The sequence below is a fragment of the Strix uralensis genome, chromosome 1 (assembly GCF_047716275.1).
Source record: "Strix uralensis isolate ZFMK-TIS-50842 chromosome 1, bStrUra1, whole genome shotgun sequence".
NCBI lineage: Eukaryota > Metazoa > Chordata > Aves > Strigiformes > Strigidae > Strix > Strix uralensis.
In genome coordinates, this window is record NC_133972.1 from 119,404,833 (window position 1) to 119,693,190 (window position 288,358).

The window sequence follows — 288,358 nt, forward strand, 5'->3', positions numbered from 1 at the left end:
ATAAAAAAAATTTTTCTTTACAGCAAAAATGTTTAAGTCCTGGAGCCAAGAAATTTTGTGAAAACTCCACCACTGGGGTTTTTAAAGTTTGACAGGTAAAGGCCCTGAGCAACCCTGATCTGACTTTGAAATCCCTTCTGCTTTGTAGCAGTAGATTGGACTAGCTGACCTCCAAAAGTCCCTTCTGATATAACCTTTCTATGATACAATGCTTTTTTGAAATGATTTATTCGCATGGGAAATTTAACTGTCCAGGATGAAAGCAAAGCAAAAGTTTACAAAATCCTATAAAACTCAGCAAAACTAATTAGAATTAGAAAACTTTTTCTATATCACTGCCCTAAACTCCTGATTCATATCCATATAGCTAATTTAGATAATGCATGCACTCCAAAGACTAGTAGATAATGATCGAGATCCAGAAAGGAAGTTTAATGAAACAGTATAGAGTGGGTCAGTCCAGGCATCGGGAGGCAGGGGACATTTATGTTTTCTGCCCTGATAGTCCCTGGAGATTGATTAAATGCTGTGTCTGAGTGCAGGTTTGCGTCCTGACAGTTTGGCTTGGGGCATGGAAAATTTGAGCCCTAATTCCATTTTACTCTTTGAAATACGTTGAAGAGCTGCCTGTAGGCTCTCAGTGGAATAAGCATGTGACTCTGGGATCTAAGATCTCTGCCTATACCAGGAGACAGAGCAGTTTTGTGAGCAGGGCTATAACTTAGGTCTGCAGTCCTTGAGACAGGAGAATTGGATAGAGAGCACTCATATTCCTCTCTTTTCACAGGGTTTACAGCCTGTCACCATCTGAAAGTGGGTATGGACAGTCTTTCTTACAGAAAGAGCTAGGCAAGGGAGAGGACACTTGTTTTCTCTTTGTACATTGGCATAGAGGTTAGCAAGCTCTTTGTGGAATCAGAAGATGTTTTCTCAAAAGCAATACACTCCCTCCCACCCCCAAGTTTGAAGAAGTGTCTCATTTCTTATGACATGCCTTAATTGTCAGTCTACAGCTTTGTGAGGGAGGGAGAAAGGGAAAGGGAGAGCTGTGAGAGCTCTTCAACTGTTGAGAGAACAATTTTTTTTTTTTTTTTTTTGGAAGGGAGGGGGAGGAAATTTGGTTTGATCACATCTCAGAGGCTTATGTTTTGCAATTAGACATACACACTTCTAATAAAGGCTGGCTCAGTGGTCCTTACCAGCTTTTGACTGGGTAATTACTTACTTGAAGACCTATATGCAAGCCAGTGAGCATTAGAGATGTGTTTTACTTTTAAGAAGCATGTTCACAGAAACCAGCACTCCCAAGCTCAAGTATACAGGGAGCAGTATGCAGATCCAGCAACCTCATACTTGCATGATCCCACAGCACCTTCACCTTCTACATTTACATGAGGGACAAGAGAAGGAGGTCACTCATTTCAGAGGTACAGCCAAATTGTTTCTTCAGGGATGCTTCTTCAGATGTATTCCCCAGTGCAGGCCACAAAGGAAACTGCAGCACTAATTGACCATGTGAATAGCGACTGTGCTACAGAAAAGGGGGTAGGAGTCAACTCCTGATATTCCCTAGTAAATATGTGCTTGAGTGGTTTTGCTGGTAAACCGCTGCTTGTACTAATGAGTAGTTTAGTGTTGTGTGATTGTCCTCTATTTTGGCAGTGGCAGCATAAACCAGAGCGACTTCCTTCTCATAAAGTGGGAGATTTAGCTGTGAAAGTCTCTAGATAACTAGCTCCAGCGTGTTTTAGGTTTTTTTATGTTGACTAAATTATAGTCTCATTCCACTTTATCTACTAGACAGTATATTTACTTATGTAACAAACTGAACAGAGAAATATGGTCTCTGTTACCAGATACTTGATCTACTAATGCCCTATGACCTCAATAATAAATTATTTGAGGTTTGTGATGCCAAATATATGCTTGCTCTGACTACACAAATAATACCGTGTAAACTGATTTTCCCCTTTGCAATGGCCTTGTGCAACATTACCAAATATTTTGCATGCTTAGAAATTCAGACGTATTTATTGATTCAAGAAAACTCAGAATCCAAACTGATAACAATGAGCTTACCTGCAATGGGTGTTTTTTCCAAAAGAAAATTGTCCAAGATGATTGCTTAAGAGATGGAAGTGAAATCCATGCAGTCTTAAATTGCATTTTCATGAAAGCATGTCCTTACTTCCAGACTTCTATCAAATCTGCTTCTGTTCTTCAAAACATGATGTACCACATCTTTTCCTTCACAGAGGTGAAGCCTTGAGCCCATCAAATGAGGCAGAATGTGAGTTAAGATAAGCAAGGATATATTTTTAAAACCCTCTTTGCCAATGGGCTACAAGCTCTAACTTGCTCCAGTTATTCTGACAGCTTCAATCAACCTGGAAGTTCATTATTTCTTTTCAGTTTATAAAAGCTGCATTCACATTATAAAGGAGAAGATAATCATTGTGAGTTAAGGTAAATCCATAGACAGTGCTCACTTTAGTTCTAATTCTAATTAGAATCTGCCTGTTTATTATGGAAAATGTAAGTTGTATGATTTAATCTTTCATATTGCCAACACTGACCATATTATTTCTGTACTATAAGTTTGCCTTTCACATATATAGCAATATAAAAAGGATTATTAACTTAAATCCTGTATTACAAACACTGATCCATACAGTGAAGAAATTACATTACAGCAGTTAAATATATAGAGGCATAGAGCTCTTCCCACCATAGTCAATAGCAATTTAGCCATTAACTTAAATGAAAGCAAGATTAGGTCTGCATTATAAAAGAGGTAAAATACATTTTTATAGCTACAGTTAATGACAATGTCAAAGTAAAAATAATGAGTCAAATCATTCATTGTGTACAACCGTCACTGCTATCTAAAAAAGTCACCCAAACCAAAAATCCTTATTACTGACATTTATATCATCAATCAGAACATGTACAACATCTGGAGAAGTTAATAATTTCTTCAGCTTGGATCTAAACTTCAGCTTGCATTTAAGTCCAAATAGCAATTAACAGGGGCTCACTTTCATCAGATCTCAGAAACATCAAAACTCTGCAAGCTGCTGGGACTTGTGCCTACCAGCTCCCCATGTGTGAGGAGCTTGATGCGGTAGATGGGCTCTGAAAGTACCAGATGTCATTAGCCTGAGCTGCCTGTCTACACAATCTAGAGTACACACTGCTTCTCCTTAAAAAGTGATTATGCTCGATTATGCTGCTCCCTTTCCTTTTTTTTTTTTTCCCTAAGGCTGAAAGCTCTCACCTTGAAAATCAGAAATTCTCCTCTCTGCTGTGCCCCTGATAAGGGAGTGATTGTCCTAGGTCAGAAACTAGCTCATAAACTAATCTGGGGTGGAAGGTCCCTTTCCCCTTGCTGTTGAAGCAATACCCTCACACACAAAAAGAAATGAGAAGATGAAAAATGAGCACAAAAGAGCCCACCTGTACATGCAGAAGCACCTACATGGTCACCTAGAAGTGAGGTGAAGAAACCTACATAAGAGGTTTCTTGCTAATGGCTCTCTCAGGTGCGTGAAACTCTTGTTCAAGATGACGTGTCTTCACCAACAAGCGCTAATGCTTTCCAGCTTTGTTTCTCCTTAGCTATTCTGTGTAATCTGCTTAAATTGACCATGTAGCAGGATTCTCTGTGAGATGAAAAATTAGAGTTTGATTTTGACAGGCTACAGCAGAGAAATGAACCTGTGTTTCTCATAGCCAGTATCCTGACTTCTGCATGGTGTTATACTTTCTGATCACATCGGGGCTTTCAACAATTTGAATACGGATTTCTGGTTCCATCTCTAAGTAAAGTAAACCTGTGCATCTTCTCTCTTAAATTATTTGTAAAACCAGGGACTAAAACCTGATAGCTTCCCAGAAAGGTAACTGTAGGTCTAAAACAAAGGCTGGGAACTACTAGGATACATAAACAAGACTTGGCAGAATTGGGAGTTAAATGCTGGCTTCCAGCTCTGTGCAGATTCTCAAAGGCTGTTAGGCATTTTGTATTTTTGCAGAACACTGCCTGTCTTTGCAGTGCAGGAGATGAGGCAGTCTATTCAGCCAGCATGAAGAAAATGTGGCAAAATACAGTATACCTAAGAGGAATGAAAATATCGATGTTTTCTGCCCCAAAGAAAAGCTTGAGATTAAATAAGAACCAAACCGACCTTTTCCTGTCTTTGAAACCAGACATTAGCAAGAGTTTTTTTTGATGCTTGAAAATACCTCTTTTATTCCTTCCTTATGGACATTGCTGAAGAAACAAGTGGGTGGTAATGTATTCAAAGCATGTCTTGTCATGTCTAATTGGCTATACAAAGAAATCAAACAGCCTCCTTCTTCAAAAATATATAGCACGTTAATAAGAAATTATTATTTTATTGATAGAGCTGACTATTGGCTAGGAGAAAAAAAAAATTGTTCTTGAAGCTAATCAAGACCCAAATTTTCCAAAATGTTACAGAGAACTATTGTCAGTCCACTGTCTAAAGCATTCCTCAATCAACTGATTTAATAGAAACAATATCATTATATTAAAACATTATTAAAGAATATGTCTCATAGTTTGAAAAAACATGTCTGTGACTTTATTTTATAACTGTCCATGATTTGTCTTGGGCTTTTTTTATCTCACAAATGGAGACCATTCTCTTATGATAAAGTTCTAGCCAATTGACATTATCTTTGAATTATTTTTGTAACATATTCATTGCAGAATTTGTTCAAGTAAGAAGTTATTGTTTAATTTCCATGATGGATGTGCTCATTTCATGAGTATTAGATTAGTGGAGAGTATACAATTTGTATTAACATGCATATGTCATTAAAGAATACATTGTTTTCCAGCTGTCTTCAAACAAAAGCAAGCCTATGAGATACTGATTTGCTTTTGCAACATCTACTCATGTGGATAGCTCCAGTTAATATTCATGTGAGTAAGGATTACATAATTCAGTCTACAGTTTTTGCATTTATTTGGTTTTGTTTTGCCTGAGTTTTCTTTCATGTTCATTCTCCTAGAAAACACACACCCCCCCCATTTTTTCTTGAGATTGTTTTCGTAGTAAGATTAATTTTGATGCTAAATGCAGTCAGAAACAAACCGAAAGGGCAACACTTCTTGCCTAAAGAGGATTAATATTTCTGTATTGTAAGGAACAATCCTGCACTTCTAGGAAAACTGAAGGGAGGACCTAACGATAGGTCTTTAATTTTCTAAAACCTAAATGTCAATTAACTCCTATTACATCAATTAACTTCTATAACAAATGAAAGGTTGGAACATTTACAGGGTGACAAAAGGACACCATAGACTTTTAGGATTTCATGCCAATTTAGTAGTTCCTATACTTTCCATTGTCCTAGCAGTCAGGAAGGCCCTGCACCCACAGTCATGGCTGTTCCCGATTCAGCCAGTTCACTGCTCCCATGTGCATCCCCAGGACTGTGTTTTTATCATTCTTGCCTTAAGGCTCATTTAGTCTTACAATTCTGGAAGACATGTGGGCTTCAGACAGACACAAAAATCTGTCTATCTTAAGTTTCTGGGGCTCAAATACACTTCTAGCTCAAAGCTACAAAGCAAAAGTGATGAGGAAGGTAGTACTTTTGGTAATCCTTGTACCCCCAGATCTAGCCTGGGATATGCTGAATTTCACTGCATCATCCTGCAAGAAACTCAGGGCACAAAGGGACTCTGCAAAAGGATGATGGACAGCAAGGTTTGTCTCAAAATGGCATCAGTACATGATTAAGGTTCTCCTCAACAACAGAAGGTGTGAAGAACTCCTGACTTTCACTGCATAGACATAACTTTAGTTACCAAAACAGGATTTAGTGTCTAATTTCAAACCTGTGACTGTGAACTTGGCACTCAACAGTCACTTAATCCTGATGGCACCTTTACCAAGTACATCCTTTTTGACCCAAAGTGCTGGGAAGCCTGGGGTCCAAAGAAGAGCAAGAGGGGACCTTAACTTCCAGGATCTCAAGTCAAGCTTGCTTTGATATTGTTTCTTCCATGAAAATCACTTTTCTTTCTCTACTATTCCACCACTTCCTCAGGAAGAGGTAAAAATAGGTATGAACAATCTCAGCCTGGGAGGAAGGTTTCCTGCTTCTCAGACAAATACTAACTACGTGCAAGCACCCACATTTCATGTTCCCCCCATGTTCCAGAGAAAAACAGTGATCTATATCCAGTTCAAGCAAAGAAGAAATGTGGGTTGCCACCCTCAGACAAGAGTCCTACCTGTTGGATCCAGGGGCACCGCAGATCTTGCATGCAACTTTGGTTTGGGCAACAGGACCTGAGCTGGGGGGTGCGATCCAGACACCCCTCTGTGCCCAAGGCTTCCTATTTACTGTTCTAGGCAGCTCCCATTCCCCTTGTAGGACACTCACCTCCCTGATCTGAAACACCAAACTCTTTTTTTGCAGAAATGATGCCAAATGGTGCAGTTCGGTTTCCATGCAGGTGGCCAGGCACCTCAGGGTTACACGTTTTGTCACCAAGCCTATGCTTTTTAAGAGGGCAGAGTCCCGTTTGGGTAAGCCTTTGCCAATATAGACATAAGTGGTTACAATTCCTCAGTTATTTTTTTAATGACTAAATCTCCAATAAATTTCCAGTTGCCTTGATGTTGGTTCATTTTAGTGGAAGCTTTCAGCAGCTTTCAGGATAGGACTACATTAAAAAGCCAACTCATGCATATGCAGCTAGTGGTAAATAAGCAAGTATCTCTCTAATTAAAACACATCTAGGAAAGTCTAAACTAATTTAACATCTAAATGACTGATGATAAAGGGGTAAGGGAAACACAGAAATATTAGCCTTTTTAAAAATTGTTTGACATAAGAATTGTAAAATGAATGGAGATAAGCATCAAGGCATCTAGTATGAAAAACCAAATGAAAAAAATTGCTGAGACAAAGTTATGGAAAGAGATAAAAGTCCGTGTGCGCTACAAGTGAAAAGACATGGCAGAAACGTGCTCAGCTTCCCTAACATGCTATTAACATCTGAGAAAAACACTACTGAAATGTTACAAACTAATTAAATTTGGCATACAAGGGAACCAATGGGAATAAATTATTATGCAAATGAAAGGTTTTCCCTACATAAAGCAACTGCTAGGAGTTGTGTGGTGGTAAGCAAGGAGTGGGGTGGATGCGGGGCTGCTCAGGAGGTGATGCTCGTATGGAGGGACCCTGGCCCTGTGGCATCATGCTCGGGTGTGGATGGACCTGATCACAGAAAATGGGGTAAAATCCCACAGAAGGAGGGAGGGTAGGAAGGAAAAATGTACCTGGGACTTCCTACAAAGGGAAAAAGAGACTGATGCAGAACTGCTAAAGCAACAGTGCCATCTGCCGCGTACTCCTCTATGGAAGCAAGCTGATTTTAGCTGTCTCCTGCTCTGCTGTAGCCACCACACCAAAGCTGAGAGCCCCTGTGTAGCACTGAGCTGAGGAGGGCAGGATGAAACCCAGCCTTCCCTCTGGCCCAGCCTTTGTACTCAAATGTGCATACAGGCCTCCTGAAAAAACATTTCTGGACTGTCCTTGTTAGAGACATTGCTCATTTAAAAAAAAAAGAAAGGTTTTCTCTCTCGGTATAGCAGGACCCTGTGCTCAGACACTTGTGAAGGATCAGTCCACTATAAAGCAGTCCATCGGCAAGACATACATTATGAATGTGTAAGCAACCAAACAGCTGCTGTCCAATCTCTTTTCTATGATGTACTTCTGTCACCTTGTAAAAAGGTTTTCTGCTACTCGTGCAAATCTGGTGTTGATTTCAATCTGTATTTTTATGTATAGTCCCTTTCACAGTGTTCATTACATCTCTGAATGCCTTTATACATTATATTATCTGAAGCAATTATAACAGAAAAGTCTAATCAATATTATGAATTTTTATAATGCTTTTCATCATAGCTCTCAAAACTCGTTTCAAAAGATTGAACATGACAGAACTCATAAAATGCAGGTATAGCCAATCTGTGCACAATTCTGGTGGATTTAATCCACACATCCATGGTTCTTCATCTGGTATTTTTAGCTTTTACTCAAACACCCTTAGTTTTTTAAAAAGTTCCCCAAAACCATGTCCAGGACAGATTAGGAATGGAGTTTTGAGAAAGTGTTTCCCTGTTTTATGACTTCCTTCTGGATGCTCAAACCTACTCCTTAAGGACATTTTGCAGGCTGGAATGTCTAACATAGGTGTTGCATTTAATAGCTCCCATTAAAAATACTTGGACATCCCTCTTCAAAATGTTTGTAAGCAAAAGGCTATTCTTGACATCCAGCATCTACTCATTTTTCTCATTAGACCCCTGCTCAAGCACCTATTCTTTTTGCATATGTGCTGCAGAATCCCTGCGATTTGTCTGCTGTGGGTGTTAAACTTTGGTTTTCTGTTAATTTGCAGACTTCCAAGCTGTCCTCTACGTCCTCTGCTACTGTTCCTAGACTCATTAACAACGCGTGGAGGCGAGGCTTTCAGAACTAGACGGTGTGGGATTCTGGGGCAACAGATGCTCTGCAGTAACTCAGAGATGCTTCATATTGCAGACCTGATCTTTGCAATCAAGGTCTAAATCTGAATTTCAGAAAGGGATCAAACTTGTGATGAAGTGTTTGCTATGAAGAGAGATGAATTCCAAGAACTGAAGTCTGCTCCTGCATGGGTTCAAAATATGAACTCCAGTCTTTACTGGTAATGAATGAACGCACACTAAAGTACCTGAATAGCACACATAGGCTGCATCAAGGATGCATTTCTTGTGACTTTCTGTCTCTTTTTTGGCTTCTTGGAACTTTATATGATTACTTTAGATTGGAATAGCTATAAGATCTGGAGGCTTCACATTAATTATTAACCTCAGTATCTGACTCCTATATTTTAAGAGCTACAGCTTTGAAAGAGGAGACACTGCTGGCAGTAGCTACCTTGGGAAGGTTGAAATTTATTATAAATCAAACTAATCTATACTGTCTCCTGCTCAGGAAATTGAATTCTGGGAGTTTGTGAGAGTCAACTCAGAGTTGACTGAGACTCCTAATTCACATAGATGAGGGATATTTGCACTCAGATAAGAAAAATCTGTTGATCTGATTCTCATTACAAATCAAATTTAGTAATTCTGGAATTCAATCTACTATATATAAATTAGTTAGTGGGACCTTCAAAAATGGAAAGTGAAGACTTTGTTCTTTAAAAATAGATGCAACAAGATTATCTGTTAAAAATAAGAGATACTCATTTTGTGCATATTTAGCCAACAGATACTTATAATCAAAGAGTGATAACAAGTTCCCATTATTTGGTTATGGGCCTCTGCTGGCTGAGGTCCCACAGTGGCAATTTTTCAGAGAGTCCTTTGTACTCATGAGCTTAATCAAAAACAAGACTCAGCTCTGTATTTTCTTCCACAAAGTCAATGGACTAAACTCATCAAAGTCATAGGGTTAAATTTAGCTCAATGTGTCTTTGTTAAAATGTTTATAATGCAAATGGTGGCTATTTACAAAAGAAGTAACAGAGAGTCTGTAGATGGATTTGTTTCTTTGTCACCTCACTGAGCAGCTGGAAGGTATCTCCAGAAAGAAATATAATATGTCTTCTTGTGAGCCTGAAAAATCCCCATCCTCCTATTGTATAAACTCTTGGCCACCCATTTCCAAGAAGATGATGGGCATCTTTGTGCCATGCTTATTAGCTACAGTTAAGAACATTATCAAAAGCTCATAGATGCAAGTTATTCTACCTAGCCTGATAAAAACTAAAAAAATAAAATGATGGACGTTCCTTCTGAAGTCAGAAGATTCAGTATTTGCTCTGCCTTACACCTGCTGAGGGAAAGTAGCTGAAATTCAGCGAGGCCTTGGCTGGAAAGGGCGGCCGTGGGAACTGCCTCAGGGAAGCGAGGAATCGCTGTAACCCCTGCCAGCGACGACCAGGCCCGGTCTCAGGCGCCTTTGTGACAGCAAATGCCTGCAGGGATCCAGTTTGCCTAGAAACAGCTTTCTGCTGCCAGCAGCCCTCCACTTGCCATGAAGGCATCTGACACTGATGTTAAGCGAAGGAAGTCTTTCGAAGCAACTGGGTCCCGGTGCCACAGGCATGTTCTGTGTTCGAAGCTGACAGTGGGGGAACTCAGACGAGGGTTGGGGGGGAATGTATTAAGCTGTTAGCTGTATCTCCACGCTCTGGCTAAACCTGTGTGAGTGCTACGTCCAGCTGCTCCAGCTGCTGATGTGTTTTGTCAGCAATGAGTTAAATTCTTAGCACAGGCAAGGCTGAAGAGGTGAACATTTCTTGATTTCCAGCTTTGCAAACACCTTTGACCAGCATCTCAAAGTATGACAGCCTGAGAGCATATTAATGAGCAGCTACTTCCCAACGGGAACTGTTATATCAGCATTTCTTCTCCCTGTGTTTTTTCCTGCTGCTATCCTGAGTGGTGACACAGAGGTGCGTGAGCAGCTCAAAGATGACTGCAGCAGCATAAGTATCTATCTAAAACAGCCAGGAGGGCTTGGGATACAGAAGCAAATATCCTAACCTTGGAATGACAGCTCTCTTTCGTCTGGAGATGGGGTTATGAATATAGCATTTACTTTTATACCTTCAAATAGAAATGATAACACAATGGACTGGCAATTCTGCTGTTATTCTGTGGCTGCAAAAGCACAGAAACTGAAAGGCCAGGGTAATGATTCTTTTGCAGTTAGTCTTAATTTCTCTGTAGATACAGAAGTATAATTGGGAAGCCAGAAATGGACCTCTACAATGGCCAATTTAACCTATGGGAATCTTTCACTAGAAGAAGGGGTGGGCACACTGTGTCAGAAATTATATACAGTGCTAATGATATATTAGACAGGAGATAATCAGCCTTTCAGGGATTCCTAAATGTATTACTTGTTAATTTAGGAGGTACCCTGGGTGCAACTTATGAGGTGGTACTAATTTAGAAGGTATCATGAGTAACTCTGCTTGCTGGAGGGCTGAAATGTAAATCCCATTGTTCGACAGGGAAAACGAAAATGCTCCTTCCATTAAGTCTGTGATCTGTCCTTCACTCGCCATGGGGAATAGCATAATTTAGAAAGCTGCCTTCTAGGATGTTGAACAATCATGCCTCATCAGTGAGATCTCTAGATTAAAAATGTGAACATTTTTACATTACTAGAGGGATTATTATATCTTGCTTAATATTTCATATATTTGACATCAAGCTACCAAGTAACGAGTATAATGTATTAAAATGCCCTTCTAGTCATATTATTTGACTGCTTTTATGTAATAAGACTCTAACTGCATTTGTTCAGTGATACTGTACAGTGGTTTGATTTATGTTTTGTAGCATTGGGCTGAGAAGGGTCTTTAAAACTGATTGTCATCGTCAGTTCAGATCTGTCTCTGAGTTTCTGTGGATCCTGAAAGAGGAGATTCTCCTCAGAGGCAGAAAAGTTTTTGTATCCTTCCCTTAAATGCAAAACTGATGCAGTACCACCTTTCATGGAGCTGGATGCACCTTCAGGCACACAGCAGTAAGCAACAACATTATTTGCAGCCCTGATTGATTCCATTTGGAACTAGTGGATAAATAATACTATTAGGCTGTTACTGTATCATACCATAATGCTCTGTGTACACTGGGTCCAGCCCTCTTCACTTCTGCGTGCTTACAGTTCCCACTGTACTCAGAGGGAGGTGAGGCTTGTAGGAGCAGTTCCCCTGGTCCTGCTTTGCTGGGGTGAGTACCCCATGCAAGCAGAGCCCCCCCAAAGATCATTTGACAGTTGTGGCAGAGCAGTGCTGAGCCATGGTCAGCTCAGCTAGGTCAGTCCAAACCAGGCAAGCAAATTTGTGCTTCTTTACTGGATCCTGTTGTCTTCCCTTTCTTTATCCTGCCTTTTTTTCCTGCTGCCCTGAGGTTAAAGTGAGGACCTCTCTGTGAACAGTGTAATTGTTACTGCTCTCTGTAATTGTGGCTAGTGTTGTTGCTCCAGCCTCAGACTGCAGCTTCCCTTTTAAAGGACTGAAACCACAGAGTAGGAGCGTATTACACACAGGTGAAAGGGAGTGAGGTGGAAATATATTTACAGCAGAAAAGGAGAACTAGATATAAATCTTACTGTCTACAGCACATGGCAAAATCTGGGGCTAGACAAGAGAATCTATTTCTGCTTTTGTACGTTTCTAAATCATTCTGTAGCAATATGACAACCAGGGGGACCAAAATTCCTCACTTCCAAAATACAGGTAACAGAGGCAGTGAATTTATGTTGAGCTTCACTGGGAACAGGAGGGGACCTCTGAAGAATAAGTTACTTGAGGACAGGACTTCTGGTTTGTTCACAGTTGTGTATAGACTCTTTCCTATGTCTTTAACATTTGCAATAGCCCTTCAGTAGCTGGTTAACATAAATGTCCATTTAGAATCAAATTGGAGACTAAGGATTTATGAGCTACAGGGGCACAGGAAAATTCCCCCAAGTGTAAAGTATATTCTGCTCTTCAGGCTAGTTACTGCTTCCTGAGGCTTGTTTGCCATTTTTCACTTACTCTTTTTTTTTTTTTTTTTTTTTTTTTTGTTATTCCCCTGTGTAGTTGATGAAGACAGGCCTCTGCTAATGATTAACTTGTTTTGGAGGGCAGATTCAGAAAAGGAGGGTTGAACTGGCATCAGTCAAGCAGTCAACTTTAATTAAAAATGTTGAAACTTGTTAATAAGAAACAAAGAGGCAAAACAAAAAAAGGAAGGAGGGTGGGTAGCAATAGAAAAAGAGAACATAATAAAACAAGGAAGAAGGACAAATGAGAAGAAAAAGACAACAGAATTAATGGGAAAATGCAGATAGCTAGTATAGAAGAAACTGCATCAGCTGTCCTCGCTTCTTACTAAAGTGACTACATGTCTAACAGTAGCCTCTGAAGTGGCAATCCTTTCCCCCTTGCTCCCCTTACATTTGTTATTTATCTGATATTTTAAAATATACTGTTGCTGGTATGAACTGTGGCAAGGTAAACGTGGGGCATTTCTGCTGTGTATTTGTTGTTGGATATGCACACAAGCCTAGGTCCTTCTCAGAATAGCCAACTACTGATTTGGGGACTACAAGAGAGAGGCAGGGACTGTTGCAGAAATCCCAGTTTGGTGACTCATCACCCTGGCAACACTGGCAAGAGAAAAGCGATGCTTATCTTTATCCAAATCTAGACTATATTAAATTGATGTAAATGTGAAGATTAGTTATTGAGAAGAGCTATTAGCTTCCCGGGTAAGTCTTGAAATGTCACTGCTATGCAACATATTAGCCTAGCTAAAGAACATTAAATAGCTTCTCTAATGTACACCTGATACACCAGAGAGAATTCTGAGTCCCTGGTGAATTTCCACATCCTGCCCTAAAGCTAGTCCTTATAAGGATTTGGAGATGCTGGATGAATTTTCTCACCTATGCACTCTAATATTTGCATGCCAGTCCAAGGAAGATGGAACATCTTAACTACTGTAAATTTGTAACTTTGAGCCAAATGAGAAATAAATCAAATCTATCCCTGACAGGGGTTTTGTAAAACTGAAAATTTACCAAATCTGACTAAGGGCATTAATTTGCTTTCTGTTCTCCATGCCCTGGGGGATCATTTAGACCAGAGCAACCTCTGGTCCTCCAAGAAAGACTGGAAAATGTAGTACCTGAATTCTGTGAGACACTAGCTTTATGTTTTCACACAGTGTAAGAAGAGGCTATTAAGACTCATAGTAAAGACTGTTATATTAACTTATCCAAATAAAATATGGAGATCGAAGGACAGGGTTAAAACATATACATTAGCTTTTAGTAAACAATCAACTACTAAAGTTCTTCTGAAGTTAAACTAAATTTTGAACCAGTTATGATTCACCCCCCCTTCTCTAGGAGCAGCCCAGACAATTGGGTGTGAAAATTATCTAAACTTTTCCATTTGAGCCTTCTACAAGCATCTGGGCCAAACTGAACTCCAAAAGTATTCAGTTTGGTGTCAGATCTATAAATTTTCTTAAACAGATCAGGCTGTGTAGAATTTTTCTTTTCTTCTTTGATGGGCTAAAGAATGCATTTCAAATAGTTCATTGCAAGAGCTACTAAACTTTTAGTGACTAACAGAAAATGAATGTATCTCCTTGTATGATTATTGATCAATTAAAAAAATGACTGAATTCTTCTGTATTTTAAATCTCCACATTGCTTAATAAAAGTCCTAATGAACTTTGTGAAATCTAACACTAAAAACCACCCAAAAAAACTAATGTACAAGAAATTCAAAAGCAACATAATTTACCACAATGTGTTTCAAGTCCTGCTTTGATGATAAATTACCAGCATTTTATTTGCAGTAGAATATGCTACTTTTCAGTCAGCTCACATGTATTCCTCAGATGCTACATTGCAAAGCATTGTAAAAAGCTCCCAAATACCTCCAAGCATATGCATGCACAAATGCACACACACACACATGCTCAGAGGGATTTTCTTTTAATTGAATTCAAGGTTAGTATCTTTGTAACTTAATTTGTATGTGGACAGAACACACAAACACCACATTACAATCTATTCTTCACAGGGTTATTTTCCAACTGGAAAGAGAAGGTAAGTGTGCTGAAAGATATACAGGACCCTTGTGCAGAGAAATGGCTATGGAAAGGCATTATCTTAACCAAGTCACACTTGATTGAATGAATTTCCCAAAGTGAAGGTTTTATTCTTCTGGATTCTTCAGCTCTCCCATCAGTGCCATTCACGGGCACTATATTACTCTATGATGGAGATATTTGTCTGCTTACACAGGCAAACAACTTAGGAATCTAAAACAACCCTCTGTTGTTCCCTATAGGGAAAATACATATACATGCATAAACCAGTACAAAACCCCATATATACATAGAGAGACTTCCGTTACATTTTTAAAAACAAAAAAGGACAAAGAACAAGCAAGGAAAGTATAATGAAAATAACTTTGTTTTCTAGATGGAAGCATTTTTTTACTGCAACAGTTTGCTGTTACTCACTTGGTAATGTCTTTTAGCTGAATTTGGAATGCCATTTCTAAAATCTACAGAGTCTTCTTTTAAATGTCTCCTGCTTACTCCTGTTTTGAGGTGGAGCATTTTAGTAGCTAGGGAGAAACAATTTTCTGCCCCTGAAAGCGTTTGGCACAGGGCATTGTAGGTGTGTCGGTGTTTCCCTGATGTATCTTCCAACCCTTCTCAGCAAGTCTGAATGTTATATTATATTGAGAGATAGTGCTTCATGTCCTGTGCACACATGCTGCAGAGGCAAGGCCAGGCAAAGGGAGGTATTTGTACCCTACAGCTTCACTGACCTTGCTTCAGATGCTTAAATTAGGCTGCAGATGTCCTGGGGCTCTTGCTGGCCAATGGGCAGAGACCCCGGGAAAACATGGGGCACTTCGGCAACACTCTGTTCAGCCTCCCAAGAGCAAAGCGTCCATCTCTCTCTGTATTGACCATGGAAATAGTGTCCAGAGACTAACCGCTGCCTGAAACCTCTAAGGCAGGTGCATAAAGGTGGTGTCATGAACACGACATCTGTTTTGGGTAGGTTACCCATCTCATGACCAGTGGCTGTGGAGGCTGCCAGCCTTCCCCATCCTGCCCTCCTTTTGTGGTGGATGAGAGATCAGACCCTTGATAAATTTTCATGCCCACCCACACCTGGCAACACTGGCTTTGCAGGAGGGGAAAAGTAATTTTTTGCTTCTGTGAATACATCCGTGATGCAAAGGCTGGAGATCAGGAAGGAAACGGAGCAACATATATTTCCCTCGAAGAGATGTATCAAAAAAGAAAAGAGAAATATTTTTTAATGTCTGGGAAGTAGAAATTAAAAACAGGCTATCCATTAATGAATTTACTTTATCTGAAACTCCTCTGAGACCTAGGAAAACATAAAGCTCTGCCCTTTGGTCTTCTTTTCAGTCTGCCTGGGTAAGCCCACTTTATGAGGCAGCATAATTTGCAGTGACCTTTTCTGAAGCTGTTGCTACACTTCCTGCTTCACTGGAAACCACCTTTTTAGCCATGCGTGACATGACTCCACATACATTGGAGTATAAATTTCAGGCTTTGTTGCCAAACCTTGCAAAGTAATCTGGTGTGGTAGACGGCCGTACGAGTACAGGACGCTGTCGGTACCGCGGGGCTGCAGAAGACAGTGCTGCGGGATGGTTTTTGAAGTCTGGGTGGCCCTTGCTGCATAAATGCATGGAATCAATGGGGGCGGGGGATAAAAGAAGAATTTAAAACTAATAATGTCAGCAATCGGCTTTTCTCTGGATTGCTGGGAGGGAGAAAAAACATTTCTTATGTAATTCCCACTTTTAAAAAATCTTTATATGAATTTGATTTCCTCTTGGGATATTCAGGGTGTTCAGATAACCTAATACATTTCTAAGGAGAGCTGTTTCACTGTCTCTTTCTTCATCTTTTATAATTATTATTCTGCCCCTTACTTGTGCAGAGGAAGGATAATGCAATTTTATAAAATGATTTTCAGACTTACTCCACATGTGAGTATTAAAGTGTACCTCTGTCCGAATATATCTAAAGCCTCATACCCATTTAAACATCTACTGAGTTTTTAAATCTTGTTTTTGCCATATATAAAATGGTAAATGTATATATTCTCATATAAATGCAGGCCCTTCTACTGTCAGGGGAAGTTTTCCTTTGGCTGTAACTGTTTCAGGATTTCAGCTCTCACATGCGTGAACTGCAGAAGCAAATGTGACATAATAATATACATATTTCCTTAACATAGTAGAAATTATCATATATTGCTATTTTCATATAATTATTTTTATACATATTAATTATACTTAATAGAACAGTGCAAGGCAGTCTGAAACACTCCTGAAATCACTCAAGAACTGTTGTCTGAAGGCTGTGCAGTGAATTTACCCTTGGAATTTGCTGAAACCGTACTGACCAGATGATTAGTTAATTTTCTTCGCTTGCTTTCTTTATCTCTTTTTACCTTTATTTATCTCTCATGTGGTGAAGACCATTGAGGCTTCTTTTTTTCTTTGGTTAAGGAACTAAGCTGAAGTATCAATGATTTTTCTACTTGTGGAAATTATATGCTGTGATATAATTTTTCAAGTAATGTGCTGGCCTAGCAAAGTAAGAAATGTGTTCAAATCTCTCTAGGATCAACACAATACTTTTTAGATGCATCCTCCTTCACTTAAATTACATCTGCAAAGTTCTTACAAATATTAACTGAAAATTACAGTTTCCTGAAGCTACAGTGTAGTAATAGGAAATTAATTCATTTATATCCTAAAAAGCTTAAACTGCAGAGTGCATATTCTTGTAGTAAAAATGCCTAGAAACTGTTCCTGAGTTTGACAAAAAAAAAAAGGAATTTTGATGAAAATGAAGAAAAGTATGGAGAAAATATTGACAAGGTGGAAAAAAAAAAGTTGACATATTTTTCAACCAATATAATAATCATAAATTCTTTAATCTGAGTTTCAAGACCTTTCAGCTGGAATCTGAAAAATTCTGTTTTGAAATGCCACACCAGTGCATCTTAGAAATTGGTCTTTGTAAGTTCTTGCTGCTTTGCTCACATAATAGGCTGGTGTTCCTGGACAGATTGCATGCCCATGGGTGCCCCATGGGGCTGATGGGATATTGCAAGGGATTTTGGGAAGTCAGCAGTCACAAGCAGCGTGAGGAAGTTTGCCCACATGGCAGGTTTGGCCAGTGGCCCCAGAGCAGTAGGTACAACACATTTCACCTTTAACTTCCAGTGAGATGTTACATCAACACTTCAGATTAAAATGTTTTCCTTTCAGTCAAAGGTTGAAGTCACTAACTTTGGTTAGTCCAAAAGCCTGAAACCTTCCAGTTTGCAAAGGTTTTGCTTGTTGACTATACTTTAAACTTTTCACAGAATGCAGCTTTCTTTTCGATTTAAAATAAAAATAGATGGAATCTGTTCACCTCACCAAATGTACCACCAGTGTATTATTTATGATAGCTAGGGAACAAATTGTGTAGCCCTGTTGTATATTACATTTATCCCAACCATTTGACCCCTGACTATGTTCTTTCTACTTTGTTCTTGTGCTTTTCCCTTTGTTTCATCCACATGAAGAATTTTTCTAAGCAGTTTGAGAGCTTTTTTGAGCAATTGCCATAGAAAAGTCACCCTGTCGAGAGAGTATCCTTTTCCACAAATGGATCCCACTTTTTTCCATTCCTTAGAAGAACACCACCAATAACAATAAAAATAATAGATGCATCAAAAGTTATGCCGCTGTGAGGCTTAGGATGAGAAAACTTTGGTGAGTACTAGAAACGAGTGTAACATTCTGCATATAGTTCTCTGAAAGATTGTAAGTCAAAATCGTATCATTTAATATACACAGAGAAGTGGTACTGTCAAATATTATGAGATATGACTACAGTCCCTGCAGCATTTCAGCTCCTTTTTTTCCCTGTCATCTGTGCAGCTAATATCAGATGACAACGCTGAGGTCCACCAATTCTTTGCTAATGCCCTGCTCAAAACTAGGGCCAGCATGTGACATGCATTCTATATCTCTCCTGCACCTCTTGCTTGCTTTCTCTATCTTGCTCCCTCTCAGATGCAAATATATATATCTTTATTTGCCTCTCATGCATATTTCTAAGCATTAACAGTGGTATACAGTCTGATCTTTTTACAGGAAGAATTCAGAACACTACCTTTAGTCATGTGAGATCATTTTCTTATCTCTGAGAAAGCTATTTATAAGGGTCTTGACTGAGGAATGAAAGAAAGACTAAAGCAGTTCAGTGGAAATTATCTTCTTAATGGTAAAATCTGAATTATACATTAAAGTACCATTTATTCAATGAATTTTATTATTCTGTTTAAAAAGGCAGAGATTTTTATGTGTTTCGTATGCTTACAAAGGTTTATTAGCTTGAATAAAAGGTTATTATTATTCAATTGAATAATTGAATTTTAAATTATTGGTATTGCACTTCTTATTATAACTGCTTTTTCCAGATGCATTTAATTATGTCAAATTTGCCTTTTAATCCCCTGTCTGGAGACCATTTCCTGGAATCACGCACTGTTTCTCACCCTTTGTAGTGGTAGCCTAATGAGTACACACAGTCCAGTCTCACATCTTCCATGTAAATTACTAGGTATACCTCTTCTAGTCAGATCACATCAGAGGCTATCTGGTGTCATATAATCCTGGATACTGATATGTGAAAAATCTTTCCAGGTGGTTAATACCATAAGCATCTAGTTTTCCTGCAAAGAACTATTGCAGGACTGCAGTGTTTACATGAATGCCAGACTTAGGGATATGAAATGGACATTTAGAAAAGCTAATAATCTGTGCCTAATCCCCTCCAAAGATTATCTGTTGGTATTTCTAGAAATAATTGAAGCTTTATTCCTTGTCGCTAATTGAATCACATATTGATTTATTAGATGCATTGTTCTTTGTAAAACTTGGAACTTTGCTATAAATCTGATTGCATGGGTGAAATAAATACATGTAAAGCTACACGTAAAATATCTTTGCATTTGAAACATATATTAAGTAAAAAAAGTTACAAAATAACTATGCTTTGGTGTTTGTTTACTTGCTTTGTTTGTTTGTTTTCTTAATGCTTGAGTAAATGTGCCCTTCAAAAAGGTTTCTCATTTGCTAGAAACATAAGATTTGCCCTTGCTGCACACTTGAAAACTGTGATTCCTGAGTGTAACACTGAAATTCTTGATTAAGATAACAAACAAGACACAAACTAATACAACATAATAAAATATGAAGGTAGGCAGCCCCGAATGGAATATTCTGTGAACACTGATTCTTCTTTGCTATGTTCACCGGTAACATTAGCGTGGCCAGCAATGCTGCATTTGCTTGCATGTACCTATGGATTACATAATTGTCTGCTGTCATTAGGCCACTTCTATCTCTGCTGATAAGTTTTTCCCTCAGACAGGGGCTCTCCATTAACTTCACTGGAAGCAGGATCAGCCTTCCTCAGCCTTCCATAATTTCAAACAACTTATTTTGAAAAGTAATCATTGATTTCTGAGATTTGACATAGGATAGGAAGCACTTTAAAAGTGGCTTTGAATGCTCTTAATTAGCTGAAGAATTACAGGCTCATTCCTCTTTTACGCTGCCATTACAAGCATTTATCTCAACTGATTTCAACAGAGTTGCTTCTGTTTTACACTGGTGTGAGGGAACAAAAAATGAAGTTGCATAAATTGTTAACAGCTCTTTCATACTGCCTCTTTATTACCAGATAAAACTTTGATGAAGGACATTCACAGAAGATCAATATGAGAAACCGCATAAGACTTGACTTTAATGCTACTGGCTGATACTGAAAATCACAGAAATAAGTATTTGTTTTTGAAGCTCTTACTTAAGCTGATGATTGGTTTGATGTTGTTTTTCCTGAAAGAAATATTTCACTTTTAGGAGAGGTACTGCCCTCTGAGTAAAGTTACTCCACGGCTACAATTGCAGGGATGTGGGAAAGGGAATGGAGTGCAGTTGTTCATCTTGTAATGAGCAACCTCATCTGACAGCCTTTGTTTGAGGGAATAAGGACACACATTTGTTTCTCTGCTTTCTGTGGATGCTGCTCCTGGCTGATGTGTCGCACTGCTGTTGGTATCCTAGGAGGCTCTGCAGGAAAGGCTGTGTGTCTCAGGAGGGGAACTAGAGGCTTTGGGGAACTTTGGGGTCTTCTTCCAAAGAACTGGGAAATCGCCTCATTGACAGGATTCTTCACCTGTAATTTATAGAGGCCAGTGCACAGCTGTGGGGTAAACAAATGGTATTGAACTGGCTGGTAATATACTGTCTGTGAGCTAATATAGCTCAGGATATATTCACTGCCAAAAGTAAATTAAACATTTTTCTTGAGATTCACTTAGATAGCAGTGTTTGTTTATGTAGCGGTTTATCTGTGTATGAAGAAGTGAGCCGGAGTTAAAGTGCAATCACATATAGTAATGCAATTCATATTAATATTCCTTTAACCTAATAGCTGGCAAATACACATTTCTGCACTTCTAGCAGTCTGCCTTATTTGTTTCTGTCAAACGAAGAGCAAATATTTTATCACAAGTTTGTTGGGTTTTTTCCTAAAAAATCCCAAGCCCACTAACACTGAAGGTTATAGAGGTGGCTATTTTTAGAAAGTTTACTCTTCACACACTTAATCAAGACCATCATACTTTACTTGCTTTCCTCCAACCGTTACTAAAGCCATCCACAGTCTTCGAAATCCAAGCATTATGAAGTGGAAATGCCTGTGCAGGAAAGCGCTCTGATACAACTGAGTCTTGATGACAGGCTTAATCCCAAGATCAGCGGAAACTCAGTTGTTCTCCTTTTTCTCCCTGAGGTAGTTGAAGAGGACATCCAGTCCCCCCTCGACGACCTCGGGCAGGGGCCGGGACAAGGGGTTGTGGGCGATGTGGAGGCCTTTGTCCATTGGGTTCCATGCGATGCGTGGCAGCCGGCGCAGCAGGTAGAGCTCATCTGGGAGAGTCTGTATGGCATTGTAATCAACATTTAGTAACTCCAGAGCAGTGATGAAGCAGAGAGACCGTGGAAGGGTGCGTATGTTGTTATTCTCTACAATAAAGATTTGCAGATTGACCAGATACTGGACGCTCTCTGCAATGCTTTCAAGCCTGTTGGACCCTAGGTGCAAGAAGTCTAAGCTTCTCAGTGCAAAAATGCAGAGCGGAATTTGCACAAAGCGATTGTTACTGAGGTTCAGTTTCCTCAAACTTGTCAGGTCGGTGAAGCTCAAAGGCAGTTGTGAGATGTAGTTGTGTGAGAGGCTCAAAACCTCCAGCTTTCTGCACAAGCTGAGCTCTGCTGGCACTTCTGTCAGGCAGTTCATATTGACGAACAAGACCTTCAGGTTCCTCAGCAACCCAATCTCTTTAGGCAGACACTTAAGGCAGTTGCCACCCAAGTTCAGCACTACAAGCCTGTCCAGTTTCCCCAGCGAAGGAGGAATCACCACCAGCTGGTTACGTGAAAGGTTCAGTTTCTGTACCTCGGGCAGTCCCCACAAGAAGTCAGGTGTGCTGGTCATCCCTTTCATTATGAGGCTCAAGCTGACATAACGCAATCCCCGTTTCAGCAGTGACTTGGGTTCTTTCCCTGAGAGAAGAGCATCTTCCCATGCAGGCAACTTTGGACCTTTCCTCAGAAAAACCATGCTCCTTTGGCCCTCGTTCTTTGAGTGCTCAGTTCCCATAACACCCTGGATCCCTCCTGAGAGATGAAGCGACGTTTTCTTCCCTTGCAAGTACTACACTAACATGCAAATGCCAACAGAGGATGACAGCTTGCAGGAGGCAGGAAAGTCAAAGCAAGGAGACGAGGAGGAGCCTGTGAAGTGCACCTCAGTCCACTGGGGTAGTTTCCATAGCTGCTAAGGGAAAGTTTCACTTTTGGGGGCTTATGCTGGTCTTGGTGCACAGTCTGTAATGAAATACTTGCTCCTGACTTATGAGCAAACCTGTTCAATTCAAACTGAATGCCACAAGGCAGCTGTCACTGTCATTTGGCCTGGGCTTTATTGGACAGATATGTATCTTCACTGCAAAAAGGTCACAAGGATGCTGTATATAACTTCACCATGTCAGCTTTCTTGGCTATCTTGTACATACCATGGCTGCAGGACAATTAACAAGAGTGACTTCAAAAAACAAACAAGCAAGCTACGGAAGAAAACAAGCAAACAAAGAAGCCATCATTTCAATTCAGATTTAAAAGATATTTTCACAATCATTTTTATTTTGACGTTCCTCATTTCACTGAAATAATTACCAATCCACCAGAAAACTTTGCTTGCCGCAAAAATGCTGGTAAAAACTTTTCATGTGAGTCCTTGTTTTCTGTATAGTTAAAAAAAAGAAGAAAAAGTTAATGCTCGTAAAAAGTGTTAGCTTTATGCTCCCTTTGGGTGAGGATAGGCCTCTTTCTTTTCAGAAAGGGTACCACCTTCACTGCAGCAGTGACATTTTCCAGTGGTATCTGCGCCCACTTGGATGATTGCTTGCTACCCACGTAGCCAAGTGTGAGCAGTCATACCACACATTTCTGCCCAAATCACTCTGTCCTAAATGTCCTGTGCTACTTTCACATCTATCAGTGACATTTTTGGGGTCCGGTTCTTTTGTATTGTGGAAAATGTAGCCACTTGATGTCCCTTTCCTCAGGAACTTTCCTGTCTTTCTGGGCTTTTCTGGGGTACAGGGGGACCAGCAATCAAATAGCTTGAACTATAGATGACATTTAACTCTGGAATACTGATGGGAGAGGAAGGAAGCAGTGAGGTATAATAATACCTGATAACAGCTGAAGCTAGCTCTGATGATGAGAGGAAATTGTATTGCTATAGGAATATGCAGTGAGTTTAAACTGAAAGGGACCCTGAAAAGGATACGCAAAAACTTCAGGCACCATTTAAACTAGGTGAAAATTGCAGTAAATAGTACAAGTCTTTCAGGGCTTTTCCTCTCCAGTGGATCTGTGGTGATGGAGGTGCTTTGCTGCTGCCTGAGAGATTTGTTGATGGGTGTACCCTCCCCACCACCTCATTTCAGAGAGCATCACCTTAAAACCCTGCATGAGCTCAGATGCTAAAGGAGTATGCATGAAGCTGCAGCTGGGAGTTGGGGCATTCCAGCAGTCTCTCTGGAGTCAGTCCCCACAGTCCCTTCTTACTGCCAAGCACCACTCAGTCTCTTTTCAGTTTTGGGTCCCTCACAGAGCTGCACCTGCTTGGGAGGAGAGGGGAGAAAGGGGGCATCCCTGCGGCTGTGGTGGTGAGCGGGGTCCTACAACAGGAGAGGAGCCAGGACCACAGCGAGAAGTGTGAGATGGTGGCGAGCTGAGTGAGCCATGCAATTAAAACATGTGCCTTAACAGGGCATGTATTGCAGTCCTGAGACTGAAATACTGCATTCCCTTGAGTGCCTGGACAAGCTGTTTGGTTAGAGTGGGTTGGCAGCCTGACTGAGAATCACAGATCCCTCCCTTGCAAGCACTTTTTGCCAATATTTGTCAGTTTACAAACAAACATTATATTAAATCCCATCACAGCCATAAGCTCTGAGTCATGTTCTTGTTAACCATCATCCAAATGTGCTGCCTGGAGTGGCAGAGGTTACCCTGCTGCTGTAGAGTAGCTGCTGAGTGGGGGAGAGGAAACCCAACGGCGTGCCAACCTTGGGCCAGGTTTGACGTTGCATGACAGGGGGACCTAAGGCTAAAATGTGGCCCTTCAGCCCAAGCAGGTGGAGAAGCAAAACTGAGAGCCTCTCACAAGTTCTGACTCTGGGTTGTTTGCCCAGCTGCTCTTAAAAATGCACCTATTATCAGACAGCTTAAATGGACTTGAACAAGGCCTTCCCTTCTGCAGCAGCAAACCCAAAGGGAAGAAAAAAGCCTTTTAGGGAGCATTTACGAAGTTAGGCATTTCCCTTCTTTTAATCACAGTGCTGAAACAAGGAATCTGCTGCAGCTCTGCCCAGCAGCCCGCAGCCCTCCCTGTGTCTGGGCTCACACGTGCGTCCCCATCCCCATGGTCCCTTCAGAGCTCTTCCTTCTGGAGGTCACTTTTAGTAACAAATGAAAACAAAACACAAAGGAAGCACAGTCTCCCTGTAGCCACAGTCTCCCCCCTGGCTAGCCCGTTATTTTTGGATGAGAACGTTGTCCCCATCTCCAAAATGCATTAGAGCCTGGGGACTTGGCAGGGCCGGGTCTGGCCTCTCACCACAGAAATCCCCATTTCCTAACAGCATGACTCAGCCAAAGCACTCTGTACCCTTCCCTGGTTTTGCATCATGCCGCTGATTTGAAACTAAGCCTGTGATACAGCCTGGTACAGTCTGAGTCGAGCTGTTGTTGGAAAGCTTCACCTGGGGCTCTCTATCAAACAAAAATACTTGTTCTGCTTCAGCCTCACAGCGTCTTGTGCTATCGCATTGCTGTATCTCTACTGCCTGTCAGACAGCAGCAGCAGCAGCAACAACAGGGATTTAAAAAAGAAATTTCACATCTGCAGCTTCCATTGTCCGGTTCCCTTCCTGCCTCCGTGAGTACCATAACTGCTGCTTGAAATAAAAAAATAACCATTTCCTTTTCTTTGTTCTCCAACAGAAAAACAGGCTATTGAGCACGCTTGCAGTTGTGGAGAAGGGAAACTCTGAGGTAACCAAATTAAATTCCTTTCTTGAAATCAGGATAATAAAACCACAGTGGCCTCATCTGGACATCTCAGGAACTAAATTTCTGAACAAAAATAGCCCCTTATCTGTTGGTGTCCTGGACTGGTTTTGTTCAAACACTTTTCAGTTCCCTTTTCTCTGTGCTGCCTGCTGCCCTGCCCTGCCCCATGCTGTGCTGTGAGGATGAATTGATTCCTTTGGGTCCTCTTAGGTAGCTGGGCCAGTGAAACACTGATCTGTGTCGACACAGCCTGGCAGAAAGCAGAAACGAATTTCATGCTTGCAAGTTTGTCAGAGGAAAAAAAAACCAAAACAACAAATCGGTGGGATTTACATGATACAGTGTAGTTGATAATTGCTTCATGGATTAAATAAAAATGTTAGTGTGCGGGGGAAAAAAATGACCCAAAATTTACTGAAGAACTTTGTACTCTAACTAATATAATAAGAGAAACTGTGCTATTAGCAATGATAAAAAACTGGTAAGCTGACAAAAATGACAAGCTATATTTTCTGACGTTCTTTGACAATGCAAATGAGTAGATTTTTTTTTTTTTTTTCTGAAGGAAGCAGGATTGTCAGCCCTGAAAAAAACTGTAAGATGAGTTCACAAAGACTTGGAATTTTAAAGTCTATTATCTATGGGCTCTTTTATTTGCCTGCAGGTTTGGAGTCTCTAGAACGCACTTGGGAAACATTTTCGAGCTTTTCTCTGCAGCCAGGTGAGGGGGCTGGACAATTGCATTGTTTTTAAATACAAGTTGAGATCATCATATAATTACTTTTCCACAGGATTGGAGCTTTTAATGAAATATCTGATAGCATCAGGCTTTTAATGAAACCATAGCCATCTTGACACTCCAAATTTAAATTTTGTTTTCCTGCAAAACCAAATTCTGTCGTTACCTTTTAAATTGGTGAACATATAATAGATATCTGTGGTTTCATCAACATATATCTATAGGTTCATAATTGATTTTGAAGCAAATTTCATGTTCTTTATGGAGTCAATATCTTATATAGCTCCTCTGGCTCAGCTTTATTAAAAAATATGTTATTATAAGACAGAATAGTTTAAAACTTTAAGCATAGCCTTTTCTAAAATGCTGGGAAGTTCAACCCATACTCTTTTGGAAGAAATTTCATTTTCATTCATTATCTAGGTGTTATAATAAACACCTGGCTAAAGAAGGATGCAGACACTACCTAAGCCTTCCTATGACGGAAGGATGCTTTGGCTAAAAAGGGTTAACTTGTTTCAAGTTCAGCAGAAAGCAACAGTCATAACAGAGAAATATTCACTACAAATACAACTGCAGCTACTGAACCATCTTCTCTTGTGCTGTTCCTTTCCTCTGAAGTAAATAAAAGGTTTTAAAAGTGTCAGTGCCATGCAGACTGTCAAAGATATCCTCTGGTCCTAGTGCTAAGGAAGCAAATTTTGTAGGTTTTTAACTACTCTGTAGTGGTTTGTTGATCTTCCAGTGATTCTGAAATACTAAGTCAAATTTCAAAGGTAGTTTGAGATTTATGAGATGTGACACAAGACAGGAAAAAGTCTTAAGGCTATTTCAGATTTCCTGTTAATTTGTTTTTAATTATGGTGCTGTTAACAGCCTTTAATGCCTGTGTGTCCCTGAAGCTTTCCTGGAATGTTTTATTAAGGTCCCACATGGAGCTGCTGGGTCGCCTGACCCATGAAGAATTGGACCTGGAGGTGAATGACTGCCTGTGCAGGGGTTCATTTAACAAGAGCTTTGGCAAAGTTTTTCTGGAGACCTCTTGACAGAAGACAAGATCAAACTATGTATAGTATAGAATAAACAGAGAGAGATTTGGTTTTGTGTGTGTATGTAGACTGAAAATGACAGGCTTGATTCCTCCCGGTAGTCAGCGGACAGCAGCGACTCTCATGTTACATGGAATTACAGGAAGTTTTATTTATTTTGTGCAAACTTGCAGTAGTATTTTGAAATTCCGGAAAATGCATAAATGACTGGTTGTCAGCTCCTACTTCTGCCACAATTTCTGTGTGTGCACACAACCCAAATAGCCAGTCTGCCTGGCTGTATTAAACGGAGGCAACCCCTGATCCTGCGCTGCGGTATCACCCGTGTCCTCCAGGGCACCGGCTCATCCCGTGCCCATCGTAGTTCTCCCGGGTACCAGCAGAAACTGCTTGCCTTCGGTGCTTGCCCACTCCTCTGCAGAGAGAGGAGAGTTTAGCACATGGACATGCCCTAGGGCACACCACCATCCTGCAGAAGTGCACCAAGGGTCTTCTCCTGCTTTATTCAGTCATCTGCACACAGCTTCTGTGTCTCAGCCTTCTCCTCCCCTTATAGCCAGTGTGGAGAGAGATTTGACACCATTTATAAACGTATTTGAAGTCATTACATGGAAGATACCATTGCAGTATAGAAAGCATTCACTGTTCTATTATTCATCACTACATTTATGAACAGTCACATCTGCATTCATAAACACCCATAAAATAGCCTGTGCCTGCCTCTTAGCAATATGGATGTTTGCTAAATGCTAGTTGTGGTCTGTGGCTTTCCAAATCAAATTGAAAAAAAGTTGGAACAGATTCTGCAGACTGGATGAATTAGCTTTTAGTATAACTGCTGCCACATCACCTCTGCCACAGGCACACTTTTTCACAGAGCTCTTGAAGGTCATTTTGTCAGATTTTGAATGCATCATAAGAAAGAAAACAGTAATTCTTGCAAAGTAGAAGAGAGAGCCTGAATTCTCCTTGCCTAAATCTAATCTGGTTTAAAAAGAGCTGTTTCTTGGCCTGTCTCACAGAAGGAGTCAGATCATCTAAGTGTCCATCACATGCCTACTCAGCTGGCCTTCATGAAGAATGCATCAATACTTTCCTTCCTTCCTTCCTTCCTTCCTTCCTTCCTTCCTTCCTTCCTTCCTTCCTTCCTTCCTTCCTTCCTTCCTTCCTTCCTTCCTTCCTTCCTTCCTTCCTTCCTTCCTTCCTTCCTTCCTTCCTTCCTTCCTTCCTTCCTTCCTTCCTTCCTTCCTTCCTTCCTTCCTTCCTGTCTTTTTTTCTGTCTTTCTTTTGGAGTACAACTCCTCCCAGACTTACTTCAGTGCCTCTAGCAGATTTACTTCAGCTGCCTGTGTACAACCTCCAGTTCTCTGAGGCATCCTGTGACCTGGGGCTACATTACTCTGAGATGAGGGAATATCCCCACCTCTCCTAAAGCTGTTGCTCAAATTAGCAGGGTTTTTTTAAACATCTGTGGGTGCAGAGAGTCCAAAAATAAGCATGACTCTATGGTCTGCTGACAGAACTCCCAGTCCCTCCTCCAAAGACTGTTTAAGTATTTTACATTTAATGGGTCACTGTAGTTACCTACTTTTCTGGAACCTGAAAATCCAAGCTCTGCTCTGAAAACAAGGTGCAGAGATGACCTTGAGGCTCCTGAGCAGAGAGAAGCATTTACATAGGGTCCTAAGTTGTAGTGCCTGTAGTTTAGAGACAAATGTGATTTCAGCTAGACTATTAATTCAGCATTATCTAGTAAGAGTCTTACAGACTCTCCCAGCTCAATCTGCCAATATGTTGATTTTGATAGACTGTTTTTAAAATAAGTAATTCTCTCCAGGCATTGTTAACGTCAATGAGTCTGTGTCCTGGCTCCATGGGGTTCTGCATGCCACAGTAAAGACCAGGAGACTGAATGTTATGTATTGCAAAGTTCATTTCTGCTGTGCCAATACCCCTCCTTTTTATTGTAATGATTTAAGTGTGTTTGAAAATGCTGTTGTGTCATAAAGTTTTAAAGGACAAAGCCAGAGGGAAGTTGCAAACTTATTCTAGAAATAAAATCAAACACCAAATGATCCACTTTTTCATGCCTGATTTTGTGGTTAAAATAAATGTATTCTTCTCCAATTGAAAGCACAAGCCTTTTTTATCTTAGTCTTCATGAAATTTGGCAAATCAGTACCGCAAATCAACCTGACCCAGTGTGAAGGGGTTTAGATATTCCCATCCAGAGTCCATTACAATAATGACTGCAAAAAAGAATTTAGGAAATAATTCAATCAAAGCTGCTGTGGAGCCTTAATCCCAGATCCATGACTCTTACACAAATTTTACTGATATAAGAAGATACTCTGCATTTACCTTCACATGCTTGATAAATGATAAAACAGAATCTAATTAAAACACTAAAACACATACCGGTGTCTCAGTTTGGGATTTGTCAGAGACATTATCAAACGAAAGGGCAGACATCCCTCTAGACATTTCAAGACTCAGTGCTGACAATTAATAGCTTGGCTTTTAAATTTCCAAGCTCTAACTTAAGGAAACATATTGGATGCTTAGCTTCAAAGGGCTTGAATGAACAAATAAAACTTCTCAAGCAATCAGTAAAGCAATACATCTAGGTATTATTAGTATGACAATGATATTTGAAATCCTATGAAATAATATGTGTCACTATATGGTCAAACAAAGGCTGTTGAGATCTGAGTCAAGTTGCAGTTAAGGAGAGCTAAGGGCATTGCACAGAGCACAGCCTGGAGGCAGAAGATATAGCCCAGTAGGTGAAAAAAGCACATGAAAAGCAACTTGCATTACAAAATTACCTTAAGAGTAATAAAATCAAAGGGAAAATAAGATCTTCGAGCTCAAGTACAGGCAAAAGAAGAAAGAAAGGAGAAGAAAGGCCCACCCATAATCATTATCTCTCGTATCTTACAACCTCTAATGAGCTACTTCCCAATAGAGAGAATCAAACATGAGTTCTGTTCTGTACCTGAACATCACAAGAGATTAATTGTGGTGTACAACCGCGGGGTTTCAGCAGTTATTGGACTGTGGGAAGACAGGATATTGTAGTTAATGATTCCACCTGAGGTGGAACGACGGCACATTTGGCAGCCGTGGAGGTAAGCAGAAGGTGAGCACTGATGCTCTGATGTGTGGCCAGGTCAGCTAACAACAAGGCAAGCTTTTTCAAAAAGGTGGAAAATGATGTGTGGCTCGAGATGAACGCAAATGGCAATACTAAGAATGAAATTAAAACAGGATGTTGGATTGGGGTGAGCAGGGCAAGGGGTTGGAGTATTTTATTTTTAATCTTATCTTTCTGGACCGGGAAAGGTGACAAGCAATATTTGCAGAGGATTTGAAACAACAGTGCCAGCCTGTGCATTTGTCATGAAAATTTACTACACACAGAGCTCAGTAAACTGATGAAAGGCATTCTATGATATGGTTGCCTCTGAGATCTGGAGACTAGACCTGGTGACCCATATTGTCTTTTCCCATGCTGTGGTCTTAAATCTGACCTCTTCTCCTGCTGTCTTCAAGTCCCCCACACGTGCAAAATTCAGGAGCCTCGGTTCACAGGCCACTGCATTCACATTATCTTTGGTGCTGATCTACACATTTTCTGCTTCACTGAATTTCACTTTTAGTTTATTGGATTCAAACAAATGTAGGCAATCAGAGGAAAATGCAATTATAACAGAGTTGCAGCCAGTTGTTTTCCAAGTGATAAGAAATCTCATCTGTAGCCAGGGCTGGGTGCAGACATAACCTAGGCTGGTGGGCTCAGAGCAACATGCTGGCAGATGCTAGCAGAGGGTTGCAGTCTATTTCCCTCCGTCATTCGTGGAAATGGATTCAAGTTTTCCAAGGCTAATGAACTTTGCTAAGCCATTTCATGAGTCCAGACTGAATGTACAATGCATTACAAATGTCTTAATTGAGTCAGTTTGGCAATCCAAAAGTGAATATACACACACAATCTTCATGAGGTATATTTAACTAGCAGCCTGGAAACCACCAGTGCTCTATGGGTTTAGACAGGTAACATTTCAGGAATATAGATATTGGCAGCTTCACTTTGAAAGCCACCGGTGGAATGGAGCAGCAAGAAAAATATTTCTTAATATGCTGGTTTTACCCATCCCTCAAATGATGGTGTCATGATACTGGAGTAATATTGGGTAATATATAGTGACAATGAAAGGTGATATTCCCCCACTGATAAGGCAGAGAGAACATTTGTCTGCAGCCACCTGTTCTTGAACTTTAACTGCACTTTTTCACTGTCTCACTCTGGACCAAACTATGTGCAGTACAAGCGGAAAAGAGCTAAGTGCTCTTCCTTGGGTGGAAACTGATATGGAAACTTCGAACCTCATCTGCTACCTGACATAAATACTAATCGAAAAATGCACCACCTTCCCCCCAAACCCTCACTTTACATCATAAATGAAGCATAAGCAGACCCTAGAAAAATTGAAGCAGAATGTCTACTGAATTTATGATTAATAAGCATGTCAAGTTTTATAACAGCATCCTTATGTGGACACAGCTAATGGCCTTAACATTGCTTCCAGAATCAAAATTGAATGGTTGAGTAGACTTAGCCTCAGGAAGGCCCACGGTGATAAGGGAATCATCAGAGAAAATAGGTGTATGCATTTTTCAACCTGTCAAGTGAAAAAAATCACAGATGATGATAAGTCAAGGATATGCCCTCTCATATACAAGTTGTACGAATGTTTGTGCTGAACAAGGCTGCCTCCCAAACAAGAGGGAAGAGGTGAATGTAAGCAACAGAAAGCTTCGTGATTATCCCATAAATTACACTCGCCCAAGAGCAATAATTACTCTGAATCAGCATTTAAATAGGGAGGGAGTTGTTTTGTGCTGCTCAAAGCTGTTGTAAATTGCTAACCCTGTAAAGAAGAGCAGGAGGAAAGAAGCATACAGGTAGGCATGACAAAAAGGGGACCACAAATTTGGATGGAGCAACACATAGACTTAAGAATTACGTATATTTTTGGGGAGGATTTCATGTGCCAGTGTTATCAAAGGCTCTAGAAAACATCTCAGGCCCCAGTGACTGAACCAGGCTGTAGGTGCTGAGGATTAGGAAACTATAAACTCTAGGACAGTCTAAGGATCTGCCACTCTGATGTAAATTTGTCTTCCTCACAGGCACCTGTTGGTATCTTGATGCTGAAGATGGGACTGAAGGGACTGTGCACCAGCCAGGTCTCATACGGAAAGACCCAGATGCCAGACATATTTTTTGTTGTTTCTAATTAGCAAAATGATGCGTGTAAGTATGGACATGTGTAAAATGGAAAGCACTGGACATGGTATGCTGTCTTTTAATATTGATAATCACTGATATTTTCCTGGATCAGTCTTCTGGGAAGGAAAATAATCGACTAGTTAGAGATGTTACTTGTGTCAGCCCAAACTCTCCCCAGTAAATCTCATAAACAAATCTTAGCTATTACTATAATGCTTACATGCTTTATTAGTTTCCAAATAAATGCTTTGAATAAAAAAAATGCTGTAAAGGTAGAAGTCATAAATTAAGGGGAATTTGCCATCAGCAGCAGTATACAACCATAACATGTCCTTGAAGAAGCAGTATCTGGGTAACTTATTGAACTATCCAGGCAAACACTGAAAAGCTTTGGAAGAGGGAGTGTCATTTGAGTTGTCTGTGTGCATCATATAACATCTGCTGCAAAAATGATAACTAATTTTGTAAGAGATTCTGTTGCTATGTAATAAGCAAGCTCTGCAGAACTGATTTGTGAGAGTATCAGCTGTGATAGACTAACAGTCTCTCTCTCATTTCACAACCTGGCAAACTTTTTTCCCGCTTTGCTCTTATTAAGAAAGCTCACCGATTCCCTCTGTGTTTTTACCACAGGATCAACCAGCAGAGTCCGACAGTGCTACAGAAGGAGTTTTTTCCTAACTAGCTTCTGAAGGGTGGTTGTACTCTGATGCAAACAGGGCTATATTTCTTTCACTACTATGTGGTACAGCTTGTAGGAAGTATTAATTTTTAGTATTACAGCTTTTTTTTTAAGAAAAGGAAATAGAGTTAGGCAAGACACTGCAGCAATAATCCTTCCCAAGCCACCCATGATCATAATTTCCACTGCACAGCTCAGCTGGGGCATAAGCTCTGGCAGCACCACATTTGCGATGGCAGAACTCCAGTTCCTGCTCTGTGCTGACTTGAAGGCAAGAGTGGCCCCTTATGAAGACTGACTTCCTCAGGCATTTAGGCAATTTGGGGGCTTCTAATACAAGTGCTGACAGATGAGCTTTGTTCCAGATATGAAGAATATATGTGATACAGTGATATAGTGAAAAAAAGTTTTTTTAAAAACTAAACACAGTGCTAAGTATTACTATGACCTCCCATTATATCTCTTTGTAAGTGGCCACTATTTTCATAAGGTATAGAGCTGCACTCTGTATTTCCAGCACGATTATTAAAATGTCTATGTTCTAGAATTAAATAACATTTTTATGCCATCCATTGCATTTAGATAATTTGAGAACACCTGTGACTGTGTGAAGGCATTTTGTATTCTGGGGCATTAACCAGACAAAAATATTTTCTAAACAACAGGCCAAATTCAGAATCAATGTCAGTCAATGTTGTTTATTTTGGAAGTTGCACCTGTTAATTCTCAGCTGGAATGTGACCCTCTGGCTTTGCATCTTAAACATTCACATATATCTCAAAGTCAAAAATGGAGGGCTTTCTTACAGACTCTTACATCATTGCATCCCTTCCATACTTCTGGCTCTAGAAAGAGCTCTGTCTACCGATTAATAGAAAACTTATGCCTGAACAGTTAATTTTTTTTTCTTTAAACTCTCTGCTGACATTTTAGTGGCAAATAACTGTACAACACCCATTGAATTTGTTCAGTTGCTGTGGCAGTTAAACAGAAATATGTAAGTCTCTACATCTTCATTGAACAGAGATTTGCACACACTGCTGAAGTTATTAAATGTACATCAAGTTATTAAATGTAACATGAAGTTATTAAATGTACATTTATTAACTGAAAGACCATTAGTTCCTGACAAAAGCTAGGAAAAGGAGTCACAGTATAAATATTTAAAGTATTAATTCAAAGACTTTCAAGGAACATGCAGATGACACTGATGACACTGGATTATAGGAACCAGGCTTTGTGCAAGGCTTGCCATTGCAAGATTTGTTTGTGAGATTTCTCCTCTCTAAGCCACTGAGCATGCTAGTAGAGCAAAAGCGAGCCACTGAAATACTTCATCAATTTTATAAGGATAGGTACTTAAGTATACTGAAACATATGTACAGGTCAGTAGTTGTGACGTTATCGACTGCCTCAAATGATGACACGATTAAAATATGCCAATGATGTGTATTTTCAGGAAATACTCATATTCTGCTTGCATTCAGACTAGAAAAAATAAGACTTGAAGCCAGTTATAATACTGTGGCATGTTGGTAAAATATCTTTTATTCAGAGAGATGTTGAAACTTGGAACTTTAACATCACTCAGTGGCTTACGGCATTGCCCGCCACTGGCTTTGACTGTGTTCCTTGCTCTTCCACCTGGACTGGGACTGTCTAAGAAGCGTGGCCACATGCCTTTTTTTGAAAAGCTAAAAAGCCACAGCATGTGCTTACTTTGCCGTTTTGCAAAATAGATGATGCTATTCAGAAACATACTCAGAAGTGAAAGGTGTTGAGCAGGTGTGCTCTGGCCAGAGAGGGGCATTCAGATCCACAAGCAGCATCTGGCCTGCCTTTAAATCATGTCCCAATTACAGCTGCCTCCTCCTCCTCAGCCTCTGGAGGCGAAGAAGGCAAAGCCTGGGCAGAGAGTGAGCAGGCAGTGCAGACATGCTCTGCCCAGTGGCACAGACATGGTTGGGAACCTGGTAGCTGAAAGCAGAGCCGTTGGGTACTTGTGACCTGGAGCCGTTATTTTGGTGGCGTTATTCCTGGTTTAGCCATGCAACTCCCTGTACGTGCCCTGTATCTATGTCACACAGGTGGATCCCGCTTTGGTTCTAAACTGTGTGCATTTCCACATCTCCAGCATTTCTGCAAGAGGAGTTTAGTTAGTGTATGGCTGCCACTATCTGGATGCTCATCTCCTCATTGAGTCACTGGCCGTTTCCTACCTTGCCTTGTGGAATCTCATCCATAAAGTAGAAATTTGGGACATTGGCTCTTCAGACAACAGGGGGAATCATGATAACAGAAATATAAATGCTCCAAACCCATTTCCTCACAGTGCCTCAGTCCTGATTCAGAAAGATCACTTTTAGAGATAAAAGGATAATTCAATCATCATTTAGTTTCTCTTCCTCTGAGACTCCCAGCCAGGCATGATTTATTGAAAATTGTCATGATAGCTGTTATGTTTCAGACATTCTTGGAAAGGCTCTTTTATAATGTGTAGCCAATTCACATAGGCAGGAAAATGAACTTTATTTTAAAGACAGGTGTTTTAAAATATGTATTAGAGAAAAAAAAAAAGACATTTGAATTTAAACTGAACAGCTATTAGCTTCCCTCCACAGTCTTTTTTAGTAACAATTGCCTATTAATTATTTACTGCCAGCAAAAGATTTGATCTCAAGCAAAATTCTTTGGCTTTTGTTGGCTTTGCTGCAGTCACCACTGCAAAGCCCGGCATGTGATAATTCCAAATTCCAGGCTCAGTTATTCACTTTTTTTTTTTTTTTTTTTTTTTCTGTGGTAAAGTTCAAACTGACTTTAACGAAAGACTTGCTTCAGGAAGGGATGTGGAATTTATTTTGTCAGTATTACACAAAATATATAAAAGTAAACCCTATTACCTTGGCAAAGCAATTAAACCCATGAACTTTCAAGGCATCCTACTTGTCAAATACAAATAAACTAGTTCAATATGATGCCAAGAGAAACATATATCAGAAATTTTGAGGGAATAAAAGGCTCCACAGAAGTTATTTTTCGTTGTTTTTCTAAGATATAAGGCTAATGTGGCGTTTAGATGAGGCAAAAGATAGATATTATTTCCTTAAATGTAGTGAGATCCTGTAACCAAGAAGTATCCATTCTACTCGCATTCATTTTCAACCTTGCACGTTAGCTCCTGCACCTAACCGCATCCCTCTCCTACCCCACACTTCTGCAACCTTCTCTGGACTCTCCTTCTTGCAGAAATGCCATCAGAGGAACAGTGTGTGAAATAAGCCTGATGCTGTCAACCTGCAGGTACTGTATGCATGATGAGGACATCCGTGGGGCCAATAAATTACATAAGGCAGGTGAAAAATAAATGCATAAAACTCATGCTTTATGAAATAAGCTAATGCTAAACCGTTCAGCAGCAGGAAAACTCCCCTACAGACAGGCTGTCTCATCATTTTTTCCATCAGAGTGACTGTTTTGTCTGCCTGAAGCATCCAGAGTTGGCCACCCTCCCACCGGGTACCGTCAGCACCAAGCCCCAGCCTGCAGCAGGGTCTGTGTAAACCTGAACCTGGGTTTTCTGATTTGCTTTGTGAAAAGTGTGAAAATTGCAAAAAGTTACCAGTAAAGAGGAAGCTGGTGGGCTCTGCTTTGTGAATGCAGGTTGCATTGATTTCATTAGCACGTTAAAGTGGGTGTTAGTAGGAAAGGAGTTAAAGCTCTTGACTTGCAGTTTTACAGTGCCATCCAGTGGCTATTTAAATGACTGCAGAACAAAATCAGGAAAACTTGGAGCTTTCTGCAGATTTCACTATGTAGCAAGACTTGCAGATTTGAATGAAACAGAACATAAGTCTTAAAAGTGAAATTACATTAACTGTAGTTTATATTTGTTGTTTTTAATAATTAATTTTTTATTACAAGTATTTACTCTTTAATATGTTTTAAGTACTTCTCTACTTTTAAAACAAACATATTATTTGTATTAGTATTAAAAACCCAATTAAATATCCTGTAAGAACACAATCCACCAAGGCACAGCCTTGTCACAGATAACTTAGCATTGTCTGAAAATTGAACTGGTGCTAAAAAAAACTCATTAGGAAATTCTTAACCTACATGTTAGTGACCTGGTCAGAGATTTAAAGTTTGGGTTTTTTTCCTGTAGGGTCTTGTGTTTGTGGCTTCATGCCAATTAATCGAATCTTATATGTTGTTTGTGTCATCAGCTTACTATACAGTACTTTGAAAATGCTATACTATAAAGTATTCACCAAAAATCAGTTTGTAAACTCCATGTGCTGAATTGTTTATTTTATAATTAGGTCGTTTTCAGTCATTCTTTGACAGAGAAACTTTCAATCTTCTGTAGTTCCTCATATTTTATCAAAAATCTTACAGCAATAATAGCTATTTTTCCTGTTCCTTGATACTATTTATAAAAGTCTTAAAAAAAAAAAAAAAGGTTTGCTTGGTTGTATTGTGCATGCGATACCAGTCAGGGTTTTTTCCCCCCTACTTTTACAAATGAGAAAAACTGGAAAAAAGAGAGAAACCAATGGCTTCATGGGCAGCTCAAGATGAGACACAACCGTTATCTTCAGGCTGATGGTGCCTCTTACCAGAGAGGTTCCTGGGAGTACCTGTGGTAGAGTCACCTCAAGCTTCACGGTAGTGGAAGAGAAAAGGGAAGGAGAAGAGAGTTTTTGCAGTTGGGGAAGAATTTTAATTGCCACTTACAGGAGGGCACCTCTGCGTGCTCCCTGCAGACAACCAGAAATCCATGAACAGTAAATACAGTGCTGTGGTGTCAGTGCAGATAACCATTGACTAAAGCTTGATATGTTTTCGTTTGTTTAAACACAGGCATTTCTTGATTGAAGTCAAAGACAAGATGAAGAGCTCACCTCCTAAGCTCTCCCCTCATCAAAGTGATTGGCTTTGTGTCTCGTTTTCCAAAACAAACCTCTAATTAGCAATGAAGTTTACACAGAAACACTAACTTAGTAAATACAGCCTGGTGATCCATCCATGATGTGTATAATATTTATGTAGACACAGTTTTCTCTTCTTGCTATGCAATTCAGATCCTAAACATTCCCAGTATCTCATGAATTTTTAATTAGAATTCTTTTTAAAGTGGAGCTGATACCTCACCAGATATTAAAAAATGTTAGACTGCTTCTTCACTGATGAGCATTTGTTTACACAGCACAAGAGACAGTAAATTCTACTGTCAGGCTCAGTAGCATTTAGCACTGACTTTGCACTGTAGATAGCTACATAAGTAGAAAGGGAATCAGAAAATAAGTTCTAGTCAGTGCAATTTAACTTGACAGTAATTAAAATAAGATTACCCCATAAACTTTGTCCTTTTGCCCATATTTATTTATTTATTAATTAATAGGGCATCTGATTTCCCCTATTTTCCAAGTCAGGATATTCTTTCAACACAGCTTAAAGACTGATTCCATAACTATCTGTAGTTAACTAGTTCAAGGTAAGTGTATTTAATTCAAAAATCATACAGTTCAAATAATGCAGAGTTAATTTTAAATATAAATTGTAAGTATTAACTCTGCTTCTAATCTATATACTAATGGTAATGTTTGAGTAGCAGACGATCTCTCTACATAGCATTAGAAAGGTGAAGCACAGAGATTTCCAGACTACATTGGCCTTTTTTTATCCACTTGTGAAAATTCAGTTGAAATACACGTAAGGGTACCCATCAGGTCGTAGGAAGGCACATCCACCTGCTTTTATAGTCAGGAAGAGTTAGTGCTGGTTTTGAAATGATGCTCCCCGCACCTTACATTAGGGCACTCCTACTGTTCCTCAAATTAGGAACCTGCCATAGTTTTTCTGGATTATTATTTTTTAAATGGTTTCTGGTTTCAGTCTTAGGCAGGGCTAATTTCCTGAAAATTGGAAGTGATAAATTATTCAGTTTTCTAATAATGGCTTTCCAGATAGGTGTAAGGCACTTTCTTGCAATAGCAGGAATGGCAGTTAAGATTAAAAAATAGCCTGCATTATGCGTATATTTCCTCCCACATTAATAAAGTTAAATTGCCCCTTGAATTAGATTCTATCGCAAATTTCTATAACAGAAGCTTAAAGCTGACATCAAATTAATGTTTAAGTGTATAAATATATGACTTCATTTTAAAAGCTACAGAAGACCACTGGAGATATTCATGGTTCCACAAGTTCGACTAAGGTCACATATTTAAGCTCTTAACTTTCATCTTCTGTTCTCTTGAAGTTTTGTTTCTCGCGTTATCTCTAGATGTTCTACTAAAAAAGGTGATGTAACCTTGTTAATCTCACATCAAGATGACTTCTTTTAGCACAGATTTTGCATAAGCAGGTATATGTCTCTGGGCAGCAAAATCTCAGCACTTGCTGTTAAAAGCACTGAGAGAACACTACTGACGTCCTATGGATCTTTTCCCAACTGCACACCCAACTACACTTGAGGAGAAATGCAAAGTCACTGAAGAAAAAATCAGAGGGTATGATTAACTGATTAACTCCTATTTAATAATTTTTGCAAAATAATAAGAAAGCAAAAATTAGTCACAAACTTTAATCTACTCTCATAAATTAATTGTGGTTCGAAAGTATGAGCTAAATTATTTTATATATTCTCTACCCATTCAGAACTATCTGAGATGTTAGGAACACAAATTAAATGCCATTCAACTTGCACAACTCTGTGAGGGCCAAGTTATATTCTCTCCCCTTCCTAATACAAATTTGGAGTGATGGGTTTGGATCCTTCAAGTCCCACAAGTCCTTCCCACAGGTCCAAGATCAGTTTGGAGATGATCAGTAAGATTGCTGCTGCTGTTAACTCTTGTTCTTTATGTTATAGATGTCTGTCATAAACTTAACTGTGTCTGTTCCTTTCCCTACATGGGTTACTGGAGCCTTCAAGCTCTTGCAAACAGTTTAATCAAAATGTAAGGAAAAGTCCCATGCCCAGACTGGGAACAGCCTTATGGAAGGCTTGTGGCTGATGACCAGCAGTGACAGTATTATATTCCCTATTGCCTATGGGTTCCATTTTTTTCAACAAAAGAAAAATTTTGGGGGACGAATGTATTCACCATAATACAATATACCATCCAATCATTCCTGTTGGACAATAATCACAATTTCCAGGCGGTGAGCTGTTCACAGAAAACATGCTGAGTCTTGCCTTCGACACCATTGATGCCAATGAGTCAGTTCCAGTAGGAAAACAGCAGAAACCAATCAACAGAAAAACATCACCACTTATTTTGCAATGTGGAACCAGTGCAGTTCTATTAATCTGTTTCCAAACCATGCCACCCTTTGCAGGCATGGCTTCCTGCTACCCATTACCTCTTGCTACCTGCATCTCCTGCTTTGGTGGCCATGAAGGGACAAGACTTACAAGAAGTGTCTTCATTGTCAGGTGCCTAGGCACGATCCGGGCATGTGGTATATTTACCACAACATAATGAGATAGTTCCGTGTTTAATTTCAAAACACAGGTTTGGGGCAACTATGCTGCTTGCATTGGGTCTATTTGATATTTGATGCTACATGAAAGCGGGGTTCCCAGGATGAAGAGATCTAAGAATTACTCACTATCGGTATTCCTCTTATTAGTAACTTATTATTAAAGGACTTTTATTAGACTATTTGGTGTTGTGCCTTTCTTATTGAGATCGGGGAAGGACCCTGCACATTCCCCAGGCAAGAATAGCCAGTGATGATGCTTCTGTGCCCTCCTAACTCCTGCCCACATCTCCTGCTTGGCAGGGCTTTCGGCCTCTTTGCTGCAGCCCCTGGTGCCTTGTTCCCAGCAGCCTGGCAGGAGGCGGCTGAACCTGCTGCCTTTAGCACCTGGGCTACATTATGGCTGGTAACAGGAGGGGGTGACTGGGTGTTCACAGCCTCCTGAATGCCTGGAGGGAAGGGTACAACTAAACAGGTGCTGCCAGTGTGAGGGACATGGAGGTGCATGAAGGTGGGAGGACGTACCGAGGCATGGGTGGTAGCCTGAGCATTAAACACCCTCTGTGTTAAGGGACATTGTGTTCTGGGAGCAGAGTAAGAATTTATGCAGTTTCCCATCTTCTTTCTTCCGCTACCCCTTTTTTGCATCCAGACCGTCCTAGAGCGCCTGCTTCTCTCCAAAGCCAGCCTTCCTTTCTGGGGAGCACTTAAGTCCAGGCAGCTCCTGAGGTCAGTAAAGCTTGTAACATGAAGTGGGCAAGCCCTTGAGGGACCTTGCACCTGGAGGCAGCTCTCACGGTGCCTTTTCTGGCCAGGCAGGAGGCATTCAATCCACTCGTGCCTTTTCCACTGGCCTGTGACAGCTCCGTTCAGGCTCCTGGAGCAGCTGTTTCCTAGGCTCCTCTGAAAGATCAGATTTTCTTTAATCCTCATGGAAGCCTTTGTCATCTCTGAGCCAAATTATTGTAACGTATATTTCAAGTTACAGCTTGAAATCACTTTCAGGAATAGAAAGGGCAAAGACTTTTGCTGCCAAAGCAGAGTGTCAGGCTACCAGACAAGGAACACCAAGAGGGACCTGGGATATGCCCTGACCTACACCTCTTTCCTTGGATTGCACTTCCAACCTGTCAAGCTGCAGAGGTGGTGTCTCTGTTGAGAGGAAGTTGTGGGCAGGGTGTGCTGTGAAGGGCCTTTTGCTTTGAATTTACTCCTCTCTTTGGTCTGTCACAGCTCAGATTTATTAACTTCTGGATGTACTTCTCTGAGGGAGAGAGAAAAGCACTTGAAGGGTTCTGGTGAACAACTGAAAAGTTATCTAAACCAGCTTTTAGTAGCAGCTGAATGTTTATTAGAGGCAGACAGGCAGTTTACTGTATTGTTTTTTACCTCTGATTACAAGTGATAATTATTTCCAGAATGCTCTTTCAGAAAATTTGGGTGGTGCTTATGAGATAATGAGGCAAAGAGGCAGAATGGATACCAAGTGTGTGCAGAAAAGCCCAAGAAAAACCAGCTAAAAATTAGAGACACTTTATTGTACAGTACAGCTATTGATAAAAACCTTTTTTAGACATTAAATGTAGTTCTGGCTGGGATTATTGACTGGTTATATCAGTGTACCTCATTCTGGAAACTATTCCAAATTCCCTACGCCAATTCCAGCAGATATTGCGAATGGTGAGAGTGGGATGGGTGGTAAGGTGGGATAGTGGGACGTGCAAGTTATTAAATGCTATGGATGAGGAAAAGCATGGCACTGCTGACAGCTATGAGTGCCCCCGCTGCCCTCCAGGGTCAGGAGGTGACCTCATGCTCCTGAGGGGCCTGAAGGGAACCTGCCATTAACACAATAGCTCTGCCTTAAGCACAGCAACACAGACAAAAAGCTGAAAAAACATATTTGGTGTTCACTTGGAGTTTACTTAGGTGCAGGATAGCAGAGTGGTTCCATTCAGACTCTGTATTTGGGCTTTCTCCAATTTGAATTCTCCCAAACCTCTGTTTTTGCCAAAGGCAATGTTTTTATCCATAGGTTGTTAGCCACAGATGGCTAGATTAACATATTCACTTTGTGCTACATCATCCTAAATATTAGGATTTTCCATTCCTTTGCAACTGAAACACTTAGTCCTTAAGGCAATTCTAATTCATGAAAATTGGTGAGAGAGAAAACAAGATTTTAAGCAGTTCCCTATAACCACATCTCTGAGTATTTTCTGGGTATTTACAGATAACTTTTTTCTCATCTTACCTAGCAAACTGTTTTGTTTTGTTTTTTTTTTTTTTTTTGTTTTACTGTGTAGTAAATTTTAATTAGCAAAACCAGTAAGAGTGAAGCATGCAGAAATTACCCTTCTTAAAGTTTGTGCCATCTCTTTCTTTCAAGTGGAGCAGTAGCAACTTAATTGTTTTACAATATAAAAGTCTCTTGTGTTATTTTAATTTGCAGTTCTACTATCTATGTTAAGCGTATATGATACAGTAGCACTCAAGAGTTTCAGTTTATGCAGATGGTTTTTGGGGACTGTATAAACATGCACAAAAGTGCAGTGCCCTAAAATGCTTTCATTCTTGCGCACGTTTCTTGACTCGTTCAAGATCTTACCTGTACCACGGCATTCCATTTTCTCATCGCATTAGTTTGTCAAAGACTAAGAAATTTCTAATCTGCAATTTATAGTGGCTGATGCATTCACTTGTAAATGTGCAGTGGAGTTACACTCACTTAAGAAGCTGAGAGTCTCACTGACATTCAAAGCTCATTAGAAACCTAGGTTAGGAAAGAATGATATTAATAGTGCCATGTCTTTAACCGGGGATCAGTCTGATTGCCTGGTACTTTGTAATGCCAGCAATGAACTGTGGAAAAAGGAACAATAGAAACACAGTAATCCTCTACTCCAAGAAGGTATGTACTCAAATGAAATTTGAGAAGAGTCAGTTTTCTTAGGGAATGATTATAATGGACACTGAATGATGGTGATGCAGTCCTGTAGACTAATTCAATGCATATAGTTCAGTTGTATATAGTTAAATTGTATAGAGTTGTATATGTATATAGTTAAATTGTATAGAGATGTGTAATTAAACTGTAATAATCGAGTCAGATGATAAAGTCCAGACCTGGATCTCAATACACGTTCTCTAGCTCTTGTGGAATACTCTGATGAGGATAAATGCATGTAATAGTGAACTGTCACTTAGGATTGCATGGATGTAAGATATGTACTTTTCAGCTGCTGTAATTTTAAGAAATGGTTGAACTGATTACAAAGCTGTAAACTGGCAGGATTTTATGTTGCACAGATGCTCCCTCTTTCCCTTTCCTTTGTACTTGGCTCCCAACTGGTACTTGTGATCCTGCACAGAGGATTCCTTAACCTGAACTCTAGGATTTTAGAACAAATGACACTTTGGCTCTTGAAATTTGTTGACTTTTCTCTCCACAGATGTTTTGCTTTCCTCCTTCTTGCCTGTCCTGAAATTTAAGAAGTTCCTGGTGTGAGCAAAGGACGGATCTGTTGGAAGGGACAGATGTGGAGTGTTATTTATTTGCAGGCTTGAAGGCCTCTGATAAGGTTTTATGGCAGAAATTTTTCATTTTTTATCTCCTTGACCCATAGATTTTTCCTGTTTGTCTATGTTTTTAATATAAACATTGCTATGCCTTCTCAAGTATAACTCATTGAGTAACGTGATAAGAAATTATTTTATATAAAGTATGTAAACTGCTATTCTTTTCCTAAATTTCTTTACCCCAATCAATAAAAACAACCAGTCAACCAAGCTGAAGTCTGAACTCTGCAAGTAGCTGCCCCCATCTGAAGAACCCACTTGCAGCCTAACTCCACTCATGCAACTCATACATACTATTGTATTTTGAAACATGGTTTTAAATGCAATACTGTACAGAGCAGCACGTTTTCCTAAAAAATAAGCAGCCTGCATTGTCAGCGGGAATTTGCATTTGAGACACAGTATATTTTGACTAAAATTCCCCCACCTCAACCAACTTACTTTGAGCATACAGTTCTTTTCCCAGGAAAACGTCATTCTGTGTTGCAATTTACTTGAAATATTCGTTAAGGAGTACTGTAGATACGAGCTCTGTGACTTGACAAACCTTAAAAACAGGAAAGCCTAACGTGAATGAACTTTCCTGAAGTACTAACAAAACATCTCTATCTTGAGGAATTTCCACAACCAGTGTGTTGTGCTTTATGCTAGTTTCAAGAGGAGCTGATCGTTAAGAAGTTGCAAAAACTTCCTACGGGATGAAAGTAGTCAACTTCTTAGTTTACCAACTCTAGGAGAGAAGTCGTTTCATTTACAAACATGGCTGATTTGCGGTGTTTATGTGGAGCGGAGGCTCGAAAATATCAGCAGGGGCGTGAAGTTTCAAAGTTGGGGATAACAAATTTACAAGGGAAGAGCTCAGCAGCTGATTTTTTTTTTTTTTTTTTTTTTTAAACACGTGAAAATACAAGACGTATGGGAAAGCTGCATATTGAATCAGCTCCGCAGCGCTTTCTCCCCCTCACGCACTTTTACCTCGTTATTTGGCATACTCACCTTTCCCTTCTCCCCCTCCTTACAAACCCACATCACGACTTGCAGCTTCCCAGAAGTTTTTAGGCACCGGCCTGGGGCTCGTCGCACCCCGCGCATCATCCGCAAGGCGCGGCCGGGGCTGCGAGCGCTTCGGAGGCGGTTCTGCGGGGAGGGACACATGTGGTGCGGGGCGAGGGGTCCCGGAGCGGGGGAGCGGGGGTGCGTGTGGGAACGTGTGCGGGAGCCCCCAGCGGGGCGGGGCGGGCCGGGGGAGCATATAAAGCGGGCGGGCCCGGCGGGGCGGGCAGCGTCCCTCCGGCGGCGGCAGCAGCGATGGGCAGCGGCGGGCGGCTGCTGCTGCTGGCGGCGGTGGCTTCGCTGCTCTGGGTGCCGGGGCAGGGCCAGCCCCGAGGTGAGCGCGGAGGGGTGGGGGTTGTGTGTGTGGGGCTCTCGGGGTGCGGGGGTGCGAGGCGATGCAATGCCTGTGGAGTTGGTTTGCAGCCGCCTGCCGCCTCCCGGGGCAGGTTTCCCCCCCCGCCGCGGGGCTGGGGGGAGGCATGGCGGCTGCCCCCGGCCCCCGCGGGGCAGGGCCGGAGTGGGGCGGTCGTGCTGTGCCGCGCGGGGAGCCCCGCGGGCTGGGGTCCGGCAGCGCTGCCCGCCTCGCCGCCGCGCTCTTCCCTGCGCCCCCACTCCTTTATCCCTCCCCCCATCTCCGCGCTTTGCAGCCGCCCTGCCCCCCACTTTCCCGGAGCCCTTTCTTCTCCCTCGGCGGCGGGGACCACTCCGCCGGGCTGCCTCCGGGGCCGCCCACTCCCTTTGTGGGAGCCGAGGGCCGCTGTGGAGCGGCAGAAACCCGGCGGAGGGGGCGGCCCCGGCGGTACGGCCGCTGCCCCGCTCCCCGGGACACGGCGGGGGGGAGCTGGCGGGCCTCCCGGGCCCCCTCCTCCCCGCCGCCCGCCCCGTCGCGGCGGAGCCCCCAGCGCAGCCCCGGGGGTCCCGCTCTGGGAAGGGGAGAGGAGGCGCAGACCCGAAGGATGATGCCTCATGCTGTCGCTAATGTAAACCAGATTGAGCTCTGGTATAGGGAGGGAGAGGGGATCAAAACCCCTTTCCAGGCATGAGGTAGCGTGAGGGTGTAATGGAGATGATAAAAAAAAAGAAAAAACTTTTATAAATTTTCTTGCACGTGGGGCTGGCCGGTGCATTGCAGCCGGGATACCGGCACGCTCCGCGGCGAGTCCTTTGCTTTGCGACTAACTTCATCCCATGCATCCTCTTTGTTCTAAGAGCAGTAACTTGTGTTTTCCTCGTGAGCCCGAAGTTAGGGAGCCCCCGCGGTTCTCTCCCCGGCACTGTGGGTCGGCAGTCGACGACTGCGGCGGGCTGGGCCAGGCGGGGAAGCACCGGTGGGCACCAGATGCGCTCACCTTTCCCTTAATTCAGCTCCTGGTGGAGACAACAGCGGAATTTCTACTGCTCCCTGCAAATTAGTCCCCAGCCACATTAGGTCTCTATTAAAAAAAAAAAAAAAACCCAAAAAAACAAAACCCAAACCACAACAAAAACCTGGGAATAAAAAATGGTTGGAAGGCATATGTGGTGCAGATGCATGATGCAGTTTTCTTCATGGCGAACTGTGATGTTCAAGATGGATATAGTGTGGGAGAATAGCATCTGGATGTTTACACGCTGCAGTAAAAGAGAGTGTGTTTATCATGGTGCACAAAACTTCATCTTCCAGGTAAGGAGGAAAAAATCAAGCCCAAGTTATTTTCAGAGTCCATATATTTCAGGTTGTAAATAAACACAGTTCACCTTGGTTATGAAAATTCAGGCTTAGAAACAAATGAAAAGCTGGACAAAATGATGCAAAATTGATTTTTCACAATTGTTTTCTGTAAGGTACGATCTTATGTGCACCAAATAACCTTACTTCACTATTAACTCCTGAAGAGTTAAAAAAGGTAATAATTTTCGTAAAGTTGGCCAAATGTAGGTGATGAGTCCACATTTTTGTAGAAATGTGCAGCGATCACACTGCAGTAATCTGTTGCAGCTTTTGCAAATAGTTTAGTGCTGATATTCTAGCTTTTACATACCAAGATGCCTCTAAATATGATGTGCTAAAATGCATATTTTTATATCGGTGATCAAAGATACCAGTATATTTGGTTGAGCCTAAGCCACCCCTCCTGAGGCTATTTAAATTAATAATTATATTTTTCTAGTTGAAAGATCAGGTCAAGACCATTCTTCCTCTTAGATGAAGTTGATAGAAATTTTTTTTTCTCAGCACGAGAGCACAGATCATCGAAGGAAGGCAGCAAGTATCAAACCCCCCTGGTGGATAACTGCCTTACAAAAACCAGAATTCAAGATAAGTGATCCTAAAACAATGTGAAGAATGCGATGCAGATGGGAATAGCCATGTTGCTTTTGCAGAAAGTAAACAACTGAGGCTCAAACTTGTAAGCAAATACAGTTTGTGCTGAGGCTGGAAAGGTTTTTCAGAGCTGTTGCAAGAGCATGGGAGAAATTTGGTGGAAAGGTATCTTGGCATGCCCATGGAGAGTACCTTGGTAGAACTCTCAGCATTTCTTGTTTTTCTGTTCATTCCTGCTTTTGTCCTGGCAGCAGATGAGGAAACTGGAGCGCACGACAGTTGCAAGGGTCTGTCAGAAAGTGCTGAAGTCCAATCTAAGAAAGAGAAACACAGAATAGTAAAGTCACTGCACTAAACAACTTTGAAGGTTAATGATTGGTCCTTTCAGCCTAAAGATTAATATCTACATACCTATAAAATTTAGTTGGTATTTTAATTGCAGGTGTTTAATGTTAAAGTGTCCCCATCATGTTGAAAAGTGGGTTTGTGTTTTGTATCCACTAATGGAATAACTTCATGAAGCACGTATCACCAATGGCCGGATCCAGATGAGAGTTATTTTACAACCTCAGAAGCAAATAGCCATTTAGCAGCTTTGCTCTGTTGGAATGCATTCTTAATTATACTGGAGGTAACAGTGATACAGGTCTACAAAGTAGAAAGGGAAATCAGTTAATGGTTTTGCACACTATTGCCTAAATTTCATAAATTTGATTCTGCTGCTCTCAGGTGATTTTTTTTTTTCTATAACTAAAAAAACCCATCCTGCTACTGTAAATGTGTGGTTATGGCAACTTTCAAGGCTGTAGTTGTGGACTAAATGTTTCCTCAGCTGCATCTCACCTCAGCTTTTTGTGAGCTGGTGTGCTGTAGTAGCCTACTCTCTTGTTTCTGCCTGGGGTTTTGGAATCAATAGTCTGTAAGTGCTGATGCTCAGGGGATTGAATGGCCCCAGGAAGGTGCCTGGGGTGCTCTGTCTGGGCAGAGCTGAACACAGGTATTTATCAAGCTTATTATTTGGGTTTCAAACCTACCTTGCTTCAAGAATCTGGTTTACTAAGTATGCTTAGGCTATGACTAATACACAAATTATGGCATTATGGTCAGCAACCACATTTTTTTACTGAAACATAAGTGATATGGTTTGCTTACAAATCAGATTCTTAGAGCACTTGCCCAGGAAGTGGGAGATTTAGGTTAATCTCCTTAGTTTGAGATAGTTTGAACCCACATCTCCGATTTCTGAATAGAGTGCCATATTACCAAGTTGCTCTCACAGGTAATGCGGGGAGAGGAAAGTGTGTACGAAATCTCTCAAACGCTGTGTTTGAAACTGAGTTACTGTGCAGCGAAGAATGCAAGTTTAACAGTGCAGAAGGAGAATGGTCAAGAAAAAAGTTGATGCTGTAGTTGGATTGTTAGGGTACTCAAAGATGGAAAGAGAATCAAATTGCAGGCCTTCCTCCTCTTAATTTGCTTGTTGCAAGTGTCAGTCAGGCATCTGAATTCAGGAGAAACTTTTTTTTGGTCTGCTGTTTTGTTTTTTTGTTTTTTTTTTTTTTTTTTTTTTTACTGGGTCACTCATGCCTGTCACCATTTGGCTGGATGACTCTGCATCCCACTTAGTGGAGAAGGGTTTTTTGGTGCCTAATTCAGCTAAGCTAAAAACTTTGGCAGATTTGGACAGAATGGTATACTTGGTTTAAGTTCTCACTTTTTCCCCTGTGTTGGATTATGTGATAAATCTCATACCCACACACACAGAGGAGCAAGTAGGGCAACCTCAATAACGAACTCAGAGAAATGAGCCCCTGGCAGGGCTGTCTCATGACAACCATCACTGTGAGTTATGGGAGCAGCTCTCCCAGGCTTATGGAGTAGTGGTCTGGTGACTGACTACAGGGGTATGGAACTCATTATGGGATGCAGGGGAAGAACATTTTGGCATTGCACAAGATTTATTTTGGGATGAGTAGAGGAAGGGCCAAAGACAGGGAGAGGGAGTGCAGGGATCAAGGTGGTCTAGGAAAGAACGAGTTGGGGAGGGGAGGAAGAGGGGGAAGATGTTGAAGAAGGCCAATTGGCTGTAAGCAGGTTACAGGCCAATATGCTTGTCACTCTGTGCTCCGTATCTCATCAGTACGTGTCCTGTAATGAAGTACCTCATGTCCTGTCTTTTTATTAAATTCTTTCTAACTGTTCTCCTGGGTGAGGGTGTCTCTGTGCTGTGTGTGCAGAGATGTAAGTGCCAGTCACTGGAGAGGGGACCACGAGTCACAGGGGCCTGTGTGTCTTGGGTGCCCATGGCTGGAGACAGTGGAGCGTGTGTGTGTTGTGTGGGTCTGTGTGTCAGCGTGCAGTCACCAGCAAACATCAGGCCAGACCAGCCAGTCAGTGGGATGGGAGGCTTGGGAGCCAGGTATCAAATCAGCTGTCATTTTGGGATGGATACAGGAGAGACCAGAAGGTCTGCAAGTTGGCTGCTGGGGGGAGCAGGAGATCCTTCTCTGGATCTCCTGCTATTGGGTAGACCGTGGAGTTTAAGTGCCAGCCAAGAGACCCGTCTGTGTCAGGCAACTGGTGACAAGAAGATCCAGGGCCAACTACAAGGTAGGCTGAGCATCTTGGCTAGTAACTGGAGGGGCCCATAGTGGGTATGTGGTGGGTGTGATGGGGATCGTGGTGTGTGTACAAGGCAGTCTGTGGACCTGTGGCTGGAGTGGGGCTGTTGGCCTCAAGGGCTCACATGCCCAGGCGCCAGCAACAGGGAAGACCTGGGATCATGGGGGGGCAGTTACTGTATAGACTGAGTGTCCAAGTTCAGCTACTGCAGGAACCCTCATTGTATATATATCTGTACATGAATATGTATTTTCTACTTAAGGTCTTTCATCCTGATCAGCTGGAGCAGGGAACAGGATGAGACCATTGGTGGTGGTTGCATTTGTTTCTGTCTTTGTTGATCTATGTGGCTGGCCAGATGTAGATGCATATATGTTGCATTGTGTGTGTGGCTATGTATGTGCCTGTTGGGAATACACACTCAGTTTTACTACTGACTGGTCCTTGGGAACATGGAGCTGCAGCAGCTGCCTCTCTGTTGGGCTACAGGACTTGACACACCCCAGCAAAACAATGTAGAGAGCAGATGTAATTCTGGAGCTCTGGGCTTTTGTGTTCTCTGACACGGTTTGGCTGTTAAGGCCTTAGTGTAATGGACTTTGTTCTAAATAGTACTCTACAAAAGTCAATTTTAGATAACCTATGAAGTCACCTCAGAGACGTCATTGCATGTCCCCAGGAATGCTGACTTTGTGGGTACCATTGTGTCAAAATGATAAGGCTCCCTAAATTCATAATAAGCATCACATGTTTTGAAACCTTTATTAAATAGAACTGGGGGTTGATCATATTAAAAGGAATTTGTAGTGTAGGAAGAGTAATGTAAAAGGTAATGGACCTCAACTAGGTGCAAATTTTGCTGATTGAGATCTGACTTGAGGATGGGAGAGAGGAAGAGGTGCATGAGAAATTTCAGTTCTTCTGGTGGTCTGCAAAGAACATCTTGGACGTTCTGTGGGGAAAACGTTGTGCTTGGCCTTCATTAGAAAGTCCTAAATTAAAAATCTGCTTTGTGCTTTTCCCTCACTTATTTTAAAAGAAAGTTAGCACCAACAAGTCACAGACCACTTCCTCTTTTCGCAGAGTACAAAGGTATGTGACAGAAAAATCCCATGAAAGCATTCTAAGCAGACTGAAGATTAAGATAAAAAAACCCCATTTGTCTGTCATAAATATTTTCTCCATTCCCTGAGGGCTTAGAAAATGCATCTCTGGAAATTCAGGACTATCAGTGTGTGTTGATCAGTTGTTGGTATTTACAGCAATCTCACACAGGATCTTCAGGTGGGGTTTGCTGTCTTCTCCTGTGTCTATTTTTTCTGTCCTCCAGGCATCCCTTCCTGACCAAACAGAGGAATAGTGTGTTGGAGAAGTTTTGCAAGACGAGATTGGTTAGGTCAGCTTGCAGGAATTGTGATTTGTTAGTTGGCATAAACCTTAGGTGCACATCAATCAAACTTGCCATTTATATATGTTTTTAGGTACCTAGGTGATGTCTCAGAGACTGTGTACAGTGCCGCTGGGCACTAGGATATGGCTGAGATTTGAGATGAGCGCTTCATTTGCTTGTGGGTCAGAGCAAAAAAAGGTTAGGAAAGGTTAGGTATATCTGTTTGGGTTTTTTAGTTACTTTTGCTATTTAAGGACTTTATTTTAACGATTTCTCAATCATTCTGTGTTTTTTTTAGAAGGGAAAAAAAGATTTTGTCCAGAGATGTAATTATTTTATACACATTTTTGGGTATTAAAAAGCTGTATACATCACAGTTTTACAGGAAAAATAGCAGATTTATTTTGTAGTTACAGTAGATATAAATAACACTCCAAAAATTGTAAAGCATAGAAATGTAAGGCTATAAAAATACTTATTATAGTATAAGTCTTCAATATCCTTATTACAAAGATATGTAGATGCATGTAATTTAGACTTCCCTTCCTGATGTGAAACAGCAGTATTGATTCCCGAGAAGTTTTCCATTGCATTGCTGGCAGAGCAAACCATACTTATAGGATGCTTTGATTTTACTTGAAAACCTGATTGTTTTTTAAAGTCTTCCTGGAAAATCACTACTGCTCTAATGGTCATGTGGGTTCAGAGGGCTATTGGAAGGTGGGGGGGATGCATGGCAGACAGTCTCACCTACTGGTCTACCATTGCAGGCTGTGTAAAGCAGCAGCTGATGTTGGTTGATGGACTAAGTCTTTCTGGGCTGTTCCTACCAGGCAAGGCCATGAAGATCCCACTGCTGCTTTGTGTAGGCAGAGTGGATTTCAGCCTTTAGCAACTCCTTCTCTTTTATCATATTTAACTTGTTAGCTTTTGATGATTTTTTTTTGAAAAGTAACAAGTCTGTCAGAGATATTCCCTAACCAATTCTTTTAGATTAAAGTTTCAGATTTGAAAGTTGTTTTGCAAGCATAATGTAATTCCTTTCTGTGAGCTCATTTATTGTGCTGTGAGATCCAGCCCCCCTCTTGATTCCCACATGAGAATAAAGGTTAAAAAGCTGTTTAAGAAATGGTCTTCCCGAAGTGGAAACTTTATTTTCCCCTTGGCCCTGCCTGCATTTTTACTGCTGTTTTGCTCCAAAATGACCTTGAAGATAGCCCATGTCCACTGCTTCCTTTTTCATATTTGTTTAAGCTTTTATTTGCTGAAAGGCTGAGAGGACAGGGCAGAACCTGTATAGGTAATTTGAAACAACTATAGTATTTTGATTTGACTATTGTATTACTAATTTTTTTTTCTCTTGGACCTGATGAAGCAGGAAGTTTTTAATAGCAAAATTCTAACACTACAAATCAGTTGACACAAGTCATGTTGGCTGTAATAAACCTTGGAATTCAACCATTGAGCATAAATGCAAACTGGAGCTAGCACTGATGCTCGCTTAGATTAGTATTGATAGTTTTTTTTTTTCAGGTTTCTGAAAGCATAACTGGCATTTTGCATTCTGTCACAAAACTCATTTGATCAAAGAAGTACATAAAGAAATGTTTGTGTGGTAAGAAGAAAACACCCAGTAGCAATTGGCCCTTCCAGTACAGCTTGATTGTGGCCGAATACCGCCCTTCCAGGGAGGACTGGAGCAGGGGTCCGAGTTGTCCCTCATTTTGTTTACATGGGCATTAACAGAATGAGCTTTGTAGCCCTGGCACAAGGTGGTGGGCAAGCTGGGTGCCAGGGAGGATGGCAGGCTGGGCAGCCTGGCTGTACCTGGTGCTCCTCTGCCATGCCCTACCCAGGGCAGAGGTGCTGTCAGGATGGACGGAGCCTGGCTAGTCTTCACTGACTTCTCAGGGTTATTCCAGATCCATCCAGGAGTATCTGGATAGTTTGTGAATCGGTGAGAGTCTAGCAGCAGCAGTAGGCCTGTGCTTGAAAATTAAGGGAATTATGCCTTCCCCATTTCTGGCTGTCAAGAAAACCAGCTCCTGAAGGCCCTTCACTACTAATAGAACTGCTGAAGAGCGTCCACTGTTTTTTCTTGTCTAGTTTTCCATTACAAACGTTTCTCATTCAAATGCATGAATAGCTAATGCGTGTTTTGTTACTCTCCATGCCACACCATTCATATAGTTTACTTGTCTTTACAGTGCTGCCTTTTGTGCATATCTTGCACTGTTGCAAGAGGGAAGGGCAAAAAAAGGCTTGTAACTGTGTGCTAATGCTTCTGATTGAGTTGCTTTACTGGCTGAGAAGGGCTAGATAACAGAAGTCTGAAGTAAAAGGTTCTTTAAATTGTCAGTATCTGTGGAAACCCCGGTTTAAATTAGGGTTGTGAAATACATGCTGTTGAAATTTCTAGGATTCCTTCTATGTGCTTTAGCTTGTAGACTCTCTAAAGTGTGTACTCAATGACTTCTAGAAAGCATCCTTTAAAATACACTGAAGAGATAAAGATTTTGATGGGAAAATGAAGGCTCAAGTGAACTCCACTCACTTTAGCAGAATTGCTGTGAATTTACATTTATCTACGGACAGTTGTTCATTTATTCCTTCAGTAGTTGCTAACTAATGTATCAGTTCAGTAAGGCTCTTTTTTAATTGCCCAAGTAGTCCAATTTGGTTTTATGGAGTAATATATCTAATTTACGGGACTAAGAAAAACAGTTTTACAAACAGAAAGCAAATTTGTCATGTATCTAGAACTCCATGATTTGTGAATAAAACTGGGTATTTTTAAGGGTTGTTTTTGGATATTAATAGTAAATCTCACAAAGTTGATCAGAATTTTAGAAACCATACTTTTCTTTTTGTTAATGCAAAAATGTGAACTTGTTACTGCAATGGACTTTAGAAGTAAACATGAATTTTAAGCTAAAGCAGGAATAATTTCTTCCAAGCCCTATCCCAATTTGTCTTCTTGAAGTAGGTTTACAGTATGTCTGCCAATGTCCTCCAGAGCAAGTTTGTCATTGCTAAAGGCATGCAGCAAATGCAAATACTAGAATCAAATGGATGACCACTTTTTACTCAAGAGTGGTCACACAAGGGACAGCTCAATTTCTTGCATATTTGATAATATTGTAATGGGGACATTGCAAATTGAAGAAATGATTCTGCAAAGGCCAGTGCAGGTTTTCTGTGAGGTGAAGGAGACTGCTCTTTGCAAGCAATGAGAATGATGTATGTGGCTGGGCATGGAACTTCCAAGATGAACTGCGAGATGACTAAAGGAGAACAGATCTTTCAGTAGCAATGAGTGATAGTATATGATCTGAAGGCAACAATGAATCAGTAAGTACAAATCATGACTGCTGCTGGAAGGTTGTGTTCAATGTGTATCTTTGGCATGGATCACAGGTTGCCATGCTGGTGTTTAGCTCCAGTGATACATCAGGTTGCTCAGAAACTTTTTACTGTGGGTACTTGGTGTAAGGATCTGCTATTGCTGTGCTGCCACAGCTGATAGTGGTAATGGACAAACCCAAGTTTGGATATCTCTGGTAGACTGAGAATTCTGCTGTAGTGATAGGGCAAGAGGGTAGGAAGGGGCTTCTCAGGGGTGCAGTGTCAGGGAAGAGGTCAGGATGTTTGCCCCAAAGAAGAAAAAGCTTCCTGTATATCCCATAGTACTGACTGATGATACAATCTCTCTCAAAAAACTTGAGCAGCCCTTCTCATCTTTTCTGTTCTTAAGGACAATGAGAAATAAGCTGCCTACTCTGCAGCTCTACCTATGTGATTGCTGCATTTCCCACAGTAATCAGCAGAAATGCTTGGGGTATTTCACGGAGGATCCAAAATGTGCCTTGCAATATTTTAGTGTCGCTGTAGCATTGCTGAATTTTAAATTAAATTACTTGAACTCTCAGTCCTGGTCTTCAGGCTGTTAAGAATTTTCTTTAAAAATTGCCCTTTGGGCTGAAATGCATCATTCCTGTTTTCAGGCCAAAGGCAAAATACTTTCAGGACACTTGATTAAAATTCCATGCAGCTGGCTGAGTTATTGAGCATTGATGGCAATACAGAAGAGAACTTTTTAAAAAGTTTGCAATATTTGTTGTTTTTTTACCCTTTTATTTTTTGTGTTCTTAAAATTACACCTTTTCAGGAATTTATCCTGTGTGACACAAATGCTTTTGATTTTCATGAAGGCATTTACTGTAAAACAGTAAAATGAGGATTTGATAGTGGTGAGGGTTTGAAACATAAAAAATGTGCAACTGGTGACTTGATATTAATATTTAAAATAGTTGCAATATGTGCCCTGTACATTTGTTAACCTGTGTGCCTCGAGACCAGTAGATGTAAGTAAACAAAGCATGGTGACTTGCAATTTTACTTTGCTGCCTAGAGTAAAATGTCTAGAAAAAAAGTAGCAGGATATATTTTACTTTTTGCTAAGAGCAGAAAGCCACCTCTATAGCACATTGAATGAACAGTTGGATATAACTGAAGAAAACCCTATAGAGGCTATTTTCCAACTAACCATTTAAATAAGAGGTTGTAAAATCTTGTCGGTGGAGATAAGGGAATGATCAAGTTTTGCATGTCTTCAGCGTTACACAGCTGCAAATCCTTTCATCTCCATTCAAGCTGGAGGAAATGCGCTCCCTTCTACCCAGGAAGATCTGGCAGTGATACAGGGCTGTATGTGCCCTGGTAATGGCTTTGTGCCTGCTGGAATGAACACATTTTTCTTCTGTTTCTGAAAAAAACACATCGTTGTAAAACAGGAGAGCTGGTAGTTCTGAGGTGCCAAAAACTCTTCAACTTGAAACAGGTTTTGTTCATTAATGGAAAAATTCCACTTATTTTAAATAGAAACTTAACTTCATCTAAGACAGCTGCCATTTGTAATATTAAGATTGTGCATTCATATTAGGAAAGTGAATTTTTTTCAAGTTAGGAAAGTGAAATTTTGGTTTTATATATGGCTGGTGAGTAACAAACTTAAGTGAACTAAGTGAAGAATACATTTCAGAGTTCCTTTGTAGTGCAGCCACTTGCTGGAAAACTTCATTTATGATCACAAGGAGATGCCAGCTGCCTCAAGGGGTCTTTCTTTATGCTTACACAGGAAAAGAAGTGGTAACATTTTGTTTGGTTGTGATACTGAGTCACACTACAGAAGTGACTGGGTCCAAGCTCAGGTCTCTTAGACTTTGCAAGTGAGAAACAGAAATTTAGAATCAGGAGAGAGCTAATAGATACTTGGGTCATAGCTTATTATTTATTATAATAAATGATTCAGTGTGAAGCCTAAAGCTGCACATTTATGCATGCAAATTTAATTAGGATTAAACCCAGACAGGATTTTCATTTACAAGAAGGACTGCTGGGTCAGGTTGAAAACTGGTGATAGGACAGAAGTGCAGGGTGAGCTGTTACCTATTAACTGTTGAGGTCCTTATAGTAAAAGGAGGGTGGGGAGAGGAGGGAAAAGGCTACTTTAGATCTGTCATCAGTAAGAACAAAAATGTTCTGTCTTTTTGATACTGGGACAGATTATAAGAGACAAATGGCTGAAGTCCCTAGTCTTTGACATGCCAGTCACACTGCCAGTACTGCTGTCGTATTGATCTAAGCTAGTATTGTGTCTTAGGCTGCATATAAGCAAAACTGACACTGAAGTATTTAATAGCTGTGGTTTGTGTTTACTTCAGGTTTGAGTGAAAGTCATTCCCAAGATTAAGGTGACTTCAGGAAAAATAGCTAGTGTAATGCTAAAAGAAATAATAACCCCCAAACCACCAAACAGGATGGTGTAGACTCCTTAACATGTGGAAAAAGCTTTGGGTGAACAAGAAAGAACTAATTTCATGGTCTGGCAGGTTTGTTGTTCTTTGGCAGCCTGCCCATCTGTCAACTTTTGGCTCTTTTGCTTTGGTGTAAATGCTGTGACAATTTCTAGGCAGATTCTTGAACAGGCCAACACCATACAAAAAAACCCCAATGCTTGCAAGACATGACGTGATGGAAGAAATATTGATTATACTTTGAAAATTCATCATATATGGAGAGAGTACTTGCTAATTACCCACCTTTGACATCAAGTTGTACTGTCTGATGCTGAAAACTACCAGGAAAGCTAGTTTTCTTCTTACTGTCCCTTAGTTCTGATCAGCAGTAAGTTGCTTTCTTTCACTATTGAAGGTATTAGGAATTACTGTGATAAAACTTTCTGATGCTTTTATCCCCAAGAACTCAAACTTCCATATTTTTTCCCTCAGATCTCTGAAAACTGTGAAGGACCAAGCCATAATACTAGAAACCACATTCAGGGCTGTGATGTAAGCTATTAAACTTACTGTATTTATCCACGTTTTCTATTCTCTCAAGACAGTCAGCTGAAGGCTGTCAGGGGTGATGCTTTCCCTTTGGGAAACAAGGTAGCTCATTTGTAGGAATCTCTGGATGGGACTGAAAATCAGTTGCTCAAACTTCTTCAGTGTTAAGCATTTGCATGATGACGCATGTCTTTTCACCCTTATCCTCTCTACTTCAATTTGAGTAGGTGTTGTGACATAGTCTCCATATGCTCTACATCTACGGTTGCAAGTTCTGAGCATGAGAGGGACTTGAAAGGTGGGACGTTCTAAAGTTTGCATTAGCTAACTTGTTAACACTTTGCTTCATAATCTAAAGGATATTGTTTTAGTGTTAATATTCAATCTAAACTAGTATCCTACCCATCAGTGGTATTAACCTCAGTACTTTGTGTAAGAAAATGTTAGTTACTGTGTAACTAATAGAGGTGGCAAACCTCAGTTTCCTGTGGAGATGTATTGCTTGGCCTTCCTTTTTTCTGAACATTTAATCTGGAAGTCTGGATTTTCTGTGATAGGCATTTTTCAGTGAGTTTAATTCCCTGATTTTAACTCTCTATCCTTCCAATCCTGCATATTGGGAAATATAGCATCTTGCAGTTCAGACTTAATTGAGATGTAATGCTTTCCTCTCTCTTCCTTTACCTTAGTTTTGCATTGCATTCATATTTAGCATGCTGCTTCTTACACTTTGAAATTTTAATTTTTTTTAGGATTCAGGTTTTCTGTGCTTTTTTTTTTTTTGGAAAAAACATTTTGCTTTATTCAAATTCTCTGCTGCATTCTGGCTGTCAACCTGGCTGTATATGCTGGTGTTTGAGAGTTTTAAGACATGCAAGTTATGCCAAACTCTTGCTCTTTGACCTTCACAAACTATATGGAGGACACTAATGGGGGGAGGTTAGTACAGCTGATGTTCATTCTTGAGTGAGCAAACGTTTGCCTTCTGTGTTTGCAGTCTAAATTTGACAGAATGTTATTAATTCGCAGTGTTATAGTTCTTTCCAATACATTTCTGAGCACTGAATGCTAATTAGCACATCATCTAGCCCAAGGCAGACCACAGTAGGTAAATGCCTGTTGCTGCAGTACCCTGTCTGCATTAAGGATCTCATTAATAATGCTGAATGCACATAATCAACAGCAGAAAATGTCTGGCAGAGAAGCTCTTTGCCATTTGGACAGAGGAAGGGGCAAGGTTTGGTCTTCTGTAGCTTGTTTGTGCTCTAGCAGCTTGCAGGGTTCAAGCAGAATGTTTTTGGTCACATTAACTGCTGGATTTTTTGTTGTTTGTTCTTCTGGTGCTCCAGTTGGATTGTTTAAGTGTGATTTGCAAAAGCTTGACAGAATCAGAGGTGTAAAATAATCAGCAGATTGTTCTGAAAGCAAGTGCTTATGAGTGTTCTGCAAATGGCTGCAAATTAATCTGTTTTACAGATAACCCCAGCTCATCCCAGGGCCTGATTTGAAGTATACTTCTCTTTCATGACTGACTGGGCTGCAGTACAACAGAAAATGATATTTTATTTACCTTAGCATGCAATGGAAACCGAGCTGTAGTTTCCATTTGAAAAGAAAGCAAAATTTATTCTTGGGTGTGTTAACAAAACTGTCAAGAATTTAAGAAATTATTCTACTCCAGTTAGTGCTGATGAGGTCTGAGGGGCTGCACTGTTGGAGAGATGCAAACTGCCAAGAATTGAGAAGGATAAGAGGTTTAGAAAATTGACTGTGGAAAGATTGAAAGGGTTGTTTACTTAGTCTGGAAAAGAGAAAAGGGTGTGTGATAACAGCCTTTCAGATAATCAAAAGCTGTAATCAAGATCCCGAAAGATCACGAATGCAGCGAAGAAGACAAATTTTTGTAACTTTTAAAGTGCTAAAGCACCAGAATAGACTTATCAGGGGTGTTGAGGAATATCCCTCATTGGAAGCTCTTGAGAACAAACTTAATATGTTTTTATATTGAAAACTGATTGAATTAAATAAACATAATCTTCCCCAGCTAGTATTTCTGTGATTAACGTATTACTCAGCTTTGCTCTACAGTGTGAGAAGAAATAGAGAACAAGTTTTAGGAGGTTGGAGTCTCTCATGATAGTAAGATTTTGTTTTAATCTGAAGTAGTTTAATCTAAACATTGCAAATTAAAGTTTGCAGAGGTTCTGTTAATAAAACCATACCCCTTAGTTAGCTCCTGTAAACGTTGTGTTGTGCTAGCAGAAACTCTCCTCTCTGTAGGGCTTCAGAGAAATGAGTGATCAGTTTTCTAAATAATTTCTAACTAGTGGCTTGCTACCTAAGCCTATTGTGTAAAGTTGTAGTGAAGCTTTCAGCTTTTCAAATGGGTTGGTGCTACAGTTAATGCATATTTTTAGGCAACGTCTCCACAAAATGTACTATAAATAGCAGGTTGAGTGTTATACCCCAGGTTTCTTGCTGACTGTAAGAATAGGGAATTAATGCCTTAATTCCTACAGTTAGAAGCTAGTGATTTCAGCCCATTTGTTTGAGGGAAATCAGCCTGGATTTTCACTGTGATTTTCACATGATATACACATGAAACTGTATAGAAAAGGTTAAGCTAGGGACATTGTCTGGTAAAATATAATGAGGGTAAATCTATTGAGCAGGCAAGGAACCTGAACTCAAGCCCAAAGGTTCCAGGGCTTTTATTTAGTAAACTCATTTAATCCAAAACTTGAATAAGACAGAAAAACTAAAACAAATCTATGCTATTGAAAACTGTCTGAGAATGTTGTAAAGAATGTGACCTCAACTTCTGCAGCATAATACTATTACATATTTTAAACATTCTAATACTCTGTGACATTTTATTACATTTTGGCCTTAGTGCTTTGTGTTTTCCTGAAGTGGTGCATAGTACTATTCTGAACAACTGTCACTGTGTCCTCTGTAAATATTTTCAATAAATGGAGAATCTATTGCTTGTGAGCAAACTTCAACATTGCCTGCTTGTTATGAACCGCTGATTGCCTTAACATTTTTAAAAATGCTAACTTGCAAATTAGATTAGACCCCTTCAAGTATTTCTGTGTTCTGAGAAATGACACGATAAAAAGCTCATTGTTACTGCACACATCAGCTCTTTATGTTTTTTAAGTCACATCTACTTTGTTCACTTGCGCATTACTGCTTTATTACACTCAGCACAAAAAAGCCAAAATATTAGGGGAAAAATCAGGCTGTAGTTGGGAGCCTTCATTGTATACACTGATGAACAATCCAGAAAAAAATTGTCACCTTCTGGATTCAGTTCTTGGCTTGATTCAGGTAATCTCTTGTCTTCATTTCCCATCAGTTTTTGTCTTCTGATTTCTTTAAATAAAAAACCTCCCAAAATCAAACCCCAAAACAAAAAAAAAACCCAACCCACCCAACAAACTCCTCCCTAATTTATTCAGCTTTCAGGGGATGTCAGACACATTAGTAAATATGGATTCAGAGGGAAGCTGTCTTAAAAGTGTCCTTCCTGTAAGAGGTTTTGTCATCCTCACTGTGTTGATCAGGATACCAACAAATATTTTCATCTTTATTGTGCTTATTGAACATATTTGCTGAAATAGTGAAGACCATGTAAAGCGGAACTCTCATATCTATCCTTCTGTTTGTACAACTGTGTGTGTAAAAGAAATTTAGTTAATCAGCTAAGTCTTTGCTAGGAAGATTATTATTCTGGGGAATATTTCCCTTTCTCCATATGCCATCTGTAAAAATTGAAGTAGTACAGTTTCACCCTGTCTGTCAACTCACATTGTGACAATCCATACAGTCAAACATAGTCAAAACCACAGACAACGTGGATTTTGCCAAAATCCACAAATCCACTTCCCTTCCACCTGAAACAGAGCAGTGATGAAATAACTATTAATTTCCTGAGTGAAAAAATTATTAACTTGGAATGGTATTGGCGTTTCATTCAGATCTAGCTGTACAGAATGCAGGCAAGGGTCCTAAAACTGACAATACTTTTTAAAGATAGGGGAATAAATATGTCTAAAAAGCCTTTGATAAATGGCACACAAATGCATGTGGTTTCCATTAGTGATTTGTATGTGCTGTGGTCTGAGCACAGAGAGTAAGTCTAGTGTCTTTGGATTGCAGTGATGCTTCTGTATGTGGGCAGGCTATCGGAGCTAGACAAAATGTTAAAGTCCAGAATATGTCAGATCCACTGTGCAAATACTGTGGAATTGATCTGCTCATGTGCAGTAAATCAAGTGTATCCAGAATGTATCAACAGATGTGGATTGGCCACAGCTGGAGTCGTCCCAAATCCTTGAAATTCTTCTTGGTGAAAACTTCAGGGGTGCTTGGTAGTCTATACCTATAACAAAATAAAAAGTTATAAAACCACAAAGAATTAAGTTGAGTCTCCAGGGAAGTTGATGGTAATTATATCTGCAAAGGGAGCTTGTGAGGACTTCTGACTTCAGTAGAATAATTTCCAGAGAAGTGTCAGCCATGCGATCAGCCATAAACTTTATAATAGCGAGATAGCTCAGTCCATGATGACTTTGTGTGAATTGTCAGCACTTTGACTGCTACAAGCTGCATGCTCCAACTATCCCCATTCATTTTGAAGGATGAAAGTCCATAGGTATATTAGCACATAAAATAGAAGTTGACTGCCTCATCTACCTGAAAGCTCTTTGCCTGTCTTCCTTTTCCCTGGCGTACTGCATGCTGACCACCTGTTCATCATTTAAATACATTACAACTGGCTTCATTATGAACAAGCCTTTTCCCTGACTTTTGGTGAAACATTAATGCTGTGTCCTTCACCATAAGGTTTGCCTGCTGAGCTATACATACAAAAATATCTAACCTTTGAATTCTTCCTTCTTGTCATTTCTTTAGGAATCAAATGTTGTTGAGTGTGAATGTGACAAATTCTGCCATATCCACATTGCAGACCACCTTATTAGGGATTTGATTCCCTTTGCCTTCTCTGAGCTTAGGGCATTTTGCCCCTGTAGGAAAGCTCTGAATGATACAATTCTGGCAGTACCCACTCAGGTTTTCAGTTTTCCTGTAGCTGAGTTTTAGTCATGCATCTGGCTAAAACCAAGTCCTTGCAAATGAGCCACTTGCTTGAACATCTAATGAAAATATTGTGCTCTGCTTTTGTGCTGAGCTATAGTGAACCAATTATTATTCTTTTTTAAGGTCAAATTAGTATCTATACACTATTCATTTTCTGGTTTGGGCAGTGCGTAAATCTGTGGTTTGGGGCAAATGGGCAGTTGAGTAGCTGGAAGAATCAAGTTAAAGAATTTACCTTACCATGAAAAGAGCTGGCCGGCAGTTAGAAGTAAATGAGTAAATGTGGAGCATCTAAGAGCGCTTGAACTCACAATTGTGAGTACCCAGCTTTTCTTAAGAAAATACTGAAGAGGAACAATGTTCTTTAAAGACACAACTAATTTATTTGAAATTTGTCTTTTTTCCAGTTTGTTTATAGCAGATAATTATTGTTTCTTAATAAATCAGCTCCTATACTAAGCTCAGTCTCCCCTGAAATCAGTGGCCGCACCTCTGCAGATTACCTTAAAATCTGATTGTGTTAATGAGAATCAGAGGTGAATGTAATCAGCTAGGATTTGAAGAGATGCAGTACCTTGCAGGATGAAGCTAACAGCCTCTTGCTTTTTATTTGAATCCTGGGGCAAAACTCCAGTGGAACTCAGTTGCGTTGAAGTGTTCTTTCTTCTTATCTCTGTGGGATCCAGAAAACTCATCATGAGACCTTAATGTTACCATAGCTTTATTCATTGCATTATCAAGCAGCAAATTTATTAGAAGTCAATGAGATGCTTGATGATGAGCAGACAAAAGGGCTGAGTCCAGGGTGCATGCTGTAGTGACTTGAGCTTGGGGTTTTGGGATGAAACTTGGCCAACACAGCACTTGCCATAAGCACTTTTTCTTCAGGGCTTTGCTATTCCTTTGGCACAAGTCTGTTGACTGAATGTTATTGTAAGCAAATTCTGTTACTGTAACAGATGACCCTGGAAAGAAATGACAAGGTTACTGTGTAATGTGAGTGAAGGTGATAAATGACCTGGGAAGTAATGGATAGCTCTTGAAGACTAGCTGATAGACCCCTGTGTGAACAGTAATGAATACTGAATAAGGAAGATTTTATATCACTGGAGCGTAATGTAAAAAAGGATACCCTCTTCCACCATTGAGCTTTCTTGTCCAATAGGAAAATGGAGGGTGGCATTTCTGCTTTGCCTTCAGCTTTAGGTCTGGAGCAATACTGTACCCATACTCCATGAGGTCAGAGAAGACTGTGCAGAAAGCATGTTACTGGCAGAAGAGCCTCACCAAAATGGTCAGTAGGATGTCTTCAGTGTCCTCGTCTGCATCAGATTTAGGTATAATAAGAACAAGGCATATGACCTAGTCTGGATTTAACTTAAATGAAGCCAGGATTCAAAAAAATAAAAAGCTCCATCTCCCTCCTGTTAAGTTTCGAGTATAGCACAATTGAAAACACACTGTTTGTTATTCATACTGTGGTGTAGAGCGTTAGGATTTAGCCACATTTTCAATAGCTGAAGTCAAGGTTTAAATAGCACTAAAACTTTTCTCCAGGCTTTCCAGGGTAATACGATTACTGGGCAGACAAAGACACTTTAAATTAAAGGAATATTCAATGTTGCCTTGTTGAGATGGACAACTGAGAAAAGCAAAATATTAATATTACAATATTTTAAATGTATGTTGTAGATTAATGAAGTGAAAGAATTCATATATCTTTACTAGTGAAAAAGGCATATATTTTCACAAATATGACTGGATTTTTTTTTGTTTGTTTTCAGAATTCCTTAGAAGAAAAATGTGATTTTAATACCTCACTGTTGCAACAGTAGCAATTCTTGTGTCACTGTTAATATACCATACCAAGGTTCTAGCTTTGATTTCAGCCTGTAGTTATTAATCTCTAAAGACAGGTCTCTTTTTTTCCAAAATTGTTTCTTTTTCAGAGTTGCTTCTGAGTAGAATGGAGTATCTCTGTTGTACCATAACCATTCAAAAAATAAAAGCTTTCTAGCTCAGGAGGGTAGGCTGGAAACTGATAATGACATTGCTGAGAAGCTGTGCTTAACTTTGTCGCATGCAGTATTCTTTACATTTTGTCAGTAGTCTTCAAGCCGAAGTTAAACTTTTCCCCTTCTAGAAAATACTGAGGATTTCCAGTCCAGTAGCAGTGATCTTGAAACACTTAGTCTGTTTCATTATTCCAGTGCCCAAGAGCAACACCATTTGAAAGTACAGTAAAATGCTTGTGTAAACATTAATAAGTGGCAAGAAAAATATCCTTTAGGTTTTATACAGACTGCAGAAAAGCTCAGAACAAAGGTCTAAAGTGCAGTCCTTAAAACTTATGAGCCTGGACCATGTTGTTCAGGACGGTGGCATTGCTGCTGTAGAGAGTTCCTGTTAAACGCCATTTTCCACACCAGCCCAGTGCATGCTCTACAGTTCCTCCTTGCTTCTGGGAGCGGGCCAGTTGTCCTCCTGGCTTTGATAAATTCACAATGTGAAGAGAAGGTTTAGTAACTCGATGAGTTAGGTTACTAAGTCTTGTGTTCCTCAGCAATAAAGCATGCAAAGGTGGAGTGAAATAAGAGGGTTATTGCGGTTAGGGTGCCATGAGGGCCAGGGGGGCTCCCTGTGGGTCTGTCAGAGCAGGTCCTGGCAGCCAACCCCTGTCCCACTGCCCCAGCCAGGAGCAGGGCAGCCAGAACCACTGGGGCAGCCCCAGTCCTGGGCATCGGGCACCTCCCTGGGAACAGGTCAAGGTCGAGCCGAGACGTGGGTCTGTGGGTGGGTCCAACTCAGCGGGCCCGTGACCGGGCAGGGCTGTGGGGAGCTGGAGGCTGGCCCTGTTGTGGTGTTGCTTGGGTGGGAGCTGATGGCCCTGGGGGGTGCTGAAATGGGGCCATGGGCAGGGTGGGGGGAGCCCTGAGGGGCTGAAACAGGGTCCTGGGCTGTAGGCAGGGTTGCAGTGCCCCAGGGCTATGATGATTGATGTGCTGGTGTCAGTGTGGTAAGAAAATCTTTTCACAAGATAAATTGTTTTCGTTGTATTTTTCTGTATCTCTGACTCCAAGCTAGAAGCTTGTCATGAAACCACATATGTTCAGAGACCTGTCTCATACCCATGTCTGTATTTTGCTTGCCTTACAATGTGGCTGATAATCATTATTTCTTTCAAGGCCTGTTCCCTGCCATTTTGAACCTGGCCAGCAATGCTCACATCTCCACCAATGCCACCTGTGGGGAGAAGGGACCAGAGATGTTCTGCAAATTGGTGGAGCACGTCCCTGGTCGGCCCCTGCGCAATGCCCAGTGCCGTGTCTGTGACCACCACAGTGCCAATCCCAAAGGCAAGTTTCATGTGGGGTTCTTTTTGGTTTTATGAGTTTGTGTCATTCTTTTTGACCCTCATGAATACAGGGTGTATTGGGGTCAAATACTTTTTACTTGTAGTCTCTCTGCTACATGTGTGAAACTACCTTTAAGCAAAGGGCTGACAGAAAGCATGAGCACCTTAAATTACCATTAAGCACCGCAGAATCCAATGACAGCCTTTTGTCTGGAGGCAGATTTCAGCTTTTACTTCTTTATGACAGGAAGATATTGTGCACAGTGTGAAATGAAGGTGCTGGGTCAGAGAAAATGCAGTGAGATGTATTTTCAAGAGATGTTTAACTTTTTTGCTTTAAAACAGAGCAGCACCCAATTTCCAGTGCAATTGATGGTACCAATAACTGGTGGCAAAGTCCCAGCATTCAGAATGGGAGGCAGTACCACTGGGTCACCATCACCTTGGATTTAAGGCAGGTGAGTAACATTTAGGTGAGCATCATTTAATGTATGTAGGATATAAGCCAATGTGATTGGTTGCAGTTGTTCTTTGTTTAGATGGCAGGACATTTAGCAGTTAACTATTTACTAGCATGTAGTTAAACATGGATGTTAAAACTATTAATGAACTGATTGTAAACAGATGTGTTTTTCATTTATTGTTCTAAAGCATCTTGGAGACTTCATTCCTATCAGACTGGAGTGGAAGTGACTATGTTTGTAAGCATATAGGTCACATGTTGTTGTAATTCATAGCACAGTAACAATTGTATATGTGTGGATGAGAGTATTTACGCAGGCATTCCTTCTGTCTTAGTAACCTTCCTCTGCCTGACCCTGCTGTCTTTTCCCTGTAGCCCTCTGATACTGTTTTCTTCCACCTTTGATTTCGTGCAAGTTACTTGAAGTCTGTGTTATCAAAGACTTATTTTCAAGCAGCAAACAGTGTTTTCAGGGTATTGTCATAAGTGCAGATTTTATACGTGAGGATGCAACTGCTTCTGTTTATTAATTATAACTATCAGCCTGTTACCTGAGCATTGTACATTTTCTTAGTAAAAGCGTAAATGATTTGGAGTAGGACATGGTAGAAACATTTGACATTTACTGTAAGAAAACAGAGCACAATATACTTCCAAATACGAACTCTTGATCCATAGGTATTGTAGCATAGATACTGACTTTCAGAGGAGGAGAGAAAGATAAGTGATGGGAGGATTATTGTATTCACAGTAGGTCTCAAGTTAAACTCTTCTGTTTAAATTTCTCAGTATTTTTGCATGTTTATATTAAATATGTAAACCTGTTAATGTAATGTAATTGTCAGATTGACGTGTAAAATGTCAGAAAGTTCAACTGCAGGATCTCCAGAACCCTGGAAACACAGACTTTCCTCAGTTGAGGGATATCCTTCAGGACTAGAAAGCAAAACACGCATGAAATGGGGCAAAGTTAGTGCTGCTGAAAGAAAAATTGATTTACCACTTTCTGTGCTTCTCTTCTGACTGATTCTGATCACCATCTTGTTGGAAGGAGCACTGGGAAGAAATGTTCTATATTATACCTTCTGTGAACTTTTGCTGTCAGTTGTTCTGAAGAGTTGGGGATTATATCTCTAAACCAGTGCTTTCTGATCCTGGGGAGGCTGGAACTGTCTGGGCAGAAATTGGTTCCTCTGTTTTGGCACTTTATGGCAAAGCTTGGAGGGATTCATCATTCTTAGGCAGGAGGCTGCTAAACTGCAGATCATTTGCAGATTATTAGTTTGTCTGTTAGACATGGAAGAATCAGAAGTCTCCAACCCTGCTCCAAGAAAAGACAAAGTAGTTTATGAAGAAAATGTATTTTTCTTGTCTTTTTCTTGTTGCTTTGCTTTGAACAGATCTATGCGTTGACCTGTCTAAGCTGTTTGAAAATCATAGCTCAACAGCCCATTATTAATATGGGGATGCTTCCAAACTCTGGAAGAAGCTTTGTTACTACCTAAGAAATGCATACTGGAGGTGTAAGTTGGTAACAAGCTTTTGCAAGATCTCTAAACCTTGCTTGAGAGTTATTTTAAAGATTAAACAGAAGGTTTAACTTTGATGTTTTAAAATGAAGCATAGGTTAAACAAGTGCCTAGGTTGCTCTTTAATTAGAAAGCAGAACTGTTAAGAAAATAATCACAGGGTATCTTTTGTCAGTGACAGAAGGTAGGGGTAGGACTTGTTGTTTGAAGAGTTGGCTTTGTGTTTGGTTTGTAAATGGACAAACAGGAAGGAAAAATGAAGGAGGAGGGAATGCCTTAGTTTTTATCCTCCTGTGACATTTTCACTTTGGAGACAGACCAACTGAGCTGCCTTCTAAATATTTTATTCTTCAGCCTTAGTGTTGTTGATGTTTCACCAAATACATATCTTTCCTCTCCTGACCCATGCTCAGTTTCACTAATTCGATTTGAAAAGTTTCCCCCAAGGGGCCTTTCTTCTGTTTTCCTTGGAGAGTTTGAGAGAGGGAAGGCATCTAGGGCTATGCAAACTGAATGTAAATTACTGCTCTGTGAGAAAGGATTTGCTTAATAGAGATCACTTGAAGTCAGTGAGTCATTAGAGCTGACTTGGTGTGCTTACTTTAAGCGAGTCAGCACAAGTAAAGAAAACTTTCACAAAAGAAAGGCATATGAAGGACCTTAGTGATTTTAGTAGCTGTTTACTTCATAAATTTGCTTGAGAATGAGTTAAAATACTCTTCTAGGACCTTTAAAAGTACTCCTTAAAGTCAGTACCTGTAACTATATGTATTGTGGTATACCTTTAGCATTGGTACTTTTTTTACATTTCAAGCTTTGTGCATTAAATCTATCAAGTGGTGTATGAAAGTAAATATGTCCTTTAACATTCCTTGCCAGAATACAGAAGGTTTTCACACCCATTTGTGATGTGAAGAATGACCATCTGGTCATTATTTATGTTTTATGAGTAATTACCAGAAGTTCTAGTAGTAAGAGGAATGGGTTGTTTCCTGGATTTGTTACCAATGTACAGTTTAGAGGTATAACCCAGCAGTTGGGTCGGTGAGTGTTGGAACATAGCCTTGGCTGGCAAATATGGGGAAGATTAGTCCTTAGCTGGTGAAAAATGGCCTCGCTCCACCTTACCCTAGGTGAAGTTCTGACCACAGTCCGTGTCCTGTATTTGGCTCTGTTTTTTTCTTGGCTCAAAGTTGGAAGGGAGCAGAAGATATTCTTTCAGCTAATATTCTACCTTGCACTTAGTTTATTGAGTCTAAAACCAGCTAGACTGAAGAGCAGTTTGATGGAATCTTATTAAGAAAAGAGGGCTGGCTAATAAAATCAGTATAAAAATTGCTGTTTTGATCTTTCACCTTTGCAGGAGTCTGTGGTATTTATAACTAATGCTAAACATTTTGTGAGTGTAGCCAGTGGGTACGTCATGATTTTTTAGCTCACATGGATCATAACAACCAGCTACATATATTCTGGTGTGCTTTTCAGTTATTCCAGGACTCAGATGTATGATAGTCTTTCCTTTTTTTTTTTTTTCTTCCTTCCCCCTTTCCATTAAAGGTATGGCAGAGATCCAGAACTGGGGAAAGAGTAGTTTAGCAATGAGGTGTAGTATTGATGCACAAGATACCAAGATTTGATTTATGACCTTGAGCTTCTTACACTGGCAATTCTACAGAAACAAAATGCACATTAGCAGTTTTAGATAAAAACAGCATTTTTTGCCTGAATTTGACTCCTCTGAACAGCTACTTTGTGAAATTATAATGAATTAAAGTAAATGCTGACTATTATAAATGTCAGCAGTGTGCTTGGGCCAGCTGTAAAATATTTCTCTGTCACACCATTAAATGAAGAATACTTCCCTCAGTTTTATTACCGTGCTTCAGACTTCTAAAGGTATTTAAGGGTACTTTGTACTAGGCATATCAGAAAGGCACGAGTTTATATATCACAAGGTTCTTGAATTGTAAAGCAAGATCAGTTGTTCTTGGAAGACCCAAGTATCAGGTTGAGAAAACCTCTCCACTTCTGATTAAGTCATAGCTCATGAATTGTTTCATGAGAACTGGATTAACACTCAGACACTGATGTAAGAGTAATTTGTAGTTTCTGCCATTAGAAAGTTAAAAAGAATGCAAATATTATAAAATGATTTGTACAGAGCCTTTATCTTGAAATCAATTGGCAAGAAGAGATTTCTGTAAGGACAAATCCCTTGCTGATGTGAAAAGATATTATTCTGTTGACTTCACTGGACCAATGTTAATTTACTGTACATGGCAAGCTGCCTTAAAAGCCTTTTGTGGCTTTGTAAAACTAATAATGCAAGATTCAGGGTGCTCATCTGTACATTCTTACAATACACTTCTTGAGTAAAATTAATTTTTCTTCTATTCCAAAACAATGATTGAACATAATGAATCAAAATCCTGAAGAAAAGATAATTCAGGAGACTAGAAATTCTATTGGATTTAATTTATTTTGCACTTTTAGTATCAGAGACTCCTCAGAGCAAAATGTCACAAGCAATTGCTAGGCCTCACAATCTCTAGTAAGAGCCTGAAGCCATCTTTATTCCTTAGAAAGACATTTCTGTGAATGATATAGACTGTTACTCAGAGTATCTCTTCATGTAGTCTTCTACTCTTTGACAGTTTGCACAGAATAATTTCAGACTTTTTGGACAGTAAAACAAAATCTGAGCAAGAGGCTTTTCTGGTAACCAGGTTTGTATGTGTTGACAGCACCGAACAGAAGGGATTTTGCAGTTTCACATAAAATGTGGACTAATGTTAGTTGTAATAAACATTTTCACTACAGGACTTGTCATGCTATTTTGTTTGAAGTAGCAGTTGGTACCTCTGGTCTTAGCAGCTTAAACTTTTCTGAAATTTAGAAAAGGAAAAATGTGTTGGGACTCATCTTTAATTTTTCACTTTTGGAATCTGGGGCTCAAATACTCATAGATACGAAAAACCAGAATCTTCCTTATTGTTGTCTCCATTTGTGTAAATTGGAAAGTATAACTGGGAGTTATTATCTAAAATGACTACCAGGAAAACTGTGCTTGCCGGGGCATGCATCTGTGTTGTGGGTTGTAGAGCGCTGACCGTGCCCTTGGAAATGGGGACTTTTGGCTAGCATCTGTTGCATGGCCACTGCTGGCTGAGTTTACAGTCTTGAGCAAAAAAAATATGCAAAACTTCCTGATGAATGAAGAGTTCATTGATAAATCTGTTTCAAGAATAATGCGCTTGGTGTTGATGGATATACATTCAGGGAAACAAGGTCTTTAGAAAGGCGAAATAAAGCAGAAGTGACTTGTTATGTTGGTATTGCTGCTATGAAGAAGAGGTTCTTCAGTACAAGTTTATTTGGCTGGTCTTTACAATAGGGATTGAAATGCCTGTAAAATGACACTTTTAATCTATGGCTGCTTGGGAATTGCTAACTTGCTTTGACTTGCCCTTTTTACCCTTGTAGCTCAATGAGGAAATGAGTTCTGGGAAAGCTATACAGTCAAATTAAAGTGTACAAATCATTAGCTCTTGCCACACAGCTCAAGTTTATCATGTGGCTGGTCAGTGGACGCTGAATGGATGTGAAAAGTAGTAAGAAACTGCCTTCGGTGATGTTCAAACCTGAATTTAAAAGTAAAAATCTGTAAAGAAGTGCTTTAAGGATACTGGAAAATCAGCTTGTGTTACATGGAGTTCCTGGTTCAGATCTGGTTTGGGTTGCAGAGGCTGTGGGGTATGAGGTCTGTGAAACCCCTGCCTGCTGACATTCCTTAAAATATCTTCATCTGCAGACACTGGGAAATCCCTTCCTCCATCTTTCTTCCCTTGCTTGGGAACATAATCCCTGAGAATATAACTCATATTGATGGGTTGTCTTGCGACTTCTTGACTGCAGGAACACTTATACAAAATCCTTTCATTTCGATATTTAACCTATGTTATTTCAGGGACTGACAAATTTTCCTGGTGTTGCTGATATTCATTATCCTGTGATTTACCTATGAAGTATTTTGGGGTACCTATGGTCTATGTATGTAAATGGAAGAGAGTTGCGTGGGTCTGGGGGAAAAGAAGACAATGGTTTTCTACACTGTGCATACTTAAATGTTTATAGAACCATTCACTTATTTTCGAATGTCTCTTTTAGGTTTATAGTGTCAAATATCTTCATTTCAGCTGTTGATGAACTGTAGGCATGCTGGAAAAATCAATCCCTAGATGCTTGAGTACCAAACGTGGCTGCTGTTTTTCTGGAAAAACATTGACTTGAAAAGATTAAATTTATTGAATTGTGCATTGAGTGTGTGCACAGTTGCTGAAAAATTTTTTATCTTTAACTGGCTTTTCTCTTCATTCCCCCCTCACCAAGAAACTTGATATTTAAAATAAATTTAACTTACATACTCTTGCGAATGTCTTTTATTTCTGCAGTAGTGGCTGCAGTTAGTTTGTGATGAAGGATTGCTCATTGTTACTAGTTGGAACTGGATTTAAAACTAGCTACATCAGCTGCAGACTATAATGGGTCTTGAAAAATCTCAATGTAATCAAAAGTAGATCATTTGTTGTTCAGCCAACTGTGTAATAAGTAGGGAAGTAGTTTAGTTGATGACAGCAAGCAGAGAGGAAAAATAAATAAATAAAAGATGTATAAGAGTTTTTGAGGAAAAATTTCTGCCATGGCACTGGAAAAAAATAGGGGTTCCAGTCTTGCCTCTTTTATGCATTTGAGAGAGATAATTGACTTCAAAGGAACTTGGAGCAGTTCCTAAGCTCCGTCAATAAAACTTCCCTAGTTTTAACACTTTTCTGCAGTTCTCTTCTGTGATGGAGAAAATACTCATAAAAGTGACTCTTGTCACATACTACTGTCTTCAGATTAGGAGTACTGAATTCTGCTTGTGCATAACCGAGTGTGAAACAGGTATACAACTCAACTACGGCTAACGGAATCCACGAAATCCAGGTTGTACGTAGAGAATACAGTTGCTTGACTTGGAGTCTGCCTGAATTCTGTTCTTTTCCCTTTAAAAGCATGCGTTTTAGCATTTTTTTCAGTTGGAGCTTGTTGGCATGATGTAAGTCTTATTTAAAAGGGGCTTTTTTCTTCATGGAAGCTGGATTATAATTCTTGGTATTCACTTTGATCAAATTTTAAGATTGTGCTGAACAACAGGGCATTCACAGAGAAATTTTATTGCTAAGACTGTAAGGCAGTGACTAAACAGTGATCTGGCTTCTCTTTTTGTTTACTTCTGCTTGCATTGCTGAAATGTCATATAAATCAGTAAATAAAATTCCCAATTTGTGTAGATTTTCATATTCATTGAATCAACTGGAAATTTTCTGTTTGTACGTACTTCATGTTTCAAAGGATAAAACTGGAGTGCCTGAAAAGAAAATGAGACCAAGTGAATATCATGTTTATCATATCAAAACTGAGATAGTTTGACTTTAAGGTATTAAATCTAGTAAGTCATTTGAAGATAAGTATCACCAATTTTTTTTCCTTCTCATGTCTGCAAGATCTCCTAAGCAAAGCTCTGTTCACTTAAAGAATGTTTTGTTTCAAAATTAGTTTCCTGAATTGCACACACAATGCAGTCACTGTTTATCTCTGTGTGTTTATTACCCCTTTTGACAAAATCAAACTTTGCTTTTATGTGGCAAGTGCTATTCCTGCTCTGTATTTAATCTGTATTGCAAAAAGAAAAAAAAATCCTAAAAAAATTGTAAATTTAAAATGTCTGAAAGAACTGATTTTGGCCACATTGGAGCACAACACAGTATTAATACTGTACATGCAGACAGGAATTATGGTGATTATATCAGCCAGGCAGTCTGCTCGAGTGAGAATACATACCTCTGAGATGGCTGAAAAATGTGGCATTTTTCTTTAATTTAAATGTGGCTTGATACTTTAGTGCATGTAAGACATTAAACTCCTATATAGAAATCTTATCAATTTGCAAAGACAGCCTTTTAAAGTGAGGTGATATAGTAGGTATGAGGTAAGGAAGAAGATTGTAGCTTTGCAGAAAGTGCATGTCAGTGTTAGTGTCTAATACCATAGCTAGTTGGGGGCCGGTGCAGGTTATCTAGCTGCTGTGACAAGGTCATTTAAAAGGTGATATAAACTTTGTTACTGCCCTGCCTGCTCAGAGAAGTGCTGAACAGTGCTGTTATGTAGATAAGGATTTCACTCTGGACCCAGGATTGTTAAAAATATAGTCAAGATACCTGTGTAGATTAGAGAGTGCACATCTTAAAAGAGTTACTATTCTTAAATACGATTATCATGCTTATATTTGTCACATTCACATTAGTTGTCTCTGTGTATTTTCAGCAATGTCTGTAAATAGTCTTATGCTTAAATAACACAGAATGAAAATGGAATGCACAGATCTTTAATATAGGGTGTAAAAAGCTTATCAGAAATGCTATTACTGAGAGGATTAAGCTCCCAGCTAAAATGTGAAACAAAGAGTTGTTTGGGCTGCAGCTGTTTTGAAAAAAAACCCAACACACTTCTTTGAAGCCCTCAGTGGTTCAGAAAAGCTAAATAGCACATTGCCCATAGAAAGAATGTTATACCCAAGTAATCCTGAAATGTACAGTGTAGATGTAGATTTTAGCTATTACATTAACACAGAATGATGCACTGAATACATTGGGTTTTTTTAGTCACATAAAATGTTTTGTTGTAATATTCAGAGTTTTGACAAAAAAAATATACATATTTCTGCTAGTAAAACATTAGACTGGCCTTTTGTCAAAAGTTTGTGCAAAAATTTTATCCAGTTAACTATACCAAATTCTACCCTTTCCCCAGGCAAACCATATACTGCTTTTAAAGTTTGAATTTAGTAAGTACCCAATTGGGTTTTAGTGGTCTTTTACAGCATGAAGTGTTAACATTTTCTTGTATTTTTTTAGGTCTTTCAAGTTGCATATGTCATCATCAAAGCTGCTAATGCTCCACGACCTGGAAACTGGATTTTGGAACGCTCCATAGATGGCACAGAGTTCAGACCATGGCAGTACTATGCAATTAGCGATACCGAATGTTTAACTCGTTATAATATTACGCCAAGAATTGGGCCACCAACTTACAAGAGAGACGATGAAGTGATCTGCACCTCCTATTATTCCAGACTAGTTCCCCTGGAACATGGAGAGGTATGTTTGTTTTTGCATTTGCGGTTTGTGAGTAAGAACATGGACTGATAGCAATTTGAAAACATTTGAATTACAGTTACAGACTTCATCAACCCTCAGCACTACCAGATGATCTGTTATTCTTCTTTAATGATAACTATCTTTACATCATGTACCAGTATAGCAAACTTTAAAATGTTGAGCTGAAACATGTCTTTGACTCTCCGTATTCCTGTTACTAAACTCTTTGTTCTCTCTCTTCACATAATTTGATGGTAGCTATTAGCTGTGAATTATTAGTTGCTTTATCCTGAAAGACTATAACAGAGGCTCTATGTTTTGCCAGGTTTTTCATTTAATAAAGAAAAACCCCTGTGTTAGGAACACCTGGTTGTGTGAGATAAAGCTGCAAACACTGTTGAAGTGCTCGGCACAGCTGGAACTCCTAAACAAGCCTTGGCATTGTTTCAGGGATGAAGCATAATTAAAAGACCTACGAGTTGTGCAGTCTCACTGCTGATTGTTCTTTCTTTTAACAAACTCTATTCATGGTACTTGTGTAATTTATTACACAGAGGCAGCCACATAATGAAATGATACATTAAAACCAGCGGTTATTCTATTCTGTATGGTATAATGTAAGAGGGTGATAATAAATGCAGCGTTATGCCATGGAGAATGCTTAATAGAAGCCAATATGTTTTTATTTCTTGGTTAAAAAAAGACTGGAGTGTATTCAGCTAAGGGCTAAAGTGTGTCACACTTTCACGTGAACTTAAAACTGTTTCAGCAAGAAAAAAACAATGAAATTCAGTAACATCAAGTCCCATTCGATTTAATCAAATGTTTATTTCAGTGATGTAAGCATATACCCCACAGATCAGATGGAACAGACAAAGAAACTTAACCTGTCTCCACACAATTAAACAGAAAACCCTTAGGTTGACTGTGTATGAACAGTACCTCTTGTAATGTATGTCTGATAGGCCATACAACTCCAAACCCAGGAATGCCAGAGATTCAGTTTGGTGACATGTTTTTCTCATTTATTTTTCCTGATGTATACAGAATTAATTGGGTGACACTATCCAGAACATTGCTTTTTTTCTGAGTGCAGTAACATTAAAACATAAAAAATGACAGAATTAAATTGCTGTGTACTACATAGAATCATAGAATCATTTGGATTGGAAAAGACCTTTAAGATCATAAGTCCAATCGTTAACCTAACACTGCCAAGTCCACCACTAAACCACGTCCCTAAGCACCACATCTACACATCTTTTAAATACCTCCAGGGATGGTGACTCAACCACTTCCCTGAGCAGCCTGTTCCAGTGCTTTACAACCCTTTTGATGAAGAAATTTTTCCTAATATCCAATCTAAACCTCCCCTGGTGCAACTTGAGGCCATTTCCTCTTGTCCTATGGCTTGTTACTTGGGAGAAGAGACTGACACCCACCTCACCACAACCTCCTTTCAGGTAGTTGTAGAGAGTGATAAGGTTTCCCCCGAGCCTCCTTTCCTCCAGGCTAAACAACCCCAGTTCCCTCAGCTGCTCCTCATAAGACATGTGCTCCAGACCCTTCACCAGCTTCGTTGCTCTTCTTCAGACACACTCCAGCACCTCAGTGTCCTTCTTTTAGTTAGGGGCCCAAAACTGAACACAGTAATCGAGGTGCGGCCTCACCAGTGCCGAGTACAGGGGGACGATCACTTCTCTAGTCCTGCTGGCCACAATATTTCTGATACAAGCCAGGATGCTCTTGGCCTTCTTGGCCACCTGGGCACACTGCTGGCTCATCTTCAGCCAGCTGTTGACCAACAGCCCCAGGTCCTTTTCCACTGGTCAGCTTTCCAGCTGCTCTTCCCCAAGCCTGTAGCATTTCATGGAGTTGTTGTGACTCAAGTGCAGGACCTGGCACTCAGCCTTGTTGAATCTCATACAGTTGGCCTCAACCCATTGATCCAGCCTGTCTAGATCCCTCTGTAGAGCCTTTCTACCCTCAAGCTGATCATCACTCCAGAATAAAAGCTGTCATTCACAAAGGACAGGCTGTTTCTTCATAAATGGAATGGCAAACAGACAGGAATATTCACTGCACAGGGTATCTCACAACCTGTGTTAGTGAATCTTGGCACCCTTTTGAAAATACGTATGTTTAGTGCTTTGTAATTGGTTCTGGCCAACCTACTGGACTTAAGTATGGGGCTATAGGAAGTCCCACAGATCAGCAGATCTCTATAAGTACCTGCCTTGTATCCAGCATTTTTTAGCATCCCAATGTTCTGCAGTCAGCTTGTAGTGCTGTGGTGGGAAAGAACTGGTAGGGTAAAAAGGCCACATGTCTAAATGTGGGTATTACTTAATAATAACATTTTTTGTCAAATCAGACACTTTGCCAGTTTGACTGCTAGATTTTTCACAGGTTTGAAAGGTATAGCTGCTCTACTGCAAGTGCTGTTGTTTACCTGATTTATACTGCTTGAAGATCTGCTTCCAGAAATTTATAATGAAGTCAGGGCTCATGATGAATTCCAAGGCTACAGTTGTTTGGAAATGGTCTTGAATTATGGAGGACAAGTAAGGCAAAAATATATGATATAGATATGTCGGTGTATACAAGCCACATATAAGCAATATATTAGGCAAATATAGCCATGTACATGGAGAATCATTCTTTTTCTTCCCTAGTGTCTTAGTCTCTATCCCTACTGTTTCTTCCTTTTCCTGCTAGGAAAGATTCTTCTGTTGTCTCTATAGAAATTATAGTGTATTATCACAGAATTTCTACTGGTCAAGCCAGTAGATAATTTTAGAATTAAAATGGGAATAATGTTTCACATTTCATCAGTTGAAGGCACTATTCATGAGTAGAGAGAGTATATATTACTAGAGAATGTAATTCCCATCAGAAAACATGACTTCTGCATGAATACATTGCAGCCAGTTTGCCTAGAGAGAACAGACTGACATGGGGCATGTTCTCAGCTTTCAGCTGCATAAAACATGGGTACAAGGAGGAATAATCTGTTCTGCCTGTTGGTGACAGGATGGATGAAGTGGTCTGAAACTGCAACAAGGAAAATATGGTTTAGAGATTAGGGCTGGAATAGGATTGAAGGATTGTAGAGTTATCACCAACAGTGGCCAACAAGAACAGATTGGTGAAACATCTAACAAAAGTCTAGTAAATCCTGCTTTGGGGTAGGAAATGGACTAGAAGAAATCTCTGTGTTTCTGTGAGAGCTGAATATTATATATGCTGATGTTAATTTGCAGGATCGGACCTGGAAAAAGGTTTGGGTCTCGTAACGGTTATTCTGCAGTTGGAAAATGGATGATAGTTTCTGAATGGGCTATCAGAAAAGTGAAATTCTTCGAACACAGTATATTAGAATATTTAGAAGGAATGGTAATAACCCATAGATGGCAAAATTATAACGTTGGAGTGTGAACTCCATTACCAGTGTCTGTTTGTATGTCTTTGAAATAACACAGTTACTGTCTAGGAAGCCCCTAGCCTCCACTACAGAATTAAGAATTTTTAAAAAATAATAATAAAAAAACCTTTAATAATTAGAAATATTTTCAGAGGAAGAATTTAACAGTACTGGACAAGGTTGAAACTATGAATTCAAGAGTAGTATATGAGACAAAATTACTTTTCGTAAATGAGGATATATCATGCACTCTAAAATGTAGCTGACAAGCCCAAAGCGTGACCCCTTATTTGTTGTGGACACCAGGTGAACTGTTTAACATTTGTTTGTGGTCTGTAGGGTCTCATTTTTCAGTTTGTTTCATAAAACAGAGCAGGAACTGCATGGTCATATGAGACTAAATCATTGTGTGTTCCGAAGTTGCTTTGGAAAGAAGGAAGGGGCTGTTGCCAGACTAAGTTGTGCAGCTCAATACCAAAAGCCATCTTAGTGGGGCCAAGTGGGATTGTGCGAGAAAGGTGGAGGCCAGATGGGTTGATTTATGGTGGCAGCCCCTTGCTTTCAATCGTTATCTCTGTTGTGGCTTTACACTGTGCTCTCATGTCGCTGGGTACTCCTTGTTGATTGGGCAGCCCTGTCCCAGCAAGGCATAGGATTAATGACCCCAGGCTGAGCATGTGCACCATATTATGTTTTGCAATAGGATCTTTACAAATTGCAGAGGAGAAGTCTGTAAGGGCAAAACTGTGCTTATGGCCAGAGTTACATGTTCCATCTCAATAAGGGAGAGGAAGGAAGAGCACGGGAACTAAGGACTAGCTTATGGTACTGTTTTTCTCTTTATGCTATCTCCACAAAATCGAAGGAAATTTGAGACTATGATGAGATGAAAGTGGTGGTTTCAGAACTGTGTGAGTCAGGAAGCAGGAATTCTACCTGCAGGTAAAGGATGGCAAAGGAAAAAGAATTCCAGGTAGTTTAACACTTCACCAACCTGAGTTGTTGGAAAACAAGCTTAAGTTCTGTGTTTTTAATTCTCACACTAAGATGTTTGTTGTTGCAAATGAATCATAATTATGTTTATAACTAAGCCAGTCCCTCTTTCTAGATTCACACGTCACTGATCAACGGTAGGCCTAGTGCTGATGATCCTTCACAAAAGCTTTTGGAGTTTACTTCTGCACGGTACATTCGCCTACGACTGCAGCGTATTAGAACTCTTAATGCTGACCTCATGACTCTCAGCCATAATGATCCTAAAGAACTAGACCCCATTGTTACCAGAAGGGTAAGCTGATTGTTCATTAATGGTGTTCAGTATGATGAGATGGGAGAGCTTTTTCTGAACTATTTGAGGAGGAGGCAGTATTTGATCCTTGCCATTTACAGAGTTATTTTGATAGGTTGTTAAATAATTCTTGCTTTCCTTTTGATATTATTAACAGCAATACCTTGTCAGAAACAACTTTGAAAAAAATGCTTTTTAGAGGTTGTTTTTTTGTTTTCTTTTTGTTTTATTTGTTTGTGTAAATGATTTATGCTAGGAACAGTGTTTATAATGCTTTATCATCAAAATAAAAAATACAGTTTGGCTGATGGAAATGTCACTTGAGGTTGCTCTTGATGCAACTGCAGTACCTTTTCTGATGTATCAAGGATTTCAGGACCCAGTGCTTTGATTCATAAAAATAATTATTTGAAAACCTTGCCATTGTGAATTTTGGTGTCAGATGAGACTTTTTTCATTTTTTTAAGGCTGTTGTAATCAATTGTTTTAAAGCCCATGAATTAATAATAATGTAAAACACTTGGATAGAATTTTGAGAGTATTAACTGATCTTTGCACATTTGATATTGAAACTGGGGAAACTGAGGCACCAAGCACTTAGGGTAACTTCTTCATGCTCTCAACAGAAATTCAGTATTGAAACCCCTAATAACAGTACCTACAATGACTAGCTTCTGCAGTATTTCTGCTTTGTATTCTGCCATTTGACCCTCTTCTTAATTTGCCTGAGACCCATAGCTTAGGACAACAGTGGCTTCAAGTTTTTCTATGAAGGTAGGCTTTCTGATGAGGACAGAAGAATATGAGAAACGTTTGTTCTTCCCCTTCCTCTTTCCTCTTTGCCTCTACAGAAGAACATCTGTAAGGCAGCTTCTCCTTGCACAGCAACAGGACTGTTGCAATTTGTGGCTTCTCTGATACAGGCAATCCTTGTGCATTGACACTGCTTTTATGAGGTCTGGCTGGATAGCTGGGTACAGAAGGGAGAAAGGAACTCTAATTTAGTCAGGGTTTGGTGGGTACTTTCAAGGCAGCCCCACTCTTATCTCAGTCATAGAGGTGCCTGTTCAGCTGCAGCATTTCTAAAGCATAAAATCTGGATGTTCTGCTTCTTCTGTCTGCCCCATATGGGAACTGCTAGCCTGGAGACTGCAAGCACGGAGTATTGGACAGCTGCTCCAGCTGTGCCTTGCTGGCCATAGGGAAATGGTTAATGCACAGCCTGAGCAGGTGAGATGTTCCCATAAAGCAGGCTGGTTACATTTAGGTCTGTTGATAGTATTGTAATACCAAGAAATACACCCTAAAAAGAAAGGCTCGACACGGAAGCATACAAACATACAGCTGAGAAACAAGGCTGTTGAGGACAAGTATTGCCATTGCTTTTGTAACACACACAGTTGTGCAATCTGGAGCTTAGTACTACCCCACCTAGCACTAATTGAGCAGTTTTGCATGAAAGACTACTCATCTTCATCTTTGGAAGATGTGGATTTTATTAGGCAGGGTTCCCAAATTCTGTTATCTCACTTTGTGTCTCACTGTGCAACCAGCTACAACCAAGATAATCACTTCCAGCTTTCTAGAGTGTGTTTTTATTGTTTTTGAAGACTTTACATCCAGTTATTGATACCAATTGTGTTTAGTTTTTGTACATAGTATTGTAAAAGGGCTGATGAAGTTTTCAACAGCACCTTTATTTCTGTGTTCTATTTATTTCTGTCTGTAGCTTTTGATTAGCATTGGTCTCTTGTTCAGCTTCAAGCTGCACACAGCTGCTGTGAGCCATACACTGTGAGTTTTAAGAAAACAAGACAGAGGAGATGAAGCAGGGAATGCAGTGAGAAATACAGCTCTGCTTTTGTCCTCCTTTTCTCAGTCTGGACCTCCTTCTCTATGGTTGAGGCCCTACTGTTCATGATAAGTCCCTGAATTTTTCTTGTAATTCAAGCCCATAATATTAAAAAAAAACCCCAACACTAAAATACTGAGCATAAGGCAAAATTTAAAAACATAAAAAATTAAGTATGAACTCAAAGAAGCTAGTTTGCTCCAGCTTCAAGATCCTTCAAAGAAATAACAGTCCAGGAGTCAGCATGTCTGACCACCCAGGGCCACCTCCTTTTCCTGAACCAGATGACTGTAGGGTTGTTAGGTCTAAGGGTCTTGAACTCTTTCCTTAGAAGTATCCTCAAAAAGTGTTTCTTTTTCATTCCTCTGTAGTACAATACTTCCCAGGATACAAACAGGCCAACCGTGTTGATACTGCAGCTGTAACTGAACCCAGATGGTCATTTCCTGCCTCTTCCTTGCCTTGAAAATTAAATCCTTTCCTTATGTATGTTGCTTTTTCCCACCACCTGGCAATATTAATGGATTGGACTCTGCTGTATCACCAATTTTTAAGCTAAGAATTTGGATAGAATAATACATTGACTACCCAGTAGTAGCAAAGAATTGGTCTGGAAGAGAGTGCACAAACTGGTTTTAATGGGGGGCAGAGTTCCCATTTTAAGAAAGCTGACTCCTCAGACTGAAATTAAAACATAGCAATATGTTATACTTCATGACTTCGTATAGGGTGAAAAAATTAATTTTTTTAGAAGTGAATTTTGGCTGAAGTCACATTTGGTGGTCTTTCCTGAAGCTGAGGAACTGTGCTTACTTAAATTTAAAATTCAGTTACTGTTTTGTACCAGTGAGGAAAAACATGGCGGGGAAAAAATTATAATCACAAAATGGAAGGCTTCCCCAAGTGGCAAAAATGCAAAGCTTCTTTTCTTTTCAAGTATTTATTTTATTTTTCAAGTCACAGAATAGTCGAATGCTGGTATTTTATTTTCCAGGGTTGGGGGAAAGCTGTAAATACATGTAAATGTCTTTTATTCATCCCCTTTTCAACTTTGTTGTTTTGTAGTACTACTATTCAATAAAGGATATCTCTGTTGGTGGTATGTGTATTTGTTATGGTCATGCTCGAAGCTGCCCTCTGGATGAAATCACAAAGGTATTCTTTAATCTCATTAATTTATTTTCACAAAACAGTTTTTCCAATTTAAAAAAAAGGACTTTGCCTACTGAGGATGAGAAAGAGGAGGATAAAAGAGGTCTTATGATATGATGCACACAAATTGTTTGCTATCATTTTCTTCCTTTTCTGTGCAAGCATATCTGGGTGTCTGGTAATGTACCCTTCTTGAAGTATGCTCTTTGGCATTAAATTTAAACAATTCAAGGGGCACAACAAGAAATAGTCTCTTTTGCACCACAAGTAGATTTGTGCCTCCTGTTCTAGAAAGGCTATTCCGCAATAGTTGATATAGCATGGTTGAGCAGCCCAATGCTAATTGCAGGATATTTGTGGGTCTTGACATTTTTTAGAGTAAGTCTGATATTAGGCAGACTTTTGGCAACATTCATTGAATTATCCATTAAAAATGTTTCAAGAAAGTGAATTTTCTTTGTTCTTAGAAATTGCAGTGCCAGTGTGAACACAACACGTGTGGAGAGAGCTGTAACAAGTGCTGCCCAGGCTACCACCAGAAACCATGGAGACCAGGAACCATTTCTGCAGGGAACAAATGTGAGAGTAAGTATGCACAGAGGTTTAGATAGTTTCATAAAGGCTTACTTTCTCATTTTGAGGTTGCTTTTCATACAGAATCATACTAGTTCCCAAGAAAAATCCACAAACTGTTAACTGTCTTCACGGGATTGTTTAAAGGTAGAGGACCTACTTCTAATCACAACTGTTAAGAACGTTTTAAATATTCTATCCAATATGACTCCTTGGCTAGTGGAGTTGTCATGTAGTAAAGCTTTCAGAGTCTCTTTTTCAAAGACACTTGAGGATTTATTACACTCCTGTAAAAACTAGCAGATTTGCATCAATCATTTTGTTAGCTACTTGAAATGCAAATTTTTTACATTGATCATAAATTTTGTCAGATAAACAACTTTGTTCTGATAACAAGAAAGAAACTCCTTATGGGCCAATTACATTTCAGATTGCCTGATAGATTGACTTAAGCTGTGCCAGTATGGCCAAATGTGTTGCTAAGGCTAGCTAGTGCATTTTTTCCTCTTCACATCGCTAATGCATAGCACAAACTGCAGAGAATTAAGAACCTATTAGATAAAATTTACAGTTGCAAATAGAAAAGTAGTCTTTTTAGTTGAAGTCTTTACACGAGACTTAATGTCACTTTTTGGAAAGTAGGTGTTTATGACTGTTTGGACTGAAGTATCCTCTTACCTAGATCACATTTATACTTGTGTACTGGCATTGTTGACTTTTCAGACTTCTGTCTAATAATACAAATAAGAGAAGACTTAGGCAGACTTTCTTCTGTAATGCAGAAAATGAAAGAACAGTTATTGCTAACAGCACACAACACTATCGACATCAGTCCTGACAGGATTGTCTTAGTGGGATCTATGGAATACTGTTAAAAACAGTGCTATTAAAGTGGTGACAGTGGTTTTGAAATGTGCTTATTTGCTAAGAAATATAGTGTATCAAGACTGCTGAAGCATATTGCATGGTTATAGGGAAAAAAGCACACTTGAGATGATTTGGTACGCTCTTCTACTTCCATTTTCCACTTCGAAAAATGTCAGTGTTATAGGAACTGTTATACAATGTAAATAAATGGATTTCTTTTCCATTCCTTTTCAGAGTGCAACTGTCATAACAAAGCAGAAGATTGTTATTACAATCAGAGTATTGCAGATCAGAAAAGGAGCATGGATATTCATGGCCAGTATATAGGAGGGGGTGTGTGTTTAAACTGTACTCAGCATACTACTGGAATCAACTGTGAAATGTGTGCTGCTGGATATTTTAGACCACACAAAGTAAGATTTTGAAAATACCATTCTAATGTTTGGGTTTTTTGATCATTGTAGAACATGTGCTGTCTGAGCCTGTGTGCTTTCCAGTTTACTGACAAGTGTCACTCTTTGGAAAAATGACCTAAACTCCACAAAAGACATTTGTTAAGATGTGACTAACAGAGTTAAAAATATGAACTTCCTGCAGTGTTAGAGGTCTCTCTATAATGAGACATACTAAACTAAATTTTTACTCCACAAGGTCTTGCATTGGCAGGGTCATGCATATTTTGGAAAAGCCGTACTTTAGAAATCCAGCATAAATTGGTGCAGAGAGCAAAGGTGAGTCTGTAGAGGTATGGTTAAACAGCAGGTACAGGTCATCCAAAGTAGTAAACATTGGGGTCAGAGATTGTCCGATTCACTTGCTGTAAGAACCATCAAAGAAAAGTCTTCAATCAGCTCATAGCCAATAAATGTGTACCAAGAGGTCATTACTGATTTGTTTTACATCTTAGGCACCTCAAAGGAAAATTTTCCCAGAAAGAAAATAAAATCCTTGCCATATGAATCACATTGCCTTGTATTTCAAAGATGTATAGATCATGAAGTCAGAATGAATCTTCATGAACAGATAATCTCTCCTCCCACTGAACACAGAGCCAAGGATTTCTTTCATTTCCTTCCTCTTTGAACCAGAGTATCTTTGCAGAAAGCATCCATTCTTGTCTTAAACATTTCCATAATCTTTGGCAAACCATCACAGTGGTTAATTGCTGTTACATTAAAAAAAATAGTCTATTTATGCTAAATGTGTTAGGCTTCAGTTTCTAGACATTAGCAGTTACTATGCCTTTGTCTGTGCTATTGAAGACCAAATTTTGCTTCCACATTTAAGTTTTTTCTAGGCTGCAATTCCCTGATCTTCTGTTTGCTAAAATTGAACTAGTCCCTTGATCTATTGCTGCATATTAGCTTTTTCAGTCTTCATTTGTATTAGTTCCAGTGATCCCAGACAAGAAACAGATGTAACCTTACTTTTCCCAGTTAATAATTTGAGAATTTGACAGAGAACATTTGTTTTGTAGGTTTCTCCCTATGAGGATCACCCCTGCTATCCCTGTGGCTGCGACCCATTTGGCTCTCTGAGTTCTGACTGTGTTAAAGATGAGCACCATTCTGACTCACAGCGTGGTAAGGGAGCAGGAGGTGCCTTTTCTCTAAACCTCGAATCTGTCTATATTTCTGGACATTGAAGTTTGAGGGAACACTATCTACTTGTGAATGGCTGACAGTTAGGTACCACTTCAAAACAGTGGTAAATATTTAGGAAGAAAAGGTGAGGCATAACATACTCCTAGGATTTTAAGGTATGTCAGGTCCCTGAGTGTGTTCTTATGTGGGGGTGGTGGGTCCTGACTATGTACAACAATGTGAAGGATTGAGATCTAACACTGTTGTTTATGAATGCTGTTACAGCTGTCACAAAATCCATTTTGCTGCAGTTTCTGTGCATCTGGTACTCTAAGCATGAAAAATAGATGGTGAGACTGACATGCCAAGTATCTGTGTGGAATATGACATGGAGCATAATAAAAAAGGAATACTAAATTACTTGCACTCTCTGAGACATGTTGAATCCAGCCTACTGCCTGCCTTTATTTCTTTCTTTCTCTGTTTTTGATTTTCAAGGGACTTGGCCAGGTCAATGTCAATGCAGAGAAGGTTACACAGGAGAAAAATGTGATCGTTGTGCATTTGGGTATCGGGGCTATCCAAACTGCCTGCGTTGTAACTGCAGCCTGATTGGTAGCATTAATGACGATCCATGCACAGAACCTTGTCTTTGCAAAGTGAGTATTAAACTGTCATTTTTTGTTTAAAATTGAATCTGTGGATTGATTTGTAAACTCCTTCTTAATAAGGGAAATTACTTTATTAACTGGAGAGATCACTCCTTTTACAGGAAGTAACCTGGTGTAACTGTACACCTGACAACCTGGAACTTAAAATTGCTAACTATTCTCTGTACTGAAAACCAGGATGATTTATGTTAAATAGTTCTGTATGTTAGTGATACACCTTTTTCTATATTAGTGGGCCAGACTGGCATTAAAATTAATGCCCATGTGAGTGTGAGGGAGAATCACAGAGACAATGACAGTATGCCTAGCTGGGTTTGGTTTTAGGAGAGAGCTTATACTTCTCTTCAGAGTCACTGATTTTTTTGTAAAGGATGTGTTTATAACATCTGCTTTGTGTGAAGAAACAGCATGCATTTTGAAAGAACTATTGGAACAATTGCATTAGATGTATGTATGAAATATGATTTAGTTTGATATGATTTGATTACAAAGTATAAACCATAAAAAATGTTAGAAAGCAGTTTTGCAGCCTTCTTTTATTTTCTGGTAAATATCCAAATGCCTTCAAATATCTTGCAGCTGTAGATTCTGCTGAACTTTATTACAAATCTGTGTGTCAATATTTAAAGAGGTTACACTTAATTTTCTGAACCAGATGTTAGCTAGTGGTTTATGGTACTTTGTGGCAAAGTATGACAGTGAACAGGAGCCAAAAAAAAAGTGGTTTTTTGACAATTTTTCTGAAACTTCTTAGTCCTATTGCATAATTTATCTGATCCAAAATATCAAACATATAAATAACCAGAGTCTGGAAGAAAGAAATAGCTCCAATGGCCAATTAAAATACAAAAAAAGAGATACAACCATTTTGCCTGATTTTGAGCTAGAGTAACACTATATCAGCCAATGCAGCTAACTGGTGAAAATTTTAGTATAAACTGCATGAGAAACTGTCCCCTTTTAGTGCTGTTGTGGGCATGAGCCTGGCAAACAGAATTTTTAAGCCAGATCATTGAGAGTGTCACCAGCCAGCAGCCCACCTATAGAGGTGAAAGGAAGGAAGGAGAAAAGCTGTGTGCTCCAAATATCAAATGAAGGAGGCGGGATTTCTAAGCCTGTGTAGTCTCTGTGAACACAGCAGTGCAAGCTATTCCTTTTTATACTCTGAATTTCATCATATTTCATCTTTTGTGAAACAGAGCTCTTGAGGTCTAGTCATTGGGTAAGATTTTATTTTTCATTAAAAAATAAATAATAATTTCTTTCTGATAATGTTACAAAGTGAAATGTGTGATCTAAGTGCATTCTGAAGACTGAGACAGCTTTTTTATTAAAGCTGAAAAGATCATACAAATACTATTTCTGTAAAAATCAAAGATTTTAAAATCTCATTATCTCAGGAGGCCCTTTGCCTGAGATTTTTCCCAAGTTTGGTTATTAGCAAATAGAAAGCACTCATCCTCAGCCTTTGAATCAGAGCTGGGATCATAAGTTTTTCATATGGTTTGCAATAACAGTTTGTACTTTGCTTACAAAAGCACATAACCTACCTGTTTAGAGAGGGCTTATGTGAACTTCACATGCCAAACACTAGTCTGGAAGAAGAGACAGTTGGTAGTGTTGCCACCAAAGGTCTCAGATTTCTCTTTGGTAAGCCTGAAATTTGCTTCATGGGACCAAATCTGATGTAGGTCTGGAAACTGCAGTGACTCTTTTGGTTGAAGTGAAGTTTCCCTGGTAACTGCTTCTGAAAGCAAAATTTGATCCACGGGCTTTGCATTTCAGGTTGCAATGCAGAGCTCATACAGGCTTCCTCAAAATAGCAAGACAGGTATGCTTCACTGTATGTCCTGCAGTTGTCCTGATGTCCTAACCATATATATCAGGGAACTTTACAGAGCACCTCATAAAGTTCTCTTTGCCTTTGTAGTGGAGTTTTCCCATAGTGGAAACCAAAGGTTGGGATGAGGGAGTTACATGTGTCCAGGTCTTGTCCTGATAGGAAGCTAGGGCATGATCAGAATCTTGTCCCTGGCAGCAGGAAATGTTCTGTATCTTACTGTGTAGAAATACCCACAGAGATCTACTATTTACACAGCTTTGTGGGCATTTACCGAATATTTTATCTACTGGTCAGCAAAAATTGTCTAATCTTTTTGAATAAATAACTACATATTGTCTGTAAATTTTACAAGAAAAAAAATGGGTGCACTGGTTTGGATTTTCCAACACGCACCCCTGCTGTAAATTCTACATTAAAAGAGGTATGTAGCAGTATGCTCTGAACTACCCAATTTCCATGATAAGAAGGCAGTAGGCCAGTAAAAGGAGCTAAAGGGGAGTGGAGCACCTCTACTTTTGGAGTAGGAGTTTCTGGACCTTAGCCAGAGCATATTAGGAAGAAGAGCTGCCAGCAAGCGTTAAGTGTGTGTGGTGTTCCTCCAGGAAGAGGGGCAGCAGTGGTGAGGATCACAGTGTAAATATTAATAGATGGCTAAGGAACATTTGTCTTGAAGCTGGCTGTGGTAACTGCAGGAGCCTGGCCTTAAAGGTGATCTGTGCTGTATGCAGACCATCTGGATTCAGTAAATATGGGAACTTTTCTCCAGAGCAATCTACAGATTCAAGCTATGAGAGAAGCAGGCTGGCAGAAGCTTTTCAAACCCTGCCTGTGTCCTGAAATTTCACTGCAATAGAGCCCTTGCCAAGGCATGTTTAGGTTTTGATGAACTGGCAAATTCTGATGAATTTTTCTAATCAGTTTTAGTTTTAAGCTCTGAGTCTTATTCAATAATCCTGCTGTGCTGAAATCTGTTTTCTTTTATAACCTTCCGAAAGCTGTTATGCCTACATCCCACCTAATCCACTGTATTTGTTACCATAATAATGCTGATGTGAAACAAATGTTATATGTTATTGACAGGAAAATGTAGAAGGTGAAAACTGTGATCTCTGTAAACCAGGATTCTACAATTTGCAAGAAAGAAATCCCCAGGGCTGCACAGAGTGTTTCTGCTTTGGGGTTTCTGATGTCTGTGACAGCCTAACATGGCCCATCAGTCAGGTATTTCATGACCTAATATTCTTTCCTCTGGCAGCTGCAAAATGTACCATATTTCTCTTTGACATACACCCAAGTTAACTGCAACTTCTGGCATGTGTTTTCTTACAGTGGAATGGATTTTCAGTGTCACTCAGCAGCTCTGAGTGTGTCAGTGTGTCATCCCAGTGCAGGCTTTGGCCCCACTGACTTGCAGTAATATCAGAAGCACTGGGTAGTGGGTGCTGTGATAATGCACTGGAAAAATGCATTTTTTTTCTGACCTTGTGCTGTTAAGTTTCTTTGCATGTTGAAGAGATGAAGCCAAACCTGTTTCCTTGCTCTGACACCTGTTGAGCAAGGCTAGAGTGACCTGTGGCAATAATGCCAATACTCTTTCTTAGAAAGCAGAGTGGTTGTAAATATCACTGTCTTCTGAATAGACATTTATTGACTTAGCGGTATCTTTGCGGAGCTAGTTACGCTTTAGTCCCGTGTTTTGTGTGCCAATAAAAACACATCAAGTTGACTGAAATTCTAAGATGCTTGTATAAAACTCTTTCAGAGAGAACAAAGTTTTCTCATATTGCTCCCTCTTCTGGGAACTCTGGATTTAGCTTCCCTCCAGTTCGCTCAACCCTATCTATAAATGGGGACAACAGACCTCAAAGCTGTTGAAGTTCTGTAATTCTATCTCAGGGAATTACATAGGTATAATAATAATTTTATTGGGAGGATGAAAATCACACTCATTATATTTTTGTTCCCATCTAATAGAGAGGTAGAGACAATCCTAGGCTGAAGTGGCATATTTACGTGTATTGGATGTCAGACTGGGCTAATGAAAGTGTTACAGATCCATCAGTTTGAATGAATGTCTAGGGAGGTGTTAAGTGTCAGTGACACGAAGCCTGACTCCATTAATAATACTCTTCTTTTTTGCAGATATCAGACATGACTGGATGGCTTGTTACTGATCTGTATAATGCCAGGAGTGTGCAACCTCAGAGAAGCCCATTTGATGGACCCCGTCAAATAAGTATTAACAACACTGAGGCTGTGAAAGTACTGAAACATACTTATTACTGGTCAGCACCTGAGACATATCTAGGAAATAAAGTAAGTTTTCAACTAGAATCAAAACTCCTTCGTAGTTCTCTATTTTAATCATAACATAACTGCTTTAATATATAGTTTCTCTAATTAAAAATGACACATAAACCCCAGTATTATCAGACTTCCCAATCTATCTCTCCTCTTCAAGTCAGTGTTCCTGGCCAGACATTCCCAGTACCCTCTTCTTACTCTTTGATCTCATTCATCTCCCTGCTTCTTTCTCTGCCTGTCTTTGACACAATATAATCTCTCTTTTTTTATTCTCCTGACTGTTACTAATTTATATGCTCACATTCCCCATACTCTTGGCTCCTATCCCAAAGCTTACACCCTTCACACCTTGTCCGATACAGTAGACAGGACCATTGAATTTCTCTTGCCTGCCTCTTGGCAATCTCCCATTTCACGTTAGTTTCCAACAAACTAGTCTTTAATTTTTGCCTTGGTTACTATCTAAAGCTCTGAGTCTCCCTTTTTTTCAGCAGAATCATGGAATAGTTGAGGTTGGAAGGGACCTCTGGAGGTCATCTTGCCCAACCTCCCTGCTCAATCAGGGTCACTTAGAGCAGGTTAGGTTGCTCAGCACCATGTCCAGAGCTGTTTCTGAGCAACTCCAAGGATGGAGACCTCACAACCTCCCTGGGCAACCTGTGCCAGCGTTCGGACATCCGCACAGTAGAAAAGTGTTCCCTGATGTTCAGAGGGAACCTCCTGTGTTTCACTTTGTGCCTATTGCCTCTGGTCCTGTCACTGGGCACCATTGAAAAAAGCCTGGCTCTGTCCTCTTTGCACCCTCTCTTCAGGTGTTCGTATATACTGATGAGATCTCCGTGAGCCTTCTCTAGGCTGAATAGTCCCAGTACTCTTAGTCTTTCCTCATATGAAAGATACTCCAGGCTCTTAATCATCTTAGTGGTCCTTTGCTGGGCTCTTTCCAGGATGTCCATCTCTCCCTTATACTGGGAAGCCCAGAACTCAACTCAGAACTCCAGCTGTGGCCTCACCAGTGCTGAGTAGAGAGAACCTTACAGCCTCATCTTTAATTATTTTAAGTCTCTTTGCCCATGCAGCCCTGTTTCTTAGTATGGTGACACAATAAATGAAAATGAGTCTCAGAAGTGTAACATTAGGAGTAGTTTTACACAGGTCAACACTTGCTCAAATTCTGATCTCTTATTTAATATGTCTAACTGTTGGTACTACTCTTTAACTTACTTTGAAGTAGGCAGCAACAGCTGTTGGCTAAGAAGCCTGTAAGGTGGAATATGAATAACTCCAACGTGCTGTGCCCCTTGGCTAAGACAGTAGCGTAAACCTCTGCAGTTTGTTGGAGGTCCTGTAGGTGTTTCAATGAATGAGGGCACTTCTCTGAATCCTCTGTAGAGCATTCAGATAGCTTTCCCCACCTGCACAGCAACAAACCAGTGTTTGTCCCTGTGCATGTTAAATTTTCCATGGAAAGTGGTATTTGTAAACCATGTACACCTATAATTTGGACATTGTACTGTGCCATATCACTTCTTTGTGTTGGTTGGAGGTTATCGTGTTGTTAAGACTTTGCTTTTTGTTAATTTCAGCTCACAGCTTTTGGTGGAGACTTGAAGTATACAGTATCTTACGACATTCCAATGGAGAGTGTGGACAGTGATATAGTATCTAGTGTGGATGTCATCATTCAGGTGGATTTTTTTTCAGCTTGTTACTGTTCAGACATTATTAGGAATCTACAAAGGGGTTAAAAAAAGGAAAATAAAATAATATTTCTATAGTAGTAGTTTTGTCAATTTTAAGTCCCTTAAAAGTCACTACCAAGATTTTGTTACTAACTCATTTCTCTGATTTTCGGATCCATTTGTCTGAAATTCTAGCTATACTATACTAGTTTTAATTTATAAATACCTAAATTTTAACCTATGTGTAAACAGGTGAGGTGGTCATTATCAAATGTACAATGCTCTGTTTACAATCAAAACTACAATAAGCTGAAAGGACTTGTATTTATGAAACAGATGAGTGTTCTTGCTTTTCTAGATTTATGTTGCAGTTAAAAAGTAAGGCTCTATACTGAATCCAGGCACCTCCAAAAAAGGTTTAATTTGTAATACATACTTAGCAATAGAACAAAGGAGAAAGGAGATTCTGTTTTGTAGAGGAGTTTGATTTTTGAAATTTAATTATTTTTCCAAAAGAAAACCCAAGTATTTCTGAAGTCTCTGAACCCAAAAAGAATGGGATCATAGTCTTCCTGAAGCCACAGAAAACGCAGACCTCTTACTTACCTTTTTTCTAGTGCAAGAAATCTAGTTTGATTGCCTCTTTTCTGTGTTATCTGGATGTATATCTGACACTTTGCTTAATTAAGTAATTGCTTAATAAAATTTGCATGCAAATATGGAAGATGTTTTCTCTGTCTTTCAATTTCAGGGTAATGGGCAGATTTTGAGTACAAGAGCAGCGGGCACAACATTACAGCCCTATGAGGAGTACTCTAATGCAGTGAGATTTGTATCAGAGAATTTCATAGACTTCAATACAAAGAAAGCTATAGACCGGGAAAGGTTGATGACTGTTCTGGTAAACGTGACCCATCTTCTGATCAGGGCCAACTACAACATTGCCAAAAAAGCTGTGTACAGGTGAGGGAGAAAAAATATTCAAGTTAATCTATATACTGCTATTATTTTTGTGAATATGAAACACTATTCATAGTGGCAGTATCCCTAAAGTTTTATGTTAATAATTTCTAGAAAAAAACATTTTTGATTGAGTTTTCTCAAGACCGGTCTTGTCTCCAAAATACATTCATGTGGAAAAGGGCATTTGGTTGTTTTAAAGATATCTGATAGCAGAAAAATTGTTTCCTGCTTTAAAGGAATACTACATAAAAGCCTTATTACAATGGCTGCTTTGTTAGAGGGAAATACCTCCGAAACTCTAAACAGTATGCTTATTTTGGTATGTGGCAAGTTAATCCATCACTGACTATTGAAAACCTACCAGTAAAGACGTTGGCTGTAATTTCTTTTAATGTCTGTTTGTTAGATGTTTCTGACGCTCATCTCTGAGGGAGTGCTTAATAGGAAAATCAGGCTGCAATGGATTAACTGGTCATTCCATAGTCTCAAGTCAGCATTAGCAGTATCTGCATTAGACCTTACGGATCTCTGTTTTACCTGTTCTCCAAGACACATGGGAATAAAGTCTTATCATTCTCAAGGGAATCAGTTCCAGTGCTTCACTGTTTATTTACTTAATTCCCTTAGTCTCACCAATAACCTTTCTTCCTCATTCCCTAATTTGATAGAGTTTCATTTGATTTCATTTGATAGCGTCAATAACATTGGACTTGATACCAAATTTGCTTTGTGCCCTTTTGTGCCCTTGAAGAATGGTGATATTTATGTCCATTTAGGGATAGTTTGTTCATCTTTCTGGAAAGTTTGCGAAGATTTATTTAAATCATTTTACCTGTGACTGAGAAGATTGTCTCTGCTTAGAGTTTTGCTCTGTTCTGTAGTGTGCAGCACCAATGAACTGGTGCTGTTTCTCACTACTTACCCACCTGCAATATGTGCACACAGTGCGGTAAAGCTATCTTATTTCAGGACAGCAAGAGAAGACTGCCCCACTGATGTACCTCTAATACCATGATGGAGGGGGAAGGTTTTGTTTAAACCTCTTCACAGAAGAGACAATGGTAGTAACAATAATGATAACAGGAGGAGGGCACATCTACTCCCAGAACTGCAAATGCAGTGATGAAACTATGATCGTAGTTTTTTTACAGCAGAGATTTGTGCCTGTTCCTCAGCTGTCACTGCTGGGGAGCAGTACTCAGCAGTGTTACTCCCCTAGAAGCAAACTATCCTGGTTCAAACTCAAGTTTGGGGAAACAAATGATGGGATGTTTTCATGCTTGATCCTAGGTTGGACTCTGTGACCTTGGATACTGCAGGTGCAAATGTTATAGATCTTTCTTCAGCACCAGATGTGGAATTCTGTGAATGTCCTCAAGGTTACACAGGAATATCCTGTGAGGTAACCTCTTTCTGTGTTTTATGGATGCAAAATTATCTCCTATCTGAAAGGATCTAGGTTTTAAAGGCAGTCTGCCTTTAATTATACTGCCATAAAAGTACATGTTCTGTGGTGAAATGATGTCTACTCTACTGTACACAATGCTGTCGATACTTTCTTCCAGATATGCTAAATGGAATTTTACACTTATTTCTTGAATTCTATTTGATGGCACTAAAAGATGATGATACACTTTAGAACATCAGTGTTGCAGAGGGAGCAGCTGTAAAAGCTCTGTGAAGCTGTTTTGAGCTTACCTTACTCATAGCACTTTTCCTGGATCTGAACTGTGTACAGTTTATTTCTGTTTTATGTCATTAAGTTTATGGAGGCAATAAGGAATCTTAGCAGGAGGAATGCTAGCCTTTGGAAGATCCCACAAGGGCCAAATGTGTTGCACAAGGTGGTGTCTTATATATGTGTGAATAGAAGATTAGGGAGGCAGAGCACCATCTGCAGAATAGCAGGAATTATTTTGACAAATCATTTCAGTATGAAGCCTTGTGCCATAGCATTGCTAATGATTCTGCAGAGGAGATAGAACATCTGTTTTTTATTGTCCCACAATAAAGAACTTCACATATTCAACTGCACAAAACTTAACTTATGTGCCTCCAGGGGACAAAGGGCTGAATCAGTGTTTTATGGAGTTAATTCTTATCCCCTGTATCCAGTGCAAGTAAAAAACAACCACCAGAAAAGAGCTGCAGTGACATCAATAGAGTTGAAAGAGCATTCAGTTACTACAGTGTGAATGAGTCGGATGGTGGGTGGTCGGAAGAGGGCTCTTTGAAATTGTTTTGATGTGTACTTTTAACATACATAATGCTACTGCTTTTTCCCCCCTGTTTCTTTTCAGTCCTGTCTCCCTGGGTACTACCGTGTGGATGGAATACTCTTTGGAGGTATTTGTCAACCCTGCAAATGCAATGGGCATGCAGCCGAGTGTGATATTCATGGTGTTTGCTTTGTAAGTCATCCTTCAAAGTGTTTGTGTTTTAAGCATCTATTTAGGAATTAAGAGAGCATATTGGCTGTGGGAGACAAGTTTACAGTGTATGTAAATTTCAAGCTATAGGCACCAAGTGTTTATTTTTCTTGCTTTTCATTGTTTGCTTCAGAATATGTTCAGGGGGCTCTATTAAAGTGTTCTCCAATAATGGGTTTGTTTCACTTTATCACTTCAAGTGGGGAATAATCAGAACTAAAATTAAAATGTCACCATATACTGCCTGATAAAAATCTTAACTTTGCTTGCTGCAGGTGACAATAAAACTTTTCCTGAAAGGAACAAAATTAAGCAGTGTTTTGGGTGAATATCTGTTTTCAGATATATGTGCATCTTCCTTGGCTAACATCAGTGGAAATTACACATTACCTTCTGAAGAGAGAATTCAGCTCTCAGATCTCTTCTGAAATTTAAAGCTCACAGAAATAAAATGTCTAAACACCAGTAAGAAATATATAAGAATTTGTTACTGCAAATGTGTGCAATATGCAAAATATGTTTAAGTTCATGTATAAGTAATGTGGCTGGTTTCATGCTGTAAAGTAAATTCTAAAATGTAAGAAAGAAACAATTAGGATTTGTTGTTACAACTCAGGAAAAAAACCACTTGTTTTCAGAGTTCTACTGTGTTCTTCATGGCTGTCTCCCTGAATGTTATACTGCATGCAGACTCCTGCAGGGATCACTTAGGGGCTGAAAAACCTTCAAGAGTATGAAAAGATTTTTTCCATGTCTCACAGGCTTGTCAACACAACACGACAGGACCTTTCTGTGATCGGTGCTTGCCTGGCTTCTATGGAAGTCCATCCCAAGGAACTACTGAGGACTGCCAGCCCTGTGCATGTCCTCTGAGTTCTGCTGCAAACAAGTAAGCTGCTTACGTGACATTTTCTTTTGCATCTTCAGCAAAATCAGGAAGTGAGATAAAGAAAAAATGTCACGAAATCTGAAGGAGAGAGAGAAGGACTTTTTTTCTCCCTCTTCATTTGAGTGTTTTTCCAGATAGACAAATGCATAGACTAAGCTAAGACAGGCTGAGTGAACTGGTGCAATTTGTATGTGAAGGTTGAAAGTAATACTTCAACATATCCTTGAACTTGTTAGTAAAATTGCTCTGTCCTTTCATGTTGTTTCAGAAAACAACAGGACAGAAGTGTTGCATGTGAAAAAAAGGAGCTCAGTACAGAAATTGGACAGATTTGCTAGAAAGAGGGCCAGGTTTTTAGGAAGTTTTAAAATCTTCCTTTCCTCTAAAAGAAAAAAACCTCAAGAAGAGTTTTGAAAATGATAACTATTTTGACATGTTGTACTATTTAAAGCATTGATGTTAATCTAGAAAAATCAGCAATTGCATGGTTCTGTAGATAGGTGCATGGACTTGAAGAATGGATATTGGATGTTTGTAGAAGCCTTGTGATTCTGTGTATTGATACTGACTGCCGTAAATATTGTTGATAGTTTCAGTCCTACTTGCCAGCTGAGTGAAGGAGGTGGAATTGTCTGTGACAACTGTCTTCCAGGCTACACTGGTTCTCAGTGTGAAAGGTATGTACACTAGCTTTGGGTAAAAATATCTATATCATTGCCATCCCTAACTGTTCATCATCCTACCTGCCTCGAATTTTTCATACCACATGTACAGAACATTGCTAATAAAATTTTCCTTCCCATTTTTTGTCTTTGCTTGTAATACAGAGATACTTTAGATAAAAAATTAATAGGAAATACTCCCTTGGGTGGGGAGAGTGTTTGACATGGCTGCATTCCAGCTGATAAAGTTTTTAATCTCTGGTGCAGGTGTGCTAATGGTTACTATGGAAATCCACTCATGCCTGGACAATCGTGTGCTCCTTGTGAATGCAATGGCAATGTAAACCCTCAGGAAGATGGCTACTGTGATACCTTCACAGGACAATGCCTGAAATGTCTGGGGAACACAGCAGGTCACCACTGCGAAAAGTGTGCTGATGGGTATTACGGGGATGCAGTGATTAAGAAAAGCTGTCGTGGTAAGCTGTTATTACTCTCAGAATTTGTGATGTACATGTAGCAGAATGGATAGCAAGATATGCACCTTTACTGAAAGAGTTAATCTTCAAGTTGTGAGTTGGCAAGTGCGAGTTGAAAACTATGGGGTTGGGTTAGCCTCAGGAAGGAATGTATTATGCTAGGGTCTGACACTTCATATTCCTGAAACTTGTTGGCTTGCTTAACACTGTCCCTCCAGTGATCTGCTGTAGACATTGACTACTTCTGAATGTTACATATAGGGCTGGAAGAAACAAACTTCTCGGATTATCTATTCAGAGGTAGTTTTTTAAATCTTTTATCCCAAATGTGTAGTACAGGTATTACTGTAGTATATTAACATCTATGGGATATAAACAGGTGGAACACATGTTATGTACTGAATTTGGAATTCTGTATAATAATGAATGCATATAGATAGACGTTAATAAATTTTTTAAATTTGGTTTCTTTTTGTCTAAACATAAGCCTGTGCGTGCCATGTGAATGGTTCCCTTTCAAGTACTTGTCATCATGAGACAGGCTTCTGTCACTGCAAATCAAATGTGATTGGAGAAAGATGTGATAAGTGTTTGGTGAGCAAATATTTACCTGTTCCTAATATCTACATTTTCATGTATCTTGGTCTTCGTGTTTATCTATAGATATTGATTAAAACAGATACAGAGAATAGCAGCAAATACATTCAGGGAAGAGGGGACCTGTTGCTGGGGCAGAGACCAAAAGCTTTTGCGGTTGCAAATTGCTCTGTGTGTGCTCCTTGCAGATGTGAAGCTGTGTGGTTGATTCTGCATCCTTATGTATAGGGCTGTTCAGGCTAGTGCTGCGCTCACTGACAGCGGACAGTCATGTTGGCTTACCAAAAAAACAAACCGAATACTGCTGACAGACCTGAAGGGGACCTTAGCGCTGTGCTTCTGCAAAATGAAGCCTGAGTGGAAATAACTGAAGAATGTGGTTGGTGATAATAAATACATCATGGCTGAACGCCAAAAAGGGATTCAGCTAAAAGACAGGCCTGTTATAAGAACAAGTAGATATTCACTGGTGATACAAAACAACAGTTTCCAGCCTTTGCTGAGTGTAGAACTGCCTCAAAGACCAGAGCAGGACATCTGTGCCCAGTTACTGCCCTTGTGCCAGCCCAGCTGAGTGCCTTTCAGTCCACATGTACTGTAGGTCGCTGACCTGCTCTGTTCTGGTCTTTCATTCACATTCACAGAAATCTCTGCCTGATCAGCACAGCCCACACTCACCTCATGGAAGTCTTTTACAGTCTGAGGTTATTTTAATTTAAACATAAAGTCTCACTGCTGAGATTAGAGGACCACGAGAGCATTTCAGTGTTCACTTTTTCAACCAAATGCATACTTGTGTATAGCTGGGAACAGTGAAGAGATAAGGCCAGAGAGTCCTCCCACAGCAGTCACACCATGCTGACCAGTATTCATGCAGGTCCAACAGCAGGGAAAGTAAACAAGAAAAAATGAAGTGTGTACATTGTATTGTTTTCAAAAATGTATGAAATATAGCTCAAATGTATTTACTTGCTATCCAACAGAATGGTTATTATGGCCTGCTTACTGGGCTGGGCTGCATTCCCTGCAACTGTAGTCAATTTGGCTCAGTCTCTGAGGACTGCAATCATCAGGGGCAGTGTCACTGTGTACCAGGAGTGACTGGAGAAAAGTGTGATCGTTGTGCTCGTGGCTTTCATGCGTTCCAGGATGGTGGCTGCACACGTAAGCTCTAATCCATGATCCTTTCAGAGTTTGTCTGGAATTTCTTTCAGCAATATATTTTGTGTTAAACTCTGGCAAAGGTCATTTGTTTTGATGATTATATGGAAAAATCTGTAGAATGGTCTCCTAATACTTTGATTAAGCTAGGGAGCAAAACATTTCTTTGGTTGCTTATTGTGTAGTTCCTTGTAAAAGGTGGTGACTGTGAAATAGCAACTCATAAAGGTTGCATGAGAAAAATCTTGCATCCTCAATAGCTCCTTTGTCTCTTTTGGTTTTTTTGTTTTATTTTTTTTTTTACAAAATGCTTCAGTCCTTCAGAGAGAATAGAAAATTCATTTTTTCTGCAATTGTAAAAGTTAAGAGCAACTACTCTTACAGATTTTTACCTTGTTTTTTCATTTAATTCTTTTACTTTATACTTTGATATGATGTCATTGACTATTTTCCCATCACCACCTGGGTGTGTACAATTTTTAGTGATAATACAGAGGAAAATGTTAATCCAAACAGAGAGCATGCCATCAAAACCCCTAATTTATCATATTAATAAGATACCCTTTTCAACACAGTATAGCTAAAGGAGTGCCTACCTTTCCTCTAACCTGACAGAAACATTTTTTTCATGCCTCAAATAATATGGTAATATGAAATCTGCAGGGAGATTATGTGATAGGGTTATTTTTTGGAACATATATGATGTGTCTTTACTAAGAATCAAAGATCCCTTAGGTACCTTTAACCATTTCAGTCTCGAACATTTTGTTAATGTTATTAAGACAATTAATAAAACCACTTTTCTGAACTTCTGCTTTTTAGCAAGAATAGTCTTGAATTTCTTAAATAGACAAGTGCTTCCTTCAGCAGTTAGTTATAAAAATAGTTATCCATCCCTATTATTCACTAAGTAATTTCAGAAAAGTACTAATTCCTGAGATGAATCCTTACGCCTGCTTGAGAATATTATCATATCTCTTGATGAGTTTTGTATCCTCTATAATAGAAATTCTTCCTACAAATTGACTCTTCTCCACAATAATTTTGTTTGGCTTTGTTGATTCTCCTGAGGAAATGCAGCACTGCTTTTTAAACCACCAAACGGGCTATGTCAAGAAGCAATAATGGGCTTTCAATAAAAATGTCACTGTGGTCATAATTTGTTTCTCAGTGATTAGAGATGGCAAGGAGTTATTAGTGGAATGTACTGCATAATTAAGAAAAGACAAACTATCAGTGATCTTGGAGTGTCTTCTCTGTAGCTAAAACAAGGGTAAAGTTAATCATTCAGTCCTATTTCTCTTCCAGCCTGTGACTGTGCTCATACTCAGAACAACTGTAATGCTGAGTCTGGCCAATGCATTTGTCCCCCTCACACTCGGGGAGCAAAATGTGAACTCTGTGAAGAAAATCACTGGGGACTTTCTCCTAAACTTGGCTGCAAGGTATGGTAGGCTGGTCAAAAAGCCATGGCTGTTAAAAGCAATTTGCCTTATACTAGTGTTAGAATTGGACTCTTGTTCTAAGAACCTCATCTTTGTTCTCTGTCTCAAAGTGTTAGTGCAACAGGATCACATTAAAAAAAAAAATTAAAAAAAGTCAAACTGTAAAGTGTTTATTGAGGAACTTTCTAAGAAAGTTATCTTTGAAAATACTGATCAGAGTGCCTATTCTGGATAGGTGTATAGATCATATTAAAATTTTGAAGTTGTATTCTAACTTTTAATTGCTTAAATAGCAATACTAAACCAGATTTATAGCAACAATTGGCAACAAGGAACATAGTTTCTGTGCTAATCAAGAAGTGATTATATTATGGTTTTAAGAAAATGAAATCTAGCTTATCTTGAAAGTCACTGCATGCTTTTTTTCAGGATATTTAGAAATAAAATGGTATAAGGTATTTAATGAATGAAAAAATGGTAACTCCCATTATCTCAGCTTAATATTTATGATTAAGCAGTAAAATGCCAACTCAGTGTGGATCCAAGGAGTAGCAACTATTTACACAATTAGGTTCATGCAGAAAATGCCTGACAGTTATGGCATTGGGCCAATTTTTATTTTATAAATATTGAGATTTTTAAAAACCACAGAATTACATGAATGTAATGGGTAATTTCAATGGAGAAACCACAAATATGATCAACTTGACAAGGTCTGTCATTATCTGCAGTAAACACTTGACAAGTACAAGTATCAGCCAGATTGTTTTCTTTTTCTCCCTTTAATTTTTTAGAGTAAGAATGATAAAATAGTCCTATAATATCCTTCAGAGTTTTCCATCTTAGTGATTTATAGCAACTTACTTAGCAGCCGGTCTTTAAACCACCGCTTTGTCAGCTACCAGCCACTGTCATTCTGACCTAATGTTCTGCAAATACAATGTGCTGGTCCCTGTGCGTTTGCCTTGAAGTGTTCATTTTGTAGGGTGATTTCACAGCACTTGCTAACGATCAAGTTTAATTAAATATGTAACTGCTCACTTTTGCTAAGTCGTTTAGCATTCCTTTTGCTTACAGCATCACAATAATTAACATGAATTACTCTAAGGTATTTTAGTTACTTTCTTGATGCAACAAACAATACCTAATAATCCCGATGAAGGCTCCCCTCTGCTGAATAGTCAGCCATGTCAGGTTGAGATCTGGTGCAATGTCTACTGGCAAACCCTGGAAAGGCTCTTGCATGCTCCCTACATGGAGGAAATGGGGGAGATGCTATCAGAAACCCAGCCAGTCTGTTTTTGCAACACAGACTGCATTAGTGTGATACTTCATCTGGCTCTGTTTCTTGCAGTTTTCTTGGTATTCAGCATCCATTTCTGGCTGCAGTGATGGAGCAGAGCTGTGTGTAGTCATGTTTTGCTTATAACACTTCTCAAGTGTGCTGCAGCACAGTTAATTGTACCTCAGAGTCCTTATTTTTCTTTATCACGTGATAGAGATTGAAGTACATGTAAATTATTTCTGTTGTTATGATTCTTAAAATAGGATTTGATGTTCAGAGCTGTAGACCTTTAATGGTATCTGGGGGCCAAAACTGTCAACATGCTTGGTCATGAAGTGTATTAGACTGGACAGTGTAGTACCTAGTGCTTGCTACTAGAGTAAAAACTAATACAAAGAGTACTAATGGTGAGCAGCAAACTTGTGAAAAATGCTAAAGTATACATAGTGATGCTAATAGATTTTATGGGTCTTTGTGTAGAGTGCTTTACAAGGTAAGGCTTTTCATCTCAAAGAGAGATGATGAGGAAAAAAGATGCAAGGAAAATGCTCACAGTCAGGTGATGATAGATAGAATGTACTTTTTGCCCACACTGTTAGAAATAACCACAGAGCAAAACTGGACTTGTTAAGTAACCACAGATATGAAATTAAGACTAAAGATTAGATCCGGTCTGCTTCAAAAAAGAATGACAAATTAAGTACATCCACTTTGCATTATTTGTAATAACAGGTTCATATTATTGATTGCATAATGAAGGATGGGCTCTGCCTGGGAACAGGATTCCTTTGGTACACCAGGGAACCGGATTCCTTTGGTACTGAGCTGCAGTGCATGCTGAGCTTCCTGCCTTTGGATGCAATGAGATTCTTCATTCCTCATCAAATAGTAAATGAAGCTTGAGCAAGGTGTAGACTCTATTAGTGCTTCTTGAAATCTTAAAATAATGTCACTATTAAGATTTTTCTTTCTGTCATAAAATTATTGTACTTACAGATTTCTTTCATCCAACATTTATATAAAATTATTTTATTTGCTGCACTCAATACATAGTATTTTAAATAAAGTATTTTGGATTTTTTTTCCTGGAACAGGTTCCTTCAACTCCTGTGATTCCCAACCCAGATTTGGGAATCGACAAAGCTTCTTACTATTTGGCATCCACTGTTTACTGGAAATACAGTTCTTTGTTCAAATACAAACCAAACAACTCAATTTCTGTGTGGAAGTTCTTCCCTTTTATTATCATATAGTAATTGTTGACAAAAATTAAGTTTTAAGGGCTGCTCTAAATTTACTGTGCTGTTTCTGTCGTAACAAAATTTGTCTTTAAAGATCTGCTATTTATGAACACTTCTTTTCATCTAAGGCTTGCAACTGTAGCAACACTGGTTCAACCCATCTCCAGTGTGATGTATTGACAGGCCAATGCCAGTGCAAAATTGAGTTTGGAGGACAAGACTGTTCCAGGTGTGCATTAGGCTACAGGGACTACCCAGACTGTGTTGCCTGTGACTGTGATTTGAGTGGAACCAAAGCGGAGATGTGCGATGACACTGATGGACTTTGTGGTTGTGAAGAAGAAACTGGCATCTGTACCTGCAAGGTACTGAAGTATTCAGACCCTTTTGGGGCAGCACTGGGGTTTTCTGGACATTTATTGCATAAAAGTCATTGAAGGTATAGGACTTCAAAAGGCAATCTGCATCCTCTCTTTGAGACATTTCGGAGTACACCTAAATCACCCTTAAAGGATTTTCTGTGCCGGCAATAAACAGGTCTTATTATTAGTCAGCAGGGTTAAAAACTGTGAGATGATGTTCCCCACTTTGGACAGACACAACACAGCTGTCAGCAGAAGAGATAGCAACATTACCAACATGGCATAGTTATTTCTGTTCTCAGAAATTCCTGTGGTAATACTAGACAGTTTGTCTCTCCTACCTACCTTTGTTTTGTTTTACATAGCCATGTAATTTTATTTCCCGTTTGTGGCCATAAAATTATTGTGGCACAGTACTGTAGTTCTCTTTTAGACAGAATTCATGGAATTTGATGTATGTGTGTTAAAAAGTCAGGATCAAGACCCATTGTATGCCTGATCACAAAAAGTAATTTCCAGCTGACTAATGCTGAATCCTTGCTAAGTTTACAAAACAGCCACTGTAGATCTGATAGAAAAAGAAATGGTGTATCTCTAGTCTTATATGGGATTTGGCATATTTTGTGAATATGGTCTTATTGCAGACCTAAATTCAAATAGATTGCATTTGCCTAATGTAGGATCCATGTCTTTATTCTGTATTAAGTGAATTTCTGTAACGACAGCATTCTTGTGGTACATTCAGAGTCTTCATTTCTGTGGATTAATATTCTAAGGTAGAAATGGATGAGGATGGATTCGTCTTGCTTTTTCTTTTACTCCTAGATTTCTGTCTGCCTTCTTTTGAATAGGACAAAGCTCTGGCCATGAGTTCTGGGACAAAATTTTTTAAAATCTTGTTAAATATATAAGAATAGAGCTAGTGACTTCAGTGTCACTGTATTTCTCTGTATGAAGTAAATGTCTTCTGATACCAAGAACGATGCTGTATGAACCATTTTTAATGCTACAGGTTTTACGTGTTTTATCCCACTTACTTTTTGCTAGTTACATTTTGCCTTGCAAGTAGTTCCAATAATAATAGTTCATAACTCATGCATTATTTCTTAGTTGCTATTTAAAAGTTTCTTTTTTTTTCTCATTAGACATAGAACATTGGAGAAGAACCAACTGTAATAGATAAAAGTATTCTGATGCAATGAGCAATTCAGAGAAAATGTTTCTACCTCAAGCCAGGGAAAACTATTCCTTCATAGAGTCCAGGAATACTTTGCTGCAAGAGTTGCACTTCTGAGTGCAGGTCACATTAATTGATATCATCTTGAACTTTCCGAGCAGACAGTCTGATAAAAAGGCTTTTTTTCTTAAATTAAAAGCATAAATTCCCTACATGCTGTTTTGGCAATGAATTATTTCATTCTCCTTGTAGAGATAGATAGACAGCACTTCTACAGCTTCTTCCATACTAGATGTGAAAGCATTTTAAAAAGCTAATTAAATGTTAGAAAACTCCAGTGAAAAAACTGTTACATTCTTATCCTCATTATACAAATAGAAAAAATGAGATACAGAGTTTTCTGTTCATACACACATGGTTTCATTAGATTTCAGAACCACACATTGATTCAGATGATACAGCCTGCTCTTCTGAAAATCCAAATGATGATAATAGGAAGAAACCAATAAATACAAATTGGAGAATCTCAACTCTTTTTAAATGTGGTTATGTTGCAAGTTCAAATTTGTTGCCTATGCTATAACCAAAGGCAGTGCTTAAGAATAACTCACATATATTGCTAATAGTGAAGTCTGAATTGACATTCTTGTTTAAAAAAGGAAACATTGAATACAGAGATTTAGTAGTATAGATTTTTCTGTAAAGGTGGGAATCTGTTCTTGAAAGACTGAGTGACAGAAAAGAATTTACTTCAAGACAACAAATGTATGCATTCATAAGTCTCCCTCCAATCTTCTGGTTAAAGGTGCCAGGAGGTACTGACTGTAGTTTTGGGTGTTTCTTCGAGTTGGACTTACCAGTTGGGAACTGTGTGCAAAAACAGGCACTTGGGAATAGGTCCCCTGATTCCTATTCATACTTTGGCTTTGAGAGCCCATTTTCCAGATTGGGGGGGAGGTTTTTTTCTATCTTGAAAGGAAAGGTATAGCTGCTAATTTTTGCTAGAAATTCAAATACATGAGTTTAGCTTGAATGTTCCCCCTTTTTGTTTTAAAAAAACCCCCAACCCAACAATGAAAAATAATGAAAAAAATAACGTATTGCATAATAAAACAGAATAGATGCAATAATTGACTTCCTGTTATGTAGTTTACATAGCAACTAGTTCTTCTTCCAGAAAGAACCATCTTTCATTCAGCTAGCAAAGTAACATGAGTGTGCTATTATGTTTTGTTTTGTTTTGTTTTTTTTTCCTTCAGGAAAATGTATTTGGTCTACATTGCAGTGAGTGTAAACCTGGAACTTTTGCTCTGTCTGCTAACAATGCACTAGGTTGTATTCCATGCTTCTGTTTTGGGATGTCCACATCTTGTTCAGAACTAGAAGATCATGTGACAATTCCTGTAAGTGACATAAATATACAGCCATGATTTGGTGTTACCCTCATGTTAGGTACCACACTACTGGTGGGCCTAAGGTTGCATACATTTCATGATCAGGTCGAGTGTAATTGGCTAGTTTATGGAGGCAGTGGCATATGGTAGAACAAAAAAAGGAAACAAATGATAAGTGGTCATAGTCTTATTTCTGAAACCTTTTTGTTTCACTCTTTGCTTTTTAATCAAACATGTTTCCCAATTTTCTGGTTTGGGCATTTATTACTCTAAGATGGACCACTGACTATCTCAAAGCAGCTAAAACTGTTTAACAGTATATTACACTGAGATAGAATATTTTTGTTGAATGAATCTTTTGAAATTTGTGTTGCAGATAACCTTAACTCCAGATCAGTCTATTCTGCATGTAGTAGCTCAAAGTAACCTGACTGGAACAGTGGAAGGAGTATTTTCACAATATCCTGATGTTTTACTGGATGCTGCCATAGTCAGAAAACACTTAAATACAGAAACTTTTTACTGGAGGTTACCAGAACAGTTTCAGGGGGACCAGGTAAGATCATTAAATACTTAGAATGGTTTGTAGATAATTTATTTATTGTCTAATAGTCAGTCCTTTATAATAGCCGCTTTATCTTGGTAACATTTTTCTGTGTTAGTTCTGTTCTTGTAGGTCATAATATTATAAATATTCAGTGACTAAACTTACTTATAGCAAGCACAAACAATATGTTTACATTACCCTTTCCTAATGAGATTTTTCTTGACCCTGCAAATTGGTAACACCCATTTTTAATTACCGTGTTACTCTTCAGAGGTTGTACGGAGGGGAAAGAATGATGTATTCAATTTTACTTCAGAAACCTTGAAAGAGTTTTCAACCTTGACGCTAGATTCAGTATATAGATCATGGAATCTCTATTGCTTAGGAATTAAATGAAAATTGAGTGCACACCTTGAAAGGGCCTAAGAGAAGAAACTGAGACTGCTTTTTAGAAATATGCATTTAACCTTGCTGCAAAAACTGCTGAGTTTCAGTCAATTTTCATGTTTTATTGCCAATTCTTCAAAGAACTGAGAGTTTTCAAGTCTTCCGATGATGTTAAAATATTTTCAGCTAGTAGCTCTAACCTTGGAATAAATAAAAGTAGTAATTTTTTATCCAAACAGCTCATGGCCTATGGAGGGAAGCTGAGATATACTGTTGCTTTTTATGCTTTGGATGGCTTTGGAACCTCAAATTTTGAGCCACAGATTCTAATGAAAGGAGGTCACACCAGCAAGTTGGTCATCTATGTAGACAGCCCTTCTCCAGAAAATGGAGTAAGAACTGACAAGGAAGTAGAAATGAAGGAGGTAAGCTAAACCATTGGTGTGGAAATATTTCTTCTATGAACTTTTACAGAAAAACTCTGTATATTTAATAAAATACTTTGAAAAATGCATATCTGATTTCAAATAGGCTGAGTAAATAGAGTACTTGGGTTAAAATGCACCTATTTTAGGGAAAAAATGGCTGGGAACTTCGTGCTATAGCAGCAAATAACATTTCGACATTGTTTCCTCCTTTGAAAGTGCTAAAGGTGTGGCTGTGGCAAGCTTTTCAACACAGACTCAGATTTCAGTGATAAATGACAGACAGTCAGGTATTGTCACTCTCAGGCAGTTGCATAATTTTGTAGTCTGTATGTTACACTCAGAGCCCAGGAGCATCATCATATGGGATGTGAATCTTAACATAGGAGTAGTAAGTTGCAGTAGTGCCCACTGGACAACTTCAGAGGAGATAGCGATGACCTCATTTGGTCTCTGGGACTCTGCTGACTGGGTCTGAGGTGAAGTCTCTTGATAAGAGGCAGGATACAGTTACAGCAGCTGTTTCTAACTGCACAAAAAATGAGTGCTGTGAAGTCCTGGTCTTTTGGCTGTCTGGGATCTCCAGATCTAGCCAGAAAAAGCTGTGCCATACAGGCCTGGACTGCATTCCTGTAGAAACTGATCATGGAAGTTGGGTGCAGAGAAGGAAAGAAGAGATTATATAAAACCATGTCCTGTTCTAACATGGAGCAACATTTTGGATTTTCTGGGACATATTGATTAGACATAGTCATTGTGACTGCTTTTCTGAAGGAATGAACAAAGCATTACCCTGAAGTGAGCTTGAACACTCGGGTTTAATAATGTATGTTATGTTTCCCTAGGATTCTTGGAAGTATTTTAACTCTGTCTCTGATGAGCCTGTCTTACGTTCTGACTTCATGTCTGTGCTAAGCAATGTTGAATACATCCTTATCAAGGCAGCTTATGGCCAAGGATTACAACAAAGCAGGTAAAGCAATCTCTGCTTGCATTTACTTATTATATTGCACTTCCTGTAATTTAACCTAGAAGTAGTCCCAACTGAGCTATACAGTAAAGATGTAACTCAAATTAGAGAAACTTCCAATTTTCTATTTATGATTTTTGTTCTTCCTCTGATAAGAAAACATTTATGGTCTTTAATGGAATCCCTCTTTAATTCTTTCTGTGAAACACTAAATGTCTTTGCTGCTTACTTTGATAGAAAAGCCCATAAAAAACATAGAGCCTTACAAGCTGAGGCAGTGTTCTGCAGGATGGGTGATACAGTTAGATGTTTTCTAAATTATTTTTTCTCATCTTATTTTTATGGATATTGAAATTTTGGGTTGTTTTTTGAATTGAAACACATGGTCCCCTGAGTTCTTGGGTTTGTAGCAATAGGTCTTTTCTGTAGCTTTACGCACTCTGGGCAGTGGTAGTAAAATACTCCCATGTCAGAGTGGTAGCATTTTACTGCCATTTTGAACAGAACTAGGTTACTGATAAGAGGGAGGAGATGGGATGTGGTCATTGCATCTGTCAGTTTGGAAACTAGCAAGACAAGCAGAGATGCATCCAATGAAGACCCAATACCTGTACGTCTTCACAGCTGTGAAGAAGTGTGGCTCCACATCCAGATTTGGGGTTATTTTTGATTCACAGGCCCTCAACTATCTTTTTGTTAGTTCTGTCCAAAAGTCTGTGGGACAAAACAGATGTATTTGTCTAGTGTTTCTGAGGCAGAAATACATACCCTTGCATAGTGAGTTTGTCAAGTTTTGCAGACCAATGAGAACCAACCTATATTACTTTGAAGTACTTCTGATTTGTTTTTTTGTAGATCCTGAAATCCCATAAATGAGGAAAGAATCTTCAGATTTTATTAAGATATTTGCATGGGGAAAAGGGGATCGTGGGAGATTATGTATGGTAGCCCTGACCTTGAAGTATAAAAATGTTTGGATCTCAGTTTTGGTACTAGGACTTCTCTAGATGTCATGCTCTTTTCTGCATATATCTTGTAGAATTGCAAATATCTCAATGGAAATGGCGGTGAAGTTTGAAGAAATGCATCTAGGCAGAGCTAGAGCTCATCTTGTAGAGCAATGTAGATGTCCTGCTGGTTATGCTGGATTGTCCTGTCAGGTACAGAATCCTTGGATCCTTTTTGTGTGTCTAATAGTGAGATAATAAAAAAAAATTACTTAAACAGCTTTTAAAAGTGCTTGTAATTGTTGATAACTGTGATCATGTATTTTTTTATTTTACACCCCTTACGAATAGAGCTGTGCTCCAGGATACTACAGGGGAAAGCATACAGAACTCAGTGTAAAAGAGCCTCACACTCTGATAGCACCTTGTGTGCCATGTCAGTGCAACAACCACAGTGAAACCTGTGATCCTGAAACTGGAAAGTGCTTGGTATGTTCAATTTATACATTTTTCTATTGGTTTCACCTGAGCATACAATAGCAGTAACCTGTGGAAGGAGTTTCTGGGAGAAGTATATGACTGTACTATTTGGATAAAGTATAATTTCTCTAACTCTGACAAATGGAAAATCTGAGTAGTGTTTCCTGTAGGGTACATTGAGTAAAATTACCAAGCTTTTTAGGCACTAACATCTTCAAAATTATTAATTATTTTAGCTTTAATTTTACTTTAAAAGTAATGCATGTTTCAGTTCAGTTTATCTGTTTTTCTGTGGGACTTTTTGGGCTTCTGTCTTTGGTCTGGCCAAGGTCTGCTAAGTCACACACAAAAAAAGTAAAGGAAGCAGTAAGTCATACCACACCAAAGACTAGGTTAAAGTCAGACTCTTTGTCTCTCAGGAAGAGAACCTCTGGGCAGCTTTAAGTGAGGCTTTTTTAACTCCTAGAGACTAAAGTAGTGTAAGGATATGCCTCAGCTAAGTTAAATTGCTCACTTCTCTCATTTTATCCCAAAGGTTGCAAAGAGGCACCACATCTGACTAACACATGCCTCTCTCTTGTGGGCTCACAGCCCTGTGAACTGCAAATCCTCAGCTAACCAAATAAGGAACATTAAGTCTGATCTCTGTTATGGCTCAATATTCTTTCCTAAAGTTTTTTCAGTTACTTTGTTTTTCCAATGGTGAGTTGGTTAGTTCAAAGTCAACTTCTGCTGAATTAATTCTTGAAGTCAGTTTTTAAAGTGAGTTTCTGTAGTCCTTCAGGCTTTTGTAAACCATTCTTTCAGGTTTGTCCTAAAGTGTGTGTATCATGAGTAGGAACTGTGGTTCTCATTTGTACAAGGCCAAAACACATATGCCTTTCACACTAGTGAACACTAGTAATTTTTCCTCTCAGCTTCTTGTTGCAGGGGTGACAAGTCACCTACGTATTGAGATTACTACTTAGACATTTTTGGCTGAGTAGTGTAGGCAAAAGGGATGGTTTTCACCTCTGACTTATGCTCCCATACAATAGGAGGCAGCATTGCTACTGCTTAGTGTCTTCAGCTAACCTCTAAACACTCACAAGAATATGAATCAAAAAACAGGACAAAGGGGGGGAAAAAAAGGAGAAACTTCATTTTATTCTCTTAGGGGACTAGTTAGTTAAATTATAATACCCATTTAGTGCTTTAATGTGTTTACTGGCTGTTGATCAGTACTGTTGACAAATTAATTGCAGTGTCTGAATTTCAAGTGTGCATGGTCCTTGGTTTGTAGCACTCAAATGCATTTGCTGAAACATCGAAACTTATATTTTTCATCCAGGTATCCTGTTTAATTTTTCCATCAGTTGCTTCTTTTTTTCTTTGAGGATTTTTTGCTTTGCACTGTGATTTCCTGGCCTGGATTGGATTAATAGAAGCAGAAATATATAAACCTTAATGGAAGTTTAGAACAGAAATTAGGTCAACCTTCCTGAGGGGACATTCACGTAAGAGAAAATATGCTGGCATTCTGCTTATTTTTGCATAAAAGGTTCCTCCACTAAGAGAATGCTGACTAATGGGTTGTGACATTTAGAGATGATTGTTGGAAACTGTATACATTTATTGATTGGGGGGAAGATAAAGTTCCTCTTGTTGTTTGTTGTTGTTTTAAACTGTCTGAATTCCTTTTTATGTATCAGAACTGCAGAGATAACACAGTTGGTGATTATTGCAGTGCTTGTGCCCCAGGCTACTATGGGAAAGTAATTGGATCTGTCAAGGACTGCTCTCTCTGTGCCTGTCCCAGAGCCAACCCGGTTAGGTAACCAGAACTTACTAAATCCAATGTATATTTTAGCATTCCAGATTTCTTGTGCTGTATGTCCCACCTCCTCCTCCCCCCACACTATGACAACAGGAGTTAGTTATCATTGCATGTCCTTAATTTTTAGACATTTGAAAGCTACCTATTTTAGTAAATGGCACTTACATCCTGAGTTGTTCACAGCTAGTGGTAACTCTGTGAGGTTTTAAAATAAAGATTAACTGATAAGTTGATTTTTTTCTCTAATAGTAGATCAGCCGCTTGGAATGTTTTATAGATAATGGAGTAAGTTGCTCTGACATGTTTTAGTTTCAAATGTGGGTCTCTCTTCATTTGAAAAGCAGTACTTTTGTATTTACAGGATTCAGGCAATCTTCAGTCAATGCAGTAATTTTTTATGAGATCAATCCTAGGGGAAGGACAAGTACTTTTGTTTGAAATTTATACATCTGTTTGTTTGGTAGAGGAACAGTTAACTTTGTATTTTGAAAATCAAAATGCTGTGCAGGCTGTTTTTTCTCCAGAAGCTTGAAAAGCGTATTTGTTGTCTGCTTTTGGATAATTGAATCAGAATAAGAGCCCAGGAAATCTGATGTTCTCTTGCAAGTCTCAGTTAGATATATACTATAGCCATATCATGCAGCATCCATTTTTCATTGTCTTATCTTTTAAAAGGAAAGCCATGAGGTGCTTTAGCATGTTATACAGTAGCGGAGACGCATTGGGAAAGCAAACTTTTTAAGAAGTTAATAATTTAAAGTACAAATTCTAGAGCACTTCATCAGATTGAGCAGAGGATGCTGTTGCTTACAATATTTAACCTGTGGCTGAAGATGTTTTCTGTCTTTGTATGATCTTCCATTTATGTGCTAGCAGGTATTTGTTTATCCTTCCTCCAGTTTTAGTCCCACTTGTGTCCTGAAAGGTGTTCAGGATTACCACTGTGATGCTTGTCTCCCAGGATATGAAGGACAGTACTGTGAAAGGTGAGTTGCACATGATGGTCCCCATTTATCCCCAACTCCCAAGGACAGTTTGGTTAATGTGAGTCACATTTGTACTTGGAATAACTTATTGAGTGTTCATAAATAAATATATGAATGAGTGCTCAAGGACTTTTACTGTTAAGCTATTAATTAAAAACCTATCGGTGATTCTCAAAGATAAATATAACGTCTGATTTCATGATGAATATCCTCTGATGGTCAGTGTCCCATTCCTCCCTGTGTAGTTGCTCCCTTGGCTATTATGGTGACCCTCAGCTTCCTGGTGGCAGCTGCCATCCATGTCTGTGCAATCCAAGCGGCTCTGTTCATGTTAATTGTGATCGTGCAACTGGCCAGTGCTTCTGTAAGCAAGGTGTGACAGGACAGCTCTGTGAAGAGTGTGAACCGAGACATCTTCTTGTGGAAGACGAGTGTGTTTGTAGGTGGTTTTTAAATTGTTTACTTTTCTAATGGGCTTTGGTCTGTTCCAGTGATATTTATGTACACATGATTATTCATTGAATATTTTTATTATGTCAGGCCCTGTTCTTCCTATGAAAGGAAAGAAATCTTAATTTAATATCTCTGTAAAACAGGGAGGGTTGGGTTAGATAATCTCCAGAGGTCCCTTCCAACCTCAACCATTCTGTGAACACAGAGGAAACTGCAGTAGAGATCATAACATCAGACAAGCAGATAATCCTTAAAATGGCTTATTTAGCATTACAGACAAGTTTAAGGAAAGATAATTTTAATACTTTTTTGCTGTCTGTAACATACCTTTATTTATTTGAAAATGTTTAATTCCTATTTCATTGACTCTTTGGATGTGAAGTTGCTGTAATAATACTTTTGGAGTTATACCAGGTATGTAGGCATTCTCCACCAATGAGTCATAGTCCACCAATAATTAGTCATGTAATTCCTTATGAGAGGGTGGATAGCAGAAAGACACAGCAAGTACAGTAATCTGCTTTTACAGTGAACTGGGATTTAGGACTCAGATTTTGCTTTGTGTAAGTAAAAACACCCCAAGGAATACATGGAATTACACTACTATAGTCTTGAATTTCCTGTCTTCCTAACCTGTCTGAGTGTCATCACCCTGCATTTACAGCAATATAGCTAAATAGGGTGAGTAAGTTTACAGCAAGCAGCTCAATAGCCAGCAGGATCAATAAGGCTTGAATGTGTGCTAACCTAAGGAAGAGAGTATGCTTGGAATAGGTCCACCCTTGGGGCAGGAAGGGGAGGGCAATACTACAAATCTGTATACTCAAAATTATTATACTTAATCAGTTTTAACTTAAAAGGTGAAGGCACATACTGTGTAAATCAAAATAAGTGTCAGGATTTGGTGGCTTCTTTTATTAATTTAATTATTAATTAAAATTAATACTAATTTTTCTTCCTCCTCTTAAAATGGTTTATTTAGCTTGTGATGACAACTGCACAGGAGTTTTGTTAAACAGTTTGGATAATCTCAACAAGGCCATACTTTCAGTGAACCTCAGTGGCGTTGCCCCTGTGCCCTACGGTATATTGTCAGAGTTGGAGAATGCAACAAAACGTCTGAAGGTAAAATGAATGCACAAATACTTAGTCACACCTCTAAAGCAAAACTTGTAGCCACTCACATGTGCCAGTAATTTAACAGAAGCCCTCCTGAAGTTCATGGCTTGAATGTGTATGTGTAAGCAATACCAGATTAAGACCATTAACGTTTGGTATAGAAATATACCATAAGTTATCAGCTGCCTGTATTACTTTCTTTTCATGTGTTGTACTAGCATTTAAATAAATGGGTGATACATTTTTCAATCATCACTGTGATTATTGAATGTGCTATATGTATGTGCTTCACTTAGATTATGTGCATCCCTAAGACTGACCCAGACCTACTGAAAGCAAGGGAAATAATTTTCAACAGTGAAATAGAAACATCAGGCCAGGTCTTCACCCTTTTTGATCCCTTTGCTAAATTGCTGCCAAGGCACAGATCTTGAGGATGTTCCCCAAGTGTCCCCTAGGCCTACCCTAGAGTCCTTCTGCTCCTCCATTAGCCAGGGTGCCTGGGATGCAGTGGTTTGCTTTCTTTTTGGTTGTGTGGCAGTCCAGGCACCTCATGCATGCAGTCCTTCATCTTGGGACACAAAGCCAGGTAGAATGTTTCAGTGTTGGATGCTTTCAGGCTGCTTGTGGCAAACTTGCCTTCCAGCTCCTCTCCCCTTAAACAAAGCATGAAATAATGAGTTTTGTGGCTCTGGAAGGTCATTTATTGTTGCTGAGGATTAAGTTCATGTGTTCTCTGCACGAAGCCAGAGATAAACAGAATACTCCCTACTTCATGACCACTAAAATATGCACATTTATTGGTGAGTCTGCTCAGCAATAAGTCAAGCAAGACTAGCTCTAAAACAGAAACAAAGCTATCATCTTTGTATTCCACCATATCACAACAAAATCAAAATAATGTGAGCTTTCTTGTGCTGCTGAATTCGGCAAATTATGGGCTTGAATTAAATTTTCTTCTATTTAAGATGTAAGGTAGACTGAATTCCAATCAGTATACTTCAAATGTTAATAATTACAATATCTGAAGGCAAGCTTGATTAAATTACATGTTTATGCTTCAGCAGAGATACGCTTATCCTTTAGTTTTAGTTGCTAACCTTTTAGTTATAAAGCTTCAGTTACACTTCCCCTCCTTTATGTCATAAGGCATAAAACGTACTGAATTATTGCAATACTTTAAGGGTACAATTTAGTTGCTTTCTCTAATTTTTTTGTGTTTGTATAGGAGCATCATCTTCTGGGAATATAAATATTATTCAATATGTAGCTTTTATTTAACATTCTAATTATAAAAGAAAGTAAAATCTTATGTAAAAATAAAAGCAGTCTAAGTTTCTCCTTTAGTACATACACTTTTTTTTTATATTAAAGTCAAATCAAAGGCAGCTGTCACTCTCTTGAAATGTGGTGCTAAAGGTGATGTAAAACCTCTTGTGACTATGATGTCATCTCTGTTTATGTAAGGCCACAATGTTCTTTAAACAACTTAATCTTGAGAGTAAGTTGGTAGTCTTGAAATTTTTCTCTATTTGGAAGCAGGTATTCCCCTCTTTCTGGCTAATTAAAGATTACCTTCCCTTTTGCAGTATACCAAAGTAACTGTAGCTGGAAGCCAGAAAACTGCCAGTTTTATTATGTGAATTACAGATGTTCCCTGAAGGGCTGTCCCCTGCAGTGTATGGTGTGTTTGCCTCATGCTGGTCACTCAGGAACTCGAGTATTTCCTCTTCTCTATGCATTAGGTGTGGGTCTTTCAATAATGAGAAAGTTATCAAATCAGATCATCTATCCCTCATTGCTTCTTCATCACCAGTCCATCTGAGGACTTCAGTAGTTCTTCTTTTCTAGCTAAAGCCTCCTGCTTTACTCCTCTTGACACACCGAGACATACTTACTGTCCCATTCTGGGTTTCTGAACTGGGCTTTTAAAGAAACCTTGCAGTGCTTTATCCCAGGAGGCTCAAGAGCTTCAGCTTCTGTTTCCCTTCCACTTGTTCTTTCTTCATGCTGAGGAAAAGACTGAAATTTCCATTTGACAGAAGGCTGTGGATTATCCTGTGTATTACTTCTTTAAAAAGTTGGGAAAAATGATACTTACTGTGGTATTTACAATGGTTGACTCTGAAACATCTGAAATCTAAAAATAACCTTTCCCAGACTTGCTCTCTTTGTAAGAGATGCCTTAAGTTTCTTTGCATCTTTAGAGAAGTAGTGTTTTCTTGCAGACCTTGACTGTATCAAATATGATACACTTGGGTACACTGACCTATTTATTGCCATGTAGAGCAATTTTGAGGTGACCTTGAAGCCCAATACAGCCTATTATTCTCTCTTATTGGTGAGAGAATCTGCAGGGCTGCTTGTTTCACCTTATTGTGTCTGGAGGGCCAAAATCCTGAACTCCTGAGTGCCATGCCCTGGGCTTTGACATGGAAACATAGAGTTCTCCAGGGTAATCCTCACAGATATACCCTTGATGCAGCTGTTTTGTCAAGACCAGCAGCTGTAAGAGTGGATGTAAGCATTTAATTTGATTTGCCTTGGAACTTCTCAAGATAGCTTATTTGGGCAGCTCAGATTGTGATGAAATTGAGAATCAGGAAAGCAGAAATTAAACTTTCCTCTTATTACTCGAGTGAAAGTATGACATGTCTGGATCCTTGTTTCCTTATTTAAAGAACTGGCACACTTTGATGCATGAACTCAATGTATATAATTACTTTATGTCATCTTATGTGCTTTGCAGACCAGTCATTTAAAACATATAAATAATCTAAATAGTGTGCATAGTTTTTTTCTTCACAGAACTTTTCTGGACACACAACAAAGACTTTAGATTACAGTGTGCTGTTTCTTCATATTTCTTATAGGGGTCTGTAGTTCCTAGAGGAAATTCAGCTTATTCATTAGCTACAGCAAAAGAAAGTCTTCTGAGTTTATTAGGAGGAATTGAGCAGCTGCATGAAGAGGTAGGTGCTGGCTTTTTATTTTTAGCCTTTCTGGAGAAATCCTTCGAGATTTCGTAGCATTGTACATAAATAATGCCAGAGAGCTGTTTAGAACTCACTTTAAATTTATAGAGTTCAGTGAAAGAATTCAGTCTATTCTGTAGTCTTTCTGAGGAGGGGCGTTAATTGGTCTGTGGAATTCTTCTGCAAACTACACTGTTTTATGATATTTTACAGGAGGTTTACATGGTTTCTGTTAAAGTTCAGAAGCTTTCTGTACTGTGATCATTTAAGGCCCTAAAACTGGAGAAAGGGAGTTACTTTCTTCTCACTTGTTTTAACATGTGGAGCTTATTCAAAATTATGTCATAACTGAATATTCACTAAAAAGTCTTTGATACCTATAGTATTGTGTTTAAAATTATCTCTGCGGAAATAAATCTGTTGAAAATCCACATGAAGAGTAAACAACATTTTAATTCTTTATTCAGTTTTAGCACAAGAAAAATTGTAGGTAGAAAATTCACAATAGTACCGCAGTCATTAGATCTCATTTGCTGACCATATGTACCTATAATTTTCTGACTATGTATACATAATCTAACTAGGTGCTTGCACTAACAGTGTTGATATTGCTAATAGTGATGTATTCAGAAGATTGATTTTCTTAAGATACATTAGTTGTATCTAAAATATATGTAATGTTTACTTAAATTGCTTTGGTAATTATGATCTTATTGATTATGAAAATAGTTGATAACACAATTCTTCATTGATATCAGAGTCTGAAACTTTCAATATAATCAAGACATCTGCAAGCATGGAAGCATCAGAAGTTTATGAATCAGCTATGTCTACCTTAACAAAAAGAATTGTTTCCTTTCACAAAGTATTCTCAGTATTGAGAAAAAAGTGTAAAAATCATAGACAAATATCATGAATTAATCAGTGTTTAAGGAAGACTGTCAAATGTTATCTCTGATTTTATTCCAGTCATCTAGGTTTCTGAAAAAAGCTTGGCAGCTTAACACAATGACTTGGGAAACCAGGAATAAAAGTCAAGAACTGACTGGATTTATTGACACAGTACACACAACCATCAAAGGTAACCTGCTTTTAAGATATTTCTACTTCTTTACAGAATTTAGAAGGGCATTTCCTTCAGAACTTCTAAACAAACTATTTGCATGGAAAGTGCTGCAGTTTGCACAGGGGGTTCACATATATTCTTTTTTTAACGTTATGACTAAATTGTTTACTCTCCTATTTAGTACTTGCTGAAGTTGCTATGTCACTGAATAAAACACTGGGCCTGGATCTCCCGCTGTCAAATGCTACATCTCAGAGCCTGCAGGATGATATTTCTGCCCTTTTGGATGCATTGCGCAAGAAAGATTTTGCTCAACTGCACCATAATGCTACCAGCGTCCTAAAGTAAGCCTGTTCTACTGAAAGCTTTTATTTCACATAAGTCTGTACTATGAAACAGTGCTTTTTGGAGAGATCTGAAGAAACATTGTGCCATAATAAGAGGCAATGCTATAGATAACTGGCCCAGGTGGAGTGTTATGAAATCTGAATTTAGAGTTACAGGATTTGAAGATATTTGAGCATCCTATGTGATACTAATATAGTCAAAGCCTGTTCATTTGGATGTGATACAAAATTCACTTTCAATAAGTGAAAAGACTCACTGGTTTCGGTTTGTTTCAGATCTAGCCCTAATACACATCTCCTTGTTGCTTTTGGCTAGGAGATGTCATAAAACTGTCTCAGTCAATTGCAAGCCCAGGACATGTCAGGTCTGCTGAAGGACACGAGTTATTGTCACTGGAATATGTATCACATAGATTTGCAAATTAAACCAAGACATTTGTTTCAGCATTCTGACCCACTGTTTCGGATTGTATTCCATTCTCTTCATTTGTCCCAAGTTAAAAGCTATTTCAAGATGGCTTTTATATTCATTTTTAATGCTTATTACCAGACTTGGCAGTATCAAACATTGACTGTTCCAACCATCAGCAAAATTTTTGTTCCATCTTCAGAAATACTAAGTATTGCCCTAGTCCACCAAAAGCTGTAAGAATGTTAACACTGGCTTCAAGGGACAAAGATTTAGACCAGAGTGGAATATTTCTGAAAATTTGACTTTATTAAGTGCTTTGAATTAGACAGGATAGAATGTTTGTGTTAGTGGCATGTCTGATTTTGTTCCACAGACTCCTGTGCTTGTCCTTGTGCTGAATATGAAATGGTATAGAAGCTAAATGGACATGAAAATGGACTAGAAATGTACTATTTATTCTTATATTTATTAGGAACTTCAAATAGGTTTTTTTGCACTTACAAAAATGTCTCAAAATGTCCTCTTGCATAGTAACAGAATGTTTTGACTTGCAACATCAGTTTTTGAGCTGTTTATACAAGGCTTTTGTAAAATAACTTTTTCAGTTATAGGCTCTGAAAGTTCTCTGATAAGTATCCTTTGACAGATCGAAGAAGAGAGCTAATAAGATTTATAAGATTGTTCTGCAGAATTTGTCATGCAATGCAGCTCTAAATTCAAAACTGATTTAAATAAGCAGCTTGCTAGTCCATTTTTCAGGGAGCAGAAGTTACCACATGGCTCACAGTGGACTGAGCTTGTGATGACGTATTGTTAAGCAACATCCGTAACTGAGGTCTTTGCCCATTTGCCATGTAAGGCAAAGTTCCACACTGAAATAGAAACCATTACTCTCTTGTAAAATACTTCCATTCTTGTAACTTTTTTAAGGCTATGGCTTCTGAGTATAAGGACTCTGAATTAATAGTTTTAGGAAACACATGCAAATGCACATCTGCTGTTCAATAAGAAAGATGGAATGTGTTTAGCTGTGTATAATTGTGAAATAAACTAGTTTTCGTTTGCTTTGGCTAAAGATCTATATGATTTCAAATCAGATTAAAAGGAACAAACATTTATGTAAAAGTATCATTACAGGAGTTGCAGTGTGCAGTGTATGTGCTGAAATTAAGAGAAACAAAGGAATAGACTTGGAATAGACTTTCAGGATCATTTTCAGTTCAATTTCTTCAATACTTGAAAGTGTTCAAATGGAGATGCAAATATTCCCAAGTAGAACAGCTGAAGTGATTAACAACTGACAAATTTGGGGAGATTTGATATTTCCCAGATAATGTCTGCTACTGATTAAACAAGATAAGTGCAGAGATTTCTCATTTCAGTGTTCATTTTAACAAGACTGTTTTTATATGATATTTAAACTCTTCAGGACTCTCAGGTATATCAGGTCTTTCAGTTCTGGTTACTTGTTTCTTTCCAGTGTTAATCCTCATAATGGATGTTTTGATCCTACATTCAAAACATGAATCACTACAATTAAGATATAGAGCAGTCGCGGAGGAATGTTTCACAGAGATTTTGATGTGGGGGATGTCCCAAATTAAGTCCAAATAAATGTGATTTGTACGAACCCCTTTCCCCTCTGGTCACCATATCAAAGTGTATGAACTGTATTACTGCCTTCTTCCACAGGCAGTCGTCTTTTTGTGTGGTAAGATGAGGCTACCATGTGTATATATGCTATTATAGAAAAAATTATAGAAAAAAAAATGCAGGCTTTTGGAAGAAGACGGCATTTAAATTCATTTCACATAACCCCATTTTCTCTTCAGGAAATCCATGCCTAAGTTTCTCTTTCACCATTTATTTATTTTCTGATTCCTGTCTTTGTCAGAGCTGCAAAAAAATTGTTGATCCAGGTTCAGAAAGAGTATCTTAAACCCCAGCAGGAGCTTGCTGAACTAAAAAAGGATGCAAGTCAGCTCTTAGCAAAGCACAACAGCAGATTGCAAGATGCCCAGGACCTGGTGAATGAGGTGCTTGCTGACATCAATGAGACCAATCGCTTGTTTCCTCTTATCTCCAGCAACCTGGCAGAGTTAAATGTAAGACTGGACAATCACTGTTGTTGCATAAGAAATATCAAAGATGAAATGGTGTTTAAAAGCTGCTTTTAGACTTTAATAAAATTCTACATGTTTAAACGTGTTAATATATGTGATACCTTAAAAACGCAAAGAAAACCAGACCCCTGTTCGGAAACTAAAAAATGATTACGTGTTATGTGAACTCATCTGCACTAGCTGACTGTACAGACTACTATAAAACACTTGATTTATGCTACAGGACAAAAAGTTAAATATAAAGGAAGATGAAGAAGTCTCAACCATGCTCGTTAAAGAAGGGAAGGTCCTAGTGAATGCTGCTGCTGCTCTTGCCCAGGATGTAAAGAACTCTACATCTGTAAGTTCTTAAGTTTTAACATTGTCTTGGACACTATCAGGTGTATTTTGCTATTGAAAAAAACAAGAGGAAACCATTTTGTTGTGCAGAACCTGGAGGTCGACCAGGATGGATTAGTCCTATGGAGCACCAAACTGCGACACCACGTGGATGAGCTGGTGCTGCAGATGTCTGTGAGAGGAGTGCTTGACCTGGTATACAAAGCTGAGGACCATGCCACCCAGTTCCAAAGACTTGCAGATGCACTAGAGAGGTGATAAACTCAAGAAATAAGAAATCGGGAGAGATTTACAGCACTGTCAAGATTTTATTTAAATAGGTAGTAGCTTAATCCACTAAAGGAATTCCATGCCCATGGCAGGCGAATTGGACTAGATGACCTTTAAAGGTCCTTTCAACCCAAACCATCCTAGAGTTCTATGATCAATTTTTATTCCCCATTTCATTTGAAGTGCTTTTTACTTTTAATGTAGTGTACCTTTGTTAAACGATATGGAGGCGGTTGATTAGTCTTGCATTTCATGTTGCTGACTTACACAGTACCTAGTGAGTTATTAAATGTCCAGTGAGTATATCATGGTATGGCTTGAAAAGCTTCTGGTCTGTGCATGAATACTTTTTGAAAATATCTCTCTCAATTTCATCAGAAGCTATTTCTACTATGCCTCCATTATTGTTGCGTTCAAAGCATCTTGCAAAAATGAATGGGTTGCAAGTCTTAAATCCACTCAAATGCACTCTTAGAATTTGAAAGTTGTGAAGTCAATCCAGTTAATTCAATGGAAATTAATCTTCTATCGCAGGAATCCTAGAAGGATTGCTGTTTTGTCTTTTAAAGTTAGCAGATATGTGTTAAAAGTTAAATCATATCAGACTGGAAAATTTACACGTATTTTAAGTTTGAGAACAGAAAATTTTGCTCTAAATAACACTGAGCAACTCTGCTGATTTCACCGCAGCCAGATAAATTCAATAAAGCAAAATTTAATACAGAAAAGCTTTCAGATGCTTGTAATTTCCTCCCTGATTCTGTATTTCTCTACTTTGATTTTGAGCTCCAGCTAGGAACCTGTTTCTGTTCTGTTTAGGCAATGTGATTTGTTTGTTCTAAGTAGCTTTATAAATTGAAAAACTGACCATAAACATAAAGGAACAAAATAAAAAAAACCCAAACAGATGAAAACCTTCTTTGAACTGATTTTTTCAGTTCAAAATAATGAACTTAAAGCCCCTTACACAACACAAAGCAAGGTGTTCTCATTTTTTCAGAGTGCTTCATATATTCTAGAAAGATGTGCATGTTGTAACTGAAGACATGGAACTTAGTGCTTGATTAAGGTACTCTCATGAAAACAGAATCACTTGTTAATTTTCTGTTTAGTGGCCTATCTAAAGTAAGAAATGTCACTCTGAACACAACTGCTGCTGTCTACACCCACTCCAGCGTTAAAAGTGTGATTGAAAGAACAGAGAGTTTGGCGGATGATGCATCTAGAGTTGTGAATGGACCCCTGGATTTAGTAAGTATCAATATTAGTATTTTAATTAATGTCTTTTCTTATTTTGGAATATTTGTTCTAATTGGTTTTGCACTTGCTGAAATTTGAGTCTTCTTGATGGAGTCATGTCCTATCAACTACTATATACTGTATGCTGAGTCTGTACTCGAAGGCAGTAATGGTACCAGATTTCACGTTCTGTTTACCTTGTTTTTCTCTCTGCCATAGTACCATTTTACCTTTTTGTTTGTTTGTTTTTTTAATGTCTAATGCATGGTTAGCTGGACTAGACTTGTTTCTGTGAGTGTTTATATCAGTCATCTGACATACATTCTTGTAGAATTTAAGTTTCCTAACTTCTGGCCCTCCCTTCCACCATTGGAATTATTCAACCATCTCCTTATTTGACCTGTCCTTCTTCCATTTCTATCTAGGTATTTCGAACCACAACTATTTTGCTTAGTGGAAGACATTTCATAACTAAATGTATATTTGCATTTCATCTGCCATCCCTATGCCTTGCAAGATTATCAAGGTGCTATTGAAGCAGTAGATTAAAAAGACCTGATCAGTTACCAGTTTAACCATATTACTTTCATATTATTCTATTTTCCCCATTTTATCTCTTTCTGCATTTCCCGATTATAAAACCAAGGAAGGAAAGGCCTATGTTTTACAAGTGTTGTGCACATTATGCCTGGAGAAACAAATACGTGACAATGCATTTACATGATAGTGATCAAAATAGTTGGCATTGTTTTGTGAGCTTGTATGTTCTTTTATAGCACTCTGATTTACTAAAGCTTTGTACAGCATGACTCCTTCAAGGTACTTTTCCAGATTTTCCAGCTGAAAAAATGGATTAACAGAACACTTTAAAGACTGGGATTTTGAGATATCTCACTTTAAATTGCTCAGTGCTGGGAATTTTGACTTAGGCCTGGAACTAGAATTTACCGGTGTTCCAAAAGGCTGAATCAGTAGCAGTGAACTGCTGAATCAATAGCAGTGTTCAAACTAGAATTTGGTAGGTTTTGTTTCACAGTCATCTTTTCTTATTAACTCACAAAGGGATTCAGTGTCACATTCTTGGACAAATGATTGCACGTTGTATTTTTTTTTAACCGATACTTAATAAGGTAATAAATAGAATATCTCATAACAAGAACATTCAGTAACTTGAAGTAGACATCCACAGATACTTAAATGTTTTCAGCTGAATTTCTGGTTTTCATATGTGGCAACTGATGTCTGTGTTTTTCAGCCCGAGGAGTCTCTCAGTCTTCTTGGAAAAGAAACTTTACTGCTTAGCTCCAAATTTCAGAATGAAGCTAAAAATCTGAAGAAAAAAAGTGATGGTCAGTTCTTTAGAGTTCACATTTCTGCTTGTATTTCTTTTTCTATATCCTGTTTTGTGGTTGTTTTGTTCTTTCTTTTTAATGTGGTTTTTTGTGTGTGTGTGTGTTCGATTTTTTTAAATGAACATAAGCTAAGATAAAATACTGTAAATTACTATATATGTCTGTATACATATTTTCATACAATGAAGATTAATGTATTAGAGTCATGTACTATTTTACTTTTTTGGGTAAGAACATAATTTTTCTCTGTAAACATTAAAAAAATTGGCCTTCACTATACCTCATTTACTTCCAAGCAATGCTTTCTTTAAATGGCTGTTTTTCCAGGTTTTATGAATTAAATCATTAGAGATTGTGCAGTAGATGAAGAACAAACATAATTCTTAAAGAAATCCATTCATCCAATTTTATCTAATAAATCATGGATTACAAAAGTATGTAGAATGATACATTTAGTAATAATTTTTACTTGTTTCTTCTACAGAGCTGAAATACAGTAACAGGCTGAACTTTTTTTGTTCGTCCAAAGTGCCTTTTGACTCAGAGTCCCTCTATAAATTCCAAAATCCTTTTGTTTTTTTATTGCTCCAAAGATTTTGATGAGGCATTGAAGTCTTCACCATGGAAATTCAAAAGCATTTTGAACACAGACTTTGTGTAGGAGCAGAGGCTGGCCCTAAGGGAAATTTTGGACAAAATTGGACAGAAAGTAATGTTTCACAGAGATAAACTGTAACTGTAAAATGGTCTTTGCTTTTTGTACCAATGGCTCTACAAATCTGTATACATTTTATCTAATTCAGATGGATGGAATACATACTGGTTTTGTTCCTTCTGTTCTACATATTTTCATTTCTAGTGAGAGGATTCTGCAAACAGATCACAAATAAATTGAAGCAAAACATTTTTTGGCTCCTGTCAGATATCACAAAAAGTGAAGAACATCATAAAAATTATGAGTTCACAATCATGGAATCATTTTAATTTATAGACTTTCCCTGACTATGTTTCTGCCAATTCAGTCAGATGGAATTAGCCAAAAAGGGTAACTTTGCATGGAACAGTGCCCACAGGAGCTTATCTGTGCATATTGCATTCATTTTGCATTCCTGTTTCTAAAATGCTCTTTCTGTTGAAAAAAACAAAAAAGTTGCATTGATTAAATAAGTGAATGCTTGTTATCCCTATACATAGGATTTGTGCGGGCTGTATGATATTTGTTTATTCATAGAAAAATCACAGTTATTTTTTTCAACAGGCCTTTTATTTGGATTGAATGGGTTGAACAAAAAGGTAGAAAAGATTCAGGAAAGTACTAATAAAATTGTTGACCAGTTTAATGATTCCCTGTTGACACTAAGAGCATTGCCTAATGGTAAGTGAAATTTATATTGACAATCTCCTTATTACAGAACTGTGTAGTACAACTGTAATAAAATCCTGTTCATTGTCTGATTGTAGAGACCTAGCAATAAACTGTACTGAAAACTCATTTAGCCTCCTCCCCTTACAAGGAATATTTTCCATTTTTTTAGTAAACCCATGAAACATAACTAGGTTATCATGTAAGGTCTGTAGTCTGATTCCCATTTCACACAGCTGTAAATCAGGAGGAGCTCTGAAAGCAGTATAATTACACTGATATGAGAAGAGAGTGGAGCCCTAGAATATCTAAGCCCATGTGGGGAGAAATTTATATATGGACCTGTGAGGTTTTGCTTTCTTTTGATACCTTGTTTCAAAATTGTTGTAAATACTGACTTCATTTAACTGATTAAAACATTCTTTCTGTGCTTTTCCAAAACAAAAGAATTCCCTTTTTAAATAAAAGTCATTATTTTGGATAAAGGCAAGACCTAGAGTTCATGGAAACTATTAATAGACAAGATGTCTTTGAAGTTGTGAATAAGAGGGTCTGAAATACTTTGCCAACCTTAATATTTTTTTTTTTAAAAGGTAGGAAAAACAGTCATAAAGACCTCCTGCCTAGATTGTTGGTGGTAAAGAAGGATCCCTGCAGACCTAAATCAGGCCTTTTGTGCCAGCTGCAGCATCTTCCCACTGTTCCGGGCCCAGGGGCTCTAAGGGACAGACTGAGATTCAGAGTGGTGCACTCACAGTATAAGTGATAGTAGCCCAAAGGAAAGGGTGTAATAGACCTTCTGCCCCCTCAGCTTTCTGTAGGATTCAAAACATAAGTCTCAGACTAGTGATTCTGGGTGCCAACACTCATTCAGGGAACTTGAACACTGTGACCCTGATGTATTCATATAACCTCCCTGTTGGGATAGGCAGAATCAAATTCCCTGTTCCTGCGTTCTGTGTCTGTACTGCATTCAGAGCTGGTCATGAAAAATAAAACATTTTTCCTAGAATTCAAAACTTGGATTAATCAAGTCTTTTGATCAAAAGACTTAAAAATCTAAACTAACGAACCTTAATTAATACTGCAGCAAATTCTATTTTTTTTATATATATGTATGTAATATATTTTATTATTATATACCTCTGTGTGTGTGTGTGTATGAACAAACATAACTGCATCTATAGCTATATCCATATCTGTATCACCAGCTTGGGAATATTTACCATGTTTATTGTTCAGGGCCATAGCTGTGGCCATTTTCCAACTTAATAACTGGGCAAGAGAGGTGCACCAGCCTCCTGGCACTCCAGTTTCACAGAAGGTAAACTTCCCACTCTGTAAGCCATGGCGCATTCAACTGTTAAGCAAAGTTAGATCGCAGTAGGTCTTGGTTTGGAGCTCCCCTCACAGTCTGAAGAATACAAACAAACAAAAATATAACTCTTGCTATGAAAGAAATGTAACTGACAGCCTTTCTGGTGTTTTGACTATGTTTGTAACTCTGTTGTAATGAAGCCAGGCTTTTATTACTCCCAAGTATGTATGAAAGCTGTGAATTTTTTTTTAACCTGGGAACCGTGTTTCAGATTCAAGGAAATACATGCTTGAGGTGAAAGAGCTGGCTGTGTCTGCAAACACCAGTGCTGTGGTGGGTTTAAGTCACTTCGGGGATTTCAGTCAAAAGCTGCTGAATACTTCTTCTACATTGTCCCGAGTTAATGACACATTGAGGAAAACTAGTGAACTTATAACTGATTCATCAAAAGCTGGTAAGTTTGCTGCTTCATTGCTCTTTCGAAATGTCACTGCTTGCAGAAGCAGTACTAATACTCATTTTTAATAGACATTAAATATGAGTCTGATGGACTGAAAGTTTCTTCTTAATTCAATAAAAATGTGCTAACTTTTTAAAAGACCTCTAGAGGAGTCACATGGGATACCCTTAAGTATGCATATTCCTTACTGATGTTTAAAATTGCTGAAAACAAATCAGAAACAGGCCACCTTGGCTAAGTATTTTAACAATGAACAGTATGTTTCTCTTTCAACCTGCCTCGACATTTCATTTATGTTTTGGCAGCAATCACAGCTGAAAAACAAGTTAAAGAAGTCGAAGCACAAGCAAGTCTTTTATTGGATAGACTGAAACCTTTGAAAATGCTAGAGGAGAACCTGAACAGAAACTTGTCTGAAATTAAAGAGCTCATCAGCCAGGCCCGCAAGCAGGCAGCATCTGTAAGTTTTATCATCCCAGACTTAACTGGCTTTACTTTTAACAGGAAAGTTCTCTGAGATTAAGAGCCTAAAATTTACTGTTAAAGTACCTGGTTGTTCCAAGAACACTGACTAATGCTAAAAGCAGGGCTCTTTTAGCTTCCAAGTTTCTTGCTGTGTTTGTAAGTTTGTCAGAACAGCAAGACAATAATTTATTTACTATTTCCTTTTATTTCCTATAAAAATAATGAAATACAGTATGTCAGAAAACAATCACAGAAATATTTTAGTGAGACAGAGACAAGTGAGGGGATGGTGCTGCCATTATTTTTAGGACAAGATGTTAATTTCTAAGCTTATTTTAGAGATTGATGTGGGGTGCCTCCATGTAACAAGTATCATTACAAATTTTTTAACAAGAGTGTTGATTCTATCAATAAATTTACCATCTCTGCCATGCTATGTCCTTATGTTGCTCTTTGCAAGAAGCTGCCATGCATCCAGAATACTTTAAGACAAATAATATACTTGATTTTAAATCTCTGCTCCCCACTTAAAGAGAACAAAAGTGAATCAAGTGTACTATGGGCCTCATTAAACTGTGAGGGAAATATGAAAATTACTTTGCAGTCAGTAATTTTTGGTATGCCTTTGGCTTTAGTATGGGTGTGTTATTGTAAGGTTTTAGGGAGGTTTTGTTTTAAAAAATAGAAGGCTTTCAGTTCTTTCTGTAAATGTCCTTAATTATATAGTTATTGCTTCTCTGTCACAGTCTACTGAAGCTTAATGAATCCACTGCAGAAAAGAGGGAGTAGTATTTTCTGAAGTGTCATAAACCACAGAGGTTCCTGGCAGGGTGAGAAGAAACATTAGCAAAATCTCCTTTTCCAATTTTGAGAATTTGTTCTGTTTTTTTGTAAACATTTACTATGGGAGAGAAACCTTATATATCTGTATCTATGCACATGCACACTCATGTGCTTGATGTATTTAGTTGTTACAGACATATTCAGTGACATTGATGAAGTTAAGGCTTTTCTGTTGTCAAAATGGGTTTTCTGTTATTACACTGCCAAGCTCCTTGGAGTTTGTCTACATTTAGCTTGAGTTGATGTCCTATCAGTATACAAGACAGTGTTCAAAGAAGTTAATGGTATGACAACAGGAATATGACTTTCTCTACATAAATCTTTAAAAAGTGTAACTTGTAATATATTCACAAATGTATTTTTTGAATAATCATGTAAACTGTGTTGTAAAACCCGAACTATTGCAGACTGGCTGCCTTTTAAATTTTTTTCTCTCAACATAGACTAGAAATTGTGGTGGTTTTTCTTCCCCAAAGGTTTTGAATTTCTGTATCTTTATTTGCTGATATTATTACAGTGGTTTTTACTGATATATGGGCTTCTGGCCCAACTTTGTTATTTTCTGAGGTATCTGAATAGTTTAATGTACAGGCTTTGAATTGAATGAATGAATTATGACAGATTTCATTCTTTTTTCTTTGTAAATCTCTTTGTCAAGTGATACCTAGGAAATTGCTAAGACCTAACTCAGGTAACAATACTTAGATTGCATGAAAGTATCTCAGTAAATGGCTTGCACTTGTTGGTCAGAAGCTAAGTCCATATTCTAGAAATATGTGCTGTGTACACTGAGACTTGTTTAAATTCCCTTTCCTCCTTTCCCCCCAGATTAAAGTTGCAGTATCAGCAGACAGAGATTGCATTCGTGCCTACCAACCCCAAATTTCATCTACAAATTACAACACCTTAACACTCAATGTGAAAACTGCTGAACCAGATAACCTCCTTTTCTACCTGGGTAGCAATGGAAAGGTAAGTTTCTGGCATACATTTACTGAAGGTGATGGTAGTCAAATGTTTTAAATGACCATATATATATATGTTTTTTCCTACTTGACTTCAAACTAAATATCCAAGTGAGGCCCCTCACAGACAAAGGTGTTCACTTGAGGTGGAAATATTTTTGTGCCTTAGATGATTCCAGAGATCCTCAACGGTAGAGAATAAAAGCACCTGATTCCTTAGCATTGCCGCTTGGCCATGTCATGAAACTCCCCCTTCCTTTTCCCATGCTGTGCATTATCCTCATGGAGTGTAACACTCTGTGATGCTTCCATATAACATGCTGGAGTATTTCAAGCAATTTGCCTGTTATCACAGAGCAAGTACTTTAATTTGGCCCTCATGAGCATGGTGCATCTGCCCACTTGAAAAGGAGCATGACGGCTCACTGTCACTTTGCCGTCCTCTTCCTTCTCTCTGTAATCTTAAAAAATGCACACCTATTAGGTCCTTGTGGCACGCTATCATGTGATAGTACTTTTTCACAGACTGGTAGATCACTTCACATACACTCAGAAGTGCATATTTCTATATGTCTACATATGTGTGTACATCACATGTTTTTATGTATGTATAAAGAAAGCATTCAGCTACTTGTATATAAGCTGAGTTTTTTTGTTTCATTAAAAGTAAGATGAGTGAAAACTTACTGGGCCTTATTTTGCTAAAAGTTGAGTCCAATAATACGGGATGTAGGGACATGACTCTGGAAAGTCTTTCTCAATGTAACGTATTAACTGCACGTTTGATGCCACGTATTAGAATAAGCCCTGCTGTTTTTCAGACAGACTTCCTTGCAGTGGAGATGCGACGTGGTAAGGTAGCTCTTCTTTGGGATTTGGGCTCTGGGTCAACAAGAGTGGAATACCCTGATTTTCAAATTGACAACAACAAATGGCACAGAATTCATGCAACCAGGTAATTGAAATGAGGATGGCATAAATGTTTGATAGCATTGATTTTTTTTTTTTTTTTTAATGAGATGGCTGTATTTAGAAATGTCTGGATACTTAGTGAGTGAACTTGACATAAACAACACAAACCATCTAAGTTTTCCAGTGACAAGATTTTTATTGCCCTTAAAAAAGAGAAGCCAATAACATGTGTTGATTAAGCCTGGTGATTTCTAAAACTATTTATTAGTATTTGTACTTGGCAGGTTTGGAAAAACAGGTACACTTAGCATAGAGGAAATGAACTCCAATCAGAAGCCTTCATCTAAATCTGCAACCTCTCCGGGGACAGCCAGCATACTGGATGTTAACAAATCAACCCTAATGTTTATTGGAGGACTTGGAGGGCAAATCAAGGTTAAATTCTGAGATCATCATTCTGTAAAATATTTTTATCATGTTTGAGATATATTTTTGATTTAGAAATAATTGCATGAATTGGTTACTTCATCATGAAATGCCAGGTACTCTGAACATAAAGCAAAGATGCTCTAAGGATGTTTTAGTATCCTGAAGTTAATTTTCCCTGGAAATTTTTGCATAAAATGTTAACCAGGACAGGCTGTGTGTGCATACATGATACACAGACATTACACAATTAATTTGTTTTTTTCATTTCCTTCTTCCACTGCTTCTTTTAGTTTGCCATTGTTATTCATGCCGTGAGGTGTGTAAGTAGGTCAAGGACATAGTTATTTTACTTTTTTACTTGCTGCAAAACTAATTATTATAATTTAAATTATAATTGTTAATAGTTTTGCTTAAACGTGTTGTTCTTTTATTATGATTTGTATCTAACAATGTTAGAGTTCAAGGAAAACAACCGAGCAAAAAATTTGGCTGCATAATTTTCAGTGTACTTAACATTAATTGTCTTCATGAAGTATTTCTTGTCTTGCAGAAATCACCTGCTGTTAAGGTGACCCATTTTAAAGGGTGTATGGGAGAGGCATCCCTGAATGGCAAATCTATCGGTCTTTGGAACTACATGGAAAGAGAGGGCAAGTGCAGTGGCTGTTTTGGAAGGTATTTTATCTCACTCTCTTTTTTTTTTTTTGTAACAGATGTAGAGTAATTTACATCTGTAATATATATTTCTGTGCTAGCTAAAACTAACGAACTCAGATAAATTGCAGTGTTTCGTTGATCATTAACTTACAGTTCTGAACACAATAATCTGAATGTGCCAGTAGTGTCAAATAATTTAATTATATGGAATCTTGTCACTTATTAATCACTTTCTCAGGGAGTTCTATTGCTGTGGTCTATTTTGTGCATTGAAAGTAGGGACTGCCAGTGAACCCGACTATTTTGGAATGTTAGCTTTCCAGTAATTTCCAGCAAGACAAATTTATTCTTTCCTAGGATAAGAAACAGTGTAAAGCACTCTTATAAAAAAAACCCATAGCAAAACTGTAACCATTGAGCTTGCTACCGTTCTTGTAATTATTGTGAAAGGGGGTTTCAGACTGTACTATTTTTATATTTAAGGAATTGAAAAGAAATATGCTTGACCATATTCCCTTTTGCAGAATGTTTCACACAGAAACAGCAGAGGGTGCTGCTTGATTGTGACATTTTTTAGAAGTATTATATTGCAGGGAAAGGGGCTAATAGAACATTTATTGTAAGTGCAATTATGCGAAGCATTTTGATAAATGGATGACATGTTTTAAGTAAGAGGGTGTATGTTGTAACAATTATTTTTTCCCTTAAGAAATCATTGGGTTTTTTTCATACATCAGGGAAGAACATATTTTATCTTGTATACATCCTTCCCCATGGCTAAATCATGTATTGTGAGATTCAATCATGAAAGTGGCCTTTGGCTGGAATCCTTCAGTTATGCATAACATCAACATTCAAGTCTCTTTCCACACTTAATAATCATACTGCCTGGGGACTGCACCAACTGATCTAATTTTTCTTATATTTCATATAAAAATTACTTGAAAACCACAAATTTTCAGTTAACATTTTTAACTCTGTTTTCTACTTCTGTAGCCCACAGGATGAGGACACTTCATTCCATTTTGATGGCAGTGGATACTCGGTTGTGGAGAAGGCACTCCGCTCAACAGTGACTCAGATAATAATATTTTTTAGTACCTTTTCACCTAATGGGCTGCTTCTGTATCTCGCTTCAAATGGCACTGTAAGAAAATGGATCAGATTCTTAAGCTGTCAAAAACTATGTTTAGATCACCTGATGGTTTCTTTCTTCGTTATTTTTCAGCTTACATCTATTAAAACAAATTATTATCTTTGTATAGCTTATCATCAGTGATTGACAGGATAACTCTTTAGAGCAAATATTCACATATAGTAAAGGCAAAATTAAGCAATGAAAATAATTCTCTATAATTTCTTTTAATTTTAGACTAAAATTAATGATTATTTAACTAAAGACAAGAAAAAGAAACAGTAGGGGCAACAAACTATTTTTGTTCAATTAGAGGAACCTTTGCAGAATGTAAAATCTTCTGGAACTGAGCTTGCAGAAGAATAATAAAATATTGAATAGGCATATTGAATTAAATCCATAAGATGGGAATTCAGTAAACAAATAAATTATATAAAACTCCCTGTAACAGCAATATAACCTAGACCCATCCAGACCTTCATTGTCATGTCATGCAGTTTACTGCATACTTAGCTGGTGGTTTTGTTTTCCTGAAGGAGGACAAAGCTTTGTTTAGATACAGATGGTTTCAGAGTTGCTGCATTATTCATTTGCTTTATTATGTACTCACTGCCTGAATTCACTGCACAGTGATATCTGACTTAATTTTTACAGTGCAGAGGGGGCACTTTTAATACAATTCAGGAAGTTTTTTCCTATGTGAAAAAGCTCTTTGCTGCTTACAGTCAAATCAAATTACTCTCAACTTCATCCAAAAAAAAAAAAAGCAAATGTGACATTTGTTATTTAAACCTTCCTCTGCTGAGTAATCAAGACTGATGATGCATTTAAGTAAGAATAACAACAAAACAAAATGAAAAGACATCCTTGTAAGCTACATGTAACTTAATTTTCCTAAACATAGCAAAAATTACTGTCTTGGGCCTAACAAATAGTTTAGGTACAAGTGTTACCAAACCTTTTTCACACAGTAGACCAAACCTCCCAATGATTCATCCTTTTGAAAGATTTTTACTGCCAGGAATTTAATCTGTTGTTTGTTTTGGTTTTTTTTTTTTTCATTTTGTTTTTCCTTCCAGAGAGATTTCTTGTCCCTTGAGCTTGTTGATGGCAAAGTGAGACTGACTGTTGATCTAGGTTCAGGACCTCTTGCTCTTACAACAGAAAATCGTTACAACAATGGAACATGGTATAAAATCTCATTCAGTCGGAACAAGAAACAAGGTAGGCTACAGACTGAAAAAAAGAAGTGTCTGCACATTTACAAGTACGAATATCTAACATAGCCACAGGGAACATCACTGCAACCAAGTTTGGTCACTTCAATGCAGTTTCTTTAGCAGCCGTACCTGTTACTTTGCTTTAGAAGGCCAGCAGTGTAAATCTTGTGCTTGGTTTGGCACATCTTATAAAGAGCAGGTAGTGCAAAAGCTGCCAGACGAAAATATCGATAGTCTTTCAAGAGTGAAAGATCTTTGTCCGAGTCTGTGTATCAGGGATCATGTTTTCTATTCTGCATTTTAATAGTACCTAGTACAACAGTATTTTGGGACCTATGTTTGGGAAGTAATGCATTACAAATAATACGTGTTAATAGCCATAACATACTCTCATATATATATTTTCCTGTAGACTTCCTCCGATTTGGTTTTGGCAGAGAAAAATGAGTCACAATAACAGAATAACTGGAATGATGATAAATCACTCATACTAAAAATAAGAAGATTGTCCATACATGTCTGAGTCAATGAATACATTTTCCTTTATTAGAGACGAGATTGCCAAAATGGAAGAATATGTATTTGTGTCCTTCTCCAGATCTTTATTCTCTTTTCTTTGCAGGAATTTTGGCAGTCATGGATGCATATAACCTTAATTATAAAGAAACCAAGCAAGGAGAATCTCCTGGGGTTGCTTCAGACCTGAACCGCTCTGATAAGGACCCAATCTTCATTGGTGGGCTGCCAAGATCGAGAACTGTGAGGTAAAATGTCCTCTCGCTTTCCCCCCTTTGCTAAGACTCTTGTAAGTAGAGGGAAGGACTTTAACAAACTCTATCTGCACTGAAATTAGTGAAAATCAGTTAAGTCTGAAGTCTTGTTTATGGGCATGTATGCCACCGAATTATCTGTCCTTTGCATTCAAACTCTAATATGGTGCTTTTCACTGGTAGGTCTGACACTGCAGTTCAGATCAGAGACAAGCTTCTGTTTTTCCTCTCCATGGGTGATTTCCATAACAGCAGCTGCCACAGTAGCCACCTGCTCTTTGTGTCAGACTGCAGCAAACATTCAGCACTGCTGCCTGGAATCATGCTCCTTTGATCTCTACCTGTGTGAGGCTTGTGATTGTCAGCTGGCATTTATGGGCAAAACTGCACTTCAGGATAAAGTTCTACTTCAGAAAGTAATTCTTGTAATTCAGTTTTGAAACTTGGAATGGAGGAGAAACAGTTGTGAACAGATAAACAAAAAAAAACATTACAAATATATGTTTTATAGTATGTCTCTAGTTCATACTTTTTGTACTGCACAACCCTGCTGAACTTGTAAAGTCACATCTCTTCCAGTGGCTTCACTTTGAAAGGATAAATGTGGCAAAAGAAAATGTAATTAAACTGTCTGCGTGCTCTTGACAATAAGGTAAATTCCAGGACAATATTGGTCTCTATGCAGTTATTGCAGAGGTGCAGACTTCTTAATTTTAGCTGGCATAGCAGCCTGTAAGGAATTGTGGCAGGACAGTCTTCAATTTCTCTGACTTAAACCTGGAACCAAATTAGGCATCCTTTGGACTTAAGAAATGAAAAAGAATTACTAGGTAGTAGAGAGCTACAGTTACCCTCTCACACAAAACCCATTACATTTCATCTGAAGATTCACCTTAAAATTTTGGAAAATGACCCAGCATGGCAACACAGCACTAACACTTGTATATTTCCATTTGGCGATAATGTTATCTGACTCTTTTTAAGATCAGAATTAGTATCTGCTAAGAGTAAAACCCAGATTACTCCTGTTTTCACTTACTCTGGGCTGACTGTATTCTTTAAACAGATCTCTTTTTTTCTTATTGAAGAGAACTTAATCTTTTCTCCCAAGAGATTCCAAATAGTACTCCTTGGAAAAAAAAAGCCTTGTTTTGTGTTTCAGGAAAGGTCTTAATAGTAGAACGTATGTGGGATGCATCAAGAATCTGGAAATATCCCGTTCAACTTTCAACTTGCTTAGAAATTCGTATGGAGTAAGAAAAGGCTGTGTTTTGGAGGTAGGAGACTTAGGTTTTGTGACTTGATCTTTATTGCAATTGAACAGTGAATACAGTGAGTTAAAATTGGCTTATCTTGAAAAATCCTGAGATAATCTAATCTATACTTAAATTATTTTTTTTTTCTTACTGGGCACTATGTAGGGGCAAAGTAATTTTTTCTCTTCCTCATAAAATAGCCTATTCGTAGTGTGAACATCTTGAACAACGGATATATTGAGTTGGTACCCAAGTCCTTAAGCCCAGAATCAGAACTGATGGCAACTTTTGCTACAAAGAACAGCAGTGGCATCATCCTTGCTGGACTCAGCAGGGGACTGGAAAAGCGACGGCGTAGACAAGCACATTTGGCAAGTACTGAAAACAAAGATTTTTTTGGTTTTGTTTTTGCCATTTTTATTTTATAATACCAAGTCAGGTTTTTATGACTGTAACTTGCAAAGAATGAGAAAGAAAAAATTATTTGGTTTAGAAAGGCCAAGATACGGAGGCTAGATGGGGAACAGAGAATATTCATTGTTGCAGAGGAGAGGTGAAGGATCAGTTTACTAGGACCCAGAATGCTTTTGCAACAAGGAATAAAACTGCACATGAAATGCACACAGTATTACTTTCCACTTCTGTTAGTCAGAAGTAGTTATTGAGGGATTTGAGATAAACAGCTATCTCATAGCTGGTGGACTGTTTTGTAGCTCCTGGAATCCAAGGACAGAGTCTTAGTAGAAACACCTGCCCCTTCTTATTTCCTACCTCTAAGGGGAGTAGGATGGTGGTGGTATTAAAAAAACTCCTGCATTTTAACCTGAATTTTTATCATGACCAGAGAAATTTCCAGCTTTCATGTTTTCTGTTATAAGGCTTTGAACTCTGAGAGGTGCTACTGCATGCCTACTAGTCTTTGGGTTTCATTAAAAAGTTTATTTACAACAAAGTTGGAGGTTATTTTTTCTGAAGTATGTTCTATTTGAACACTGAATGAGTAACAGGAAACTGAGTTATAGTTAAAAATTAATCTTCTGGTTAAATCCACAGCCCTTCTTTTCCATCATGCTGATTGATGGTCATCTTGCAGTGCATGTTAATGCTGGAGATAGAGCAAGTACTAGAAAAGTAATTCTTCAGTCCGCTAATGGAACATACAGTGATGGACAAGAACACTCTGTCATCCTAATCCGGAATAAGAGGTACATGTGACTGCGAACAGTGCTACCTGTTTAATTATTGTATGCTCTTGTCAGTTCACTGCACTCTCTGAGGAGCTGCCTTTGCTAGCTCATTAGGTGGAACAATAAGGGCTGTGTTTTTTGCTGTTAATGGAGGTGTTCTGATTTACATGGTAATTGTATACAGCATACAGCCACTGATGCAGTTGTAGTTAAAAGCTCTCAAAATCTCTAGACAGCTTGGGCTACTTGAGTAAAGTGCACTACATAGTATTAGAAAAAATACAGGTATCAAAATAGTTTTGAAAGATACCTATCAAAATAATTTAGAAAGATAATTTTTAACAGGTAGAGTTTTGTCAAATATCTAAAGAAGTAGGTCTTCTAGTTTTAAGACATTGAAAGGATTATTAAAGTGATGGAACCTTTATTTCTTAGAACAGGACATTTTTGAGTATGAAAGGAATGTTTTTCATTTAAAAATGAATGTCTAAGGCCCTTGTTCAATGTTTTCCCTACTTTATCTTTTTCAGGATCATAACTGTACAGGTGGATGAAAGTAACCCTGCAGAACTGAGACTTGGTTCATCAGCAGAAATGAGCCCCATGAATATTTCCAACTTCTATGCTGGTGGCATTCCAGCAGGAGAGGGCATCTTAGGGCTGAAAATGGCTGGCTCCTTTCATGGCTGTATCAGCAATCTTATTTTTAACAAGGAGTAAGTCAGAGGGGTAACTGCCCTGTTTTGGAAAACTGTGGATAGTAATTATTAGTTGTAGTTTGTGATGTCTTTCATGACATTGTCCATTTGCCTGGTTTTTAACATAATACAGGCATGATACTGATCATCTGGGCATTACAACAGGCAGAAAATGAATATTACCAGCTACATCTCCAAATAGCATTAAAAATGTCTTTAAAGTATAGAGATGCTGCACAAAATGCAACTTTTTCTACTATAGCTTCATCTGCATTCACAGATAGAATGGTTTTCCAAGAATATTGTCTATTCATACTGTTTTATGGACAGATTATTTGCCATTTCTCAATCTTTTTGACCCACCATGACACTTCTTTCCCTTTCTCCTGTTAATAGTAAAAGACCCTGTAAAATACTCTCCTTGTGCTTGGGAAGTGTAGGGATTTGGGATTTCATTTCTTAAAATGTATTTTTTTAAAAAACACAGGCTTTTGTATTTCACCACTTCCATGAAGTATGAACATGTGGATATGAACAGCTGCTTTTTGTCGGAGAAGCCTAAACCAGCCACGCAGCCAGAAGACATTGAGATTCAACTTGAACTTCAGGCTTTACCAGTTCCCCTGAGGCCTCTTACAGATACAAAAAAAGTATGTATTACAGCAAAGCTCTATTGCCTCTTCTAGGAAAGTGTTCAACAGAAAGATGCGTTTTAGCTTTGTGGGGAATTTTCAAAGTGTGGACTGTGGATATTTGCCTCTTCTATGGTGTGGCATGGTTCAATGACTGTGTATTTGAAATTATTATTTCTTACAGAAAAACTGTGGTATAAACCTTTGTAGCAGCCTGTTGGCCTTTTGGAAGGGAAATGTAGTTAGGTTTATCATTGTTCAGGCAGCAACACTAAAAAAGAAAAGTGGAGTGATAATCCCCAGCAGAAGGACTTGACAGTAAATATTATCTTTAGTGTGTTCCTACCAAAGTGGCTGTGTGCTGAGATTTGCATCAGCTGTGCAATTCAGCATTCACATTTTTCTGGTCACACACATGCAGTCTCTGCTCTGTGTCAAAGAGAAGGCACAAACCATTCCAGAGGCACACAGTGTCTGAATGCAGCTTGCATGGCACCTGTTTCCTCTCACACAGTCCCTGTTCCCAAGAGAGAAGGCAGCATTACTTCTCTCCTTCTGCAGCTGCACATCTTTATAATGAAGTGTTTCCAAAGCATCCTGAAATCATTTTTCTGTGGCAACAGAAAGCAGGATTTTATACATTTCATACAACTGTGGCTATAAAAAGAAATTAAGCTCCCCATCTTGGAGCTAAAGTATAGCATTGGCTCATATACTTTGTTACTCAGCTCTCCATCTCGCAAATCATAACAAAAATGTGCATTCTCACTCAATGGGAAAATATTTCTACCAAGTCTATAAGATTTTCACACTGAAATTTTCTCTGTCTTCCTGCATTTGTTATCGAAACGGCTATCAATTAAGACAAATGGTGAATGAATACTTCTCAAACTACAAACATTTCTCAGTAGAAAAGACCACTCCTGTCCATGAGACATAGCTTAATCATTACAACTAATTATTTTTGAGCCTAAAGATAGCTCAGAATGGTTGGGAGTTTAGCTAGTTGATGTTGCTGTATACTTTGTGGCAGTCATGTGGCTCAGTTTTTCTCTTTACAAAGTTCTGAATAGGCATGTTGCCACTCAGCACTTGCTGGTCTGCACCTGACACTATTCTTCTGAATAAAGTCCTTTCATTAACAGGTAGTTTGTGCAAAAGATGAGCTACCTGATCATGTTCAAGGTGCCCATCAGTTTGGACTTGCCAAAGGCAGCCACTTGACACTGCTCTTCAATCAGTCTACTGTTCGGAAGAAGTGAGTATACCCTGAGTCACACATGCACACCGTGTCTTATCTGTATTGAGCTACAAGAAGTGCAGTGATAGTTTTCATGAATGATCACGGCAGTACCAGCTTTGAACATGGCTCTTGCTTCAGGTTTCTATGGGTTCCCATGGAAGAAGGTATCATGACCACCACAATGTAATTTAATGTGTCTTTCCCAGGTTTGTGGTCGTGAGTTTAACTCATGGTAAGAGTTCTGCGTTTTTTTTTCCCCTCAGACTTAAGACCCCCACCGTACCTTCTCTAAGTATTTTGATTTCTGTTTTCCATATACAGAGCTCAGCTGGTCTCTGCTCCTTTGACTGATGAGGATAAAATCTCACCCTCTCCTTTGGATTTTCTGCAATTGCACCTTCCGTGTCTGCTTTACTCCACAGGTCACTGAAGGAGCCAAGACTAGTGAGAAGAATCATTCTGTTGAGACTTAATGTGTGATAGTCTCCCTGTCACTCTTAGTTGTTTGAGGGGCTCCCATCAAGGTCCCCAAAACACCACCTGCAAGCCACTTGCATATGCTTCTTTCAATTCAGGAAGCCTCTGCAGGCATTGAGAAAAGAGCCTTTTTCTAGCCTTTCTGTTGCAACTACTGAACATAAGGACATTGCAGAGGATTGATGCTATGTAGTCTGAACCCAGCATCTCCATAACAAATGGCTCAATCAGCTCCTCTACCTTTTAAGCCTCCCTCTGTTCTCAGTCTGCCCATTATATCCCAGCAAGCCTGGCTAATAGTAATGGATGCCATCACATTATCCGGGTATTCGTTCTTTTTCTGGGGCAATAGGCAAGCCTACAGTTGCAAACAGCTGAGCCTGTCCCTCTTAAAGCCCAGCTCACTCTGTGACAAGCACTTTTTCTGTCTCTGACAGGTACAGCACTGATTTCTATTATGAAATACATTATAGGCTATGCTTTCTTAGAATCAATGCAAATTCTACTTTTCTGGTCTTTGTAATAATAAATTTCCTTTCATAATAATAAATTGGTTGAGGCTGTTCTCTGCCTCCAGAAAAGCTTTTTATCAATGCAGAAGAAATACCTTTCAGTAACACTGGATTTTTATTGTCTAGACTTTCTGTCCAGCTGAATCTCAGAACCTTTGCCTCCAGTGGCCTGATTTACTACATGGCTCACCAGAACCAAGCTGATTATGCAGCCCTGCAGCTTCATGGGGGACAGCTCTATTTCTCATTTGATCTAGGCAAAGGAAAAGCAGTAGCTTTTCACTCTGCTTTTATCAGTGATGGAAAATGGCATACGGTAGGTAGTCACCAATCTTGTACTCCATTTTCTCTTCCCTGGAGTTACTGGGATGGTTTTTCTCTGCCTTTCCTGTACGCTTTCTGTGTTTCAAAGGCAAACACAGTCATGAAACCATTCAGATAACTTGTGTTTGAGTATAATTATTTCCTTTTGAAATTCTCATTAATTATGCATCAATTCCAGCATCCAACTACTGTCAGGTATCTCAGATTATTTAGAAATAAATAATTTAGAAAGAAAATAGTTCACCAACTGTATAATAATGGTCATATTCACTGGAGAACAACCCAGCAGAGAGGTCTCGAAACTTTGCCTTTTTTCACACAGAGCTTTCCATGCTCTATGTCACCAAAGACTTGCAACTGAGTGTATGACAGGGTGAAAGAGATTTGTGGGTGAACAGTTTCTCCTTTCTCCCACTTATCACCTAATACCTGAGCATGTCATAGCAGCTAGTGCTAACAGGGAAGCACTTTTTCCTTTCCTTGGTTGATGCAACGTGAGAAAGACATTTGGAATGAATGTAGGCTGGAGCGGGAGGACATGGCCTAAAGAGAGTTTGAGAAGAAATTATGGCTACAGTTTTCAGGTGTCACATAGCATTCAGGACCTTCTGTACAAACCCACTGTGCCAACCTCTAGTGGCCCAGTTCCTCTGAGCAACCCACCTGCTGCTGGCCCTGGCTTTCTTCATGAGAAATGACTGTGATATCTGCATGAATTTTAAAAGCAACTCTGACCACATTACTTTTTCTTAAGACAGGTGAGGATGACAATATTCATCCTGCTAAACTTCCCTTCCTATATCCATATGTGAAGCCTTAACTCCAGGAAGTGGCTTCTGTGGGACAAAGTGATTGATGACACAAAGCTGCCACGTCTCCTAGGTGCCTTGGGAATTAGCAGTGTTATTTTTGCTTTTTGTAGATAATTAGCAGAAGAAAAAACAGCAAAAACTAAGATAAATAAAGCAAATGTGAACTTAACTTTCAGAGAGAGATATCACAGTTAAGCTCTGCTGCCTACCCTGAAAGGAAGAACACTTCAGGATTTACAGCTGCATGTTTAAAACTAAATATACTCACATAAAACTCATACTCACACTATCCACTTTTCAAGAGATGAACAGATTCCATATGAGAGCTGATCTACCTTTACTACCCAGGACATAAAAACATGAGCTTGAACCTTTTTTTGGAGATTAAGGCTGAGTCACACTACTTCACAGCTGGGGTTATTATGGCAGTAGCCTACAATCAATTTAAGCTAATATGCAGTGCTGCCAAAAGAAGCACCACTTCTTTCCATTCTCTGCCATCTGCTCATATCACCCTGCTGTACCGCTTTATGCCCTTAGCAACCCAGGGGTTTGTGAAACCTCATGTTGAACCTGGTCAGGATTCTGAGTGGGACTAAAAGCAAGCAAGGAAGAATAAATGGCTAGCTGACTTCAAATAAAGTCCCTCATCTGCATGTGAGTAATAGTGCAAGGAAAGCATAGGGGTGTGAATGAACAAGATGGACAGAACTGGAAAGCTTTTTGGTCATAGCAAATTCAGCACTGCCCATCATAAAATTACAGCGTAGGAGCGTGCACTTCAGAAAGCTAAGATGGCTCAGCTGGTGGGCAGCACAATAATTGCAGAAGACCAGCACAGTACTCCCCTCTGCAAACTGAGTGATGTACTCCTATCCTAAGACAATAAACTAGTGGTTTTGAGTAATGATTGTTAAGACACTGAAAAACTTACGCAGGACAACATACAATCATTGTGAGCCCTGGGGAGGTCAAGAGAGTAGTTTAGCTGCTCAGTTGTGTTCTGAAATGGTCTCAGCCTCATGGTGAATTTCAAGAGGATGCCTCGGTACAGTATGTCTGAGCAGTCTAACCACTAAGAAAGCGTTTTGCTTACTTCTGTGACAAATGATGACTAGGTAACTGATTCAGTTTGCTGATTCATGTTTGCATGCTCTCATTTTTTCCAGATAAAGACGGAATACGTTAAAAGAAGAGGTATAATCATTGTGGATGGACAGGAATTGATAGCAGTCAGTGCTCTGGGAGATGGTAGCACTTTAGATGTGGAGGGGAAGCTCTACGTGGGAGGACTGCCCTTAGACTACGTGCCGAAGAATCTTGGGAATGTGAGAAGGTTTGGGGTGGTGGGACGTCTCTTGATATTTTGCAAAACTAGAATGAGCATACTGCATCAAACCCATCTAATGCAGTATCCTGTCTCTGACAGGAGCAAAAAGAAGTACTTGGGGAAAGAAACAACAAAGAAAGTAATGACCCTTTACTAGATAAATCTTTCCAGCTTTCTATGGCTTAACGCCTCTAGCTAGATCTTGTATGCTTGTGTTTTAGTAATAGCCCTTAATAGATTTTTTTCTTCTATCAATCTTTCTGTTAAAACCAGATAAAGAATATAAAATCCTGTGTTTCAAGTATGAGATAAAAATATGACCTAGAATCTTAGACATTTTGGTACCTAAGTCCTGTTGCATTCAAATAAGAATTAGATGCCTTAAATATCTCTGAAAGGCTGGGTTTAGCTATCTGAGATTAAAACATACTTTTTACACATGCTTTTAGAGGGTAGGTTTTTGTTGCCTTCCTTCTTGTGCAGCTCATTATCTCAGGGAGGATTCCGGTGATAACTGTTTCTGAATTCCTGGGCATACTTTCTTCACACATGCTTTTTAATTGGATAACGGCACTAACAAATATTTTAATACTTTGGATCTACAGTTGCTGAAAATAGTAATACTGAGAAATTCTAATGAATCTTTTTGCTGGATAAGACTCTGGTGATCTTATACTTGCAAAATGTCATACAAAATCTTGATTTACTGGTTAATTTGCTGAAGCATGTTTGGAATGTCTTTAACTGTTGGGCGTATCCCTGCTCACAGTCAAGCAAATACAATTCTATATGTTATAGAAAGTGTATACTGTGTTTCTAAACAATTTTTTTTGACTCTAAGACATCATGTACATTTGTAAGCTTATATATGTAATAATAGGAATATAATTACATACGTATTTTAGATCCTGCTGTGTTTTGTACAGAGAATTTTTTGTTTACAGTAATATTAGGTGAATCACTAAAGAGAGCATTGCAGCAGTTTGTATTCCACATTAACTTTTATTTTTCAATATGTTTAGGTGACTCACAGTATTCCTGCCTGCATTGGTAACATGACGATTAATAGCAAACAACTGGATGACGAGAGCCCTGTCTCCATCTTTGCTGTGAATAAATGCTATGTAACAGTGCAGGACGGTACTTTCTTTGATGGGAGTGGCTTTGCTGCTCTTGGTAAGTGTCATTAAAAGAAAGCAGTACCTTACTGAATTAATGTTAATGAAAATGTACTCTTTTTAGGTGCTGCTGGAACTGTGTGTAATTAATTGACTCCTCACACAAAGAGTACATGCCCTGCATATGTATTTCTAACTGAGTCCCTTTATTCCATATGTCCCAAAGTGGTCATTTCTGCAAAGGGCTATCTTCCACAAATGAAAGAGCTAATGATTCTAGCACTGGGAAAGAAATGAACTACCTCTTTCTTCAGCTAAGAATATCCATGTTCATGATGTTAAGGTCTGTTAAAAAGTACAGAGACAAAAGACATAGGGGACTTGTGAAGTAACATGAAGGATTACATTTGTGCTCTTTACTGTTTCTTACAAATGAGATAGGAGGTATTAAATCTAAATTAATGAAAGTAAACTTACTTAGGAATTTATCTTTTCCAGTATAAAATGTGAATTATGCTTTGGAAAAATTAACTTGCCCGAGGTTCTGCAAGGTCATATCACAGTAGAGTAATTAACAAGCTTTTTAGTCCTTTTAGTGACAATGTATGTATTTATTTTGTACTGTTGGTTACAAGTCTTCTGTTAGAAGCTTATAACTTCTTTTCAGTCAGAGAAGGTTACAAAGTGCGGTCTGATGTGAACATCACACTGGAGTTTCGTACAACAGTGGTGCATGGTGTTCTCCTTGGGGTCAGCAGTGCTAAGGTTGATGCCATTGGACTAGAGATTGTAAATGGCAAGGTAGGCTGCCCTGTATATACATCTTTCTTGTAGCTTAATACTTTTTCTGCCACAGAGCTACACTTGTCCTTGATAAACATATTACTGTATGTAGAAAGCACACTGTTTTGTAATCTCTTCTTCAGTATTCATGAGCAATTAACTCACTCTCTACTAGTACTGGCCATTATGCTCCATAAACCTTTTAACAATCAATACATAATTCTCCACTCATCTCCTGCATAAAAAATGTATACTTGTTTGCTCTTAAGTATTTCCTTTTCTCAGAAATAGCTCATTTTTTATTCAAAACTTCCTAGCTAGAGACAGTGTTAAGTATCACTGTTTCTGTGGGACATAGTTTCTCAGTTAATATTTACATATTAATCCTCACCACAGAGTTGAGGAAATGTCTACTGCTTTGAAAAATAAATACAAGAAATAAATCAATACATGTATCGGCAGTGAGAAGTGCTTTCAGTCCATTCTTTCTCTTCAGTTAGATACAGTGGATCTTCTTTCAGATTTGAAGTCTCAGCTTTTGTAAGAAAATTACTTGATTTGTATTTGTAAGAAACATTGAAATTCCAAGTGAGGTATTCCAAAGCTAACCCAACGGACCATTGCATGGGTAGATCTAAATCACTTAAAGATACTTAATAAGGATGCACTCTATCCATCAAAGTAAACATTAGCTTTGCATGATTGCCAAACATTTATTGAAATGGAAATCTCTGCACCAGCATGATTGTGCTTTTATCTAGGCAAATAAGTTCATGTATTCTTACTTTATATCTTTATTGGCATCTGGCTGTTTATACAGGTTTTATTCCATGTCAACAATGGAGCTGGCAGAATAACAGCTATATATGAACCAAGAGGCACAAATAGTTTGTGTGATGGAAAATGGCACAAGCTTCAAGCAAACAAAAGCAAACATCGCATCTCGCTGATAATTGATGGGAATTTGGTTCAGACTGATAATCCCTACATCCAGTCAACATCTGCAGATACAAACAATCCCATTTATGTTGGAGGCTATCCTGGTAGGTACAATAATATTTCTCTTCCCTCCTCTCCCTCCTGCTCTCACTCTCTCCCGTAAGAATGACTCTTAATACGTGGACTCTCTCCCCCCTACCCCGCTGCCTTTCCCTCATGCTCTCTCTCTGATTTATGAAGTTCATTATTGAGTTATAAGTCATAGTTACCATTTTCCACATTGTCGCTGAGATCACAGTATGTTAATATTTGTGTATACTGTCTTTGTGGAGGACTGAATTTAGCTGTTGAGTGTGTTGGCAAGATCAACTGAACTCGTATCACTTTCCTACACAAACCTGTTCCTTAGTTTCTGAGAACGATTTCCTCCACATGGTTTGTCTTTCACAGTCTCTCTCAGGCTTCACAACATCCCTGTCTGTGTATGTTGAGGTGTGGTTCTCTTGCAGTCAGATTCATATTAAGGCTTTCCTTTGCATTCATCTAAGCAAGGTTTCTATAGTGCTCTTCTCTGCTTTACTTTTGCTAATGTTTTGAACCAGGGACTGTGCAGGCAGAAGTCAAGCCACTGCAGATGAACATACATTTCCCTCATTCTGTGCAAATTCCCTTCTGAAGTCTGTCAGTCATACTATGATGGTAATATAAACAGATAGTAACACAAAAAATATATAATTGAATTACTTTTCAATTAAGTTGTGGAACTCATTAGTTGATAGTTTGAGCCAAGACAATGTGTCAATTAAAAGGATCAAATTTTGAACGTCATGAGTTTGGCCTTTTTGCAAGCATACTTTTTAATGAACACATCAGTACTGGGAATGAGTAGGCTTTGTATGGTTTTGAATATCTTATGCATTTAAACATAGCATAAAATGCCCATATACATTTGTCTCTGAAACAGCTGTTACAGTTACCAGTTCAGATATTTTCATTTGTGTGAAAACAGCGATGAGGTCTGAAGGGCAAACTCAGCTTTTAAATATTTGGAAAGCTTTAGGGATAATAGCTTGAAATGTTACAGAGCCTTCTGTTGGACAAAGATTTGGTGCTTTATGAAAAATGAATTAATGCTGATTAACCAGATCTTGATTAGTATTTGGTCTTCCTCGAATACCAAAGTGGCATTATCAGCATCTTATGAACCTTTTCTTTTTAAAAAAAAAATAGGGTAATGTGATACTAATTGTTCCTTCAGTGCTCCATCTATAAAGATTAGGGTTCATAGAGAAGAGAGAAATTCTTCAGTTTAGTTGAGTACTGCAGTAATGGAATGAATTTTTTCACAGGCTGTATGAAAAAAAGAGTTGGACTCTCTACCAGCCTCGTGTTTTGGTTTGCCAGGGGAATCCATGACTCTGTACAGCTCAGCTGTTGCTTCCTATTCTGCCAGTTTCAATTTTAACTCACTTTGTAGATACCTATGTAGAGTGGCTTTCTCCTCTCTTTTCCCCTCTCTTATGTCCCATTGTCCCTGGAACAAATTATTTCTGCAAACTCTGCACAAGTTATCCCAGTGTGTGGCTTACACTTGAAGGCGGCAGTGACTGTCCATGGTGGGATGTCCCTGATCATCCAAACATGTGGAACTTGGTGCTCTTCAGGTGTTGGTTTTATTTCTTGTTTAGGAGGGAGGGGAAGCAGTTGAATAATAACCTGGATCTTTGTCTTGTTAAGTTCACTGGAAATATATTCTACATATTTCACATTTGTTTTTCAGCTGATGTGAAGCAAAACTGCCTCACAAGCAAGATCTCATTCCATGGCTGTTTGAGGAACCTCGTGTTGACCAAGGGCCAACAGGCAGAATTGTTTGACTTCAGCAGAGCTTTTGACCTGCGTGGAGTCTTTCCTCATTCCTGCCCTGGGGCTGAGCACTGAACTGCAGCAAAGCCTGTCTGGACTGAGAGAGGAGTTTTTTGTTGATCTGTTATTTTTCATTCTCTTTTTGTAATGAAAAGAATTGGTGAGAGCCTGCATCTCTGATTTTCTGGTTGTTTTCCAACTCAGGTCATAATTTTTTTTTTTTGTCAGAAGCTCTGTGTCTGCATTTTAACTAAATGGTTTTAAACAACAAATACCTCTACTACAATGTTAGTGGCATTAATTGCATATTTTTCATTTGGGAATTTGTATTAATCAGTGTTTACAGTATGTTTTCTTTTGATTACTTGACAGTATTTCATTTTGTTGTGTGTTGGTCGTTTTATAAAAAGGTAATAATTTTCGACCACATAATAAAACTACAATAAACTGTGCATTATTTCATGTAGTTCAGTTGTCCATACATTTCAGAAGAAAAAGAGCCAGGTGGCAAAGAATTAAAAAGTACAAGTGGATAGCCTCCAGCAGAGGGAGCAGGAGAGAAAAGGCATAATTTTGAAGGTCTCAGATTCAGAGTCTAATGAATAGAATTTTCTTATTTATACTTTACATGGTAGCTCCAATCCCTTTTCCTTCTGCCTTAATATCCAGTGCTTCTGACACCTGTTATAGCCACATTGTCTAGGAGGATTATGTTCCTGCTTATGTTTTCATGTCATCAGCTACAGGACAAGCAGCAACTCCACAGCACAGAGACACATATGAAATGTTGTGTTGGTAAAGAAACAATTTGGATCTGGCTTGGGAACAACCATGTATTTTGGCAATAAGAACTAATGCATCTTTCTTGGGAAAACTGTATTTCTTACAGGACACAAGGAAGGACCTTTGGTGCTGTGCGATTCCTAATTCACAGACCAGTCAGTAGTTTTGTCTTTACCTTTTCCTACTGTGCCTGCCTCTGTTTCTAAAATGAGTTGTTTAGTAGTTGCTCTTGAGCCAGGTTTGGGGGACATGTGCTTGATCTGACCCAGGTAAGGACATCCATTCATCAACTGTCTGGATCATTGAACAGTGACAAACATGTTTTGTACTTCAAGATGCATCTATAATAGTTCTTTACAAGACACTTCCATCTCCTTTTTTCTCTTTGAACTAGCAGTATTTTTGTTTGCTCCTTAAAATTTTGTTTGGCTTTTACTATGAATTTTTACAATTCATTCTAAAGTCAGTTTTGCTCTACGTGTATCATACTAGTTTAAAAAATACTGGCCCAGGTGAAACCCTAAAGCAGTTTGTCATTGCTTTCAATGTGGCAGGGTTCCAAGCAGTGTCATTTTGTACCTTCCATTGAGGTAGTCTGAGAGCAAAGAACTGCTCCACTCGAGGAAGGATGGCAGAATGTGGTCCTCTGTGTAGCTAGCTGTTCAGGTGCTATAACAACAGAATTGCTTTTAAGACAGATTCACAACTGCTTTTTTGCAATGTCTGTCACCTGCTTCTATGTGAAAACCACGTGTTTAGATTTGAAGAGCTTTCTTTGTTGGTATTGTTTTTATTTTTGACATGGATACAATACAATGGACGCATTCTGCTGTACAAATACACTTACGCGTGGGCTTACTTCAACAAAACACATAATGAGGATTGTAAGAGAAACGTACATACAGACATTTTGCTTTGATTAGTGGCATCGTATTATTTTCTAGAGAAGACACACATTAATGGAAAGCCATTGAAAAATAAAAACTGAAACACAGTATATTTGTTGTCTATTAACCCCAAGATCTGATCTCATATGGTTCACATTACAATCAGTAATTGGGGCAATGTGGTTTGGATAAAATTTCATCCATATCCTGAAATATGTCTCTTGATATTTTTTGGTAATTTCCAAATCTTGCCCCTTAGAAGGAGAAACATTTTATCAATGTAAAAGACTAGTGGAGAGGTTTTATTTTCTATTAATAATAGAAAGTTTTGGAATAGCAAAACTCTAAGCCAAAATATTTTTCCTGGAAAATGCAGAATGAGGTAGTTTAATATTATACACAGACACAGACACATTTGCACACATGCACACATTCTAATGACATTAGCTGCACGAACAGGTTAGAGCATTCCAGTCTGTTTCCAATACCTACTTCTTGCAATACACTCTCTCTATGTGTTGATATGCAAAATGCTGTCTTTGTAGAACCATAGAGTACATAAATTCTTGAGCCATCTTTGGAGTTTGCTGATTAAGTTTCTCCCTGCTTGCTACCACTTTCTTAATAGCTTTCCACATATGTTGCTTTTTGTTAGGTGACAATCCTATCATGACTTGGTTTTGGCTTCAATTGCTGTTAGGAGGAATAAAATTCCCAGTGCCTCCACCAGCATTTCAAAATATAAGGCCTAAAGTTGAAACCTCGTATTCACAAATGTCATAGAGATTGTTCAGTTTGTCTGCTGCATATTAAATCAAGTTAGCGTACCACAACAAGACAAAACAACTTAATGTGTAACAGTATTAACCACAGTACACATGGGTCACTAGCTCCATTTGTATCAAAAAAGAATTTTGCCATTCTGTTTCAGAGACGGCAGGTATTTGGCCACGTAGTAGTTTGGGCACTGTACGTACAATCTAGTTCATTTGCTAATATGCATGTCTTCTAAAGTAATAAGCAATTTTAGTATAAAACAAGTGTTCACAGGATGGATTTCATTACATCTGATTTGGCTTTCCTAAGTTGCAAAGTGGTAAAAGGTGAAAGTCTTCCAAAAAGCCCTTGTATCCTGTATGGAATACAGTGAGATCTATTTCAGAAATAACTTTGATGAAGTCATCGTTTCAGGGTGATGCTGTGAACATGTGTGCTCTGTACTTTGCCTTGCGCGGCCATTGAGAACACAGAGTGAAGGGAGTGGGCAAGATGGAGGAGGTCAATGTATTTGTCTGAAAGTCCTGTAGAAAGTTATCTCATTTGCTACAATATTTCAGATTCTTTAGTTAATGCTTAGGCTTTCTGTATAGTCATAAAAGCTTTCGTTAGCTATAAATACAATGATGCTTAGCATTTATATGATGCTCTTCGTATTCAAAGCACTTTCCACATAAAATCCCTTTGCTGAGTTCGTCCTTCCAAGATGGATGTTTATAACTCCTGTTCTGCTTGGGGAATCGTTTAGCTGTATCTGAGAACAGAATTTAACTCAACTAATTCTCATGTTACCTTTATAAGGAAAATACTAGTCCTGTTTTACAGCTAAAAGAGAAGGGCAGCATAGTAGAAAGAGTTGTCCATTGCCACAGAGGGAACTAAAGGGAATCAGGAACAAAGCACTTGACAAAACAGTTATGCTTAGTCCTATGAACAAACCACAGATCTATCTCTAATATGCTTAAAATAAATAGTTGTCAAAATGAGCAGTGTATTTTATAATAAAACTGTCCTGATCTTTTTCTGGCTGCAAATATGCATCCATTAGTGTTAAGGAAAAAAAAAAGTAACTTAAAATTTCACTATTTTAAAGAAAATGAAAGGGTAATGTTGCTAAACTTTATCATTTTTTAGTCTCAATAAGGTAAAAAAGAAAGGCGGGATCTGCTCTCGGTAGACTTTACTGTTGCTGGTAAAATTACTAATTCAATGTTGATTTCTTTCACTGAATACTAACAATGAAAGTTAACTACTGGGGAACATGTTTAACTATGAACCGGAAGTAGGGTTTCTAGAATGTGCAAAACTTCTTTGCACAGCTTCAGCAGAGCATCGCAAGTTACAGGCTTTCTCTGCAGGACACCTGGAGGACTTGTTTCAGAATGCTTTTACATTGCTACCCGGTAAACAGAGCACCAGCTTCTGCCTCATCTGTGTGTCCAGATCAGGAACAAAACCCACTGCTCAGACTGGGGGTGAATTCATTGTGCAATATCATCATCCAATGACAGAGATGTTGCCGTGCAGTTGAAGGCATTAGTTCCCATTTTTTGCATAAGGAAAAGATGTAAAAAAAACCCCTTGCTGTTTTCCAGAGACTTGTGATTTCCCTACTCATTAAACACACTTTAGTTCTATAAAGTGTAGCCCAAAACGAGAGGATTAGGTGAAGAATAGTGATCCTTGTGACTGGCTACAAACTAGACATACTGTCTTACATTTGCTATGCTGCATTCCCAGTGTGATTGCAGCCCACTGTTCTCTTGTCTGCCTGTGTGTTTTCATAGACTGCATGCCATCTGTAAAAGGAGCTGCAATTTGCTATGTGTTTGTAAAACCCCCAGAACAACTGGGCCTAGTTTGGCTATGGTTTCAAGGCCCTGATGTGTTAAATAAGAGTATTAAATCCCTCAGCTCATTGGAAGCTCTTTTTCTTCTCCATGCTATATTATACAAGATCTGGACAAAGATCTCTCTTCTCAATGCAGCTGAATAGTATAAAAGTTGCTTACATATTAAAGCTAAAATAAACAAACAAAAAAGAATTAGGTTACAAATTAAAAAACGATAATGTTTAACAAAAAAGATGATGGCTGTAAGTGGCACAATTAACACATATCTCATATTATGGCATTACACAGACTTAAATCTGAGAGTATCAAGTAAAAGGTAGAGCCAGGGGAATATGCCCTTTCTCACCCAGCATTTGTCTCCTGAAGCTTGTGTGTGCAACAGGGGAAGGAAGGAGAAAATAGTTTGTGGCGCTACAATTGCACACAGTAACGTGATCCAGACAGATGATTTTGGAAGACTTGTAGTAATATATACAGTGGTACATACATAAAGCAGTATAGCTGTCTATACAGTAGTTCTTCTTGCCTCCCTCCCTCCCCCAGCATCAGGTACTCATGAGGAGTGACAGAGACATAAATATTGCAGTAATACACACTGTACAGGTTTACTTTCAGCAGAAAGGTTTGATTTTGTCACACAGCTATGTCCTGGCACTGCTGCAGGTTGAGCTCCTCTCTTCCACACTTGACAGATACCTTCTCTTTTTGAAGTCCGTGATGCTTCTGTGTTATGCTGTGGTCGGTAGTGTTTCATGTATCCGTGGATGTCACTGGATTCTTTCAAAAAATTCATGTTCTACCACCAGGTCAGGAAACAAGCAATTCTGCATGTGACAGGTGGTTGTTTTCTGTGCACCGTACCTTGGTCTGTCCTTAACTCCTGGGCCAACTGGCACAAGTCTAACCCATATAAAAGCATAACTGATGTGATATTTTCAGACAGTCCAGAAACTGGAGTGATAATGCTTATACCAAAAGTAGTACATAGCGAACGTCAGTTGGATAGTACAGTAGGAAGGAATGATGTCCTGTAGCTACCATTTTGTTTCGTCTCTGCCAAGAGCTTCTTAAAATGACAGGCATCATTGTTGTCCATTTGGCTTTTGTCCAGTATGCCGCAGCCTTCTGCTTCAGCTTGCTTTTGGTTTTATCACCCATTCTGCCTGAGGATTTGCACGGTAAACATCTAACATGTATGCATCTGGATCCAAACAGTGCTGACCTGAAACGGAAATCGACAGCCATGAATCACAGGGTGTTTTGAGCCCATTAGTAAATGGCACAGAGCTATGTTAAAATGTCCTTGAATGTATCTCCAACTTGCACATAGCGAGCCTAGTTTGGTTTGTCCTGCTAACATCTTGCCTGGATACGGACAGGGGCTTTAGTAATTTTGTCAGTGATTTTACTCAGTGAGAGTCATGAATTCACTTTCACTTCCAGACAGGATGCCCTGAATTACACTGAGTTATGGACAAGGCATTTAATCAAACCGTGAACAGATATTATGCACTAACAACACTGTTACTCTACGTGCCACAGTAGTTTTTTTCTATTTCTTTGGATTTACTGGGCTCAAATTGCAACTCTGTGACTTTGTTTCTATACTATTTCTAGATGCTAAAAAAGTAGCTCCTGTAAACCAGGTGTTCCCATCCAGCTAGGATTTTGCAAAGAAATATAGGGACTATATCAAGCTTTTTGGCAGCTGCTGTTTTGCTGGTTTAAAAATAAAATAGTCCTCTGAAGTCTGGCCGTTTAAGGGTTTCGTTAGGTGGTAACTGGGAATAGGAGTTGGGTGGTTTGGGGAGTCTTTCTGCCTTTGCCACAGAAAGAGGGATTTGATGCCTTTTCATTGAGTAATAAGGCAATAAATTCTTCAGTTAAGTTGATTTGTTGGACTATATTGCATTTTTGCCGGATGGTGAAGCCATTTAACTGGTGAGGTTACATTGCTGTGACACAAAAGATTGTGGTAAAAGTTTTGTACAGTTACTTAGAAAGTCACTGGGGTCCTAATGATTTTATTCAAATGAAAGCAATATAAATGAATTAATGTATAATCAGTGGACTAAGGTACCCTGAAAGATATAGGACTATAAAAATAATTTTAAATGAAGATGCAAATTAAATGTCCAGATTTTTGAAAGAGGGTGGTGGGAGTACTTGGGACTGTTTCACAAGACCCTTAGGATCTTCTCCTCTTTTAACATCAGTTGGTCATTCTGTTTAGCCAGGCAAAACAAATCACTAATCAGATTTAGCTTTGTATATCTTCAGTAATAAAGACTTTGCTTCTTGACTGATGCTGAATCAAGTCCGTGATGTTTTGTAACAACTTTATGGAAACTGTTCAGAGCTGAATCTAGAAGAATCAAGGAATAATCTAATCAGACAGTTGACAAAAGTCTCCAACAGACCATCCAGAATTTTAATATGAATAGAGAAAAGAGAGAGTCAGGACTGTGCAAGATCAAACTAAAATCTGTTTTTTGAGCTTTTTTAGGCCAGGAACTTGTGTGGAAAGCCACAGTTGTTGTTACTACAAAAATGTCACTGCATGAAACACAGAAGAAGACAAAATCCCTACTGCAAGGAAATTACAATCTAAATAAAACACATGGATTAGTAAGAGTATAGTACACCCATACATGCAGGGGTTGAGTTCTCAGTTCAGTGTTTTTTCATTTGGGGGAGGTTGACACTTAAATACAGTGAGAAAGAAATAGGTCTTGGGAAAAGGCTTGACAGCAAAGTGGAATGTGCTCGCGAGAGGAAGACTAAGGATCTCTTGACCATGGAAAAATGCTCAGTCATGAGAGTGAAAGTGGTAAGCGAAAGGTCAGATGAATTTGGCAAGACTGCCAGGAGTCCTGCTGAGATCCAGCCATCAGGCCACTATCTCCTGCAGGGTGCCCCTCCAGTCATGCTGGAGTCAGAAGGAATCGTTACATTGATTTTAACAGCTTTTGGGTCAGGCTCCTTTCCTGCAGATGGACTGGAGGGTAGAAGAGACCCAGCTGTGTGAAAACAGCACTGCCCTGAGGTGTTTTAGGAGGCTAAGGACATTCAGAATTGAATTTTCAAAAATGAGACCTACCTATATTTCCTCCAATTTCATGTAAACTTTGGATCTGGCCTCTCGTGTTCTGTGATGATCCGCGGCTAGGATGGAAGAAAACCTTCAGTCTGTCTTTCTGTTATAACCACTGCCTTATCAACTGCCATCTATGTTAAGCTAAAAATTGATATTTTTACCCCTGTGAACTTACTTGTCAAAAGCAAGGACTTTTACCAAATGGAGCACTGCAGAATACTGAATCTGCTACAGAGGTAGATTACTGTGTCGCAGTTAACTAAATCTTCTATTTTATTATTTATTTAAAGAACAGAATTATGTGGTAACATGGGAAGACTTTGCAGAAAAGACTTTCAGATAGAATTTACCATTTCCCATAACTGTTAATAATTATCAACTCACAGAAATAAAAACATTAACGTTTTATGGGTTCTTTATACAGCAAGTCCATAAAATGTATGTTTTTAGTAGTGGCATAACAGAGGTCAGATTGATTCTGTATAGGAGCCAATTATCAAGTAAAATATAAAGAATAAAATAAGTTGTTAAAATTTTTTTTACTGACATAACCATAAATTAGCAATTTTAGATTAGAAAAAGAGTTCTGTAACACAATGGGTCTTTGAAAAGGGAACAATCTATTCATTAATGGTTCTGACATTATTCTTCAGGAAAAACAAAATGTTCTGATTTACCCACCTGTTTTCACAGTGGAATCGAGCCAGGATGTCTTTGGCTTTTGTTTGGCTGTTGAGTTGAATTGCCATAGAGACTTTTGAATGCAGTGGAGCATAAACTCTTATCACCCCCTCGGGTATGTCAGACTGCAGGTATGGGGGAAAAGTGACAGCTCCCTAAAATCAATATTCAGTAGAGTAAGACCAAGGCAAATAGTGCTCTAGCTCCATTCAGAAGCAGTTCTGCAACTCTTTTTGAGGTTGCTTGCAAAAATCACTGTTCTGGATTCGCTTGATTATTCAAAGAACGTATTTAAAGTCATACAACACAAAGACACAAACTGCTTGGTAAGTATCACATAAATGCATGCAGAATAAAGTAAAAGTCTTGAATTTTAACTGCTTGCAGTAATATTGAGTCAAGTTGTTATCTGAGACTTTTTAAGTTATTTCTGTTAACGTGGTCAGTGAACCAACTGCTTATTTAAAAATACGTAAAAATGATAAGGAGTATCTGCACTTCCTTTTAAAGATGAAATTCTCCTGAGGCATGAAGATTCAGTTCTCTGTTTCTGCTTCCTATAGCCTCAACTAGATTGAAGCGTATGTACAGCAAAATATAGAAGTACCATATGGTTTTTGTTAATTTGAAACTTGACCTTGTGTAGGGTTCAAACGACCATCTATGAAGTTTATGCACTCTTCCATGATTAATGACAGATAAATCAATTAGCAAGGTTTGCATTCCAGTTGTAATCCAGTTAATACCATGCTGAGCAGAGTACAATAGTCTCCCCAGTCTCTATCCCTGTGTAATTTAGAACATCTGAGACCCAGGGATTGTGTTAAGTGCTCTCAAAATTCAACTCAGTTATCCAAACAGAGTTTCCCTCCCATTTACCCTTCATATTTCAGCTACCTGCCATGGCTAGTCTTGTTTTCATGAGATGCAAAGCCAATTACTATGACCAATGAACTTGTCTTCCCAAAGGTGCAGTGACTGCAGTAACTGACTCTCCTCAGAAGCTCTCACTGTATTTGTTCCAGGGTGAATACAGTTTTGCAACACAGTAGTCTACACTGCCATGTTAAACAAACATCTCTGTCTCCATCTGCAGCAAAAATGTGTGTCCTACCCACAATATATTTCAGTCAGTGCTGACAAACAAATTCTCCGAAAAGCTGTATTAACATGGATTCACAATTCATACATATAATTTCTTTTTCTATTTTTTCCCAGACGTTCCCTTCTGCATTTTCTCTGTTGTCTGTATTAAGTGGCTTATCCTCTATTTCTTATAAATGCTTAATAGCATTCCTTCCTAATCTGTCTTTTCTTTCGTTCTTCAAGACTATTCTTCAATAACTACAGAGTCCTTGACCAGTTCCTTGTTTATTCCTCTTACAATTCACCAATCTCCATTCTTTTAAACCTCCATGGAACACTCCAAAGACTTTCTCTCCAGATTATTAAAGGTAGTTACATGGAAATACTACATATAAACTGCTGTAGGGACTGTATATGTTGTGCATGTTTGTTGCCCGAATTATATGTTACACCTAATAAGTAAGTTAATTTTAGGTGTCTATTGAAGTAGCATACCTCAAGGAAGTTCCTAAACTCCATATCTAGGCAGTGGAGAAATGTTGGTGACTTTAAGACATCCAAAGAAAGATATTTGTATCAGACTTTCCTGAGACTGAACTGCACCTGGAGCTCTGGAAATCCCCAAAAGTATCCACCTCTCTGCTATGACTATATGGGGAATAACAACACAAACTACTTCATTAGGTGCCTAAAATTTAGACCCAGTTTTGGTGTCTATGTTAGGCAAACTGGATTTTTCTCTCTGCTTAGGAAGTTAGTGCAAAGCCGTAAGACTAAAGCTTGCAAGGAGAATGTCTAGTGGCCTAGACCAAGGCATGGGTAAGTGCAATTAACTCAACTACAGATCCATGCATTTGTTGAACAGCTACAGATCATGCTGTCAAGGACAGTCCACATATGACTATTTTCTTATAAAACAGGTACAAAACCAGCATGTGTTTGTAACAGTTCATAGCCTGGGCTGCTAGAAATGATTCTGTCTTCCTCACCTTTTCTCAATCAATCCCCAAAGCTTTGTCTTATCAGGATGTTGGACTGGAAGGCACATCTTTCAAGATAGCTCCAAAATCAGCTTATTTTTTATGGCAAAATTTCCTCCCTGCCCCCATAAGCTTTTATGAGATAAGAAAGAAGGGAGGCTAGTTAAAGCTGCCCTTGAAAATTATATGTTTTTATCACACCTCTGGTCTTTCAGGTCTCTCCCGTTCCATGGTCTTTCTCCTCAGAAGTTTTCTCACTCCTTTGTCAAACATCAGCTGCCTCTTGCTGTTGTTCATTGCTGCCTCATTTGTTTTTCTCACTTGGGAAATCAGGAAGGATGGGACCTAAAGGGAGGAAATGAGAGCTGAGAATATACAATAATTTTTTCCCCATAAAATTGGTGTTGGGGTTTTAGAAAGGCACCAAATTTTAAGCAGCAGAAGCTCTATTTATTCCCAGAAGATATATACATTTAGTAGCTCCCTCTAACAACCTATAGTTATTCCTTTGGTGAAACTGTAGATCATTTTTCATACCAAAGGAAACTTTATAGTGATGATTGCAGTTGTAGGAACTTTATTAGGAGGTAGTCTTTGAAATCCCCATTATACCCTCCCTCTGTCGTAAGGAAACAAGCTGAGGCTGTCATGATTTTCATGCCAACTTTTGGAAGTCCAGCAAATAGTACATATTTTTGGCCCATATTATGATGGGCTAGACTTTAAATAGTCATTTAATCTCATTCAAGTTTAAATACGTCACCTAGGTATCTAGATGAATCATTCTCCTATGCATTCTTCTGTATAAACAATGGTGTGGGATAGGTACCTCCAGGTGGCAATTCTTGGTAAAATGGATGTCTTAGATAGGTGAGGTAAATCGCCATCCAGAGTTATCTGTCACCCTATACCATTCTAGATATAGAAGACTCCAGCCAGTTTCCAAAGAATAGCTAACTGTTTCTTCTAGGAAGGTCAGTTTAGTCTGATTTCTACAGAGCTGCTGCATACAGAAAAACATCTCACTATACTGGAGCCATAAAGAGGGAACCAGCATTACTCACTGTCCACAGGATGTCCTGATACCGAATTAAAAGCCGTACAATGTGCGCTGTGGTGGCGGCTGCCTGCATTTCTTGTTGGTTAGCACGTTTCCCTTTGTAGATGAAGAGGTTTGGTGCAACAATCATAGAAACATTCCACAAATTCATTTTATTTTTTCCTTCATTAGCAACCACCTTCTTCAGGAACTGAAGAAAGGCCTAGAAAACCAACACTTGTTATGCTGAGTCTCACAAAATAGTTTACTTAGGGTTTTTTTAAGTTTTCTTAAATGCAGCATTTTCAAATGCACATGTCTGGCTCAGAATCTGCTATATTTGCACTTGGAGGTGAAATTTAGGGTTTTTTGCATTCTAATTTGGATTACTCTGATATTTTCTGGCACAACCACCTGTGTCAATCAGTTAATGTTATCAAAATACATATTAATAAATTATCTATCACTTAGAGCATAATCCCAAACTTATAAGTCAAGTACAGTGTCTGCACTAAGGCTCCAAATCCTGTAGTAAAGGATAGAGATGTTGCAATGGAATAGTTGATTTCTTCGTAGATTTCAAGGTGTCCATTTTGATGTGTCTGGCCAAGGCTGTTTATATCACAGTCACCAGAGTGATCAGCCTTGCTCCAAATGTGCATCAGTCCCATATGTGATATAATCTGAGGAAATTCTGAGGAATTCTGCCAGCAGAAACCAGGACAACCCCAGACTTTTATTCTGGGATAATGAAAGCAAGAAAAGCTCAGTGATTGTTCGTTGATGTCACTTCTGCACATGCATGGCAGAGTCAAAGGAAACTAATTTCCCTTTTGGGCAGTTTATTCAGAATTTTTCTGGAGTGACTGAACAGGATGGACTGCAGCTGTGGGTAGAGTTGGAGTCTGACAATGAGTCCTTTTGCAACACCATACCATTAAAACCATCGTCTTTTTTTACCCTAACATTGCAGTTAAAACATTTTTACAAACCCGGGAATTACAAAACAGAAACTGCTTAGAAAAATTTCTAAAATGTCATTATAGATAGCAAGTAGAGATGCATTCAGTTTCATCATCACTTTGATATTCATATAAAAGCCTAGTAATAATAAAGACGACTCATCAAGCATGTGTTTTATGTATACAGCTCTATATTGATGTGGACTTTGATAGTAGAAATAACCCCCATTCTTCACAGAGCAGTAGTAGACTTCCAAATGCTTTAAAGAAGGTTGTTCTTTCCGCTTGTTATTGAATAAATAAATGCAGGTAAAGAAGGCACCTGTCCTCATAAAGCTACATCTCAACTGGCCAGTGGGAAACTTCCAGAGGTGGGGGACCTGCAGAGTACTGATGAACAGTGAACCTGATGAAATGTCTGTGAGCTCCCAGGCATCTTGTTCACCCAGGTTTCCTTTACGTGGAAACAAGATGCAACAAGTGTCTCTTAGGGTCAGGACATAGCTGCAGTCAGATCTGGGATTTCCCTAGCCCCCAAAGTGCTTGTAACCACTGTGTCTGTATCAGGAAGTAGTACATGGGTGTGGGCATGGGTTTGTAAGGCAAACCAGCTGAGCCTGAGATGCTGACATCCATGCTATAAAAGCATATTTCAGGGGTTTTTATTTCGGACTACCTCTTCTAGTGTGGTCCAGTGCCCTGGAAGCCCTTTCAGCACTGGGATTGTACTAGGTGAGCTCCTTGGGGGCACCTTCTCATTTAGCTTCATTCTGGAAAGTTCCAGTTATATAGAAAACCCAAAACTGGACCTTCTTTTTCCAAACTATGTGAGGAACATGCCTCTGAAACAGAAGCTCCAGAATAAATGATGCCTGGGAGGCATTTACTGACACCAGCAGTTGGACACCTCCAGTAACTATTTCTTAATTGCTCGTAAAGACAGCCAGGGAACTGGAACGTTTTTTCAAGGAAATTATTAAAAACACAGATGAATACCTTCACAGTGCAGTGTCTGACCACTGACTGTTAGAAAAAAAAGGGTCTCTCATTTAAAAGTCAAAAGCACACAGATGGCAGGTGATAACAAATGAAGAACTTACCTTGGCTGTGTCTCTGTTGGCCTCAGGCAGCAGCATGATCAACAGATGCAAAGCTTGTAGCTGTAACTTGATCTTGGAGATTTCTAAGAATATGAATAATTATTATTTTTGAAATCGCAGTTGCAATTCTTTTTTTTCTAAAACCTTGTTGGTCAGCAGTTCTAGAAACACAGCAACCATTGCCAGGTTGAGACTAGCATGTTTAGGTGTTGAGTAGCAATAACGTTTTTCCCAAATATAAAAAACTATTTAATGAGTGGGCTTTTCCTCATCATCTTGGGTCTTTGTCACAGGGGGAGACAAGGCTTTATAAAATTCTGTCTAAATATCAAGGAGCCCGTATTTTTCAGTACTAGCCAGTTTCTCTTTGATATCATGATTAGAATGTGTTGTGAATATGAATCAAGTATTTTCTCCCTTTCAAACCGAAATGGATTTTTTTTTTTAGAAAATTTTCGTACTACTGTTATTGAGTAATTTGCCAAATGCTTGTGCTATTGGAGTGGAGATTGATTGCTTATAACTTAAAAAGTATTTGCCCAAGTCTAGCACTCTAGTTAAATGTAGAGCCCCTTGTCAGTTACAAAACACCATCATGTTTTCAGCAGTTGGTATATATTGATACTGTGCAATGCTCACTAGAAGAACTGGGTTGGAGAAGATGGGAAGAATAACTCTGTCGTTTGTTTCCACTCAGGGTGGATGAGACAGGTTTGGAGTGTGAGTTGTGGACAGTGTATCTGTTGTAGGGAATAAAGTTACTTCAGTCTGTGCAGACACCTCCTTTTCAATCTTCTCCAAACGGTTAAGCAATCATACCTGCATGCAGTCTGGGACTCACAAGGAGCACACTTAGGTATGTGAAAGTTACAGGAAAGGGTAACCTCCTTGTGCCCTTTAAACTACCTCATGGAGACACTGAAAACTTGGCTGCAACCTTATGTAAAGGTCCTAAGTTTTCTGTACCAATTTGCCTAATAAATTCACCATCCTGATAGTTTCACTCTGTCCTAGCACGAGTGAATTTATAATGAAGTCAATAGGTATGACAAGGTATCACTGCATTCTTCCTGGAAGAGAAATGAACAAAATGTACTGAGAATGAGAGGGTGTATGTACACTGAAAACAAAACTCGACTGCCTAAATCTTTCTGTGATCACACGTATTTTTGCACAAATAGTCTGACCTCAGCATAAACCTTAAGAGGAATAAAATAGATCTGATAGAATATCAGCTAAAGAGCAGTGATCTGAGTTTACCTTGCAGAAATTTTCATTTGTGAGATCTATAATTTGTGTGAATCAGAGTCTGTATATGAAAGTCATTGCTCAGCCATCATTTGCTCACAGGTTTCAAATCTTACATTAAACAGTTGTGTCATTCATGGGATGAGTCTATGCTATTAGCTAAATGCAGAGACTTTTTTCCATTTGAAAAGGAAAGCTTGCAGAAAATTTAAATGTTTAGGTAATGCACTGGGCTTTTTTTCCCTCTGCTTCAGTGAGATAAAAAATTACATGTTTTTTTTCTCTCTACTTCGGAGAGAGAAAAACATGTAATGTCTACTATTACATTCATATCAGTCCATACTAACTCCATTTCCACATACTTTCCACTAGCGTGATGAAAGCAGGCAGATATTCTACTGTGAAGAGCGGGCTTGGGAGTTCTCTTATAAACATTTTCAGCAGTCCTGCTGCATCATTATTTCGTACTTGGTCCCAGTCAAACGTGTCTTCATAAAATTTTGCCTCAAGTTCTTGATGGAGATTCTGAAAGATAAAAAGAACATCTGACCTTTAATCATTGCTTCTGACCCAGCAGTTTGAGATCACTTCAGATATCCCATTACAAACAACAGGGAGGTTTACACTGCAGTTAAATTAAAGTACCCCTAAACCAGTAGTGGTCTAGGTACAGTCGTGCGGAGTTCAGATCAGGTAAACAAATCAGATTCCTGGGGATATTTTGCAACCCAGGCTAAATTTGGTTTGCTATAGCTAGATTTCTGCCAGTGACACATTTGAACCATTTTAAAACAAGACAATTTTGTTCAATGTCTTAGAACTATAAACAGAAAATTCAGTTAAACAGGATTTTTAGCACAGCTGTTCTTTTTGTTTAAAACACTCGCCAGAGGTTTTGACCCTTAAATCAAAAAGGAGTGGCATTTCTTCCTCACTGCCAGTGAACTTGCTAGATAGATAGTCTGTTGGCATCTGAGTTATGGGCCTTGAACAAATGGCTTTAACTTCAGGTCTTCCTGTCTTTAGAAGGTTGTTTTCTTTTAGGATAGATATAAATAGATTTGATCACTTTGTAGAAAAATAAAGGTATCAAACCATTACTGTCAGAAAACCTTCACTTAATACATGTCAAAAAACCCCCTCAAAAACCACAAGAATTGATTATACCATTTTGGGTGTCCATTTAATCATCTTGTTCTCCAATGGCAGCATCTTGCACTATAACAGAGGTCTGTTTAGTTCTGCAGGTTAACTAATCAATGTTTCACGCACATGTGTGAATGGGAAATAGTAAGGTTCCTTGTAGGAACAGAGTTTGGCTTCAAACCCAGATTACTGTTTCGGAGAATGCAAGCTCCTCAAAAATTTGTTAGGTAACAAATTGAAAAATAAGACTGAAGGATGCTGTTGTAACATCAGGATACCCATAAATAATGCAGCTTTCACAATTATTAGTGGCCAAACACTGCCTTATCCATAGGAATTTTGTTGCTGATTTTGTGAGACCATTTATGACAAAATATAGCTGTAGCAAATATTCAGGTTTCAGATCATGTTTTTGTCAAATGTACTTTAATATTACACAAAAAAAGTTTAGTCCATTCAGACAGAAAAGCTTTTAAAAATGAATTCTGTTTACTGTGTCTCACATGAATGGAAGGAAATTGCATATCAAATATGGTCACACATAATGAAGTGGAATGGTTGGCACAAAAGGAAATAAAATGTCATTCAGGATTTGGTATATAATGTTACAATCTCATTTTTACTAGCACATTTTAATGGCTGTAATCTGGGCTATCTCAGCTTCCTCTGTATTCACATCCTTTGCACATAATCCATACAAACACCTGGATTAAATTCTCTCCTGGTAACTGACTGGAAAATGTGGAACAGAAATCCTCACCTCATCAAAAACACAAGAGGACAGAAAAACTGCTCCACATTTTTCTGCTGAGAACTGGGAAAAAGATGTAGAAATAGAAAGCAAGATTTTTGAAACATAAACATTTAATATATATATCCACACAGGCAAGCATATATGTATATTTTATACACTCACCCCCTCCATATACACATATATATATGCACCTAAGTACTTTTAAAAAAAGTTTTTGCATTTTTTTTTTAAACATGACTGATCCTACAGTAGACTATCATACATTTTTGGTTCACTGGACCTTTTGTTACAAACCAGATTACAGAGGAAAACTTGTATTCATTTCTTCTATTCTTTGCTTTATAGAAAAGTAACCTTTAATCACTTCCATATGCCTTTTCTTTCTCCAAACAAGACTGAAATAAAATTGGAATGCCCTCAAATCCTAATGTCATAATAATGTATGAATGCTTTGAAGGATGAAATCTGGATCTGCTTTGAAAAAATCTCTCTCTTGCTGGTTGGCTTGTTGGACAGATTTAAACGAAGCCAAAACTTAAATAATTTAAAACTTTCATATGGACAGTTTAATTTACTACCCAGTATAGGAGAATTACATATAAAGTCATATCTCATACCCTGGATATAGGTTGTGAATAAGAAGTGAACAAGACACGGTATAGTATATACAAAGAGTATGAAAGTAATTTAATTAGTTAGAGCACAGTCCTGCTGTGTAATCTCCCTAGAGAGGCTGGAAAAATCAAGATTGTGTGAAATAATACTTTAAGTATTTGTATGAAAAAATGAGGAAGCTAAAAAGTACAGGCTAAATTAGGAGCTCCCTCCCTTCTGCAAGATGTGGCACTTTGCGAGGTGCTGAGTGCTTTTATCAATCCACAGAGTCAAAGGGAGCTGGGGATGCTACTGCCTATCTTTGGTGCATTTCACCTAATGCCACGTTTTCTTGTACAGTCATTTTTGATGATCCCCAGTCCATCGACCTTTAGCAATCCCCAATATTTATGTGGCTGCCACAATGTTGAGACTTCTTGCCTCAGAAAGCGAGACTGGCTTTCCTGAGGATGACAAGGTGGGATTGGGATGCACTATAAGAAGTTGACTAAACCAGACCAAAAAAAACCTAGAAAAACCAAAAATCTGGGAAAGAGATAGACATTACTAAACCCAGAAAAAAAAATTGTTCCTCTAATTTGCCTCTGCCAAAGGCTTCCAGCTCCTGGAATCAAGTTAGTCTGGAGAAACAATTGCAAGCATTACTGCACCACAATGTCAAGTTTTTTGGTACCAACTATACTGTGTTCATAGCCCATAAATAGCCTGTGAAAATGCAGTACTTGAGGCTGCCAAACTGTGAACACAGGCCAAATTTCTCTCACTTGGGACATGAAATTGTAAGATCACAGAAGATAAATGAGAAATAAAATGACACAAAGGTTAAAATGACATGGAATAAGATGTTTATCTGAAGTTTGCTCAGTTTAGCAAATCTGGATTTCTGAAATAAATTAAAACAGAGATAAGATCACAGCAATCTTGGATGACAGAGATGAACTAAAAGGATCCCTCAATGTTTCATGGAGAAAAACTGCATTCAGCATCAAGTCTGTGCTTTATATAGAACATTAACAAATGCAAAGCAATAGACCACACATTCTGTGATTTATTGGTTCCCAGGAACCAATCTGACCTTTCACTGGTAAGAACAGAAATGCTGAGCTATACACATCAGTATTTATGTGCACTCTGTGTGTTGTATTATTTTACATAGAGTTCAGGAGACAGAAAACTGGCATGAGCATGTACCTTGACTCTGGAGGCAGATCCAGGCACTCGTAGAATTCCTTCAGTTTCTAAACCTGTTTCCTCAAGCTTAAGCAGCAACTGAAAAAAAACCAACAAAACCCAGGAAAATACTCATAAGCCCTTAAAATACTTTTTTTCAATCTAGGTATCCTTGAAACTAATTTGAAAAAGATCCATTTCTATGTAATTTGCTAATGAAAACAAGTCAGCTCATGTAAATAAACCTTCCTAATTTGTTCTCCTGATTCCTGACCCTGAAATACAGAGTATGCAGAGTACGGAAAACTGACAACATAATAGGCCGCTCTGTCCTTGATTTGAGAATTGGCAGTGCTATAGAACAATTAACATATAAACATATTAATAAAAGGGCAGATACGCTGGGTAAAACACAATGATGTTTTGAGGGATAATTAACCTCTGAGAAATGTTTAAGTTTTTCTCCGAGAAGCACAATGGAAAGTTCTATAGATAACATATGTTTCTGGGAACTGAGAACTCAGATTAGAAAATGATCCCAGAATATTTTATTTTGAAATTTCTGTGAATAGAAGAATAGACTTTTCACTCTAATTCTTTATTAAAAAAAAAAAATGTTTTGATTTAACATAATTTAAAATAAGAAAAAAAATTTCCTAGCATTTATTTATACACCTCTGGATTTTCCTCACCAGCTCTGCTTCCCACCCTAGCTGTTGGATCCTTCTAATTTCCCATGGTATCTTGACAGGGGAGCTGTGGAGTTGATTGCAAAGTCATGTAAATATTCAAGTCGTGCCAGTCTTTCCCCTGACACTCCACACCACTTCCCCTTTTGTCAGTATTTACAGGGAAATTGAAACTTTCAAGTCCATATAAACATGTGTAATTGCTTGTGTGCTTGTGTCTGTGTACCTGTCTCCAAGACATCTACTGGATGTCATTGTACTGTCAAATGACCTATATAAATGATGTTGTCTTGTCATACAAACCTTAATGAGAAGATACCACTTCCATTCTGAAAATAATAGCAGTTTGAATACATGTGAAATTAAAACTCCTGAGACAACTCATCTCTGACACTTCTGAATACACACACAATTTTGCATGACTCTTTAATTTAATGAAAAAGGGAAACAGAAAACCAGACATATGTTTCCCGAAGTTTCCTTTATGTTATCATATAATTACAAAAATCGAAAGAGGTCCTCACCACAGATAAAACACACAAAAGGAACAAATTTTTTCTCCTTGTCACAAGGTTTTCAAACCATAACATATAGATAGACAACCTGTAGACACCTTCAAGTCTGTAAAGCCTGCATCTTCTCTTATATGACACTCTTCTGAGTGTCAATGAAAATGATGGAAAAGCAAATCTTGGTGGCTGAGCAGGCTGAGTTATACTCACTTTTTGAAAAATAAGGGGAACTTTTATTCCAGGAACCTTCTTTTGATCATTCTCCAGCAGTATGGTGAGAGGGACTCCAAACAGACCATTTTCTTAAAAATAATAACAACAAATGTGAGAAAGAGGAAACAGCCTCGTACATGTCTCCTCTCAACCCTGAGCAGCACCCAGGTGGCCACCATGGGGATGCCACAGCACAGTACCTCGTCCCCGCACCCTCTCTGCGCGGTTCCTCTTCAGCTCCACCCCCAGTGCATCATAGAAGGCTGTTAGCTCAATCAGGGAGAGGTAGCGGATCTTCTTCATGTCTTCAGGAGAGAGGTCTCCAACGTCTGTCAGTCCAAACCGGCTTTTCCGAACAATGAATTTCTACAGTAGAGATGAGTCACATTTTTATTTGTACAACAATTATAGGAAGTGATTTTTTGTTTTGAAAGAGATGCCTGTATATGATAGGAAGTCATATTAGGGTAGATGGATAACACCAAAGAGGTGAACTACAACCCTATATGTTGGCCTGGTACGTTGACATAACTTGCATCTATCTGAAACATAAAATTGACCTTCTTGCTCATCATGTTCCCTTAAAGTTTGACTGATAAGTGGTGCTGGAGCAGAGGTGTTAATCTCAGTGCCTGTACTCCAGCTGGGACAAATGAGCTATGTGCTACTTCAACTTTTGCTCAGTTTTATCAGGATGTAAATATTTTGCTCTGCTTCTGCCTCCCCCAGAGCGTCTCTGAATGCTGTTGAAGTAGCTGACATTTCATCATGGATATGGTTGTATATCAATCATGTGTGTGTGTAATGAATCCATGCCTGCTCTGCATATTACTATTAATTTATGAGGTCTTATAGGAGACTTCAAACTAAAGATCTGAGGAAAAGCCCAGAAGCAAAATCACTTAGTCCTGATGACAACCTGCCAATGTACTGGTAACTTTTATTACTCAAGAAGCATTCAGGCTTAGAAACAGGACTCCCAGCAGATAAGAAATAATTTATTCAAGTAGGCTTGAACTAATGATACTTAGTAATTTGGGGGCATGTGAAGATGTCTACATATTTTAGAAACTGCAATGTCATGGACCAGAGCCAAGAGTGTTGCATCATGACAGAAGCATTTGTACAAATGTTGAAAAGAACAAATACCTATCAGTTTTTGACATAATTGTTAAACATAATAACAAAGTTATAGTAAAAACCATGCTTTTCAAAGAACTGTGGATCTTTGGTATTGTATGCTTTTTTAAAATTTAGCTGTAATTTAAATCAGTAATTGTTAGTCAGAGGTATAAATAAATAACATTACAAGTCATCTCCTCTCTTTAGGGAACTGAGTGGAAACCCAGCCTTTAATAATGTTTTGATTCTGGAGATTTCAGCCCAGTCCTCCCTTTTTTTAAAAAAATTTGGATTTAATAGGTTTAACTCTTCTTTACATGAAGCCAGTCAAACAGATTAAGAAAAAAGCAAACAAAAAAAAAGAATTACATTTACACCAGATTTCAAAAATAAGAGAGGACAAAGGACATCTAGATCATGTAGGTTAGGACTTCCTAAATCACATGGCACATGGTCTTTTAATAAAGGTTAATCATAATTGGAGAAGAAAGAGTGTAGAGGACAGAATAACTAATTTACGTGCTGTCTGGGGCATTTTAGGCCAGAATCTTCCCTTCCCAGAGTGCAGCAATTCCACTGTTACTCTTACGCCGAGACTTAATAATGTAACAAAAGCTACATGGAGGATAGTCTTCTGAAGACACATAAAATACTAAAGTATATCTATGCATTTTGGTTCTTGTGATGCAAAAAGTCCAAAAGCAGTCAAAGCACAATAAATCATCTTGAAAATAAGAACAACACACAGTGCACACATATTTTCTGAGGGGAAGGAGAAAAAGTATGTTTGCCAAGAAAAAATGACAAACACTCCAAAACTGATTATAAAGGATAGCTACATTGATTTTTCATGGTGTCTAGTTGACTCCTAGGGTCACTATGTGATGCAATGTTAACACAAAGTTTGGGGCTGGGCCTCTTTCTTCTGCCTTGTGTCATAATTTTCTGGTGATTTTTCTTACAAACAGTAGAGTCACAATATGGAGCACTGAAGCAGGCTGTGCTATCCTGAAATTAGATTACCAGAGTTTTGGCTAATGTTTATGTCTAACATTGTGTGACATGTTGTTTCTGTGTGGAATTATACAATATATTAAGAGGGGCCTGTAACACTTACTGACTCTTAGTTCTGTAATATCTTCAACTAAGTCACATCGACCATGGTCCCACACTGGGGAAGTTGCATCTAACCCTGTGCAGACAGTGATGTTGAGTTGGCTCTTCTGGGAGCTGCAGAGGACATGCTATTTTATGATATATAATCTCTCTCTGTGCTGCTTAGTATAAGCCATTGATGAATTTGGTTTTATTATTGTGTCAGACCTGCCCTGGAGAGAGTATGATGTTGTGTAGACTTCATTCTGGACCTGCTGGCCAGCCTAGAGGAAGGAGGGACAGTCTTTCAGAGTGTAGGTGACTGGTCACTCTGTGTAACAGAGCAAGAGGTGATTGTTTTGCTGGGGCCCATTAAAATATGAGCCATTATGGGAAAAAACAAATACCATGAGAGGCAGCATGTGAAGTAAGAATGTTAATGTCAACAGCTACAATTGTTGACTTTATTCAGAAACTATCTGTCTGTGGTGACCTGGCATATGTCTTGTGTACTCTTCCGAGCACACAAAATTATGTACTGCATGCAGCATAGTTTATCTTCAGCACAGTGCTGGCCTTTTCTAATACTATTCAATTATGCATCCACAGGTCCATGATATTCAATGTGACATCTTCTTTTCCCTGTGTGTCACCAGTTTCACCAGTTTCCCTGCTCTATCGACTGGAAATTGTCCGAACTGTTGCAAAGAACAATTTCTGTGTGTGTGTGTGTGTGTGTGTGCGCGCGCGCATGCATATGTGTTGTAGTGAAGGCTGGGATCCTAGGTTTGCTATTACAAGGAGCAAGGATTAAACCTATGGTTTGCCAAAATCATGACGAATGCAGAAATATCCTTACTCTCCACAGGACACTAAGTCATTCCCACCACAAAAAACCCAGAAACACTACAGCACAGGGATTTCACACCAGTTGTAATCTACTTGGTGTCTTATCCCTCCTTTCAAAATGGAAGCTTACTTCTGCATCTCAGGTTCTTCTTCCTTGGTGGTGCCTGAGATGGACAAATGGATAATTCTCAGAGAATTCAATGTCTGTGTGGATAGTAACAATTCCAGATTAGTTCAGGACCTCAGGACATCATAACATTCAGGAAATGCTTCCACATAATTTCATACATTTCACTAAAAGGTGGCATCTGAAGTACAAAGTTAATGCTCCAGTTTTCAGTACTGGAAGTTGTGAGGGCTGATAGAAATAGAAAACTGACTTCCTTGACTTCAAGAAATAATTCCAGATAATGACACTACTGCTCAGTGTATGTCTGGCTGAATGATATGATACGATAAACTTTCCTTTAACCGTTCATGTAGTACTTTCCATAGCGTAATTGCACTGAATACTGATTGGAGATGATCAGTACTGCTGCAGGACTAAGGCTTGCTTTCCTCCTTTCATTCGTGAAGCAGTTTTAAATCCATGTGTTAACAAAGGCAGATAATCTGGGGGGAATAAAGTCAGAAAGCAGACCAGTAATGAAAATGATTGGTAGTTTTAGTGCCAGTAACTGGTCTTTATTTCTATATGAAAAATGTGTGGATGATGCAATATTTGTGGACAGAGTTCCACATATTAATTTGTGATAGTTACAAGTAAAAACCAGGCTTTTATATCCAGATTAGCTTTGGTGCCTCTCTGGGATCAGTCACAAGCAGTAGGCAGGCACAGCGGGAGGTCTCTATAAAGCACACATCGCAAAAGACAGCTAATGTATCTTAACAGACTCCAGTGTGCTGGGGATATAAAGTAAGAAATTACTGCATTAAAGAAAACAATTCAGGAAATATGTTGAGAGCAAACTTACAGGCAAAGCAGAGTCTTCCTTTTTGAACCTCTGGTTTTTCGGCCATTCTTGGGTTTTTGCGAAGATCGTAATGGATTCTGAGAAAGAGACCTCATAGGAGAGCTCTTCTGTTATGGATGGGCTGCCTTTATCTAGTCCGCAGTCTAGACAGCTATTAGCTGAAAATAAGGGAAATTATATCTGAATGCTGAATGTATGCTTGCATTTAGTACAGAGACATTAAAAAATTGAACCAAGATGACAAAAATCTTGAGAAAGTAATAAAGGAAGTGCTTCAAAGAGGAATTTCAGTGTAAACCACAGCATGTTCCTGTTTTGTCTAGAGGAAATAACCCCTCAGAAATAAAATTCCTATTTTCATTTTAGATTATTTAACTTGTTGCTTTTCGTGAGAAAGATAGTCAAGCTGGAACTTCCTGTTTACCAGGAATTATCTAGGTTTTGTACTCCGTCCTTGTCTACCCAGGCCAGCAAACTGTGGTGGCACTTGTCTAATGAACAACTAAAAATAAAAGTTCCTGACAGAAAAATGCTGTTGACACAGTTTTTCAGATCACTGTTGACTTTTTTACAGTCATAATACATTGTGCATATATTTTATGTGCTCACATACATATATTTCTCACAGTTGCTAGTTTAGGTGTGTAGCAACGTACAGGACGCAATATACAATCTTCCAGTTTGAAAAACACTATATCTACTGGAATTTCTGGTAGATATTGTGAAATGACTTATTGCTCTACTCTAAAATTTAGTTGCCTCCTGAAAGTGGATGCCAGAGGAAAATTTTTGAAACCAGTACAATCAAGAACAGAAATACCCTATTGTCATGGAGTCCAAAGTGTGATAACACGCATGAGTTCCAGTGTTGCCAACTTTCATGACTGATCTCTCACATCTCAGGACAATTTTTAGGTTTCCCTTAAGGTCCAGCTCCTTTGCTCATGTGATTGGAACAAAATCATAATTTTCACTGAAAGTGAAATAAAATTTCAGCCCCCAGGACTGCAGAGGAGTTTACTAACATGACCCAAGTGCATTCAAAAGCCATGGAAATCAGAAAGTGAATTAAAAAGCATTACATGTTTTATAAACATGTGCGTGCCCCATGATTTTTGAATCGGTGCATTTACAGATACAGGGACTTAAACATTTTTTTGCAACACCCTTTGTTTTGTAAGTCTGGTATGAAAAAGCTAAGTGTGTTATTAAGTGGCTTCTGCCTTCTGAACTGTGACCTTAGATGTTACCTAATGGGCAAGCCATTTAAGATGTTTTCCATCTCTCTTTCCACCCTTGAACCTGGGACCACAGACTGTCCATGGTACCCTGGGCCATTTGGTTCCCCTTCTGTTCTCATACAACTGCTTGCAGAGCAGAGGTATCAGCAGAGCAGCTTTTGGAAAATGTCTGTGGCACTATATCCAGAGATAAACATTTAAGGGACTAGTTTAGAAACCCAGGTATTAATATCCCTTTAGTTAAGCCCTGAACAATGGTGATGGAAAGAGCTTTCAAAATAAAAGATGGACATTTCCGTGGAAGGTTGATGACAGTTATCCAGACACCGAGTAGAGCAGAGCTATCATGTTCATTAGCACTGCCAGTCACTGTCAGAGCAAAGTGTTTAAGGGATGTCCAAAATAACACCATTAGCAGATCAGAATAACAGGAGAGAACCAGAAAAATGATAAATTTCTAATACTACAGTTTCTGCAGTACTGGAGAAGAAATGTGAAGGAAATATGCATCTTTCTTGTCATGATTTGCAACAAGAAAATACACTGCTGACATATTTTGGACAAATTCTGCACCATGTTGTTTAGAGGTTATTTTTACATTCCCAGCCTTGCAATGGTCAGTACTTTTTAGACACTGATGCCTCAAGGGCAGCAGTCTGTGCTGTACAACACTGGTCTTGAATGGGAAACTTTGGTTCCTGCATGACAATAAGCCAACAACGATTTTAAGGAAATATATGCAGCACAGCCCCAGTGTGAAAGAGGGGACTAACCTCTGAAACACAAAAGGATCTTTCTGTCTATCATTTTCCTAGGAGGAAGTGAACACTGGTTACATGTTGGCATACTCACAGCTAACTGATTTCCAAACTGGCTTCTGCCCAGGAAGCTGGATACCATTAGAAGGAACTGGTGACACTGGAACTGTCTCAAATGTGGGCTGATAGGCAAGGAAAAATGATCAGACTGCAGTGAAGGTAAACGTCTATGGACAGAAACTGCTACAGTTCAAGCAACAGCGTATCATTCTCAGCTTACACTCTTTTGCCAAGTTTAAACAACCTGTTGTGATTCGCCAGAGTACATTTTTCATAGCCAAGCCTGAGAATTAATATTCCCAAGGCTGCACAGATTTGGATGATATTGAGGTCGGTAATATTGCAGCTCGCTGTGGCTAATGAGTCCTGTCCTATATAACGGCTGAAATTAGCTAAGTAAATTGCTGTACATAATTGCACTAAGTGAAAGGTCCTCATCAAATTGTAATCCATCCTACTTCTAATCATTTTGGCCACAAATCTTTTTGGGGACTCTCTGACACACGAATATGCACTGTTCCCAGGCACCTGTCAGAAATCAGGCTGTTCACCGGCCTTTGGGATTTAGGCACCGGCAAATTATTAATGGACGAATGTCCTCCCATAGGTTATGTACTAGCACTTTATCAGTGAACTGCAAAAACAGTTTTAGGGAAAAAAGATGTTTTCTATCATTAAATTCATTTCCTTCTGCTCCAGAAATCATTCTGTACTGTGTGAAAATGGGGGAAGTGTGTCTGGCACAGCAGAGAAGGGGCTTGGAGTTGGAGGCCAGGGGGTGACTTTCAAGCACTGTCACCTCTTCTTGGCAGCGGAGTCTTACCCTTGTTCTCAGCAGTTTTGGGACTCATAAAGCCAAATCTGAGTGTGTGTATATGGGGTAGTAGCAGCTCATCTGCATGTTCTTGGTTAAAAAGTAAAAGGTCAGGAATTTAAAAAATGCTCTGATTAGTACTCAGTGAAAATAACTATAATGTCCCAAACCAGCCTTGTATTTTTTCTGCTGTCCTTTGCATCCTGGTGGGAGGTCTTGGAGCCCCCTCCCATTCTCAAACCTGCTGCCTCACCCCCCACCCCCAAGCCTGGTGGAGCAGTCCCAGCTTTCCAGCTGAACCTGCAGCTGAAGGCCCCAATAAGCGCACAACAACCACTCTTTAAAATACCCTTTAAATTGCTTAATTGGCTGTTTATCAACAAGCAGCAATGCCTCAGGGCATAAATTTTGTCTTCCCCATTTGTAGCCAATACACAGGAGCAGCGTTCAGGCTGTTAAAAAAATGTCAGCTTTTTAAAAGACAGGCATCTCTTCCAATTGGAAGCCTGAAACAGTGTTGCAGTTGTTTTATTCAGTCATCCTCTGAGCGATTTGGGTAACAAAACCAAATATAACATGAACAAAATCTCTCCTGAGAGAGTCCATTCAATGGCTTGCAAACTTGATAGCAAACAGGATTTGAGTCACATGGATTTCCTTTGCCAGAAGACTGTAAGGACCATTGATTTTTTTTTTTAAAAGGAGAACTGTTAGGATGCTTTTATGATAAAATACTGTAACATTTACACAAAGGGTTTTACAACATAAAAAACCATTATAAATTTCAGGTGGAAGTATGGAAGTGGAGGGGATGGTTGAATTTGCCTCATCAATGTGGGAAAATCAAACATAAAAGTAGTTATTCTACTGCTTAAGATCCAGATGGAGAAATTAATGGTAGACATTAACAACTGGCTCATCTACTTTTACTGCTCAAAATGTCTAACCCTGAGAATAGTATTCAGAATAGATTTACAGTGAATCAAGTTCATTAAGAAAAAAAATCCTTCCAGCCTTATTACACAGGTGAGCTTAATAGTGAAGCAGCTGCAGTAGTCAGGTTTGGCTAAGCACAGAGGAGCTGGCAGAGGGGAGCTGACAGCACAGCTCTGCTTCATGCCCAGCAGTGCTTGCAACAGCTTGCAACAGGCTGCTTTACCTTGTGGTAATTGAATAACGTGAACCATGTACAATATGAGGGGTAGCTAAAAATGTCATATTCTTGGTGTCATCTCCCAGCCTCCACAGTGAGAGTGCATAAAAAAGCCAAATCTATGTCTCTTGTGAAAATCTCTTCCAAACAAGACCAACACCTCCCCCCCCCCCCCCCCTTTTTTAAACATTAGGATAATATGATAAAAAGAAAGGGAAGACTGAGAATAAAACCTTTTTAATGCATGAAATTTAAAGATCCAGATTATTTCTTTAGTAAAAAAAGAAGATTAAAAAACTTTGGAGGCTCATGTCTTAATTAATGTGAAAAGCCAAGAGTCAAACTGTGTCCTTAACTAAGTCAGGACAGCTTTATTCATTTGACTGGGGCTTCAGTGAAGGCAAGACTTCTCATATCCTGATTTCTGACTGAAAGTGATTCATTAGACAGTTCTCATTATCTGATACTAAAAACGAACCCAGTGTTTACTGACATGATGTACACAGGAATTTCCAATGGGAAGAGGAAACCAGAAGAGCAAGAAAAAGATGGAGATGAGGTAGATAGTTCTTTAGTAGGTACCCTCATTGTAGAATATATAAAAACAAATAATTGGAGCACCAAAGCAACCAAATTTTATTGTCAGCCCTGCAGTTAAAGGAAATAAAGGCAAAAGAGGATAGCCTTATAGCTCTGGTCAGGATACAAGCTGCCCATGCTTTGGATATATTCATATTTCCAGGCACTGTCATCACAAGTGCCTTTTCATGCAAATAGCTCTGGGTTAATCTGTGATTATTCTTTAATTAGGACATGATTTTCTTATGCATTGCTTAAGTAAAATGCTCCTAAAACTCTTGAGGAGTTTTAGCTGTTCACAAAGTACAGGGTTGGGCTGTTAATGAGCATAATGCTTCATTTCCTCCCTCCAATAACAAAATCAATGTTCCGCCCCTATTTTTATTCTGCTGCTGATTTTTCTAGGCTTTGGGCACTAGCAGAGCCGACAGCTTCTGATGGAAGCAGCGGGGTACCAGCAGTAAGGAAAATCAGGGCAGTGTGATTAATAAACCATCCAATTTAAATCTCAGTAACATGGCTGTCAGTTGAGCCTGCTGCATGTAGGCCTGTCCAAAGCAGAGCAGAGGCACTTCTTCAGCTGGGGCTGGCTGCTCTGCCAAGGCATCACCCTCAGAGGGGTCAGGTACCACAGGTCCTGCATTTTGCCCCCAGGGATCATGGCGCCTTTCCAGGGTGGGCAACAGAAAAAAACCTAAATACCACCAAACAAAAAAAGGAAATATGGCTTCATTTCCTTTCATTCCAGTCCACTTGGACTGTTGAGGGAACACTCTCTGAGGGGGTGAACCTCAAAGGCAGGATGAAGGAAAAGCACCCTTTGCTCTGTGTTGACCCTCACAGAGGCTGGTCACCAGGCAGCAATAGCAAAATGTCTAGCAGGAAGGTTTTTTTCCAGAATAAAGAGAAGAAATTAGGGCAAACCTCTCTCTCTTTCTCGCCCCCCACCCCGCCCCCCCCCCCGGATAACAACTATTTATGCCTCTTCAGTGGTCCCCTAAATCTCATCTCAGGTAACTCTAGTCACTGAGCTAATCACCTTTTCTCTCATCATTAGCCACAGAAGAGAGTAATCCATCCTGTGACCCATCCCTCTAGGCTCCTTGTAATGCTTAGGTTGTTGGGAAGGAGGTGTAAATCCAACCTCTTAATGGGGAGGATTATAGAGTTATGTGAAACAGTTATAGCTGTTTTGCTATTTGCAACATGTGTATTTCTTCCCTTCCCAACTAAAAAGCAGGGTGGGAAAGCAAAACTCCAGCACGTCATTTCAAGCAGTCTTTTTACCAGCCTCTCTTCAGCAGCTGTGCTGAAAAGATTTACCCCTCCCTGTTCTGTGGCTCTTCATTTTTTGGCTGGGTTGTTTTTAATGCGGATCACTTTCCCAAACTGATTCATCACAAAGATTCACCAACAGCTGTAGTGCCATGCCCAAAGAGGCAGCAGAGCATAGGGGACTGCTTCAGCTGACACCCCCTGAGAAAGGACTGCTCGGGAAACCCGGTCGGGGCACAAGCCCCCTTGCAGTGTGTTTATCCCTGAGGAGCTGATAATTAGGACAAAGTTTCTAAATCCCATAATAAGCAGTAGAGATAAAAGCAATGGTGAATACGAATGGCAAAAGGGTATTGGGAACCTTGGAGGCTTTTAGAAATATGATCTGTTTTGCAGTCCATTGGAGGGAGGTGATGGTGTGCTCTGCAGCTGTATTTGTGTTTAGCATTTAGGTAAGTACCATGCAGAACTGCATATTTTTGTGTGAAGAAGAATTAGAAGTCTTAATTACTTATTCGGTCTGGTCTTATCTTTCAGACTTTCACAATGCAGAACTAGTAAGTGAACTGAATTTCAGAGGAGGTAAGATAGAGATTTGAAGGGCAATGGCTCTGAAGCTCCCGATTCGTTTAGCAAGTGAGAAACAGAGTTGAAACATAAGCAGGTCAAAACCAGATCAATAATGTGCCCATCTGAGAGAACGGGTACAACATTTATTTGGCTGATTTATTAGGAAACTTAAGGTTTATTATAATTTTTGAAAATTTTAAACACATTAATGTTTACCAATACCTGAATCAAGAGAAGTGTGCTAACCCAATAAGAAGTGCCATCAGCTTTTTAATGTTCATGCAAACATGCCTGATGATTTCTCATGCAAGAAACTCTGCCCACAGGAAACTACTGGATGCTTTTGGATATATTTGTGGGATATGTACAAGAGGTTCAAAAAAGACCAGATACTTAAATTGGAGACAAATAAGTTAACTACCCAACCACTATATCTTTGTAATTTTAATATAACTATGTGACTACAATTCTGTTTCCCAATTTTTTTGTTTTAAATTAATCCAGGATGACAATCCTTGAGAAGTTAGGACAAATAGAAAAGCACAAAGCAATTTCATAATGAAAAAGAGTTTCATGGAGTTTTTTAATGGCAAAAACTTTACTATTAACTTCAAAGGTGAGCTTGTGAGCTTATTGGCAACTCCCATTTAAGATATCATGAGTGACATGTGTAAAGTCATGCGTGTTGCTTTAAGCATTGGACTAAACTCACACAGTTGACTGCATTCACCAAAATCAAAATGTGTAGGGATAGGAATTGGTTCATTTAGAGCTATCCTCAGGGAAAAGTGGATGAAATCACCAGAGGTAATGCTCATTTCTGAAGCCATGAAGCAAATTAACAGATAATAGCTTTTCATTTGCTACGTAAGTAAAATGTAACTGCCAGTGTACCAGTTGCAATCATGCTGACAGGTGTTTAATTGCTTATGCATATTTGAACCCCAGTTGCTTCATTAGAGAAGTTTTACTTCACTGCTGAGACGGCTGAATAAATAGCAAGTGTCCCTATAAGCCAGCAAAAATTTGAATAGCTGCCAAGAGTAACTCACCAATTTCCAAAAAATAAAGGAGTAAATGTTAGTCTTGGTAGGAGGTTGGAGGAGGAAGGCTGGCAACAAATACAACATTATGTTACAGGTTAGTTGCAAAACTGCACCATCCATTTTAATTGGTTTATTCCTTTCCTCTCAAAAATACAGCATTAAAAGTCTGGACTTAGTGTCAGGAACTGCTACTGGCTGTCTGTACACTGTCAGCAGAAGGTTCCTGTCTGGTAGAAGCTTTGATGAGCTACTTGCAAAATGCATAAAAATTAAAAAGCATTCACTAGGATGCATTAGCTACTTACAGAAGAGTCATTGGTGCCAAAGATATCTCGCACATCCCGGACTGTGTGCTTGTTCTTCTTCCTCAGGGTCTGAGTGTAGGTGTTGTACCTCTTCTGTACGGCAGCAGCTTGGGTTCGGGTCAGAGTGGACAGCAGGGCTTGGCCATCCTCCTCTTCGGCTCCCGAGATCAATGTAGATAAACCTACGTCTTGTAGCCATTCTGCCTCCAGCTCCCCTTCTGCAGAGGAAGACAGAGTATTACCAGGCCTGGCAAGGGTGGGAGCAGGGGCTGAAGGAAGGGAAGTGGTGTGGTGGACTGCTGCCTTAGCCTTTACCTCGAGAAGACTCCACTTCCAATCTTTCTTAGGCCACAAGTGTAACTTAAATTAGTTTTGTCAACATACTGTCAACTTTCAGTTTGGCAGAGTCTGCACAGGAAATGCTTAGGAGAAGAACAGAAGAGGCATTTTTAACCTGCACATCAACATACTCGTGTGAAGCAGGCAGTGGAGTAACCAGCCTGACACAACAAGGTCACTAAAAACTAACGCCTCGTTCAAGAGCATAAATCCCCTCAATTACCATTTATACCACATTGTACTGGATAAAGACATTTGGCAGGTGGAAATTAAACTGGTATTCCCATTAAAATAAACAAAAATACTGAAGCGGCGTATACAACAGAATAATGTATTTGCACACTAAGGATGATATTTGAGATGACAGAGTCAGCTGGTAATCAGACACCTAGTGAAGATGCCACACTGAGAGAAGCTTGATGTCTACTTAGTGCAATAGCCTGTTTTGAACAAGCTGATTAAGAGCTGGAGCTTCTCACTAAAGAGCAAGGGTCAGGTAGGGGTAGGTATCAAAGAGGCCAGATAGGGGTGGAAGATGCAAAAATAGCTATTCTTACATGCTAGGTATCATACTGATTTCTAATAATTAAAGACTGGATAGCACTCTACACCGCAGCATTAGTGACTAATATTTCTTGAATTCTGTTCAATCTTCTTCTCAACTGGTTTAACATGACAGCTGGTTCCATAGTGAGATTATGCACTCTGTGAAAAAGTATTTTCTTTCCTGGCTCTATTGAACATGGGGGAAGCTTCTGGCACCTTCTCACAGTGCCACACCTGTAGAACTGCTCCCCGCCCCCCCCCCCCCCCCCCCATCTTGCCATGCAAAGCCAATACAGGGGTTCCAGCTACCTGTTACATTAAATGAATATCCCCTGACGCTGTAGGACAGGGAGAAGCTCCCAATCTACTTTTGCTAAATCATTTAGTAATTTTAAATTTTGCTGTCATTGTTTTTTTATTTTTCTGCTTTTTAAAGTAAACAGTCAAAGCCTTTTAAAATCTGTCTTCACATAAGGAGATTTTGAGGGCCTTCCTTTTAGTTCTGAGAACAATCCTAGCTCAGCAGTATACTGCTTGAGACAAGACATTAATTACATTCCAGCTTTGACTGAAGGAGAGGTATTACAAATAAACACATCAAACAGGAAATGGGTTAATTTGCAGCATGTTCTATAAAACAACTAGTCAGTACACTTATTGTTCTTGTCCCAGCACTGGTCTTAATGGCAGGTTGGTATTTTCACTCTTCCTTTATTGCCTTTTCTTGACATCAGATTGCAGGCAGATTGACAGATAGCAGTTTGTTGCACTTTGGCACTTATATGCACAAAAATGAAAATTACAGGACTGGACTGTAGAGACAAGTGAAAGCATCTTACACATGTGCCATCACTGACTTCATTGTTAACTGTCTTGTTTCTTCACAAAGCTCTGCAAAAGTATCTGCTTCTAAAACGCCTGATCTGTATTAGACAGGGGTGTGACCAGCCCTACATCCCATAAATCAGGCTGTCTCAGCTCCAATTCTTTCTCTATCCACAGACAGGATGACAGGCTGTTCCTTTCCCTTCTTTGTAAGCTTTGAACCAGTGGTTCTCTGCCGTCCTCAATCTTCCTTCTAACAAGGTCTCTTTCATTTCTGTGTGCCACTGTTCTAGCCACATCCATTCATGTTTCTGTTTCTTAATTATATTCATTTTGGCTTTTGTCCTGACATATTCTTTCCAATAATTTACTTTTTAATCAAACTTGGCTTTCTTGATGCTATGAAAAATAGTAGAGCATACATGAAATTCTGCCTGCTTACCAGCCACCCCTGTGACTTGTTTTCTCTGGCTTTTGCCCTTTTCTGTTCCAACCACTGACAAACAATAGACTAAGAAATAATGACAACAACCAGAGGAGTAAAACTATTAAAGAGAAGAAACTTCTGCATTAAAAAAACCCTCAAAATTTTATGACACGTAGGTTTAAATAAGGGCTAAAAGAAAAACATGTTGTTTTAAAAAACATTATTTTTGTAGTGATAGCTACTTATACAGCAGGGTCTTGATACTCTGATTCTGTGCCACCAGAAGACAAACAGATAATCAAGAGCGTTCCCTCTGGTTGGTAATTCTCTTTTTCTCATAGACTTTGTTAGGAAAGAGGTGTGCCTGTACCTTTCTTTGAATTTCAGATATAACCTCAAATAACTCACAGCATCCCAGCCTTGTGACACCAAGTTTTAAAGCAGTTCTGCACATCACTGCCATCTTAAATACCCCATGATTTCCTCTTCCCCTACATTTTCATCCCTTATATCACTTGTTATGATCTTCTGTTCTTTCTTGACTATAGTTACTAATGTCAACATAATAAGTGTGCTGATGTCTTCCCCTTGCACATGTGGTCTGGCAAAAAAAAAGCATTGTGGTTTTGACAATATCAGTGGTGCCTGGCTGCTATCACCCCTTGGCTTCCTCCTTAAGGATTCTGCATCTCTTCCTCTCAAAGACATCTCAGAAGGGTGATGAATATTTGTTTCTATTTTGCCCTGGAGACTTCCACATTGATTTTCAGTGTTTTGATCCTCAGCAAGGAGTATTATCCTATTAGAAGCTTAATAGAACTCACTATTATTTTCAAGATTTATAATCCCAGACTGAATATATTCCTGAAGTTAATAACTAGGACAAGCACTGCCTGGTTGTGTGTGGGTGTATGCAATATATATGTGTTTAAAACAACAGTATGAAGGTAAATGAAGTGTGAAGATGTATTATATTTTACCTTGCAGTCTCATATTTAATTCAGGACAGAGAGGAAAAAATCAATGCAATGTAATGAGGTGTAATCAGACAAAGGGTAACATGAGGCTGCAGCAGCGTTTGCACTGTTGTGAAGATTTAGCTCAGCAGTGATGAAACTCATTGAAAAGCTTCTGAGAACAGGGAAAATGGGTTCCTGTAATTACCTTGTCCTACTAACTTACCCAGCTTGGTAACTCACAGGTATGTGATATTCCTTGGCTGTGCAGGCAAGTCAGGGACACCCAGTTCATGCTGTCAATTGCATGAAGGAGACACTGAGAGATTAACAAGCTCTTTCTGCGGTGTCCGAGTTAGAGAGCATGATCAGACAGGAATTTTCCCGATACGGTCAAACTGATTGAGGCAGATTGTTTTTCTGCCTTCCCATAACAATAACCATAAAGTTTCAATGTTACACCTTGATCTATTTTTATTTGAGACCACAGGCCAGCACAAAGAAGTGCAGTTTGGATTTAAACTGCCAGACCATAACCCTCATAGCAAATCGAGACTTCTGGTGAACAGAGGTCTTCTTTTGCTTCCAGGAGAGCCCTACTGGGAACTAGTGAGTGGGAGGTGCTCCCCATGGAAGCAGTACATGGTTGGAGCTAGATACCTCTGTGTGGGATACTTATCATGACTGATTACATATTTGGTTGCTTAATAAAGTAGTACTTTTTTCCCCTTTTTACCCTTTTTCCTGGTAGCAGAGTTAATGACATCCCATTGCACGTCAAAGTAAGAAAAATACATCGTCATGTGTGTTAATAATTTTATGGAAAGAACACACCATTGTTTCAAAATCTATCCCTAGATCAGCAGTTACCAGCCTAGTGGCCATGACCCACAAAAGGGTTGCAGCAGTTATCAGTGGGTCATGACCTCAAAAGAAATTTGGTTTCATCCTATAGTAACACCTGGTATTTTGTGTTGCACAATATAATGCATTTGTAAGTGGGGTCATAACTGGAAAAAATGAGAACTGCTGTTCTAGATCTTATCAAATCCTCTAACACAAAGCTGCATTGCAACAAGCTAGTGCAGACTATTACATGTTTTTCCAAATACATTATGAAAAAAGGAGAGGAGGAAACAAAGTAACAGAATGAGGTAGTAATATCTTCAGCATAATTTGTGTAAATGATGAATTAATTTTGACAACTGGGGAGTCTGAATGGTGCAGCATCCATATTCATACTTAACTAATCTCTCCTTGAATTATATCTAAATTGGGCAATCTCAGAGAAACAGACAGTTATCAAATTACTGATAGCACCAAACAGTATCTAATGAAAACTGCTTCAAGACTTTCATAACTTCTGCATTATATCCTACCAAAAGCCAGAAAATTGAAAATTCCAGTATACTAAATGAATATTTTGGTCCTTTTATATGTTTTGGTTTAGTTTATTTAATGCTGGAGATGGACTTTTCATTTAGTGCCTCTTTTTTTCTGAATCACACCATACCTGTCCTCCTGAAGCACAAATAAAATCAGTGCAAAAAAACTTAATTCAGAAGTAAATTACCAGCCCCATTGTATAAACCAGACCAAATTATTGTTTCTTTCCAGTGATGGTTTGTACATTGACTGTGATGTTCAGAAGTGGAGCTACAATGATCATAGACCCGGCCTAGTACTTTTGCTCATACTGGGTGACATGAGAAGGGAGATCAGGGCATGATTAAAGAGATGAGGCAAAGACAAGGTGTGAGGAAGAAGTTGTGTTTGTGTGCTCACCATCAGCAGGTTTGAACTCCAAGAGCGTTGCTTCTTCAGATCCATCTTCGCTGCTCTCCTTGATGCTCTCCACTTCACACCAGAAGTCCTCCATGGAGGTGCTGTCCATAGAGGCCTGTGAGTTGGAGCGACCGAATGCAGGAGGAGGTGCCGACTCGTTGGAAAGCATCCTGTTAATTCTTCGACAACGAGGGAGAGACTTTCTGAAAAGACATAGTGAAGAAAATAAAAATATCTTTCTATCATGCTAACTTGTACCATGCAGACGGAGGATGCAGCTAGGGCTTCAACTCTGACCATACCATGGAGCAGGGAACAAGATGTTGGAGGCAAAGTACACAGTTCAGGTGGTCTTCACGATCTCTTGCTCATAACAGTTATGGCTGGAAATTTATTTTGCATCTAATAATTTATCTCTTTAATGTTCTTTAGTGTTTTATGCCCCAGAGAGGGACTCAGGAGGTGCAACTTCTATTTCTAACACTGATATCCATCTAATGAGACACTGGAAAAGTATTTTAACTTCTTTGTGCCTCAGTTTCTCTTTCTATACCTTCCTCTTTTGCTTACTGACTGAAATGTTTCAGTGCAAACTTCTTTGGGGAAAAATAATCAGACTTGGGAACACTAAAATATTTTGCAAATTTGTCTTGGCTCCGGAAAAGAATTAAAAACTTGAAATATTTTGCTTCAGAAGAACAATTACCTTTTATTTGAAAACCTTTTTAAAAATAATTCATTTTTTCTTAAATTAAAATAAAAGAAATCTTAAGAAAATTTGTCTTTGAAATGAAATAGTATGTTTTAGGCCAAACAGAAGGTTTTGATCACAGGTTCAAAAAAAATTATGATTCACTAAAAGACAAATTTCAAGTTACAATTCAATACAGTGATTGAATCAAAACAAAGAAGTTTGTTCCTTACTCCTTTGTTCTTGTCTTTTCCCACTATAAATTCTTGCAGCTGAAGACAGTTATACAAGTTTATTCAAATTCTTATAAAACACCCACCATGAAAGTCTTGTCTGGCTTTGCTCTTTTGCATTATTATGGGTAAGCAGCTTTTGTAAGTGTAATTACAGTAGTTACAGTAAACAGTAATAATAACCACAACAATATTTGTAGAAAGGAGTCAGGAGGTAACGTAATTATGGCAGAGAGCTAGACTACAGGAATTAATGGAAAATTTTGTCATAAGGTCTTCTGGCCTTCACTTATCTGAATTAATTCAAATGCAGTTTCCCTTTCTCTTCCTTTTCTTTATGGCATCATCCTGCCAACAGGCCTTTGTTTAAAACCACAGGCATCACTTTTACTCCACTAAAAAAAAAGATACTTCCTTTTCAGTATTTCCCTCCTTGTCAAAGTTTTTGTAATGGATGTATAAACAATATATTATTTACTAAACCCGACTGGACATGCTTCTCCTGCTCTGCGCTGCTACCTCTGGGACATCCTCTGGCTGCTTCCCTGAGGCTCCCGGAGCCTCCTTGCTTCATCTGGGGGGTCCCAGGCAACCCCTTCTGGGTTAGGTCTGAGCTCCAGGTTGGGGAGCTGTGGTGGAAACAATGAGGCACAATAAATCCAGCTGTGGACAATATCAGTGCTTTAAAAAGACAAAGCTCAGGCCTTTGCCTCTTTTTGAACACAGGGAGGTGTAATACGGATGATTCAGCTGCCAAACCTACCCATGTGCTCTTGGTCAGCTGCTGGGAAGCAAAGTTTTCTAATAGGTGAGTATATTTCAGCAGAAGAAAATGTGGTATGGTGCTGTGGAGACACATGTCCTCCAGGAAGAGAAATGCTACCTTCAGTGTTTCTACCCTTTTTTTCCTCATAAACAGCAAATGATTGTTTGCTTTTAAACCCAGTGCTGAAACTGTTACTGTTTTAATTAGAACAAGCCACAGTCACCAAATCTGAGAAGAATTTGTGACAAAACTGTGGTTAAAGCTATCTGAGTGCTTTCCACGTAGCTCTCCCTCTGGGGAGACGTGTTTCAGTCGGCTTTTGTTTGCAAAGCCTCAGATGACTGAGGTACCTGATAAATCATAATTACTGGAATTATGTATCTGGATGTGTTGGCCTCTGTTGTGTTATGTATTCACCTATTTCTCTTCCCAGCAACAGGAAGGAAAAAAAAAAACCAAGTCTGACAGGACTTAAATATCATGAGTTAATACTGTACCAAGTGTCTCCGGGCAGAAGTTTTCATCAGCAGAAGCAGAACCCCTGAGAAGCAGCCAGAAAACCTCATCTCTCCGGCTGGGAGCTGGTGGGGACAGGGAAAACAGTTCCCACCGGCCAATTGCTTACTGCTGTGAAAAGCTGTGCTCTGTTGTTTGAAAGGTGATAGTGAACACAAATAAAGAAAAAGGCAAAACTTCCTGGCACTCTAATGGCATTTGGGGCCCCTTCATCCTGGACACCGTACAAGCAGAGAGTCACCAAGGCCTGGTGTCAGGCATGCAGTGAGTGCCCATTCTCCTGCCACAGCCTGTCCCTCACCAGCCTTCTCTTTGTCTCAGGGATCTGTCTGAGATCCCCATGCTGTTGCTCACTCTGCAATTCATATCCCTGCTTAATATAAAGCTTTGTGAAAAATAAGTCCCTACATCTGCTATATAGCACAGCCCAGAGCACCCACACCAGCAATGGTAGGAAGGAATGCTCTTGCCAGTCTGGAATCAAACACGTGCTGGGATGAGAAGAGGACTTTTTCCCTGATAACGTCACCGACTCCCATCATTTAGTCATGGTCAGGGAATTCAAACATTTTCTGCCCTCCCAGTGTGAATCTTGACCATGACCCTTGTGCTCTTCATGCACCACACCAGACTGATCCTTGGGTTTTGGCTCCATCAGCACTTCAGCTAGCTCGAACCAAGGCTTTTTATTTCACCATATTAGGAAGAAAGAAGTTTAGCGGGTTGTTTCTTTTCTCCCCACAGTGAGTATGCTATTTTGTAATATTACCATACCAAAAAGCTAAATGCAAAACAGACCACGTAGCATGGCAACAACTGCTGTGACAACCAGCTTTACCAAATACGTCTAACGTTCCTGGTTAATTAATGTGCATTTACAACAATACTAACAGTACGGAGCTTATTTGGAAAAACAGCTGAACAAAGTCTCCTGAGAACCTCATATATGAGGTTTATTATCTCATCCCAGATTAAATCAAGCTGTGTAAAATTCCTGTAATAAGAGAGGTTAGGCAGAGGTGCTTTATCCTTATTGGTAAACAGCTGAAGGTTGCTTCCAGGTGGTCTGGTATGAAACTTCTGCAATTATTCTGAGCCTGCCTATTAAAAACTCATGTGTTTGAAAAGACCTCCAGCTGCTGTTTTGGCCCATATACCTGTGGCTTTTGTCCTGGAGGAAGTGGTCTTGCTTTTATGTGATAATGGTTGTTGTCTCCATTTCCTCCAGTCAAAGCTGCTCAAAACAGTTTCAGGAAAAAAAAAAATCCTACTGAGGAAGTAAAGCATATTCTTCACTGCTTTTAATTCTTTCTTGAAGAACACTGAATGAGCACTGACTCAGCAAGCTGCGTGCCTGTCTCAGAAATAGCTCAACAAGCCCAGCTTGCCTGTCATCTGTGAACTCTCCTAGCAGAAAACCTGTGTTCCTGATACCTTTTTTACCCTCAAGGTTTTCTGGCTTGTTTGCTCTTTTTCTCAGTGTCTGTAGAGAAGTTTACAAGAATAAAATGTTTTCACTGAGTCTAATCTGTTGTTCTTACAGAAAATTTGAAAACCAATCTTGTTAAGGTAAGTAGTAATCATGAAGATCATGCTCAGTTTCATTTGTTCCCTCACACACACGGGCAACGGTGAGCTAATCTGAAAGGCTGACTAAATGAAACACAGGGGGAATCTGAGATCCTGGCTTCTTAGATGGAAAATTCTGGGAGAGAAGGATGAACCTTAAAGCACTGAGCAATAACTGCAGTGACTCCACTGAACAAGCTGAAATCGTTTTCAGGGTGGAATTAAAAAAAAAAAAAAGGCCATACAGACACAAACCCCACAAACCCAAACCCTTGAAAAACAAAAGAAAAAGAAAGAAGGGAAAAGTATACTACAACATGCAATATTATCGAAGAACACCTCTATTACTCGATATTGGTCACAGAAGAAAGGGTTAAAGAGTGCCAGTAAGGAGAAATATGATGATATCACATAGAAAGCTTTCTGTGGGAAGATTTTTCCAAAGAAGCGGGGTATTTCCACAGGGCACAAGGAGGCTGATTCAACTGTGTTTGACTCTGGCTTTGCCCTGGTGTATGTTTATGATGCTGATGAAATGCAATAGCAAACCAGGCCTACTAAAGCTTTATTTTATATTCTGTATAGCGTGCAGAAGTGTGTTGTTCAGGGTCTGACAGCACATCAGTTTCAGGATAGCCAAGCCAAATTCAACTCTTATCCTATCCCCAAAGTGAAGGTTTGTCAAATCACACAAAGAACTGGTTCAGTGGCATGTAATGATTGCTCAGTCTGACTAATGATAAAGCCAGGCTTGTGTTTTCAGTTTAAGTAAGTAATGGTGGTAAAGAATCCATAAAACAAATGGGAGCAATAAAGCTATCCTGTAGTTACAACTAGCATTTAATCCTTGTTTAAGGAGATCATCTTACTTTTGTGGCTCATTATGCTTCATTTCATTCAGTGGGTCCTGAACCTGCTTCATGACAATTAGTCACATTTATAGGAATGGGGAAGATGGAGGAAGCAAATTCTCCTGGTCATTTTAGGAGTAAGATCCACCTTATCATATTGCAATCATTCTATCAGTATAGCTACTTAATCCAGTGAAGTCAGTAGTGCCTGAAAAATACAACAGTGGCAGAGTACAGTGTTGTTTCCTGTACCCAGATCTTTCTATCCTTCAGTTTATCATAATGATTCACCAATTTCTGACAAAAAACCAGTTACCCTTTCTCTGCTCTGCTCTTCCAAAGTGTAAAGAAAGGGGATGGTAACTTGCATTGATAAGGAAAAAAAATTATTCCTCTTTATCAAGAATTGCATTTTTCTCTGTTCTGAAATGTTATGAATCAGTCATGTGCCAATATTTATCTTTTTTTTTTTTTTTTTTTTTAAAGGTGTACAAATTCCAGACAAAGGAAGAGTCCAGCAATTGGAAATAACATTTCTGTGCACAGTTCATGTCACAGTTCACTCTTGCCCCTAATCTCTCATCTTCTGTTTCCTTCCTGGTGACCCCGTTCCAGAACAGTTTGCTGTCTGCTTGTTTCCTTCTCTCCATGTTTGGTGGCTTCAGCTCACAGAAAGGGGTATATCTCAGACAATATCCCCCCAACTCCATCTGCACACTTCTGTTTCTGATCATCTTGCAGATGTTAGGCAAGTTGTAGGCAGTGGATCCTAAAGTTTCCCTGTTCTTTCTCTAACATCTAACATAGCAAATGTTTAACCTATCATGCTCATTGATTTCACAGAGGTGTCACCCTGCCCCCCTTATAACAGAGTGTTTGAGTGAGAAGCAGGATAAGATTTTATTTCATTAATAATTTTCTCATCCTGTTGACTAGCAGAACTCCAAAATCATATGAATTTCATTGCTCTCTTACAAAGCTGGGTTTGAATATTAGCTGTTATCACCTTACTGTATCAGCTAGACTTGAAAACACAGGAATTCAGTAATTTGTATGTCTTTGTATTCTACAAAACATTCCACAAAATATGCTTCTGTCAACTATTAATTTTATGTCTAATGATGTTTTTCTGTCTCCACAAACATTTTTTGGACCAAAAGAACTTGTTTAATGAGTTTTAAGATTTAAAGACTTGTAAGATTTAAAAGAATTAAAAGAATTTAGTTTATTTATTTATTTATAAATTGTCTGCAATTCATCAAGGTACTAATAGGAGCTAGGAGATTCAGCTGTAGAGTTTGCACACCAGTGTTACCTGCCAGCATTTAAAAATGCATTTCACCTTGTGTTCTTCAGCTCTCTCTTACGCAACCTTTTCGTAAGTGGTATGGAAGTCCCTTGTCTGTAACAAGGGCCACATTGTGACCGTTCCGCAGCTGAGTATGGAGATTGCAGAAGAATCTCTCTCTGTTTGTGCGTTTCAATGTGAAGACTCTCACAATCAGACCCTTTGAGCTAGGGGAGTGCAGGGAATATAATCTCTAGGTATTGCCTGCTAGCAACGATGACCTTTGGGGACATGACCCAGACCTCTCCTCCATGCTGGCAATCACATCAGTTCAGTGTTGGCCAGTGCGAAAGAGACAGTGCACTGCATGGCTTCAGTGTGTCTGTCAAAATCTGAAAGGGACTCTATTTTGTCTTCGTTCTCCTAACAAGGCTGTTCCTAAAGGGCACCAGGGATTCCCAAATAATTAACACTAACAAGAGTATGTTCTGTTAACCATTTTTTTTTAAGTGAATTGGAAAAGAATTCTTTTCATATGCATAAAGAGGAAGCAGGATAAGCTAGTTTTGAATGATGAAGACTTAAGGACATGGGCAGAGCATGGCAGGATATGTTAGATGTAATTTTCAATGGGTTTGGGCAAGATAAGAAGCATCTGAATATGGCCTACAGCAGGCAAAATCTGGTTGTGAACAGCCAATTGAAACATCATAAACATTTCCAATACATTTTTATTGTTAGAGGTGACAAATTCTTTTGTTCTGTTGGTGCTTGCTGAAGTCCAATTGCTTTCATGTGAAACAAATCCATGTATCTAGGGAAGACCAAAGTTTTTCAGGAATAAACATAGGCATGTGGGCCGTGTACTGTGGGTTTAGGAAATCCCATTTTTCCAGGAAACGTTTGATCTATTGTGCGTGTACAGTACAAATGATTTGTGTCTGAGCATTGAACCTACTGGATGTGACAGTTCATTGTACATATGCTTCAGAGCTGATGAAGGCCTCCAGGAGTGTTGGGATCTCTGTGCATGCACCATGCAATTTATCCACTCATGTTGAGTAGATGCCTCCAAAAATTCCAGCTGTCTGACACTCACCCTAGGCAGCTGAGCACCCCAAAATCCAAGGCAAACCCTTCAAATTCCACCTGGGCTGAATTTGAACTCAAGGTGTATGGCTGACCTGGATTTACTACTATAACATTACCAGTCCTTGGCCTGAATTACTCAGTTAAGCCACACAGTAAGCATGAGGCAGACACGTTTCATTCTGCAGCTTGGTGCAAGTAAATACCTGGTGTCCCTCTTACCCAAAATAGCAAGGAAAGATGAAGCAGAGTCACATGAATGAAAAGGAGAGGAGGAAGCACAAATGCATTAGATACTGTTTAAACTCTGGTACTGCATGAACTTTAATGCTGTTCACTGCATTCACTTGGTCCCTCCTCAGACACCTATCTGTAATAGTGAGGAAGCTCTCACAAAGGCAGTGGAAAAGCTGTATTTCTCTTTTGCTTCCTACTGCTCTGGCAGTGTCACTTCTAAGGTAGGCAACAGCCCTGTAAGTACTCCTGAGGGACAGCATTGTCTCAAGCCAACTGGAGTATGTCAGACCACTATGCATGCATGTGTACACAACTACAAATACCAAGGACTCTAGGACGAAGAGGATAATGTGCAGAACTAATTCAGAATCTTCTCTCAGAATAAAATTGATAAGCCTTTGTCAACAACTCACACTTAGCCAGACTCATTATTTATAACACAACAGGATAGAGTTAAAACTGGAGGAAATGCACAGGTTTGAGAGCTCCAATGAGGCTTAAATCGTTCAACAAGCAAAGAAGTAAACCAAGTAAAACGCACAGATGATGCAAACTGGACAGTGTTAAAAGATTTTTGGCTCTAGAAGCACAAACTATATTTTCTAAAGAAAAAGAAATATTAAAATAGACATCACACACAATAAAAAACTGAACATAAGGGGTCAAACTTTCTGCAGCTTTCAGTACAGCTTCTAACATTGCCAGCATTTATGTGGCACTTGTGGAAGAAATAAGATATACTTATTTTTATTTTAGATCATTCTAAAGGATCTATCTTTTCAACCAGCATGATTATTATCATTAAGGAACTCACAATATTTGTAGGACTTTCTCTCTCTGAAACACTTCAAAAGACAAATTCAGTCATTTTGGTTGGATTAAGGTAACCACATAAAGAACGGGACCATACTATCTACTGAAAGGTATCTGATACAACTACATACATTGCTAGTGTAAGCTCTTTAAGCTCCTGACATAATCAATGAAGGGAGTCAGATACTTCTAGAGAGTGAACATGGAAACTAAACAGGAGCTTGAAGTCATGCAATATGATGTCTTTGGAGTTTTCTTTGTGCTTAGTTTTAAGTGAAGTCCAGCTATTACTTTCTCCCTTCCTATAATTAATGCACCCTTTTAAGTAAATGTCACCGCTCCACCCATTACACTGTTTTCAAATGCTTCAGGACCTAAGCAAACAAGCAGTACTTATTTTCATGAATTAGTGGGTTTTCCTTTAAATGTGTTTTAATGTATACAGAAGGTAATGGTTGAGTGACAAAATATGAATATGTATGCTCTCTTAATATATTCATTTACATTTTAGTCATTAGTGGTATCGCTTACCCTGCAACTCACGAGGAAACATTTTGAACAGCATGCTTAATAGTGTTCACAGGACTGGACTGAAGTAATGTAAAGCAACACATTGAACTTTTAAAGCTAAGCAACACACAGCTTTTAAAGCTATTTTATTGAAAAAATTACTTATGTGACAAAGATACTCTTAAATCTTTTGACAGAATGGGGAGCAACTTCACGCTGTCACTATAAAAATCCTCGATCAGATTCTCAGATAGTAATAAACTGTTACAACCTCACTGTCTTAATTTATCCCTTATGTTTAAATTCAGAACACCCTTCTTTGTGGTACTGCTAATGTTGAAGTTATTACAAATCACAAGAGTTTCATGAGCAAATGTACTTCCACCATTTAGATTTTTCTGGGCAGCTCTGGGCTGGCTCTCAGGCGATTCTGAACTCTCAGCTTGTATTTTCCATGGTGTATTGTACTTGTGTCATACTGAATCAGTCAGAAGGAATGAAAAATTTGCTGGAAAATGCTGTAGCCAAATAAAAATCAAGATGTGTGCATTTTTTTTTATTTTTTCACTCAAGCACATTGGTAAAGATTGTATGAGTTACTTTGGAAAGTCCCAAATTTGCTAAATAGACTGTTCTTTTATTAATGAGACTGCTTAATAAAACAGTGTAGATAAAGAACAGGCAATGAATAAAGTAATGTATATGAATCTTGGAGAATATCTCAAAGCACTATGTTCCTACTTCTGCCTGAAGCGAAATGGGTATGGATCAGCTGGAAACTGATGGAAAATACACCAATGGAGGCTCTTGTCAATGTCCTGAACAGCTGGGGATGTGTCTTTTTAACCAAGTAACAAATGATAGGACAAGAGGGAATGGTCTCAAGTTGCACCAGGGAAGGTTTAGACTGGATATTAGGAAGCATTTCTTTACAGAACGGGTTGTTAGGCGTTGGAATGGGCTGCCCAGGGAGGTGGTGGATTCCCCATCCCTGGAGGTGTTTAAGAGTCGCGTTGACATAGCGCTGAGGGATATGGTGTAGTTGGGAACTGTCAATGTTAGGTTAACGGTTGGACTAGATGATCTTCAAGGTCCTTTCCAACCTAGATGATTCTGTGATTCTGTGACTTGAGGCAAGATGAAGCCTCATCTCTACCTCTATCTCCCTTTTCATCCCTCTGTTTGCAGCCATCCCTGAACCTTGCCTCTTTCCCTTCCTTTTCCATTTACCAGAAAGGAAGTGTTTCTGGGCTGGGTGAGAGCCTTGTGTAGAGGTGGAACAAGCTGGGCAGCTGATAAGGGCTCTCTGTGCAGAGAGGAGGTGATACCTCTGTGGCACACATTGGGGAAGGGATGGGGATTGAAGCTGATGGGTGTGTTCCCACATGTTTCTCCAACAGCATTTGACTGTCATATTTCCTTATCAGAAGAAGCCACACACCAACTCCTCTTTCCATTCAGTTCTAAATATTTATAAAAAGCTGAGTCAAAGCAACCAGGGCACTTCACATTCTAAAAAAATAAATTACTAAAAAATCCCAAACAGCTAGGCAATATTAACAGAAGTAAATCTTCTTGGCTCTGCCTCCCATCTCCTCTGAGACAAGGAACAACTAATTTCTTGCTAATTCACTCATCTTCTTTTTCGTCAAAATTTTAATGATATTTCACTCACTTTAAAATTAAATAGCAGTATATTATTTGGTAACCTCTCCCATTCATCAATAACTATACAAGCATAACTGTGTAAGCATAAAGCTGAATTTAAAGCAAAAACTGGTAGAAGACTCCTATTGGCGTCTTCTAGAGAATTTTCATTTATAATGTAGGTACAGAAATGTGTTGGTAAGAACCTCTTGAGTTGCCAGATGAGTCTAGTAGCATTACCAGTACTATGAAAATTCATGGTGAGATGATGAGAGATGTAACCATAAGAAAGGACAGAGCAGACCCAAAGATGAAGAGTGGAAACTAAAATTTGGTGGAGACAAGCTCAACAGACAGGGAACACCAAGTAGATCACAGGTCTCCAAAGAGCAGACATTCTCATTTTCAGAGGAAAAAATGGACCACAAAATCAAATTAATTTTATTATATTCTCAGCTCTTCAACAGAGGAATGAAGAGGGAAAGGAAAAAAAACCAAAAACCCCAATGCATTTTCTTATACTTTAGCTATACAATTCCAATCAATAGAGTATAAATTTTTTTTTGTGATCTTATAGTGATTTCTAGTCTTATGCTAAAGAGACAGAGGGAACATCTTCATGGGAATTGTCAAGGCAACACCTTAAATTTCAAGTGGTATTTTTCTAATTTGTGTTCAAATGTTTCTACTATGTGCTTGTGAAAAACATGACCTTTTTATGTAAGGAGCCAAATGAATCAGCGATGCTTCCAAACCACTTGGAGTCCAGTGAGAGCTGGAAATGTTTCACTAAGTTACACTTCTTTACAATGCCCATAAAAAAGGCAAAGAACAGAATAAGAAAAATCACCTCTTAAATGGGATAGTACATGATGCACACCAGCTCTCCAGTTTCCTTCAACAACCTTTTTTTCTCCTGATTATATGATTTTTGAGGTTTTTCTCAAATATTTCATCCATGAGCACTCTGAGGGAAGCTGCAGCATGCCACGCATTTCAAAGCTAGCTTTTCAAATATACTGCAGCTTCTGAAGCTCTTAGAGATACAGAGACCACTAATATTTACAAAACATGGTGCCTTTGTTTGCAGTTCCTCAGTGATGTGAGTAATTCTGAATGCTACGAACAGCCCTGCTGAAGCCAGCCACATTAGTTTTGTGCATAGGGTTTGGAAGTTTAAATGTCTTAATACTGATGCTGGGGGAGCAAGATGTAGCTCTTGGAAATCTCTGAGGAAAATGAGCTCTTGTTGGAAGGAAGTCTTCAAGACTCAAGACATAGAGGGACAATCAATCATCTTAATGTAGGTGTAAAATGCCCATTCATGATCTCCTGGGAAGTAGAAATGTTAGATGACCCAGAACCATGCTAGAAAGTTCTACAGCACCTTTTGTGGACATTGTGTATTACAGTAAGGGTTTACTCTTGGCTATTTTTTACAGTAAGGGATTACTCTTGGTTATTTTGATATTTACTGTTTTGTTCTGGTTTATTCTGAGCTCTTCTGGGTTTGCACCAGGTTACACTGGGAGAATGGAAAGAGGACTTTGGAGAATTGTCTTTTTAAGCTGTGTTGAGTTCTCCTCAGTCATGACTAGGAGGCTGAACCCAGATATCAAATCATCATGCAGTGGATAATAACAACAGAACCAAGAATTCGGTAACTACAAAAACACCCCAATCACTCCCTGTAGCATTTAATTAACTATATGGGCAAGACCTAATTCATCATAACGGGACCACAGAAATGTCAAATAAGAATTATGTAGGTAAAGTGACATCTCTAAAATCACACAGATGCTTTGCCACAGAAGAGAGTTAAAAATACAAGAGCTAGTTCGTGACTTAAAGCTATGGTCCACCATGAGTAATAGAACTGCTAATCTTATGTAAGTCCTACAGAGCTTGGCTGAAGTTTCTAACTGAGCTTTGTCAACTCTGTATGTATTCTTGGCTGGTTAGCCTCTAAAAAGTAATTAATATTGCTATGCAAACATTGTAAATCAAGTTTGAAAGCTCACATGCTCACGTCAAATGAGTATGACTAAGCTGTTGTTGTGCCCTCTGTCATCGTGAGTACATGCTCCTCTTCCTGCTCCTGCCTAGATAAGAGCCATGATCCATGATAGGTGGTGAAGATTCACTGGGCATTCATCCATCTTTTAATGATCGTGTTAGATCTTTCACTGTGCAGGCACTTTATGAATGTTGTGAAGCTGTAATGCTATCCTTCCCACGAGGACACCAAATTACTTATCCATGCTTTTGATATAATGCATCTTGGCTGAACTGTTGCAGCTCTCTTGCTCTGGAAGATTTCCAGTCAAGGGCTATATTTACGTCAGTTACAATTGATTCAAAATGCTTCCACAGGATCTTGAACAGGCTAACACATCTTCATGAGTTTAATCCAAACCAGAGACGATATATGGCTTTGCAGTAAAACAGGGGAATAATCATGCTTGTACCTCTAATTCTTTGCTTTGAGTTGGTATCTCTGTTTGGTATTCAGCCACTGCTTGGACCCGTATCTTTTCTGACTTCTAGGTGACTACAGATTATGCTTCCAAAAGGGACTAAGGCAGGCAGTCACCTAACTCCCGTTTTCAGAAAAGACTGAAGGATTCAGGAGAACAAACCCTATGGACTTACAGGGACAGTAAATGCTCCTGCACACAAAGTCAATTTTGATTTACGCTTATAAGTCACAGAAGCAGAATTTTGAAAATTTGCCTTTAACTTAATTGTATACCATTACACTCTTTGTCCTGGAGTTCTTTTTCAGTGAGCATTAAGCTTGCCCAGTTTTCTGGGATTTTGACCACCTAAATTCAAAGCTTATCTTTTAAATTTGGCTTTGATTATCACAGCTGTTATTTATTCTTTTGCTTGGCAGAAGTTTTTTCAAGACTGCCATAAAGTCAGCCTGTTTGTATTGTATTGTACCGTTAATCTCCTTTTCCTTTATGGCACACATACACAAGATCCTAAGGGGAAGATTACTATACATATATATATGGATTCATACTCACATATACATAGATGTATGAATATACAGCAAAGATGGGAACAAAGGGAGGGAATATTTTAGTAATCTCCTAAAAGCCTTTGTGAAAAAGTCTAGATAACACATTAAATGGAATGTTTTTTACAGCATGAACCAGGGGATCAACATTAATCGGTTGTTTAATGGAAGCATAATTCAAGATAAAAATGAACAGATTTTATTCAAAGTAGTTGGAATTATTTGGGTAGGAGAAAGATCTGTCAAATTAAGAGGCGGCTATATCATTATGATTATGCACAACTCACTACCTAAGGTTTTCCAAAATAATACGTTTGAAGAGACTCTCTAATAAGAAGTAATTAAAAGTTGAAGAAAAAACAATGTTGTTAAGAGTTGCTAGGTTAATTTTCATCAGAATTGGTCATTATCTTAAAAAAGCATGAACAGGGGAGAATTTCTAGCTATCTAGAAACATCTACATTTCTGTGTCTCACAGAGACTTTCTGAATCAGGAATCACTTTGCAATTGCACTGCAAAGCCCTGCCTGAAAAAGCCCTAACACTCAAGTGAGCTGCCTTTTCATTGCACAGACAGGATCACCTTCACTGAGAACAGGAGCAAACCTCGAGATGGGAGATCCTTCAGAATTCTTCATTCATATGAAAAAGGAGTCACAAAATCACAAAAAGCAGTTTGGACAATCATTTATGCCAGTAAACTCTATCTCCCATCCTGACAACACTGCTGGGACTTATAATGACACTGTATTTACTGAAGAAAATCTATTAGTGCTAGGACTATAACTGTCCAGTAGAAATTTTACAATAATCCTGCTGATCTGATTCTTTTTTCAATTAAGAATCTAGGTAGTGAAAGTCAAATCTCCAAGGATATTAGTTGCCTGGATTTCCTTTCAGTGAGACTTCATGTTTGACAAGGGAAAAAAGAAGTACTTGCTCTTTCATCCTGATCAAAGTCAATTAAAATCTATTATGTACTCATCATACTGGACCATGATCATCATATTGTGCTGCTCTGCAGCATCTGATGCCATTTCAGACTTCCCTTTGATCCCCAGCATAGGCTTTGTGTTGCCCTTACAGAGGGAATAACGGGAAGAAATGCTTGAACAGTTTTCCCCAAGGCAAGGAGTATTATTTCTGCTGATGGTCATGACCCCGGCTCATGATATTTTGCTGCAGGGGGACTTTGGAACAGGAAAGGTTGCGCTGGCCATTTCAGTGTGTGCAAACTGACATGGAGCAAGAACTGCTAAAGGAAACTCCTCAAACGCTCCTGATGTTTGCTCTGGAGATGAAGAACTGTGAATGTCATGCCAGCCAGCTAGCAGGAGAGAAATCCCCTGGAATCCTCTGTGAGGGATGAGATATCCTATTCATGAGTGCTGGATTGATGGTCTATTGTTTGCATTTATTTAGACTACATAATCAAGCTTCCAGTTTCCTTAAAACAATGTGGGCAAGTCCTAGTTTCCAGCTCCCTTGAATTTCTCCAATTTCCATCACTAGTTTTCATTACAGTTTTAGCTGCTCTTCACCACCAGTCCCCTCATGCCCTGGATTTTTACCTGGTTACCAGACATAAGCACCTTCAAACTGAAAACAGCCATTGGAAAGTGTCTGTGCTACCTGCAAATCCCTGCCTGCCAAGTGTACAGAACTGAGCCAGATTTGAGCACAATTTGAAAAATGTGGATTAGGATAATGTATTTGTGAATGTAGAAACACTTTAGCTCATTTAGCCATGTAATCTGTACAAAAGCATCACTTAAATTGTCAGACCTGGCTTTCCTCCTGTGGAATGATATAAGTCATAAGTTTCTTCTTTCCTTAGAGCTAGGTAAGCTATAGAGCTCTACTTGTACAAGTTAAGACTCTGGTCATGACACTGAGTTGAAATGCACATAATTATCATAAACATCTATATGACATCAGAAGGCAAAGTTGAAAACATCAAATTTTTGACCTCAAATCAAATGAAAGCAAAAATAGGAAAAACTGTGATTATTCCAATATGAAGTAAAGATTCTGCTCCCTCTGGAACATTATTCCAGTGAAACACTTTTTCAAACAGAATAAACAGTGAGAAAAAATTGTGTTATAACAGAGTATAATTTCCCAGAAGCACACCTTGTTAATAAAACCTTAAACAGGTTCACGTTAATAGATTCTTGAGGTGTATTTTCAGACAGCTCGAGTCACTGCAAAACTTGCATATACCCATCCTGCAGTTGCTTTCGCTTGCATTGTGTACAGTTGTTTTTCTACAGTGGATCTTTTTTTTTGTCCCCCCCTTTCCTGCCTGGTAAAGCTGGAAAATTCCACTAGTGATAACTCTGACAGCTTGCTCCCCCTCCTGTCACTCCTCATTTAAGAAAACAAGAGGGAGGGAACAGGGTCTGGAAGCCTGAGAAGTTACTGATTTAGTAAATTCTGCAAGTCTTACCTCAGAGCAGAATAAAGCCTTGGTGTTATCCTTAAAGGAGCAGAGCAGAGTCCTTCTGAAACCCAACTTCTTCATGCTCCTAGTGGCAATGAGTCCCTCCTCAGCCTATGATCACCAAGTTGCATATTCTGGGAGCTATCTGACAGCCTGTGATAGGATATTCTGTCTCTAGTCATACAAGGGCTGGGGGAACAAAGAGTGGTGGAGCTTCTGGCCCTTGTGGGAAATGGACTGTCACTGTTCCATCACTATTTAACGAGTAGATGCCTTCAGGATAAATCCTCTTAGTGTGTTTTCCTGTTTGTGTCAGAACTTAAACCTTTTATCCATTTCCTAAGAGAAGAAATAAAAAAGTAATCAACACTAAGCTGCGCTGTAATTCAGGAGAGTCCCTGTGGGATGGCTCAGAAAAAGACAGAGACAATTTATGTGTTTTCTGTTAAAGGGATATGAGACATTACCATTAGCATAAGGCAAAAAATAAATAAATGACCAGATGCAAATTAACAATTGGTCTGCACAGAGATGGCTGCTCCACCTGGAGCAGAAGCATAGTGCACAATGCCAGAGAGGAAGGAGAAGCGAGGCAGGGTATAGCTGTTAAGAAATCAAATATTTATGGGGAAGCCTTTCTTGATTTTCCTACAGTGGGACGATCAGTGGGAGGCCTAGATGAATGCTGAAAAAAGCATGCACCAGGTTTCATATGAACAGTGGCCCAGAACTGGGTTTTGGCCACAAGATCGATAAAGTCTTGAAATTCAGGGATGATTTTGAGCTGCAGCTGGGGATGAGGAAACACTGTGCAAAAAGTTCCCTGCCACAGGCTGTTAATGCTCTCAAAGGAGCCCTAAGAAATAACTCTTAAGCATGGAAAGCATGTGAGACAGTCAAACTTTACTCCCTCCACCAAAACTTTGTTTATCCATTGAAATGCTTAAACTGGTCTGTCAAATTTACAACATTCCTGTCATCATTCCTCCAGCCCTAAATACAGGAGGAAAAGCTGACTTTCTGGTTATAAGCTTTTTGATAGCCTTCACTTCCTCCAAAGACATGGCTAAAGCCCTCCAGCAGGCTAAAGGGAAAAGAAAGCCTGTTATTTAATCAGAGAAAGAAAAAAAATAAAGCTGAAACAAAGAAAAGAGAAGGGAAAGGACTTCCTGAATCAGGCACAGATTTCCTAAGGGGACAGAAAAGAGCAAAACCAGAAGTGGTCGGGTTTTACATTTCATCTTGAAGTTAAATTTGCTTTATGTTTTAAACTGGACTTAATATTACCTTTCTATTTCTTCTGGTGAACTTTTAGGATTACATAAATCCTTGAAAATTTTTAAAGCTTCCAGTCATTTACTACTGTCTGTAGGTCTCTTTACAGACTAGTAGGTCATGCTTTAAAGGATAACTGCAGAAAAGAGTGTGGCTCGGGAATTTGGACCCTGCTTGCCATGGGCTCCTGATTACAGCCAGTGGAAATAAAGTCACCTCTAAAGAGCAATTCAGCTCACCTGTGGATGCAATGTCTCTCTTGCTGTCCTTAAAGGGAGAGGACAGTGAGGGACTTACCAAAGAGCTATTAAATACTGAAAGTGGATTAGTGCTCACTGGACACTAGGTACACTTAAAATTAAGGGAACTGTGACCCTCTCCCTGCAGTGCCCTTGCACTTAATATATTTTACCTCCAAAATACAGTATATTCTTCAACTACATTTTAAATGAACCTTTAGGTTAAAAGTCTTGCCATAAAACTATGTAAATATGTTTAAACATCGCTTTTTTCCCCTCACTTTTTCTGAACCAGCACAATGGTGAGCTCTAATCACAGCTGTTCCGTGAAAAATAAACAATGGCAAACTCTCATACACAGGTGTCCCACTGAAGCCAGTGGGGATTTGCATGACAGAGATCTGCCCGCACTGGTGTCTTTAGTCATATTTGAGTATTCTGTTTCATGGCTTGTATGAAAGTAGTTCTGAACTAATTCCATATATGGGACATAATGATTAAATATTCTAGCAAATATACTGCATGTCATACAACTGATAAATACTGACACGTGGTTTCATGCTCTTCTTTTTCTAAAGTTAAATGCTGAGACATAAAATAGGCCTGCTGTTGACTTCATTTTATGACTGCAGAAATACATAGATAATCCTTACAATGAGACAAATGTTTAAGCTTTTTGCTGCATCTGGATGTAAGAACCAGTCATACACAATTAGCTATGCAAATAACTGACCTTTCAGGGCTTTAGCTAAACAAGTAATTGAATAAAATCTTCATTTAAAATTAATCTGAAACAAAGACATTTTCTTTTCCTGTAGAAATTCAGAAGAACAATAAACAGTTTGATCTCAGAAACTTGTTTTACTTTTCTGTTGAAAGTTAAATCCACATAAATTAGAAACAAAACAGTTCATTTAGAAGATGTCGCAATGAAATGTTACATTTTTTTCTAATTTTTGCCTATTTCTTTTCTTGGCTCAAAAAAATGTTCTGTAGATTATTCTGATCAACCTCAACCTTTTTCTTTTTTTTTTTTTTTTTTTTTCCTGAAAAGGAATGTTCTTTTTTTTTGGTCCCACTTCTAAATACAGTCTCCTGTTTTAACATGTCACTGCTGTTGGTGAATAATTTTAAGGACTTGTCTAACTGATGTCATATGGCAAGCATGGAAATAAAACTACAAGGAAGGAACTGGAAGAATTATCATTGGATTAATTATTCCACAGAAATTAAACTGGCATGATCATAATCATGTGGTGGTTTCTTGTGAAACATGACTGCTATTTCCAGGGACTCTATATACTGATGTATTCCAGCTGTTAGCAAAAATCAGAGCCTCTTCTCCAAGCTGGATTTTACATTAACACTGGGATACATTAAGCACACATGCTCCAAATCTGGGTTGTTTTTCATGGTAGAAAAATGGCAATATCCTAAAATTTAATAAGTGATCTATTTGAAAGCAGCTATGTAGATAGGAAGAAGATAGTCATTCATGACCAAGCAGTCCAGATTTGACATCAGCTCCTCAGATGTCATGAAAGATTAAACCTTCTCTTAGGAGATCTCTGAAGATCTGCTTCTTCTATCTGGGCTTTGGCAGGGGATATGTGAAATTTCCTACCTACATTCATGATTGATTAAGATTTAATTGTGGTCTCAGCTCTGCCTAGGAGACCACTAATTTACAGAATAGGGATTTTTCAAAAGAAAATACTTAACCTCAAGACCATTAAGACATAAAACCAGTCAGGCAAGAGAAGAGGGTTTACAGAGCATGACAAAAGAAGGATTGCAAAATGTGCAGTGCGACGTACAAAAACTGTGGAACAGAGAAACCCTCACAGTGCCTGTAGGAAGGGTTTTGTTTTGCAATGCCCCTGTGCCTTGCAGGAGGCCCACCGCCAGCCCCTGAGCTCAGTTTCACAAATATGCTGAGGCGGCATTCTTTATCTGCAGTAACGCTCGGTGTCAGCTGCGAAGGTCACCTTCATAGATGAACTTGCCTGGTGGAAAAATCCTCCTCCACTAGTAAATGGGAGGCAGGCACTGAGCTTGTTTTCCAGTGCCCATTGTGGTAGCCACAAACCAGGACCGTATGTACACTGGAAACGGTATGTGGAGCCATGAAATGGGGGAGCCATTTTTTTGTGCTAAATTTACAAACACAGGTTTTTCTCAGGTGGCTCTTTCATTTTTGGAGAAACACTATTTCTCACCTTAATTTTCAGTCATATGGTGACTTTTGACAATATTCTCCTATTAGGTCCCTCCAACAAAAGCCTATCTTACTTCTTGCATTAAACTATATCATAGAGAAGCTGTTAGTTATCCTAATCCCAAGGATTTGCAGTACAACTCCCTAGGGAAGGCACTTGCTGTCCCTTAGAGCCACCATTTTTTTCAAAGCTAAACCGAGAGTGCCAAGAATAAAAAGATGACAGTTACTGAGTGAGGAGGACATGAATAACAAACTCTATCAGTCACCTGGCAAGAAGATGAAGAAAATAATTACTTGCTAATATCTCTGAATTTCAATGTATTTTCACTTGGAAAGAAGGATCTGAGCTGACAGTCTGTAACGCTACCATTTCCTACATTTGCCAGGCCCAATTTCTGACTTTTGCTCCTCTGCAGCAACAGCCTGACCGTGCTCACACCCTGAACCACATGTGGCCCTGAAGAGGCTTTTCTAGGTACAGTTTGAATCACCCCTCAAGAGCAGTGAAATTCTGACCCTTAAAAGTAATCTTTTTCACTGATCCTTCCTCATTTTGCCTTTTCTCATCCCAAACCGTCTCTCCAAACTGGTCTTTCCACTACTTCTTCTCTGTGATGTTGCTCCATGTCTTTGACGCACAGGGAAATGCTAGGGGTAGGGTTCCTGCAGTCTAAAATGATTGCCTGCCTCTTTTCTCCAAAACAAGAATATTCATAACATATGATGTGGGCTGAGGGTTCAAAGATTATTATAAAGAGTATAGAAAACCCAGAATGCATGACATCAAGGGCTGAAGGATTACTGCAGTTTGAGCAAAAACAGAGGAACTTTGTCTAAACCCAAACAAAGCCAAGCAAAGGGTAAAAGCCCTGGCTTACTGATTGCCAAATGTAGGACATTTATTCCCCCTCCTGCCTTAGATGTTAACCAAGCACTGCTAAACTAACTACAGCTAAACCACTGTAATGTATCAGAGATATTTTTATATTAACAGATGTTCTTCACTAATGTGACTTTAAAAGTAACTGTAACTGCCAAATTCATATTTGGCTAGTAACCTTTATTTTAAGAACTGGGATGAGTTTCTAATGGTCTATCAACCAATTCACTTCTTAAAGTTGAGAGTTTAATTTGAACAAAATATCTTACTAGTTTCACCCATTAGGTAATGTTAATTTAATCAGAAATATTACTTGAGGGGGACTGTAAATCATGAAATATGTTCCAGTAAAAGGACTTTAAAAATATCCTTAACTAAATAGACATTGCATCTGAAAATTCTGTTGGATACAAATAGACAAAGAAACAAAGAAGTTTTTACTTTCTATACATAATTATGGCTCTGAATATGCTCAATCAATTACAAATGTCCAGTCTCCAAAGTTCATTCCTTTAAACAGAAACATACACAAGTCAAAGACATATTTAATTACCGTGTATAACATCATAAATATTGTTAGTCTAAAATTTTGTTAGTTATTTGACATGAAAGCAGAACTGGGCTTGACAGTCAGGCAGAATTCGAGATGCCTGTCCTGTACAATGTAGCAAAAAAGAGGATAGAACAAAATAAATTTTTATTTGCAAGTTTAAAAGAAGGAATTGATGTTAACCACTCTACTGTGAACCACCACAAATATTTCAACATAAAAAATAAAACATGAGAAGTTTGAAAATATTAGTGTGAGATAAAAAAGAAAAAAAACCAGCAGCACCCCTCCAAAGTAAATGTGATACTATTGTTTACCATTGCCACAAATGACATCAAGAGAGTGACAATAGTTGAAGCCACAGATCTTCCTTGCCTAGCTTCAATCCGTAGAGCCCACCACGTTCAGCACTTGTCACACCCAGTGAGGCCAAAATCATGTTCATGCCACCTGAGGAAACAAAATCATCACTAACACTGCTGAAAGTGGTGTTTTGCCCTTACTTGTTCAGGTCTGAACAGCTGCAGGTGGTGCAAGGAGCAGAGACTCAGGCCCCCAAAGGCACTTTTATCTGCTTGGGAAATGGGCATACACCTTGTCAAATGCAAATGCCTTCATGAGCCTGAATGAGGATCTCGATTGCTTTCAAGATCAAGGCTTCAATCAAGGTTTAGAAATCTCTGGCTTCAACAGCACTGTCCAAACAAGATATACCCAGACCCATGTTTTTCATGAATGGCAATATACGGAAGAGCTCTTCTTCAAGGCCAGTTGTCACCTGCCGTTTCCAGCTTTTCTTTCTCAGTCCCTCTCACACTTGCACAAATCCCCCTGGGAGGCCCGAGGACACCAGCCATGTGACAATGTCACAGGTTTCAGGTAGTCCTGCAAGATGATTATCTGACAGTTATTTCCTCTTGCAACACTCTCTCTTGCATCAAAGCGCTACAGCTCCCTGTTGTTCATGTAACAACTGGTACTGACCCCAGCACCAGCGGTTTCACCAGCAGGGCTTTTTTGGCATTGGCAAGACAGAAGAAAAATGCTGATTATGACTGATAGAAAGTCCTGGATCAGAGAGAGGAAAAAGCCAAGATATTTGATAAGAGATGGTGTTTCGAAAAGACTTTCCTGGCAACACTGTCAAAATTGCAGTAACAGCCTCCTTTGCCAGCTGTGTCAACTGCAGGCAGTGTTCTTCGGATGCTCTGATGGATAAATGTTTCACATGGCCCCAGTTCTGCAGATTCGTATGAGCTGAGAGGGCAACGTATGTCTTATAGGGCAGACATTGTTAGCTTAGAGGTGGGTTATGGCAGATGGGAAAAAGGATGTGTTTTAAAGGGGAGGCAGTGAAATCCAACAATGTCACCCACACAGGACACATACAAGCGCTATCTGATGAAGATGCCCCTTAACCCCTGACCCACCAACATCTGTGTTGGAGACTTGGGCACAAGAGACCTCCCAGGAAATCCCATGGGACCATGTCTCAGCAGGGCTGCAGGGCTGTGTCTAGTATTCTGGCCTAATTCCAGTGTACATTGAGGCCTGTTTACAGTATTTGTGAAATTTCAGTCTGTTGCTTACACCACCTCTGCTCATTGCATTTGATTCTGTGTGCTGTGACAATGATGTTGTTGTTGTTATTATTATTATTATGCACTGGAAGTGTGAGTCAGAAACAAAAGCCTCTTGGGTGCCGTGCTTTGTACCAGCTACACTGAAAAATGCTGTTTACCATCAAAAGCCTGCAGCCCACCTCTGCTCATGCGGAGCGCTGTGCTCCCTGGACATGTCCTGATTGCAGTGCAGGCAGAAAATGTCATTTTATACCCCTAAGACAGCTACATTTCAGAGATGGAATTGCTTCTTTCTCACTACATAAACTCAGAAAGTTAGAGCTATAAGAAAAGAATAACAATAACAACAGAAAGTCAGAGTCTTTCCCATATTCAATTACATGGCAATTTTAAAGCTGCCATCTTGGGTCGTACGAGGCATAGTGCTCTGGTCCAGTGAAGAATTATTTCTAGCCTCAGAGGGTATGGACATAAATGTGGACATACAAGGCCTTAACCTAATCAGTGATCCAGGATTATACTTTGTCTTTTTCAGGTCCTAGGTCAATTTTATAACTGAGGAAAAAAGGTAAATGTTTCCTTTCTTCTTCTTTTTCTTTCTGGCAGGGTGTTTAGAGAATATAGCAGCTATTTGAAGATGGCTGGAGGTTTGTGATGCTAATAAAATTTTGTTGTGGGGGAAGTGGAGAGTGAGCAGGGGACAGGGGAGGGGTGGTGTTCCCAGGGAGTGTGGTTGTCTACATGGCTTAAAAGCTGAGTGTCTGCACTTTGGTACCACAGCTGATGCACTGCAGGTGACTAACACACCCTGCACACATGCATACATGTACAGATGCACAAATGTGTACAGAGTATGAGAGAGACAATACCATGGCGAATCTGTACACCTCAAGGATTTTTAAAGCATTGAGTAATGATCAGCTGGTAAGGGAATTATGCAACCTGACCTTGAAACTAAAACCTTGTGCAGAATTGCCATGACAGCAAAAAGTGTCTCAGCTTGCTTTGTCATCTCTTTCTCATGATAATCTTTAAACTAGTTACAGATCTGGCTATAAAATTTGAAAATTTGCTTAGGAATTGTCATTTACAGCAGCTTTTCACAAAGATTCACTGTTATTGGAAAGAGGTGGAAGTTGAGTGCACGGAAGGCTCACATCATGGTGACAACTGTGTTTGGAGTTATTGACTTGAAGTATTTCATGCAGTGTACGTTGTCAGGCACACCATGAGTCCTGTTTTTTTAGAGATTCCTTTGATTTGATTTAACAGCCCATTGCCCCTTTGGAATATATGCTGACAATGCCCAAGAATTTATTACACATTCTCTCTTCTGCTTAATGGCCGAAGTTTTTCTTCTTCACAGCTTGAGCAAAAGGAGGTTTGAATAACTCCAGGTAGGACTTCAGTTCAGGCTAAAATACTGTCCCCTGGAGTTTCCTCAGAGGCTGGTAGTCTATACTGGAGTTTCCACAGTGGGCAACCAGTGGCCTAACCCTGCTTCGCACTGACTATTCAGAATAAAAAACTAAAGATATGAGGGTTAGAGTGGAATGGGGAAGGAAAAATCCTGGTCAGAAGTGCCAGGGCTCAGAGCTGGAAAGAGTTTTTTTCTACAAACCAGAAAAAAGCAAGGCCTGATTCCTTTGAGGTGCTCAGCATGTTGGCCATGATCCCATAAAGCACTTAACATTAAGCGTGCTCTGGAGAGTGCCATAGGGAACAGCCTGAGCACTAAGTACCCAGCAGGATCAAGCTCCAAATAAAGACCAGACATAAGCCAGATGGCATTATGTTAGATTTACCATGTTAATAAGCTCTTAGGTTTGCATTTTAATCTCTCTCTCTTATTTTCCCCTTTCTTGCTTTGCCTTTTCTACAAAACAATCCATACCTGCACTGGGAGAGGAGGGCAATGTACTGAAATTGCCCCTTATCAGCTTTTCACAGGCATGGAGTTAAAGCAAGAGTTGGGAAAACTGGTGCTTGTTTTAACTTAAACTTAAATCAGCAGTATTTGAACAAGGACCATCAGGAGTTTGGAGCTGCTAAAGAAAGGAAAACACTGACTCTGTCCTCTAATGAGCTCCCCAAACACGTGTGGTGAGTGTGCCATTGTGTTTGAGAGCATTGGGGCCTGCATCAGAGGTTATTCCAATGCTTTAAGGTTTTTTTGGGATGAAGATGGGGGCAGGTAGGATGGCTGAGCAGGGACAATGGGAAACATCTCTCTGCTTGTTCATAAACCAGGTTCAAACTGAACTGAAGTGAGACTGCTGCCATGTAGTGCTCAGCACTTGTGCATCCACTGAGGTCACCTGCCAGAAGGCAGTGGGAAGAAAATAAAACCATAGCTGCTGCTTTGTTTTTTAAACAAGCTCCTGGTTTTCCACTTCTTCCTTTCCAACACAGTTACAACTATCTCCAGAACTTCCTCGGACCTGTGATTTGTGCAGATGCCAGCTTTTACATGGATGTTTTTGAAACCGAGCGCTGCAAGACTGGAAGCTGTTCTAGCTGGAGCCACTTTCCTGCAGGGAGGGCACAGTGAGCAGCCGAAGTGGGACACGTGCCCCTGTCTCTGAGCTGCTGGCACTGCTGACTCTCAAGACATAGCAGTCTGGCCTAAAGTCTGAACCTCAGAGCCTGAATTAGGGCAAGCCAGCTGGCTGCCAGGCAGCTTAGGGGTATTTCTCCTGCGCAGGCTGCAGCCATTGCTTGTGCTGGAGCTGTGCATGCATGTGGGTTGTGCAGTGAGACTTAGGAAATTTCTGTGATCATTTTAGCATTTGAGCAACTGGAAAAGGAGCTGACAGAGGCGCCAGGCCTTTGCTTTCATGACTGCATTAATCTTATTCTGGCCTTGGAGAGAAATTTCAGATTAATTTAGCACATGTTCTCAAAGAGCTTTCTTTCTCAAAGTTATTTGTGCTGTGGATCCTGCACTGATGAATGATAATGCCAGTGAAATGGCCAATATAAATCAAACTTCGCTCAATAATCATTTTAGTGAGGATGCCTGGTGCTGTGTTGTTATTTAAGAAGTTGACAGTTGACTACCATGGCTCAGAACTTTTGAGATACATAGATTAAAAAATGTTTTTTCCAATCTCAGAAGGTGGTAGTGGGGACAGGAGGAAGCCCTAGTGCCCCTTTTTTTCATATTTATGTATCACCCAAGAAAATTTCTTTCTTAGGTGGTTATGGAATTCTTCTGGTCCAGGGAAAAGAGTTTCAGATGTGTATAATTTTAAAAACTAAGACAAATAATGTTATTGCTACTGCTGTAAAAGTTTCTGCATGACAACTGAGATATATTAACTATCATTTGAAGGTTTAGTCCATGGCAAATGTGGCACAATTCAACGTTATTCTGCCATGAAAGAGGTAAAAACCTAGTTAAGTTACATTTTATTTGCCTTGTGCTAAGAGCAGGTCCCTGGACAGTCACAAAAGCTCATAGCATAAGTGGCAGCTTGTTAAGTCATCACAACCTGCTTGTGTTTCTGAGTCCTGATAGACTAGGAGGGAGTGAAAGGAGTTTGGAGATAGCTAACCATCAGGCAACAGCTATGGCTTTGGTGAGAATTTGACAACAACTTTTGATCAAACAAGGAACAAACTGAGAATAAGCCATTTTGTATTTGTGAACTGCCTATTCCTCTAAAACTTCATCCAGAAAATGCTTACAGAAGTGCAGTTGTCACAGCTCCAGGAGGTACATGGATCTGTGGGCAGCTGTTTTGTTTATTTTTCCTACACTTTCTGTCCATAAGTCAGCCATAGACAGAGCTACAGTTCTGAAAACTGACAGGGAAAGTTTTCTGGCCTCACTGTAACACTCTGAGGCAATGATCTGAGCTGGGACATGGGTCAGGAGGACCCCTGAACACCCCATGGCACATCCCACAGTCAGGCTTAGAAGCTGCCTGAGTCTGTCCTTCATGAGCAACTGGACAACACAATTAATTCACCCAGGTGTCCATCTGTCACAAAAGTGCAATTCAACAATTTTATATAGAATATTTGTATATGAACCAGAATATGAAACAGAATATGAACAATAATGTGTGAATCAAGCCCAGCGAACACTGCAGAAAACACAGGGCAAATGCCACTAAGAATAACTTTATGATAAAAATTGCGTCCAATGAAAATTAGACAACTACAGCAACTCAAAGGAGACACAGAGTTGCTCTCATTAATTATCTTGTCATTAAGGTTAAAAAACCAGTCCATCCATCAAAAGGTGTTCAAAGTGCTTGGAAATAGAGTGAATCAGAAAACTTTCTATGATACAGACAGTAGAAGTGTGTAAGTCAAGAATTTCCACTCAAGATATTATCTGGTTCATTTCTTCATGCAAAATAAACTAATTTCATTAGGCAAACACTGGATTGTAGCATGAGGTCACAGCTAACTAAGAAGCTACTTTCTTATCATAATTAGCAGGGAAGCAGGACTTTCTTCTTTACATATTGTATAGGATAATAGTCAGAATTCAAATACAGTGTAATAAATAATTTGACCTTAGGCATTTCAAGGTTTGCATCAAAGAAACATACAGACTCGACCTTTCAAAAAAGTTCTCCCATCATATCTGGTGTGAACATATATTTTCTCAAGCTTTCTTTGTTGAAATGCCTAGTGACATCAGTGTGTTTCAGTTAGTTATTTAGACTTCTGAGTAATTATTTTGATTTCAACAATCAGTATTTAATATTCTAGTCACAAACTTTCTTTTCCACATAATGCAATTACAGAACATTTCAACAGTTTTGATTTCAACAAGTGCATGATTAAATCAGTAACTTAAAGCACCACATCAAAAGTAAATGTTGAAGTCAAGATTCATTTAAAGTAAGCTTCAACTAAAGAATTTTGAATGATCTTTCATCTACTTTCATCATGGTTTTGGTCTACCCTTCACTTCACTACTTAGTAATGGAAGAGTGTATCTACTCAGCAAGATCTCTTCCAGTGCTGTCAAACATGTCTCATTTTCAAAGACTGACTAACCAGGTTTTGTTTGATGACAAGACAAATGCAGAAAAAAACCCTGTGCGTAACAGAGACATTCACATGAAAGCATGGTTGCCATAAAAATAGATTTTAAATGTTTTCTTTTTTAAAAACTTATGTACTTTCTATTTCCTTAACTAATTGCTACTTTATTCTTAAATTTTGAGTTTTTTCTCGAGTTCCTTTAAATTCTTTTGATGATTGGAAGATTCCTTGGTAATGTTTCTGGTTGGTTGGTGTATTATTTTATTTTATCTTTACATAAGCTACACATACTGAAAATTGAGATAGGATGACATAAATCTCCACCAATCTTCTTATCTTAGGCACCTAAAACTATATTTATATTCATTTAAATTAACGTCTATGATCCAAATCACTTCAATAATTCATCCTTAGAAGGCACAACATCAACTGCAAATACCAAAATACCTTCCCTGTTCTCAAGATCTATAAGACTTACCAAAAAATCACAAAAAGAGCAACTCATCAAAAATCAGAAGTAATATCAAAAGCATAGACAATATAATGGGTAGAAGGAAAAATCCCACAGCTGGATACTTACAGAAGTTCTTAAAATCTAGGCACTTCTTTCCAGCTGCCGGCCAGAGGATAGCTGTGCATGAGGCAGAGACACAAACAGTACATCCTTTGTTACCTGTCCACACGGCTATTTGAAGTCTGCTAAAGAGCAAATTTCTGAGCAATTACATAATGACAAAATAATATGAAGGAAAAACACATACGTGATTTTGCATCAGCTCTTTTGCTTTCTGCACGGCAATTCCCATGAAGATCGCAATGTAGAATATTGTTTTGGTGTTAGTATTGCTCACTTTGAGTTTTTATAGCTGCTTGGAGATCTGCATCATTGTATTTGATTTCAGCTAATCAAGCGTACAAATGAACAGGAATGCAGACACACAACACTGTAAAAAACACAGAAGGAAGTTTTTTCAAACAAAATCCCTCTACTAGGCAGTGGTTCCAGTGATGCAATCAGAATAGGAAGGAAAGTCTGTGTTGCTTCATTGTTTTGTTTGGATTTTGGGGTCCAGTGTTAACTTGTGATAATATTTCCATTCGTAAGTATATTTCTCTGAGGGCAATCCAAAAAAGTGACTATGATGAATTTAATAGGAAAAATGTCCCATTGAACTTGCTAAGTTTTTCCATCATGAGTGACCATTACAGAATTGTCCCACTCAATTATCTTTCCTGTGTAGTTCAGTAGCTTTTGGCTAAGTTTATTGGTTTTTATCAAAGTCCAATAAATGCACAAAGTGGATTCAATAGAAATGTAATTACAGAGAAATTCAATAACTGATTCATCCCTGTGAGGAACTTAAGAGTTTTTGAATAAGTGAAGGAAGTGACTAGCATAAACGACCAAAAAGAAACACTGCAACATGTATCAAGGATATAGAGCTGGTTGCCGGGACATCTAGATCTTTAGAGACAAGCCCAAAGACTACTGCTGCCAAAAGGAGTTTTGGACCTGACCTTAAATGTTGTGAGATGTCAATTACATTTGTAATCCAAAGATTCAACTCTCTATAACCTCCACAGTTCAACAGTTAAAACAAACATATCCTCTCTACAGACATGACTTATCTGATCGGCCTATCACACTGCATAATTCTAAACAGGATTTTCCAGGTGGCATGTATAGAGTACTGCATTGTCTCTCTCGCTTTAGGTAGCATGGTTTAAGCGTGAGAAACATGAATGGTGGCAGAAATTTTAACTTAAGCAAACAGGATTTTTCCTTATGTCTCCCAAAGATAACAGAAACAGTTTTGCAAAGCATGCAAATTCTTTTAGTAAAATGTAAAATTGATATTGAAGATTAAGAAGTTTCCTCCCCTTCTGTAAGAATATGTCACTCCTCTCACCATACGTAAGTATGTGTTATTCATTGTTTATCCCTAAGACCTACTTATTGCTTTAAAGTGATCTTCAGAAGATGCTAAATTTGGTCTGCTGTAACCACATTATAGGGCATTACTCATTTTATAGGTTGTCACAAATGATGGAAAAGTGGTATTAAGTTTTTAACTTTATATAGATCACAGAAAAGCACAGAAAAATAAATACTGAGCTTATTATCTTCAGCTATACCAGCTGCTTAAGTATATTGATGTCAGTGAATGTTGTAAGACCCTGTGAAGATAGCCAAGGCCATAAATACACATTTTCTGTAAAGATATCAGAAAAACTCTTCCCACTATCTATTATTTTCCTGTCTGTTTCTGGTACCTGATGCAAACTGCTCTACTTAATTTCAAAGGTGAATCTAAAACTAAGTTTAAATTTATTTGAAGTCTTCAAAGATTGACTATCAAATGTTATTGCTACTGCTATGTCCAGTGAATTAATGGGATGTGGCTATCTGAGGGCTTTAGTGTAGCCCCACAGATGCATATCATTTCAGTGTTTGGTTCATTTCTATTGTTGCACAGCCTGAGGTCCCGTTTGGTTTGGATGAAATATAAAATCTATCCCAGTGATGGAAACTCATCACCAATAGTCTCAAAGGAGGTAACTTAATCTAGCTGTCCACTCACTGATATAGTTAGGAATGCACTTTGTCAGCCTTTGAGGGTTTAACTACAGCTGGCTAGGTTCAAGGCAGTCTCAGAAACCAATCTGTTCTTAGTAACACCATCTCCTTCACAGAATTACAGACATACTTTCAGCAGACATACCCAGCTAACTGCTGAATGATGTTTTTCCACCCGCTTATGCAGTGGTCAATGTCTTTTTCAGCATAACTGAAGCCCTGGATCAATGCCATGAAATGATTCAGAAACCAAAGCCTGAACTGACAACTCCAGAATAAAGGTTATGAACCTTAGTTACAGTGTTTGAATATGGCTCAATTCAGCCTCTGAACATCATCATATTCCTGATCCAGCTGATGAGATCTAATTAGAAAAGAGATTCTAATGGATATTCAGATACTGGCTGAACTATCTATTGTTTAAGAAATAAAAGATATTTTAGGCTCTATACTCTAGGAAAATCAGAACTCTACTAAATCAGATTAGATAAATTAGGGGAAAAAAAATCTAACCTAATAAAAATTTAAAATCTTCTTTAAATTTATTCATCAGGACTAGTTCTGGATCCTTGCTGTACCCATGACTCTTCTGCTGAAGTCTGCAGATTCAGATGATGAATACCTTTACCGTATTGTCAATAAGCTTTTCTAACTGAATATCACAAGCACCATTCCTTTTTCATGTGCTTTGCTTTGGTAGGAATCTGATTTGCACAAATGAATGAGATATTCTGTTATAGTTCAAGTGAGTTGGATAAAGCTTCCACTCCAGACTGCAAAATGTTTGAGAAAAGTGCAGTATAACTTTATACCTATTTACTTTATGCAGCTAGACCTGAAAATACCCAGCCTAACCTATTAATCAGCAGAGTGGCCTGTTCAGAAGAAAAATATCCTTTTTTTTTTTTTTTTTTTTTTTTCTTATCAGTCCTGAAGCATTAGTCTAAACACTTGAATTCCAGCCTTCAAGTTTCCACCTACAGTCATATCAGCAGGCTGGACACAGGCTCTCCCACGCCAGAAGCCCTATAGCTGTGGTAGTGTGGCACTGTGTCTGCTCAGTTGTTTTGGCAAAATGCTGTGCTAATATCACCATACAGCTCCTGGACACAGGCAAAGGGAGGCCGGATTTGCTCATGGCCACCCCATAAAAAGATATCCTGAATTCCTATGTTGTAATCATTACATGGTAATCGTGAAATTCACTAAAGCCATGGATTTATTACTTTGCTGTTAAACCTTATGGTGTCAGGCTGAATTTTAAAAAAATTTTTCATTGTTTTATTTTGTTCCTTTATGCCTGTAATACAGATTTTCAGTAGGTGTCAGAATACAGACATCACAACTGGGCCTTAAATACCAATAGTACATAAATTTCAGTGTTCTGTGTCTGAGAGAAAAAAAAAAAGGACTGTGAATTAAATAAAAAAGCAATACACCTCCTTCTTGCTTCAGTAAGTCTCCATGTAAGTAGGAGAAGGTTAATGCTGAAAATGACAACTTACTGTTTCTTTTAGAATTCTTGATAGTGATAACAGTGTTAGACATCCTCATTGCCCACATGAATATCATATCCCATGTTTGAATTCGGAAAAAGAAAATGAGCTTCCAAGGACATTCTATGACAATAAACTCCCCATACAAATGGGTGATTACTTAAAACTACAGTGACTCATTGTTGCATGGCACGTAACCTAATGAACTGCAGATTTACTCGTGTTCAGTGTAGACTGAAGTGAGCTGGTTTATTTTGTATGGTCTTACTGTACTGCTGAGTGTGGCACAGTTAACTTCAGGCCTGGGTTAGCTAAATCTTATAAAAAAAAATCAGTAGTTAAAAAAACCCATAAGAGATGGAGTCCATTAAGGATGAAATGCATCCTGACCACACAAAACAACTGCAGAGTCAATGTCTCTCCCAAAACTCTGTGGTGTGCTTCCTAAATACAGTACATGAAGGTCCTGTATGTTGAAGAAGGCTTTTGAAAAATTGACATAGTAGGTTCCTTCGTTTGTTTATTTTTAATTCCCACTCTTTGTCAGAATCAACAGATGGCTTGAAGGAATATGCTTCAAGAATATTCCAGTTAATATCTGACTGGTGGGATAAGTAATTCTAATGTTTGCTATATACTCTGTGAATTGCTAATAACACATAGGTAGCCTTAAGCTTCATGCTCCATCTATGGACTTGTACATATTATACATATCCACACATGTAAATAAGAATAAATGAATACTTCCAGAAACCTCACATTTCCAGTAATGTTATCTTTAAATTCTCATGGTTTAATTGCTTTTACTAATTGAAAGAGAGAAGGAGGGAATAAAACAAGCAAGCAAGGCAGCCTCAAAGGATTGTAGCAGATCACTGAGGATTATGGGGAAATGCATCCTCTGAGTGGAAGATGTAAGAAGAACCTTACACAAGGCGAACACAACTGTTTCTGCAGGAGACTAAAGACTCCCAGATATTTAAAAGTTCCCTCTCCTGTGCTTGGCCAGCTGTCCCTACTTCCTTCTGCCCACCCTCTCTGCAAAAGTGAGCACTTTCAATGTGAAATCCTGCTGTAGCCTGAGTACAAAGGCTTCCCTTGTCTCTGTTCATCAGGATAATCTTGCTTTTTCCTTTCACTTCATTGCACATGCATGATATGGGCACCATCTGGCTCAGAAATGGCCAAGGACAGCCAAGTCTGCAAAACATCTTCAGAGAATGCCCTAGGCTCCCCTGCTCCATGTTTCACCTGTAACTACAGCAAAGATTTTATATTCATCTCTGATACATCCAGACAAATATTGAGAACTCAAGTTTTCAAAATATTTGAATAACGAAGGGAAGTATTGCAAAATTCTGACCTCTGTGCCAGGGAAGGTCATGGAGCAGGTCATCTCAAGTGCCTTTAAAAGTCATATAATGGACAACCAGGGGATTAGGCCTAGTCAGCATGGGTTTATGAAAGGCAGGTCCTGCCTGACAAACCTGATCTCCTTCTATGACAAGATGACCCGACTATTGGATGAGGGAAAAGCTGTCAATATTATCTACCTGGATTTTCGAAAAGCATTCGACACAGTTCCCCATAGGATTCTCATAGAAAAACTGTCTGCCCATGGCCTGGGTGAGCGAATGATCTGCTGGGTCTACACTGGCTGGATGGACAGTCCCAGAGAGTGGTGGTCAATGGAGCTAAATCCAGTTGGCAGCTGGTCTCAAGTGATGTTCCTCAGGGCTCGGTGTTGGGACCATTTCTGTTCAACATCTTTATTGATGATCTTGATAAGGACATAGAGTGCATTATCAGTAAATTTGCAGATGACACCAAGTTAAGCGGGAGTGTCGATCTGCATGAAGATAGGGAGGCTCTACAGAGAGACTTGGATAGGTTGGATCGGTGGGCCAACATGAATGGGATGAGCTTCAACAAGGCCAAGTACCAGGTCCTGCACTTGGGCCACAACAACCCCATTTATTGCTACAGGCTTGGGGAGGTGTGGCTGGAGAGCTGTCTGGAAGAGAAGGATTCTAATTGACAAGCAGCTGAACATGAGCCAGCAGTGTGCCCAGGTGGCCAAGAAAGCCAACGGCATCCTGGCTTGTATTAGAAATAGTGTGACCAGCAGAAGTGGGGAGGTGATAGTCCCCCTGTACTCTGCACTGGTGAGGCCACACCTTGAGCATTGTGTCCAGTTTTGGGCACTTCAATACGAGAGAGATACCGAGGTGCTGGAGTGAGTGCAGAGGAGGGCAATGAAGCTGGTGAAGGGCCTGGAGAACAGATCCTATCAGGAGCGATTGAGGGAGCTGGGACTGTTTAGCTTGAGGAAGAGAAGGCTGAGGGGAGACCTCATCACTCTCTACAACCACCTGAAAGGACATTGTAGAGAGGTTGGTGCTGGTCTCCTCACAGGTGATTAGTGACAGAACAAGGGGGAACAGCTTTAAACTCCAACAGGGGAGGTTCAGACTGGACATTAGGAAAAAAATTTTCACAGAAAGTGTGGTCAGACAGTGGAATAGGCTGCCCAGAGAGGGGGTGGAGTCACCATCCCTGGATGTGTTTAAGGGTCATTTAGATGAGATGTTGGGGGATATGGCGTAGGGGAGAACTTTGTAGAGTAGGGCTGATGGTTGGACTCGGTGATCCAAAGGGTCTTTTCCAACCTGAATGATTCTATGATTCTAAAAGGAAGACAGGCCTAGACAACATTATGTTTTAATTATCTAAGACTTCATACTGATGTCTAATTCTGCAAGAATCTTATTAAATAGGACGTTGGTCTAACTGAGGCAAGAGATAGCATAACCATACCCTGTAAGCAAAGTTATTGACAAAAAGATCTGAGTTCTGATGGCTCAATCCCATTTCCACTGAATTCAGAGGTAAAACCTCTATTACTACACCTAAGTATCCATTAACTCAATCCCTGTGTATAAACAAGGCTCATGTGCCATTTGATGTTCCACTGCAGGATTTATTATTGACCTTTTATTAGACTAGAATATAAAAAAAGAGAGAATTTCATGTTAGTTTGAATGCTACAGCTATTCAGTTCTTGCTCTCATACTAATGTTAACCTTAAAAAGGATCTGAAATTGTCACTTTTAAATTCCCTTGTGACCACTAGGTGTGATCATCACTGGGCCAGAAAATAAGCTTGGATGATATTTTGTTCTGAGATTTTATTAGCCAGAGAAACATGTGGACGAGGCTCTCCATCACCATACCTAGAGCTTGCACAGACTAACCCTGAGTCTGGGTGACTGCAGACTCTCTGATGTCTACAGGGGCGTAGTTAGTGAGGAACTCAGTGAATCAAATTCAGGCCTTGTATAAATCTGTTATTCCCTGCCCAAATCTGTCCATTGGGAAGCTAGTATTTTTCTGATTAGTTGTAGTAAAATCTGAGGACTTACATCTCTAGAGCTTCTTCCATGTCTGATAGCAAACTGTGAGAGTGACCTGATGTCTGATGCCCTGAGGTTTTGTCCACGGATGTTTAAAAAACAATTTCCCAGCTTGTCTCTTGCTTTACTTGTTTTTCAGCTGGTAAATTATGTCAACCCAGCTGGACTTCTACATCTCGTATAGGTTTTCAATATATACTCCCCTCTATCTCTCTGCACTGGTAGGGCTCTTCTGCTCTCCACAAAGAAACTTATGGCCATTACTCTGCTCATTATATGCTCACAGCAACTTCTGCATAAAGAGATTTTATAGTCCTTCAGGTGGAAATTCAATAATGGGAACACTTAGTAGCAGAGATTCCTGTCTCTCCTTTGTTTAGCCTTCTTCTGTCTAAACATCCAGCACACATCCATCCTAAACTGGATGATTTTGCACATCTGAAAGTCCCACAGGCTTACAGTAGCCAAGTATTACACATAGCATCCTAAATAAGAAAACATAACTGTCTTCAAACTAACAAGCTGATAATAGGCTCCTTGCTCAGGTGTTTGTTCCATTCTCCTCAGAGACTCTGGCAGTGTCTGGAAAGTTAACAGAGACAGGCAGGGGAAAAAATGAATTACAGAGACAAGGGATCCTTCACAGAGCATCAGTCTTTCCCTTGCATTAATTACAAGGGATGCCAACTCAAGCACTTCTGTTGACCTCTGCTAAAATATTCTTTCAGGGTAATAGGGGCTCTTTTTCAAACAACCCGTCTTTTAAATCATTTCAGCTTTTGACTTCAAAATCATCACTTAAATACCTTCCAAAACCCATTGCCACATGTCTCTGGTGGGACTTGGGGGTCAGCTGTAAATGGCCTCACTACACAACATCCTTTGGGAGACATTTCTTTTATCACTCCAGCTCCTTTTATTTGCACACAAAGAGGAGAATCAGGTCATATACCTGTGAAGGTGATTGTTCTCCTGTCCTCCTTTGTTCCCCTTTTCCTCCCACCCCCTTGCATTTTCTTTTTCTCTCCCTCTCCCAAGTCCGTGATGCATACAACAGGACTTGGAAGACCACAGTGGGGACTGTTTCCACTGAGAGAGAAAGAAGAAGGCAGGCAAAGGGGCCAAAATGCTCAGTTAGGATTCCTGGCTTCAGTCACCAGCTTGGGACGTGACTCTGGACACTCTTCTCCCAGTTTCCCTCCTATGCTCTTTTAATGGACCCATTACGGTAGTACCTAAAGGCTGCACAGAGCATGGTCCCAACCTGATGGCGCAGTGCTGCCTGCTGGCACTACTCTGCTGTGCCACCTGGCCAGAGGGAGCAAAGCACCACAGTGGGTCAAGAGGCTGCTAGGACTGTGGTTAGCCGAAAGCCAGGATGTTAATTTAATTGTTTGCTATGGATACTACACACTATTTCAGGGTATGATTCTATATTTGTACAGTGCTAAACAGATGCTTTTCAGATACTGTTCTAGCTAGGACTTTTACTAGTATTCCATAGTTGTGTCCTGCAGTTCCCACCACTGCACATTTTCCACACATTTACATTGAATTATTTTTATCTCCTGTGCAAAAGTAGCACTTTATGGTTCTTGATCCCTGGTGGTTTGTTATGCCAGTGCTGTCAGTCTGCCAGATGCAATCTGAAGGTGTCTGTGTAGGGCACACAGGACCTCAGGTCCTACTTTTTTTTTTTTTGTGGGCAGCTCCAACCCTCGTGTAATCAGAGATAAGTGACTTCTTAGTGAAAAATGAATGGGGCAGTGGGCTAAATGCTCAACCAAACAAAATGATCAAAAGGACAGTGCCAGATGTTTTCCATCAGCTCTACATATGGAGGAACCAGGGAGAGCAGCAGGAGCACCAAACTAAAAAGAAACCAGAGAAGTCAACTCTAGTTTCAACCATAACATGAGGAACTGGCTATAAATACTACATTCCTCAGTGAGGCTCCCAGAGGACATTCTGTAGGTATTTCTAAAACCTACAGGAAAAACGTGTCTACTATTGTCTGACTTATTTATATGCATCCTCCTAGTAAATGTTTTATTAAGAATTATCATTCTTAGCATCTATAAAAAATACACTTTAAAAATCGTATTTTAGAAAGCTGCAAGAAATTATAAAAGGTGTTTTTTTCCACAAAATGTATTTTTTGCCCAACATGTGTCAATACAGTCTTTTTCTAGACTAGTGGTTTGTGGGGTATTCTTTTACCACTTTTTTTTAGTACATTTTAAATTTTTAATTTCACAGATTTTAAGCCCAAGTTACAGCAAGAGGCCCAAGCCATTTCAAGATTTACTGGGGAAAAGGAGCCAGCTTTTTATTTTTGTCTTCTGGGGAAGTTTATGGTAGAGTGAGATAAACATCCAAATAGTTAAGGTTGTTTATCCTACATCACTTAGAAGACATTCTTGACATCGGTTGTATACAACTAAGCAGGGGAGCTGCTCAGTCAGTGTTGACAGAAATTAAACCCAGATCACCTAGCCTCAGGGTTTACAGATCTTACTTCAGTGTGATAAAATCTGCTTCTGTTGGGGTAAAAACAAACCAAATTTTGGTGCAGAAGGGCTTCTCTTCCAATTTTATTTCAATCATTATTTCGGGGCACTTTATCTCACCATGACATATCTCTGTAGTGTTTGGGGCTCTCAAGAGGGGAAGAATATTGCAAAAGGATCTGATGCCATGCTTGTGCAGTGTAATGACTTTGCTATTGGCCTCAGTTCTGCAAGTCTTAAACTTGGAGAGCGGGGATCCTGGAAGCTACCAGCAGGTAATTCAAGGAGACATAGAAACTTCAGAAATTTTTCCTGCTCTTTTTTGGCTCTATAGTTTAGCGATGCCTGCCTGAAAGTCATACCCTGACAGTAGTAGCAGGGAGACATGCTGAACATGAAGAGATTGGAAAGGCATTTCCCTGAAACAACTGGAAGTGCCAGACTTGTCCTTGGCTAGGAGAGAAGCTAAGAAGGGGTCTTGGCTGCATTGTTCAGTGGTGCTGAAATTCACTTTGTTCTTTACCTGTGTAAGTAACATGGTCCTAGGTTTGGTAGTATATATGCTGCTCTTTGCATGAGTATTAATTATAAAGTTTTTTTTTTCATCTATAAACAGCTTGATGTGCCCTTTTAAAAGCTGCTCCATACCCATTCTGCAGGAACAAAGCCTATGAACATGCTTTTTCTTTCCTCTGATTCTTATCTCATGCACATGTAAGCTTAAGCCACTCATTGCAGTGGAAATATCTGTGATTTGCAGTGCAGGATGAGTTCTTTGCTGTTAGATATGCCAGTAACAAACGGGCTGAGGAGCTTGCTAACTCTCATACTTGAGTCTAGGAAAGCTTGAGAATGACTCACTTAGGAATGCTTTGTACTCCCCTAATTGCATAATTACCTTAGAGAGCTCACTGGCCATTTGGCATAGAGGTCATGCCTGTTTCCTCTGAGCACAGGAATAACTCCTCCTAGCTTCTCCTAGCAGGACAAAAAGGAGTTGTGAGGAAGACGTATGGCCATGTTCCCACTTTTCCTTTATATAATCCAGGAGTGGTATTTGTGCACAACTACAAAGTCCTTCATTCTCTGAAGTGAGGATGGAAAATTTGTCCATTAACATAAATCAGCACTTTCATCTTTTCACTGAGACAGTATTTTTACTGAAAGAGATAGTGTAATATTCTGGGGTGTTTGGTACTGGTGCTTGTGACATCTAATAAATGGGATTAAAAAAAAGAGAGGGGGATACCAAAAGCACAGGAACCTTTCCCATTATACTCATATGCCATAGAGTTAGTCTAACTGTGAAGAAAACAGATGTTTCCAAAAGCAGTAAATAAAAAAAGATATGAATAATAGAAATGCTATCAACAATTGTAATCATGCAAAGCAAATGACAAGAAAAGTGAAGGGACATGAATACCCTGTGAGAAAAATGGAAAATTAACTTCCTAGTTGCATTAACAGAATTAAAGGAAGATTTGGCTGGAGAATTGTCCTGAACCTCTAGCAAACTCAACAGTGCAGTTTTCAGGGCTCACCCCATGTGTGGAATTGGTAAAGTCTGCAAGATGGAACAAAAGGAGAAAGATAGAAACAAATTATAAAGATAGCTGAGGAGGAGATATTTAAGTATAGCTCTCTCTAGTTTCCCTGATGCTCTCTTGTTTCGGAGAATGGCTGGAATTTGTGGTCCCTCTTCTAAACCTTTTTATTAATGTAATCCAACAGTAAATTTTGAAGCTATAATTCTCCTTTACAGACTGGTGACTGCATCACTGTGCAGTTAAACTTTCATCCCACTCTCCCCTTCATTACATCTATGAATTTACCATCCTTTTTTGCACAGTGATGCACCTTCCATATTAAACAGCTAAAGCACATCTTCTCCTGTCCCCCTTACAGCACACCAGCTAATATCCCCTAACATATGATGGGGTATACACACTCTTCTCCCACTCGGTTTATGAATGAAAATGCTTGTGGTTGCTATACTTCATGCTGATGATAATGATGCCGGTGTATGTTTTAGAGATGCACACAGGACGCCTGCCTGATTGGCCCCTCAAGAGTTGTAGATGGATATGAATCCAAGTGGTCTGATGTATCTAAGTTACTTTATTAGTGTAAACTTCAGTGTCCATGGGCTTCTCAGCTGTGTACTTGGATTGGCAAGAGTATTTAAGATTACTCATTTGTTTAGAGGTTCATGATGGATACTTAAATCTTTCCTTTTTTATCAGCATCTTTTAAAATAGTGGGAAGCAGAGCAGTTAAATGCTGACTGAGGCTGCATTAGCTTCCCCTTTCTGTGAGAATGTGAGAAACCTCTGCTTAGAAGGTTCCCAAAGTGAAAGTGTTTGCAAGAGAAAACATAGCTGGGACACACTCACATCCAAGCCTTGCTCTGATGAGTGGAGCTATTCTTCTGATATAAAGGGAGCATCACCCCAAAGCAAGAGAAAAATTTTAGGGAGAGGAAAGAACATTAAAGATCCTGATTCCTAAGGAAACAGAGCTGGTCAGCAGTTCATCAAATTGAGGGCTAATATCCAAGACTGATTTGGTTCTCACAGATATATATCTGAAGTATGGACTTCATTAGAGCTACATTCAACTAAATCCGCTGAATTCAGAGGAAAGTCAGGCTGTGGGTCCCAACTGATTTTGTTATCAGACAGAAAATAGACAACACCTCTGTTTGTTACATGCTTTTTTGAATCATTCTCCTGGAGAGTCAGGGAGTTAGAATGCTGTAGTGTGGGTGGCTGCCCTAGGGATCAAGGAACACCAGACAGAGTCTATAGTAAAGCTTCTTGCATTAGGATGGCGGCAGAGGAAGCTATACAGAAAATGCAGTCCAGGAAAGAGTTCTTAGAAGATGAAGTAGGGATTAAGCCAGAGCCTATTTTACCATTTGCTAAAACACTCAGTGCATTTGCCTTCATGGATTCTGCATTCCAGAGGACTGCATGCTGGGTTACTAAAATCCCGCTCTTGAACAGGCTTTGGAGACTCAGATGGTCACTGACTGCCCATATGGGAGAATTTGGCTACTGCTATTAGACAGCTGCAGGAAGTTGAGGACAAGAAAGGGGAGACAGCACCAAAATCCTACAGACACATAGACATATAGAGAGACAGATGGCTTTGCCTCATGGCAGGAGCTTCCAAAATATGTTCCTCGACAAAATGCCAGGATCCTCTTATCGTTTTTTTCTTTCAGGAACTGCAGTTCACACTTCTGCTTTTCTTAGGTGATACATACGTGATTTAAACCCTAAGACATGCTGAGCTTGTTTCAAGAGCATTTTAAAACAATTAGCACACCTACAAGAAAAATAGCAAAACACCACATTTCCTTTGCTCACAGACTCAAAGGGAGATTGAGTTTAGCATTCTTCCTTGGGGAAGAAATGACACAGTCCCCAGTAACCCAGTGCCAAACCACTGCTCTCTGTTTTGAGCAGCAAATGCCATTCTTACTGCATCTAAAAGCCCAGACTGTGTTTCTTTTCTTAACATGAAATTGTGTATTTTGGTACTGCTCTCAAACAACAGTTTAACAGAACAAAGGAGTTATCTTTATGAGACAGCCAGGGAAATACACAAAGAACAGGAAGATGCAGCTAATCTAAATAATGACATTGAAAACAAAATAGCTATCAGGCTATAAATAAACAATAGAAGTAAATATCATTACTTTTATTAAGAGAAGACACAAACTTAATTCCTGGGGATAATGACATCTACTGCTTCCTCAGACTTTAGTTCTCATTTTTTCAGTCAAGTCACAGAATAACATTTCCTACTTTCTTCAACTTTTTACAGTATGAACTTTCATGCCACTTCTTTTGGAGAAAATTGCAAAAGCCAGACACGTACATTTAGGAGAAAGGTCAGATTTTCTAAAACAATAAAATTGCCCAAACTTCTGTTTTTGAACTGTGCAAATGCATGCGTTCTTACAGAGCAGGGAAGTAAACATACACATGACTGCATTAATTAAGACAATGCTTAGTTTCCTGCAACTCAAAGGAGTTTTCTTATTTAGACTACGTCTTTAACGATGCAATCTCCCATTGTGTGTATGTGGGTGTGCAAAGCAGCAACTGCAATTTCACAAAAAGGCAAGGACTAGTCCTGACCTGGTGGGTGAACGGGGAAGGAATTAAATAATTCTCTAAACCAAAGCCAGGAACAACTTTCTGAGCACCAGACTCAGTCACTCCAGCCTTCTCACTTTCCGTAATACAGTCCTAAACAATCTGAGCAGAAGCCTGATTCACGTGCTTTTTTTCTTGGGAATGTCTTGTTGAGTATCTTGGGCAGGAAACTGGCCTGATCTGTTGACTTACAAGATTTAAAACAAGCACTCACATTTCCCCCTCTCAATCCTGACCAGCGCCACTGGGCTGAATCACTTCCCCGGTGAGGGCAAGAGACATGCAAGAGTAAAGTGCCCGTGAAGTGACTGAGCCATCAGGATACGTTCTTAGGCTGACATACAGTCAGCAAAACCCACAACCAACCCCCGGCGAAACGTCAGGGCATGGCACCGGTCCCCATCCCTCAGGCTTTACCTGCTGGTGGGCGAATGGCTGGGAGGGATGTCCTGCACAAAGCTCTGCTCCATGCCCGGGATCCTGGCCGGGCTGTGGGGATGGTAGGCTGTCAGGACCACACTGCCTGAGTCTTTTATCTCCATGGTCATAGGCACATGTCGGCTCCGCTGCTGGTGACAAAGGTGACCAGGGGGTGCCAACGGCCCCCAACAGGAGGGCGAGTGGTCCTGTCACGAGTGAGAGTGCATGGCCTGGCTCCGTAGCAGCCTCTCAGCACCGTTTGCTGTCAGGAGAGCTGTGTAACTGAGACACGGCTCCTCTCCCTGTCAGGAAAGCTGAATTAGCATATATTCAAAAACACCGCCCACAAAACAACCCACAGGGAAGTTACTACGTTCCTAGGAAACTAGAAACCTGAGATAATCCTGCATGACACCAAGCAACCACCGGGAAAACTTCTTGCTTTCTTTCTTTTTGTTTCATTTTAAGAGCGACTTTCTTAATGTTACTCCTGCTTCTGTTCCTGAAATAGTCTCGACTAAGTGAAATCATTTGCCTGTTAAGCAGCAGGATGAGTAGAGAGCACTACTCAAACACAAAGTGTGATTTGGCAGAGCAGGGAGTGACATTAAAGTGCTTACACGAGAGATTCAGAAACCAAGTGGGCTCTGCTCTGTTTAAATCATCAAGGAGCAGGAACCTTGATTTCCTACATGCTGGATCATTTCTGTGGCAGGAAACTGCACTTGCCTTCTCCTGAAAACACATTAAGCTTTCGTTTTGCCTGATACGACTGAGAACATAATTAGAAGGGCACTGGGAAATGAGTGAATTATTTTTCTAATAGTGTGCACTCGTCTCAAGCAATCCCATAAATAAATACTCCTCAAGACACTTGATATTTTTTCATGCTTGTGCTTGATCTTTGTACACTAATTAAATGATTTTCACTCGAAAGGAAACCAGCAAGCAAAAATATCAGGGTCCAATTCAGGAGTAACAAACACCTAGAGAAAACTGTAGACAAAATGAGAAAACTCACACATCCCTTTATTTTCGTCTCCCACTTTTTCAGTGTTTGGGGGGTTTTTGAAAAGAAATGTTTCTGATAAATTCTTATTCCTGAAAACTATTGTCCTGCCTATGAAATCATGGGAAGGATGTCCCTAATCTTACCTTGTGAGCATGTGGGTGAAACACCAGCCTCTGTGCGTCTTTGTCACAGCTGCCGGTGGCGTCCCCAGCGCAGGTACTGTGCAAGATGCCTGTCAGGCCCCAGTTTTGCATCCCCCTTGAGTGAAAGGGCTCACCTTAGGGCTGTTATAGGCCTGCCTAAATTACACTGTCGGTCTCTCCAGCTGGTAAAGTAGCTCAGATTTTGAAGGGCACAAAAATTATTCATTTCATCTCTACCTTCCCACTGAATTCAGTATTCTGCCTGGAGGTACATGACCATTTCAGTCAAATATGTTGCTGCAAGTCATGTGGACAGTGCCCAAGTTAATTTTATATTAGCCAGCATAGGACATTGATAACAGTACACTTGGCAGCATTTCTTGCCAGACTCACCCAGGAAGCATAAATATTTGAACAAGCAGAGCTTCTAGGCTTGCTCGTGCTATGCTGTTAACATATCCTGGATTAAATATTTTAAAGCCAGGTTGCCCAGGATAAAATTATGGTTGCTTCCATGGCAGCATGGAGGCCCTCTGGGAGCCACTGTGAAGCCATGTACATATGTCAGAAATGAAGGGGAAGGCTCTAAGCTAACTCTGGAAGCATTGCCTGCTGCCCACAGCAAGAGGACTGTATCCCATGGTGCTGCCGGTGAGGACCAGGGTGAATGCAATAACCACTGAAGACCTCATTGTGCTCCATGATTCTGGGGTATTCAGGAGAGGTATAGGGTCTGAAAAATTAGGATAGATGCCATCATGAATCTCATATCCCAACATTGTGGAGCACTGATTGAATGCCAGCTCTGGTGCCTGGCTGCTGGATGACCAGGGATGCTGCAGCCAATGTAATATTATTCCCTTCCTACCCTGGATTTACATTCTCCTTCCTGCACCAGAAGGTGGGTACCCAACTTCTCTGATGAGGGGGAGTAAATTATGAATATATGTTTATATTTGGCACAAGTGCGAATAGTTATTTTGAAAATTAATCGATAAAAATGCATATATCAAACTGAGAACAAAAAATTGATAAACATATGTTATAAAATATCTGCTGACATCCTTTAAGGGCATTCTCCACAATTTACTTCAAGAAACTAAACACCTGAAGAAACACACATAGTGGAAGGCACCAGACACTGTCAGAAAGAGAGTAAGTGTTCTTTAGGAGATCAGGGTGTGGACAAAATATTGGCTGCAACTCCAGAAAAGTCTTTTTACTCCCCTTAGGATTATAGTACTAGGTTTTCTCCAGTACAATCAGCCAACAAAATGATGGCTATATGCTTTAAGCTATGTGCAGATAAAGCCCACAGTAGAAATGCTATATATTTTAGTATTATATTTTTTTCCCCTCTTCCCATAATAAAAAACGCTGAACACCAATATGACTTAGGAAAGAATACAGTTACCCTCTCAATAGTAAAATGCACATAAAGAAAGGAAGCCCACATTTATTAAATGGGACTCTCTAAGAAAAATAAACATAGAAGATTTTATTTGGAGATTTATAAAGTGCTGGTGTACAAACTGGAGGCTTGTATGGAAATGGCAGAAAATCTGGCACAAGTACAAATAGATACTTTTAAAATTAATTAGTTAAAGCACATATATCAAACTGAGAACTAAAAATGTTTATATGTATAGTGTCTCTTGGGGTTAGATATCTGCATATTATTGAAAACAAAAAACGATGCTAAATCAACTAGACATAGACATAGGCCATTAAACAAAGTTCTAGCTGGACTAGTGATACAACCATAAGAAAAAAGTACAAGGCAATATGGGCCAGATTCCTCCTTCAGTTCTATCTGTGTAATCCTGTTAGTTAAAGGAGAATTTATTCTCCTGGCTTCTAAAGAAGCAAGTAGGAAAATATTTTAATCCAACATGTCTGTGTTTGTACAGGATCTTCTTCAATACTAGATCGTGGAGTACTCAGGACTATGACAGTTCTAATTGTTTTTCCAGGTAGATGATAGCTCCGTAGACCTTTAAAATACTCTGGAAATGCTGTTCTGGTGAGAAATAATATTGTGAGGATGCTTTTGGTGGCAACCAGTAAAGTGAAGGTACAGCAAGAGAAGAGTCTGTGGGGAGTCTGTAACCACTGAACCCATGAACAGCTCCCTTGAGCTTTCAAATTTTACATTGTGCTTGCACTTTCACAAATTTGGCAAAAGAATTATATATGGATCAGTTGGCCCAGACTTTGAGGACTAGGAGTGAAAAACCTTTATTAACCTATTGCTTCAGAAACATGTTAGTGGCTACATCATTCTAAGATTAAGCCTTCAGCTCTTCTGTTGAAGAATATCTGTGACAGCCATATACAAGAAGTCCAAACTCACAGAAAGTCACTAGTTAAATCTTACTGAGATGAAAAAGTAATTTTAATTGTTGTTAATAATATGTATGTATTTACATAATATTAATTAGTAATCATTGTGGCAGTAACATGATGGGCAACCTTTGTGTAGCAAATTTAATGTCTATTGCTTGGAAAGGAACTAATAATGTTTTCACATAGATTTTAAACAGCCTTTTCTGGTTAAGTCTAAGGGGGGCTGTCAGTGAGAGGAATGGGATTTGTCAGATAGGGGTTCTTGACCTGAGATGGTGGGGGCATGCACTATTATATTATAAGACTGGACCCCCAGAGCCCTGTAAAGTGCAAAATTCCCATTTGAACTACAAATCACACAAAAAAATCTCTGGGTATTGAATTTCATTGCTCGCTTCCAGCTTAAATTAGCCAGGAAAAAGTTGGACAGAATTTGCAAAACTTTGAAGTTAATTTTGGACCAGTTTAATGTGAACTTGGGTTAGATTAAGTTTTAAAAGGAAGCTGTGTAAAACACAGCATTTTTCACTGATTAAATCAAAAGAAAGAGAGTGGAGAAATAAAGAGGAAAATGTCATCCTAGCACTGAGTCTAAATTTCCTCATCCCTCTTGCAATAAATTTTGTATCTATCTGTGTGAAAGAAACCAAACCCAGAACCACTGTATTTCTCCATGTTTTGGGGAAAAAAAAGGGTATCTCTTACTTGTCTCTAATTTGTCATTTGGATGGAAAGTTGCTTGAGGGATGGGGGAGCAGAAAGACTCACCACACCAAAGAGTTGATGTGGGCAAAAAACACCTGGACATTCTGAAAACAAGGAGTGCCACAACACTGCATAAAAGTCAAGGACAGTCTCCTACTGCTCAGTACCAATACTTCCATGAAAAAAGTGTCTGAGAAGGGGCTGACTCTTGTGTCAGGAAAGTTTTTGCTGTGGCTTGAGGTCTATTTCCTCTAAAAGAATTTTATACATCATGAAGGACAGTTTCTAATGCTTGATATAGTCTCTGAGCTTTCTCTTCCTGTGATGCTGGAAGGCTTGTAGTCTTTTTTTTTCCACTATAAAGGTGAGGTGTTTCTGTGCCTCAGTGTGGGCAGCTGGGAATGTGAGTGAATGGGTGGGATTTGTCGGTAACATCAAAACACACCCACTGCTCTTAAAACATTGAAAAATTCATAAGCCAAAAAATAAAGAAAATTAGAGGAAAATCTTTGTTAGTCTGCTTTCTTTGTCTTTTCAAACTGAGATTAAAAACAACATTGAGAAAACTGTTCCTTGTCCTTTACAAACAGGTTAAGTAACAAAGCTATTTAGGCAAGGAGAATTGAAGTCAGGTATCATGGCAACTGGTGGTTTTTCAAAGGTTTTTAATTAGAGTATGAAACAAAACATTCATCTTTGTTAAATATAACCTCACATATTTCAGCCCAGGCCCAATTTAAATATACATCACACTTTGGTGAACTTTACCATGGTCATATTTTTTTACTGAGTGATTGACTATGGATTCTTTTATCTTAAGAAAGAAACAAATGCATAGAAAAAAAAATCTTTAGGCAACTTTGTGTAGATTCTTGCTTAGCAATGACCCTCATTTATTTTCTAGGAGTTCAAAAGTTGATTCTCCTTAGCCCAGATTAGACTACCCATATATTATTGCCATGTTAATTACAAATAGAAAAGGAAACTTCCTTAATCTGTTGGCCACAATAGGGCTTTCTGGAGGTTTACTTTAAGAAAAAGCTCTATCCTTTCATTCATCCATTAAGTTCATGCTCGTTCATGACATGTTGATCTAACCACTTCAGCTGGGACAGCTGACATCCACAGCTGAATGCTGTGATCTGTTTTTTTTTTGTTCTGAGGCAGTAAGTTAAAATTATGTGAAGGAGTGGTAATGTGGTTAAGTTAGGAAAAGTAGCATTGGGAGAGGCTGGTTGCTTCTCTGCCATGTTTCTGTAAGCACAAGCTGAAAATGGGAATTGGTCTCTGCAGCATGGAAGGGAAAAAATGGTCGGGGTAGACAGCAATGAAAAGGCAGAATTGGGTTATATATTTGCATTTGGTACAAGGAAATTGAGTCCTCATATTAAAATTATATATATATTTATAAATATTTATATATTCCACATCAAACAATTAGGGCTGTAATGAAGAAAAAAAAAAAAAAGGAAGATAGTTTCTTGTATAAAAGGCCAACCAGACAAAGCTTTATAACATTATCCTTTTAAAAACTACTGTTTCCAGAGGCCAGTCAAATACTTAAGCAGCTGTATGTACATGTATATATACATATATACATATTTTCTTAGGATATGTGTACATACACACATAACCCACCCTCTACCTTTAGCCACTGTTTTAATATTTAAGAAAGGTGTTCCTTTTTTAAAACGCTATGAACAGTAAAATGCAGTTTTCTGAAGGTGATGATGATTTACGCATCTATCTTTGCCATTACAGTGTCACTTTGGTAGGATATCTAAAACAACATTATTAAGAAAAACATTGTAGCCCCTTTCTTGTTACAATCATAAACAATTTCACATTCAGCATTTTTGTAACATTTTTAACCTGTAAACCACTCCATTTCTAGGGAAGGCTTTATGTAAGGTGCAGTTGCTATTTCCCTGTAACTATGCCAATGATTTCTTTCATCATGCCATTTCATAACTGAGTCTGTTTTCCAGGGAGCAGCAGCAGGCCACAGCTCTGTTGGTGTATTGGAAAGTTGTACCAAGTGAGACAGGCACCAGACCACTGCTCTCTGACTTTGAGCTGTGTTCTTAGAGATATGTGTAAAAATTGATGAAGCAAGGTAGAGAGGTGTTAACATGAACCATTGATGTTTCTCAGGCACACAACTGGAGACATGTCAATATCAGCTATCTTGTTTTGATTGCTTTCTACTCCTTTTAAAATCAAGAGCTGTAGTTTTAAAATTTAAGAGTCCAATAGCACTATTAACTGGATTTCCCACAGCTGCACCCAAGAGGAGAAACCTCACATTCTCCTTCCCATCTAGAGAAGAACAGTGTGTTTCAACAAAGTATAGCTTATATCTTCATCCTGCTTTGGCATTCTGTGGCTTGATGACTGGAATTCCTGAAGTTACTAAATTTCCTCTTGCCTTTCCTATGTGAAAATGAAGAAACTATTCTTATCTGCTGATTTCTTCATATTACTATCATATCACCACAAAAGTAGTAATCCAGGTCATTGGAGGAGTCTTATTCTTGTATTGGTCATGCCAATATGATATCTCAGAACTTCCCTGAAATATCTGTGTGCATAATGAAGAGAGGTGAGGATAAAAATAAGTTTTGTGATCTTTGCACGATAAGATGTTCTAGTGGGTCTGGGCTGTGTACAGTGGATCTATCCACCTACTTGGCATAGCACTCATTTCTGGAATAGTGTCACGTCCTGCTCATCACAAATAGCTGTGAACATGTTGTCGTCACCGCAGAGCCAAGCTGACCAGACAACTTCATGCAACACTAATTTCTCAATTTTGAATAAACTCAGAATTGCCATGGTCATGAGTGGGAATCTGTGAACTTCTGCATTCTGAGTTTTGGTCACTCCTTTTAAAAATTTAAGTTACTGAAGAATGAAGTGAGTTCTACTCAAAAGTGATTTTCCTAATTTGACTGAGAAGTTTTTATGAATTAGTAACTTCAAATTTAGATCTGCTGCAAAATTAAATAGATGTTTATTGACTTACACTATAAATGAATTTAATGCTATAATTTATATGACAAGCTTGTTATCATCCTAATTCTAAGGCTTCTACAGTTTATGAACAGTAAGAAGAGAATGCTCTCAAAATTAAACCAGTTTGAATATATCTAAATGATTTAATATGCAGCAGAAAAACACTGGAAGGTACAATAATTAATGGCTATTCGCATTTTGCAATCATATTATCAAAGGTATGCATTTACTTTATAGTATTGTTAAACTATACATACCTGTGTGAAAGGCATATTTCATTAATCTCTGTACAAACACTCTGTGTGTGACTTTTCCAGCAAAATGCTGTGACATAACCATAGAGGGAACCTAAGCTGCCTGACTCAGTTCTGTGCCCTAATCACATGTGAGTTTGAAGCTTAATTAATCAACAGTTTGGAAAGTACTTTTGTAAAAGAATGGGTGAAAAAGCTAACACATTTAATCAGCCACAGAAAGAGAACCACAACAGGAGATATGGATAACACACCATGTAAGTCACAGAAATGAAACATTTTCCCTGCAAGTGGCTAGTCAGGAATTTATTCTCTGCAGAGGGTATATGTTAATTTTGGTAGGATGTCTAAGGATACTAGAGGGCATTCCACCTAATAATTATTAAATCACACAGGTTAGTTCTAAACAGAAACACATAAATGAATGTAACTTTGATAAGCATATTAACAGACATGTTTCTAGGCTACTTCTATGGCACAGTGTTGAATGCTATGAGCTTAAATATGTTTTAGAAGCACTAGAAATAAATTTTGCCACTGCTCCAAGTGCATGATTGCATCACCATGGTGAGCCAAATGAGCAATGATAATCAGAGGGTGACAGAAGGGAATTTTGCAATATAAAGCATCTGGGAATTACTGGCTTGGGAGATTGCAAAGAACATTTCCAATTTTTTCACTTAAAAAGGTCAAGCATGTGTTTTTCCCTATATGATACTGGCACCCAGAATTTTGTTGCATAGTTGAAAGATATATCAGATATTGAGGACATGGAAATTTGACATTAAACTTTGTCATTTTATATTGTTCATAGGAATATAAGGATTCCCAGGGTTATTGTGCCAATTTTGTCAGTATAGATTGCTAGTCTTCTCAACACAACAGAAAAAAATTTGCCATTATCCCAAAGGCATTTCTGTTAGAGAAAAAAAATAGCAAGTAGTTATTATTTATTTGTTTCATTTGGGGTTTGTTTTTATTCACATGTAATTTATCAGTGGCCTCAGTGGGCTACAATCCATGGTATGCAACCCTATTAAAATAAAACAAAGTCTCACCAGGGATGAAATGGATCCATTTTCTCCAGATTATTTTAATAAATGAATGTTTCACACAATGAGGAAGCCAAGACTGCAGATGACTTGGTTTTGGTTTGGAACTTCAGGGAACAGATGGGAAAGCAGCAGCGTTAATATACCTTAATGGATCCACAGGACTGAGTTTATTATTTGGCTTCAGTTCAGATTTTTTTCTTTTTTTTTTTTTTTTTTTTCAGTGACTGTGCCTTGGTGAATTATCTCAGAGCCTTTTCAGAAACTTTTTCCTTTATTTCTCTACTGTATTTTCCCCCCACTTTTGATCCTTATCATTGTTGTCATGCTTGATTATAGGTTTCAGTCTCAAAAAAGCATTGTCAGTCTCTAGCTGTTTTTGCAAAGTAGCTATCATACATGAAGATGCTTGAAGGACTGAAGGGAATAGGCAGGAATGTGACCTCTTGACCCCAGCTCCAGGGACTGTGGGTACTGGGGAGTATGAGGAGAAAGGCCTACAGAGACCGGCTCAGCTTATGCGCTCTTCCTAACTGGCATCTCCTCTTGCCACTGTTGAAGACAGAGGACTGGGCTAGGTGGACCATGGGACTGACCTTATAGGGCATTTCTTGTGGTCCTCTGTTCTCAGAATGAATTTTTATTAATTACTGTACAATAGGACAGGCACAAAACTGGAGAGGTTACAGGTTATCCATATAAGAGAAAGTTTTGTTTTCAGTACAGTTTTGGTTTCCCAAAGAGATGCAGATAACAAACACAGATACAGATTATCATCATTTAAATACTTTTATCTGGGACCATTGTGATATAAGAAGCAAAGGAAAAACAGTAGTATGTAATTTATTACAAAATTGTTTATATCCAGTTCATGATGGTGATTTTGTGCAACAAGACTAAGGCATGGGTCTCAGTCAGAGAAACGAAGTTTCAAAGATTTGTGCCTTTGGAACTGGAGGGTAAACTCAAGAGATCCTGGAGATGAGATGCAGCTTAGAAGTAAAAAAAAAAAATTTATGATGGTGGTTCTGCTTGTTTTTGCTTTTACCATGCTTGTCTGATCCAAGTAAGTTCATGTCATAAAGTAGAAAATTGTCATGAGTTTACCCATAAGTGAAAGAAAACATGCTCACTGATTTTCCATTTTTGAACTTTAGTCCACCAACGATCAGTGACAACACCCCTTGGAGGATCTCAAATTCAGTTTGAGGCTCTGCTTGCCATTTTGTTCAGGAAGGTATTGGATAAACGTGTATCTTGTCTATGAACACAGCTAGCCTTCTAAATTTACAAAATCTTAGATTTGCTTCTAGCTTTACCAAAAGATGGCATGAGCAAGGTTCCCCACAGGAATCTACCTTGGCCCTTCAAATGTGCTTTTGTAGCACTACCAAGTTGAAATGCTCTTGTGCAGAGGACTCTTGTCTGCTATCAATCCACATGGTGCACAGTAAAGCTTGGCTTACTTTGAAACACAGCATAAAAAAATCTCTGGACTGCTACTAATAGTGTTGTCTCTTTGCATATGTCTTCTGCATGTTATATGCAACATAATTTTCTTTTATTTCTTGCAAACAGCAATTTCATTATACCTCTCTGGTTGTTCTGCTCTCTGACATTTCAATCTGTTTTACCTTCTACTGAACTGGAAAACAATACCATTAAGTGAAGCTTGAAAAGAAAGAGAGAAAAGAGCAATCTCATAATTTGTTAAGGGTAGTTCATCATGACTCAAATACGGACAAAGAAGTATGTAAAAAAGAAAAGATTAGATACTGGTAAATTGGGAGTGTTTTGTCACCCTCAAAGTCTCATCATTTGATGAATGAGATTACTGCAGGTCTGATACTACTCTGAAAACACATTTCTTGTGTAATCATGCTAAGCGTGCATGTCTCAGCAAAGATATAATGACAAAGATATGTGCATAAATCTGAATTACAGCAAGCATATGATTTTATTTAGTCATCCAAGTTTTTACTTAGCAACCAAACTGGCATGTCAAACCTGGCATTTGTTTGCATAAAATAGAAACTGTGAGCAAGCCCAATTTTCCCAAGAAATTACTGGTATTGCAACAAACAAATAAAAAAGCTTTCACATGCAGAATGCGAAGCCTTGCATTTTCCTGGGTGATCCATTGTATCTGGTGTCCAAAGTGTGCCTCACTCTTTCTCAAAACAAGAGCTATAAATAGGCAGGCACTTTGTGCCATTTTAATGCTGAGTATTACACATTCCAGCAACTTCACTTTTTCAGATGGTTATTTTTATTTTCTTTTGTTGTGACTGAACAAGTGAGCCCAGCTTACTGAAATGCCACCCACTCCTTCAAAGAAAATTCTAGGAATAAACTCAAAGATCAGGAAAGGGCTCTGCCTAGAAATATTCCTGAAACAAGGAAGAGAGAATGCAGAAAACTAAATGAGAAGGTTGATCTGAATGCAGAAAGTATTTTGTTTGCAAACAGCAATGAACTTTTGTCTGAAAACCCCTGCCTTCTCTGGTGTTATTTTAAATCCCAGTCCCTAATGAGGAACATCACTAGACTCAGGAGGGTTGGAGGAAATTTTTTATGGCAAGTCAGAAAGCTGTCTGAAAAACGTTACTTTTTTTTTTTTTTTTAAATATCATCCCCCCTGGGATCTGGCACTCAGAGAGCCAGTAATTTCCTCTGAACACTTTTAGAAAACACCAGGAATGATATGGAACATTAATGTCCCTTACAAATAGTTTCAGTTAGTGGGGGAATTACTGCAGCATGAAGACATGTTTACAATGCATCACAGGGACTTCCTCACACTATTATCTTTAGCAATATAGCCCTCAAACTTACAATCACCATCCTGTTAGAAAAAAAAATTCCTAAATCTGCAGTTGTGTAACTTTTGTGGTAACAGATCTTGGTGCAATGCCAAGTCTTCAGTTTTCACATGACTGTTGAAATCTGTGCTGGACACGCACTCTGGTATTAACCTGAGCCTTGTATTGCCTGGACTCTGGTTGCTTGGGAATCCCACATCCCTCGGCGGCAGGCAATGGCGAGACTCTTCCAGGGACAATCACGGGCAGAGCCATCTGCTTAATTTGCCCTTAGGCACCGCATTAAGGGCAGATGTGATAGAAACAGAAAATCAGAAGTGCTGCATCATGCTGGGGCTGTTCATTACAAATGCAACTGTGAAACTGTTTTGGAAAACCCAGGGTGTACACAATGTTTTTTTGGTAGATTTACCAGCTGGTTTGCCCAACCTGGTCTATTAAGAGTACTCTAGAGGATAAACACTCAGCAAATCTGACCTTGAGCTAACAATAAATTGAATATCTTTACTGTCCCTCTTCTGAGGATTTAAAAGTTTAATAATGAATTATGTAAAACTTGTGTTCCTGGGAAACATTGTCTATGTGGGATCATAACTATTCTGTATACTGGCAGACTGTGATCCTTGTGGTCTCATATTGATGTCACTGCAGTTTTATTCTGGGCTAAACATCTCTGACCAAAATAAAATTATTCCTTATTTATGCCACTTCAAACAAGGTTAGTACAAATGCTTGATCAAAGCAACTGCTCCATCTTCTAATGACTGGGCTAGGATGGGCACTGGGAGCTGAGACTGTGGTTCTGCACTGCTCAGGATGAGGCCTGTTTGCACAAAGCTTCGATACACTAAACTTCTGCTACAGTTTTGGCCCTTTGCTAGACCACCCTCCTAGACTCTTGGACCTCCTCCATCTCTCCAGTAATTCTTCCCATAGACAAGGTTGCAGATTTGTTATGTTGTTTTAGTTCTTAATTTTCTCTCTATGGTGAATTTTGTTCAGGGCAATTCTCTTCAGGCAAGTAGGAAAAGGCCAGTTTGGTGACCCCTAAAGAACATCAAAGTGTTTACAGTTGGTAGTGAGTATACAGCAAATGCTTTAGGCCACTGGACATCTGGGCTTAAACACAGGAAAAGGCTTGAACATGACTGCATTTCCTGTGCTGCAGCCCGCACTCTAGTAATGGGTGTCTACGGGTGCCAACTTTTCCTTCATAAGCTGATGAAAATGGGTATTGGTGTTTGCATCAACTAGAAGGGCAACCATCCAAATGTGGTCTGCTGTGTAACATATACAGGGCTTTCTCTGCACTGACAGCAAATCTTGGTGCTGCAGAACCTTTGATAATTTGCCCTTTACTGAATAATCTAACTCCTACTCTCATTATGTGTCTGAGAACTGTGTCCTCATTCAGATTGCAGAATTATTACAGTCTATGTGCTGAAAATCGATTAGAACATGTTAAAGAAAATAAATTAAAAAAAAAAAAATCTTTATTATTCTGAATAATCACTAAGGTTTTCTTGCTTTGCAATTACTGCACCAGCCAAGAGAGATTGTGTCCAGCAAGTCACTCAATAAAATGCCTTTCTGTCAGAGAAACTTGCTCACATGACTTTGCTTCATTTGCAGAGAAGGTTAAAGAGATTTCTTACTGCAAATGGTGTGCTGGTTTTATTGGAAGACAGTGTAATTATGATACGTATATACCATTTTAAATTGCAAGTAATCCCCTAAATGCCTTTAAGAAAGTCTGCTTCACAGTGCACCAAAAGTGCAAAAAGGGAGGCATGGTCCCCTAAATTGGTACATGGCTTCCGACTATGGCTCTCTGACTGCCATGAATGATAACTTCTGTGCTATTGCTTTTGGGTCAGATACTGTTCACTTACATTTTAGGAAAAGCCTAGAGCAACAGCAGTTATCATACATATGGAAAGAAAAACACAAGAGCAAAATATGCCCTTTCACCTGGAGTATATGATTAGGAAACAGAGAAGGCCACATAAGAAATGTTCAGCACAAGGACAGGAAGAGCCTGTCCAACTCAATATGCCCGGTCTTTTCTTTGTGCCCTTGTTTATCTGAAACTAACTTCCCTTCTTTTTTTACTCTGCTCCTCTAACTCATTCTGAACTTTAATTTCCAGCACTTTTTCCATTAGCACTATGTAAAGTCTTGGCATAAAGTTGCTGTGATGGAAATATTTCCTAGTTTCTTCTAAGTTTTGAACTTGGGGGAAGCTCTAATCTATTTGACTGTAGTTTTAAATGGCAGTCAGACAGTGAGCACACAGCTTTAGTCTGCTAGCTATCTGTGCATTGCAACTTAGCTGAGTTTTAAAATACTTGTGCCAAATTAGATTAGACTGAAAGCTGCTCTAATAAACTTTTAAACAACCATGGTTGCTTGTGGCCATACTTTTCAACCAGCATGGCATGAAGTTGTCCCATCAGTCTTCCTTTTCCCATTTAAGCACCATCAGAACAAGGGAATATTGTAAGAAATCCATAATTTTCCCTATGACATCAGATTTTATTCAACTTGGAAAATTCTGTGTCATTTAATAAGGGAGGTAAATTTGTGATAGTTGTGAGGGACCAGGTGGATATAATCCATCAGAAACCATGGCCCTTGATTTTTAAAAGTCCCATTCAAATTACTAGTACCTCAATATTTTTAGAATGTTTAAAGCATATACTTCAACTAACCCTTCCATAAGCAGTAACAGCTTTTCCTTTTAATAACAGCTGTGCATCATTGTCTTTTGTTCTTTACTTTAGGAGACAATTTTTATCCTACACTAGCTCTTAGCCTTTCTTCCATACCTTTTATCCAGTAATCTTTGATGTGGAGCAATGATAACTATCTTCTGAAAACGTAATTAAATTAGAATTCTCCTTATCTATCACAGCATCACAGCAGTAATATCTTCAAAGAATTCCAGCAAGTTAGTTAAGGTTGAATTCCTTTGCTTCAGTTTAGTCCAAGTGCCTTGAGATGTTATCCCCCTAACAGAGAGCTCTTTAAAATAGCTTTCAATAAATTTTTTATAATTGACCTTAAATTGTTTATCTTTGTTGTTTTGTACAAGGATCCTACTGTAAATTAGTGAATTTCACATCAAAATTAAAATAATATGTATGTTCAGAGGTTCTCTTTCTCCTCTTACCCACTATTGCTCATGGATATTGCTTTGATTAAATGAAATTCTACTAACCAATTACATTATCTACCTAACAGAATATATTCTTCCCTCTTTGACTTTGAAGGCTGATTCCCAGCTGAGAGCAGTTTACTTTGTATTTCCTCTACAAGGGATGGAAACATAACAAAGATTTAATAATTCTATTATTTTTGATCCCATAGTAACCTCCCAATTTTCTCTTTTCAAAATTCCAGTCAATATGCAAATTTAATATATAGGTGAAACAAGAGCATTTGGATTCATATAAGGTTTTAGTATTGAGAACTATCTTATCACTTATGGTTGATTAATTTTTGCTTTAATTTTAAAAATAATTCCTAAGTTTGGGGTTTTTTTTCCCATAACATTCTGGAAGTCTCAGCTTGCCAACTCATTTTGATTTGCATAACTATAAGCATACCTTAAGTTTACACTGTCCTGGAATAATTTCATTTTTCTTAGTAATTTTACCTGTGCTTGCACAGAACCTACCCAACACTTGGCTCTCCTGAGCTAAAGGGTTGGCTGAGCTGACTCCATTTCTTCTGCAGCCTGGAACCTCCCAGAACATAGTGAACTTCCAGTTCTTTTTCTATACCTTCTGCATTTACAGCAATGAGTTAACCAGACACTTTTGCAGCCCTGCAAAACATGGCTAACAGGCACAATTTACAAAGCAGTGTACAAGGAGGAACCCCTCATCAGTGTCCCCGTTTGAGGGCTTGCAACAGCCTGGCTCTCTCCTCCTCGGCTGTGCCAGGGCACAGGTCGGCTGAGCTTGTAGTGACCTCCGTGCCCAATGGCTGCCATAGCATGGATGGTGTAAACGTTTCTGTTTAAGCATCCCATAGGAACTTTAATTATGCTTTTGTCTAATTTACTCTCTAGTCATTTGCATGAACTAAACAAAAGTTATGAAAAAATCAGGGGTATCTTGAACTGAAAGCCCACTTTTGAGGTTAATGTCTGTTTTGTTTAAGTAGGATATCCTTTTTGGCAGGTTTACAAGCATGTGTCAGACAAATGTTTTACAACAAAAACATTTTGCTACAATCACGGGCTGATAGAATGACTGATTATCATTTAAGAGACCCTTTGTTCTGACTCCTCAGAGGTCTCCTCGTGTGCTTACAGTCTGAGATTCATTTCTCTCTGAAATTGAATTCATATGTGCTGGATAAAAAAATCCATCCCCTCATTCCTCTACTATGAGGTCTTTTTCTTTCCCCCCATGACTGATTTTCATAGTCCTGTAACTGATTTTCATAGTCTGAAATTAAAATTTTATAACTACAGTGAATGTAGCTTACAGAGTGATGAAGAAGTGAAGCCCCAGGAAGCAGGGTATTGCCTGGACTACCTGTGGAATGTTGTATGGAGACACCCATGTCAACTTTGAAAGAGGTGTCTTGGACACCAAAAGCAACTGAGCTACTGCTTCACAGAGGGGACTCCTCACTCTCATCCCTCCTAACACAGACCTCAGGCACAGAGATTAATTAAGAGCAGCCCACTGAGGTAGTGAAATATATACCTATAAGAGTCGCCTGCAGTCACAAGCTGTAGCAGAGCCAGGAGCTGAACCCAGCCTGGAGTTCCAGTCTAGTGCCTTTTACCACTTCCTTCTCTCACATGACTGTTTACATTACTGACCTTTGGAAAAAAACCCCAGATATTTATACATGCTCATAGCTGCTCACAGGGTTCTTGCTTTTGTAACATCTTTAAAACCTTCACAGTCCAAAGGTCTCTGTAAACCCTGGTGTGTCCAAGGGAAAGCACATACTGAAAATCAAAATCTGAATTCTCCTAACATTTGAGTAGAGATATAACCAGCCTGGTAAATCCTGTTTTGCCACATTATTTCCCTTTGACACAGAATAAAGGAATCTAGGGATAGCTGTTGGGTGGCTTCTAGAAAAAGTAAGAGTAGCAAAGTGTTAAAGTGGCAACAATGGCTTAGCTCTTACAGGGATTTCAGGAGCACAGTCTTGATTGCTCTCTACTGCAGACCTCAAGCTAACCAGTCTTGAGAGGTGAGCACTTCCAAAGCTTAACAGTGATGTCAGCTGCCCCAAACAATTTCAGTTAACCATATTGTGAACAAGCTGTCTAATTACTTTATGGAAGTAAACCCACTATTTCTTGGTTGCCCTCTTCATGCAAATTTGTAAAATGTTGAATCTGTTGATGTTATTTGCTTTAAATTGAATTTTTAAATTCACTCTACTGATCTTAATGCCCCTCTTTGGATATCACAGTGTGTAAAATGGTTCAGCTAGACTGTGCCATCGGGGTAGGTGCCTGGTCCTCTGCAGAGGGCATGCTGTCCCACTTTGCTGAACAAATACTACCTGTTTTAGCCTAGGTCTGCTGAGCCCAGTCCTAGATCATCAACCGCCACCACCAAATAAAGTATTTTGGCTTGGAGGGAGCACCATGGAGGCAATGAACAAATGCAGCGTAGCAGTCCCTCAGTTTCTAGACAACCTTGGGGTCATTAGAAGCCACTGTAATTTAGAGGAGTCCTTATGTTCTCCTGGAAAGGGAAACTGCTGTAAAAGAAGAAGAGAGACTTATGTTCAAATTACAAATACAGATAAACAAGAATAAGAATGACTCATCTCTTTGGACTTTCAGAGCTAATACATCTAGAAATATTGTTTCATGACATCAATAGGATTGAGCATAAATTAAACTGAAAAAAATCAATTAAACCTGAAATTAGGGGAGAGTTTCAGTTACCTGCCTCCAAAAATCTTTCCTAGGGAATTACATCTATAGCTGTTATCAGTTCACATGCAACATGAACTGATAGAGGAGTATATGTAAAATACAAATACTGTCCTTTAAGGTTCCTACATTCTAGTGAAGGATATGGTAGTCTGGAAAGAAAAAAAGATCTTTCTTGTATTGTACAGAAACCCAAATCCCCAGATGATCTCTGTGTTTGTACACACACAGCAAAATCAAAACACAGCTGTAAAGTCTAATTTTAGGGGCCACTAACCTTGATCATGCTCTTTTAATAACCTTCCTATTTGGGAATTCAAAGACTCAAGGAGGGCATAACCTTGAGGGTTTTAACCAGTCCTTGAACCTAGTATTCACAATGTGTCATCTGATTTTAGAAACAATATTATCAGACCGCACTGGTATATAGTGGCTTGACCATGAGGTCTTTCTCTGGTGTAGGTACAAAATTAGGATGTTCTGGAAGCTGAAATGTCATCTTAAATATAAACAATACAGAGGGATCCACAAGGATGTTTCAGCTGAAAGAAATCTGCTAGGAGTCTAATATCACATTCCTGTGTCAATCATAACATAGACAAAAAGCAGAAGTAAAAATTCTCCATCCTTCAAATCACCCGCTGAGTTACCTCTCATAACAGTTCATCTCACTGAAGAGGAACTTTGTTATGGTTTTCTGGTAAATAAATGAGGAATTACTGAAAAAGTCATGAAATGGGCCTTACGCTTGAATCTTCTTCCTTTTCCTTCAGCATTCCTAGTAGATTCTCACCAAATTAGAGCTTGTATACATTTTGGTCCAGCTGCTGGTTTTACAACACTGGAGAATTTGCTACTTTCAAATGTACTATTTATTTGAAACCTTCTTATGTGACAGATGACTCACAGTAAGCAGACAAAAAGTCTAATTAAACAGTAACTCTTCGAGTAATGTTATTCAGTTAAAGAAACCTGTGATGTGTAAAAGTAATGAAATAAACAAAATGTGTTCATCTATTAAAACATAAAGCATAAGGGGAGATCTTAGTCCTGTCCTGCAGTGACACAGCAGCTCCATGACAGCATTTGAATGATGCCCTGCACAACTGATCTGACAATGCTGGAAGGACTATCCCAATGTACGGTATTTCTGAAGTAAGGAATAGAACTAAACAGAATCCGGGATGAGTTAAACCTTAACTCATCATATACAGTATTCTTGGTTGCTGTTAAAAATCTGTCACCTGAGCATCATCTGCAGATTTTAAGTTTGCTTGTGATGGCGTAGATGAATCATATTCCAAATAGTGTTAAAGGAAAGTTTCACAGCAAAATCCACTCCCTATCATTTCTCTATCTTATGACCACAACTCTGTACAGTCCTTCCCACATAACTGCTCAGCCGTATTTCAAAATCAGAATGATTCCCTACATTCCTAGTTAGCACATTCAGAGGTTAAACATAAGCCAGAAACCAACACTGACTATCATTAAGCATTCTTGCGCCACATACCTTGCTGAAGCAAAATGATAAAAGCTCAGCACGTCATTCTTGGCAGGTATGATTGATTTTTTTCTTTACGCTTCTATTAAGATTCATGTTTTACTGTGGTCTTATAATTACTTTTATTCATCTATATAATTCCACTTTGTTTAGTCTTGTGAGATATTATTTCTGATTCAGTCCTGTGTCACATACCAAAAAAAGGCTGCAGGAGTTCACAGCTCATTATTATATGTTGTAATGAACTGCTGTGAAGCTAACATATCACATGAGTTGGCAAAATGCTATGTGAAATCTAACTCTAAAAAGCAACTGCAGAAAATGGGTACCTATTTATTCATATATTTTACCCATTTTACCAGAATGTGCACAGGCTCTATGTGATGGACTATAGCTTGGTTTCTGCTTCCTATTCAGATTTATATTAGCACTGACTGTTCCCATCCAACTGTCAAACACATTTCCACTGATTGCTTTCTTCAATATGTAGGGATGTTTTTTTCCTTGTTACTCTCTTCCAGGCGCTTCAGGCACTTCAGAAAAGGGTAGAAAGGGATGAGAATTTCACAGGCCCTGGTCTGTGCAGCTACTGGTCATGGAGCTGAACTGGCTTTCAATCAACATATCACCCATACAGTATTTTAAACCCTGTTGTTATCAAAAACCACTCCTTCCTGATGGTGCAAATTCATGAGGCTTTCTGAACATAGTTGAAACTGGCATCTGAGATAAAACCACGAAACTAAAAATTATTAACTAAAGCCTATGGGAATAGTATAGACATGTATGGAATGGTGTACCATCAATCTTATATGTTGTACCTTGCTGTTTCTGGTCTTCTCCATACTCTGATGCATTCATGTAGATTACAGGCTTGACAACAAGAAGGAGTATCTGTCTCTGGAACATTAACAGATTTGATTACACTTCTCTAGTACTCAGTAATTACATACATTACTACGACCTTTCCCACCCCATTCCTTCTCTTCCAAAATTTGATAAAAATTAACATAGTGTCAGTACATAAAGTACTTGACAGTGCAATCCATTAATTTTCTCTCCTTTGATACGTACAGTATTACCATAGATTTATAACACAATGGGTTCTGCTTATGAGATAAAACCCACCACCTTATCTGTCCACTTTGAGTTCAGCAAAGATTGGCAGATATAACTTCCAAGAAAGGCGTCCAGACACAGGCAGAACAAGTCATGGAAGAAGGTGGAATTCCTCTGGCTTTCTCTTCAAGTGGAAGAATTGAGAGAGTTGGGATTGCCTTTGTGTTTCCCAACATTTAAACAAATTTTACTCATCTTCTTCATAAGGGCTGCTTAATATAACAAGAGGGGAAACATTAAAAAATGCACGAAAGGGTGTAATAAATAAAGTTATGGAATCCTCCTGTATGTTTGAAATAGCTTTAACAATTTTGGCTAGAAACCCTCAGATATGATTGTCTGCAACAGGGGACCACTGAGATCCTATTTAAAAGCAATAATATTGTGATAAAAATGTGACTTGCTTCGCTTCTTCTGGATTAGGTCAAAGAGGTTGCAAAGGTGTGAAAGACTGGCAAACAAAAAGAGTTTACATAGATACAGTTTATTTAAAACACTGTTTTCACTTTTGATTTTCAAGCTCCTTATGAAAAAAGCTAGCCAAAAAAAAAAATTAAACTGTGCCCAGATAGTTCCTTTATAAACAAAACCAAATGAGTCTTAACATAACAGGGATTTTTCATGTCACCTTTCTGATAAAAGTAATTCTGGTTAAAGAACTCAGTTTAAGCATTAAAAAGCAAAGATAATCTCTCCTTCCCCAACAGCTTTTTCTCCTTTTTCTACTCTTCCAACCGCAAAAACTCTCTATCTCCCCAGAAGATCAAACAATATTATCAAAATTAGAAAAACTTCTTCTCCAACAGTTTTGTGTGTTTTTTCTCCCTGATGGTGTTTTCAAACACCCCAAATAAAAGCAGAATTTCCCTGCCACAGAGAAATCCCCCAAAACACCGCTGGAAAAAGCTAAAACTGAGATAAAAACTCCCTTTAAAGGTTTTTATTTTTTTCTAAACTCTCCACTCTAAATCAACCGAAATAGTTCACTCCGCTTTTAAAAGGTATCTCAACATTAGTTGTTTCTGTCCTTGTCTGCTTGTTCATTGTTTTCTGCAGTGTGAAAAAGTAATCTCTAAACCTTTGAACAATACAAACCACTGTTTGTGGACTGTCATGCATAGAGATAATTTTCTCTTTATTATTCTTCCTATTGAACTAAATGTTCTGAACAATAATGAAGAAAGATGTTTTGACCTCTATTTAAAGATATATACATTTACCTAACTATTTAAATCCTGTTTTCATTTCGCTGATGTTAACCAGAATAACTCAGTTGATGCATCATGCAATGTGATGCATCAATAGCATGGTGCATGAAAAAATGCTGACAGATTTGATCAAGAAACAACATAGTGACATAGAAAGTAGTTAGTTTCAAATGCAACTAGTGGGACATAAGAGGAGTAGCAGAAGTAGCTCTAATATTGATTTTGTCTGAGAGGACCAGCTATGAGGCAGTCAGTAGACACTACCCTCTTCCTGTGAGGCAGATGTGGGCTTTCTGCAAAACGCCTGTCTGGCTACTGTTGGCTGCAGGCCTAAATACCTGTGACAAATATAAGCATCTGTTTATGAGCAACTGATAATCCTCTGTCACATAGGATATGAGATGTGATTGGAAGAAATTCATCTTGTAACAGAAAATTCCAACATTACAAATTAGTTTATTGAGCACAGAATATGTTCTTAAACCTTTCTTTACCCCACTCAGGAAAAAATAGAAATATTCTTCCTAGAAAGTTCTAATTATTATTCTTCAAATAAAAGTTGATGTTGATTCTATTTTTTGTGATGGTATTCATGACTCCTTTATTTAATATTTTTTTTCTACTGCTAAATGACCTTATTAGGATCATGTAATTTAATCTAGTTAAATCTAGTTCTAATTTAATCTAATTCAGCTCACAAGAGCAGAAATCCATCTGTTCACCTACTTTACTTGTGAAACCATTGCATAACCTAGTTTTGCATGAAATATTAAGCTTAATATACTTTTCAACATCCCCTGGCTGAAAAGAAACCTGAGCTTGTAATAAAATATGGAAATAGTTGATCTGAACAAAATAACTACTGAACAGTAGTCCAATATGCTGTGTTTTGTAGAGAAAAGAAGTATACTTGTAAGGTATAAAGACATCATGAAAGAATAATGTTTTCCATTTGTAATACTAACAAATGGTCAATTTACGTTATCCTGCTGCTTATAACAATGTGGACAGATGGATGTCAACGTAGGAGAGATCAGTCAAACAACTTTGTCAAACTGAACAAAAATTGTGATATGAATAACCTATAAAATAAGACCAATTAAATATAGTGAGTATGATGAAAATATAAATTAATGTAAAAATATTACTTTTCTGTAATAAGTGATCTGCTATTTATCAGGGTCCTTCTTTTTGACTTAGCTTACCCATCCTATAAAAGAGGTAGTAATGACAAGCCTTTGCAACCTTTATCCTGCTGTAATTAATTTTATCTTATAATCTTCAGACCATTCTGAAACAATTAAGAGCCCAGTTATTCTGAAACCAGGAGTGATTTCTTACATTGTTAACTTCTATTAAATGATCTTTGTTGGTTTTAAAATAGTTTTCTGAATAGATCTTCAGCAAGTATAATTTTTTACCAAACTTTGGGGAATGAAGTACCAGAATGACAATCTTTTCCAAACGTGATGAAAGGACTAGAAAGCCATAGCAAAAACAAATTTGCTAGATGAGAAGCCCTTGTCACTGAGAGAGGAAAATTCAAATGCAAAACATTTCAATTCTTTAACCTATATTGCTATTTTAAGTATTGGCGTCTCTGCAGTGGAGAAGGTCATTTTAGAAAGGGAATAGCAGCTGCTAATTTGAGAGCTAGAAAGACAACCAGAGGTATTTATGGTAGTTGAAACAGTATGAAGTATGACCTCCACAAAATCTCAAGAATCTGCAGGGAAGCACTCTAGAATGGACTACTCTAATTATTAACAAAGCTTCAATTACAACCCACACCACATGCCAACAGTTGTCAGTGGCTACCATATCAAAGATATTTAGTGAGCCTACAGGGATGTAGTATAAGCCTGGTTCTCTGTACCCCAGTTGTCAGAACTTATTTATTGTTAATATTCCTATGATACCACTATAACTATTTCAAACATAAAAGGAAGTTTTTTTGCCAAACATGAATAATGATAGATCTACTTGATCAGATCAGAAATGTAGTGAACTGTCCAGGAAGACGGAGGAAAGTATAGTGTTTTGGTGAAGTTAATGAGTGAATTTTGAACTCCAGGTTAAATTCATAATTTTAACCTGGACTTGCTTCTCTGACAACTACTGTCTCCTAAATACCTCTACATCCATATGCAGAAATCACTTCTAAAAAATAGTTTGCTTTGTTCCTAGGTTGGATATAATATTCAGATATCACATTTTAATTTGTGGTTACTGAAATGACAATATCTTGAAAATCAGATGGCCCTGTCCTGTGCAAACTAGAGTGGCCATTTGGTCTGTAGGGCCACTGAAGTAAGCCTCATGCAGACATGGAAAACTTTGGACAGGAGGAGAAAGGAAGCAAATGGACTCACTTCCACAGTAGGAGAAATCCAGTTTAACTGTTGACCGATATCAGCCAAGACAACACAAGTCTGATTCCTGAATATAGTTGCTCTACCATCAAAGATTCCCTTGAGTTACCTTTTACTTTCAAGATGTCTGTTGTTTTTTTTTAAATTATCTGTACACATCTGGATTTCGTTTTTGGATAAAAGAAAGTGCTACAGTTAGAGATTTGTGAACAGAATGTTTGTAAAGCAGGAAGACTTGAAACTGCATGAGTATCCTGAGAAGAATGGGTAAAGGGTTTCTCTGAAAAGTCTGCTCTGGACTCAGTGTTAGGTGGTTGTATCTCAAAGGCCTAGTTGTCAGAGGAGACAGTAGGCAAGGGTCCACACTTGAAGAACAAGAAGGCCCACAAAACGGAAATGCTTCATACTCGTTGGCTTGAGCCTAAGTGGCAATTTTCAGTGAGTGAATTTTAATGAGAAATCAAACTTGATCCTAATTTAGAGTTAATTCATTACATTAAATGTGTGACATAATGTCTGCCTACATTCACCTCTGTGTTCCATTCATGTATACTTTGCACTTCTATAAGTTTTTCTAATGCTGCAAAGCCTTTTTCTAACAAGAACAGATGACCTCACTATAACCTGTAAAGTAAGCATTTTATCCCTATTTTGTGGGAATCTGATGCACTGACCAATTAGATGACTGGTCTGGTATTAAACCCAATAGAGCTGTGGCAGAACTGAGAACACTGATCTTTTCCTACGTCTCATTATTCTGCAACTTTTTATGGAAGAAAGTCAAACTGTTTAGCTTGCTTTCCCATTAATTCATGTCCTCTGTACCTCAGCCTCAGAAATCTGCCTACCAATCCCCCTCTTTTCTTCATCGGTGGTATGTGCCACAGCTTAGCCAGCAGCTTATATGCCAATTGGCTCATCAGCAGGCCAAACACAAGATAAATAATTAACTTACACTTTTGCTCAGAAAGATCGCTAACTGTTTTTTTTTTCTCTAGTCAAGTAACAGTTTTCATGAAACTTGTATAAATTTAACACTCTTTAAGATATTCATTCTTCCATCACACCTGCTTAAATTGGCTAATTAGGTCAAAATTGATTGAAGAGGGGCTGATATAAAAGATGTGATTGCAATACACCTTGTCTCTAAAGAAATCAGTTAAAACCAAACTTAATCTAAATTAGATATAAACTCTATAATTGAGGAATAAATTGCTCTACACTGAAAAAGTAGAAATAAACTTTTGTGGGATTGTTCCTAAAACAACCTAATACTGAGTTTCTTTCACTTTCCTTTGAAGTTTCCGGTAATTGTATTTGAGTCAAGGAGTGATGCTTCAGAAGTCAAGGCACAAATCCTTGGTTCTTATTTTTTCCAGTCAGAGGAGAAATTGCAGAGAGGAATAGATTCCATATAGTGATTGATCTATGAAACTGAGCTAGATTGTTCAGTCTTTCACCCCTAATTGTTTGATAGATCCATTACACATCAGTATTTTTCCTAGCCAATTTTTGACTAAGAAAAAGGCCACTGCTTGACAAATGGTCCTTCTGTTCCTGTTCTGTCTGAGCCTCCTGATCCCCCTTTGTTTCCCTGTCTGGCATTAGCCTTCTATTTGGCTGAGGTGCAGGTGTGTAGTGTTATTACACTGGGAGTGCTTGGCTTGTGTAGCTACATTTCTGTCAGTATTTATCATAACAAACACTTTTTCCCTTTCAGTGGATTCCTAATTAGAGTCTGAAAGCTGGCTCAAGGTTGTCTTAATATATCAAGGGCTCAGTTCTTCTTTCAAATATATAAAAGTAAGTCCAGGGCAGTTAATAGAATCAATATAGATTTATGCCAGTGAGATCAAAGTCTAATTCAAGTTTCTGCTAAGGAATACATTTTCAACTATTTGGGGGCAATTAATAACTTGATGTATTAGTTGTCTTAGTAGCTTGATGAGAAAATGGCAGTTACCTTGATGAAGATGATTTTCCCTCTGCTTTATTCCCTCAGAGGATTCCTGGTTGTGCTGAACACCTGCAGGTGAGAAGGCTGCAGGCAGCGTAACTGGGTGTAGGGTCCAGGTTAGCTGTCTGTAGCTAGCATGGGTTAAACACCTTTGAAGAGCTACAGCAAGGAAAAAACAGTGAGGACAGCCTCACTCCACAGCTGGTGACAGGATTTTTCAGAGGCACAAGGTATTTTAGGGCCTCTATTGCCCCTTGCACAGATAATGTCAAGTATGGAAGATTGATAAGGATATTTCTTGCAGTAATGTAATGTCTCCTATCTCAGAAACAGAGAGCTAAGCTGAAGATCTTATTCACACTTGAGCAAGCACACTGGAGTGAGTGCACTGGTAACTCAGGGGGCTGCTTTAGGAGAACATAATACCACAAAAATACCAACAAAACCTCTAGCAGCCTCTCCTATAGGGCATCTGGCATACAGATAATGTAGGTGGGAGATATTTTTTTCACTAGGAGACACTTCATATTTACAGATGCCCTCCACTGAGGGCTGGAGATACTCACATAATCTACTATAAACACACAACACAAATGAAGAGCCTGGTCCTTTTAGTCTTAACAGGAGACACAGGCTTGTACAGCACTATCATGCTTGTTCTTAAAGCAGTCTGAGCTGATTTTCTTTAACTAAATTGATTCAGAACAATCATAGGTGATTTTGACTATTTTCAGTAAAAAATGAAGAAGTCATACTCTCTCTATCATGCAAATAATCATAGGAACTTTGCCTGGAAAAGTCTTGTAGGAAAATAGATTCTGAATATGACATTTCTTCCTCCTTAGATCAGTGTGAGTGGAGTTATTAATTCCCAAGACTTTGCTATTTTTCTGTAATTTGATACTTCAATTTTAATTCCCAATTTAGTTTGCATATACCAGTTTACTTTAGTTACAGGACATCTGAAGTTAATAGCAGTTTTGTCACTGAATTCAACATGCAAACGTAGAATTAGGGCAGTAGAGCAGGAAGCAGATGTCCAAAATTTTCTGCCAAACCAACGCTCAACTATGTTAAGTCCAATATAAATGCTTAGCTCTCTTTGATTTTCTTTGATCCTGGGTCTGTCTTCTGACCAAAAGGATCAGATTTAGACCAACACAGTGTTTATTCTGACTTTTGATAGCTAGAAAAACCATAATGGAGGAGTCAGTTGTTGATAAGAGATGAGAAGGTAGGAAGACAACCAATGCGTTTACAGACTTGGTCAATGTTTTCTTTGAGAACCTATGAAATAAGCTATTGCTTCACACAGGGTAGGTATTTTTATTCCCAGAACCACAAAACTAATTAGTGTGTGTGTAATTCTGGTTTGTACCTCACTTTACCACCTTAGGACAATTATTTATGGCTGCTGTTAAAAACTGTCATGCTGCAAAAAATGCTGTCATGTGGAATCTTACATTTGTACCTGTATCAATTAAATTTGAATATGGTATTAGCAACCCCAGGCACATGAAATACACAGAATGTCGAGATTTCCAAACTGCTAGAGCTTTTTCAGAAGTATAGAATTCTGATTAAGTGATTCATACCCTAGTTTACAGGAACCAGTTGATCCCAGAGTATAATATGCTGAACACCACATTCCTGAAAGGAATTTGCTGATGTATTAACAAATGGTGATCCCAAGCTGTCCTGCTTTAAACTCGATCAAGCACTTGATATCCTAGACACATTTAAAAAGGACGTTGAGTCCTGAGAAGAAAATGAGTGTAATCATTCGTGGAACAGCAGTGTCATCTTTACGAAGGAAGCCAGCTGATGTGGCAGGGTGTTTTCAAAACTTCTCTGGTAGACAGATGTTCAATTGAAAAAGCTCTGATATTTCTGCAAACTTGCAGGAGGAGGCATAGGCACTTTGGGAAGTAGATTTGTTCACAAAATCACTTCTGTTTGATGTTATCCCTTCACACATGGATAACAAACAAGATAATCAAGCAAATGATCACGGCTGTTAAAAAACAACTGTGTCAGGAAGAAAAGCATGTGCTAGGAACTTCCCATAGAGATGTTTTGAATAATACAGTTACACTGCTGTCCATCGTGTAGATGCCTTTTATCTTTTTTTTAAAATTCTATACAAGATATAAAGCTATTTCACATAAAATATATGTGTAAAGAATAGTTTTTAGATTATTTATAGACAGATATATAAAATTCAGCACCTTTCAATCAGAGAAGTGGTAACAGAAAGATAGTTTTAATAAGATTTTACAGAAAGCTACAAGCTTTCTATAAAAAACATAGAGGTAGTTAACTAACAGGCAAAGTGTCAGTCTGATATTTGAGATTAAAATGTATAGCTGTACATTAATTTTAAACTTCCAGGATGACAAATTTCCAGAAATCAAAACTTTAGGATGAATTTCCAACATCTATGTGCCCATATGACTCAGCTGAATGCTCAGCTTCTTTAAGAAACTGATGTTGATTGCAGAATTTTCCAGCTAAGGTTCATCCTTCATTAAATGTCATTGCAGAATCCCAAAACAGAGCTTCCGTTTTCTTTTCCTGTTTTTCTGTATTTACACTTTCAGTCATTTTGGAAATTAGGTGTTAATGTTCCTCTCCCCAGAATTTGAAAAGGGACTTTGGCATGCAGTTTCTGAAATACATTGAAAAACTAGTGAAGCATCAACTTATTTCCTCAAAACATGAATGAAAACATAAAGCTTCACAAGATTCAGAAAGTGATAGCTATGTAAAAAGCACTGATATTCTTATGGTAATAAAATTTTGCAAGACATGTCTGGTGTCTGACAATAAATTGACTGTGGTCCATAACAAATTCCAACTAATCTGGTGTCATAGTGTTTCTAATAGGTTTGTAGCCTGGATTTAGATTTTCTTATTGTTCAGAATTTGTTGAACTTCAAGGCATGTTAAACTTTAAGTCTTATTTGAACTTTAAGGTCATTTCCTTTCTTAGGACTCTACCTAAGGGTGTGGGGGAAAAGATCTTCCTGATTTTTATAGGTCAAATCTTTATATTTGGTTTATGAGTTTAATCAAACTGATTTGGTACTTTTAAAGTCATTACATTCATTTAAGTAATTACGGTGTACATACCATCATAAATTAATCAGGTAAATATTTTACCTCTTCAGTGAGGAAATGGCTGATACTCTTTTAGTAAAACAATGTTGGATAGATTTCAAAATGTTTTTTCATGATCTGTGATGGAGCTAGATCCAGCTAAAGGGAGCTAAAGGAGGAAGGAAATTTCTACTTCTGATAGTGTTCAGTTTTCTGCTCCAAAACTGAAAAGAATACATTTAAGCCTAAACTGCCTTTAGATGGCAGCTATTTCTGGCCACACAACCCATTTAGTATGTGTTTCCTTGCAGCCATTTGGTACATGGAATTTCGTTTAAATTTTATCTAAAACGTAAGCACATTTGGGAATGTCTCTGAGGTCCTGTGTAGGGATGCACAACTGTGAGATCCTCCCTGAATGTTTGGATGTCAGCATTTGTGTGAGATGTGAAACTACTCCTTTCCCCAGGTTGAACAGTCCATATGGTCATGGAAGCAGGATTTCATATTCATTGTGGAGCATACCTACTTGTGCAGTATAAACACAATTTCTTGAAACAGGTACACCTTCCATTACAGGACCACTTATATTCAGAACTGAACTTTTTAAAAGCTGAATTGATTAAAAATACAGATTAAAAACCATATAGAAACATAAAGAAATGGTGTCTTATATTTATAACTATATATATATTAACATATATATATATATGGGTTTATGAAAGGCAGGTCCTGCTTGACAAACCTGATCTCCTTCTACGACAGGGCAACCTGCTTATTGGATGAGGGAAAGGCTGTGGATGTTGTCTCCTTTGACTTTAGTAAGGCCTTTGACACCATTTCCCACAGCATTCTCCTGGCGAAACTCGCTGCTCGAGGCTTGGATGGGCACACGCTTCGCTGGGTGAAAAACTGGCTGGATGGCCGGGCCCAAAGAGTGGTGGTGAATGGAGTTAAATCCAGTTGGCAGCCGGTCATGAGTGGTGTCCCCCAGGACTCGGTTTTGGGGCCACTCCTGTTTAACATCTTTATTGATGATCTAGACAAGGGGATCGAGTGTACCCTCAGTAAGTTTGCAGATGACACCAAGTTGGGTGGGAGTGTTGATCTGCTCGAGGGTAGGGAGGCTCTGCAGAGAGACCTGGACAGGCTGGAGTGATGGGCTAAGGCCAACTGTAGGAGTTTCAATAAGGCCAAATGCTGGGTGCTGCACTTCAGCCACAACAATACCCAGCAGTGCTACAGGCTTGGGGAGGAGTGGCTGGAGAGCTGCCAGTCAGAGAGGGACCTGGGGGTGTTGATTGACAGCCGGCTGAACATGAGCCAGCAGTGTGCCCAGGTGGCCAAGAAGGCCAATGGTATCCTGGCTTGCATCAGAAATAGTGTGGCCAGCAGGGACAGGGAAGTGATCTTGCCCCTGTACTCGGCACTGGTGAGGCCGCACCTCGAATACTGTGTTCAGTTTTGGGCCCCTCACTACAAAAAGGACATTGAATTACTCGAGCGTGTCCAGAGAAGAGCAATGAAGCTGGTGAAGGGTCTGGAGGACAGGTCTTATGAGGAGTTGCTGAGGGAACTGGGGTTGTTTAGTCTGGAGAAGAGGAGTCTGAGGGGAGACCTCATTGCCCTCTACAGCTACCTGAAAGGAGGTTGCAGAGAGCTGGGGATGAGTCTCTTTAACCAAGTGATGAGTGATAGGACAAGAGGTAATGGCCTCAAGTTGTGCCAGGGAAGGTTTAGACTGGATATTAGGAAGTATTTCTTTATAGAATGGGTTGTTAGGTGTTGGAATGGGCTGCTCTGGGCAGTGGTGGATTCCCCATCCCTGGAGGTGTTTAAGAGTAGGATTGACATAGCGCTTAGGGATATGGTGTAGTTGAGAACTGTCAGTGTTAGGTTAATGGTTGGACTAGATGATCTTCAAGGTCTTTTCCAACCTAGATGATTCTGTGATTTTGTGATATATATAATATATTGATATATATAGCAATAAATCACCTGGCATAGCTTTGAAGCAAAAGAATATGCTGTGAGAGAAGCCATACAAACAGAGTACACACACTTTGGTAAATATTGGAACTGAAGCTGCACAGACATTCAGACTAGTGCTGAACATCGGCATATATTAAGAATATGATCTGGGCCAGATAAGAGTAGAAGTAATGATGGTTTGAAACATATTATATGTAATGTTTGTAATGAAACACAACATTACTAATGGTATACTAGGTATTTGTGCAACTCTTCCAATAAAGGAGATGTTTACAAGAGATTGAAAAACGGCAATATTTTTGCCAAAAATTTTCTCCTTTTTCTCATTTTCAGAAGGAGAAAAGATTAATCTGAGTCTGTTTACAGAGTGTGATTACACTCTGCTGAGTGTTGTTAAAAGGAAACTTGTTTAACCTTAACTCAAGCCCATGGAATCAGCAGAAATAAGAAAACATCATTCAAAACCACAAAATCTATGAAATGTTACCCGAGTTCTTCAGGAGGACAATTAGGGTGTACACGATCTTATTTTAGTGCTCTAAACCAACGTGGCTACTCTAAGTTAGTTGTCTGTGTTGTTTATTGCTCCAAGTCAATAAGAGGAGAGAGGTACATCCAAAGAGGCAATTTTTCCCAGCTGAAAAAAAAGATTTCTGAATTGACAAAATTTCCATTAGATAGGTCAGGAAATGAGCCACAGGATCACCCTGCTTTTGTTCAGAAGGGCAAAAGATAAAATTTTCCAGACATTAAGTCTTACAATCAATGTTGAAGGAACAGTGTAGTGATAATTCAGATCTGTCTAGCATAGCAAGCTGAAGCAAACATTAATTGCAGAACCATATGATTTGAAGTGGATACAAAAGTACAATGTAATATTATTCTAAGGAAATTATGTTTTATTTTAACTATGGAAACAATAGAGAAGTTTAAAGCAAAATTTGTTTCATGTTCCAGATATAAAAGTGGTAAGATTATGTGTAACTATTCAAATACATATTTTTAAGTAGTATCACTTTCTAAGCAGGAGATGCAGCTGCATTCCTGCTCTTAAGCCATTAACCTTCTGTTCTAGTAAGACAGTTAAAACTGAGTTTGTTGTAAATGCCAAAGAACCATGTTCAGTATGCAGAGACCATATTCTACATATCCTGATATTTTCTAAATCCTAAAATGTAATTTATTCCAGTGATCCTTCTACAACAAAAATTTAATTTCCTCCAGTCAGCAGAGTAAAGGCTAATTGTGATAAATAGAGAAAGCAAAGACCTTTATGAATGAGAAGATAGAAGAGCCTGCATCTTGAGTTAGTTGCTGATTGTCTTTGCAAAGACAAAATGAGGCTGAGTGATGCACACAGACTATAATAAAACTTTATAGTTTAAACATTATCTCAGAAGATTTCCTGTGACAGTAGAGAACTCCTAGAAAGAGAATTCTCTTCAGTAAATCTAACTACAATGTAGGATTTGCGTTTAGAAAGACAGGCTTCATGTTCTAGTTTGTTTCATATGTTATTCAAGTATTCTACATTTAAACCAAGTTCATTTGGTATTATTATTAGACCTAAAATATATTAAAAAGCAATCATGCAGATCTTGAATTGCTAGCAGACAATGAAGTTACAACAAAAAAAGGTACAATATGGGTTAGGAACCATAAAGACAGACTGAAGGTTTGAGGCAGATTTTCAGTGAGCAAGAGAAAAGCAAGAAGTTAAAAATCAGTTTAACAAATCAGTCTACCATACTCTTATCTATTAGAGACATATTTTGAGCAATGAGAGCTTAAGTGGAGATAAAAGTACAAGCAATAGGTGATATATCTGAGAAATCTCAGACAACTGCTGATGGAAGCAGAAAAGGTAAAACAGCAGTTCTGCAAGACACAGATAAGGCAATAAGAGAACACAGTCCCTGCCAGGAAAATCACTGCAGGCTTCAACACTGCCATGGTTCTTAGGTAGAGAATTACTGAAGAGACCAAAATCACCAGTATTGCCAAATCTGTAAGTGTAAGCATGGTGGAAACTAAATTCTGATCAGTTCATTTAGTGTGACAGCAAATGTGTTGGTGCATCTTTAATCAGACAAGGGAGTGTAGGTAAACAGCTATAAAATTAACTATATTTGATACAAAGTACATGTTTCCAGAAATCTGAGCTGAGACTCAACTGACTGATCCAATTTTAGTGCTTGAACAGTTCATAAAAGTGACAAAGCATCACTGCTGACAAATCTGATTACTAAGTGCCTACCTCCTGATTCCCAAGAGCTTATTGAACATGACATGTTCTACATGTAAAAATATTTTGCCACATCTGGTATAGCACAGACAGACTTCAGAAAGCATGGTACAGCTTGTTAGCTGTCTGGATATGTATTACATTGGCCAGACAGATTTCCCAGTAGCACACAAAATAGTTCCTATATTTCAATAATAATAATTCAGAAAATAATAATAGTGGTAGCAACAGATCTAAAAGGAACTTTGATCACCTAGTTCATCTTTTTGCTGAAGTATTTCACCTAAGACTTTTCTCATATAGAAGACAGTGAAAGGATAACTCCCTATGTTTTGTACAGAATAATCTCTTGTATAGATCCTGGTTTGGCATTTCCCACCCCTGTTTTTCTTTCAAGAGTATAACACTGATAAATTGCGTTCAATTTGTGTTCCACGCTAGCTACACGACCTTTTTTCTTGAATTCATTTCTGTGTCTCTATTTGTGTAACTAAGCAGTCCTACTGCAATGTGATTTCCTTATTGAAAGATAGAATATTTTGAACTCAGATTTTCATCTTCTAGCTTGCTTGAAACCCCTTACAGGTTTAATTTGTAAAATACCTTTCTCTACTGTCCAGACTATTAATTTGAATGTGCAATAGTGCCAAATTCAGGACAAATTATGGAACCCTTTTAATTACTATAGTATTTATCCTAATTTGTGCACAATTATCCTTTCTGAACATTAATCATAAGCTCTCAGAAAATAAAGCTTGTTCACAGAAAGGCCTGTTAGAGTACCTTCAGAATAAACCTCTTGCGTTATGTCAGTGAATCCTCATCCATCTGTGGATAAAACTGGACCATGAAAATTAAAAGTGAGACACACAGAGGACGAAAATAAAGAGTGAAACCTGCTGAACTGTTAAACAAAATGAAATGTGTTACAACTCCTGGTAAAGATTCTAGGTTGGTTTTTAGTGGTGTTTTTTTGGGGGGGATTTTTTTTTTTTTAATGTGCACTAATCTTGTCCCATTTTACAGTAACATAGTTAATAATTTTTTACATAATCTTTTTTTTTGGGTAAAAACCTTAGTACCAACATTTATGTTGATGAGTTTAGCTGGTCAAAGAAAGTTTACAAGAAGAACAGAGACAATACAAAGTGCAGCAACAGCATGCTGAATTGTATGAACAAGGATTAAAAAAAATAAATTTTGGAAGAATACCTGATGAATGAACATACCAGTTTCTTCATCAAGTAGTAAGTTGTTCTTTGAGCAGACTACTCCATAAATTCCTCACTCCAGAGTTCAGAAAGTTAGAATAAGAAGCATCTAATCCATGTCAGAGACAGAGTATAAGATAGAATGCTTGTGTAACGTGGAGTGACAAATACTATATCTTTATGTATAATCTGATTAAAAATTAAATGAAAAATTAATTTGTAAAGATGCTGAAACTTAGGTTCCTTCTGACTTTGCAAGAAAATGTGTTTTAACTTCTAGCTGCTGTTCCCTTTTAGTAATGGCTGCTGATACACACCTGCAACACAAATAAAAATGTTTTAGTATAATTTCATAAATATAAAAATATTTTCATGTCAATAACAGCTCTGGGGCCCCAAATATATCAAGGACAAGGACCTGTTGGAGTGAGTCCGGAGGAGAGCCATGAATATTATCATGGGGGTGGAGCATATCCTTTATGAAGACAGGCTGAGAGAGTTGTGGTTGTTCAGCCTGGAGAAGGCTCTGGGAAGACCTTATAGTGGCCTTCCAGTACTTAAAGGGTGCTACAGGAAAGATGGGGAGGGACTCTTTATCAGGGAGTGTAGGGATAGAATGAGGGGTAACAGTTTTAAACTGAAAGAGGGTAGATTTAAATTAGATATAAGGAAGAAATTCTTTCCTGTGAGGGTGGTGAGACACTGGAACAGGTTGCCCAGAGAAGCTGTGGATGCCCCCTCCCTGGCAGTGTTCAAGGCCAGGCTGGACGGGGCTTTGAGCAACCTGGTCTAGTGGAAGGTGTCCCTGCACATGGCAGGGGATTGGAACTAGATGATCTTTAAGGTCCCTTCCAACCCAGCCCAAGAAGTATAGATATTTTTTTCTCAATGAGAAGTGGTAAGTAATCTGTAAAATCTAAACTCTTCCTCAAGGAAAAAAAGATATTAAAAAATCCCAAAGTGGATAATTACTAGTGAGTTATGAAGTGTCATCAAATCAGATAATTCAATATTAACTTTCAATATAGGAAGGAAAAACTGCTTAAAAAGAAAAAAAAGATTTAGAAATGCTTTTGTCTAAACATTTGGAACTAGAAACAATATTAATTGTTATAATATTTATCATAATATTTATTTACTGTAAAGTTTCTAGAATCAAAGATTCTCCTTCAAATATTCTAAAGATTTTTGGGAAGACTGATTTTGGAATCTATAAATAAAATATTTCTAGGTATAGTAGTCAACTTTTATCTTAATTGATATAAGTGAGCCTTGACTTCAGAGGTCTGCAAAAGAGATTAACTATTAAAAGGTCTACTGAAAATTTTTAGATGAACAATATTAAAATATGCAAATCTCTCTGTCTAGCTATCTTCAACAGATTTGAAGAGAAATCACTGTAGCTTGCACAACAGAGTAACCCTCTTCATACTTGATCGTGTCCCTCTGCACAGAATCTATCACTGTTCTTCACATGTTAGTTTTCTGCAAAGTCTGATGCAGATATGATGATGTTCTAAAACTTGATGCTGCAAGTTTGTGCTATGGCTGCTGTTTAACGGTTTCCACTTAATGATGCAAATAAGCCAACTTTTCTGTTTTCCTTAGACAAAGTCACTGAAGTTGCCTTCAGTGGAAGTTTCTTATGTAAATCCACTGATAGCTGCTTTGGAACAGAACAATAATAGGCCGCAACCAAGTCTGCTTACCTCTGTATGCAAACACAGTAGTGGTTCATACAAATGCAACTTTTGAGAATCATTTATAAACATCTTTTCCTTGCTTTCAACACAACAATTATTGAATCTCATCACTGTAATCTGTCTTCTAATGATCAAAAATGATGATCTGGTTCACTTTACCCTCTAATCAAATTAGTCCCTTTGATTAAAAAACCCGAGGGTTAACATCCACAATTTTAATTTAGTCGGTAATTTTAATCTGCAACTTTTTGGTAGTTCCTTACACTTACTGATTTTGCATTTTATGGTTCTACTATTCAGGCTGGAGTTTTCACTTGTGATTAACTGCACACTATTCATCAGGCATACAGTGAAGAAGTTTTGAACTTTTATCATATTGAGGTGGTTTTGCATTCCCTTTGGAATCCACATGGTTATTTTATAAAGATACTTAATGCTTAACAACCCCTACAGGAAATTTCAGTTAAATTAATTTATGCTGGTGAAGGATAACGGAAGGACAAAACAAAGCTGTTTTAGCAGCTTGTGTTTTATGAGAAACAGAGGTAAGGGAGAAACCACCCACGTGTTCCAGGGTGACAGAGACAGTAAGAGAGTATGCTCCCTTTGAGCTTTTGAGTGCTACAATAATCAACAGAAATAACTAAAATGCAGAATTCCTTAGGCTTTCGGCAATGTGAGCCTTCAGAAGGACATAAAATTATCACCAAAAAAGATCTTAAAATCTTTGTTTTTAAAAAAAATCCTGCCTGCTTTCTCTAGCAGCACTAAGTTGTCCCTGAAGTTGCCTGTGTAATCTGGCTGATCTCTCTTTTTCAGTATTAGATAAGGGAAATGAGGTTACTGTATCATTGAACAAAACAACTGCATTAATGGCGTCCTTTAGGATTAGGCCAAGAGAGTCTCTACATATGACATGCTGAAGTTGAGAGAAAGCTTACAGTGTCTGTGAAACCTGGGGCCAGTATGCTGGGTATGAATGTGTGAAACAGTGGTAACATGCTGACTACTGTGAGTAACAGATGGTAATATTCAGTGTGAACTGGTAAGGTTAGTCAGCCCAGCATAGCAGCCAAAATCTTTGCCAAGATCCCCTCTCTGAATGTGCACCTACCCATTGAGAAAACAGGCTCACTCTCTCACACACTACTGCTCAAAATGCTGAATTTATGAGATCCCCTAATGCAAAACCTTAACTTTTTCTTGCTTTCTCTCCCAGGGAGCTACTCTGTTCTTTACCCAAACTCAGACTGCTCCCACTGCAGACTGAGCAGGCAACTAAGTTGTTTGCCAAGACAAATGTTTGCCAAGTCCAGCACAGGGCTTCTCTAAACTGTGATATTCAGCTATTGTAAGGCATGTGCAGAGTTTACCTGGTTTAGAAAAAAAAAAGAATTTTGGAGAGTGGAAAGATATTTTATAAAAAAGAAAATTCCTTGGCCTTACAGTCCTTTAAAGAGAATGCTAGTGTTTGGCAATTGACGACACCATCTCAATTATAAGCACCATGGTATTATTAAGCTTACAGGCCAGGGATCAATGAATCTTCATGTGACTCTGTTCACTTCAATATCCTGCTGTTTCTTAGGGTGAAATCTTGTAGAAAGGCTGCAGAAACCCTATGTAAAATTCTCCTCTTTCTTGCTTCCCCAAGATCCAGGGACATTACCGCTCAGCCTGGCTCCCCACCTGACATGCCTGTCACATCTTGGGGTCTGATGCCCCTTTACAGCAGCTCTATTCTGCTGCAGACCTTTGCTACTCCTTTTTATTGCTGGAACTTGCTCCAGATAACACCTATGAAGAAGAAAGGGGTTTGAGCAGCAAAGTACAACCAGCTTCAGCCCTGGCCAAGGCACAGAGAGGTACAAGACTGCTCAGAATAAAGCAAAGAGATCCTAACCTGAGATGTTGTTCAAAACCATGATTAGAGAATTGCAAGAAGACTGTTTCTGAAAAGAGAGCTTTAAAGAAGCTAGAAAAAACCCATTTTATTAATCAGCCAAACAGACCCTAACTATGAATTCTTTCAGGCTGTTTCTTCTTGGCCAGTCTAGTTCATCTTGAAGGGCTGTTGCAGACTGGAGACAACATAGCTCTAGCAGCTCACTCCAGCTGAATGTTTCAGGAAAGCAGAAATGTGGAATAGTTACTCTGTATTCTTAATGCTGAGGTAATTAAACTGTAAGGTGGAATTGCAACAACTCAAGTCCAATTTCCTCAATAAAAAACTCCCCAAAATCCTCAAAAGCTGGCACCTAGAGTTGCCTTTTCTCTGTAAATTAGTTTTAAAAATGACAGATAAAAATAAAGATTGGCTATTTAAATGAAGGAACAATGAATGTAAGTAAGTATGTAGTAAGTGTATAATGGCAGACTGATCAGAGAGGAGTAGGTTGGTACAATTTTAAGGTAGTAACATAAACTTTCTGTATTTTAAAATCACACACTACCAGTTTTCCCCTCCAAAATCCATCTGACAGGAAACCACTGAGTATAGAGAAGTAGGGAAAAAATATGTGTGACCTGTGCAATACACATACAGTCATGAGACCTCAATAAAATAAGAATCCTAACTTTTAATGGAGAAAAAAAGTAGGGAAAATGGTGAGGAATTGCTTACCCCAAAAACTTCGGAAGGCTGTTACTGTGGCCCCAGCTGTAAGACTGAGGTATCTCAACACAAGTGAAGCCAGGATAACTCTGCTCGTGCTGGTCAGGATGGGGAGAGAACTGTCAGTAGAGAAGCGAAAGAGAGAGAGAAAGTGATGCCAGTCCAAATCTGGCCTGGCAGTCTTCAGAGTGGAGTTGTTTCTCATAATGCTTTAAAAGTAGACTGGCCCTGGAGCTATACCAATTTAGCCAGGGCTGGGGCAGTTTGTGGATTGGGAAGGTAGTCAACCCTCTGCATTTTTCCCATTCTCATTTTCTTCTTGCATTAAGGATATCACAGAATCACAGAATGGCTGAGGTTGGAAGGGACCTCTGGAGATCATCTGGTCCAACCCATCTGCTCAAGCAGGACAACCTAGAGCCAGTTGCCCAGAATCATACCCAGATGGCTTTTGAATATCTCCAAGAATGGAGACTCCACAAACTCTCTGGGAAACCTGTCCCAATGCTCAGTCACCCTCACAGTAAAAACCTGTTTCCTGATCAGAGAGAACCTCGTGTGTGTCAGGTCATGCCCACTGCCTCTGGTCCTGTCACTGTGCACCACTGAAAAGGGTCTGTCTCTATCCTCTTTGCACCCTCCCTCATTGATGAGGATCTTCTGAGCCTTATCTTCTCCAAGCTGAGCAGTCCTAACTCTCACAGCCTTTCCTCACATGTGAGGTGCTTGAGACCCTTAATCATCCTTGTGGCCCTTTGCTGGACTCTCTCCAGTATGTCCATGTGTGCCTCATCCTGAGGATCTGTGCTGACTTTGGGTGTGTGTCAGGGGTTTCTGGTAGCAGGGGAGAGGGCTACAGAGGTGGCTCCATGTGAGAAGCTTCTCCAAGCTCCCCCGGCTCCAAGTCAGACCTGTCTCTAGCCAAGGTTGAGTCATTTAGTGATGGTGGCTGTGTCTCTGCAATAACGTATTTAAGAAGGGGAACCTGGAAGGAGGAGTAGGAGTTGTGAGGAGTTGTTGTGAGGAGTACACCTATGTGAATACCGAGGTCAGTGGAAGAAAGGAGGAGGAAAGGGGGAGGTGTGCTGGAGCAGCATCTCCACTTATCCTGTGATGAGATGGCTTCCCTGCCACCTATGGAGGTCCATGGTGGAGCAGAGATCCATTTGCAGCCCATGCAGGACCCCATGCTGGAGCAGATGACTGTGTCTGAAGAAGGCCAGGACTCTATGGGAAGAAGCACCCACTGTTGTAGTTTGGTGCTGGGAGGATTGCAACACGTGGGGGTGACCCATGCTGGAGCACTGGAATATGCTGCGGCCCTTAGGAAGGACTCATGCTAGAGAAAGTTTGTGGAGGGCTGTCTCCTGTGAGGGGGATATCACGCTGGAGCAGGGGAGGAATGTGAGGAGTCCCCGCAACCTTGATGAGGAAGAAGGGGTGGGACTGACTGCATCCCCCCATTCCATGCCCCCTCTGCTGATGGGAGGGAGGAGGTAGAGAAATTGGGAACAAAGCTGAGCCCAGAAAGAGAAGAGTCGGGGGAAGGTGTTTTTAAGATGTGGTAATGCTTCTCACTGTCCTACTCTGTCTGATAACTGTTGTTGTTGTTAGTGTCTGAATTAAATTTATGTTCTTTTTCTTGCCCTAATGAATTAGTGTAGATGGGAACTGGCAGTGATAGGTTAATGGTTGGACAAGATGATCTTCAAGGTCCTTTCCAACCTAGTTGATTCTGTGATTCTGTGATTCTGTGAATCTGTCTTTTGCCCATGATCATAATGGGTGAATCATCCCTCCTTGTCTTATCTCAATATCTGAGCCTTTTACTTCATTTTCTCCTTCTCATTCTTGAGGAGGAAGGGGTGAGTGATCAGCTACATGGTACTCAGTTGCCCTCTGAGCTCAAACCACAACAGAACCCCAGAACTGGACATAGAACTCTAGGTAAGGACCTCACTTGTGCTGAGCAGAGAGGAAGGATCACCTCCCTCGATCTGCTGGCATCACTTTGTCTAATGCATCCTGGGACACCATTGGCCTTTTTTGCAGCAAAGGCACACTGCTGGCTCATGTTCAACCTGGTGTCCACCAAGACTCCTAGGGTCCTTTCTGCTGAGTTGCTTTCCATCATGTACTAGTGCATGGGGTTGTTCCTCCCCAGGTGCAGAATTTGGCACTTCCCCTTGTTGAACTTCATAAGGTTATATCCTGGGACAGAAAAGAATCTGACCTCTTATTTTTCCTACTGCTGGAAACTACTTTTCTAAGAGCTTTTAAAAAGATCTTTCATTAAAATAGACAAGTATACAAAAATATATAATATATTTTATCAGGAGAAAGAATTATTTTTTAATTCTTAGATGCCAAAAAGGTAATTCAATTTATTTTGTTTGTCTACTTTCTTCTAGTGTGTTTTTTTTAGGATAAAAACAAATGAAAATTGTAGTTTTGCTATGTATGAATACTGATCAACAAATTGATAAATATTCACCTTACTGAAGCCACACTAGCTTTTCACAGGCAGACCATATTTCACAGAATCACAGAATCACAGAATCATTCAGGTTGAAAAAGACCCCACCATCAGCCCTACTCTACAAAGTTGTCCCCTACACCATATCCCCCAATATCTCATCCAAACGACCCTTAAACACATCCAGGGATGGTGACTCCACCCCCTCTCTGGGCAACCTATTCCACTGTCTGACCACACTTTCTGTGAAAAATTCTTTCCTAATGTCCAGTCTGAACCTCCCCTGTTGGAGTTTAAAGCCGTTCCCCCTTGTTCTGTCACTAATCACCTGTGAGAAGAGACCAGCACCAACCTCTCTACAGTGTCCTTTCAGGTAGTTGTAGAGAGTGATGAGGTCTCCCCTCAGCCTTCTCCTCCTCAAGCTAAACAGTCCCAGCTCCCTCAATCGCTCCTCATAGGATTTGTTCTCCAGGCCCTTCACCAGCTTCGTTGCCCTCCTCTGCACTCGCTCCAGCACCTCGGTATCTCTCTCGTATTGAAGTGCCCAAAACTGGACACAATGCTCAAGGTGTGGCCTCACCAGTGCAGAGTACAGGGGGACTATCACCTCCCCACTTCTGCTGGTCACACTATTTCTAATACAAGCCAGGATGCCGTTGGCTTTCTTGGCCACCTGGGCACACTGCTGGCTCATGTTCAGCTGCTTGTCAATTAGAACCCCCAGATCCTTCTCTTCCAGACAGCTCTCCAGCCACACCTCCCCAAGCCTGTAGCAATAAATGGGGTTGTTGTGGCCCAAGTGCAGGACCTGGTACTTGGCCTTGTTGAAGCTCATCCCATTCACGTTGGCCCACTGATCCAACCTATCCAAGTCTCTCTGTAGAGCCTCCCTATCTTCATGCAGATCGACACTCCCGCTTAACTTGGTGTCATCTGCAAATTTACTGATAATGCACTCTATGTCCTTATCAAGATCATCAATAAAGATGTTGAACAGAAATGGTCCCAACACCGAGCCCTGAGGAACACCACTTGAGACCAGCTGCCAACTGGATTTAGCTCCATTGACCACCACTCTCTGGGACTGTCCATCCAGCCAGTGCTTGATCCAGCAGACCGTACGCTCATCCAAGCCATGAACAGCCAGTTTTTCTAGCTATATATTTCTCAAAATATCCACTAATTCTACACTTGGTTTGCACTTGTACTAATTTCCCCAGTAAAGAAGTCAGACTTAGAGGTTTCTTGGTCCCATTGGAGCTTTTAAAAAAAGTCTGATACCACATTTGCTACACTGCAGTCCTCAGGGGCCACAGGAGTCTTAAGCCAGAAGTTAGATACCACTGTTATTAACCGAGCTGTTTCATCCTTGAGATCTCGTAGAGTTCTTGGGGGCACATGATCCAGTCCTGGTGATGTTTTTCATGCTCATTTTGTTGGTTTGTTCCATGGCCCCTCCTACAATCACTTTGGTTTCAGACAGGCCCTTTGCTGGGTGTACTCCAAGAAGGTTTTCCTGCTTCTAGCAAACTCCTTTCCTTGTCATTCTGTCTTGTTTTCAACCTTATTTAAGCCTTTCTTAATGCAATGCAATATGCACATGGCCAGTAAGAATTTAATATTTTAGCTCCTCCTTTCAGCCTCCCTCTTCACGGGCTCCCTCATTTTTATATAGTTCTGTATCTTCATGACTTCATGAAATAGTGCATGAACTGGAGGAATTGTTTTGGAATCTTTTTCTTGTTAATAAAAAGGTGTATGAAGCCACAAATTATTTTGCGCCCATAGCACCAATTCCTGTATTCTAAAACCAACATGATTCAACAGAAAGGGATTGGATGACTTCTTGAGTGGTAGTTGTATCAGTTGTGATGGAGAATGATGGTCCAGATGTGATCTGCAGCTCAGGAAGTCATTATCTAATTGCTGGAAACCGAGATGGTGTACCAGGGGAAATATTACCCTTTATGCATTTTCCATCTCATATATACCTCCCTAAGCATACCAATCACTTTCCAAGACAGGATATTGAGGCAAATGGCTTTTTTGATATAGCTCCATATGCTTGTTTTTATAAAAAGTAAATCTGTTAAGAAGGAAATGCTTCATGGAGTGAGTTAGATTTCCCCAGAACTTTATTTAGCAGAAAAACAGTAGAAAAATTCTGACAGTATTCAATTACTCATTCTAAACCTACTTTAAATTTTAAAGTATCCTTTAATTAAAAAAAAAAAAACCCACAAAAATGACGTGAAACAATTTTGTTGCAACATAAAGTTTCTCCTGATACAAAAGTATTTTCTTCCAGCATCTTCCTTTCAGAAACGTCACAATGGCCAGCTCTGATCCTTTCAGAACATCACAGACCTTGCAGTCTTGAAAAACTTTCACAGATAAAAACATTCAGCCTTGAAAATACAAACAACCTCAAGAATGCACAAAATATGAAGTTCTTCCTGGCATACAAAAAGAGATTTGATTATAATGAAATGAAAGGCCTTTGGTATATTCTTGCAGTTTCTATTATAAAAAGAATTGGGGTAAAAACAAATGAAGAAATGCAGATTTAAAAACTACAACCAGGATGTAACTCACAATGCTTCTGTCCTCTATTATGTGCTTCCCAGTCACACTCTACTAAGCTTCATCACATCTTGATTTCACCTTTGCATTTGAGTTATGGTTCTTCCCTTGAAGGAGCCTGGTTACCTCACCTAGCTTTCATACTGTTAGCAACAGACATAACTTTTTTTTCTTTCTTTGGAAAGGCATTTTATTACAAATGTGAACTGAGCTTGAAGCTATTTGGTGGTGATCAGTTTGGAGGAACACACACAGTTTGTTGTGATTGCAGGCTGTGTCTGATAGTCTGTCTGTACAACCTATTCCACTGGTCATTCCTGTGACTTTGGAGTGGCCTCTTTATTTGACCTATTGTGGAATGTAAAAATTCTGAATTACATAGTAAAATTTAACTATTAATTATGATATGTTTATCAGTGCGTTCCTAACTGCTTCAGAAGACGTCTTGTTCTCCTTGCTGTTTCATTAACCACAAAGTTATACTGACTGTTATAAATATAATAACATAATTTTAATAAATAATTTAATGTTTTATAACATTCATATGTATATCCTAATTACAAACATATTAAATCCAATGAAGAGAAGCAGAAATTTGATCATTCTTAAACAGCATTACCTAACTTCAAACAAAGTGGCATAACTGAGATAAAAACTGCATTTAAATTAAAACACAATGCTGTGAAATAAAAGTTTGAAACTGAATCAATTTTGTTATGTGCAGTGAACACTTAAGTTACAGGAAAGGCTCAGTACTTTTACTGAAAGAGCTCTTATATTAAACTACAGGGAAACAAATAAATATTCATATTAATACTTAGCCTGTATTAGGGGACTTTACCATATCCCTGGTAGGAAACGTAGTGTGTAGGTTTAGTTTGTATGGGTCTTTCTTTGCAAGAGAAAGGATAACATTGGTAATTTTATAACCAGCCTTGTACTAATAACTTGAGTGCAGATATTCGAAGCAACATGCATATTTCAGAATCCACAGTGCTGAGTTACTTTTCCTGCTGGAGTCCAGCCTGACTTAAAAGGAAGGCTTTTTTCAAATAAATCAATTTACTTTGGTAAAAATTCTCAGAAGTACTGGGTTTTTCCCTCACTTTTTGTCAGGATGTGAAGCCTGCTTTTGTATCTTTCTACTTTTTCTGTGAAGCTTTGAGCCAGCTCTGATGGTTTGTCTATAAAGCTGTTATCCAGCTGTCAGCTTGTACAGTGATATTTTTAATAGCTCCAATATCTCATGCTAAGTCTGCTTAGGCTTCCAGGAAATACATATTCTGCCTTGGATGTGCTCAAGCGCACGGCAGAGTTGTTAGAGTAGTCACTCCATGCTAGCTATCATCATATCTGTTAAATTTATGGTTTCCCTTGCAGTCACAAGAGAATAAAGTGCAATGTTTAAAACACCACCTCCATTTATTGACTCCTAAGTCTTGTACCTTGCCTAGTTCTTAATCTTTTCTTTTTTCTTTTTCTCCACTGTTTCTGTTGGGCCCATCTCCTTCCTCTGCCCTTGATCAACTGTGCGTATTACTGCACAGGAGGCTAGGCTGTTGCCTCCATAGCATAGCTCCAAAGAAACAAAGGTTCTTCTTGTTGTCTCCCTTTCTTTTGGACTTAAAATTAGTGCTCCCAAGATTTTCCCTCTCATGGCAAGGAATGGGTCATTGGTTTAAAAAAACAGACTCACATTCTCACATAACTGCAGTAACAAAAGCTTTAAGAAAAGATTAAAAAAAAAGAAATACTAAAACACATTAAACTGAAAATACAGCTGCAATATGACAATAGCATTTTTCTTGCTGAAAGGAAAAAAATCTTTTAGGAAGAAAATATAAAAAATATGGTTACATCATAATGGCCATTTCTAATTAGGGGAATCTTTCTTTAAAAATGTTGTCTACCTCTACTTTCTTATTCCTTATTCTACACGAAGGCAAAATTTTTATGTCCCCAAAATACAATAATTTCTAAATGTAATAATTTTAACATGTACACAATCCTTAAAAAAACACTACAAATCATGCTGCTTATTTAGGTATACACAGGTTTAATTTCATACCAGATTTCAGATGCAGAATCCGATCCAGACAACTCATTAAGCATATACTTTACTTGAAGCCAGGGATAACTCTATTGACCTTAACAATCCTATTAGCCGGTTTACCTTGATTTTAAACTCACAAATGTCTCATTAAAATAAATGGCACTGACTATATAGACTTTTAACTCTCAACCCAGGCAGATATACATGATTAGTCTTTGCTGGGTCAAGACCACAGTATTCACTGTCTGAAAACTTTGTCACTTATGTGTGATAAGGTATACAATTAAGTATAATTATAGGTTCTCATGTCTGGACCAATTTAAAAAAAAAAATCTTGCTTTGGAAAAGTTTTGAAATTATCTATTTAGCTTGTACAAAGAATATGTTTTCTTTTCTCATCCTGCACCCAGCACAAAATCTTCCCTTCATCAGACATTGACCTGGATTCTTCTACCCTCCTATTTCCCTTCTTGGAGGTTAATAGATCTTTTATAAAAATTGGAAGAAAAATACTATAATTATTTTAGAGGAAGTGTACATTTATGGTTCAGAACTTCCAGAACATATATTTCATACCTTGCAGTGTGAGTGTATCCACAGCTTTGAAATATACAGCCTTTTAGCAACTCTTGCTAGTTACTTATTGCAGTCATAGATTTTGTAACATCAGATAAAACATTTCTAGGTGGGTTCTCAAAGAGGAACTCAATAGTTTAATGTGCTGTGCTGCTTATATAAAGCACTGTGCTAACAAACTGACAGAATTTCCTAATTAAATGTAGTACAAGTTGTATAGTGCAGTAGTTATTAAATCTATGTTACTGACTCAGGAACAAGGAACACTAAATTATGCATGATGATCACCGGAAATTAAAACAGAATATGTTGCAAGTTTAATGATCAAACAACAGGTGATTAAATGTAAGCCGAATTCCCCTTTTAAACCCACAGATTGCTTAAATGCCCTTTTTAAAAATATGAAAATACAGGTAAGAAGTGTAGTACTGTTTTTAGCAGAATATGTGCTTTTTAATCTAACACTTCCCAAGTGATTTTAGTCATAAAGACCCCATAAAGCTCCAATCACAGGAACTGTGAATGAAATGGAGTCCACAACTCAGGAGATTGTAGTCAAGAGGGAACCATTAGTTGCTTTATACAACAGACAGGTGCCACTGATTGTTACCCAGCTACTGAGTCCTTTACTAAGGAGCTCCTTTAACATAGAAGCAACCAGGTAGAAAACTTCTGAGTATTATAGCTGGAAGAGAGATGGTTAATTGGCCTAGAAATGTCCAAATAATTAACAGGAGGGGTGGGAATTCTTAGTAGTGATTGATACTTTGTGGACAATCATCATTAATAACTGATAAAAATTCAAAGGATTATCTATTCATTTACAGGATCAAAAGAATGGACATCTTAAATGACATTCAAACCCAATCATTTTAGAAAGACTGCATAACAAAGCAAAGGGCTATTATGTTTTAACAATAGAACATACATTTTAACCTGATGTAACTGAAAGTTAGTCAGGTGTTCTGCTGGATATGAGAAGTATGCTCTACAAGAGGTCATACTAATGTCAATGGTTATCTTAATTTTTTAATCAATTTACATTAAAATAATGACATAGAGTGAATTTTAAAGTAAATGTATTTGGAACAATGGTATGTATAACACAAATCTAGCCATAAAAGCTTAGGTTAGATGGCTCTAAAAACAAGACAGTTTCAAGGACTCTTTTTTTTTCAGAGATTAGAGGTGCTTATAGTGACTGGGAAAGATGCAAAGCAGGAGATTGTTCTTATGGATTAATTACTCATATTCTCTTCCTTATCCAAGGATGTTCAATAGCCAGCAAAGAAATTCAGTGATTAACTTAAGCTGTCTTTTCTTATTCTGTCATTACATTTCACTCAAACTTGCGCTAAAACAATTCTGTGGAATGCCAAAACACTGAAGACACAGTAGTGGATTGTGTACATATATGAGTTTATACATATTTATCTGTGTGCTCAGGTGTGTTGACTGGCGTTTAACTCCCTCGCACTATCTGAAAAGAAATATTTTAAAGGTAAGAATTTACTGAATAAGCTTAAATGCACAATAACATCTGCTCATAGATGAATAAACATTAACGTTACATAATATAAATGCAATCTAATGGCAAGTATTAAATGCTTTTTTTAAAAATTCATCTATTAACCAAAATAATTGTTTCTGTAGCTGAATATTTAGAGTGTTCTTGAATAAATTCCAAAGATTCTGGTGAGATTTGGATGAGGCCTTCAAAAAATCCAGCATGTGAAATGACATTGGCCAGTCCATTCATGGCATTTTTTATGCTATACTATTGGAAGAAGTGTGTCCAGACAAAAAAACTATGGACAGTTTACGGTACAAAGTTCTTTCAATACCCTTTGAATTATTTATCTATCTTTAAAAATCCAAGATGCTTATAATTAAATATTAAAGATTAAAGATTAAAGTGCAATATTTTAGACTACAAGGAAATGGTAAAGATACATTAGTAGCTGAGATACCATCTGGTCACTGTCACTAAATATCCATGCTTATCTGAACAACTTAAGTGTGCAGTTGACAGTAGGTTTTTCTCCTACATAAACACTTTAATTTCTTAAGGAGCACCTCTGAACTATTGTACCATTATTTTTTAAATGTCTACATAAGGATAAACTTGCTGTTATTGAAACTTTGAGTAGAAATTATTCTTTCAGACAAGATAAGCTTTAAAAAACCAGCTACTGTTATTAGTATGCCAACGGCTTTCATACTATTTCTTGTACAGGCTAATCCGCAATTTTTAAACATTAGCAGAGAAAAGATGAAAATACATGACAGCTGTCCTTCACAGAGGGATAGATTATTTTCCACTATAGTTATAGTATAACTATAGCTAATGAAGGAACGTAGAGTAAGGAATAATTAAGAATTAATATTATGAAAAAATACTGAAAAATAATTCATGATGTATTAAACATATCCATAATTAAATAATTCATTTTAATGTGATATGTTGTAGGAAAGAACATTAGTTATAACACAGTCATTTACCATGTACAGTGAAAAACTAATATTCTGAGAGACCAGGAAAATGATTGTTGCTAATCTATTTGCAAAAGCAAATGTGAACTGTCCCCAGATTTCTTTTCACATGTGGTCTCTATATTATTTTGAGGAAAAATGACAGTGAAGCTAAATGCTGTATAAGTGTTTTGCCTGTGCTATGCCAGTAGTAGATAATAACCCCCATTTTTATTAGTTGAAGGTACACAGAAAGATAGATGAATATGCTGTACAATCAGGATGACACAAATCTACTCGTGTTTGGATCAATCTCACTGTTATGTTTGGTCAAATAATTGATTGCAATTAACAATACTTGAATGCTTATCTCCTGCTGAGTGACATAACCTCATGAGTCTTGAGTTTATTATGCAGACAGTTATAAACAATAAACAAGCAGAGTTGCTCCTTGAGACAGGACTTTTGCTGGACCCCAAGTGTTTCAAAGGAGATTAAATGCACCTTCTCAGTGCAGACTCTGCCTTCAAAATCTTGAGAGTGCTGCTGGCTGGAAGCTGAAAGGAGGCTGACCTTGCTGCACATGACTTGCCTTTCTATTTTTCCCCAACTGTACCCTGTAAATGGCTCTTTGCTCTCATTCAACTCACTATTTCTTCAGTTTTATGTTTTTGCTTAGTCATGTGAAAGTGGGTGAGACTTTTTCACACACATAACAAGGGGACAAGATATCTGGAACCAAGAGGATGGCTACACAACAGGAATTGACCTCAACTAAGTTTTCACCAGACAGTTGTGCCAGGGCTTTCTATGTAGAATGACTTAGACCTTGTGTGAGGGTCACCAAGCAGGCACATTTCTATCCAGGCAGCTTAGGATAGGTTCCCCTCATCTGAAAAATTGGAAAGAAGAAAATGTTGGATGTTAGCAGATGAAAGAAATTTCTTCATCAGGTTATCACCAGAAAGCCTTGGAGGGTCTTGAAATTTTTTTTGATACAAAACGTCCATGAGGCAAATGGCTGACTTGAGTCTCTCATGGAAGGAAATCCTGGTGGAGCTGGAACAACAAAGAAGATCCAGCTGGTTTTGTAGTCTAGTGTTTCAGATGAGGTGACAATTGGTGAAGGTGTCACATTAAAAGTACTTGTTAATGTAGTAACACAGCTAAAAATAGTCTCCACAATCACAGTAAACTCCAGAAGACTTTTGGCACAATCTTCTAACTAGAAATTGTTGTCAAATAGTATTGAGCAATGATAAAATGATGAAGAGGTAATACTAAGGCAGTTTTGATAAAACATGTGACTTGATTGCTTCAGTCTCTTGTTCATCAAAGTAAAAGAGTAGCCTTTCCTTGTATTACCTGATGGTTGATTCATTTCTGAAATTAGAAGCTTGAAAAATAATTGCAGACTAGTCCCATAAAGGATTTAATAGCTTCAGTTAGAAGCAGAAATTTCACCCTGTGTTCAGGGTAAAACACTGATACTGCAGAGACCTCTGCAATAACAGAATGTGAAATGAAAGCTGAAGCTAGCATTTATAAGCTATAAAACTCACACTGTTTGTATTATATGAATTGCCTTGTAATTGCATAAAAATAGTTTATATTAATTTTCTAGGAAATACTTGAACAATCTTCTACATATCCTTTTACATGATAATATTTCTACCAAACTTATTTACTCATCATAATATGATTTGTCTTGCAATTAATCATTTTAATTATATGTAGGTACATGGTCATCTCATGTAAAATAGTTTTAACAACAAGCAGTTCTTTAGCTCAGAAGTGTTTCAGTTGCTGCATTTGACAGCAAGCTTTTCTATGAAGAATAAAGATGTTCTCTTAGGGATAATGGTCTATATGTAAGGTTTAATTTTGTTTCAGCACAGTCCTGTAACATCCGAACTCTTGTTTCCAAGGCCCACACACAACATAAGACAGTTCTGCTCTCTCTCAGGGTGAAACTGCAGATTTCCTTCCTGGTTTAATTTCGGAAGTTACACACAACAACCTTGGCCTCCTGAGTGTTGCTGCACACATTGTAAATTTATAATTTAAGCAACGTTTACAAGTTTTAATTTTCTATTGAAAAACCCAAATCTTTATTTTTAATTAAAAAAACACACTCCGAGCAAAAAAACATTGAAAACACAGAATTCAGAGACTTACATTGTGGCATATTTATTCCACCAAGTATAATCTTTAGCAGAAGTTAGTGGGTTTTGTTTTAGATTCAACAAAGATTTTGCAGGGAGGGTTGCCCAGGTTTCAGAGTGGGAGTGAGGAAAGCATCACAGTTCTGAGTAAGCCTCAACAAGAGACCTAACCAGAGCTGCATCCTGACACCTTAAAAAAAGAATTTGACTTTTATTTTTCCAGCTTTCCTGTGTTTCTGAAGGTAAGATATAGAGGCACTTCCTTCTGCCAGGGAGTTCTTGCAGTGGTGTCTTAAAATCAGGATATCCCTGTGTTCTGCACAGGCTGCAGAAATAATTCTGAATGTCTCATTACCTTCCAGGAGAATATACTAATAGAAGCTATGTCCTCTATTATCAGAGCTCAAACAAAATCTATGTCTGCTGCCAAAAATTATTGCTTGCTTGTGGCAAATCCTCTGTGCTCCTCATTCTTCCACCACCTCTAAATCATGGGTACACAGGCCCTGTAAATATGAGCTATGCTAAATAGTAGTGTTGAAAGGGTACTTTGGGTCCCAGAGAGCAGTGGCTCAGGTTTATACTCACCTGTGAGCAGCTGGCTGACTCGGCTCTTACTAGTGAATCGGTTCAAACATTGGCCAGATAAGGTCTGACCTCTTGCCTTCCCTCTCCCCTCCATCTTGGTTGACGTGGCAGGTGCTCCCTCCTCACATGGATCACCTATGGCCATAGGACCAGCGAGGTCAGCCCTGCCTCTGCCCTTGTAATAAACTCTTCTAATATTGACACAGCTTGCACTAGCAATGGTGTGGGGTTTGCCAGAATAACTTGTAGGGACTTCCCTGAATGAAGTAAGCTGAGTGAGAATTTAAGATTTTGCTGGTCCAGCTGGTGGAGCAAGTCAATAGGCTGAAGTAAAATACCAGCAAAGATGTTTTATGCGTAGGCATGACCAATGTGAACTTTGCAGAAATAAGCAGAAGAGTACCAAAAGAAGAGGCTATGGGTAAAATTGTCATTAATGCTGTAAGATAAAATCCAGGCTGGGTCTAAACCCTACTCTTCCTCCTCCTTTCTACAGTCAATCCTTTTCTTGCTGCCTGCACAGTTAACGGCCCACACATTTAATGGCCTTGGACATAACACTAATGCTTTTTCCACCTGCCTTTCTATTTGTCTGCTTTGCCCACGCTTACACTCCCAGACCCTTGGTAAACCAGCTGCTATGATTGTTGTCTGTGTCCAAAGCCTCCAGCGCTCATCAGAGTCAAGGAGGGAGGCAGAAAAGGGTGAAACTCTCTGAATACCATTAAAAGTTGAGTTAGCACTGCATTTGTGTTGAGCAATATGAACATTACAAAATAACTCTGTGATTAGCTGTTTTATCTTAGACTAATAGGACTCTGTGTTGCAAAATATCATGCAGAGATCTTTCAGTGCTCTCTGCATGTGTGCATGGACTTATGGTCTCAGAGAAGCATGTTAACAGACATTTATACCCACATATAAGTACCTGTATTTGGAAAATTTACGACCTTTGATTAGGTACTTCTTTTGCTTTCTGCTTTTTCTAAAGATCTTTCATGATGTTACAGTTAATTGAACACAGGATTAATTCTATCACCACTTTATTAACAAGAAAAATCATGAAGAAGTACGCTGGCATTCTCAGTGAACAAAAATGAATTTCCTGATTTACCTTGCCATGCAGTACTTTATGACAAAGCTCATTGACATTCTTCTGGTTACTATTTGCTTAAATACTAGCTTACTATCAGAGACTAAACAATGTATAATCCCTACAGAAACCTGAGCTGCTTATATTAAAGTCAGATGTGATGTAAAATGGAGAGTTTCTGTTATTCTTGGCTCAGTAATATGCAATTATGGTGATTTCCACCAACATACTCTATGCCTATGCTTTTGTGACAAAATAGAAGAGGCCTTTGCTTGACTGTTTCTCTTCCATTAGTGACAGGATGACTTAACCACTTTAATGTAGGTTAGAGACTTTCTGTCTCAGAGATGGCTTTGCCTCCGCTCGAGAGAGAGGAAATGTTTGGAGGGGTTTATAAGCAAAGTGCTTTATATGCACTACGGCACACAGGTATGTGAATACAGAGATTGTTATTCCTCCCAAGTGGCCAACATCTTCCTCACTTTAATGGTTAACTCCAAGATAGAGGTTGCTAAAAACCTGCTAATAGTTGCAGCTTCAGCTAAGTTTAGCTGTTTCTTAATAGAAGCTCAGAAAACACTGGCAGGAGCAGCACACAGAACAGTAAGGAGTGAGTATACTCTGTTGTTCCCTAGTTTGTTAAAAATTCCTGTGAATGTCAGATATGGGTGAAGGAGACAAAAAGGCTCTTACCAGAAACTGGAAAACTCAACTAAGAAAAACAATGATTTGAAAAGTAAATAACGAAGCTAATAACTAATTATAAAAATAATTTAAGCAACTTCTCAGTTTCAAGTACATGACTAGATGTGTTGAAATAATGCTGTAGAGTGAAATCTAAGTGTTTATTTTTTTTTAATAAAATATTTCTATTCTTTATTATCAGTTTGGCAAGGAGAAAGAGCGAGAAATAAAAAAACCTTGCTTTTCATGCTGGTGGAGAGGATGTTGGATTCCTTCTACTCATGTTACAAATGCGTGAAGTAGGAGACGGAATACCGTGTTCACAGGAAAAAAAAAACAGGTTTTGCAATTTATGTTTTCACTTAGCATAGAAAGTGAGAGCAAACAAAATTAGAACAGAATTGCACTTTTTTCCTACACCTAAAAAGAAACAATATGAACAACAGGAGATGTGTAATTTCATTGCCAGATGTGAGATTCTTATTACATTTGCCAAACCTGTCTAAGAAATAATATTGTTCCTATTGTCATAGGTATCATTAAACAGAGAACCTACAATTTGTCTGGAATACACATTTCCTGAATCATAATCACCATTAACTTGAATTATAACTACTCACATCTCAGAGCCTTCATTCATTATAACTCTTAATATTTTCTACCACCTACTAATGATTTGCAATATAAATATTGCAAAAAGACGTTGTTTTTTCCTCTAAACAATTGACAACTAATATTGAATATTAGAACATACATAAAGCTAGAATTCACATTTCCTAAGAAACTGACATCTCTTTCAGCAGAAAATAGTTAGTTTATGACACATAATCAAGTAGTTTACAACACTAATATACCACGCAGATGGGGGTGTAGTAAGTTCTGTACTCCCCGGAACAGCTGGTCACTCATGCCAAGATAGGTTTGAAATGGACTGTTTGCTACGTCTGAACATTCACCTCCCTTGGGGACTTCTAATATTTTCAAGTTTATGAAAATTATGTGATGGGCAATGGATTGACAAACTGGAAAGTGTTACTGTTTTTTGCAAATGACCAAACCCTTGCTTTTAAGTAGGGTAATTACATAGATAGTGGTGAAACATTATCCACATTATCAACATACAATTCATAGATAATACAAGTACTATTTAATCGTTTTGTGAATTTTAAAGAGTAGTGTCATTGCTGCATACTGTACCTTGGTATTGTCACTGTGTGGAATTGAGTGTAACCACACTGCAACTTTATGTGAAAAATTTCAATGTTATTTATGTTTCCCATCTCAGAAAGCCTCTTTTTCACAGTGGATGTTTCTGATCTTAACTCATTAGTTGGCTGAATAAAATCTAAACATGTAGGAGAAAAAATACTTTTATGCAATTTAATGTCTATCAGAACCCACTAGTTCTTCTGCATATTCTGCAAAGTTCGTGTAAGGTCTCTGTTATCAGGTTGATTCAGCTCACAGGGATGTGATATTTTGCTTTTATGACTCTGTATAATCATTTGCACTGCAGTTGAAGATGCATTGTCCCCTGACTCACAACAAGTGATGAATTACAAGGCAGCACTGCCAATTTTCCAATATACACAAGACGAGAGATATAAACAATCATTTCCTCATAACAGCAACATGAATTAATCTGGGCTCAACAAAACCAAAGTAAAACCTGCACAATACCAAAATTAATTTTTCTTGAAGACTGATTCAGTATCTCCTTTGGGTCCTATATTTGAAATTTTGGGTATAAAAAGTGCAGAATTAATTTCTATAAGCCACCAACCAACCAAGGCTGAGTCTGGATAACATTTAGCTATACATGTGCACATGTATGTACCTATATGCATGAACATACACACATGCATAAGTTGTCAGTATTATTAATACTCCACAGAGGATAATAACTCAGACTCCTAATTTCTTAAGTCCTCGTGTACCTTCTCACAGTGATTTGGATTTTTTAATTGTAGGCTTAAAATTCAACAGCTCTGTACCTTAAATCAAGAAAATCTTCTCTTTCTTTTGCCCTAAGTTCAACTTCTGCTAAAAACTCTAAGAAACCTTTGAAATATTTTCCTTTTCTTCAGAGCCTCTTTTCTGTATTATATTTCAAATGCTGCTGTAACAGAACTATCCCTTAGCCATATTTTTTGCGTGTCCTAGGGCTTTGCTTTAATTACTGTGATAGTCAGAGGCTTCAGGACTGCTTTGCAAATCTTCTGTCTTCACCACTGTTTCCTTTGACACCTGCAAAGCTTCATAGTTTGTGGAATGAAAAATTCAAATTACGTTGTAAACTGAGACATGCAGAAAAAAAGGACAGCTTGTAGATAAGTAGGGGAAGAGCTACAGATATGCACAAATACAGCTATATGCAAAAATGCAGAAATGCTGATTCCTGCACATGCAAACCTTGGAAAAATTCTACCCCATTCATAAACCTTCCTCTCTCTGCTTTCACTGTATGTTTTCTGGAGTAGAAAATGTCACCCTTTTCCACTGTGTTTGTCCCTGAAGTATCTTTGTAAGTAGCTATGAAAGGGTGTAACCCTCCTTCATTATTACTCATAGACACCACAATATTATCCAGGGCTTCTTTTCCTAGCTTAATAGAGATGAAGTATCCATGAATAGGGTTTCTCATGACGAGAAGAGTAGGCAAAAACTGACTCACAAGTCAGAATGAAGGTGAGCTTTGAAAGTGAGCTAAAAAACAAGAACAAGCCATACCATTACAGACTAGTAGGAAGCAAAGATTTTTGGTTATGATGCTTTGGTTGGTCTGAAAAGACTGCAGAATAAGGAACTGAAAGAACAGGTTACAGCAGGTGTGAGAAGAAGTGATTAACTGTGTAGGAGAAAGTGATGACAACAAAGGGAAGACTGATGGGATTAAGTGAAAAGGGGATTTTAGAAGAGGTGGAGAGAGAAGAGTTGGAAAAAATCCACACAATCAGGCAATCTAGTACCAAAGAAACAATAGTGTAAGATGATAAAGAAAAGAAGGGAAAAGAGATAATTATTTAAGCCATCTTTCCATTTTAAGCAGGCCATGATGATAAAATCTACCAAAACCCTTGCAAAATACAACATTGATCAAATCTGGGAGTTTGGAAGTAATGTATTCCCTTCACACTTACAAAATAAGCAACATCACACAGAGGGAAGATAGGTAGGCAATTTCAAAACAGACTACCCAGGCAAAAAGCAACATGAAAGCCATATGTCTTCTGAACTATGAAGCAGAGATGTGGATGAACAGTAAGAAATTCATACTCCAGTGCACAGAAGGGAGTCTTACAGAAGAGATGTTTTTGAGACTCACTGTGCATGTGGTTGTAAAATGTTGCATGCAGAAATGAGAAGGAGGAGACAAGGTACTGTATACGCCAGTGACTTATTGAGTAAACGCTGATAGTAAATTGGGATTTGAACATGTTTGCCTTCTGTACATGCAGATTGCCATAGCACCAGCAAAGGTCTGGGTCAGCTCTTTTAGTGACTCTTATTATCAGGCTAATTTTTGTGAAGCAACAATTTTTGGCTAGGACATTCTTGTTAAGTGAAAAGAAGAGAACAGAATAAGGGGCTGAAAGAAACCAGCTGAGAGATGAAAAGAATACTGCCAGGAGATTTGTGTTTCAGAAGGATTTCCCTTCGAGCAAAGCTGTTTTACCTAAATCTTGTTTGCAAGCTGTCTGCAGGCTCAAACTGACATCTAGAAGTTGTTGCTCATGCCAGAGAGGTGATGTATGAAAATCACAACCATTCTGAAATTCTGAATGTGTAAGATAATAAATTATAACAAGGCATTAAGAGTTGATACTCTCATTGTACCCTATAATATCCAATGAAGTTGGCTGCACATGTACTGATAAGGTAAGCAGGAGCCAAGTATCAGCTCTGGGGCCCCCAACATAAGGACATGGACCTGCCTGAACAGGTCCAGAGGAGGCCCATGAAGATGATCAGGGAGCACCTCCCTTATGAAGACAGGCTGTGAGTGTTGGGGTTCAGTCTGGAGAAAAGAAGGCTCTGGGGAGATTTTATAGCTGCCTTCCAGTACTTAAAGGGGGCCGACAGGAAAGATGGGGAGGGACTCTTCATCAGGGAATGTAGGGATCGGATGAGGGGTAATGGTTTTAAACTGAAAGAGGGTAGATTTAGGTTAGCTATGAGGAAGAAATTCTTTCCTGTGAGGGTGGTGAGTCACTGGAACGGGTTGCCCAGAGAAGCTGTGGATGCCCCCTCCCTGGAAGTGTTCAAGGCCAGGTTGGACAGGATTTTGAGCAACCTGATCTAGTGGAAGGTGTCCTTGACCACAGCAGGGGGTTGGAACTAGCTGATCTTTAAGGTCCCTTCCAACCCAAACCATTCTATAATTCTATGATTCTATGATTCTATGAAAGTATGGGTGCAAGTGTTGTCCCACAGTCATCTGTACGTATAGACTGCCAATGCCAAGTTGCCATCTCCCAGATACATCCTGGACATAGTTTATGGGTAGCTTGGGACAGAGAGTTTTCTGAATAAGCAGTCTGGATGAGCCCATGGGATCTGTGCAGGGGGCGCTGGTTCACTGTTGCCCTCCACAACTCCTTGGGCCTGAGGGCTGCCTTTGCTGTTCCAGCCATAGAAGAAGGGAGAGAGACAGAGTGGAAACATTCCTCTCCTTCCAAATTTGTTTAAACAAGTATGATTCATTTACTCTTGGAAATGAAGTTTTCTCTTAGACTAGAGCTGCAGACAACCTCTTCCCTAAACTGAAATGTCTAAGCTGTGCAATGCTTATATTTATACTCTTGCAAACTTTTAAAGTCCACATTAATTCTAATATCTGAATGGGTATATAAGTTTATTCTTTATAGAGGTAAGACAAAATGGATATGACGGTTGATAGATTTCAACATTTTACATATTCATGATGAATAGACTTTCTAGTCAACAAAAAAGATGCTAATAGACACATCAATAACGCTAAAGTAGGTGGCAGTATAGTAAATAATTTTCTAGACATTCTCAATTTTTACTGAGAAAAAGTTTTTAAGTTTTGCATTTAACTCCAACACTTGTTTAAAAAAAGTTATTTCAGTAAATGGCATCTGTAAAATCTTCCAAGTAAAAATGATCAAGGTGACAATACTCTTTGAGATTCACATACGTTCACTTTTCTCATCTCAGGGAAGTAGCCAGATAAAAGAGCCTTTGTTTATAGTCAGCAATGACATTTGAACTAATTATAACTACCTTTATGTACTTTTTTTTTTTGCCCAAACTTCCACAGATCCAAGGGAATTTTGCCTAGGAAGGAAAAGAAGATATTTGTCATAGCTCTGTAACTACTTCTACCCATGACTTCAACATAACACTACCAACAAACAATGTCATAATCAGCCAGGATCCTCCCTCAGTTCTCTGCAAAAACACTGTCATGTTTGATTTTATGTTCAGATGGTTTTGGTACATGTCTTGTTTTATTGGCAGTTCTGAAAAAAACACGTTCTTTAGCAATGACACACTCTTGGATTCTGCACCAAAAGTGCATCAGACTGCACAGGAAGTGTTGTTATCTGCTCTGTAACACATAGACAGTAAATTAACTGCTATCAGCCAGACAACAGACAGCTAAATTGAATGCTTTCGTATAGTTTTCTTTAATTGGCTATATTTCTTGATACCTATCTTTTCTGATATTGCTCCCATAATCAGATGTGAGAGGATTAAGTCTGTCAGAACAATGGGGGAAATTATTATGGATAGCAAAGATATGACACTCCACCGGTGGCAGGCACTTTTCAAAGTAATGCACTGTAGTGTGTATTACACACATTCACAACCCCTCATTTCGTGGTTCTACAAGTGTATTTTATCCTATGAAAAAAAAAGAGATTCGCAGCTTTCTCAAATGTGCCGGTAATTGCTCTGAGTCCTTGAGGAGCCTAAATCCATTGTATCTTGAACAGTAATATTTTTACAAATGCACAGAAAATTTGAGACCACATTTAGGGGGGCTGTGGATGCATTTTTAGAAAGATTTTATGACTTTTCAATTCAGTACAATTGGATTCCTTATAAAAAATTAATTTCAATAGGTACCTGAAGCTGAAAATCCTAAATGCACCGAGTATAATTTGAGAAAATTATCCTTTCCATCAAAATTAATAAGTAAGGAAACCCAACAGTCAGAAAAATGCCGAAGTCAATCATTCACTGAAGACTAAATGATATTTTCAATGTATGTCTCCCAGCTATTAGCTTACTGAAAAAAATCATATGCTCCAGTAATAGGTACTAGACTTTTATATAGATGTCTGTCTAAGAATTTACAAATTTCACTGGAAGTTTTCTATTACTGCTATAATTCAGGATGTAGCTATGTCACCTGTCATGAAAAGTACAATGCTGGAGCAGAATCCTATGACATGAATACGTGTTAAAATATAAAAGTCTCTGTTCCCCGCTCTTTCAGAACATCTGTGTTATGTTTTGTAGCAATACTGATACATGCTGTCTACACAGCTGAAAGATAAATAAATTAAATTGCAACTTGTTACCACATCAGAAATGTGATCTATTCAAAAATCCAAGTAAGCAGAGATATTATGGCAATTAATTAGACTAACGAGGCCTGTTATTATTGCTAGCAATTATTTCTGGGTGAATAGGAGTTTCTTGAATTACCGTGTATGACAGTGGTTTACTACTTGGTTTGCAAAGATGCTCTATCTGGAGAATTGACAGCAAGAGTTTGTGGTAGAACATAACTGTATCATGAACAAGTTTGCACCTAATGTAATATGTTTCTAGGTTGTCTGAGATATGCCCAGGAAACACATGGAGTTTTGGAGGGGCCAGTCCTTGTACCAATGAGAGTAGGTAGGAAAGAATCACAGAGTCTAAGTCAAGGACTCAATAGACCAGAAAGTTGCATTTTTACAAAATGAATATTTAAGACAGCTTTTTGTAAGGTCACTTAACATGGCATATTTTAGATCAAATGTATGCAGACTTTCTATCTCCATGTTGCAATCTGCATCTCTTATTAAAATACTTGCTTTTTTATTTATGAACCCTCTTGTCTTATTTTATGTTCATGACAACATAAAATGGTAACTTTCATCAAATTATCTTTGCCTATCGTTTCTGGTATTTGTGTCCTACATGGTCAAGTATAGATTTTCCTGCTTGACAGGTAAATCTTGACTTTTTTTTTTTTTTCCCCCACTGGCAGTTGAAAAACCTCCAGTCTGGTAGTTACCCATTGATTACATCTTGTATCACAGTTAAAAAAAATAGAAAAAAAGATAATTCCCTTGCCCTGTGTGTCCCCTAAATTGTGAATTATTCAACCACTATACTTAAAAACATTAACTGTGTTTTTAGTTCATGGTACATTAAATGCTGCAGTGACATCAGCCAATTGACTTCATCATGCTGTCCTCAGAACCATAAATGAACCAGATTTCATCTGCACAGACCTGCAACCTTGAATACACTGTTTCTGTACAGTAACACAAAAGAAGACCATTATAAATTAATTTTTTTCTAGAAAAAAATCAACCATCAGTTAGAAGAACAATATCATAAAAAATTGTATCAGAGATTTGTAGTTTGATGTAAAAATCCCTTAAACCTATCTACTGACCATCATTAGCCCTGACAAGTTCATTGGACTACATTAGATAACCTCATTAGCCAAGCACAGCTTACCTCAAGTCACAGATACTTTTTGGAAGGTTAAAACTGATAATCACTTTTTGGTTGTAAGATTGATGTCGAGAATAAAGGTATGTAATTTCCCTTAGGTCAAAAGCTGAGGGTTTCTTGTATGTTTTGTAATGCTTTTGCTTTGTTCTTCTGGAAGTGAAAAGCTAAAGGTTGGCAAGGAACGTGGGAATTTAAAATTAATAATGTCTCATCTTCTTAAAATATTTCTGTTGATTTTGTAGCCTCATACTTGATAGCTCATAAAAACAATAATAATTTCAGTGCCAAAGTACAAAGAAGAAAAAACAGCCCGAGGTAATGGTTTTCCAAAGCTACAGACACTATAGATGCTGAAATACATGGGAAAAAAAAAAGGATTGTTGTTGGCATGTGAGGGCACATGGAGGGCGGTGATTAAGCTCAGGAAGAAAGGGGCAGATGTCAGACATTCACCAGCATGCAACACAAGCGAATAGCATTTAGAAAAACAAGATGCTTATGTTGCCC

General features: G+C 38.8%; 3 protein-coding genes across 7 annotated transcripts; 1 reads left to right on the top strand and 2 right to left on the bottom strand.

Moving 5' to 3' along the window:
- Positions 1-21,458: 21,458 nt before the first annotated feature.
- Positions 21,459-22,496, bottom strand: LRRC30 (leucine rich repeat containing 30). Its single transcript, XM_074893355.1, has one exon. It carries the CDS (start codon positions 22,353-22,355, stop codon positions 21,459-21,461), a length of 897 nt encoding a protein of 298 aa, XP_074749456.1. The 5' UTR covers positions 22,356-22,496.
- A 25,065-nt stretch (positions 22,497-47,561) lies between these two features.
- LAMA1 (laminin subunit alpha 1) lies at positions 47,562-149,300 on the top strand. 4 transcript variants are annotated; one of them, XM_074878581.1, is made up of 63 exons: positions 47,562-47,698; positions 66,184-66,354; positions 66,699-66,811; positions 75,302-75,544; positions 80,077-80,256; positions 83,174-83,263; positions 83,728-83,845; positions 84,935-85,113; positions 86,178-86,283; positions 86,782-86,942; positions 89,878-90,018; positions 90,940-91,113; positions 92,688-92,789; positions 93,535-93,746; positions 95,037-95,148; positions 96,047-96,157; positions 96,937-97,064; positions 97,655-97,741; positions 97,994-98,205; positions 98,693-98,799; positions 99,786-99,966; positions 101,272-101,408; positions 104,063-104,299; positions 106,733-106,876; positions 107,244-107,423; positions 108,041-108,226; positions 109,072-109,199; positions 110,236-110,356; positions 110,495-110,632; positions 112,315-112,436; positions 113,339-113,425; positions 113,671-113,864; positions 114,861-115,003; positions 117,871-117,969; positions 118,942-119,053; positions 119,220-119,382; positions 121,692-121,902; positions 122,144-122,260; positions 122,350-122,513; positions 123,642-123,780; positions 125,024-125,117; positions 126,379-126,495; positions 128,073-128,255; positions 128,567-128,721; positions 130,398-130,541; positions 131,356-131,489; positions 131,731-131,881; positions 132,426-132,550; positions 133,529-133,679; positions 134,747-134,891; positions 135,510-135,651; positions 136,820-136,934; positions 137,114-137,284; positions 137,967-138,118; positions 138,631-138,816; positions 139,286-139,448; positions 140,576-140,688; positions 141,789-141,978; positions 143,968-144,126; positions 145,151-145,304; positions 145,914-146,047; positions 146,850-147,072; positions 148,749-149,300. In XM_074878581.1, the coding sequence occupies exons 1-63, from the start codon at positions 47,677-47,679 to the stop codon at positions 148,907-148,909; spliced, it is 9,234 nt and encodes a 3,077-aa protein (XP_074734682.1). In that variant the 5' UTR covers positions 47,562-47,676; the 3' UTR covers positions 148,910-149,300. The 4 variants fall into 4 exon arrangements, 1 of the variants encoding a protein (XP_074734682.1); XR_012630127.1 differs by lacking the exons at positions 143,968-144,126; positions 145,151-145,304; positions 145,914-146,047; positions 146,850-147,072; positions 148,749-149,300 and adding an exon at positions 140,995-141,095 and having other exon boundaries at positions 140,576-140,905; positions 141,789-141,822; XR_012630126.1 differs by lacking the exons at positions 141,789-141,978; positions 143,968-144,126; positions 145,151-145,304; ... (1 more) ...; positions 146,850-147,072; positions 148,749-149,300 and adding an exon at positions 140,995-141,741 and having other exon boundaries at positions 140,576-140,905.
- A 4,031-nt stretch (positions 149,301-153,331) lies between these two features.
- ARHGAP28 (Rho GTPase activating protein 28) lies at positions 153,332-227,442 on the bottom strand. Of its 2 annotated transcripts, XM_074878615.1 has the most exons (16): positions 227,159-227,274; positions 213,340-213,522; positions 185,146-185,348; positions 180,268-180,485; positions 174,560-174,647; positions 172,467-172,624; positions 168,627-168,792; positions 168,424-168,515; positions 167,034-167,111; positions 163,690-163,852; positions 162,080-162,162; positions 160,043-160,240; positions 159,180-159,323; positions 156,913-157,067; positions 156,235-156,299; positions 153,332-154,356 (listed from the first exon to the last, which is right to left on the bottom strand). In XM_074878615.1, exons 3-16 carry the CDS (start codon positions 185,312-185,314, stop codon positions 154,265-154,267), a joined length of 1,869 nt encoding a protein of 622 aa, XP_074734716.1. In that variant the 5' UTR covers positions 185,315-185,348; positions 213,340-213,522; positions 227,159-227,274; the 3' UTR covers positions 153,332-154,264. The 2 variants fall into 2 exon arrangements, with proteins under 2 accessions (XP_074734716.1, XP_074734708.1); XM_074878607.1 differs by lacking the exon at positions 213,340-213,522 and having other exon boundaries at positions 227,159-227,442.
- Positions 227,443-288,358: the final 60,916 nt, after the last annotated feature.

Bases quoted from the DNA above. Each gene is read 5' to 3' on its own strand.
- LRRC30 (XM_074893355.1), bottom strand. From the start codon at position 22,355: ATGGGAACTGAGCACTCAAAGAACGAGGGCCAAAGGAGCATGGTTTTT.
- LAMA1 (XM_074878581.1), top strand. From the start codon at position 47,677: ATGGGAGAAATTTGGTGGAAAG. The intron at 99,967-101,271 runs GTAAGCTCTAAT...TTTCTCTTCCAG, and splicing joins CCAGGATGGTGGCTGCACAC to CCTGTGACTGTGCTCATACT. The intron at 115,004-117,870 runs GTAAAATGAATG...TATTTCTTATAG, and splicing joins ATGCAACAAAACGTCTGAAG to GGGTCTGTAGTTCCTAGAGG.
- ARHGAP28 (XM_074878607.1), bottom strand. From the start codon at position 227,289: ATGACCATGGAGATAAAAGACTCAGGCAGTGTGGTCCTGACAGCCTAC. The intron at 162,163-163,689 runs GTATGTGGAAAT...TCATATTCTTAG, and splicing joins TTTCATCACGCTAGTGGAAA to AAATCTCCAAGATCAAGTTA. The intron at 159,324-160,042 runs GTGAGTAATGCT...TCCTCCCTTTAG, and splicing joins ATCAGGACATCCTGTGGACA to GTCCCATCCTTCCTGATTTC.